Source organism: Toxorhynchites rutilus, chromosome 2 (assembly GCF_029784135.1).
Source record: "Toxorhynchites rutilus septentrionalis strain SRP chromosome 2, ASM2978413v1, whole genome shotgun sequence".
Classification (NCBI taxonomy): Eukaryota; Metazoa; Arthropoda; class Insecta; order Diptera; family Culicidae; genus Toxorhynchites; species Toxorhynchites rutilus.
Window position 1 is genome coordinate 299,035,520 of NC_073745.1, and position 288,358 is coordinate 299,323,877.

General features: G+C 39.5%; 10 protein-coding genes and 2 long non-coding RNA genes across 14 annotated transcripts; 7 read left to right on the forward strand and 5 right to left on the reverse strand.

Annotated features, from left to right (window-relative positions):
* The first annotated feature begins 19,395 nt into the window (after positions 1 to 19,395).
* Positions 19,396 to 22,064, forward strand: LOC129769471 (uncharacterized). Its single transcript, XR_008741888.1, has 3 exons — positions 19,396 to 21,539; positions 21,632 to 21,707; positions 21,792 to 22,064. It is a non-coding gene; the product is annotated as an uncharacterized LOC129769471 (long non-coding RNA).
* Positions 22,065 to 28,998: 6,934 nt separating this feature from the next.
* LOC129766997 (uncharacterized) lies at positions 28,999 to 104,450 on the reverse strand. Its single transcript, XM_055767598.1, has 2 exons — positions 102,766 to 104,450; positions 28,999 to 29,299 (listed from the first exon to the last, which is right to left on the reverse strand). Exons 1-2 carry the CDS (start codon positions 104,448 to 104,450, stop codon positions 28,999 to 29,001), a joined length of 1,986 nt encoding a protein of 661 aa, XP_055623573.1.
* On the forward strand, positions 71,310 to 122,902 carry LOC129769368 (mucin-2). The gene is made up of 5 exons (XM_055771598.1): positions 71,310 to 72,043; positions 117,234 to 120,957; positions 121,015 to 121,182; positions 121,245 to 121,600; positions 121,669 to 122,902. The coding sequence occupies exons 2-5, from the start codon at positions 117,253 to 117,255 to the stop codon at positions 122,783 to 122,785; spliced, it is 5,346 nt and encodes a 1,781-aa protein (XP_055627573.1). The 5' UTR covers positions 71,310 to 72,043; positions 117,234 to 117,252; the 3' UTR covers positions 122,786 to 122,902.
* A 5,885-nt stretch (positions 122,903 to 128,787) lies between these two features.
* Positions 128,788 to 130,478, reverse strand: LOC129769208 (uncharacterized). Its single transcript, XR_008741836.1, has 3 exons — positions 129,715 to 130,478; positions 129,217 to 129,655; positions 128,788 to 129,160 (listed from the first exon to the last, which is right to left on the reverse strand). It is a non-coding gene; the product is annotated as an uncharacterized LOC129769208 (long non-coding RNA).
* Positions 130,479 to 141,149: 10,671 nt separating this feature from the next.
* LOC129769201 (mRNA turnover protein 4 homolog) lies at positions 141,150 to 142,352 on the reverse strand. The gene is made up of 3 exons (XM_055771307.1): positions 142,166 to 142,352; positions 141,694 to 142,098; positions 141,150 to 141,629 (listed from the first exon to the last, which is right to left on the reverse strand). The coding sequence occupies exons 1-3, from the start codon at positions 142,191 to 142,193 to the stop codon at positions 141,205 to 141,207; spliced, it is 858 nt and encodes a 285-aa protein (XP_055627282.1). The 5' UTR covers positions 142,194 to 142,352; the 3' UTR covers positions 141,150 to 141,204.
* Positions 142,353 to 147,098: 4,746 nt separating this feature from the next.
* On the reverse strand, positions 147,099 to 162,790 carry LOC129769200 (E3 ubiquitin-protein ligase SHPRH). 2 transcript variants are annotated; one of them, XM_055771306.1, is made up of 6 exons: positions 162,567 to 162,790; positions 160,954 to 162,503; positions 159,897 to 160,893; positions 155,324 to 155,852; positions 154,670 to 155,263; positions 147,099 to 147,564 (listed from the first exon to the last, which is right to left on the reverse strand). In XM_055771306.1, the coding sequence occupies exons 1-5, from the start codon at positions 162,718 to 162,720 to the stop codon at positions 154,684 to 154,686; spliced, it is 3,810 nt and encodes a 1,269-aa protein (XP_055627281.1). In that variant the 5' UTR covers positions 162,721 to 162,790; the 3' UTR covers positions 147,099 to 147,564; positions 154,670 to 154,683. The 2 variants fall into 2 exon arrangements, with proteins under 2 accessions (XP_055627281.1, XP_055627280.1); XM_055771305.1 differs by lacking the exon at positions 147,099 to 147,564 and having other exon boundaries at positions 154,620 to 155,263.
* LOC129769203 (proteasome inhibitor PI31 subunit) lies at positions 153,544 to 154,675 on the forward strand. Its single transcript, XM_055771308.1, has 3 exons — positions 153,544 to 153,782; positions 153,848 to 154,371; positions 154,433 to 154,675. Exons 1-3 carry the CDS (start codon positions 153,639 to 153,641, stop codon positions 154,566 to 154,568), a joined length of 804 nt encoding a protein of 267 aa, XP_055627283.1. The 5' UTR covers positions 153,544 to 153,638; the 3' UTR covers positions 154,569 to 154,675.
* Positions 162,791 to 167,518: 4,728 nt separating the features above from the next.
* Positions 167,519 to 175,548, forward strand: LOC129771089 (uncharacterized). Its single transcript, XM_055774413.1, has 4 exons — positions 167,519 to 167,631; positions 173,955 to 174,490; positions 174,866 to 175,206; positions 175,272 to 175,548. The coding sequence occupies exons 2-4, from the start codon at positions 174,045 to 174,047 to the stop codon at positions 175,430 to 175,432; spliced, it is 948 nt and encodes a 315-aa protein (XP_055630388.1). The 5' UTR covers positions 167,519 to 167,631; positions 173,955 to 174,044; the 3' UTR covers positions 175,433 to 175,548.
* Positions 175,549 to 193,205: 17,657 nt separating this feature from the next.
* LOC129770180 (succinyl-CoA:3-ketoacid coenzyme A transferase 1, mitochondrial) lies at positions 193,206 to 206,321 on the forward strand. 2 transcript variants are annotated; one of them, XM_055772846.1, is made up of 5 exons: positions 193,206 to 193,359; positions 193,456 to 193,582; positions 194,079 to 194,271; positions 204,795 to 205,765; positions 205,822 to 206,321. In XM_055772846.1, the coding sequence occupies exons 2-5, from the start codon at positions 193,508 to 193,510 to the stop codon at positions 206,134 to 206,136; spliced, it is 1,554 nt and encodes a 517-aa protein (XP_055628821.1). In that variant the 5' UTR covers positions 193,206 to 193,359; positions 193,456 to 193,507; the 3' UTR covers positions 206,137 to 206,321. The 2 variants fall into 2 exon arrangements, with proteins under 2 accessions (XP_055628821.1, XP_055628822.1); XM_055772847.1 differs by lacking the exon at positions 193,206 to 193,359 and having other exon boundaries at positions 193,382 to 193,582.
* Positions 206,322 to 254,523: 48,202 nt separating this feature from the next.
* LOC129770669 (cuticle protein CP14.6-like) lies at positions 254,524 to 255,216 on the forward strand. Its single transcript, XM_055773631.1, has 2 exons — positions 254,524 to 254,605; positions 254,676 to 255,216. The coding sequence occupies exons 1-2, from the start codon at positions 254,591 to 254,593 to the stop codon at positions 255,096 to 255,098; spliced, it is 438 nt and encodes a 145-aa protein (XP_055629606.1). The 5' UTR covers positions 254,524 to 254,590; the 3' UTR covers positions 255,099 to 255,216.
* A 13,782-nt stretch (positions 255,217 to 268,998) lies between these two features.
* LOC129770976 (cuticle protein CP14.6-like) lies at positions 268,999 to 269,552 on the reverse strand. Its single transcript, XM_055774195.1, has 2 exons — positions 269,480 to 269,552; positions 268,999 to 269,409 (listed from the first exon to the last, which is right to left on the reverse strand). The coding sequence occupies exons 1-2, from the start codon at positions 269,492 to 269,494 to the stop codon at positions 268,999 to 269,001; spliced, it is 426 nt and encodes a 141-aa protein (XP_055630170.1). The 5' UTR covers positions 269,495 to 269,552.
* Positions 269,553 to 270,421: 869 nt separating this feature from the next.
* LOC129770977 (cuticle protein CP14.6-like) lies at positions 270,422 to 270,917 on the forward strand. Its single transcript, XM_055774196.1, has 2 exons — positions 270,422 to 270,436; positions 270,510 to 270,917. Exons 1-2 carry the CDS (start codon positions 270,422 to 270,424, stop codon positions 270,915 to 270,917), a joined length of 423 nt encoding a protein of 140 aa, XP_055630171.1.
* The last annotated feature ends 17,441 nt before the right edge of the window (positions 270,918 to 288,358 follow it).

The following is a 288,358-nucleotide window of genomic DNA, read 5'->3' on the forward strand; positions in this document are numbered from 1 at the left end:
TTATAAGCCGATGCAACTATACCTGAAAGGTCGTGTATAGAAATAGTTTTTCCAGGATTGTTGAGTAGCCTATCGTTCTGGGAAACTGAGAGCTTTTGCTTGAAAACGCCCATAACTGAAACATCCAGCGGTTGTAAACGATTTGTGACATAAGGTGGAAAGATACATGAAGTGTGCAATTTTCTCGACAATATTTAATTGTTTCCAAAGTGCAATGACTTTTTGATTGATTTTTGATTTTTTGAAATTGATTCGTTTACGTAGCTTTTTGCTACCTTTTTCAAATGTTCCAGAACATTGAGAAACAGTTTTCCCGTTATGCAACCGTTAGTTGGGAAATTAGCAAAGACAATGAACCTAGTTGGACCACCTGTGAGCTGAAATCATGAAAACGTTCTATTCGAAACTAGTTCGATAGCTCTTTCCATCTCATCTTCTTTGATGTTGGTTCTATCGGTTTTCTTATTGTACTTTCGAACCATCATTAGGTCTGAGAATCAAACTAAATTGATGTTTGTTAGTAAACAACCATCAGACACAAATTTTATGAGGTATCAATCAGTGTCCGAATGTGCCCCGTGAACAATGTCCGAAAGTGCCCCACCACCATCCGAAGACAAATAATAATTTTATCTAATAAATAGATCTTTATTTCCCAGTTGTATGCACGTTTTTTTCATTTCATATTAGTTACTAACTGAGGTGGTGTACTTGAATTTCTAAATCGTTCACAGAGGAATTAGGGAAATACTTACAACTTCAAGCTCAAATGTTTCGAAACGTGTATGAAAAAGGGCACTGTGTTGTTTTCGTAAGTAATAAACGATCAGGAGATGCTAAACCATATGACAGCTGTTGGTGGAAGGGCTGTTAACATACTTATATTTTTAATTTGGTTGAAAATTGTACCACTTAATTTTTACAAGCGTTGTCCGAAACTGCCCCCGTCCGAAAGTGCCCGCCATTCCCCTAAACAGCGAGTTCAGGGGGTGGAACTTGGCCGCCGTCAAGTATATTTAACGCCTTTGAATGCGGAAAAATAGCGATAGCTCTGAGTACTGAAAGGTCAAGAGTCTCGGTCAGTAAATATAGGGCTAAAAGAAACAAACAAAACCCAACCTCGTTGATGTACATATATCGATTTTACCGATTTCTACTGAAGCCATGAGGTTTTTATGGTCAGTTATGAGATTTATTGAAGTTTGGGCTGACCTTCAGCTTCAGCTATGTACACTAGATGATAAACAATCATTATGTTCGTCACTTCTAAAAGTCCGGCCCTTCTCTCCACGACATCGATCAGTACGATGGCAGTACACGTGCCAAGCCGCACAAGTGGATCGATCCAAATTCATCAACCGTAGCAGCGGCCTTATGATGTAAACAAACGGTTTACAAATGCGCGCCATTGCGACGGCACGCATCGAATACATTTTTTTCTCTCCACTCAAATATAACAACACCGTAACGACAGAAAACAGAAAAAAGCGGAGAAAACCCAAACCGGTTAAGCTCCATTCACGCACGCATCACGGTGGATCGACGGATTCCAAATTGTTCAACGAGTACCTTGCGCGTTTCTCCGGCAGCTCCGGCCCAGTAGCGCGTCTCTCGAAAGAAACAATCATTCTCATCTTCTAACGTTGGCTAATCGGTGGCTAATCTGTGCAATGGGGTTGAAATCTGGCGTAATTGACAAGTACATATTTGAAGACAGTGACACAGTAAAGCCACCGCGGGAGGTAGACTATGTAGGCTTGGGGTCTTTGTTGCATTTGAGAGAAGTGCGAAACATGATGTGATTTCAGTTGTTCGGAATGCGTATGCGGTTTATGAAGCCTGAATATTCTGCGTTCTGGTTAGGAAACGATGCGGTTTGTGTCCGCGAGAGTTACCTCATTTTGAGCCAATCGCTGGTGAATTTTATTTAAACCCCAAGTTGATGGAATGTGACATGTGTTACTATTGTACGAAATGACCTCTTGAAATCCTAGACGGTTGTCAAGTACTCTGAAGTACCGATCGTTATCTTCGCAACCAATTATCCATATTAGGCATATGAGGCGTCAAATGACTGAGACTTACCATAAGTATAACTTGGACATGGCATTGCTCGATTACCATGCGGAGCAACTGGATTTCTCTGTGCGTGAATTAGCAACGTTTATTGTGCAAGTAACAAGCCTTAAAATCCCAATCCGGAATGGCGTTGATGCTTCGACGAAGCGGGTTGTACCAAGGGAGGGAGATAGAGAGTGAATAATGCTGCGTAAATCTGAAATATTGATTATGCAAGATAGTATCGATTAACTTTACAATGGCAGATTTTGTTTTATTTTATTTTCGCAAAGTCTTAACGAGAAAGTGAGAATGACATTGCGGAGAATTATGATGAAAGATATACGTATGCTAAAGACGTCGTAGTAAAAGGTCTCAATCAACATTCATTTCATGACTTGACCCATTTCCACCAGCAATATCTTTCATATAATAAAGGGTTTTTCAATAAGAGCGCTACAAAAGTTTTTTTTTTAAATAAAACAAAAACGGTTTTGGATATCAATGAAACTCTTTATTCATGTGATGCCATTATGTATGGAACTCGATTTCTTTTGCATGGCCACCACGGGCACGCTTGCAGAAGTCCAGACGCTGAGCCCAAATTTCTACGGTTTTCAAGCGTAAATCGGCCGATAGTGCTACAATTTCACGTTCGATATTCGTACGAAGTTCTTCAATCGTCGCTGGCTTATTGGCATAGAACAAAGATTTGACGTAGCCCCACAGGAAATAGTCTAACGGCGTCAAGTCGCACGACCGAGGTGGCCAATTGACTGGTCCATTTCGTGAGATAACACGCTCACCAAACTTGGTTTTCAATAAATCGAATGTTAAATTCGATGTGTGGCTTGTGGTGCCGTCCTGTTGAAACCACATATTGTCCATGTCCTTATCATCCAATTCGAACCAAAAATATTCGGTTATCATTGAGCGGTAGCGATTCCCATTCACAGTAACGTGTCTTGATCATCACGGAAGAAGTACGGCCCAATGACGCCGCTGGACCATAAACCGCACCAAACTGTTTTTTTTCGGGATGCAATGATGACTCATGGAGTACGTGTGGATTGATGCCTGACCAATAACGCATATTTTGCTTATCGACAAAGCCATCGAAAAATCACCGAAGGAAATCAGGATTTTAGGATTTTTTTTATGCCAAATGTCTTAAAATTGCATGAATTGTCGAGATCTAGTGTCATCTCGAAAAAAAAAAATTGTCAAAAATCGACACTCTGGAACTTTTTTTTTGGGGTACGAGAAGAAACATATGGTTTTAAGTGCCAATAAAAATAATAATCTCGAGCTGGGGCGATTCATTAATTAGGTTAACATAAGGATCTTGCATGAAACCTGTGTTTTGTCCTAGGAGCAAATATGAAAAATTGCACATATTGTATGCGCATCAAAGTATTAAGTATACTATTGTCGGCCAATAAACATATTTTCCCATGCAGTTGGCGACTTTTAAAGAAGAAGCACCTTATCTTTCCCCACTAAGTTTCTAAAATATAAATCCCATATGAATCAAAAAATCTCCTATCCAATCCAACGATATCAATGAATAGCTATCTATTGATGTTGAGTTCCTTCTAACATTCTATGTTGTTTTTAATACCGCAGAACGAAAGAGCGAATGAACGGTTTAAAAGAACTGATTCACTAAGATAAACGGTTAGTGACTGGACCGTTCATCAGAGTGAACTGTTTTGCCCATCTCTAGTTGTGATACGTTCACAGCGATGGTGTAAATATCGCGAGCAGAGCGCGAAGAATATAAACACATTGCACAACCGAGAGCGCGGCGATTGAGAGCACTATGTGAAACCGAGAGAGCAACGAACTCATTTTCACTAAAAACACGAACTGAAAAAATGGCTCCGCTCGATTCGTTTGATCACTGTTTATTGTTATAGGGGAACTGCGTGTAAAATGAACAGGTGGGATAAAATGAACAGGTAGTCAAATGACCGAAAAAACAGTAGAAATTATTTCCAAATGCTTATCCACCCTGTCCTATAAGTATTTCAAGTCTTTTGGGCCACCCTGTACCGATCAAGAACTGTCAAAAAGTGAAAAAGGTAAACAAAACCAAAATCACCTGCTCAGTACTGGCTGTGATGTAAATTTCTGCTCGTGATTAATAAGCTTTTTTGAGGTGAAAAATTGATATCCGTTCAATTGGTTGATCCAGTTTTGTTCACACATCGTATTGTCGTTGATCTATCGAAAGAAGTCGTAGGTACCTAAGTATTTTCATCAAAAACCGTTTTAAAAAAGCCCTTGAAAAAATAAATTGCTGCGGGGGCAAAATGAACAGTGAACGATGGAGGTAAAATGAAAAGTGTGTCTAATCACAGATTCTACTCCAGATGACTCGGGTCTACAAACGAAAAACCGAAAGGCAGAGTTGGACAAACACACAAATGGCAGCAGCAAAACATGCTGTTGGATGTGGAATGACCGTAAATGCAGCATCCATCAAGTACCACATCCCACGAATAACGCTCGCCAGGTGGATAGTGTCACCGCAGAAGAAAAAAGGCCTGGGATCGAAAAAGTCGGTTTTCTCAGCCGAACAAGAGACAGAGCTGGTTCAACACTTGCTGGATTTGGAGGCCCGATTCTATGGGATCACTATGAAGGACGTACAAAAACTGGCGTATGAGTTAGCTGAGAGGAACGGTATTCCCCATCCATTCAACCACAAGCTGAAGATGGCCGGTAGGAACTGGCTTGATGGTTTCCTTCGACGGAATCAAACCCTTTCCTTCCGGAAGCCGGAAGCCACATCTGCAGATCGTGCACGGGGCTTAAACAAGGTTTCCGTGGGAGCATTTTTCGACCTTCTTCGGAGCACGCTGGACAGCCATCAGTTTCCGCCGGCGCGTATATTTAACGCTGATGAAACCGGAATAAGCACCGTAAGCTAGACAGCTTTTTTATACCTGCTCATAATTTACTTAACATAAATTTAACAATTACAGGTTCCTCCGAAAAAGCTAAAAATTGCTGCTAAAAAGGGAAAGAAGCAAGTAGGTTCCTTAACATCGGCTGAGAGGGGCGTACTGACGACGGTTGTTATGTGTATGTCCGCAACCGGACAGCATGTGCCACCGTACATGATTTTCCCCCGTGTGCGCATGCACGATGCGCTTAAGAGAGGAGCACCGAATGGGACAAAGTTCAATTGTAACCCTTCCGGTTATATGACCAGTGAAGTCTTCCTCGATTGGTTCGACCATTTCCTGGAGAACGTGAATCCCACCAAGGAAAACCCTGCACTCCTAATCATTGATGGACAGAGCTCCCATACGAAAAATCTGGCATTTGCCGAAAGAGCTCGTGCAAATTTTGTCACTGTTCTTGTATTGCCACCACATTGTAGTAACAAAATTCAGCCCTTGGACGTGGCGTTCATGGGGCCTTTCAAAAGTTACTACGCAGCTGCTTCTGAGAATTTCATGCGTCAAAACCCTGCAAGGACTATTGGACTTTACGACGTCTCTGAGCTGATGGGTACCGCGTTTCTCAAAGCAGCTTCTGGTAGTGTGGCAACGAGCGGCTTTCGTAAATGTGGCATTTGGCTATATAACAGACATGTTTTCAGCAACGATGACTTCGCTCCATCTGAAGTTACTGATCAACCAGAAGCCACTGTGATGCCAATTCCAATGGTAGTTGATGACTCCACTGTGCAGCAAGTACCTCTTCAGGTTTCTACCAATGTTTCAGTTACTCACTCAGGAAACCAATATTGTACTGATGAGGTTCAAACGGATGGACCCGATCCTGCTAGCGTTCAAGTTGGCCCAGTTTCTGAAATTTCTCCGAACTCATCGTTCAATATTACACCGTCGGAAATTTTACCTTTGCCGAAGATGTCAGTTCCCAGAGCAACGAAGCGAAAGCGCAAGTCGGAAAAAGCTGTGGAGATTACCGGCGACGTCTACCGTCAAAACCTGGCTTCTGCTGAGGCAACAAAAACTATCAAGTCCATCAAAAAAGGACGAAAGCCGTCAAAGAAGCGAGCCAAGGGTAAAACATCGGATGAACAGTGCGAGGATACTTTGTGTGAGCTGTGTGGAGATTGTTTTTCTGATTCGACCGATGGTTATGGCTGGAGGAAATGCCTATCGAGTCTTAATTGGTTCCATGCTCAATGTAGCAACGATGATGGGTTTCAATGCCGCATATGTAACTGATTTTTAATTGATTGTTTTGAGTTTCTTCATGGCAATAATTGCCTTGCAAATGATCGTCCTGTTATTTGAATTTGTTTTATGATTTTTGTTGAACGAATAAATGATTTTACCCCTGATCTTATGTTTTTTTTCATCACATTTTAGAACACATTTGTCATCTTTATTCAGAACATTTTCCTAACGTCTTAATTAATTCTGAAAATTTCCGCCGAAGGTTTCCTTGTGTATTGTGTGTAATCTTAAGTGTATACATTCTTCTATACATTCCACGTTTGACGATAACAGTATAAAACAAAATGTTTGAATAACCCCTATCACATGTTCATTTAACCCCCAATACCTGTTCATTTTACCCCCACTACCTGTTCATTTTACCCCCAGTACCTGTTCATTTTACCCGCACACAAAAAAACAGTATCGTTTTTGGTGTTGTTAAAAATACAAAAATTATCATTTAAAAAAGTCATTATTCAAACTTTGCGTTATGCATGCAATAAAAATAAGACTAGAACGTTAAATTTATGCGATTTCCGCAATGTTTTGTTAGTTTTTCGAAGAAAAAAGCCTAAAATTGCTTAGGGTGTTCATTTTGCCCCCAGTTCCCCTATTCTAGTTTTAGCGATGGAATTTAGTTAATTTTACTGACTTTCACATCTGTAGAACAGATTGTACATTTTTCACCCGTTTGTCAAACCACAATACTTTCAAACGATAGAAATCTCAACCATGCAAAGATCACACCACGGAGCGAAAAAGCGTCCGTTTTCTCCAGTGCGCTGCTCAATCCGAACTCACTCGAAACTACAGGGTCTTTCAGATTAAACGCTCACGCAACAAATTTTAACAACTTCTACTAAAGTTTTTTCGATAACGCGTTTAAAACGGTGAACAAAATTCTTCATGCACAGCTCTAACATTACGACTTCAATGCTGTTGAAAATCGGAGGTATTTCTTCTCCAAATTCTGTGACTTATTAACATAGAAACGGTTCTTCACGCACCCCCAGAGGAAGTAATCGACGACGAGAAATGTTGAAATTCTTACCATAAGAGGACAAAGTTCCATTATGGCTTCGGTTCTTGTAAATACACCTTCTTGTAAATTGTTCATCTTGACACTAAAAACCATCCGATCAGACTGAACGAGTAACCGAATATTATCGTCCCGAAGTGGGGAATGCAGTATTACCATCGACGGAGCGAAAACAAATTTTATAAGGAGCTATTCGGTTTTTTGCGTGAGCGTTGAATCTGAAAGACCCTGTAATAAAAATTAAATAGCTCAAAAATACATTAACACGTTGCCACGTGCCACGGTTTTATAGCGACTCTATGGAAATTTTTAAACGTATTATGACCATCTTTTCTTATCGTAGTGGAAGGAATTTTTGTTCGAAAGTAAACGGTCATAAGCTTATATGCTTATATTAGTTACCTTTACTATCATATGTTTTACTGTCAGTCACCGGTGACTGACGCAGCCTTAGCGAAAACGCAGAAAGAGTTCTATCAAATAAATACTAATCCTTTGCCAAACAGCAAACAAATTGTTGTAAAATAAAAGAAGTATAAAACGCTATGAACTTATTCCCCAACCCATTATATTTGATTTTTGGCACCTGGAATTGCTCAGAATGAGTACGGGAGAAGCACGTAAATTCGGGAAGGACTTGTAAGCAGGGTTGCCAACTATAATTTTCAAAAATCAGGGAAAATGAAAATAAAAATCAGGATGAATCAGGATTTTGGGATGCCCGGAAATTTCGTGCCGGTTTTTAGGAGAACAAAGGAATGATTTTTATAGGCAAACATACATTTATTCAATTTTATGTGCACAGTTTTGTTCCACAATCTCTCGCAATTTTTCATACAGCTATAAAATTCTATCCTATTCAAGGTATTTTTATGCTGTCCATAGAATCGAAGTTATTGCCATTGAATGAATTTTGTAGAAACCTGAACCTGTGACAATCTGAGGATGTAATAACCGGTTAGTTTGAGAGCTGGTGATATATGATCTCCTATCATGACTCCAAAATAATTGATTGTGTAATTTATCGAGACATGCAGTTTGACGTTGGCCTGATGGAAAGGAGACGTAGACGATTTGCTTCAAAATGGCATTTTCGTTACATTTATAAAGCGAGCCGCAGATTGAAATGCAATCCATTGAAGGCATGTCATTCAAATTGTGTGAAACTCACATATCGTCTCGAAATACGTAACCAAGCTTTAGCAGATGCTCATCAACGGTGGATTTAGATATATGTATTGAATTTGCTAATTGATTTGTCGTATACTGAAGATTACTCTTGATAAACGTCTCGATTTATTTATCATCAATGCACAATGGTCCAGGAGATGCATTTGAGTGGAAATTGGCATGTAGTGCTCGATAGTTATTCTCTAGACAAAAACTGTCTTCGACAAAGTTATTACACATAATAGAGCGCTTATTTTCATGTTGTCGAAAATAGGGTGACTAAAATTTTCGATGAAATAAAAAATCTAACTTTCTTATCTTTATAGGTAAAGGTAAATATAGTTGGACAATGTTGTAGTTCCAGTTATTTGAGACAACTTTGTAGAACAAAGTTTTTTTTCTATCTCTTGAAATAATCGATGTAGCGCTTTTTTGTAGGTTGAGTTAGGGTCACCATGAAAAAAAAATTTATTTTGCTCTAACTTTTATATTTCAAATTCTACTTACAAACTGTCTTCGAAAGACTTTTAGAACATACTAATACAAACATTTTGCGACGCAGTATTTGTCAATATCTCAACTTCACTCAAAGTCATTGATATTTCTTCCCAAAAACACGCTCTCTTCAATTGCTCGCCATTCTTTCTGGGGCAAACATAAAACATGTTTGCCGGCAGAATTCGAAAGAACAAATTTCACTCTATATAATATGTGATTTTCAAAGATATGTTATTTTTTGTATTTGTGTAAATTAAAACTCAAATCATGAATTTTTGGGTGAAAACCCACCAATAACTTCGAGCAGGATTAAGATATTGACAAATTTTGCATCGCAAAATATTGGTATTCATAAGCTATAAAAGTCGTACGATGATATTTTTGATGTAGATTTTTAAATATAACAGTTGAAGTAAAACCGTTTTTTTTTTCATGGTAACCTAATGTAACTTAGTTAGAACACATCTTTGTGGAAGATGTTTAATCTTTAGACAAAAACTGTCTTCGACAAAGTTGTTACATATGATAGAGCGCTCATTTTTATGTTATCAAAAATAGGGTGATCAAAATTCTCGATGAATTAAAAAATCTAACTAGCTTATCTTTATGGATAGAGATAAGCATAGCTCGACAATGTTGTAGCCCCAATTATTTTAAATAACCTTGTAGAACAAAGCTTTTTTTATCATTTTTTTTTTTTTATTAATTCGTTTATTTTTACAGGCTCAGTTACATAAGTTTAAAGGAGCCGAATTCTTAAATATAATTTTAAAACTATATATATAAAGGCATGTCATTCAAATTGTGTGAAACTCACATATCGTCTCGAAATACGTAACCAAGCTTTAGCAGATGCTCATCAACGGTGGATTTAGATATATGTATTGAATTTGCTAATTGATTTGTCGTATACTGAAGATTACTCTTGATAAACGTCTCGATTTATTTATCATCAATGCACAATGGTCCAGGAGATGCATTTGAGTGGAAATTGGCATGTAGTGCTCGATAGTTATTCTCTAGACAAAAACTGTCTTCGACAAAGTTATTACACATAATAGAGCGCTTATTTTCATGTTGTTGAAAATAGGGTGACTAAAATTTTCGATGAAATAAAAAATCTAACTTTCTTATCTTTATAGGTAAAGGTAAATATAGTTGGACAATGTTGTAGTTCCAGTTATTTGAGACAACTTTGTAGAACAAAGTTTTTTTTCTATCTCTTGAAATAATCGATGTAGCGCTTTTTTGTAGGTTGAGTTAGGGTCACCATGAAAAAAAAATTTATTTTGCTCTAACTTTTATATTTCAAATTCTACTTACAAACTGTCTTCGAAAGACTTTTAGAACATACTAATACAAACATTTTGCGACGCAGTATTTGTCAATATCTCAACTTCACTCAAAGTCATTGATATTTCTTCCCAAAAACACGCTCTCTTCAATTGCTCGCCATTCTTTCTGGGGCAAACATAAAACATGTTTGCCGGCAGAATTCGAAAGAACAAATTTCACTCTATATAATATGTGATTTTCAAAGATATGTTATTTTTTGTATTTGTGTAAATTAAAACTCAAATCATGAATTTTTGGGTGAAAACCCACCAATAACTTCGAGCAGGATTAAGATATTGACAAATTTTGCATCGCAAAATATTGGTATTCATAAGCTATAAAAGTCGTACGATGATATTTTTGATGTAGATTTTTAAATATAACAGTTGAAGTAAAACCGTTTTTTTTTTCATGGTAACCTAATGTAACTTAGTTAGAACACATCTTTGTGGAAGATGTTTAATCTTTAGACAAAAACTGTCTTCGACAAAGTTGTTACATATGATAGAGCGCTCATTTTTATGTTATCAAAAATAGGGTGATCAAAATTCTCGATGAATTAAAAAATCTAACTAGCTTATCTTTATGGATAGAGATAAGCATAGCTCGACAATGTTGTAGCCCCAATTATTTTAAATAACCTTGTAGAACAAAGCTTTTTTTATCATTTTTTTTTTATTAATTCGTTTATTTTTACAGGCTCAGTTACATAAGTTTAAAGGAGCCGAATTCTTAAATATAATTTTAAAACTATATATATAAAGGCATGTCATTCAAATTGTGTGAAACTCACATATCGTCTCGAAATACGTAACCAAGCTTTAGCAGATGCTCATCAACGGTGGATTTAGATATATGTATTGAATTTGCTAATTGATTTGTCGTATACTGAAGATTACTCTTGATAAACGTCTCGATTTATTTATCATCAATGCACAATGGTCCAGGAGATGCATTTGAGTGGAAATTGGCATGTAGTGCTCGATAGTTATTCTCTAGACAAAAACTGTCTTCGACAAAGTTATTACACATAATAGAGCGCTTATTTTCATGTTGTCGAAAATAGGGTGACTAAAATTTTCGATGAAATAAAAAATCTAACTTTCTTATCTTTATAGGTAAAGGTAAATATAGTTGGACAATGTTGTAGTTCCAGTTATTTGAGACAACTTTGTAGAACAAAGTTTTTTTTCTATCTCTTGAAATAATCGATGTAGCGCTTTTTTGTAGGTTGAGTTAGGGTCACCATGAAAAAAAAATTTATTTTGCTCTAACTTTTATATTTCAAATTCTACTTACAAACTGTCTTCGAAAGACTTTTAGAACATACTAATACAAACATTTTGCGACGCAGTATTTGTCAATATCTCAACTTCACTCAAAGTCATTGATATTTCTTCCCAAAAACACGCTCTCTTCAATTGCTCGCCATTCTTTCTGGGGCAAACATAAAACATGTTTGCCGGCAGAATTCGAAAGAACAAATTTCACTCTATATAATATGTGATTTTCAAAGATATGTTATTTTTTGTATTTGTGTAAATTAAAACTCAAATCATGAATTTTTGGGTGAAAACCCACCAATAACTTCGAGCAGGATTAAGATATTGACAAATTTTGCATCGCAAAATATTGGTATTCATAAGCTATAAAAGTCGTACGATGATATTTTTGATGTAGATTTTTAAATATAACAGTTGAAGTAAAACCGTTTTTTTTTTCATGGTAACCTAATGTAACTTAGTTAGAACACATCTTTGTGGAAGATGTTTAATCTTTAGACAAAAACTGTCTTCGACAAAGTTGTTACATATGATAGAGCGCTCATTTTTATGTTATCAAAAATAGGGTGATCAAAATTCTCGATGAATTAAAAAATCTAACTAGCTTATCTTTATGGATAGAGATAAGCATAGCTCGACAATGTTGTAGCCCCAATTATTTTAAATAACCTTGTAGAACAAAGCTTTTTTTATCATTTTTTTTTATTGATTCGTTTATTTTTACAGGCTCAGTTACATAAGTTTAAAGGAGCCGAATTCTTAAATATAATTTTAAAACTATATATATAAACAATTTTCTTACATCTATGGTTAGTAAGGTGGAAAACCGATTACTTGCGGTGTACTCGAGTTCAGGAGGGTGACATATTTTTAGGAGAAGGATGGGATGTAAGGAAATTGTAACAATGTTGATGAACACTCATTTCATAAATCTATTCGTATATCTATAGTGTATTTACATTTCAACTTATTCTACTATTTATAGCAAGGGGACGAATTACCCGCAAAGGAAGAAAAGGAGGGTATAAGGATGTAGGGACAATCACACACGAAGATCTATAGCTTTAAGGAAAACATATATATGGGACATGTAATCAAGGTCTAACTGAGCCAACACATCTCTCACCGGCATATTGGGCTGTCTTCCTCGGGCCCGAAGGGAGTTTTCTAAATTCGATCTGGCGACCAGATACACCTCGCACGACCAAACAATGTGCTCGATGTCGTGATAACCTTGGCCACAAACGCAGAGATTGCTGCTGGCAAGATTGAAACGAAAGTGTAGTGCATCTAACGAACAGTGATTGGACATGAGTCGGGAGAAGGTGCGGATAAAGTCCCGACTCAAGTCTAGACTTTTGAAGCACTGTTTGAGGCTAACCTTAGGGATAATCGAGTGAAACCACCGGCCCAATTTATCTTCATTCCACTTGCGTTGCCAGTTAGCGATGGTATTTTTGCGGACTAAAGAATAAAATTCATTGAAGGCGATTTGACGCTGATAAATATCGCCTTCAATTGCACCCACTATTGCCAATGAGTCAACGCTCTCATTACCCGGAATGGAGCAATGTGAAGGGACCCAGACAAAGGTAATGACATAACAGCGTCTGGATAAAGCACTCAAATTTTCTCGTATTCTCTCAAGGAAGTACGGCGAGTGCTTTTCCGGCCTCACTGAACGGATAGCTTCGACAGAGCTAAGACTATCCGTTACAATGTAATAGTGTTCAACAGGTTGTGAGGCGACACTGTCCAGCGCCCAATGAATTGCTGCCAATTCAGCAATATACACTGAGCAAGGATTCTGAAGACTGTGTGAGGTGCTAAAAAATTCGTTGAACACTCCAAATCCTGTGGACTCGTTTATAGTGGACCCATCAGTAAAGTACATATTATCACAATTGATACCCCCATACTTTTCATCGAAGATCGTTGGAGCGATCCTCGATCGTTGGTAATCTGAATATCCATGGATATCTTGCTTCATGGACAGATCAAAATGCACAGAGGAATTGATGTAGTCAGGGAAACAAACACGGTTGGGAATATACGAAGAAGGATCAACCTGCATGGAGATGAATTCATGATATGAACTCATGAATCCGGAGTGAAAATTTAGCTCGATCAGCTGCTCAAAATTTCCGATCACCAATGGGTTCATGACCTTACACCGGATGAAGAACCGAAGAGATAATAAATTGAAGCGATCTTTTAGTGGGAGTAGGCCTGCCAAAACCTCGAGACTCGTGGTATGCGTTGAGGGCATACATCCCAACGCGATACGGAGACAAAGATACTGAATTCGCTCGAGTTTAATGAGGTGTGTTTTGGCAGCTGATTGAAAACAGAAACTGCCATACTCCATCACTGAGAGAATAGTTGTTCGATACAACATTATAAGATCTTCGGGATGGGCTCCCCACCAGGTGCCGGTAATTGTACGGAGAAAGTTTATTCTTTGTTGACATTTTTTACTCAGATACCTAATATGGGCCCCCCAAGTACATTTGGAGTCGAACCAGACCCCAAGATACTTGAATGACATAGCATGAGTGATCGGTTTACCCAAAAGTTGAAGCTTTGGTTTTGCTGGTCTATGCTTCCTAGAAAAAACCACCATCTCTGTTTTCTCCGTGGAGAATTCGATCCCTAGCCCAATGGCCCAGGTTGAAAAATTGTTCAAAGTATCTTGTAAGGATTCTTGCAGGTCGGATTCGTTTGATCCTACGACAGACACCACTCCATCATCTGCAAGTTGTCTTAGGCTGCAATTTTGTGTAAGGCAATTGTCAATGTCGCTTACGTAGAAGTTGTACAAAAGGGGGCTTAAACATGAGCCCTGGGGGAGTCCCATGTAAGAGACCCGACTTACTGCCGAATCTCCGTGAGAAAAGTTCAAATGTTTCTCACAAAGCAAGTTATATAACATATTATTCAATAGAGGCGGCAGACCCCGAGATTGTAATTTGTCTGACAAAACCTCTATTGAAACAGAATCAAAGGCCCCCTTTATGTCCAAGAATACTGAAGCCATTTGTTTTTTTTCGGCGTAAGCCATTTGAATTTCTGAAGAAAGCAACGCAAGACAATCATTCGTCCCCTTGCCCCTGCGGAACCCATATTGTGTATCTGAGAGTAGGCCATTCGTTTCAACCCATCGATCAAGGCGTAACAAGATCATTTTCTCCAACAATTTCCGTATACAAGACAGCATTGCTATTGGGCGGTACGAATTGAAGTCGGACGCGGGTTTTCCGGGTTTTTGAATAGCTATAACTCGTACTTGTCTCCAATCATCTGGAACAATATTATGCTCCAGAAACCGATTGAATAAATTCAACAAGCGATGTTTCGCCACATCAGGGAGATTTTTCAGCAAGTTGAACTTAATTCTATCCGATCCCGGAGCAGAATTGTTACATGAAAGCAGAGCAAGAGAGAATTCTACCATCGAAAACTCGGAATCAAGATCGCACCTATCATGTGGTATATCTCGAACAATTTTTTGCACAGGAGCGGAATCGGGACAAACCTTTCGTGCAAAATTAAAAATCCATCGATGTGAATATTCCTCGCTTTCAGGAAACTTCCTTCGAAAATTTGATTGGCCTTCGAAAATTTGATTGGTGCAGGCCAATCAAATTTTCGAAAATTAAGCAGGGAAAAAACCAAAAAAAACTTTAGTCTACTGACTAGCACGTGTAGCCTTTCACCTACGGTACCTTTTTACCGTCCACTCGCGATGCAAAAAAAACTGGTCCGCCCTGCCTATTCCACGGTCGAAGTCGGAATGGGCAAGCATATCTCAAGATCCTCAGATCAGCGAGACATTCATTGGAACCGGAATTACGTAATAGTTAACGATGTTAACTATTCCGTATTCACACCGAAATTCCCCTGCGCTTTCATTGGTCGCGCATTCAAGCATTCGCGGGCGATACCCTTTAACCTCCCGAGCAGAGTTCAAGTCGAAGCGCTCGCCGGGTTTTGAAATTTGAAGAACAAGAAAACCCCGCCGAAAGACTCTGCTATTTGGGGGAAATATCCAAATGAAAAAATAGCAAAAAAAAAGAAAGCATGAGTCTTTCGGAGTGTTGGTATGTGGGTGTCTTGGCTAAAACAGCCGCCCAGTCACATCCAGCACCCATTATGGCTAGTTGCTCAAATCTAAAATCGGGAGCGGCACTCGCGTTGCCAAACATCCAATACATAGAAAGAAGAGAGAATCCCAGATCCACACAGGAGAGATTGTGTTGGATCTGAAATTCAAAATAACGAAACGAGGGGCTTCCAAAAGTCGAAATCAGTACCGTGCTACATCATTCCCTGCTTAATTTTCGAAAATTTGATTGGCCTGCACCAATCAAATTTTCGAAGGCGAAAATAGAGTCTCCCTTCGCAGAATTGTTTAGTAACATTTTCGGGGTCATATGTGGTCATCGTCAAACTGAATTGACTCATCCTCTATTTCCAGTATCAGATCAATTGATCTGTCTGTAACTGACCATCAACGCTTTGCAGCTCCGGTCTCCAGCGAAATGTCATGTGAAACCCTACAAAGGTTAACTCTAAACGCCCATCAAAAATTACTGGTATTATAGAGAACTAACTAACCGAAAACTACTGAACTGAGAGACAAGAAAAAACTCGAGAAAAAAAAAACATCAATCGATCTGACCTTCCAGAGCTACTATTTAGTTGACAATCCTATTTACACAAAATGAAGAAAAAATATACTCGAAATTACTCAAAACTATAACTAAAATCTTTACATCCTCCACTTCTCATTAATAGAAGTATTTCTGGAGATGTAAAAAGAACGTACTATCGACCTACGTCGAAAAAATAACTCAATGAATATTGTTCATTCCGACCTCAGAACTTTATCCAAGTAAAAAGGAATGAAACAATATCCATCTTAAATTTGCCCGAAATTTCTTCGGATATGGAAGCTACTCTGGAAAAATCCAAAGATCTCCTGCTCCCATCCGAAGAAAGATCTTAAAGTTCGTCATTCTCAATCGTTGGCATGCTACCAACGATGAGATGACCTTTTTCCTAACAAAATCACAAAACGAAACTAAATATTCAACCAATCCAACATTCACGCACCCCTCGCTTACAAGCGATGTACACTCATTCTCCCAATACACTCACACAATTCACTCACGCTATTGCCAACTAAAAGAATGTTCGAGAAGTAAACAAACCGGTGCGATGGTTTGTCAGTGCAGTGGAAGTTCGGGTTTTAATTTTTTTATTACACGGACGATTCCGTGTTTTTTTTTTTTTTTTTTTGAGAAGGAAAAACCTTGTGAGCGATATGGACGACGTTGAAAAAGGAAAGTAAAAATGGTAAGTCGTTCCAACTATTAGGTGTAAAGCTCTTTGTTTTTCTTTTTCTTTCACAGGTTAGGTTCTACAAGGGAAGCAGCATCACCGATTGGACTGGAATGTTGCTGGGGAAACGACCGAACGAAGGACGAGGACGACTAGGATGGGTACCAAAACACTGGAAAGGGCTAGGACAGGACAATTCTCGACAACAACTGGAGGAAACAGAGGACTTAACAAGGATATTCGAGAAATTAATCCAAGAAAAACAAATGGAAAACGGGAAAGGATGGCAGCAGCTATGGACAACAACTGAAAAATACATCACATCAACGGGAGCATCAGGGACAGGACACTTTTTCGGGACTATTCTACAGGATGGGACAAAGGATGCGAGCTGGAGGACAGTGACGGACCGGAACCACAACGATAATAATAACAAGTAACTTATTAAATCTAAATATTTATTAATTTTTACATATTATTTTAGGAACTAAAGTGACGAAAACATAATAAACTAAACCGAGAGAATTTCTTCGAACAAAAACAAAAAATAAACTGGAACGGAAAAATAACGAGAGAACAAAAACAAGCGAAAAAATATGGGACACAAACAAAGAAAAAAACCGTGAGTGACTATATTTTTAAATAAATTAACTAACTAACCTAACTAGATATAAGACTAATACTAGAAAATAAGGGTTAGGGAACTAGGAAGAAAACTAATGAATTAATCTACTACTAATAATTACATTGTATTTACAATTTGAGTCGCGTTGTTCACTCGATTCGGTTCCGAAGGTCGGTCTCTTTTTGATGTTTTCGTTGGGATTCCCGTTTGTCACTTCGGCTACATAGCTTTCAAAAAAACTTGATTCTACGGAATCAACCAATCGAGAGGATTATCAAGTCTCTTCTTCTTCAGACTGCTCTCTAGTGCTGAGGCGCTCTACTCTTCGTTTCTTCACAAAGTCCACTACTGATTGTTTCGAAAGTCATCATCAGTGCTCGCTTTACGCTTCACGGTACCATGACCGCTACTTTGCACAGGTCATAGCTCCGACTCGTTAATTTTCTTCGTGAACTTTGCTACTTTTCCCGGATCATTGTGAGCTCTCAACTCAGACTTCAAGCATTCTTCCAAAGCCTCAACGATTCCTCAATCGATGGGATTCAACGTAGACTTTCCACATAGGTGTGTTTTCTATTGTTAGTCCCTTTATGAAAGGTACATAGCTTGAATCAATGTAATTTGAAGTAGACATAAATGTTGTGCATTTACTGGCTAGCGGTAGCCTAAACACCCGATACAATTTTCAGATAGGTCACGAGCCCAGGGTTGGGGCTCCTCTTCTGTTGTGGACAACTTTTCAACCCCCGCACCTCGTCCTCTGAAACTTCAAGGTGGGTGGGTTTGGCATCATTGCGTAGGTCCAATGATGAGAATTTTGGCATACACGGTGTTCATTGGAAACAACCGTATTGCCTCTGTTGCCTGAATTGTGGAACGCGGACAAACGGTGTCGCGGGTCCTTCTTAGCGCAGAAGAGTCGCGGAAATAACCGGGTTTGTGAGAAAAAGGACAAACCCGCCCTCAGTGGGTGTCTCATTGCCGGGCAAGGATAAAACACGGCGGTCGGTCTCCCTCGCGGGAGTGGCGCTTAAGCCGACCGCTTATCTGCGCAAAATCCCCGGTCGCGACGAACTCGCGCGCTTCCCCGGCGTAATATCCCGTAATAATCCCGTAATAGTTAAATAAAATTGTTCAAGCTATGTACCTTTCATAAAGGGACTAACAATAGAAAACACACCTATGTGGAAAGTCTACGTTGAATCCCATCGATTGAGGAATCGTTGAGGCTTTGGAAGAATGCTTGAAGTCTGAGTTGAGAGCTCACAATGATCCGGGAAAAGTAGCAAAGTTCACGAAGAAAATTAACGAGTCGGAGCTATGACCTGTGCAAAGTAGCGGTCATGGTACCGTGAAGCGTAAAGCGAGCACTGATGATGACTTTCGAAACAATCAGTAGTGGACTTTGTGAAGAAACGAAGAGTAGAGCGCCTCAGCACTAGAGAGCAGTCTGAAGAAGAAGAGACTTGATAATCCTCTCGATTGGTTGATTCCGTAGAATCAAGTTTTTTTGAAAGCTATGTAGCCGAAGTGACAAACGGGAATCCCAACGAAAACATCAAAAAGAGACCGACCTTCGGAACCGAATCGAGTGAACAACGCGACTCAAATTGTAAATACAATGTAATTATTAGTAGTAGATTAATGCATTAGTTTTCTTCCTAGTTCCCTAACCCTTATTTTCTAGTATTAGTCTTATATCTAGTTAGGTTAGTTAGTTAATTTATTTAAAAATATAGTCACTCACGGTTTTTTTCTTTGTTTTTGTCCCATATTTTTTCGCTTGTTTTTGTTCTCTCGTTATTTTTCCGTTCCAGTTTATTTTTTGTTTTTGTTCGAAGAAATTCTCTCGGTTTAGTTTATTATGTTTTCGTCACTTTAGTTCCTAAAATAATATGTAAAAATTAATAAATATTTAGATTTAATAAGTTACTTGTTATTATTATCGTTGTGGTTCCGGTCCGTCACTGTCCTCCAGCTCGCATCCTTTGTCCCATCCTGTAGAATAGTCCCGAAAAAGTGTCCTGTCCCTGATGCTCCCGTTGATGTGATGTATTTTTCAGTTGTTGTCCATAGCTGCTGCCATCCTTTCCCGTTTTCCATTTGTTTTTCTTGGATTAATTTCTCGAATATCCTTGTTAAGTCCTCTGTTTCCTCCAGTTGTTGTCGAGAATTGTCCTGTCCTAGCCCTTTCCAGTGTTTTGGTACCCATCCTAGTCGTCCTCGTCCTTCGTTCGGTCGTTTCCCCAGCAACATTCCAGTCCAATCGGTGATGCTGCTTCCCTTGTAGAACCTAACCTGTGAAAGAAAAAGAAAAACAAAGAGCTTTACACCTAATAGTTGGAACGACTTACCATTTTTACTTTCCTTTTTCAACGTCGTCCATATCGCTCACAAGGTTTTTCCTTCTCAAAAAAAAAAAAAAAAAAACACGGAATCGTCCGTGTAATAAAAAAATTAAAACCCGAACTTCCACTGCACTGACAAACCATCGCACCGGTTTGTTTACTTCTCGAACATTCTTTTAGTTGGCAATAGCGTGAGTGAATTGTGTGAGTGTATTGGGAGAATGAGTGTACATCGCTTGTAAGCGAGGGGTGCGTGAATGTTGGATTGGTTGAATATTTAGTTTCGTTTTGTGATTTTGTTAGGAAAAAGGTCATCTCATCGTTGGTAGCATGCCAACGATTGAGAATGACGAACTTTAAGATCTTTCTTCGGATGGGAGCAGGAGATCTTTGGATTTTTCCAGAGTAGCTTCCATATCCGAAGAAATTTCGGGCAAATTTAAGATGGATATTGTTTCATTCCTTTTTACTTGGATAAAGTTCTGAGGTCGGAATGAACAATATTCATTGAGTTATTTTTTCGACGTAGGTCGATAGTACGTTCTTTTTACATCTCCAGAAATACTTCTATTAATGAGAAGTGGAGGATGTAAAGATTTTAGTTATAGTTTTGAGTAATTTCGAGTATATTTTTTCTTCATTTTGTGTAAATAGGATTGTCAACTAAATAGTAGCTCTGGAAGGTCAGATCGATTGATGTTTTTTTTTCTCGAGTTTTTTCTTGTCTCTCAGTTCAGTAGTTTTCGGTTAGTTAGTTCTCTATAATACCAGTAATTTTTGATGGGCGTTTAGAGTTAACCTTTGTAGGGTTTCACATGACATTTCGCTGGAGACCGGAGCTGCAAAGCGTTGATGGTCAGTTACAGACAGATCAATTGATCTGATACTGGAAATAGAGGATGAGTCAATTCAGTTTGACGATGACCACATATGACCCCGAAAATGTTACTAAACAATTCTGCGAAGGGAGACTCTATTTTCGCCTTCGAAAATTTGATTGGTGCAGGCCAATCAAATTTTCGAAAATTAAGCAGGGAATGATGTAGCACGGTACTGATTTCGACTTTTGGAAGCCCCTCGTTTCGTTATTTTGAATTTCAGATCCAACACAATCTCTCCTGTGTGGATCTGGGATTCTCTCTTCTTTCTATGTATTGGATGTTTGGCAACGCGAGTGCCGCTCCCGATTTTAGATTTGAGCAACTAGCCATAATGGGTGCTGGATGTGACTGGGCGGCTGGTTTAGCCAAGACACCCACATACCAACACTCCGAAAGACTCATGCTTTCTTTCTTTTTGCTATTTTTTCATTTGGATATTTCCCCCAAATAGCAGAGTCTTTCGGCGGGGTTTTCTTGTTCTTCAAATTTCAAAACCCGGCGAGCGCTTCGACTTGAACTCTGCTCGGGAGGTTAAAGGGTATCGCCCGCGAATGCTTGAATGCGCGACCAATGAAAGCGCAGGGGAATTTCGGTGTGAATACGGAATAGTTAACATCGTTAACTATTACGTAATTCCGGTTCCAATGAATGTCTCGCTGATCTGAGGATCTTGAGATATGCTTGCCCATTCCGACTTCGACCGTGGAATAGGCAGGGCGGACCAGTTTTTTTTGCATCGCGAGTGGACGGTAAAAAGGTACCGTAGGTGAAAGGCTACACGTGCTAGTCAGTAGACTAAAGTTTTTTTGGTTTTTTTCTGTTTTTTTTGTCTCTTTGTTTCATGTTTAGTTAGTTTAAAATAAGTTTTTCCGAGAAATCGAAAAGTGTAATTCTTCGCTTGTGTTCCCGTTTAGCGAAATCAAAGGTAAGCTTAGAGCTCCAAGACATGTGGCTGATGCTAAAATTAATTGTGGCATATGTGTGGTGTTTTAATCTTTGTTGTGTGTAGGAAGGAGCCGTATCCTGACCCCATGATCGAAGATTGGATCTTCGCCACCACATCAGTCAAACCAGGTGGCCGCGCGAAGCGCGAATCGTCACTCGAATCAAGGGAAGGCGCAGCACGGCACCACTACATGTCGGATGCGCATTCAACGTCTACGTCCCATCATCTACGCCTACGGACTCGTCATTCATCGCCTACCGTGGAACGGCGGTAAAGTAGATGCACGTAAAGCCTAGGTAGTGTGAGTACAAAACTTCTTTCACCCTAAAAATAACATGCGCATGTAGGGTTAAGATCAAAAATAAAAACCACACACAAATTAACAAAGCCACACAAAAAAATGCCACACAATTTAGAAGCATAGAGCAATACCGTCAGCGTGCACATGCTGCTCGCTAGCAAGAAGGGTTCACACAAGATGGAGAATTAGACTCGATAGTAAGATCGCTGGGCTTGAATTCCAGGGTCCGGTGTTCGAAACCCATATGAGGATTTAGTGAAATAAATTTAGTAACAATTATTTTTCGTTATTTGTTGTGATGATTTCGTATGTAATATAGATGTGAATATAACCTAGATTCGTGGGAAGATGTGGAGAACTTAATAAATGTTTAAGGAATCAATGTAATTTGAAGTAGACATAAATGTTGTGCATTTACTGGCTTGCGGTAGCCTAAACACCCGATACAATTTTCAGATAGGTCACGAGCCCAGGGTTGGGGCTCCTCTTCTGTTGTGGACAACTTTTCAACCCCCGCACCTCGTCCTCTGAAACTTCAAGGTGGGTGGGTTTGGCATCATTGCGTAGGTCCAATGATGAGAATTTTGGCATAAACGGTGTTCATTGGAAACAACCGTATTGCCTCTGTTGCCTGAATTGTGGAACGCGGACAAACGGTGTCGCGGGTCCTTCTTAGCGCAGAAGAGTCGCGGAAATAACCGGGTTTGTGAGAAAGAGGACAAACCCGCCCTCAGTGGGTGTCTCATTGCCGGGCAAGGATAAAACACGGCGGTCGGTCTCCCTCGCGGGAGTGGCGCTTAAGCCGACCGCTTATCTGCGCAAAATCCCCGGTCGCGACGAACTCGCGCGCTTCCCCGGCGTCGCGGGTTACAGGATGAAGAGCGATTTCTCATGTTTCGAGCCACTGTCCATAATTTTTTCATTGACGTTTCTCGTGACAAACCTCCCACGAAATTTCGCCAATAAGCACGTTTTTTCCCTTTGATCAAGTTTTTAAATTGATTTTCAAGGTCCAAATACGTTTGAAAATTCTCAATGGTTCCACGTTTCCGAAAAGCTTTAAATGCATTCGATTTATCTCCATAAAGCTTGGAACACTGGCTATCCCACCATGGATTGGGAGGCCTTCGACGAATAGTGGAACCTGGGATGGGTTTCGTTTGAGCGCGAACCGCGCTGTCATAGATCAAACGAGAAATGAAGTTATACTCCTCCAATGGAGGCAAACCATCTCTGGAAATAAGGGTCCTTGCAGGTCGGATTCGTTTGATCCTACGACAGACACCACTCCATCATCTGCAAGTTGTCTTAGGCTGCAATTTTGTGTAAGGCAATTGTCGATGTCGCTTACATAGAAGTTGTACAAAAGGTGGCTTAAACATGAGCCCTGGGGGAGGCCCATGTAAGAGACCCGACTTACTGCCGAATCTCCGTGAGAAAAGTTCAAATGTTTCTCACAAAGCAAGTTATATAACATATTATTCAATAGAGGCGGCAGATCCCGAGAGTGTAATTTGTCCGACAAAACCTCTATTGAAACAGAATCGAGGCCCCTTTATGTCCAAGAATACTGAAGCCATTTGTTTTTTTTCGGCGTAAGCCATTTGAATTTCTGAAGAAAGCAACGCAAGACCCCTTGCCCCTGCGGAACCCATATTGTGTATCTGAGAGTAGGCCATTCGTTTCAACCCATCGATCAAGGCGAAACAAGATCATTTTCTCCAACAATTTCCGTATACAAGACAGCATTGCTATTGGGCGGTACGAATTGAAGTCGGACGCGGGTTTTCCGGGTTTTTGAATAGCTATAACTCGTACTTGTCTCCAATCATCTGGAACAATATTATTCTCCAGAAACCGATTGAATAAGTTCAACAAGCGATGTTTCGCCACATCAGGGAGATTTTTCAGCAAGTTGAACTTAATTCTATCCGATCCCGGAGCAGAATTGTTACATGAAAGCAGAGCAAGAGAGAATTCTACCATCGAAAACTCGGAATCAAGATCGCACCTACCTTGTGGTATATCTCGAACAATTTTTTGCACAGGAGCGGAATCAGAACAAACCTTCCGTGCAAAATTAAAAATCCATCGATGTGAATATTCTTCGCTTTCATTCGTTGAAGAGCGATTTCTCATGTTTCGAGCCACTTTCCATAATTTTTTCATTGACGTTTCTCGTGACAAACCTCCCACAAAATTTCGCCAATAAGCACGTTTTTTTCCCTTTGATTAAGTTTTTAAATTGATCTTCAAGGGCTAAATACGTTTGAAAATTTTCAGGGGTTCCACGTTTCCAAAAAGCTTTAAATGCATTCGATTTTTCTACATAAAGCTTGGAACATTGGCTATCCCACCATAGATTGGAAGGCCTTCGGGAAATGGTGGAACCTGGGATGGGTTTCGTTTGAGCGCGAACCGCGCTGTCATAGATCAAACGAGAAAGGAAGTTATACTCCTCCAATGGAGGTAAACCATCTTTGGAATTGATGGCTAGAGCAATCGCGTCCGCATATTTTTTCCAGTCAATGTGTCTTGTGAGGTCATATGCCATGTTTATAGATTCAGAAGAATTCGAACCAATGGTGATGGAAATTTTGATTGGCAAGTGGTCACTGCCGTTGGGGTCCTGGATTACATTCCACTTGCAATCTAACGATAGTGAATTCGAGCAAAGCGAGAGGTCAAGAGCACTTGGTTTAGCAGGAGGTTTAGGTACACGTGTTGTTTCCCCAGTGTTCAAAACGGTCATATTGAAGCTGTTACAAAGGTCATATATCAACGATGAACGATTGTCGTCGTACTGTTCCCCCCAGGCAGTTCCGTGAGAGTTGAAGTCTCCCAAGATCAATCGTGGCTCAGGAAGGAGTGAGCACATGTCATCAAGTTGTTTGCGGCTAACCGCAGCTCTCGGAGGCCAATACAAGCTGACAATACAGAGGTCTTTGCCTCTAATGTTTGCATGACAAGCAACAGCTTCGATCCCTCCAATAGGTGGAAGGTCAATTCTAAAAAATGAGTGGCACTTATTGATCCCCAAAAGCACCCCTCCGTATCTATCATCACGGTCCAAGCGTATAATATTAAAATCGTGAAAAGAGATATCATCTCGCGAAGAAAGCCAAGTTTCGGACAGAGCAAAAACATCACAATTGAAGTTATGAATTAAAAATTTGAATGTATCCAATTTAGGGATAAGACTACGACAATTCCACTGTAAAACAGTGATATCTCCGACCTCTCTATTTGAATTAGACATCAAGAGAGATAATCATTGCAAGGAGGGGCCATGTTTGCATCAATTGTTGCAAAATTGTCTTTAATACTGGAAGCATTGAGATGACAATGGTACTGATGGAGTCGGAAACATTAAAACACTTGAAGATTTGATCCAAAAGGTCAGACAACTTTATAAATCCCGATTGGGAAGTTGAACTGGACGGAAAAATAGGGACATAGGGGTTTTTGATGTCCCCTCGAGTGCTGGGTCGTTCGAAGATGAAATATTCCCACGGAAGCCAGGAGGAACCTGGTTTTGCTTGTCCGCTGCACTCGATTTTTTAGGCAAGCTAACAGAGGATATAACCGTGGGGACTGGTTCTTGAACTTTGGGAGTGGTCACATTTTTGCGCCGGGGATTCCCTTTGACAATAAACGGTGTGCCCCCGCTAGCTGTGTCCGCTTCCATTTCATCAACTGGCAACGTGGAAAAGGTATTGTGTGTTGAGATTGGTTGTTCTTGTTGTTGGGTCAGTGGCGAAGCGCCCTTTAAAATTTCCGCAAATGTGCGCTTCGAGCGTTCCTTTAAAGAGCGCTTCTGTTTCTCCCAGCGACTCTTGTAAGTTTCACAAACTGAGAGCTCGTGTGGGGATCCCCCGCAATATGGACATTTATGCTCAGTCGCACTGCAGGATTTCCCCTCATGTTGCTCTCCGCAAGTGGCACAGCGCTCCTTGTTGGCACAATAATCCGAAGTGTGACCAACTGACTTGCATTTGTTGCAAGTCATGGGCTTTGGCACGAAGAGTCGCACAGGTAGTCTCAATTTGTCCACCATAACGTAGTCAGGGAGGGCGGCACCAGTTTGCTGGTGCCTTTGGGTGCCTCGAAACGTACTTTTGGGTGACTCGAAACGAGTCGGACGGCGTAAATTTAGTTTGGTCCCCATCATGGGAAAGTTTCCCGAGTTGGTGACAGTACAAGATTTTCACTTCCATTGAGGGGAGCTTCTTGAACTTGCCTTTTCCTTCTGCTTTTATTTGTTCGCTCGTCAGACCCGTTTCAGTTATCACCCCCTCAATTTCTACGTTATGGGAGGGTATAAATGTTCGATATTCGAGAGTGAAATGTTGATCAGCAACAATCTTGTTTGCGTGTTTCCGGTCATTCACGACAACTCGCAATTTGTTCGGTCTAACCCTGCGAATTTCAGATACAGAAGTGTATCTGGCCAGATCTTTCATGATCTGAATCACGTTAAGGTTTTTTCCTTTCGGTTTTGGCCGGAGGAAAACAACCCACGGGCCAGTTCCAGGTACATCTTCTGGATAAACTCTGACACGTGGAGCGGAGACAACAGAGGGGGAAGACGAGGACGAGGACGAGGACGAGGACGAGGATGAGGATGAGGACGAGGACGAAGATTGGGTTGGATCGGAAGCATCAGAAGGGGGAAGCGAAATCGATGATGGGAGAGGGGGAGTGGAAGTAACAGTGGGTTGAGAAGAGAGGCTTGCAATTTTCTTAGAGGGGGGCTTGGTAGGATGAGCGGATTCGTCCCCAGAAGAATTATCTTCCTTATGAGGGACTCGTTTATGTTTTTCCCAGATCTTGTATGAGATTCATTATCGGAGATCTCCATCTCTGGAGATCCTCCACTATACTCCATTTTACAAATATTTCTGTCTTATTTTTAATTTATTATTGATTTTAACAATAATCTCAAAAAAAAATATGATAATAATTGATAATAATATTAAACAATGAACAAATGAATTGAATAATAATATTAATAATAAATATGTGTACCTTAATATAAAAGTTGTTCCAATAATGCGCTCTACTGCCCTAATCAGGGAGAGACAGAGGCTACGCGCTACGGAGACAACACAATAGCGCAAGAATAGCTTACGGAGCCACGTGGTGATGAATCCCGTTTGCGACAGTCACGCGATGGCGATCCCGTTATGCCGAATCAGTTCAACAGCCGCAATCCGGCTCGCTGCAAGAGCGCTGCTTCCTTTGTTCCTTCGTTCCACTTCACAAAAGGTCAGGTCGAAAGCGGACAGCAATGACCTTCACTCGTACACGATTCACTCGTACCAATAGCACAATAGCAAAAGTGGCAACGCACAATACCGACACTGAACTTCACTCGTCAAGAGTTGGATAGCGAATGATTTCTATCATTTAATAGAATCGATTTAGCACTTTTTTCCTAGGTTGCATTAGAGTGACCATGAAAAAGCTTTTTTTTGCTATAATTTTTAAATTTTAAATTCTACATAAAAACTGTCTTCATACGACTTTTAAAGCTTATTAAGACCAACATTTTGTGATGCAGAACTTGTCTTAATCTATTTCTACTCAAAGTTCTTGATAGTTTTTCACACAAATACTCATGAATTCAATTTTAATTTACTCAAACACGGAAAATAACATAGTTTTGAAAATCACACTACATTTAGAGTGAACTATGCTCCTTCAAATGCCGCCAAGGAACTTTGTTTGTGTCTGCCCCAGAAATAATGACAAACAATGACAAATTTATCGAAGACAGTTTTTGTCGAGAGGATAACTGTCGAGCTCTAAATGCTAATTTCCACTTAAATGCATTTCCTGGACGATTATGTAATGGCGGCACGAATTTGCTGCGAAAACATAAGGGAACCTTTATCTTTTTTTTTCAGTTCTACATAATATTCTCTCCATTATTTCCGTACCCAGTCTATTAATAATCTTTGTTTTATTATTTTTATTACCTTTTTTAAGCATTTCCACAACTGTGCAGTATTGTGGTATTGTGGTTCGTGATACTATGTCTACGACTAAAAATGTCATACATTTTTTACGGGTTTTGAATAATTTATAATTATATACTTTACAAAAAAAACTACTAAATATCTATAACTCTGTAATCCTTGACGTAAGATTCTGGAGAAAGAGAGAGAGAGAGAGAGAGAGAGAGAGAGAAAAAGATTATCCTCAATGTTCATACATTCAATTGGCGTTGACGGTCTCATATTCTGTCATTGTGAAGCGAAAAGCATAATGGATTTTCAAGTGGAATAAACATTGCATTCAAATAAATATGAATACGTTATAATAAATAATAAACGAAAGAACAATCACTATACAAGGGAGAACCGGAGAGCTTTTTATGTAGGCTATTCTGACAGTTCTCATTTCCAACCAGTAAAACTTTACCAGGAATCCCGGTATACATAATACGTTGTTATAAAATAAAAAACTAAAAAATCAGAAAAAACCAGGATCACTTCAGGAAAATCAGGCAAAATCGAGTGTTTGTCAGGATGTCAGGATACGAGCCAAAAAGTCCGGGCAATTCTGAAAAATCAGGAAAGTTGGCATCTCTGCTTGTAAGTGATTCTCGTGATGAATATCACACGTATTATAAAATATATAATTTAATTTAAAACTTTTTTCAGTAATTAAGTATCTAAAGTCCACAAAAAAAAAGAATCTTATTTATCTTTCGTGATCTAATATGTTATGCTTTCAAAGGAAATTATTTCCGACCATGAAAGTAACCTTTTGCTCGCTACTTTGCCCAGCTCGCTCACCTGTTCTTCCTCTCAGGGTCGGCTTCCGATCTCGGGAGGACTCACACTTCAGACGCGCGTTAGTAGAGGGAACTTTTAAAGATCACCAAAGTAGAAGGGACTGGTTTTATATAAGAAAAATAGAATTGACTTTAACGTAAAAATGTTTTTGTAATTTCTTACGAGGTTAGTAAGGCTCCTGGTGCTCGTATGTCGCTGGTCGTTGGGAAGGAGAGAAGGAGTAGCGTACCTTCAATCGTTGGGTTTGGCGAAGCCAGGTGTGTTCTGGATAATGTCCTTCTTCGGGTTTGTCTTCGTCCGGTGGTTTCTCCGTCGGGTAAAGGGGTCTCGTACGGATGAAACTATCCCCAAATGGTGGGATATAAGTTGCCTCACGGGCCTCTGCGATGGTGTAGTAGCACACTGCCTGAACCGTTGGCGGTAGGATCAGTGCAAGTGTGGCCAGAGATGGTTTTCCGGGGAAACACCTGAGAGCGACGGAGTGTGTACCGGAGCGTTCCACAAGTACTTGGCTATCTTCTCACCAAACGTACTATTTTTCCTTTCACACCACCATATATTTATATATATATATATATATATATATATATATATATATATATATATATATATATATATATATATATATATATATATATATATAAACCAGTCACAAAAAAAAATTTTAAACGAGAAAAAAAGCAAACAAAACTCTACTACGGTGACATCTAATTGTTCCGTATTTCGACGGTAACAACATTATTTTATACGACCGCAAAGGGGTAAAGTTTTTGGGGATAATTCATACTTGCACTTTTCACTGTTACTCGCTTTTCACAAGTACAATTTATCTGCTGAATCATATGCTTCGATGCAGATTTCGGCTATTTTTCTTCTTAAGTGATCGTCCACAATGACTTAACTCTGTGCGCTTTAGTATCAATTCGAAGGTAGCTATGACGTCAATTTACGTTAGCTTACGAGAATAGTTTGACTTACTTCGATGTCGCATCGAACCATCGAAGAAGCAGATTTTGGGCACATAAATGATAAACGAAGATCCGCTGGTAGTCTATAGCCAATTGTAACCTGGAGTTCTCTAATAACTCTCGGAATGGTTGAATTCGAATCGTTGCCGTTAACGGACAAAATCATTTTACTCCTGTTCCTTTGGTCCATCTCCATATCGGTATAAACTACTCACAACTAGCAAAATACAAAGATCCACTACATATAAACTATGCAGATTTTGAATAGTTCTCATTACGTTGGAAAATAGCTACATGTATTTCAAAAAGAAGTCACTATTTGATAGTTGTTTTTATTTCTTTTAGTTTTAAATTACAAATTAATTATTTTACGGATTCATGTTCTATAATCGATACCCAGTAAGTAGGAAAATGCTGTGTTTGCTTTCGAGCAAACTATTATGCTGCTTTTAATGAGCTGCCTGAATCGGTTATAGCATTTCAGTGGGAAACGTTGTGGTGTAAACCAAATGTATGTGAGAAATACTCAATATTATCCCATAAAATGTTGCAACAAATGACAAAATGCAACCCAACACAACAGATGAGATGGGAACGGCTGTTATACAAATAACAAAATTGACACTGATTATCATCGGCTTGTTCACAGCAGTGGAATCTATTGGTGGTGAGTGGAGACGAAATAATTAACGACGATTTCACCCTCTCCCCCGATGGTATGTTTATGCCTCTCGAAGGCAGACTTTCTTCGCACCTTATCTAGTGATCTCACTCGGCTAGACTTTCTTGAGTTTTCTTCAGCGTTCCACTCTTTGCATTTCCACCGGCTTTGTGCAAAGATTGCACCCGTGGCCGCCGCTTCCAACCATCGGCCGGTATAACTACCGGTCGGCGGTGTGTCTCATTTCACTTTCATTCTCCTGGGAGGTAAAACAAAAACAAAAACAGGCATATGGATAATGCGTTCAGCACATAAAGACACTCGATCACCAAAGGAAAGTAAAAGTTCATATGGATAAATGTCATTTTTCTGTACTAAAAACGGACAACAGCCTTGGCCTAACCGAGTCACTACCGGACACAATAACCGGAATTTGTCATAAACAGAAAAATCCATTACGATGCAGCTCGTGAACGATTTCCCTCACTTTGTGGCTTCGGAATGTGTACGAAGTGATGCTTGGATGGAGATGCTTCAATCCGTACACTTTTCTCCGGGAACAATTAAACTGATTATCACCACATTTAGCAACCATTGTGCAAATATGAAACTCATTTGCCAACGATGATTCGCGAACACGAGTCTTAGCAAATTCGATCCGGCGCGGCTCATCTTATCGGGGAAAGTGTTGCAACATTTGGTTTAATGGGTTTATCCACGCTTTTTTTTCGAACCTAACGCAAAGTTAGGCTATTCTACTGTCTGTTTCGCGCTCTCGATGCCATAACCTGCGCATGCATTAAATCGAAAGTAGATTACTCGCGGAAAAAATACGCGTACACAACGACGTAATTCGGCACGAACCGAGATTGCATAATCCAGTTCCAGAACCGGTCCCCAGCGTAACGGTTACCACGCTGATCTGCTGCTCCCATTCCGGCATAAATATTGACTTGACGCTCGCTCGAACTCCGGTCCGGTCTAGTTATAAGGAAGTCCAACCAAGACAAGACCCCACCGTGTGGACTTCAACTCTCTATCCGCCGGGCGGATTGTGAATTCCGCATCGCATTGATTGCAGTTGTTTTCGAAAGCAATTCTCCGGATGCATACAGCGAGAGCTCACCAGTATCGACGATGGATGCTGGGGATGAATAACACGCTATACGTCATCAAAACAACACCACTCGCGCACCACCTGCCGGTCCAAAATGATCTCATGCTACCTCCCAGCGCACCAATTTCGCACCTTAATATTTCGCCACCGTATGGGAGAAGAAATTATCCAAAATCTTACGTAATAGGGGTCAGGAACTCGATACCGGTTTCGGAAGACCAGGAAAAAAAACCAACCTGATCTGTCGGATAAACGAAACAACCAAACATTGTTGGAAATATTGTTGTGTTTAGTTTTGCCGGAAAGTGAAAGCGCTGCTTCGCCCCCAAAATAAAACCGGCTTGGAAGCAAATCTGCAAAAAAATCTCTTTACCCCATATAGCAAAGGCGGTAAATTATGACGAAATATGATCGGTTTGCGGCGCCCAGTTTTTGCCGCGGACCCAAATTTTGTTACGTAGAGTTTCGGGGAGAGATAATTTTGCAACGATACGGAACACGCAAGGCTTCTACAATCCGGTTCATAAATATAGAACAACTCTACTTTTTTTTTAAGTTTACACAGAGGTATATAAGAGCTCGATTGTAATGATGTACATAGGATAAGATATAGCAACAATCTTCATTCATACGACTGTTTTTGTCAGGGACGAAATGTTAAAAAATGTTAAATGAGGCTGTTGCACAACTTTAGACACAGATTCATAATCCGTTTTTGCACAAAAATGATCTTGATGATTGGGTATTTCAAAATGATTAGACTATGATTCATAAAAGCAGGGCGACCACAGCCTGATTCATTGAACAAAGGGAAAAAATAGATTAATTATATTTTTACGTAACGTTTTTAATCGCGTTAAAACACATATGGAGGAGTGTCAATACTGGCTCAAATCAGATCCTACGTGGAGGAGCTCAAATGCGGATATAAATTAGGTGTTACAAATTAAATATTCTGAGATAAATAAATAAAATATTATGCTTTTCATGGTTTATTTGAGTATTACGAAGGGTATACTGATTAAATCAACTCGCAGAATATGATAATGAACCACCTCTCCACACAATTCAGAAGACCGTTTCAACATTGTGCCCATTTTTCATTTTTACTGCTCGTTGGTTTATTTCACTGTTGAAAGTCAATATTGCGTGAATGTCACTACAGTTATGCATTGGCACAAATTAACTCATTTCAAACACTACTAATCGATTTTCTTGAAGATAATCTAGTTGAAAGCAGCAAATAACCACGAATAAATTATTCATGTATATCACGCGAGCCAAGCTGTCTTGCTGTCTAGTTAGAAATAGGCGTAACAAATTGTTGATTTAATTGCAATTGCTGTTATACACTCCAGAAGCCAAATTAATTGCCCCAATAAGCGTTTCAATAGACACAGGGCATCGAATTGATTAGTTTTGGAGTTTGATTGTAAGCAAAGTGGAATAATGATGAACTTCAAAGCTCTTCGGACTCCATTTGAATTGCGAGGATCATTCCAGTAGGAGATAGCATTAGTTATACATTTTAGAAGGACAAAAATCATCGGAAATTCTAGTGTTTCAAATTCATTGAAATTTCGTTGAAGCGAATTATCTGTTGCACAGCTTTGGCTCAACTGCTGAAAAGCTTTATATTCCCTCTCCTCGATAGAAAGGAAAATCGGGAGAGAGCAGTTATGCTGAGAGCGTATCTTGCATGTTTGATACGTGCGCAACAAACTGGGTTCATTCTCTGGATTATTGTTGACTCGAGTGGTTGATTTTCTGAAGTAAGATACTAAATATTTTACGACAATGGCGCAGTTAATAGTGCATTTGATTGTGAGTATATTTTCAATGAAATTGAGCGTCAAAGAAAATGTGTGGATCCACACCGTGTATAATTTGTGGACGTATAATTTTTCGGCCATGTAGATTCTTGGGAAAATATCTAATTATGTAGGCCAAAAATAGTGTAATTGTTTAGATGATGCATAAACGTGGGAATAACGCGATTTCGTCGGCCATGAGAGACGTGAGATAAGTTAATACTTATCGGTCATGCAAAAAAATGAGTGTCGGCCAAGATCATTCGTGGGACCATAATAAACGTGGGACGAAGGTGATTTCGTCGGCCATGAGAGACGTGGGATAAGTTAATATTTATCGACCATGCAAAAAAATGAGTGTCGGCCATGATTATTCGTGGGACCAAAATAAACGTGGGACGAAGTCGATTCCGACGTGGGATAAGTGATAACTTATCGGCCATGCAAAAAAAAATGAATGTCGGCTATGATTATTTGTGGGACCAAAATAAACGTGGAACGAATGCGATTTCGTCGGCCATGGGAGACGTGGGATAAGTTAATACAAAGTAAAGAAAAAATTAATATCGACCATGACTATTCGTGGAACGAAAATGAATGTGGGACGAAGGCGATTTCATCGGCCATGAGATACGTGGGATATGCTAACACATATCGGTCAGGCATAGGAAAATAAAATGTCGGTCATTGGACAAACCATAAAAGAAAGAGGGATAAATGTGTTTTTATTGGCGATGGAAGTGGTGAGATATGCTAAGGCTTATCGGTCATGCAGAGAGGAAAAAAAATTCAACTATGTAACGTACGTGAGACGGATGGTAGGATAATGAATAATATTCTTGTCGTTTTATGGAACCAAGTAATTTTCGTTGTATATAATATTTGTCGGATAGTTTTTAACCCGAGTATGTAAGTAGTTGAAACTCTATATAAAAAAAGACGGGTGGGTAATGTCGGGGACATAACCGGAGTGACGTAGGACTATACAAAGGGGACAGCTTTTGTTAAATATATATTTTAAATATATTGTTTTATTTTCTTCTCCTACGTGAATACCTACCTATCTACCTGAAAAATGGATTAGTTTACTGTTTACTCTTTATGAATATGTTGATGGTTCTGAAAAGAACCTTTAGTGTTTTTGTTATCACTCGATATGCCCATCTTGTTCGGTTAAACCTTCCTGTTTAGCTATTGCGTTTGCCACTCGCCACAGCTTTCACAGTTGGAAAATTTCTTCCCATCCAGCTTGTGACATGTTGTTCAGTAAATTACATTTAATGCGACGTGCCGGAGAAACACTTTGCCACTCACTGAAACTAATTGTTGCCTTGATGAGCGCCGAACCGAAGCTGCTCTGTTCTTGATCAGCTTTGCAAGCCAACTCGAGCACTCCGACGGCCGAAACTCTATAATCGCTGTTAGGTATACTGGTGATCCGGCACCAATCCGTTCGGCCTAGTTACTCTTGCGGAGCAATCAGTGAATGCGGCCAACAGGGAACTGGAGACCTGCACGGTTCGAGTGAGACTTTGCCTTTCCCTTAACTTGTCCTCCTTTGTTACGTCCACGATGCCGATGCCGTACAACCACACGGGTTTACGGTTTGAAAGAAAATAAGATATTTTTTTGGGGTCCGCGTGTTTTATACTCTAGCGGTACACACTCACAGGATAGAGACAAATCGGCAGACTCAGCCAGAGGGGCGAGTCCAACGAGACGAACGAATGAGCGTTAAAAGGGAGCGATGGCAAAAAAATACATTCATTACGATTTGTCAGAACAACTGCCAAATTCACATACTCATCAGATCCTGGCAAACAAATTATGAAAAAATCAATTTGTGTTTTATTATTATTTTGGATAATGTTTTAGAAAGCATTGAACTGTATTTCCTAAACTCTTTTTTGGAAGGTTTAATGGCCCTGAAAAGCGCCTTGTTTTATGGAATGGTTCCAATTTCCAAAACTTAGTACTCGTGCTTTTGAAAAAACCATTTCGAACGCCCTCGATGCCGCCTTGTTCTGGATTTGCCACCAAAGCAGTTTGTATAAAGAATAAACTTTTTTCTTCTGCTACCTGATGCCATTTTGCGATTGCGTTTGCCACTCGCCACTCGCTGCAACTGCCTGTTATCTTGATGTCCACCGAACCGAATGTGTTCTGTTCCGAATGCGGGTTTTCTTATCGTCGCGAGCAGCTTTGCCAGCTAACTCGATCACTTCGGCGGCCGAAACTATATAACGCCGGCTAGGTGGACTGGTGCACTGGTACTAACGCGCTCGGCCTAGCTACCCTTGCGGGGAACTCCAGTTCAACACGGTTCGAGCGGGATTTTGCCTTTCCCTTCACTTTTCCTCCTTTACCATGTCCAGACATGGCTGCTTGGGTTGTGTTGTGTTGATGTGTTGTGATGCGAACCGATGTGGTGTACGGTTTGAATGAGAATGATCGTTACGGAAGGAAGGAAGGAAGGTATTGTATTATAGAGACTTTAAACTTTTGCAGTTCATTCGTCTCTAGCCTTGAGAAAGGCCCTTTGAAAACTCTACTCTATTCTACTCCAGCGCTACCACCTCCGCCCTCTTGCCTTGAGAAAGGCACTCGATCCCTCGCTGTCCAGCCCGTCCAGCAACGATGTTGTCCAGTCGGTGTCCACACAAAGAATGATCGTTACGGCACCGGAGCGGGGATTTTTAAGCTGACTGGCTGGCTCGAGAATTACGCATGTGTGAGACTGCGACCAATGTTTCGTTCATTTTTTTCTTTTTCCTTTCCAATCGTGCTTCATTCTATTTCGCTGCTGCTCTGGTTGCCCGTTTTGGTCGGTACGATTTGAGGAGCACAAAATGGACCAATCAAAAATGGGCACATAGTGCATTTTGACAATGCTTGATATTTCACAATTATTCAATTATTTATCTCAAGAAAAATGAAATGTTATTCGTTATGATAGATGCGTAGATATATTTCCTATCAATTGATGCAAAAACCTTTGCGATCTATTGAGAAATGCTCGAGTTATAAGCGTTCGAAATCTTGCTTTTTTTTCCTTCTTGTTCAGTGCCTAGATTTCCATTTCACCTCCTATATCTTCCGGTTAGACGTAGTCCTACGTCAAAACAGTTTTTTTCACTGCACTAGAAATATTATATATTATATATTCACTCCACCAGTGTTAACCGAGTGATGATGACAGAAGGATGGTAAACAGTTCTTGGATGGTGCATATCAGATAAAAAAGACACCGAAGTGGAACAATTTTTCTCATCAGTAAAAACATGTTACTTTAATACAGGACGGACTCGATTATATACAGTTTAGGATTTATTTTCACTGTATATAAACGAATCCTGTATATAATCGAGTCACAAAAAAATATTTTGAGAAATCGTTTTCTATGTACATATTTTTTTTGTTTTTTGAATATAGAAGAAGAATTTAATTTTTGATTCATCCCCTTAAAGTCATAAAATGCCTTTCTCATATAAAAAATCCGAATTCATTCGAGAGGTGATAGAGGATCATATCCTCAAACTGGTGCTACCATAAAAAGTACGCTACAGAAGACGATTATGTTGCTCACATTAGGAAGATGAGAAAATTTAATACAGGGTATAGTTGTGAAACATCTAAATTAGTAGTTTCATATAACACTTTGGAAGTGAAAAACTTCAATGTAAAAGTGTTATGATGAATTTTATCCTAAAAATTTATATTGAATTTGACTGTTTCTATCAATTAAATTGAAGCTTTCTAACCGCTCTACAATTTGTTCTCTGACAACCAACTTCTATTCTATTCTATTCTGAATTTCGCTGCAATATCGATATAACCTATTCCTGGTGAAAATTCAAGCAAAATCTTCAAAAATCACGATATTGACCCCACTGTACATATAAAAGCCAATTAAATTTCATCTTAACGTTGAAAGGTAATATTTTTCGTGAAATAAGTTATATCTGAAACATAAGAATTTTTTTTCTCAAACTGTATATAATCGAGTCTGTATATAATCGAGTCCGACCTGTATAGAGAAAACATATTTGAAATGGAAAAGGTGATTTTCTCTTATAACTTTTGTTTGTTCAAACCAATGCGAATTCCAATTGGACTAAGAGCACCTAATACGATATGTAGAGTATATAGGAAATCACTTTTTCTAATATTTCTTCACTTTCCCAATTTTTCTCGCCGTATAAACTTTTCTTGGGTGAAAATAAACACAACAAAACAGACAGCTTAAACCAAACGACCCGTTCTCGAGCGGGAACACACCTTGGTTACTATTTATGAAAATCGTTTCATATGTCAAGTCATTTTTAACACAACTGCTGTCATATACCATTTCATACTTACACTTGTGCTAAATTGTTCACAATACACGATCGGTCATTGATATGAAATTTCACGAACCAACAAACATTAAATTACCAAATTTAAATTTTATTTGCTAGATTTAATCGTATCACTCACCTTACTAGCAATATAAAAATGCGCCTGACCTGCATATTTTTGCAACGCCGATTCCCCTGGGTAGCTTGGTTTTGATGTCTCTGTTAGGGAATACATTTCGGTAGGAACAAAAGCTCCCTCTACATGTATATGCAATGCCGATTTCCCCCAGGCAGCTTGGTTTTGATGCCTCTGTTAGGGACCCGCCGCATGTGTCGTCAATTTCGACTAATCAGAAGTGGATATTCCCGTTAGGATAGGGGTTGAGATTTTTCAATTGTTCGATAGTTAGTTTCATGATATATGTTATTTTGTTCAATATAAAAAACTGTTATGGAGTGCCGAAATCGATTGACGCAAAAATTTCATCAATCCATCATGAAATGACTGAGCAATAAGCGTTTGAAAATGGACAATTTTCACGATGGGCTCGATTTTCGGTTTCCAATTTGTACCCCAATATGTTCCCGGAAGGACGTAATCCTACGTCAAAATGAAATGCTTCCAGTTTTCATTATTATATACCGTTTAGGGATTAGGAAATTGTAATGTATAACAAATCTTAGAGACCCTTTCTGGAAGATGTATTTCTAAGTCATGAAAAAAGAATAATGTAGCATGTATTTTACCCCTTTGTTTCCCTATTTATTCGAGCATATTGGCTGGTATCTCACCAATAACACGTGTGATACTTTCTTCTTTGAATGACGTATCCCCACAAAAGTAGGCCAACGCCGTCAAATCGTACAATCTAGGCGGCCAATTCACTGGTCCAAAACGAGAGGTGAATTGCTCACCAAACTTATTGCGCAATAGATTCATCATTTCGTGTGTAATATGACATGGAACGTCTTGTTGAAACCATGGGTCATTCTTTTTAGAAGGGTGCACGAGCTGCCTGAATTCGAGATTATTCGATATCAAGGAATAATCAAGCCAGTAATCACTGAACCAGACGAGAATCCTCGTTTTAAGAAGGTCATAAATATGTTCGAGTTCGAGCAGGTTTAATACTTCCCCATGATCATGAGGGATCTCACTTGAATGAAAACTTAAAACAAGGAACCCGGAACTGGAAACGAAACATTTTGAGTATGGGTAATCGTTAGCTGATGTGTGTAATAAACTAGCGATCGATGGATATCCCGTCAACACAGAATGTATTCAGTCCACAAACTCCCAAATAGATGAAGTGCGATTAATACGATATTAAGTCGAGTGGTTTGCTCGTCACGTAAGGACATCCACGACCATCTGCAAGTAGTGAAATGTAACGACAGGAATTGATGCAGGAGTAGTGACAATTGTATAGATCAACATCAATAAACAAAATCAATACAAGCCAATGTTCCCCTCAGTTAAACGCCAGATGGCTTAAAAGTACCAATCCCAATAGATACAATCCCTACTTGCGTATGAACGTTTGATTCCGACCTGGGCGAATGTCTGATTTTTCACGATGATAGTTTCATTACTTGAAAAAAGCTAAAGTATTGACGTAGGACTACGTCTTTGATTTCTATATAGGGGGGTCACTCTACGAAAAATGTAACGTTTATTAAGAGTTTTCAAATGCATATTACGCAGAATTGTTCTTACGATATATGTTATAATATATACCATTAGACGGCAATTTTATCCAGCATTTTTTTCGCCTGAGACATCAATAGTGAAAATAATAAAACAAGTGAACAATTCAACAAATAAAACAGGTATGTTTTGCGAGCGGATACGGAGGTAAATCATGTATTATGCATTCTTTCTTCCAACTTCGTTCCCATGAATGTTGTATGTAACACAGAATTGCGTGCAATAATTCGTTCTATCTAACAAATCAGCAAGATGTTAAAGTAATCAGATGCAAGATTTCATGCATCATTCTAACTTCACGCAAGATTTCATCAAAGCAACGCGAAAAATGTCACCTATTCAGTGATCGTTTATTAATAAGGAGGAGGCAGCGATTATCATGCGAGGACTTATTGAGATTGGAATTACATCGCATCACAAAAATGAACCGAAATGAAATGTTAATAATCTTCATGAATCATATTCATAATTCTCAATGACTCAATTCCTTCTATGATAGATTGAGTAGAACCATTACGACTTGGTTGTGATAATCCGCAAACGAACATTATTTCACAGAAAAAGCTACTGCTCTCGATGCCTAATATTATGAATAAGACAATGGAAAGAAATCACAATACCATAGCTATTCATTGAAAATTCATGAAACTTCATGATTTCATGTGTATTTTACCTCAAAATATCACGAAATCGTGAGTATTCTCAACTTGTTTTTTTTTTCGTTTCTTCCCCATAAATTTCATATTCAATGTAATCAATGATGACACAATTTTTTTGTTTACCTATTCACATAAACTTCATCTACCATTCCACCCTGTTATGTGTCCCACTGATATTCATTAATCATTTTCAGTTAGACAGTTGAACTTCCTGCCAGAAGCTTGTTGTCTTTCTTTCTTCGTTACAAACCGTTTGACGGTTATGAGGTTACACACAACAAACGGCCCTTTTCAGGGCTACTATTTAGGGTTTCAAAAGAGTTAAAATAACAGATACAGATAACAGATAACTTCCGTCCGTGCCCTAGGTTCAGACCCTTCTACTTTTATGAGAATTTTTCAAACGACTTTGACTTTGATTATGTTAGCGTTACGTAACCTCAGAGGGAGGAAGTTTGTCTTCCGTTACTTTCTGTTACACGGAGAGTTCGAGCTCGATTTACAAAAAACGAAATTTTGCTCGGGATGATAGTGATATTGATTGTATCGACTTCACGATTTGATTTATATAATAGGGCCCCATATGTTTGACTCGCGCATTATGGATAGTAAAAAGTTAGAAATCATTGCACGACAGCGATCACCATTGACAGTAACGTTGTTCTAATCTTCATTCTTAAAGAAGTACTTTGACAACTTTGGTATTGCTTGGGGCTGCTTATCGGCCCTAGTATGGCAATTTAGCTTATTAACGTATTCGTTCAATCTGAAATGTGCCAACTTCTCGACAAAAAAAAACATTTTTAACAGAGCATTGACTTTGATAATTAAATTCAGTGATTTGTAAGCGTTGTTCGTTGTGTATATTCGTCCATAATGAAATGACAATGAAAACTACACAACTTTAATTTTGATGCACTGCACGAATCATGCGTGATCTGCAAGGAACAGTGCACTGAAAATCCAAACATAAAAACACATCCATCGTGTGTCATCAGCAGCTGGTCATATAACTTACGAACCTGGATTCTTGCCACTGTTTATTGTTTGTAGTTTCGGTTGTCTACTTACTCAGAAATACTTGTAGCCTCCCCGGAGACGTCTTCGCCGTGCAGTTCAGCGGCCAGCATTTATTTTTTCGGCAAATTACAATCCGAGATGCTGGAATCAGTCTTGACTGACCTTCAATCGCCGTTGACGATCAAGAGTTCCACTCCAACATATGGTTTGCCTTTAGCGGGCAGTTGTGAGACTCACGCCACAGTACTTTTAGGATAATCCAGCATATTTGCCTGCTCTCGAGTTTACGCTGCTGTATATTTAAGCCATATGATGAATATTTCAGAACGGTGAACCTCAGAGCGGCGTCGAAAGATTGATTAAAATAATTTGTTTGATAAGCTGCAAATTGTTGAAATTGGAACTAGGCCATCACAACGGTTACAAAATTTTTACAACTGCTTGTAAGATCAATATAATCAAATTATTGTGCTACAGAAGAACAGCATCAATTGCTCCAAAATTTAATGCCGATCGCTGCAGTTATAACAAATTATCGAAACATTATACAAGTTTTATGATGAATGTTACATATGAAATGACATAAACATTTTGGATAATAACAAACGCACACGCATACACACAAACACTCAGCCGGTGACCCGTATCAATCTGTCAAAGCTTATCATTTGCTGCACACAAGCAAATTTACATATTCCGTAATCGCGGGCCGTAAAGCCGAGACAACGGCGGGAAACAGCAAGACTTTCTCCCCGTTCAGCGTGGCAGCATAAGCCGGAGGGTCTCCCTCTAACCCCTCTGGCGGACAGGTTTTGCACACGATGACGTGAATGGCCAACATAATACAGTGATAATGCGGATCGGATGCAGTTATCGGTCGTTCGCAAGCTGCAATTTAGCAAGTGCATACAGCAACAGCAGCAGAAGAAATGAGCTTTTCACTTCCATTGCCCCGTCAGCGCTGCATTGTGATCGTTATGTGATAATTGTGTCCGATGGCCGTTCGGAACGCGTAATTGAGCTTCTGCTTCCAACTGGCACGGTCTGATTTATGACTAACCAGATTTTCGGTGCTTGACGCAATCACAGTGCTATAAATCATCCCCATTTCATCACACAGCAATCAAATCCATTTACGCCAAATGTTGCATCAATTTAAAAAACCGGACACAACAACAACACGGAGACCATTCCGGCGTTAGAGACGTTTAATCATCGTTTCTTTCCCATTTCCACTTTTACCAAAACTTTATAGTGTAGTTGGCAAGCACGAGCAATAATTACAGTCATGGGAACATTTTCCATAACACATGTACTTTTTGCTCGTCATAGCTTCAACGCCCCTTTCGCTAGTTCAGTGCGCAGAGTTGCTTACTAATCATAACAAAAGTCACCCCCACCATCCAGCTTTTCATCAATCCAACCATCGGATGGATATGGAGTTTGTTGGAAAGTTTTTCCTCCTGAAACCATCCATACCCACCTAGGGGGCGGTTGATTGACTCTTGCCGATAGCGTTTTACGCGGACGAACACGACCACTGGCAATGACCTTCACGGTCTGATTTTCCATTTTTGAACCCACCTAAAGCGCCTATCGCGAGGTGTAAGCGAAAAAAAAACATAACTGCCAAGTGATGGTCGCCCATTTGGTCAGGGCGGGTGTCGGTGTCTCTGCACATAAGCTCAGGTAACAAGCCGGTAGTACAACACTTCACGCGGCAAAGGTGAAACATAGACACGATTCTTTTTACTTATATCATAGTTTGTATATCCGCTTTCTTGTTATGTCGTTTTTTGTGACTGTTTTCGGTGCGAGTTGGACCCACATTCTCGGGGGTCCGAATGACAGAATTGTCTTGGTTTTTATTTTGTCATCAAAAAGTAAACTGCGCGATTTTTAATTGTCACCGCGGTGAGTGGCCGGTCAACCGGAACGGAACCATAATAATCGTTATGACACGCTCGGACAGACGTGAGCTATGGATGCCCGAATGTAACAGTTCGTTCCGAAAGGTTTATTGCGGATTCCGAAAAAGATTTATGAGCAATTTCGGGCCGGTAGTTAATCCGTTGACAAACCCGAGCAACCGAGCGTGAAAAAGATGTTTGAATTTGGATTATTTTAGTTACTGGTTTGTTTACTGCAGGTTTGCATTATGAGCTTTTTTCTGAGTTGTACACATTCCATGAAACTTCAGACATTCTGCCAGTTGAGCCCCAGTCCTTTCTCCTTTTCGCGGTGGCCTTGTGTCACCACTAAAACCAACGGTGCAACGTTCCAGATTGGTTTCACAGTCTACACAGTCTACTAGTCATCGATCGATTACGGAATCAATCGATCGTAAAAAAAAACTAATTGTTCGGATAACAAGGCCACGTTTGGATCATTAATTTGCTGTTCTACACGTACGCGGATATATTGACTGAACTCGTAGTAAACACAGACATGAATCAGTCCTTAATTATGAATCACAAAATGTGCCTTTCATAGAAGAGGTGTAAATGGTATGAAATGAAATGATGTGTAGTTTACATCCTGTCAAAAAACAACCCGTAATTAATAAAACATAAAATATTAATTATACATTTAATATTAGTTTACTCCAAAGGAATACACTTATGTCAATTGATGATCCAATTATCAAAAAAAAATAGACATCAGTACTTGCAACGAAGTCTTCTTTATATGCATTTCATCAACCGGAAACGGGTGTTCCGAAATGAAAATTTGAGTTTTGAAAAGAGTGAAATTTCAACTGAAGATATATGATATATTTTCGATAACAATTAGTAAATTTATGGCCAGAAACTCAATCGCAATGACAACTTTGCGACATGATTCGTTATTATGGTACTGAATCCATGAGTTCCTACATATCTCGTTTTAATCGTTTCTATGAATTCGGCACACCTTCTCCTACCCCTAAGGAGGTTTGAGCAAGACCAGTTATCTATAAAATAATTTTCAACAACCTCGAGCAATGATCGTACGAGGTGTATCTGGTCGCCAGATCGAATTTAGAAAACTCCCTTCGGGCCCGAGGAAGACAGCCCAATGTACCGGTGAGAGATGTGTTGGCTCGGTTAGACCTTGATTACATGTCCCATATATATGTTTTCCTTAAAGCTATCGATCTTCGTGTGTGATTGTCCCTATGTCCTTATACCCTCCTTTCCTTCCTTTGCGGGTAATTCGTCCCCTTGCTATAAATAGTAGTATCACATCATACCACACCACCCACCTACCACCCCCCCCCCCCCCCCTTTAGAGAGTAGAAAGGAGTGTCAAACCACCATAGAAACATTTATTGCTCCCTAAAACCTCCACATGCCAAATTCCGCTTCATTTGCTTGAATAGTTTTCGAGTCATACAAAAATTTGTGTTTCATTTATATGGCAGCCCCCCTTAGAGAGGCAGGAAAAGTGTCGATTCTCCATAGAAACGTTTCGTGCCCCCTAAAATCTCCACATGTCAAATATGGCTTCATTTGCTTGATTAGATTTCGAATTATGCAGAAATTTGTTTTTCGTTTGTATGGCAGCTCCCCCTTAGAGATGGGGTGGAGTGTCTAACCACCTTAAACACATTTATTGCACCCTGAAACCTCCACATGCCAGATTTGGTTTCCTTTGCTTGATTCATTCTCGAGTTATGCAGAAATTTGTGTTTCATTTGTATGGTTGTTCGACACTCCTCTCTACTCTCTAAGGGGAGGCTTTCATACAGATGAAACACAAATTTCTGCATAACACGAAAACTAATCAATCATATGGAGCAAAATTTGACATGTAAAGGTTTTTGAACATGAGAAATGTTTCTATGATGGTATGACACCCCTTTCTTCTCTGAAATGGAGAGGGGGTCCCGTAAACATAATACACATATTCCAACCAAACATGACAATTTAATTTTTGTTCATGTGATAAAACGCACTCCTGTATCTTTTTCTATCTATATAAACAAAAATGGATCACCAAATGTGTTGATAAGAGCAAAACTCGAGAAAGGAATTGTCCGATTTAGGGCTGTCTTTATTCTATCATATTTTCTGTATCAAACATTTATTCCATATTGAAAAATCTTGAACGAGAATTGTGTCTGGAAATAATCTGATATTATAATGACGAGATTTGGTATAAGTACTAGGAATTTTATAGTAAAAGGTAATGTTAAAGGATAGATTCAAAAATCAATCAATGAACAGTTCTGCGATTGGACCTATGAACGTGCGCTTAGTAAAAAAAAACGTGAGTGTGATAACGAAAAATAAATTTTGGGCGGGAAGAAGTTTGCCGGGTCAGCTAGTACTTTATATTTTTTATTACATCACCTTCTCACTTCCTTTTAGTTTCTTAGTCTCCTTTTTGGGTAGTTTAATTCAAGCTTTGTACATACATGGGCAGTCCAATAAGTACTTAGCCTACAAAAAAAAACAAAAATTTTGGAAAAGTGGCGATTCTCAACATGGTCTCCTTTTAGCTTGATACAATTGACTCAGCGATGCTCCAACTTCTTTAATCCATCTGAAAAGTAGCCCCCGTGACGGCGATGACCACCTCATTCGACTCAAATTTCTGCCCGGCGAGTGACTTTTTCAAGTTTGGAAACAAAAAAAGTCGCACGTGGCCAAATCCAGAAAATACGGTGTATGGGGCAGCAGTTCGTAATGCAATTCGACCAATTTGGCCGTAGCGACGGCGGAATTTCCATTTTTTCCATTTTTTTTTTTCTAAAATCCGCGGACAAGCCCGCTTCCACAGACGGTCAAAACAAAACTATGAGTCCGGCTGAAATTTGGACAGTAGCCGTTTAAGAGAATGTACTACACGATAAGTAATCTCTCTTGCGAAACTGACACCATCGAGCGATGAGGCTAAGTACTTATCGGATCGCCCTCGTAAACGTTGATTCGACGAAAATGTTTTGGTGATGATGATGACCTTGTCTTGGATTATGGATTATGATTGGATTATGAAGCTTTAAACTTTCTAAGTTTATTCGTGTTTAGCATTGAAAAAGGAAAGTTTGGAAAACTAATCCTAAACATTCATCTACCGGTCTGTAGCTACAGATTACAGATTGTTTGGGTTTCATACAGAATTTAAAGATTTTTTTGAATAACGTTCCAATGACTTAATGTTGATGAATATTATTTTATTCATACAGTCTTTGCATCAGTTTATACGAGAATCATCTCAATGATGTCCTACATTCTAATGTCCTATCGAATTGAGATGATTATCGTATAAACTGATGCAAAGACTGTATGAATAAAATAATATTCATCAACATCAAGAAAATGAGAATTTTTTCAATACCTTTCTGTAACTCAAATAAAAAGCGTAAAATTTTCTTTCTCCAAGAAAATTGCTCTTTGGGCTCCCTAGAAACAGTAGGCGTGTTTGGTTTTACTAGTTTGAATTTAGTCAAAGAGTCAGAGATGGCGTCGAAACAGCACGTGCTCCGCGAACGCATTGTACGGTTCTACAAAACGCATTTCCAGCAAGGAAAAAAGTTCACGGTGGCACATAATACGATAATGACGAAGCAGAGGAAGACATCGTTAAAGAAGCTGCTTGACAACAAGGACCAGCCTGCGTGACGCCGGTCGGAAATATGGCTGCTCCCACGTATTGATCCATCGGACTCTCAAGATGGAAGGAATCGTCTGCAGAAAGAAGACGAGGTCGCCGGAGTACACGGAGGAGCAGATTGAGACGGTTAAATCACAGTGTCGGTGGATGACCAAAAAATACCGCGGGACGTCTTTCGTTCTGAACGACGAAAACTATTTTCCGCTGTCCAAAACGCATATTCCAGGAAATGATAATTACTACTCCAGCAACAAGTCATACACACCGCCTGAAGTGAAATACAAGTTGAAGGTTATGTTATGTTGTACATCGCCATTTCCGACTGGGGCATTTCAAAGCCTTGGTTTAAGCCGAGCGGTCTGGCAATCAACCAAAAAATCTATCGAGAAGAGTGCCTCGATAAAATCCTGCTGCCGTTCCTGAACGAGCATCACGCGGATGGGAAGTACGTCTTCTGGCCGGACAAGGCGTCTTCCCATCACGCCAAGAAGACGCTGGCGTATCTTGAGGAGAAAAAGATACCGTTCGTGCCGAAAGATCGTAACCCAACAAACTTGCCCCAGTGCCACCCAATAGAGGATTTCTTTGGCTTTGACTCAGTGCCCTAGTGTATAAAAACAATTGGAGGGCCAAGGACACGAAGCAACTGACCACAAGAATGCGGAATTGCATTCGGAAAATGGACGTAAGTGCCGTACAACGTTCTTGTGAGAGCATCACGACAAAGTTGCGTCGAACAGCAGACCACGGCCCTTACTCAAACATTCACTGACATTTTTTTGAAGAAAATACATTATGTTATTAATAGAAAATACTGAAATCGATGAAAATAAAAAAAAAATTTATACGTGATGAAAAAAATTCTCATTTTTTATTTAACACCCGTTAGGTTCATAATAACGTTACGCAATGTAAACAAGCATGCCCTGGTAATGTAACTGAATAAGCTTCAATTACACCGCAACGAATTGTATTTTTACTGCAGTGCTATATGCTTGCTGGCTTTACGGGTATACCATCAACATAGCCTTATCAATAATAAATATGCCAATCAATTATACTAAAGCTAAAATTAAGCTTCAAATTTGGATTAATAAATTTAATGCAGATTTCAATACAGATTTTTTGAGAAAAAACTGAGGTTGAAAGATTTTTTAGACTAAAACACAGATGTTATTATGACAGCATGCTGCCGACCAGTCTTCAGAAAACCAACGCAGCGCTGCACTTGAGTTTAATTTTCATCAACGCGCGTTCACAGAAAACTCGTATTCTTTCGTGGTACGAAGAGCACGAAATTCATAAGCACGACAACGCAAAATGTACCCGGCGCAGAACTCAGATACTAAACATTTCTTCTCACTTGTGTGATGCGCGTCTCATTCTATACACACACATATATACATCAAATTCTAACGCCCGCTTTGTTTTCGTTCGTTCTAAGCATAGCGTAAAAACTACAGCGCGCCCCTTTTTGAACCGTATACGCTTGTGTGAAGAAAAATATCTCAACAGAGAAAGCAATCCAGATTCAAGCGCGCAGTATAGAAATACGGCGCAAGCACGGCGCAAATTTCAGCGTAAAACTGCCATACAAATGAAACACAACTTCCTGCTTTTATCGAGAATTAATAAAGCAACGAAATTTGGCATGTGGATGTATTAGGGAGCAATAAATGATTCTATGGTGGTTTTAGATACTCCACCTCCATTTCTAAGGTGGGGCTGCCATAGAAATGAAACACAAATTTCTACATAACTCGAGAACTAATCGAGCAAATGGAACCAAATTTGGCATATGGAGATTTTAGGGAGCAATAACTGTTTTATGGTGGTTTGACACTCCTTTCCCCTCTCTAAAGGAGGAGGGAGGGTGCTGAACAACTCGAGAGCTAATCAAGCAAATGGAATCAAACTTAGCATATAGAGGTTTTAGGGATCGATAAACGTTTCTATGGTAGTTCGACACTCTTCCCCCCTCTCTGAAGGGGGGCTCCCATACAAATGAAACACAAATTTCTTCATAACTCGAGAGCTAATCAAGCAAATGGAGCCAAAATTGGAATGTGAGGGTTTTTGGGTACGAGAAATGAAAATTTTATAGCAAAAAATAATTTTAATGAGTAGATTAGAAGATCAATCAACGAACAGTTCTGCAATTGGACTCATGAATGTGATAACAAAAAATTAATTTTGGGCAAAACGAAGTTTGCAGGGTCAGCTAGTTTGGTATAAATTGGTAAAATCCGGAAAATCAAAGTTCAAAGGGCCAGTCTTTTGAGTGAAGATAGTTATTATATACTACACTACATACTTCGATTCGATCGACTTCTCACATATTCCTGGAAACTCAAAAATCGATTGATGCAAACATCTCTGCAGTCGGAAACAGCAATAGTCGAGTTATAAGTGTTCCGAAAAATATTACATAAGTAAACACGTAGTTCTTTATATTACTTCTTATTCATATTTCTATACAGTGCGGATGGGATGTAAGCAAACTAAATGATTGCACTGAGCGGCGTAAACGATTCCCAAAGCAGCAAAGCCACAACATTTTCAAATTTACTCTCAGCCTCTGCGTTAACATGTATGGTGAATTGCTCGCTGTCTAGAGCAACACCGAAACACATAACTTATTGAATATCCAAGTAGTTTTTCAGTATCTATCAGAAATATTACATCCCAGTTACTGTCCCAAAAGCATCAACCCCAAAGAAACAATCAACAAATTATACTATGCAGTACCTCACTCAGAACATCAGCAGAAAATTCGAACCGAATCTCATGTGTGGTGACGGCGGAGGCGATGGGAACCATTGCGGAACAATTTTTTACCTTTAGTTTTTAACCGAATAACACAGCTCTCACCGCAATAAAACATCTTTTTTACACTCGACTTGAAATACGCTTTACTTCGGCGCCACTTTCAAAGCGATACACGAATTCACGAAAATGAAATAATCGATCGATATACATGAGAGAACGTTTTTGATTTTTTTTTTCTCGCGACAACAATACACAGTTTTCATCGATGGTGTATTGTGTCAAAATGTTTACTTGAACATCCTGAAGAAAAACATGTAGCAATGTGTGAACAAAATGAGATTGAATCGAGGATTCAAGTTTTAACAAGACTACGACCCTAAGCACAAGTCACATATATTTCGCTCATGGTTACATTTTAATTGCTCAAAAGTTATTGACACTTCTGCCCAATCTCCCAGCATCAATCCCAGTTAAAAAATATGGAAGTTATCTGTGTAGGAAATTTAGAAACCATCAAATTTCTAAAAATAACGATTTTAAAAACCACTTGATCAAAAATTGGATGAATATTCCTTCCGAATACACAAAAAAAAACTCGTAGATAACGGCTAAAGACAGCTAAAGATAGTTGCAATGAAAAAGGAATACCATTATCCATGAATTAACTTATCGGTTCACCATGACTTTTTAGTTTATAGTTTCGTTTTATACTGTAAATACTTAAAATACGTTCCAGGGGAGTGTTTGAAAAACTCACAGAGTATCATCTTCGTCGGATCTGAACACCCATTATTCGGACGGATAGAGGGTGTGTCACATCAAATTGCATCACGGAAAAAACGCTGTAGAAATTCGCCCAGTAGACCGATCCTTTTGAAAATTTTAGACAGTAAAAGCAAAACTATTAAACAACTTTTGGCATTTTCTTTTTATTCATACTTCGAGCCCAAGCCCGTATGCTCGCACCTTCCTCTTTACCCCGTCCATAAGGTTCTGTACAACGTCAGGTTGTAGTTTTTTTTTGAACAGAAATCCATTTTCTCTTGAAGTCCGCCTCCGATTTGACAACTTTTGGGTTCTTCCGGAGGGCCTGCTTCATAATCGCCCAATATTTCTCTATTGGGCGAAGCTCCGGCGCGTTGGGCGGGTTCATTTCCTTTGGCACGAAGGTGACCCCGTTGGCTTCGTACCACTCCAACACGTCCTTTGAATAGTGGCACGAAGCGAGATCCGGCCAGAAGATGGTCGGGCCCTCGTGCTGCTTCAATAGTGGTAGTAAGCGCTTCTGTAGGCATTCCTTAAGGTAAACCTGCCCGTTTACCGTGCCGGTCATCACGAAGGGGGCGCTCCGCTTTCCGCATGAGCAGATCGCTTGCCACACCATGTAGTTTTTGGCAAACTTGGATAGTTCCTGCTTGCGAATCTCCTCCGGAACGCTGAATTTGTCCACTGCGGAGAAGAACAACAGGCCCGGCAGCTGACGAAAGTCCGCTTTGACGTAGGTTTCGTCGTCTATTACCAGGCAATGCGGCTTCGTCAGCATTTCGGTGTACAGCTTACGGGCTCGCGTCTTCCCCACCATGTTTTGCCTTTCGTCGCGGATAGCAGCCTTCTGAACCTTGTATGTACGCAGGCCCTCCCGCTGCTTGGTCCGCTGGACGAATGAATATGACAAATTCAGCTTATTGGCGACATCCCGGACCGAACTTCTCGGATCACGTCTAAACTGCTTAATACGTGCTTGTGATCTTTTTCACTGACGGAGCATCCATTTTTGCCGTTCTTCACCTTCCGGTCGATGGTTAGGTTCTCGATGTATCGTTTTAGTACTCTGCTGACCGTGGATTGGACGATTCCCAGCATCTTACCGATGTCCCGATGTGACAACTCCGGATTCTCGAAATGAGTGCACAGGATTAATTCACGACGCTCTTTTTCGTTCGACGACATTTTTCCAAATTTACGAAAAATTGACAGTGAAGCATGGCCAACGTGATCTATACACTCTTATCTGATTATAAGTGAAAGCTGAAGATATAATTCCTAAAAATTAAATTTCTACAGCGTTTTTTCCGTGATGCAATTTGATGTGACACACCCTTTATAAAATCTGAGCGCTGACTTGCCCACAATGCGCCCCATGCACACGAGAGTTTTCCCTTCCTCCGGAGAACGCTTTGTCGGATTTTTAATGACCCCGTCGTGTGATGGCGCAAATCACCGTGTGCCTAATTGTCACCCTTGAGCGGTTGCAGGGCTTCCATCGGAGCCACCGTTCGAGCAAAATTTGGTCAGAACTGGGGATGCGAACCTTCCGCCGCTTCTTGCAACACCTCCACCCACCTCACGCATTAACGGGCGGTAGATTTTTGTAATGCGATGAATCTGTTTATTGCTGCCGCGGTTGCTGACTGTCGCAACCTCCCCCTCGACGCGGGTGCCGATTGCGATCCGCAATTATTCTGTGGGCTCGTATAAGTACATCTCATTCATCTCCGTCACCATTTGGCAGCTTCTTGTTTCATCAGTGGCGCACAGAAGTGGGTATTCCAACCCCGACCATGGTACCCCGCTAGGGTGTCAGTTTTTTTTTATCAAAAACAATTTTGTAGAAGTAAATGCTGTAATGCTTCGCCGATTTCCATTTCATAAACGTATCATAATTACATTACCGATGGGTGTTAATAAGAAAATGATCATCACTACACACGATACGATGACGATCATCCGCCTGCGGCGAAATAATGGCAATCCGCAACCGCAGCTCCGCTACCGAGAAAAAAAAAAGATTTAAACGGAGGTGATGGAATGAATGCATCTCTCGATGTAGATCAATGTACCATCACAATATGTGTATGTACATACGTCTAGCTGTTAGCTCGGAATAATTTATCGCCTCGCGATACGGTACCGACGATAAAGCGAGCGAAAAAAATGCATAAGAAATTAGGACCCCACCGAAGAAGCGTCCATCCCAAAACGATCGCGATGCGATGCGACTGCTGAAGATGCTGTGATTTTTTCCACGATGGCGCCAGATCAGTAGCGGTGAGGTGAGAATAAATTATGTGGAACGGTTTCGTTGCATGCCGTTAATGGGGAATTAATGTCTGCTCCACCGGTGATGTCGCTGTGGTCCCGGTTTGTTTTGGTGTGTGAGAGAAGAACATCAACCGCAGAATAGTTACAAATTGCCGCCACCATCGGGGCCGGGCCCTCAATCTCTAGGGTTGAGTGATTTGAGGGGAAAACAAACAGAAAGCGTATATTTGGAAACTAAATCGCAACCAATGCATTTTTAATGTGGCATACCGCAATCGCAAGCTGAGAGTGCTTTTGTATAACCCGGGTACTCGGTTTCCAAAATTGAGACCGTCCTGATTAAGTAGAGGCGTAAAAGCGGTCGCTAGCGATACCAGAGCGACACAAATAGCACCATTTGTTCAGTTTGCCAGTTTGTTTTTTTCGTCATCTGATTATGAATCATGTTTGCAAGACGGTGATGCATGTTTTTAAATCAAACCTATTTGCAAGCAACAGTCGTTTGGCTTATATGGCCGAGAGTGGCATGTTTAAATAAGCATTAAGGCGGGTTGAGCACTATTCAAGCGTAATAATAATGGAGCCTTAGCTTGATGCGTTTATTAACTGGAGTTATTTACGATAATTTATACGGAATGGCACATGATCTCAGTCATTCAAAAACCTAAACTCTCATCTCCTTGATCCTTACAACACTCCATTTGAGTCTTTCATTATTCAAAACAGTGGTGTTAATCTACTGCCACCAACTTCATCAAGACGCGTAGCGCCTCATCCTTCACATCTTCAACGGACATCTCCTACAGGTTTACCAATCGCCCGAATACTTTAGCAATAGGTTGAATGAACCAAATTACCAATTTCGCAAATATGCTTTTCGCGTGCTGGAGAGTAAAATGAACAAATGAAAGCACCTTTTTCAAAAGCTTTAAAATGTTTGTATGTATGGGAGCAGACATCTCTTTCTCTCAGACTGAACGTCAGCTTGAGATTGTACCCAGAAAAAAGTCCAAATGATGTCATCGAGGATCGAACCAAGGGCGGCTGGAATGCAAGGCTTTCTTACACGACCACACTATCCAAATAGCCACTGGTGCTGTTACAAAAAATGCGTGACTATATTGTACCTCATGATAAAATGAAGTTGGAAAGTGTTTTTCAATAGTAAAAAGGAGATCATAAGCATGGATCTATTTCGTTCTCTGTCTGGGGCGTGTATGTGGCAAAGTATGCGAAAAGCTTTAATGCGTGCACGTTTGCAATGTGTCTCTTGTTTCGTTCGCTAATAATGATATTATATTGCTATACCATATATATTATACAAATGCTATACCAGTATTTAATAGTAGCACACTTTCTGTTACTTTTGGGCTCATTTACTGCAATGAATCGGTTTGTCAAAACATGTGCTAAAAATCAATTTTGGGTGTAGAAAACTCAAAAGCTGATAGAAAGGGTATTGAAGTATAGCAGAATAGTTTTTGTAGTCCAAGAATCCCGTCCTAAAGAATGAAATTGAATTCATCGAAGAAATAAAAGGATTTTTGTAAATGAAAAAAAAAGATAATGGGTCTGAGACTAGGGACACGGACGGGATCTTGACATAGGACAGGGATTGTGTGTACTAATTGCATTTGAATTAAGTTTCTTCATTGTTCAAATGCTGTAATTTTTTCTCTTTTGATACAAGAAATGGAAGCCCTGAAAAAAAACCGTTTCCTGTATAAACTTGTATCCTTCAAACGTGTTAGATGAGATAACGTGGTAGAATCCGGAACCACATTCTGTTCAAAAATGTACACAAAAATACTATTAAAGCTATTACTACCTTTTTCTTCTGTTTGTCCAATTATGAAGGCAAAGAGTCATCATGTATCATTTTTATAGTTAATATCTACATAAATATAAAGCCAAAGTCAAATAAATCTATGACTACAGAAACATATTATAGACAAAAATAGCAGGTTTTGCTTCGTTGCCACGTTCTCCGGAACATTGTAATAACTTTATAGCCCGGTTATGTATATCAAGTATTCTGTTAGTGTTCTCTTGGAAAGTTCGTGCAGCTGCTGTAGTGAATTGATCTCATTGGATGCTAAGTTCTGCTTATATATATGGGGAGCATAATATTAAGATCGCGACTGCTCAAACTATCATAATCTGATGTGCGTGAGTATACATTATTTGCTTTTTTTATAACCAAATAACATGCGCGATATTATGACATCCTGGACCACAATTACATAAATTGTGAACAGCAAGACCTACACGATGAAAACGTGAATTAAGCACGAATTGATTGGGCCACGAGGTATGGGTGTACAATAACTGATAAACGCCTATTAAAGGTAAATGGAGAGTAATTCATTATACGCATCAACTCGCATTACGTGCTAACGCCCGAATTTAGGCAAAAAGATAATGCGTTGCGTCGGGGAGGAAAGCGAGTGGTTAGTGCAATCGAAAGAAAATATACCGTTCTGAATCATATTTCGGACGCTTAAGGCATATGATGCAGAAAACAGGTCTAAACTTTATGCACAGGCATTATTTGGTTGATATTTTCAATAAATTAGTTCAATATGCTTTTGAGCTTTCTACTTTGGTACCTATTTGATTGAAAAAATAAAAAAATCATCGAATCAAATAAAGCGAATTAAAATCAAACTTCGGACACCAAATCAAATTTCGGACAGATTGAATTCAAATTTCGGACACTTTATTTTGTTTATTTTTTGAACGAAAATTTCATTACACTTGATTATATTTTATAGTCAACTGCGAAACACTCACAAAGCAACCACAGTAAACTGTTAACGATAATGAGAACTGATGAAACACGGGAGAAATTGAAATATTCATGTTCATGTCTTAAGCAAAAAAAATTCTGGATAAATTTCCTTTCTAATGGTATATAACACAACATATGTCGCAATAATGATTTTGAGTAATATGCGTTTGAAAACTCTTAATGAATCGTTACATTTTTCGTAGAGTGACCCTCCCCCACCCCCCTCCATTATAGAAATCAAAGACATAGTCCTATGTCAAAACTCTTCTCTCCCAAATTATTAAACTTTCCGCCTTATCGCCATCATACAGGATTCTGTTGAGAAACTGTGCACTGCTTCGAGGTACACAGCCCTTATCGTGAGGCTGGTAAATAATGCCCTACAGAGTAATTCCAAATGAATTCATCCTATAAATGCAGATTTAAAAAACATGTATTTTCGATTTAAATGAAAGTTTGTGTTCCGTTTGAGTTGGAGGAAATATGAGTTGTAACTTTTGAAAAGGGCGTATCGATTTTAGCAAGAGAAATCTTTGATAATTTATATCTCACAAACTATGAGTTGTAGCGAAATAGAGTCTTGGAAAGAGTTATAGAGTATTGATGTTAAAATGTGAAAAAAAATATACACTGAGAAAAAAATTGTACTTTTTTTATTTACAAAACAAACTTTAATTTGCAATATCTAAAATTTGTATTTTTGTTTTTTTTTCATACAAAATAGAAGTCATGTAGAAAATTTTAAAAATGAGTTCAAGATGGTAAAACTAGTTTTGACGAACTTTGTGGAACATTGAATTTTTATGAACACAAGTCGGACTGAATTATCCAGGGTATTGTTTTCAATTTCCACTCCGGATAATTGAATCCTCCGGATAATCGAATCATAAAAAAAATTTCTCTCGGTAAACGTAATATAATTGTAATTTGCACTTATTTATTAAACGTTTCTATCTGGCTTGGACCCGTTTGTATGTTTGTAACTTTGTAACTTTGTAACTTTGTAACTTTGTAACTTTGTAACTTTGTAACTTTGTAACTTTGTAACTTTGTAACTTTGTAACTTTGTAACTTTGTAACTTTGTAACTTTGTAACTTTGTAACTTTGTAACTTTGTAACTTTGTAACTTTGTAACTTTGTAACTTTGAAACTTTGTAACTTTGTAACTTTGTAACTTTGTAACTTTGTAACTTTGTAACTTTGTAACTTTGTATCTTTGTAACTTTGTAACTTTGTAACTTTGTAACTTTGTAACTTTGTAACTTTGTAACTTTGTAACTTTGAAACTTTGTAACTTTGTAACTTTGTAACTTTGTAACTTTGTAACTTTGTAACTTTGTAACTTTGTAACTTTGTAACTTTGTAACTTTGTAACTTTGTAACTTTGTAACTTTGTAACTTTGTAACTTTGTAACTTTGTAACTTTGTAACTTTGTAACTTTGTAACTTTGTAACTTTGTAACTTTGTAACTTTGTAACTTTGTAACTTTGTATCTTTGTAACTTTGTAACTTTGTAACTTTGTAACTTTGTAACTTTGTAACTTTGTAACTTTGTAACTTTGTAACTTTGTAACTTTGTAACTTTGTAACTTTGTAACTTTGTAACTTTGTAACTTTGTAACTTTGTAACTTTGTAACTTTGTAACTTTGTAGCTTTGTAACATTGTCTGTAGCGCTGTGCCACATTAATAGAAATTTAACCCCCTTCCTGTTGACCGTTTGATCTGAAATTTGGAACACATCTTTATCTCTGGTGTCATAAAACTGCGTATTCCATGATCTTGAAAATCCAAAATGGCGGCCACTACAAAATGGCGGATTGCATATTTTCTCAAAACCGCTTCAATATGGGTCTCAAATGAAAGGGTTTGACTAGTAGCACACAGTTTTTTTATGGAAAATGTAAATACAAAATGGCCGCCACCACAAAATGGCGCAATATATACTTTTTTTTTCTTCAAAACCACATCAATATGGGTATCAAATGAAAGTGCTCGACTAGTAAAACATCAGCAGATCATGAAAAATCCAAATCCAAGATGGCCGCAGTCCCCAAATAACTAATTACTTTTTGAATAGTTTCATTCAGCTTGTCCTGTTTGTATGTTTGTTTGAGTGTTTGTAGGATTGTCCCAAATTTGACCGCGTTTTTTTAGAACATACAGTGGAACCCCGATTTTCCACGCGGTGCGGATTATGCGCGACAGCGAGTTCCATAGTATATCCATAGGCCTTCTCGGAATTTGTCAGTAAGTGATAGTTTCATGCATTTTTGGTTTGGTCATGGTATTCACATTATCTGACCGCAGGTGTACACGACCTTGTAGATGGATAGTTTAATGATTTCTGTATTGATAAAACATAGTTTTCATGCTGAAATATCTTTTTTTTGTGTATCGCACTCATTTTAAGTCCTTTATTGCGTTATCCGCGATTTTCGTTATTCGCGATGACCTAGCCAGACTTTTCCACAGATAACCGGGGTTCTACTATACCTTTAATTCCACTGCCATTATAAAACTGCGTATTCCATGATCTTGAAAAATTCAATTTGGCCTCCGTCAAAAATGGCTGGAGCTATCCAATATTTTCATGATGTACTGTATTCTATTAGTCAAATCATTTCATTTGATACCAATATTGAGAAGATTGCAAAAAATACATAATTGATCATTTTGTGGCAGCGACCTTTCAAATGTTTTTCAACGTAACTCCTAAACATATATTCTTATCATAATGTTGTATTTGGAAAAGTTGTTGAAAATTATAAGCGAATTCATATGTATTTTAGTTAGCACATTTCTCCACAAATTTTTCTTAGGATGGAGTGTCGTAATTTATATGAGAGCTCAAAATAACCAACTTGATAAAGTGAGATTAAGGGGGGACCCCTGTCTGGAAGGTCGAAAAATATTGAATTTTAGTGATTTTTTTTTTAGATGTTTGGAATGAAGTGAAGTGTTTGGGTATGTATTTTCCATTTTTTGAGTAAACGAGTTATGATTATTACGCTGTTGAGAGCTGAATGCGTAGATGCTGTCTGAAAATAGATACCTTGCTGGTGGTATCGGCTCTGAAGAAACGGGATGTCGCAGAATGAATTCGAAAATTTTAAGACAATACCTAAAACGTTACATAGAAGTTTTTAAAAATTCAAAAAATTGCCAAAATGGCGGCCATTTTTGTTAAAAATTAGTTATTTTTCATGAAAAATCGCTGTTCAGAAGTTCATAAAAAATCGAAAAAATTAGATATATAAAAACGGCTATGTAACGCTTTAGATAATCCATTTTTATATGCTGATAAAAATTTTTAGCCGAATCGGTCGGGGAGCTCCTGAGATATCGATAGCCCCAGTCGAAAAAACATGGTTTCGAGAAAAAAACGCGTTTAAAAATTCGTACAGCAATACTATATCCCATGAGGTGACTTCATGCTTTTGGCTGTAACTTTCCAATGAAAATAAATATCGAAACATTCTTTCAGGACAAAATTACTGAAGGCATAAGCTTCCTAAAAATGCAAAAAAAAAACAAAAAATCGATTTTTTCGGGTTTTCAGACCGGGGTCCCCCCTTAACCCTCCTGTACTCGCGTGCAAAATCGTAACACGTATACTCGCGCACGGTGTCACAGAGCGAAAATTGAACTTCTCTGTAATGTTGCCATCGTGCATTTTTCAGGCTTTAATGGCATTTATTTGAAGAAGAGGGTATGATGGAATGAAAAAACTCCAAAACATATGTTTTCTTTGTCTTTATTATGTTTTAATAGTCATCTAATTCAGCCGCATCAAAATAGAGTAATTTTTGATACTCCAACACAAATAACGAAATTCGAATTTTTCACTGTTATTAATTAAAAGAAAGCAACTGAATATAATTGATGGAAGTATAAAGAACTATAAAATAACATAAAAACGTATTAATCGATTGTGGTTTCATTGGAGTAAGAATCAGAACATAGCATAACTGCATGCTCGAAACGAACATATTTTTTACATTTCATGCAGTTGTTGCGTGTTTTTCGGGTCTTTTATCAAAGATAAGAATGTATAACGACCTTCTAGGTAATTAACAGATGATAAAGGTTCTGAAATATAAAGTTTGCATATTTTTAATATTCTTTGTCTCTGTTTTCTTGGTAAACTAAGAATTAATGCCTTTTTTTAAAATTGGGCATAAAAAGATGATATAAAAGGATTTCTAGGAACTTCCTTTTCTTTTTCTTGTTTTCTTGTCGATATTGTACATTATAAAAAAAATATCCCCGAAACTGTAACTGTCAAAAATTACCATAAGCTACCGTCTAGTTTAAAGTTTACTGTTTACAATTCTTCCACAAGTGAATTTCTTTCACAAGTGTGTATATGTATGCCCTTTATATTTAGCGAATAACTATACGAAAGTCAAAGATTTATATTTTGCTTTTGAACGTGAATCTAGCGACGAATATATCGACGAATAGTTCATATATGGATCCGATCAATTCTGTTACAAAAGGGACTGAAATCAAATAAGAATAGTCAGGTAATGATCTTATGCATTATATTTAATAAATATTCCACGCCACTAACATTAGTTTAATGTGCTCCCTTGGCCGAGTGGTTAGCGTCGTAACTAACATACCGGGTGTTCGGGTTCGATTCCCGTTCTGGTCGGGGGAATTTTTCGTCAAAGAAATTTCCTCCGACTTCTGTGATCACGCGTATTCTAGAGCTTGCCACTAAGAATGCATTCAAGGCGTGTTATTTGGCATAGAAATCTCAACTAAGTACTAATAAAAATGACGCAAGTAATACTACGTTGAGACGGCGAAGTTCCTCTAGGAACGTTAGTGCCATTGAAGAAGAAGAAGAACATTAGTTTAAACATTTCATTCAACAATATTCTAGAATATGAAAAAAGGCACTTGTCCAAAAAAGTTACTCCTATACTCGCGTCCCCTTTGTACCAACACATGCGATACGCTAAACGATGACGAACGACGAATAACGAAGCTTGAGAGAAACGCAAAGTCGAAGTGTTGATATTTTCTGAGAAATGAACGAATTATTGATTTCTCGGTCTGACAGACCAATGCGCGAGTATAGGAGTGTTAAGCAATTACTGCCGCCTAAATTCATCAGACATAGGTCTCTTTAATTCTCATTAATATGAGCGACTACAGTTTTTGTTCAACAAATGTTCCCCCTACGAAACATGACCGATATTTTCTGATCCTATCAAATAACCAAAAGCACCCTGGAGCAAACTTCGACATCAATTTCTCAAATGAGGGTAATCAAAATACATAACACAATGGAAACATTTCGCTCAGATTCCTGAGCACTGTTTTTACACACATTTTTCTCTTCGTTGTTTTGTTTGATCGCCCGCCTAAAATTTTCACTAAACATCCATGACATCGAGAAGCACGTAACCAATAGTGCCGATAGCGACAAACCTTCACCACATCACAGGGAGCAGGAGATCATCGAGCGTTGCGTTAGGCAACCGACCACTGAGTCAATATACGACGCTGATCAGTGCGAGGCGAATATCTCAGTGACAAGTCTTCCACTTTGCCTTCGCGCTCGAAGTTCCGCCAACGGTCAAAACAACGCAGATACATCGATCGATCGAGCCGCCGAACGCTGTCGAGTGTTATAATTTTCGCATTCCAGGAAGTGTTACGTAACCGAACATGGTGTTCAACCGCATAGCTGAGAGCCCTTTTTGGGAGCTCTGATCCACTTGTCTCTGCGGCGGGACACATCGCCATCGATTCTTGTCGCTTAATAACAGATGAGATTACAAGCGATTCGACCGGCCCCCCTATCGGTGGTAGTCTCTTTTCGTGCTCGATGTAATCTTGGTTTGACGCGTGCGGAGTCGCGCCACGCACGATGGTATGTATTCCAAGAGATGCTAGACAGCTGTTTTAGGCGGGAAAAATACTTCGAATAACCCAACGCGATCATCCGCGATGATGCAATTACCATGTGAGGGTGGGTGGATGAGAGAAAGGGGATTTTTTTATGACTTCCCGATCAGGTGGCGCAACATACGCATGTCTCTTGTGTCTCTCTCTCTCTCTCTCTCTCTCTCTCTCTCTCTCTCGTCTGATCGAAACTTATGCAACTCCCGTTTCGTCGCCTATAAGCGTTATCGGCGTTGATGTCATTTTCCTGTCCCTTTTTTTTGCTTTTACGTAGCTCTCTAATGAGCAAACTGTATGTTGAATTCGCTCGATTAATCTGCTTATCCCTTCTAAAACAAGGTCGTAAACGAGGAAATTTGGTTCGTTCGTGGTACAGTCGCCTTTCGACACAGGTGGTTGCGTGCGAAAGTTCTAGCTGTGACCCACTTTCGGTAATTTGAAAGGCTTCTCGCCTTCGAATTCCAGCAGCACAGGAAAAAGGAACCTGGCAGTGGTTTTTTCGGTATGATTTCAGTGATTAAGTGAGAACAGCGTGGTTGACTCAGATGACCTTTCACGGAGCCCCGGTATCAAGGCTGTGAATGGAGTGAGTAAGCGAGGGTGACGAGAATATTAATGTGCACAGGCGTTCTATTTTATGGAGATACGTTACTGAGGCGAAGTTTCACTTTTCTTGTTGTGTCTAGGATTCGTTTATTTCGAACGAAATTGATGAAAGTTACGATTTTCAGATTTTCAGAATTTTTTTGCTCAATTGCAAGTACAGAAGAACTATAGAATTGGGATACTCAGAAAAGTAAGGATTGATAAACAAAAATGTCATTTGACACTGAGGCGTTCGGTTTCCATTTGAAGGCATCAACCACGCGTGCCGGTAATGTGGCATATTTTTTTACATGATTTTCTCGAAATTATGCGATTTTTACTTACAGGATTTGCTCAAAATTACGCAATTTTTTCAAAAGCGATTTTTTAATGCGTGCAAGAAAAATTTCAAAAATTCATGACTTTTGAACTACTAGACCTACTAGACAGATGATCGACACCTTTTTTGAAAAAATACTATACCTGCAGAAAATTTGAATTCTGCTCTCGTTATTATTGATTGTATTCGTTTTTTATTGTTTTCATAGTCTCGGAACCAAAGGCGCTATATTCTTTTATATTTTTTCTGGAAAGCTGAGGATTTTTCACATAACATATGTCGAAACCAGAGAGGCGTTTTTCTTCGTTTCTGAGTTATGGTTTTTCAAATTTAACCGATGGTCCAAAAAATCTTTTTTCACGTTTTCTTCAAAAATGACTTTGTTCAAAAAATTATTACTTTTGAACTACTTGACCGATTCAGACGATCGATATATCAAATTAAAGCCAATTAGCAATTAGCTTTGAAAAAATTACACATTTGCCAACTCATTGAATTCTAGTCGCATACATCCAGTATAGTCGCAAAGAAATATTGAACGAAAACTGAAAACATATTAACTTTGAAAAATTATAACTTAAAAACGAAAAATAACACATCTCTGATTTTTGGATATGTATGTAAAAAAACCTCAGCTTTCAAGAAAAAATAAAAAATATAGCATTCTTGATCCCGAAACCATGTGAACTATAAAAAACTAATACAATAAATAATTACGAATCTTTTTTTTTCGCAAGTCTAATATTTTTCAAAAAAGACTATCTAATTTAAGTTAAATAATCATATGTTATGTGATCTTCTTCTTCTTGAATGGCGTTAACGTTCCCTGTGGAACTTTTGCCGTCTCAACGTATTCATTAACTAGCGTCGTTCATTAATACTTGGTTGAGATTTCTATGCCGAATAACACGCCTTGAATGTACTCTAAAGTGGCAAGCTCTAGAATACGCGTGACCACAGTGCAAGCCGGAAGAATTTTCTTTTGACGAAAAATCCCCCAACCAGAACGGGAATCGAACCCGAACACCCGGCATGATAGTGTGGGATGCTAACCACTCGGCCACGGGTGCACTTATGTGATATGTTATGTGAAAAATTCTCAGCTTTCCAAAAAAAAATATAAAAAATATAGCGCCTTTGATCCCGAGCTTTTTAACGAAATAAATGGTGTCTGGTATGGTATATGATGAAAAATTTGATATGTGGTCGATAGTGGTCGCACTTTGAGAATCCCTGCTTTACTCTATACCTAGATACCAGGTACCTAGGTACCTGAAACGGCTTAAGACACTGCAGTTCATAGATAGAGTCAACAAAGTGTTTCAAATTCCCTCCATCATTTATGTGAAAAATTCTCAGCTTTCCAAAAAATAAAATATAAAAAAATATAGCGCCTTTGGTCCCGAGACCATGATAACTATAAAAAACAAATACTATCAATAATAACGAAACAAAATTCAAATTTTGTGTAACTCTGGTATTGTTTAAAAAAAAGCTAATTGTCTTTAATTTGTAATGCCGATCATCTAAATCGGCTCAGTAATTCAAAAGTTATGATTTTTTTTAAAGTCATTTTTGAAAAAAGTAGAAAAAAATTATTTTTCGGACCACCCTAAAATAGAAATGGTCACCCTAACAAAAAATAAAAAATACGGTTTGCGACAAAGAATAAAATTTCCACTTTCCACGAAAATCTGTGAACCACTATATCGGTTTGGCATGGAATGGCTGTGTATATACAGGGTGGGCCATTTAAAGTGGAAGGATTTGTTTTTGCAATAGCAAAGTAAAGAAGTGGATTTTTAAATTTTTTTTTTAAATTCATTTATTTTGGTCCAAGGAGATTTGTTCTAACTACTTTTTGATTATGATATCTCGTAAATGACCGCCTCTGGCCTTGACCGCAAAATGTGCCCTTTTTTCGGCATTTTCCATCACTTTGCCCAATGTTTCGGCCGATATGGTAGCAATTTCTTGTCGGATATTGTCTTTCAGCGCAGCCAGGGTTCTTGGTTTACCAGTGTATACCTTAGATTTTAAATATCCCCATAAAAAAAAGTCAGGAGGCGTCAAATCAGGTGATCTCGGTGGCCAGTCATAATCGCCGTTTTTCGATATTAATCTTCCGATTTTGAATAATTTGGTCGTGGCAGCCGCTGTATGGCATGTAGCGCCGTCCTGTTGGAACCAGTAATTGTCCAATTCATTTTCACGAACAAATGGCAATAAAAAATCGGTTATCATTGTCCGATAACGCTCCCCATTCACGGTTACCGTTGCTCCATTTTCGTTTTCAAAGAAGTACGGGCCGATGACTTTATCGGCATAAATGCCACACCACACAGTAACTTTTTGGTCGTAAAGAGGTAGCGTTTCGATGAATTGAGGGTTTTCAGTAGCATAAAACCGACAATTTTGTTTATTCACTCCTCCATTCAAGTTGAAATGCGGCTCATCAGACATTATGATTTTTTGCCAATTTTTTGCCACGTTCATTTTTGGCCATTTCGATGGTCCATTTCGCAAAATCAAGTCGACGTGGTAAGTCAGATGGGTTAAGTTGTTGAGCCATTTGAATTTTATACGGAAACATTTTCAAATCAACACGAATTATGCGTCGGAGAGTGGTTCGAGCGATGCCTAACTCTTGCGAACGATGGCGACCTGATGTCGATGGAGTTTCTGCAACACTGGCTCGAACGGCATCAATATTCTCGTCGAAACGTCTTGGTCGTTGTCTGGACAGATGACTGGCATTACCAACACTACCAAACGATATAAATTTGGCATATAATTGACGTATAGTGTTGTCTCCAGGCGATGTTTTAACTTTATTTTTATTTTTCCACGCACGTTTAGTTAACACAATTGAGAAGTTATTTTGAATGTACAACTGAACAATTTCAGCGCGTTGTTTAGGTGTGTATTGTTCCATGGTTAAAATTGTACTGCAATGACGCTGTCATACGCTTACGCGGTATGACATTTGTTAATCTGACATCTCTGTCAAAAGTTATGGGGTTGCCAGATGCTTCCACTTTAAATGGCCCACCCTGTACAAGAAAACCTGTTTATGAGCGTTTCTTTTTGTGCGGTTTTTTTTTGTGAGATTTTTTTTCGGCGATATATGAAAAGAAGCATATTTGACGAAATTCTCGTCCATTTAGTTTTTTTCGATGGTTTATATAGCATGTTTGCGTATAAATTATCCACTTCTCAAATCATTCCCATCCTTCCATGAAATGCTCTAAGTTGCGCGTGACTTGTTGCTGTCAGAAACAAGTTTCGACATGCAACTAAAAGTAAAAAAAACAGCCACGCGCAACCGAAAAGGCAAACTGTCCCATCGCAAAGCAGAGAAACAAAAGGAAATTGAACAATGAACGGCGTGGATATGAGTTATTTTCTTGAGGGGAAACTTTTTTTATGCGGTCCCTATCCCCCGCACAAAAAAAGGGTTTGCCTGTATATATAACTAGCTGACCCGGCAAACTTCGTTCCGCCCAAAATGTTCTTTTTGTTATCAATACCTTCAAACATACACGCGAACGTTCATTGGTCCCAACGCAGAACTTTTGATTGATTGATCTCGTAATCGACCTTTTACAATTTCTTTACACTATAAATTTCCTAGTACTTCTACCAAAACTCCATATTGTAATATAAAATTATTTTCAGACACAATTCTCGTTCAAGATTTTTCAATCACTTGCAAATAACATGTTTCTCCCTTACATGGAATATATATTTGATGCAGGAAATAAACTAAAATTATGACATCTCAAATATGACGATTGCTTCTTCAAGTTTTGTGCTTACCCCTCGGGGTATGCAAAAAATTGTGTTTCACTTGTATGACAGCCTCTCCTTAAAGAGAGGGGAGTAGTGTCGAATCACCATAAAAACATTTCTTACCCCTTAAAACCTCCACATGCCAAATTTGGTTCCTTTTTCTTGCTTAGTTCTTAAGTTATAGAAAAATTTATGTTTCATTTGTATGGAGGCCCCCTTTAAAGAGATGGGAGGAGTGTCGAATCACCAACAAATGTTGTTCTTACCTCCTCCAGTTCTTACCTCCTAAAACCTTTACATGTCAAAGTTGGTTCCGTTTGCTTGCCTAGTTCTTGAGTGATGCAGAAATTTGTGTTTCTTTTGTATGGCAGCCCCCTTTAAAAAGAGGGGAGGAGTGTCGAATCACCATAAAAACATTTCTTACCCCCATAAACCTCCACATGCCAAATTTGGTTCCGTTTGCTTGTTTAGTTCTTGAGTTATGCAGAAATTCCTGTTTCTTTTGTATGGCAGCCCCCCTTTAAAAAGACGGGAGGAGTGTCGAATCACAATAAAAATATTTCTTAACTCCTATAACCTCTACATGCCAAATTTTGTTCTGTTTGCTCGATTAGTTTTATGAGTTTTGCAGAAATTTGTATTTATTTTGTATGGCAGCCCCCCCCCTTAAAGCGAGGGCAGGAGTGTCGAATCACCATGAAAACGTTTATTACCCTATAAAACCTCCACATGCCAAATTTGGTTCAGTTTGCTTGTTTAGTTCTTGAGTTATGCAGAAATTCCTGTTTCTTTTGTATGGCAGCCCCCCTTTAAAAAGACGGGAGGAGTGTCGAATCATGTTAAAAATATTTCTTTACTCCTATAACCTCTACATGCCAAATTTTGTTCTGTTTGCTCGATTAGTTTTATGAGTTTTGCAGAAATTTGTATTTATTTTGTATGGCAGCCCCCCCTTAAAGAGAGGGCAGGAGTGTCGAATCACCATGAAAACGTTTATTACCCTATAAAACCTCCACATGCCAAATTTGGTTCCGTTTGCTTGTTTAGTTCTTGAGTTATGCAGAAATTCCTGTTTCTTTTGTATGGCAGCCCCCCTTTAAAAAGACGGGAGGAGTGTCGAATCACAATAAAAATATTTCTTAACTCCTATAACCTCTACATGCCAAATTTAGTTCTGTTTGCTCGATTAGTTTTATGAGTTTTGCAGAAATTTGTATTTATTTTGTTTGGCAGCCCCCCCTTAAAGAGAGGGCAGGAGTGTCGAATCACCATGAAAACGTTTATTACCCTATAAAATCTCCACATGCCAAATTTGGTTCAGTTTGCTTGTTTAGTTCTTGAGTTATGCAGAAATTCATGTTTCTTTTGTATGGCAGCCCCCCTTTAAAAAGACGGGAGGAGTGTCGAATCACGTTAAAAATATTTCTTAACTCCTATAACCTCTACATGCCAAATTTTGTTCTGTTTGCTCGATTAGTTTTATGAGTTTTGCAGAAATTTGTATTTATTTTGTATGGCAGCCCCCCCTTAAAGAGAGGGCAGGAGTGTCGAATCACTATGAAAACGTTTATTACCCTATAAAACCTCCACATGCCAAATTTGGTTCCGTTTGCTTGTTTAGTTCTTGAGTTATGCAGAAATTCCTGTTTCTTTTGTATGGCAGTCCCCCTTTAAAAAGAGGGGAGGAGTGTCGAATCACGATAAAAATATTTCTTAACTCCTATAACCTCTACATGCCAAATTTTGTTCTGTTTGCTCCATTAGTTTTATGAGTTTTACAGAAATTTGTATTTATTTTGTATGGCAGCCCCCCCTTAAAGAGAGGGGAGAAGTGTCGAATCGCCATAAAAACATTTCTTACCCCCTAAAAGCCTACATGCCAAATTTAGTTCCGTTTGCTCGATTAGTTCTTGCGTTTTGCAGAAATTTGTGTTTATATTGTATGACAACCCCCCTTTAAAGAGAGGGGAGGAGTGTCGAATTACCATATAAACATTTGTTACCCCCTAAAACCTCCACATGCCAAATTTGGTTCCCTTTGCTTGCTTAGTTCTTGAGTTTTGCAGAAATTTGTGTTTCTTTTGTTTGGCAGCCTCGCTTTAAAAAAAAGGGAGGAGTGTCGAATCACAATAAAAATATTTCTTAACTCCTATAACCTCTACATGCCAAATTTAGTTCTGTTTGCTCGATTAGTTTTATGAGTTTTGCAGAAATTTGTATTTATTTTGTATGGCAGCCCCCCCCTTAAAGAGAGGGCAGGAGTGTCGAATCACCATGAAAACGTTTATTACCCTATAAAACCTCCACATGCCAAATTTGGTTCCGTTTGCTTGTTTAGTTCTTGAGTTATGCAGAAATTCCTGTTTCTTTTGTATGGCAGCCCCCCTTTAAAAAGACGGGAGGAGTGTCGAATCACAATAAAAATATTTCTTAACTCCTATAACCTCTACATGCCAAATTTAGTTCTGTTTGCTCGATTAGTTTTATGAGTTTTGCAGAAATTTGTATTTATTTTGTATGGCAGCCCCCCCTTAAAGAGAGGGCAGGAGTGTCGAATCACCATGAAAACGTTTATTACCCTATAAAATCTCCACATGCCAAATTTGGTTCAGTTTGCTTGTTTAGTTCTTGAGTTATGCAGAAATTCATGTTTCTTTTGTATGGCAGCCCCCCTTTAAAAAGACGGGAGGAGTGTCGAATCACGTTAAAAATATTTCTTAACTCCTATAACCTCTACATGCCAAATTTTGTTCTGTTTGCTCGATTAGTTTTATGAGTTTTGCAGAAATTTGTATTTATTTTGTATGGCAGCCCCCCCTTAAAGAGAGGGCAGGAGTGTCGAATCACTATGAAAACGTTTATTACCCTATAAAACCTCCACATGCCAAATTTGGTTCCGTTTGCTTGTTTAGTTCTTGAGTTATGCAGAAATTCCTGTTTCTTTTGTATGGCAGTCCCCCTTTAAAAAGAGGGGAGGAGTGTCGAATCACGATAAAAATATTTCTTAACTCCTATAACCTCTACATGCCAAATTTTGTTCTGTTTGCTCCATTAGTTTTATGAGTTTTACAGAAATTTGTATTTATTTTGTATGGCAGCCCCCCCTTAAAGAGAGGGGAGAAGTGTCGAATCGCCATAAAAACATTTCTTACCCCCTAAAAGCCTACATGCCAAATTTAGTTCCGTTTGCTCGATTAGTTCTTGCGTTTTGCAGAAATTTGTGTTTATATTGTATGACAACCCCCCTTTAAAGAGAGGGGAGGAGTGTCGAATTACCATATAAACATTTGTTACCCCCTAAAACCTCCACATGCCAAATTTGGTTCCCTTTGCTTGCTTAGTTCTTGAGTTTTGCAGAAATTTGTGTTTCTTTTGTTTGGCAGCCTCGCTTTAAAAAAAAGGGAGGAGTGTCGAATCACAATAAAAATATTTCTTAACTCCTATAACCTCTACATGCCAAATTTAGTTCTGTTTGCTCGATTAGTTTTATGAGTTTTGCAGAAATTTGTATTTATTTTGTATGGCAGGCCCCCCTTAAAGAGAGGGCAGGAGTGTCGAATCATCATGAAAACGTTTATTACCCTATAAAACCTCCACATGCCAAATTTGGTTCCGTTTGCTTGTTTAGTTCTTGAGTTATGCAGAAATTCCTGTTTCTTTTGTATGGCAGCCCCCCTTTAAAAAGACGGGAGGAGTGTCGAATCACAATAAAAATATTTCTTAACTCCTATAACCTCTACATGCCAAATTTAGTTCTGTTTGCTCGATTAGTTTTATGAGTTTTGCAGAAATTTGTATTTATTTTGTTTGGCAGCCCCCCCTTAAAGAGAGGGCAGGAGTGTCGAATCACCATGAAAACGTTTATTACCCTATAAAATCTCCACATGCCAAATTTGGTTCAGTTTGCTTGTTTAGTTCTTGAGTTATGCAGAAATTCATGTTTCTTTTGTATGGCAGCCCCCCTTTAAAAAGACGGGAGGAGTGTCGAATCACGTTAAAAATATTTCTTAACTCCTATAACCTCTACATGCCAAATTTTGTTCTGTTTGCTCGATTAGTTTTATGAGTTTTGCAGAAATTTGTATTTATTTTGTATGGCAGCCCCCCCTTAAAGAGAGGGCAGGAGTGTCGAATCACTATGAAAACGTTTATTACCCTATAAAACCTCCACATGCCAAATTTGGTTCCGTTTGCTTGTTTAGTTCTTGAGTTATGCAGAAATTCCTGTTTCTTTTGTATGGCAGTCCCCCTTTAAAAAGAGGGGAGGAGTGTCGAATCACGATAAAAATATTTCTTAACTCCTATAACCTCTACATGCCAAATTTTGTTCTGTTTGCTCCATTAGTTTTATGAGTTTTACAGAAATTTGTATTTATTTTGTATGGCAGCCCCCCCTTAAAGAGAGGGGAGAAGTGTCGAATCGCCATAAAAACATTTCTTACCCCCTAAAAGCCTACATGCCAAATTTAGTTCCGTTTGCTCGATTAGTTCTTGCGTTTTGCAGAAATTTGTGTTTATATTGTATGACAACCCCCCTTTAAAGAGAGGGGAGGAGTGTCGAATTACCATATAAACATTTGTTACCCCCTAAAACCTCCACATGCCAAATTTGGTTCCCTTTGCTTGCTTAGTTCTTGAGTTTTGTAGAAATTTGTGTTTCTTTTGTTCGGCAGCCTCGCTTTAAAAAAAAGGGAGGAGTGTCGAATCACAATAAAAATATATCTTAACTCCTAAAATCTCTACGTGCCAAATTTAGTTCAGTTTGCTCGATTAGTTTTATGAGTTTTGCAGAAATTTGTATTTATTTTGTATGACAACCCCTCTTCAAAGAGAGGGGAGGAGTGTCGAATCGCCATAAAAACATTTCTTACCCCCTTAAACCTCCACACAATTTGGTTCCTTTTTCTTGCTTAGTTCTTAAGCTATGTAGAAATTTGTGTTTCATTTGTATGGCAAAAAAAAGTTCAGGCTTTAAGCAATACAGGAATAAATAAATTAAAAAAATATATATTGTCATCGTTTTCAAAATGATTTGAAGTTATATCGAACATGAAAACAAATAGGAATCATTACAAAATGCAATATTGAAGTTCTAACGTATACCAAGATTGAGATATTACACTCATACCTTCGCATACGATGGCAATCACTTCCAAATTCTTAATCTGCATCAAGCTTAAGGCGAATTAAAAAAAAGTAACATATCTAAAGCGGCAAATTATAAACCATATACATCTGACAGTCACCAGGAGAGGTGAAAGAAAAAAAAACAGCAACATTATGGAAGGAACAACAGCAGCGACCAGCGATGTGATTCAGTGGATTTAACGTTTTGTCCACAGTCTACAGTTGAGCTGCAGTCGGGGCGCGCGCGCATACACAACTCGACATACTCAGCGCAATTTATTACCTCGGTAAGCCCGCCGTGTTTCAAAGAGTTAAAAGTTGGCAAGTAGTTGAGCGGACCGCGCGCTCACGCCTCGTTGAAGCCTTTCTTCCGAGCCGCCACACATCCTATTCAGTCTCGGTTCAGACGCGCTACGAGACACATCCATCTTTCTGGCTTCGGTCCACTCCTCCGAAATAAACGGGATACTGGTGTGTGATTTGTGAATTGTCGGAGGATATTGATTAACCTCTGGTCGTCTAGTGATCCGGACAACGGGTTTGAAGAAGTGTCGATATTTCACAAAAAAATTGTTAGAATGTGATATTGTGCTGTTCCAAGGTCGGAACCATAGATTGAACGTGTAAGATAAAAGCCGGAACGAAGTTGCAGCGAAACGGTTTGCTTCGAACGAAAGGAAACGTTGGAAAGAAGTTTAAACATGTCTGACAGTAGTGATAGTGATTAGTGAAGAAATGTGAGAGCGCGAAATATATCCAAAGAAAGTGTTGTACTATATAAAACAAGAGAAAACCATCAAAGAAAAAAAAACTCCTCACGCCAACAAATAAGCTCCCTTTGTTATTACCTGTCAGCGGCATCGTCTAAAGTGCATTGGCCTCCTCCTTTAGGCCCCGAGATCGGCAACCAAGAGCCCTTGCCAGGCAAGAATTTGGATTTTCTTCATTTGCGCCTTAAATCGGGTGAGTATACGTCTCAAAGAAAGTCATACGCACATCGGACAATTGACTCGCGCTATCCCGCCGCTATCCATCATTTGCTAGGTAATGTGGTTCTTCTCAGAAGGCCATGCCGCCGAGAAGGGCGACGAATGCGCTTAGCTGAAAGCCAGTCCAAGCTTGGCTTAGCTTAGCTAAGAGATCTTGGCGCGAAGAATTTTTACCAACAGTCATCGTCTTTTGCGCCATTGCGGTGTGCCTACATGAACGCATCGTGAGCTTGGATTTCATTGATGTGGGCAAATGAATTATGTGTAGCAATTACGAGCGCGCGCGTAGCAATCGTGGCACTCGTTCGAACGAACATTAGAGCATTGTGTGTTGGGTGAAGGCGCAAACACATCCCAGGTGGGTTGCGCAGCGTGATATTCTCACCTTTGAAAGGTGCATACACATTGATTTCTTACAGTCTGTGCTGATTCATGAATTTCATAGCCGCCGCGCGGAACACTTCGTTTTGTGGGAAATCAGCGTAATATATTTCGTTCGGATTGAAAGTACAGTTCAGGTACTGAAAAGAAGCCAATGTAAGAACATGATCAGAGTCGAGTGAAACATGGTTCATACCGTGAAAGTCTGCAATCTTAGATAAAATGCAATGCTGGTAATAAATATCGAAAACAGTGATTTCGAAAAGAATAAACATGACTTAGTGAAGCTAAATGTTCTTGGGACATGTATTTCGATTGCAATTGCCACTAAACATATATTATGAAACACATTTTGAAAATTTGTAACAATTTTTCATCTATTTGCTGCTGTTTTTAAGTGTCAATTGCTTCTGATAAGAATATTTTGTAATAAATTCTATCGAACACGGCGAAAGAAAATTTTTATTTTGGATAAGCATTTAGTTTTGTACGAAACTCACTGTCTCGCAAGAAAAGATAAAGCCAGATTCTCATCCTGTACACCTTAAATTGAATAAACTCAAATAAGTGCAATGTTAATTCAATCGCATACAAAACAATAATATTAAAATTTTAATATTAATATTAAAAATTCTTGCATTTCTTCATGGAAGCTCCTTAGAATTTCCGTGAAAATGGATGCTTCCGATTTCAATAATTACTGGAATGTTGTCTCGGATGCGATTGACCTGCAGAGTGTGGACGACACGCACACCTATGATAATGGAGCAATTGTAAAAAAAATTGATTCTAACAAGTTCTTATATACCTCTAATACTTGGGAGCAAGAGACCCCTTTCCTAGAATTAAATGATGCCTCAGAACCCTATAGCCAAATTTAATTAAAAACTTTATATAATCTTCTTATCAAAATTCAACAAATTGAGTAAGTGTAATTAATAATTGTTTATACCAGGGGTGGTCAAACTTTTGGACATTGCGGGCGACTAATCGTTCAAATATTAGGTTGCGGTTTACCAACGTTGACTGTATCAAAAAGTTATTAGAAAATGTATTTAGTACTAGAAGATAGAACAAAGTTTCAACCCTCCTGTACTCTCGCGCAAGATCATAACTCGTATAACTCATACTTATTTCTGTAATTTTACTATTGTGTATTTTTAGGCGTTATTGGTGTTTTTTTAAAGTAAAAAAGATATAAATAAATGTGAAAAATCTAGAAAATTTTTCCAGTTTCAATAGTCATTTAACTCAGTTTCCTCATAACAAAATTATTTATTCTCGATCTGTGAGACCGTATGCTCGAGTATAAGAGGGTTAATTAAAGGAAAGGAATTCATACTAATGAATATTTAATGATAATTTTTTTATAAAATAAAAATAATTATTGGTTACTAACTAACGGATAACTTATACTTTATTTTCTGTAAAGTCTTATCAATTAATATGTGTTTTTTTTTTCATTTCAAGGGAATTGCATTTATGACATACAATTTGCATTCGCAACATGTATTTATTTTTCATTAAACGACACCCAAGATGATTATTATATTCCTCAATTACCAAGAGGTATAAGAAATAGAGATGAAACGGATATCCTGTAACTATCCGGCTAGATACCGAGTATTAGAAAAAAAAAAGTTAATGATTTTTCATTAACACAAGATAATTTTTTTTTCAAAATTAGAGTGATTCTTACTCATAAGATTAATTCATTAGGATATTACATTTATTATAGTGTTTTGAAACGATCGATTACGCTTTGCTCCGTACGTTCAAAGAACAGTCTTTTACTATAAACACTACTGCAAGGAGCTGAAAGATAAACTGTAACGAACCTTTCGAATTAAGTGTACCGTAAACCGGGGGCAAATTGAACACTATTTTCAGAAAAATGTTATTTTGAAAATCAGTACTGGTGCTAAGGTCACAAAACGATATGGAAATTTATTTTCAAAAAATCCTTAAGCGTTAATTTGAAAAATTTTTAGCGGGTAATTTCAAAATGTAGCATCGGAGTGAATTGATCAATCTATGCGTCTATGCGACATCCGATTCGATATGATTCGGTTCTGGTAATTCGTGGTGCTTTTTTGTAAAATAGCTTTTTCACACTTGTTTGAATAGTAATTACAAGTATTTGATTAACTATTCAATTCAGGAAGTATCGACTAGAAGGAAATCAATATGTTGAGCGTCTATGAATGCTTTGATGTTTTGAAACTGAGCCTCTTTGCCATTGTTAAAAATGAAAATTCAGAAAAATATGTTCATGCAATTTAATAAGTGATTCTTTGAGAGCCAATGACAAAAAGAACCTGATTATTAATATTAATGATTATTGAACATGTCAGATTAAAAAAGTTTGAAATTAAATTGCATAATACCTCGGAATATTTATTTTTGTTTTCAGTAATACGTTTGATAAATTTCACTCCGGTGATCAATTTGCCCCCGGATGACGGTACTGCTTGGATTTGGATTTAGATTTTGATGACCACCAAACGTAAGGAACGTGATTGCGATCGATTTGAATTGTTTTCGCATTACAGTCGATTTCGTATGTGATGGAATTTTTTAAATGGAAACTGACTATCATTTCCATTTACCACTTCGTTGAAATTGTGCCAAAAGATATCTTGAGCTTCGCGTGTGAGATTTAATTCATTTTCGTCTCTTTTGCTTCGTTTAATCATCCCTGAAGACAGTTCCAAATCTAGAATGAAAATAGTTGATTGATTTTCTCTGCTTATTTGAGTTCGTAGTTTGTACTCTTACTCGGCTAGTATTAAGATTATTTCAATATATCCACAAAAAATCATAATTGTAATAGAAAATCCTTGACAGAACAAAAACTGTTCAATATTCCATGCAGAAAACTTGATACTCTGTTAGGGAATATTCATTCTATATGGAAAATTTAATCATAGTTCCTTATTTTTCTGTAAAAATGCATTTATTACTACCTAAAATATAAACCTCTATTTGCTTCATGTACACATGCAGTTTCTTCGTGTTTCGTATTTGCAAATAAAAAGTCGAATATCCGGTCGTCCGGCCTCGAAGCTTGCCAGTCATCCAGTATCCGGTCAAACAACTATCCGTTTCATCACTAATAAGAACTATCTATCGGAAATATTGGTCCTTATTATGTAAATTGAATCGAACGGTCAATTCGATCTCTATAACTATCCCACCAAGCAAATTTTCTTATTTTGTAAATCGATAGAATCTTATCGAATCGAGTTCTTCCTCGAACGTCATGACATGACGAATTGCATATTTCGAAATGTTGAGCTAACGAGTAAAATTCTGTTCAACTAGACTCTATAATAGGGTCGTTCTATTCGTGACTATATTTCTTGAAACAAATTGGCACAATTAATTCACATTGCATTGCTTATTTGTCAAATAAAAATAATAATACTTCATTAAAACTCGCATTCGCCGTCTTCAAAGGCGAAGTTCTCTCCAAAAAAATAGTTTTTCCTGATTCTCGAAACCTTATGCTGGATGTGTCCAGAATTTTCAATCGGTCATTTAGCAAATGATATGCTTGGAGAAAAAATTGTTTCTACTGACAATTTTTTGTTTCATTACAAGTTATGATCGAACTGGATGTGTTAATAAAAAATAACTAACAATTTAGAAAAAAAATATTAAAACCGAAACAATAATGAAGATATATCTATTCTTATAATTAATTTTGGAGGTGACACTATCATAGACCAGCTGGCGGGCACCTAAGAATACCTACACGGGCGACCGGTAGACCGCGGACTACCGTTTGGACATCCCTGGTTTATACAAATCGCTTACAAATACTAAAGAAGGTACTAATGTTTGGAAAAAAAACTTGTGTTGTTTATTCTTTTATAAGGCCGCGGTAAATATATTGCCACTGGAGTGCGTGCGATTTTGCACAGGGGCCGTGCCGTGCCAAACAAAAATGGCACAGAAATGGCGTGCCATGGCACGGGACATGGCACAGTGGACATCCATACTTTAAGGGGTGACTCTCGAAAAAAACATTTATTTTGCATTTTTGGGAAGCTTGTGTCCTCAGAAATGTTGTCCTGAAAGAATTGTTCGATATTTGATTTCGTTGGAAAGTTACAGCCGAAAGTATAAGATCACCTAAAGGGATATATTAAGTATTATTGTGCGAATTTTTTAACGTGTTTTTCTCGAACCATGTTTTTTCAGCTGGTCGTATCGATTTCTCAGGATGTGAAAATGAATTATCTAAATCCTTACATAGCCGCTTTAATATCTCATTTTTTCGATTTTTTATGAGCTTATAAACTGCGATTTATCATGAAAAATAACTCATTTTTAGCAAAAATGGTCGCCATTCTGGCAATTTTCGGAAATTCTAAAAACCCCTATGTAATGCTCTAGGTATTGTCCTGAAATTTCAAAATATTTATCGTTCTGCGGCACCCCGTTGCTTCAGAACCGAAACTACCAGTAAGGTATCCAGCTGTCAACAACGTTATAATCATTACGAAACTTCGATAAAAAGTACCCTCGTTATAACGTGCCTTCGATTTAACATCACTAGATATAACATACATTTTACCTCCATATAACGTACACATTTTCAAAGTGTGAAGGAATAATTTTTTAAATATTTTTTTTCTGAAAGAACAATAAATTATCTGTATTTTAAAACTAGAACATTTCTCGTATCTTTAACCAATCCCGAAATACAACTGGTTTTGTGATTCCGGATTCTAAATGAATGAAGCTTTAATCAACAGTACGAAGGAATACATCATGAGAAAGTCTAGCTTCGTCTTTTAGTTGAAGTTATTAATCAACCTTATCCAAACAGCAACACAATAAAATAATACAAGTTACGTTTCTGAGTTCTTTATTATGCTTCGATATAACGTACAATTCGATACCACGTACAATTTTGAAAGTGAAATGTACATTATATCGCAGGTACCCTGTATATGTTTTCCTTGAAACTATCGATCTTCGTGTGTAATTGTCCCTATATCCTTATACCCTCCTTCTCTTCCATTGCGAGCAATTTGCCCCCTTGCTATAAACAGTAAAATAAGTTGAAATGTAAATATACAATAGATATACGAATAGATTTAAGAATTGAGTATGCTCTCAACATATCCCATCCTTTTCCACAAAAAATATGTCACCCTTCTATACTCGAGTCCACCGCGAGTAATCGGTTTTCCACCTTAACAGTTCGGCTGAAAAGTAATTCAATATTACTCACTGATAAAAAATCTCAGCCAAATCGGCCGAGTAGATCCTGAGATATCGATATCACCAGCTGGAAAAAAATTGTTTCAAGGAACCCGTTTAAAAATTCGTACAACAATACTATATCCCTTAAGGTGATCTCATACTTTTAGCTGCGACTAGTGATCCTGTTTCAATTTATCGATTAATCGCATATTGACAACAAAAACCGTGCAGCAGTAGATGTTCGGGTTTTGTTGTTCTCTAAATCTTATATATATATAAAAATGGAGTGATGTCTGTCTGTCTGTCTGATTCTTATAGACTCGGAAACTACTGAACCGATCGACATGAAAATTGGTATGTAGGGGTTTTTGGGGCCGGGGAAGGTTTTCGTGATATTTTGAGACCCCTCCCCCCTCTCTAAGGGGGGGCTGCCATACAAATGAAACACAAATTTCTGCATTACTCGAGAATTAATCAAGCAAATGAAACCAAATTTGGCATGTGGAGGTTTTAGGATGCAATAAATGTTTCTATGGTGTTAAGATACTCCTTCCCCCTCTCTTAGAAGGGGCTGCCGTACAAATGAAACACAAATTTTTGCATTACCCGAGAATTAATCAAGTAAATGGGCGGGACGAAGTTTGCCGGGTTAGCTAGTTTTAAATAAATTGACCGAGGCAAACTATTGGTTCGCTCCCACTATTGATTGCGCGGTAATTGTTAGATCAATAATCGAATTTTGCAGTCGATATTCGATTAATCGAATAGTCAATATTCGTCAGTATTCGATTAACTAAATACTGACTAATCGCTTCGTGTACTGACTACAAAATAACCAATAACACCAATGACAAATTAAACACAAATTTCTACATTACTCGGGAATTAATCAATCAAATGAATCCAAATTAAGCATATTGAGGTTTTAGGGTGCAATAAATAATTCTATGGTGGTTAGACTCTCCACCTCTTTCTCTAAGGGAGGGCTGCCATACAAATGAAACACAAATTTCTGCATAACTCCAAAACTAATCAAGCAAATGGAGCCGAATTCGGCATGAGAAGGTTCTAGGGGACACGAAACATTCCTATGGTAGATAGACACTCCTCCCCTGCCTCTGAAAGAGAGGGGGCTGCCATAGAAATGAAACATAAATTTCTCGAGAACTCGAGAACTCGAGAACTAATCGAGCAAATGGGACCAAATTTGACATATGGAGGTTTTAGGGATCTATAAACGTTTCTATGGTGGTTCGACACTCCTCTCTCATCTCTAGGAAGCACAAATTTCTGCATAACTCGAAAACTAATCAATCAAATGGAGCCAAATTTGGCATGTGAAGGTTTTTGAATATGAGAAATGTTTCTATGATGGTATGACACCCCTCCCTTCTCTGAAATGGAGAGGGGGTCCCGTAAAAATAATACACATATTTCAACCAAACATGACAATTTAATTTTTTTCTACTGTGATAAAACGCACTCCTATATCTTCTTCTATCTATATAAATAAAAATGGATCACCGCATGTGTTGATAAGAGCAAGACTCGAGAAAGGAATTGTCCGATTCAGGGCTGTCTTTATTCTATAATATTTTACGTATCAAACATTTATTCCATGTAACGGATAAACATGTTATTTGCAAGTTATTGAAAAATCTTGTACGTGAATGTGATAACGAAAAATAAATTTTGGGCGGGACGAAGTTTGCCAGGTTAGCTAGTTTCCAATAAAGCGGAAGCGGATGTAACAAAAAATTACACTTAACCCAAAAACTGCACAACGCCTACCAAACAAGATATCTCTTCAGCCATTCCATGCCAAACCAATATAGTGGTTCTCAGATTTTCGTGAAAATTGGTTGTTTTGTTCCTTATCGCAAAATATTAGACCCATATTTCTCATTTTCGTGTTAGGATAACTATTTCGATTTTAGGGAAGTCCGAAAAAATATTTTTTCCCCATTTTTTCCAAAAATTACTTGTTTCAAAATCTTATAACTTTTGAACTATCAGACCAATTCAGATGATTAAGATATCAAATTAAAGCCAATTAGCTTTAATTTAATAATATATTTAAAAAAATCTATTTTAGAAACATACTACACTTTAAAAAAAAATGAATATTGTTTTTGAAATTAGTGATTGTATTTGTTTTTTAATAGTTTACATGGTCTCGGGAACAAGCTATATTTTTCATATTTTTTTCCTTTAAAGCTGAGATTTTTTTCTCACAACATAACCAAAAATCAGAGATGTATTTTTTTCGTTTTTGAGCTATGACTTTTCAAATTAACATGTTTTTAGTCTTCATTTAACATTTCTATGCAACTAGTCTATTATTTATTATTTATTCATCGTGTTCGAGAGTATCGTACAGACTGGTTATACTTATAATATATTCATAATCCTAGCTTTAAAACAATCTTTAGTCATGTTGAAATAAAAAAATTGGCAGACATTGTTGAAGGCTCGGAGGCAGGAACTTAATGGGTTATTGTAGCCATAACATGTTCTATGTCCGGGAACAGCAATTAATGTGGAGAATCGAAGCTGACGTTGAGGAACGTTTATTGGAATATGCAGAAGAAGATCTGCACAATCGATGTTTTCACTGAGGATATCTAATACAATCAGTCGTTGCATCTTCAGTCGCCTTGCCGTGAGCAATTCCAAGTCGATTAGACGACAACGTTCCGAGTAATGGGGAAGATGGGCGGGGTCATTCCACGGGAGACGCCGCAATGCAAAGCGAATAAAACATTTCTGTACACGCTCAATACGTACAATCTCGGAAACGTGATATGGGGCCCAGACCGGTGCAGCGTACTCTAAGTTGCTCCTCACTAAACTACAGTACAAAGCCTTTAATGCATATACGTCGGTGAACTGTGACGCATTTCGACGTAGAAATCCCAGGATAGAGAATGCTTTGGAGGTGATAGCACAGATGTGATCGTTGAAACGTAGCGTAGAGTCCATGATAACACCCAAGTCACGGATAGAATGTACGCGATCCAAGGAAAAAGTGTCGATGTTGTATTGGTAGTTTATCGGCTCGTAGCAACAACGAAAAGTGATCACCTTGCACTTACTTGTGTTCACACACATGCCGTTGTCTTTGCATCACTGCGCTAGAGAATCGATATCGGCCTGCAAGCTGCAATGTGCCTCAGTTTCCTCACCGTAAGAACGCCGAAGGGTTCCGTTTCATATCAGATTCAAGCCTCTGCTGGTAGGCCCTGTAGATGTTCTTTACAAGATCCTTATAATATGTTTCCACGATGCGAAGAGATTCACGGTTTTCGTTTGATTTATTGATAAAGAATCGTTTGCGGGCTTTACGTAGTTTGTTTAGCAGCCTTCGCAACTCTGCAGTCCACCAAGGCTTCCTGGTGTTCCTATTAATAGAAAGGTGGCGGCGGGGCACATTCGAATATATTAGGCTGTCAAAAAAGTCCTGCGGTATTTCCGCGAGGTGTCGTTGTAAGCGCGTAGTTCTAGTTGTATTCATTGTATCGAGTCATACTATAGATTGTTGGAAAGGTATTTTTGCGCGCTATAATATAGTCCTTGACAGTGTTTTGTTTGGTTAAGTCGTTCGTGAGTTATAGTGTCGCAAATATGGAGCAAAATAAAGAGAAAATCCGACATATTTTACAGTACTACTATGACAAAGGCAAAAATGCATCTCAAGCTGCCAATAAAATTTGTGCAGTTTATGGACCCGATACAGTTTCCATTTCCACCGCACAACGATGGTTTCAACGTTTTCGTTCTGGTGTAGAGGTCGTCGCAGATGCGCCACGCTCCGGAAGGCCTGTCGTCGAAAATTGCGACAAAATCGATGAATTAGCCGAGAAAGACCGGCATAGTAGCAGCCGTAGCATCGGCCAAGAGCTGGGGATAAGTCATCAAACCGTTATTAACCATTTGAAGAAGCTTGGATTCACAAAGAAGCTCGATGTATGGGTGCCACACACGTTGACGCAAAAAAACATCTTTGACCGTATCGACGCATGTGAATCGCTGCTGAATCGCAACAAAATCGACCCGTTTCTGAAGCGGATGGTGACTGGCGATGAAAAGTGGGTCACTTACGACAACGTGAAGCGCAAACGGTCGTGGTCGAAGCGCGCTGAAGCGGCTCAGACGGTGGCCAAGCCCTCATTAACGGCCAGGAAGGTTCTGCTGTGTGTTTGGTGGGATTGCCAAGGAATAATCTATTATGAGCTGCTTCCCTATGGCCAAACGCTCAATTCGGACCTGTACTGCCAACAACTGGACCGCTTGAAGGTAGCACTCATGAAGAAGAGGCCATCTTTGATAAACAGAGGCCGCATTGTCTTCCATCAGGACAACGCCAGGCCACACACTTCTTTGGTGACGCGCCAGAAGCTCCGGGAGCTCGGATGGGAGGTTCTTTTGCATCCGCCGTATAGTCCGGACCTTGCACCAAGTGACTACCACCTGTTTTTGTCCATGGCGAACGAGCTAGGTAGTCAGAAGTTAGCCACAAAAGAGGCCTGTGAAAATTGGCTATCCGAGTTTTTTGCCAATAAGGAAGCGAGCTTCTATAACAGGGGTATTATGAAGTTGGCATCTCGTTGGGAACAAGTCATCGAACAAAACGGCGCATATTTGACTTAAAACATTTTTTTTTTTTATCCAAAATATATATTCTATTAAGGCTCATATGGCGTCAGCCTAACGGGGCCGGGAGTTCAATATTTTGACAATGTTTGCTTAGACTATGTTAGTAATATGTAACCGATTACTCGCGGTTGACTCGAGGTTAGTATTACAAGTGTTCTCATAATTGGTATGTCGCAGTCTTCGATGCTCTGTACGTGTGCCCGACACGGGATACTTCGGCGGCGCAATCATCAGTTCGTGTAGAGTTGTCATGAGCGGTACAACCTTTGGCTCTTGTTGAATAATCAGTGGACTGCACAACCTTCGGCCCGTGCATCTGTAAAGAGTGTGTGTATGTATTGCCGCGACTAAATAAAAGTTTATCGATCGGATAGGAGGGATATGAAACGGGGACACAACGAAGGAAACATCATTAAACGTTGACATCGGCGTTTCTGAGGAACAGGTATAGATGAAGCAGAAGATCAGGATCCCGGCTACCTACGATATCCCGGACGGGGATATCCGATTGTCTGCCTTGTGCTCTCAGTGCTCTAGAGAGCTGAGAGCGAGCAGCATGGAAACGGATACACGACCAGACAACATGCTCGATGTCGTGGTAGCCATCGCCACAATCACAAAGATTGTTTGCTGCTAGCCCAATGCGATAGAGATGCGCGTTTAGGTTGTAGTGATTGCACATAAGCCGAGATATCACGCGAATGAAATCACGACCTACATTCAATCCCTTGAACCATGCACTCGTCGAGACCTTAGGGATAATTGTGTGTAACCAACGACCGAACTCATCACCACTCCACATGCGCTGCCAACTTACGAGCGTATACTGACGAGGAATGTGGAAAAATTCATTATAAGCAATTTGCCTTTCAAAAAGTGTGCCTTCTATAGCGCCCACCTTAGCTAGCGAGTCCGCTTTCTCATTCCCCGGAATCGAGCAATGAGAGGGAACCCATACTAAGGTAATCTTGAATAATTTTTCGACCAAAACACTCAATAGTTGTCTTATTCTAGTTAGGAAATAAGATGAGCGTTTATCAACCTTCATTGAGCGGATTGCCTCTATTGAGCTGAGACTGTCTGAAAAAATAAAATAGTGGTCGATGGGCAATGTTTCAATGATCCCTAATGCGTAATATATCGCACCCAGTTCAGCGACATACACGGAACAAGGATCTTTGAGTTTGAAAGAGGCACTGGAATTTTCATTGAAGATGCCGAAGCCAGTGGACTCGTTTATGAATGAACCGTCAGTAAAGAACATTTTATCAGATCCAACTTTCCCATATTCTGCCGAAAATATCGGCGGAATAGAATCGGAGCGTAGGTGATCTGGGATTCCATGAATTTTTTGTCGCATGGACAGATCAAAAGTGACAGAGGAATTCCAGAAGTATGGGAAGCAAACTTGGTTGGAGATGCCTAGTGAAGGGTACACGTCGTGGGTAAGGTACTCATGGTATAAAGACATAAAACTTGACTGAGGAGTCAGCTGGAGTAGATTTTCGAAGTTATCAATCACCAATGGATTCATGATCTTGCAACGGATGAGAAATCTGTAGGATAATTCTGTGAACCGAAGAGTAAGCGGGGGTACTCCTGCCAAAACTTCGAGACTCATCGTATGTGTCGAATGCAAACACCCCATGGCTATACGCAAGCAACGATATTGTATTCTCTCCAGCTTGAGAATATGAATCCTGGCAGCTGATCGGAAGCAAAAACTGCCATATTCTAACACTGATAATATCGTTGTTTTGTACAACTGAATGAGGTCTCCTGGATGGGCACCCCACCATGTTCCGGTAATTGTTTGGAGAAAATTGATTCTTTGCTGGCATTTCTGTTTCAAATACGCAATGTGTCTCCCCCAGGTACACTTAGAATCAAAATATACACCCAGGTATTTGAAAAACATAGAGTGTTGGATCGTTTTGCCGGATAGGTGAAGCTGGAATTGGGCGGGTTCGTGCTTCCTAGAAAAAACGACCATTTCAGTTTTCTCCGTAGAGAATTCGATACCCAGCTTGAGGGCCCACGTGAACAGATTGTTCAGGGTATCTTGCAACGACTTTTGCAGAACGACGGAATTAGTACCCGTGATGGAAATAACTCCATCGTCTGCAAGTTGTCTCAGCGTGCAGTCTCTAGTTAGACAATCATCTATATCATTGACGTAAAAACTGTACAAGAGGGGGCTTAGGCAGGAGCCTTGTGGTAGGCCCATAAAACTGTAACGAGAAGATTTCGAGCTGCCATGAGAGAAAATCATGTGCTTTTCTGACAGTAAATTGTACAGGTAATTGTTGAGAATTGGTGAAAGTCCACGATTATGAAGCTTCTCTGAAAGAATTTCCATGGAAACTGAATCAAATGCCCCTTTGATATCGAGAAAAACGGGAGCCATTTGTTCTTTGCGAGCAAATGCGATTTCGATTTCAGAAGATAGCAGCGCGAGACAATCATTTGTCCCTTTACCTCGGCGGAAGCCAAACTGCGTATTTGACAGCAAATTGTTCGTTTCGACCCACTTGTCCAAACGAAGTAGAATCATTTTCTCTAACAATTTACGAATACAGGATAACATTGAAATCGGCCTATACGAGTTGTGATCGCTAGCCGGCTTGTTGGGTTTCCGTAGCATAAAATTAGTTACAATCATCTGTGACTTAAAACAGATGATTGTAACTAATTTTATGAACAAATGAAAATTTAAAAAAAATACCGCAGGACTTTTTTGGCAACCTAATATGATCTCAAACAGGGTATCATAAAACATATGGGTGGCGGAATCAACTGTATGATCTTGAAGAAGTTCCTCCCAGTCGACCAATGAAAATACGCTATTTAAAGAGTTGAAGTCACATCGTCTAAAATCCAGGTCAAAGGGATCAGTCATGGCTGAAATATACACACAGCTATGCATGTCCATTTGTAGTTCGAATGGTGGGTGGTGCGGGTCTACGGGTAGAAGTGGTGATATCGGCGGCTGGCCTTCAAAATTATCTGGAGCGTTTGTAAAAACCAAATCAAGTAGTCTGCCATTGATGTTCGGAATAGAATTGATTTGTACGAGGCCATAGGATGAGATGGATTCAGTGAGCACAAGTTCTGGATCGCTAGAAGCATTCACAGGCAAGTATCCGTTGACATCCTCATCAAAACCCCACTGCAGATGAGGAAGATTATAATCGCCGAGCAATAAAACGATATCGTTAGCCGAAGATCGGTCCGTCAAGGACTGAACAGCGAAAGTGTGGTTGGAATACAACGCCGTCTCAGAATTTGGTCGAAAGTAGATGCCGAGGAGGTACAAATATCGGTTGAGTAGTTTCACACAAACAACCATTTGCTCAAGCGTGCTGCAATGAGGTATCGAAACCTAGATCTAGATCTCTTCCACTAGAATTAATTGTTTTCGCAAGTATAATATTTTTTTCAAAAAACACTAGCTGATTGACCTCAATATAGTATGGCGATTATCGGAATCGGTCGAGTTGTTCAAAAGTTATTTTTAAGATCAGTCATTTTTGGAAAAAAGGGGAAAAATGATTTTTCAGACCATCGGTTAACTTTAAAAAAACATAATTCAAAAAAGGGAAAAATACACATTTCTGATTTTCAGATATTTTACGCAAAAAAAATCTCAGCTTTCAAGAAAAAATATTAAAAAAAAATCACAGGAGGATTGTGACGCGAGCGCATAGTTGGCGTAGGATTCCGTTACTTTTAGGGAACACATTTCGGTAGGAACAAAAGTTCTACCTACTTTTAGGTATTTGCAGTGCCGATTTCCTCCAGGCATCTTGGATTTGATGTGCCTGTTAGGGAACACATTTCGGTGGGAACATAAGCTCCACCTCCTTTTATGTATTTGCAATTACGATTTCCCCTAGGCAGTTTGGTTTTGAGGTCTCTGTTAGGGAATACATTTCGATGGGAACATAAGCTCCACCTACTTTTAGATATTTGCAGTGCCGATTTCCTCCAGACATCTTAGATTTTATGTCTCTGTTAGGGAACACATTTCGGTGGGAACATAAGCTCCACCTACTTTTATATATTTGCAATTCCGATTTCCCGTTAGGATAGTGGTTTGAGATTTTTCAGTTGTTCGGTAGTTGTTTTCATGACATATATTATTTTCTTCAATATAAACAATTGTTATGGAGTGCCGAAATCGATTGACGCAAAAATTTCATCAATCCATCATGAAATGACTGCGCAATAAGCGTTTGAAATTGGACATTTTTTACGATGTGCTCGATTTTCGATTTTCAATTTGTACCCCAATATGTTCCCGAAAGACGTAATCCTACGTCAAAATATAGCGCCATTGTTCCCGAGACAAAGTTCCACTGGAACGTTAGTGCCATTCAACAAGAATATAACACTTCGGTCATATTTGATTTGGATTGCACTCCACACTTTGGCATGATCACTTCAATGTAGAACCGTAGAACCATAGGCTCGGAATTATTCAGCAGATTGCTTTTAGCCAGTCACACATAATGAGTCATTTTCGAAGCCAGTCTAGCTAATTAATGCTTTTTGCAATACAATGCAATACAAGAATGACAACAATGGTAACTCTAGCTGGGCCTCAGTCACGCCAAGGCTCTACATCTGCAGCTATTGAGAGCTTACAATTCGCCTCCAAAGGTACGAGAAGTATTTATTTTCTTTCCCCACGAATGCGGCGATGAGAAGACATCTCAATCATGTGCCGTTTTTCAATCACTGCGTGGACGGAATTTGCTCATTCAGGTGTCATTCCTATGCATGCGCGCTGTTCATAATTTCCTTCGATTTCTCTGGGCATGTTTTATGGTTTATTCATCCGCGGGGTGAACAAATGGCCAGCATCAATTATCTGCTAGGACATGTTCAAGGTTTCTCACCGCTTTGCTGCTGTAGAAAATACTGTCGTCAATCCGGTTCGCTTCGAGAGCACACGTGTGTGTCTGTGTGTGTTCCCGTTCAGAGTACCTTAAGTTGACGTCAGGTTTACCCGATACCGTGGAAGTGACTAAGCCTCCCCTGAGCAAGCAAATGCACATCGCGCAACTATTTATGTGGCCGTGAGCATTCGCTGCTGACTGCTGGCGGAATTATTTAACCCAAACCCCGCGCATATGACAAATCGAAGCACATTTCAGCCGAGCTGACAACACCATTCGCATTCGCGGGCGTCTCATACCATTAGATAATCGGAGATCCAGACTTATTCACAATCGTATGTGATGTTTCGTAATATGGACGTTTTCCCGCAAGCGAGCACTTCTTAAAATAATTGCAGTTACTGAATTCGCGCTCGATCTTTGGCAATATTCGCGTGACGCACGATTTCTCAACCGGTGGATTCGGTTGGTAATCCGGTAGGTTTGAACATGTAAGCACGAGCTGTGCTCTCGAAATTATAAATTGAATTCAAATTTCAACCTTGTCATTCCCGCGACTATTACGTCTGCATTGTGCTGGTGCTGGGTTGCCTCAAGAAAAGTTATATTAACTCCTCCGCCTAACAAACAATGGAACTTTTACTTTCCCACGTTTCGTTTTTCTCGAACCCAGACAACGAACGATCTGTCATGAGTTCATGTTCGTGGAAGAATTTTACGTGTGAGTAATTCTGCGTTGGAAACATTGCGTTTGGTTATTATGGCATAATAACTCATATTACTTATCCGGTTAAGTGCATGCTTGACCCTAGGTCATGGATAGGGTCACTGAAGATATACTCTCAGCTTAATCTTCTGTCTGATTATGAGTGCTGTTTGATGGCTCTACTCTATGAATAGAGCTACCCTGACGAAGTGCACATCGGAAGGTCCACTTCACTTCTTCATTCAATTAATTCATTAGGTATAGCCATGAATTACCCTAGCCATGGTACTCACTAATGACAAACGTTAATGACACTCGACGTGCCTCTGAGAAAATAGTGGTTTATAATGATATTAATGCCAATTATATCAAAATTTACAGGTCCGCTCCAGTGGCTTCATCCAATCACAACCGGTTTCGGTTGTATTAGGTGCGTTCATGTTCTTCTTATACAATTTTATTGTGAACAAATGGTTACATTGAAAATATTGCCCTAGCTACATTTTTTCATATCTGTCTGGAAGAGCTGTTACATTCCAAGTCCTCGTCTTTTGAGGCTATCTACGAATCAAGCTATTCTTCTGTTTTTATCTGAGCAGAACTGCAGATCAGCTAAACCATAGTTCATCGAATGAAACAAGTGATAATCTGGAGAATATGGTGGGTTGGGTAGAGCCTCTCATTTGAGTGTTTCTAAGTAGGTATGTTTGGATACGTGAGTCTGAGGGTTGTCATACTATAGAATTCCTTTACTCGTGTCTCAGCTCGAGTTATGGCCGTTTATAATAAAAGCCACAAAACTCCGGAAACAGCTACTCTAAGCGAATCAACGCCACTATAAGTGTCTTTACCAAGTCCTGGTGGTATTCGAGGCGTAAAACAGCAGCAGTATCACGATGGTCCTCCTGCGAGATAAAAGGGTTGGTCGCCACAAAAACACCAAGCAGCGGACGATACACAAGAAAATTTGAACCGAGCCAATCGACATAGTCCCAGGTAGGGCTCGGCAGAGTCATATTCGGCTAAGGATCGTCAGGGAACTTTGAAGAAAATCGCCATCGTATTCAATTAAAAAAGAGTTTTGGCTTCTTCCAGCTTTTTCTCCGTCAACATAACTTAACAGTCATTCGAGGGTTTAGTAACCATCTCACTCTACGACTCGACTACTTCATTTCATTGTTCCCCCTCAAATGGGCATATAAAATAGCGTGCAGTGTTGTGCTCAGAAACACTAACAAATTTGTGAGTTTGACTCGTAGACAAAGTGAACTAAAATTTAGTTTAGATTTTCTCCCAAGATACACGCTATTTTGCACGCTATTTACTAATATTAACACGAAGACCTTCATAGCATACCTGGTAACTATCTATGTGTGTTGGTTTAAGTTCACGGTGGTGCAGAGTTACGATCTAGCCATCACTCCCAAGTAACCCCTTTTATATCATACCAGAAGAGAATATAAGAATAGATCCAGAGAGAGAGAGAGCAGTAACAAACGAGCTAGCACCGTGCAGCGCGCTTCACGGTACGGACGGAAATTTGACGTAGGACTATGATTTTCAATGTTCAGAAATCTTTTAGTTTAACTCTTTAGAAACTCCTAATAGTAGTCCTGAAAAAGTCCGTTTGTTATACGTACTCATAACCGTCCAACGGATTGTAACGAACAAAAAAAAAGAAAATAAGCTTCTGGCAGGAAGTTCAACTGTCTAACTGAAAATGGTTAATGAATATCAGTGTGACACATAACAGGGTGGAATGGTAGATGAAGTATACGTGGATCAGTAAACAAAAAAAAATATATCGTCATTGATTACATTGAATATGAAGTTCATGGAGAAGGAAAAAAAACATGTTGAAAATATTTACGATTTCGTGATATTTTGAGGTAAAATACACATGATATAATGAAGTTGCTTTATTTTCAATGAATAGCTATGGTATTGTGATTTCTGCCCATTGTTTTATTCTTATTATTAATCTTATTCTAAGGCGCCGGGAGCAGTAACTTTTTCGGTGAAATAATGTAGCAGACGCTCACAATGAAGTCGTATTGGTTCTACTGCTCAATCTAGCATAGAAGAAATTGAGCCATTGAGAATTATGAACATGAGTCATCAAGATTATTAATATTTCATTTCGTTTCATTTTTGGGAGTCCTCGCATGAAAATCGCTGCCACCCTCCTAGTATTGATATAATTTTTCGCTGTACAATTGCCCATGTTGCCGCAGCCCGAAAGACACTCGCTTAAGATGTTCGTCACACCATCATATACAGAAGTCTTTGGTTAACTGGACTATCTTCAACTGGACTTATCTATAACAGGGCGTACGTTAACTAGGCTGCAAAGCAGTTATGTATCAATAATAGAGGAACTGGTACAAATTCGGTACCCCATTTTGTTTTTTTGGACTTAGCTCTTGACCAATGCTCGGAATTTCTTCATATTACGTCAGCTTATGAAGGGATCTATTGCGGACATTTCCCCGCAAACCGAATTCAAAAATCTTGAGGCTCGGAGCTTTGAGCATAGAAGTGAAATATATCAAATTCGAGTACCCGAGATGCCTGGGTATAAATTTGGCACCCAATTTTTTTATTTTTTCAAATTAAAGGAATCGTACTGAAATCACTGAAAAATGTATTTTTTGACATTTTCATACAAAATAGAAGTGAAGTACACTATCTCACGTAAATTAACTCAACTTTGACGAAAAAGCATGCAAATTTTACAAAACAAAGAGGAACAAAAAAACCATTTTTCAAGTAAAAGTGAACAAATTTCATCTCGATTTATTTCTAACTAAAAAAGTAAAACGAATCAAAAGCCTTTACAAAAGTCGCAAGCGTAGTAATCAGTCTCGCAATCGGTGCAGGTGGAATGGGCCCATGGAATCATCAACACTATGTTTACATTGGGGTGCCAAATTACCCGCATACCGAATTTTCACTTCGGAATGAAATTTTTTGATTAAAATCTCGATACACTTACTCGAATTCGTTGAAGAACATACATTTCTTGATCCAAATCAGCTTTAATATTTAAAATCAGCTCACTATTCGGTTTTTAATGATTTTTCAAAAGACGCACATGAAAAATTTTCGAGATTTCAAAAACAACAAAATTTGAATTTAAAAAAAATGATATTTTGGGGTTTTGACATCTCACATTTGTTACTACATTACTAGAACACTTTTTTTTATTCACCACCAGAGTGCGCTCATTACTGCCGGAGATCCGGTGGGTACCAAATTACCCACGGGGTACCGAATTTGTACTAGTTCCTCTAGATGTCATCTTCAATTTGAAGTATTGCTTTTGTCCAGTTAGCGAGTTAAATTCGATAATTGTATTGATTTTCCGACCCAATTAACGAACGATCACTGTATGGGTTACACATTCCTCGTTGCTTTGATGAAATCTTGCATGAAATTTGAGTGATGCAAAAAATCTTGCATCGGATTACTTCAATATGTTTACATTCGAAAAAGGTCTTGATAGAACAAATTATTGCACACAATTTTATGTTCCATACAACATTCATGAGAACGAAGTTGAAAGTAAGAATGCATAATACATGATTTACCTTCGCATCCGCTCGCAAAACATACAGCTTTTATTTGTTAAATTTCCACTTGTTTTATTATTTCCACTGTTGATGTCTCAGGCGAAAATGTGCTGGATAAATTTGCCGTCTAATGGTATATATTATAATATATATCGCAAGAACTATTCTACGTAATATGCATTTGAAAACACTTAATAAACGTTACATTTTTCGTAGAGTGACCCCTCTATATTGGAATCAAAGACGAAGTCCTACGTCAAAACATCGAAAGAATGAAATAAACATCGCCCACGAATGTCGGTTATTTGGCACGAAATCGAATATTTTCCAGCAACCCATGTACTGTGCCTCACCGTTACGTTTGATGTCAGTTATTGATGGCTTGGTTTAGGAAGCACTGAAAATAATGTATGAAAAAATGGAAATGCTTGTACCGTCATCCGGGGGCAAATTGATCACCGGGGTGAAATTGATCAAACATATTACTGAAAACAAACATAAATTTTCAGAGGTATTATGCAAATTAATTTTAAACTTTTTTAATCGGACATATTCAATAACCATCTGAAAGTTTTTTTTTTGTCAATGGTTCTCAACGAATCACTTATTAAATTGCATGGAAATCAATTTTTTTTCTGAATAGCATTTTCGTTTCCATTTTCCATTATGGTAAAGAAACATATTTTCAACAAATCAAAGCAATATTTATAGACGCTAAACATATTAATTCACTTCTAGCCGATACTTGATGAGTTGAATAAGTAAACGAATACTTGTAATTACTATTCAAACAAGTGAGAAAAAACTATTTTACAAAAAAGCACCACGAACGACCAGAACCGAATCCCATCATGCGACATATCGAACGTCTTAGTTTGTCAAAACTAGCTCATTAGTGAACATTTCAGGGGTGAATGGTCTCCGGATGAACTGCAGATCAATGTTTAAATCGAGTTATGGAAAGACATGACCACACCTTTAGGTGGGTTCAATCAGGTTGTTGTATCCTCAAACCTTTGAATTGTCATTTAAATGACCGTAGGTGGAGAAATAATTGATATTCTATACATTTTTGTGCATATGACACTAGAAAATCCTGAAAAACATAGATTGATCAATTTGACCCCGAAGCTACATTTTGAAATTTTCCGTTAAAAATTTTCCAAATTAACGCTTAAGGGTTTTTTTGAACAAAACTTTCCATAACGTTTTGTGGCATTAGCACCAGTACTGATTTCAAAAATAATTGGGTATAAATCTAACTAAAGCAATCGGAAATATTCACATTTTTTCTGAAAACAGTGATCAATTTTCCCCCGGTTTACGGTACTTTTCGCCAATTTGAGCTATTAAGGTGAGAAAAATTTTATATCAAGAAATTTCAATTTGATTGGTTTTCAATTCATCAAAATACTACATAAAAAGTTTCTAATGAAACCGTGCAATGTTTTCCGAACAGTCCTACGTCAAAACTCACTGTTATCATTTGTCATGTTGTTTCGTCTACGTCTTTATTCTTTTGTTTGAAACGGTTATCCACAACAAATTTATCATTACCCGTGAAATATTCTTGTCCCGGCAATTGGTTGAAATCCTGAACCATGTAGGTTTTCAATCCGGATCGTTTCTTAGCCGTTAGGACGAAACTTTGCGAAAATTTGAAACATCAAGTTTTTTGGTCAAGTCCAAATGTCGAAATATTCGGATTCCGCTTGAAATGAGCAATCACCGCTCTCTCGCTTTTTTTTTTCTTTGTGCGTTTTTCCCGGTTTTCGTCCAACTCCTGGATTGTGGTCAACTTTCATCCGTTTCTGGAAACTTCCTAGTCCTCGAGACAGTCGCATGATGGCGCGATGCGACAACCCAGGCTGTTGCATGTGGGTGAACGAAATCTTTTCGCGAACAGTTTGCTGATTTTCTTCCATCTCGACTGAGCGGATGTAAACAAACACTCTAAAGAGAAATTGTGCAAAAACTAATTTATTTCGGTCAAGTATGAAAAAAGATACGCGAGTTTGAAAGCGTCACAATAATTATCGGCTCACCCTTTATCAATTTCAATTAATATTAATGGAAAGAACAGATAGCTATATGAAATACGTATTTTAATGTGAATAGTTGTTTAAATGCGGACAAATCTATATATATATATATAAATGGATTTCTGTCTGTCTGTCTGTCTGATTCTTATGGACTCGGAAACTACTGAACCGACCAATATGAAAATTTGTATGTAGAGGTTTTTGGGGCCGGGGAAGGGTTTCGTGATAGTTTGGGAACCCTCCCCCTCTCTAAGAAGGAGCTGCCATACAAATTAAACACAAAATTACTCGAGAATTAATCAAGCAAATGAAACGAAATTTGGCATATGAAGGTTTTAGGGTGCAATAAATGATTCTATGGTGGTAAGACTCTCCACCCCTCTCTCTAAGGGGGGGCTGCCATACAAACGAAACTCAAATCTCTGCATTACTCGAGAATGAATCAAGCAAATGAAACGAAATTGGGCATATTGAGGTATTAGGGTGCAATAAATGTTTCTATGGTGGTTAGACTCTCCACCCCCCTCTCTAAGGGGGGGGGGGGGGGGGTGGTGGTTTTTTGCCATACAAATGAAACACAAATTTCTGCATAGCTGGAGACCTAATCAAGCACAATTTGGGATGTGAGAGTTTTTGGGTATGAGAAATGTTTCTATGATGGTATGACACCCCTCCAAACATGACAATTGACAAATTTCGGAAAACTCTGAAGGAAAAAGGAAAAATTCGGAAAATTCAATTCCCATATGTTCTACAATTAAAGGGTGTGTCACATCAAATTGCATCACGGAAAAAACGCTGTAGAAATTTAATTTTTAGGAATTATATCTTCAGCTTTCGCTTATAATCAGATAAGAGTGTATAGATCACGCTGGCCACTGTCAATTTTTCGTAAATTTGGAAAAATGTCGTCGAACGAAAAAGAGCGTCGTGAATTAATCCTGCGCACTCATTTCGAGAATCCGGAGTTGTCACATCGGGACATCGGTAAGATGCTGGGAATCGTCCAATCCACGGTCAGCAGAGTACTAAAACGATACTTCGAGAACCTAACCATCGACCGGAAGGTGAAGAACGGCAAAAATGGATGCTCCGTCAGTGAAAAAGATCACAAGCGCGTAGTTAAGCAGTTTAGACGTGATCCGAGAAGTTCGGTCCGGGATGTCGCCAATAAGCTGAATTTGTCAAGTTCATTCGTCCAGCGGACCAAGCAGCGGGAGAGCCTGCGTACATACAAGGTTCAGAAGGCTCCTAACCGCGACGAAAGGCAAAACATGGTGGGGAAGACGCGAGCCCGGAAGCTGTACACCGAAATGCTGACGAAGCCGCATTGCCTGATAATGGACGACGAAACCTACGTCAAAGCGGACTTTCGTCAGCTGCCGGGCCTGTTGTTCTTCTCCGCAGAGGACAAATTCAGCGTTCCGGAGGAGATTCGCAAGCAGAAACTATCCAAGTTTGCCAAAAAGTACATGGTGTGGCAAGCGATCTGCTCTTGCGGAAAGCGGAGCGCCCCCTTCGTGATGACCGGCACGGTAAACGGGCAGGTTTACCTTAAGGAGTGCCTACAGAAGCGCTTACTACCACTATTGAAGCAGCACGAGGGCCCGACCATCTTCTGGCCGGATCTCGCTTCGTGCCACTATTCAAAGGACGTGTTGGAGTGGTACGAAGCCAACGGGGTCACCTTCGTGCCAAAGGAAATGAACCCGCCCAACGCGCCGGAGCTTCGCCCAATAGAGAAATATTGGGCGATTATGAAGCAGGCCCTCCGGAAGAACCCAAAAGTTGTCAAATCGGAGACTTCAAGAGAAAATGGATTTCTGTTAAAAAAAAATACAACCTGACGTTGTACAGAACCTTATGGACGGGGTAAAGAGGAAGGTGCGAGCATACGGGCTTGGGCTCGAAGTATGAATAAAAAGAAAATGCCAAAAGTTGCTTAATAGTTTTTATTTTACTGTCTAAAATTTTCAAAAGGATCGGTCTACTGGGCGAATTTCTACAGCGTTTTTTCCGTGATGCAATTTGATGTGACACACCCTTTACTTAGTGACAAGTGCTGTTAGTCCATTTGATGTTTGCGCTAGCGAAATTGATCTTTGTTCGAAACTGGAAATGGATTTTAATGTGATGAAACGCACTCCTCTATCTCCTTCTATCTATACCAAAAAAGGATCGCAATTTAGGGCTGTCATATTATCTGTATAAGACATTTATTCCATGTAACGGATGAACTATTATTTGCAAGTGGTTGAACAATCTTGAACTGGAATTGTGTCTGAAAATAATCTGATATTATAATGAAGAGTTTTTTTAGAAAAGAAATACTAGGATATTTATAGTAAAAGGTAAATTCAATGGGGTCAATTAAAAGATCAATCAATGAACAGTTCTGCGATTGGACCCATGAACTTGCTCATAGTAAGACAATGTGAATGTTTGAAGGTTGATAACAAAAAACAAATTTTGGGCGGGACGAAGTTTGCCGAGTCAGCTAGTTTATTATAAAAAAGGGGGTCTAAGTGGAATAAAGGAACCAAGTGCTTTTGATTTTCTGAAACCATAATTCAGAAAAGCGCAACACCTTTCCTCTTTCTGAAATGGCCCCTTAACCCCTTTCCGTATTATTTGATATGTCACAAATCAAGTGATTTCACTAGCCTGCTGAGCGTTCTAGCGTCCTATGTTACTCAAGTACCCACGAGTGAGACTCGATGTTGTACGGGAAAGGGTTAACGATTCTAGGTAAACTTCGTCCTCTCCACATTCCATTATTTTTATTCAGTGCATAGTAGAGATTTTTAATAATCAGGGCGTTGTCTCTGTCTTTTATTCTTATTCCGTGGCTTTTCAACTGCATTACGCTTTTTTGACGTAGGACTACGTCATTCATTTTTGTACCGGGGTGTAAGTTCAAAGTTTCGAAAACGAGAGAGTGACGCTGGACTGCAAGGTTTCGAACGTTAATACCTCTTTACCGGCTGAATGGAGTGGTATAATAATCACTTCATGCGAAAGATAAAATATCAACGAGTTATGTGATTGTCACTTATTAGTCCAAAAAATCGTTTCAATAGCTTCAAAATTGTGGAGGCGATCTGGCGTAGTGGTAACATCCATGCCTCTCACGCTAAAGGTCACGAGTTCAATTCTCACTCCCGACATTCTTCCAAAAATGGAAGTAAAAGTGACGAACCAGCCAAATTGAGTTGAAAATCACTATAATTCAGATAAAAAAAAAGCTTCAAAGTGCTTTGAAAGCAAACTATTGAAATCATAACTAGCTCTTTGGTGATTATTGGTGATCGCAATGTGTTCCCGAATACGGACGCAAAATCTAGGCACCTGGAGAAACGGTCATAGCGAATACAAGCAATCTGTGATTTATTTTGCTCGCTTGCAATAGTGTTTGGGAAATCATAGTGAACACATGCAAGGCGTGAGTAATTTTACTTACAGTTTCTGTTCTGCTTTCGCATGGAACAATCATGAAAAATTTCCACATCACGATAAAAAAGAAATGAATTTTATGCAACCTCAATTTCTATTCTGCTTATTTCCACGAAAACAAAAATCTTGTATCAAACATATTCAGTTGCTTTTTCAAGGCCACTCAAATTCCATCGGTTCGTTTCGGGACCACCAACAAGTTCGAAAGAGTTGAATTTCATGTTAATAACAATTCCCTACTTATACTCATCCACCCACACAGTAACAAGAGAAACTTTCAACAATCTTTCAAAATATTCTTTCATTCATTCATTAAGAATTGATTCAGATGCAATTTCAAATAAATGATTACCGAGCCAACGGTAGTCCTATGTCTACCTTGCGGTTATATTACAGATATAACCCACTTCTTGTTTTTTCTCTGCGGTTATTTCCATTGCTCTTATTTCCTGTGGGATTTTTTCAGAGAATCGATACTCGCTTAATATAAAACTTTTGAATGTTGTTTTTCACAAAATGAATAAATGTCAAATGGACTTTTTTCGTGTTCAACCTTTACAATAACACCAAATATAAAGCAGAAGCATTTAAATAAGGGTTGGTTCAAATTGGCTATCCAGTATCAACGGCAATAAAAAGACCACTGCATTATTTTTCTAACGTTTTCGAAATATTGTGTCTACAGTGGTAAAAGTTAAAACGCATAACGTCTGTTGATATCAACAAATAACAGGAGGTTAACGCAGTGCGTTTCTTCCGTGTGCCGCTTGTTAGATTACGATATTGTTTATGCTGTTCGTGGTTCCCTGCCTGAGGTTAAAGCTCAACTCCATTTGAGCGCTATCAAGCTTACACGGACGCAGTGAGCTTACCATCCGGTTACTGTTTCCGGGTGCATTATGAACTATTTTGACGAAATGTGTGCTAGACATATAACTTGTTGCTATAAAAACAATTTCCTTCTCCGATAAAGCCCCGTCAAGTTTCGACAGCTGTGCGGCGATGCATTTCTCATACCGTCCGACGGTTTATTTCAGACGCGTGTGACTTGAAAGTTGTGCGTGTATTTCGATCATTTCCGCCAGGCATCAAAAACTGCCCAATAGAACGTGAACTTGAACACCCGAATGAACACATATTTCGTAAGAGTTACGGTTCTACAGCTAAACTTCCGCTTCCGCGTACATCTACCAGCGGTTTAACTCTTTGCCCTACGATTTAATTTTCAACTGCGTGGCCACCGGACTCGAATTATATACCTCATTGTCGTGACTACCCACTCTACATTGTTGTGCCAAATCGGTCCCAACAGGTGGTGTCGACAACGGTGCCGATATCGTGCCATTTTGCAATAATTTTGTCGATCTACCCTTCATATTCGACAACCAATTACGAGCCAAACCTGTGCCAATCTGGCACCGCGTCGACCGATTGAAAAACTGCTCGAACCTTATTATGGCGGTATTTGTTTTGAAGAAAGTTTAAAGTTTCCAAGGAATAAAAAAAAAAATTGCGTTGTTTACAAACATTTATTTTTCATACAATGCTTTCAAACTTAATACAATGCCACTAAAATTGAAAGCAAACATTTGCAGCGTTCATGTTGTCAGCAGCAAATCCCCGACAGGTGCAAATTTTCTTCGGAACTTTATCCACTCTCAGCTCAATTGTTTTCGTCGCATCTTGTGCTCTACAGCGACAGCAGGAGAATTCATCATCGACTATTGGGATTTCAGTGGATGGCTGGTTGCAGCAACTGCATAATGTTTCCTTATTGACACAGATCGAGTTTTTGTCTCCTTCGAAACCACCTTCTCCGTCCTCACTTCACTTCTACCCGATGATGTCTGCCGTTTGAAGAATTTGATGAAAACTGCACTTAAAGTTTCCTTCGATCGTCCGTAACGATTGCAACGGAATATTGCTGAGCCATTGAGAGTTTAAGGGTTTCTGAAAAATATGAGATAGAGGTAAAATGTTCTGTAGATCGAAAGCAATGATACAAAATACTTCTGTTACCTGTCCATACTTCGATTGGAAGTTTTCTCTGTGTTGTTTTACTGCACCGAGCAGTATTTCAATTGAGAATAGAATCCCTAAAACCAGCTGATATTGGCGACTGTTTCTTTAACACTTTCATGTTTCGTGTTTTGACAGTTCAACGAGAAGGAGAAAAGCTATCGCTGCAGTGATGCCTTTTCGCTCTGTATAAATAATCGCATACAATTATAATTGAAAGTGTAGACAGTGCTGCCTGTGGGGAGGCAAGGCGAGGTATGGTTCCAGCACTTTTGTAGCACTTTCCGTCGCTCGGTCCACTTTGTACCTATAACCGCTCGAAAATATAGGAAACTGGGTAGGGTCTAGACACTGAGCGATCATTTCGGAAATATTTTCCTTCAATCCGAGACATACCTTACTCTCCAAAAATCGTTTACAGAATGACTTTTCAACATGATGCAATCTATCACCCAGCATAGAGACTTCAAATCTCTCCCGCTCAATTCTATTCCAAGTCTCTCGTTTTATAATGTGTTGCCAGATTATGACAAGTAGTAAATCTCCAGAATTGACCGAGTATTGCTAAAAACCGCAATTGAAGGCATATCATCAATTTTATTGTGTTTTCCGTTTCTGTTATGTAAAGAATCGTAGTATAAATTTGATGAATTGATAACTAATGTTATGTATGCGTTTTATAACATGCATCCCACTTCACGAACATGCCTGTTGTATGAAAACCCTCAAGCAAATCGATCTCGTCCAAAACCTATAATTGGAATAAGTATAGTACTTTCAAGCAGTGCAAAATCAACATGGATGGCTTCATTATGAAACGTTTGACTGAGAAATTCCAGATATGTGTTTTACATGATTGAATAACGCATTTCATCAACTTTATAAAATGTTGCCCCTGTATATAAATCAATGTCGATTATGCATCAGTGAGCACACTGTTCCGAAATATTAACGCCCATGTATCGATAACAACGATAAAATCATGCAAGCTACGAATAGGATTTGCACAACTAAATTGGGTAGTAAACCATTTATGTTGCAAATTTAAAATTTGTAATTTCAGAGGGATCATTTATTATATATATCAGAGATTAGTTTTGACAGGCCGCTTATTTCATTAACAATTAATGTGATTCCGAACGAGTTTTCTGGCTGCACAACAATGATCTTCTCAAGCCTAATTTTACGCTTCTTCGATTCCTCACTGTTCGCACCGATAAGCACGAGTCGTTTGCGTTTCACAATCAAAACGCACGGAGACATAATTCAACGGAGGTCGTCTACTTTTCAGTAGCTTTTAACAGTGCTTTTTTTCTCCTCTTCACAAGTGAAAAATTTTCAACGCTTCAATAACTCCTAACGCAGCCCCGCGCAGTTTGTGTTTACCAAACGCTGACTCTGCGAATGCCACTCCAACGCAATATCACTTCGGCTCGGTTTGAAGTGGTATATCACATCAACCGGTCAGTAATCCCTCTACCGAGAAATTCTCCGGAATCAACGGTTCCAATTTCACATTCCCCACCTGGTCCCAATTATACGGACGCATCGTGCTTCGGCCACCCGATATAAATGCTCCTCTCCGGGCATCTCGTAAATCGAGATAATCACTCATTTTCCGGGCACCGGACAATCGCTGGATGACATCAGTGTCAGTGTTTAACGGCGTCCAACACGGCCTTTTTCACGGTGTTGGATTTAATTAATGCGTCGCACTCGAGACGCTGCAGCCGCCGCCGCCGCCCCCGTTGTTCGTCGCTACCTTTAAGATCGACTTGTTTCACTTTCATTTTCGTTGTCGTTGTTGTTGTTTCGTTCGGCGTCTATTCCGGCTTTGCTACGGGTGCATGCGCAGCTCTAGGTGGGATCACGTTTCCCACCGGTGCCATTTGCAAATGACAGCCGGGAACCTGATCGAGAACACCCAACGGCGCGTTGAATCACAATGGACGTCCTTGAAACCGTTGGGCAGCATCACTATCGTGACTAAGGGCCCCAAGGCAATCGATCGACCGATCGTTCAAAAGTATTTGCTACCAGTAAAATGAATTTGTTCATTTTATTTTCACTCTCCTTTGCCGTGGTAGTGTGCTTGAGATATTATTACGGTTTGAATGAATGATTTTACTCGGTAACGTCATATTAAAACGTTGCAATCATCATCCGGTATCCGGTGTAATTTTGAAATATGGCAGGAAATTTATTTTTTCACACAGAAAACGTTGATCACTTTTGTATGGTTTGTTTTCTTTCATTTCTTTCTTTCAAAAAAACGGAAAACTCAATACCGCGATTTATATTGCGGCATCTAATGAGATGAAGATTCAAAAAGTTTGTGTTTTTCAATTTGTTAGTGGTATTTAAAATGCTTTCACGCTGGGGAAAGCTCTTTCTCTTTTCAAAATAATCCAATGTCGTTCGAGAGGACATAGCTCGGAACAGTTCGCTTTCGGTAGAACCTGAGCTCCATTCGCTTTGTACACCATATCAAAACATCCTCGGCTTAACTAGTGACAGGTACACTGTCACAAGATTCCTAGTGAGTCCAGAACAATCTCTCCGCAAGCATTCTTTATAGATTTCCTTATTTAAAATACCCATTGTTATGATGCTTTACCAGCCTAACTACAGGTGCCTATGGCCTGCTAAACTGAACATTTTTTTATGAACTTGCGTTTTTCGTTCGTCCTAATGTCCTGCAAAATTATTCTATTTTTCCGTTATTTCGGTATGTTAACATTCTGTAATGTCTTCAGTAAGGAAATGTGATGAGAACTTATCAAGAAGGCATTCTTTCACCAAAAAGTCTCTGTTGAAGTAGGGCTTCCTGAAAAGATGGGTAAGTAATCGATGGGCCACGTATCAAATACTTCTAAAGTATAATATAATGAACCTAATTTAACGACAGATTCGGTACAAGTAATCATGACTCTAAAAAAGGCAATAAAATTATAAATGAAGACGCGGTTGGATTACCTCGGTGCGTATATTATCGAGAATTCTACACCCAAAGTCAATTTTTAGCACATGTTATGGCATCCCGATTTCTTACATTAAAAGAGCCGAAAAATAACAGGAAATGTTCTACTCCCCAATACGTGTATATCATTTGTATAATATGTATGCTAGAGCCAATAAGAGCGAGCGAAACAAGAGACACATTTAAATGAAAGCATATGAAATCTTTTCGTATAGTTTGCCAAGTACACGGCCCAGACAGAGAAAGATATATTCTCGTTCATGTTCTTCTTTATCCTCTCAGAAAAAACCTTCCAACTTCATTTTATGATGAGGTGTAATATTATCACGTTATTATATAACAGCACTGGCGGCTGTACGGATAGCGTGGTCGTGTGAAATAGCTTTGCATTCCAGCCGGCATTGGTTCAATCTCCATTGACGCCGTATATACTTTTTTTTTGGCACAATCCCATGTGTGGTTGTTGTTGTTGTTGTTTTGAATTATAGAGACTTTGAGCTGTATGACAGTCATTCGTCTCTTTAGTCCCCTTTACACACCGGAGCAACCACTCAAAGTTACACAATACTTGTAGGTAATCATTTCAGGTGGGCGCAGGCGCCTCTTTTAGATTACCCTGGTACATGATACCAGGGTGTAAGCGTTCAAGATTTGATTGCAGTATCAAATGTACTGAATCAGGTTAGCCTCTTTAAGGAAATCCAGAGTATCTCTTTCTTTCCGTGTGTCGTTCTGCAAAACGACATCTAGGCCACCAGTTAAGCCGTACCTCCTACGAAGGTCCGCAGTTCGCATGCATTCCGTTAGAATATGCCCCACCGTCAGGCGGGTGCCGCAACAGGTAAGGGGCTCTTCTTTCTTTGCTAGGAAGTTATGAGTCAACCACGTATACCCGATGCGAAGACGCGAGAGAATTCGCTGTTCATACGTGTTGGCCCGGTCCCTCCATTTGCCGGTTGATGCTTTAATTCTACGAAACTGCAGGTCCCTTCCACGATTCCATTCAGCCTCCCAAGTGAGGAGAATGGAATTGTTCGCCCTTCTAATGAGGTCCTTACCAGGTATACCCATACTGGTAATGGAGCCTCTCCACCCTTCGTTAGCAAGCCGATCGGCTTCCTCGTTCCCCGGGATCCCGGTGTGACCCGGAATCCAACATAGGATCGCACTACTTCCTCTCAGCTGCTCTTCAATTTCTTGAATGATGGGGTGTTTGATAGTACCACCCTCTACAGCTTTGAAGACGCTCGCCGAATCCGAACAAACAACGACGCTATCAGCATTGGTGACGCTCTCTAATGCCAACTTAATGGCGAGAGCTTCACACGAGAAGATGCTAAACTCATTGGGGACTCTCATGCTAGTCTTAGCATTACAGTCGAGTATCCCAATGGCTGATGCGTCATCAGTGACGGACCCGTCAGTATAGACAATGCGTTTGTTAGCAAAGTCAGTACGTAGGGCCTCGTTCACCACCGCTTGCACCTTCTGGGGGTTATCCCCAGCCCTAACGAACCGTTTTACCCTCCAGCTGATGGAGGGAGAAACGGCATCCCAGGCTCTAGGAGAGCATCGACTTAACCGCAGGGGGCGAGGCAGTATCTCCCCCGTTAGGGTTTGATATTTTTGCCTGGCCCTAACCCCGTATGGGGTATCAAGTGATAGGTTGGCTGGGCACTCCTCCCACCTGACTAGTGCATGGATCATCCTCTGCACACACACCATCTCGAAAGGTGGTTCCCCTATCTCAGCAAGTAGACTCTTAATAGGACTACTATAAAACGCACCCGTGATTATGCGAATTCCGCTGTTATAGGCTGATTCCAACATTTTAAAATATTTATCCGCTTTACTAGCGAGGATGATACCGTACACTAGTCGTGGGATTATCCAGCTTTTGAAAATATTCAAAAGGGAGTCCCGTGGGCTGCCTTTCAGCCTTCCTTTAATCGCTTTTAGAACGTTCAGGTGATCCGCGATCTTTTTCTTGACCAGTTTTGCATTTAGCTTGAAATTCAAGTTTCTATCAATCGTGACTCCGAGGAGTGTAGAGTTGAATCCCTCTGGGATAGCTTTCCCATTCATAAAGATAGGAGCCCTTTGTGCACCCCTGGCCCGTCGTCTTATTGACAAAATACTTGATTTCTCACTAGAAATCGTGAACCCAACTTCGTCTGCCCACATCGATACACTCTTGACTGCGCTCTGCAATCGATTCCTGGATCTTTGCACTAAGCCTGATGATATTAGAAGTATGTCATCCGCATAGAGGATAACCTTCACTCCATCAGGGATGAAATCGAAAATCGAATTCATTGCTAACAGGAAAAGAGTGACCGATAGGATTGCACCTTGAGGAACTCCGTTTTCGGCAATTTTCTCACTGGAGAAGCGATCCCCAACTGCTACTTTGAAGGTTCTGTCGGTTAGAAAGCTAGCAAGGTATGCCATCATTCTTCCCGCACCCATGTGTGGTAGACATTCGTTTAGCCGCACCCTATTTTTCCTCAATATTTTTAAAAATAAGTAAATTCTTTGTGCAGTTTTGTTCATGAAAGACTATTGTTGTTTATTTTCATCGAATTCATTCTGAAAAAAAAGTATAAATTCACTTTTTGTTTTCTAAGTAATTCAAATATGTGGAATCAGGGTCAATCAAAACGTCCTCCAGTAATTGAAGATACATTTCGGAGTTCATTCGGGTGAAAATGAAACAAATGGGAAGCTTCCTGTAATAGAAAATGGCTCCCCACACTGTCAAACTTCCGCCCCCAAAGTTTCGCTTCGATCTCACGACATGCCGTTGACTTAAATTGTTCCAATAGCAACTGTAACAGTCCGGACCATCCAAATTGAACTTTTTTCGCCGGAAAATACAACATTTCTCCATTTTAGTTTCCATTCCATGTATTGCAGGGCGAAAATGAAATGGTTCTGCTTATGGGTGGCGGTCAGTTTCGGCTTCCCTTGAGGTTTCTTCCACATGATGTTTGATGACTCATTCAAGATGCGCGCAATATGCCTCTTCGTTACTGGAACAACCGATTCTGCCTTAATGTATGAGCAGGACATCGTTTCCTGGTTGATTCGTGTCTTATTCGACCTTTAAAACGCAAAGTAACTTTGGTGTTCCCATTTGTTGGTGGTTATATCCCATATTTCTGGCACTATTTAAAGAAATTCCGTACCACTTTCTCAGATCGACCAATTTTTGTTACGATCGAGCGATTAGAAAGCTTTTGTTCACTGAATATCTTTATTATTTTCCGCCTCTTCCGTCAATAGAATACCTTTCGCCATTCCTTCAAATTTTACCTAAATCATTAATCTGACCAACTTCTTACGTTGCACATCTAATATTTATCTTGCAAATTGAACATTCCCAAGTAATTTTTTCAAAAAACACAGATAAAGGCTTGGTGATTATGCGAAAACTCGATTTTTATGCCCTGCGGCTAAACGTATGTCTCTGGAAAAAACGACGTTTGAATGTTTATATCCACCGATGCCGCCTTGTGTGTGGGTGATTGTGACGCGCGTCCTTTCAATAAAATTGATTTAAATACACTACCACTACAGCAAATAAGTATCCCGATAAAAATAACATTCCTTGTTGTTTTGTAAGTGTTTCAATTTTTTTTCAAGTGCGGCTAAACGAATGTCTTTCACTGTATGTTATAGAAAAAATTATTATGTATCCATCCACCAAAGGCAAAATGTTGCCATTTATGTAAAATTCTATATTGTGTAGTATAAGTCCGATAAATGTTATTGTAATTTGCGAAATAAATATTGTAATGTATTGTAGTGTTGTGAAAATATAGTGTTGTTCAACCAAAAGAGTGTTTTCAATCAAACACCGGAATTCTTGGTTGTGGAGAAGAATTATTGAGGATACAGTCCAGCACTCCGAGAACCGGTCCCCTAACAGTAGTATTTATGTGAATCTGGATTTCCTACAATGCTGCTGATTAAAACAAAACACCGTAACAGAGTGGATATCGAAGATGACATGAGGTGTGCTTTTCGACAACGTTTTCAAGAATTACTATTTTGGCGGAAATCGTTCAGGCGCAGGTGCCATACTGACTATATACCTTCTCTGTAATCAGATACAAGTACAAAATCATATTTTTGGTGAATAAAACTTGAAAGCTGTTATTATTATTTTGCTGATATGCTACAGACTTTCGTAGATTTTCGTAAAGGGGGGAATGGAGCAAAAAAGGTTGAAACCCACTGCACAATGGTCCAGGAGATGTATTCAAGTGGAAATTAGCATTTAGAGCTTGACAGTTATTCTCTAGACAAAAACTGTCTTCGACAAAGTAGTTACATACGATAGAGCGCTCATTTTTATGTTATCAAAAATAGGATGAACAAAATTGTCGATGAAATAAAAAATATAACTTTCTTATCTTTATAGATAGAGGTAAACATAGCTCGACAATGTTGTAGTCCTAGTTATTTGAGACATCTTTGTAGAACAAAGTTTTTTTTCTATCTCTTGAAATAACCGATATAGCGCCTTTTTATAAGTTACGTTAGGGTCACCATGAAAAAAAAACTGTTTTTTGCTCTTACTTTTATATGTCAAATTCTACATACAAACTGTCTTCAGAAGACTTTTAGAACTTACTAATACAAACATTTTGAGATGCGGAACTTGTCAATACCTCAACTTCCCTAAAAGCTATTGAAATTTTTTTTCCCAAAAAACACGCTCTTTTCATTTGTTATTCTTTCTGGGGCAAACATAAAAAATGTTTGTTGACGGGATTTGAAAGAAAAAATTTCACTTTATACAATGCGTGAGTTTTAAAACTATGTTATTTTTTGTGTTTGAGTGAACTAAAATTGAAAACATGAGTTTTTGGGTAAAAAAACATCAATAACTTTAAGAAGGATTAAGATATTGACAAGTTCTGCATCGCAAAATGTTGGAATTGATAAGCTCTAAAAGTCGTACGAAGACAGTTGTGATGTAGAACTTGAAATATAAAAGTTAAAGCAAAAAAAACGTTTTTTCATGGTCACCCTAATGCAACTTAGAAAAAATCGATTATATTAAAAGATAGAAAAAAGCTTTGTTCTACAAAGTTGCCACAGTTATTGATGTTTTTTACCCAAAAACTCATGATTTCAATTTAAATTTACTCAAACACAAAAAATAACATAGTGTTGAAAATCACACATCATGTAGAGTGAAATATGTTCTTTCAAATGCCGTCAATAAACTTTGTTTATGTTTGGCCCAGAAAGAATGACAAACAATTGAAGAGAGTGTATTTTATGGGAAGAAATATCAAAAACTTTGAGTAAAGTTGAGATTTTAACAAGTTCAAACAACAAGTTCAAGTTCAAAGTTTCTTTACAAGTTCAAAATATTTGTATTAGTAAGCTCTAAAAGTCTTCCGAAGACAGTTTATAAAAGTTAGAGCAAACAGTTTTTTTTCATGGTGACCCTCGGTTATTTCAAGAGATCGAAAAAAATTGTTCTACAGAGATGTCTCAAATAACTAGGACTACAACATTGTCGAACTATATTCACCTCTATCTATAAGGATAAGAAAGTTAGATTTTCTATTTCATCGACAATTTTGGTCACGCTATTTTCGATAACATAGAAATGAGCGCTCTATCGTATGTAACAACTTTGTCGAAGACAGTTTTTGTCTAGAGAATAACTGCCGGGCTCTAAATGCTAATTTCCACTTCCATCTCCTGGACCATTGTGCACTGGTCTAACGAACACATTTAAAAAAGATAATTCAATGATTTTTTTCCTCAAATTCAAATTATTTAATTAGGCAAAGCGAAAGCATGAATGAATATTTTTTCTCTATATAATATTGATTGTGTTATATTTGGACTAGGCTGCCCAAATATGCATAGTTGATGCAAACAAGTAAGCGTAAACTGTGTTTTACATTCGAATTAATATATCAAAAATCACAAAAGCCCTTCAGTCCACTTTCGACTGTTAATATTTATTGAAGAGAGGCAGATTATTCTATATAAATTGTTCACAGTCATGATTATCCAGCTAGAAACAAGAAAAGAGCGTTTTCCATCACTGAGTGGTGTTGGTGGTTACGCCAATCATGCATATTTGGGCAGTATGTCTTTCAGTCATGGAGCAAAATAAGAAAACAGGTCACGTTTCTATTAAATAGTTTTAACATTAATAACTATTTTTGCTGCAAATGGATAACTACGAGTCCGAGATATCAGTTATCGTTTGGTTTTGGTTTTGGTTTGTCCAGTCGAAAATACGATCATGGTTTGTCCACTTTTTTAATGCTCTCATTCAGCACACCTTTGTCAAATCAGGTATTCGAATGTTTCAAAACATATAAGTAATATTGTCTTTTTCATGATTTACAGGATTTTTATGGTATATTTTTACAGAATCACATGTTTTAAAGGATTATAAAATACACCATCTATTGGTGTCAATGCGCCCCTCATTCGAGCTAGCTGTTAATCGATCACCAGATGATTATTTCGCACGTATTCAGACCTTTTCTGGATTATAACACTTACAAATATTGTAAACATAATTCTTGCACACCATTTGTATCAGATTTACATACCTAAACCATTCAATTAACGCATTTCGAAGACCTCAATTCTGATCATGAGTTGTGCAATTCACTACTGTTGTTTTGTTTACATGATTTCTATGGCAACCGCTTGGCGCGCTGCAGTTTGTTTATTGTGTCCTTCGCGTATAGCAGAAATAAAGCTTCTCTATGTTGAGTGTGTTGAGATGAACACTTTTAAAATGCCCAAGAAAAGGCAATATTCTGAAGAAAGCCTAAATTATGAATGGATCAATATGATGACAGTAAACTCAAACTATGATAAATGCAACATCTACTTTAAAATTCGTTTTTCTTCATTCAGAAATGAAAAATTTTTTTGGACAAACCATGATCAGAGTTGGTCAAACCATGATCATAATTCCTCTTTGAGGAAAATCGTTAAAAAACTTAAAAATTTGAAAAGTTCCAACACCCCATGGTAGTATTAGCAACTAGAGACTTGGGGCTTTTCAACAAACCCAAACTCGTATCGATCATATGTAATTTTCATTAAGAAAACTCGATTTGCATTTATTAGTTGCGTTAAAACACCCTAAATCGGACAAACTAAGATCATTTACCCTATATGTTTAATGAAACTAACCATCGAACAATAAAAAAATGTCAAATAATATCTACACGAATATCCCGCGTTCTGATTGGTCAATTGTCACTCCTAGTTGATCATTGAATACGCATACGGGACTGCGCAATGAATTATGCGTTTGGTTTGATTTTGTGCTACGGTAAATCCCCCGTTGTGATTGACCAATTTGCTCCTTCCCAGTTCTCATCTCATTCACCACCAAACTAAACGCTTTTTCAGGGCCATCAAATTAATATCAAAGAGTTTATTAATGGAATTTTTCAAAAATGTCAAGAAATAATCCTACGTCATATGCGGTCGTTTCTCTGACGCAACGCTCTGTATTTTTGTGGGTGTCATCAATTTTGCTAGCATGTAGAGAGTGGCAGTTGCATTTTGACGTGGGACTACGTCTAACCGGAGTATATGGGGGGTAAAATGAAAACATGAACACAGAACATGCAGGAAAAAATGAAAGATTCCAAATGCTTATAACTCGAACATTTCTTACTGGATCGGAAAGATGTTTGCATCAATTGATACGGAATATTTCTACGCTTCTATCACAATTAATAAAATGTTGAAAGTCGGGAGCATTTTTATTCCGACTGAAATGTGTTTTCCTAACACAGACTTTGAATCCATGAAGCGTGGGGAAATTAATATTGCAAATACATGCAAGTCGGGGGCATTTTTGTTCCGGCTGAAATGTGTTTCCCCAACACAAACTTCAAAACCAAGATGTCTGGGGAAATTGGCATTGCCAATTCATGCGATTCGTCGGGTGTATTGTTCTTCTGACTGAAATTTGTTTCTCTAAGACAGACTCCAAATCCAAGGAGCGTGGGGAAATTGGCATTACAAATACATGCAATTCGGGGATATTTTTATTCCGGCTGCAATGTGTTTACCTATTACAGACTTCTAAACGAAGGTGTCTGGGGAACTCGGAATTGCAAATACATGCAAATCGGGGGCATTTTTGTTCCGACTGAAATGTGTTTGTCTAACACAGACTTCGAAACCAAGATGTCATCATACCAAACGTAAATGGACTGTCTTTAAATTTACTTGTAACGAAGAACATAATTTATCCACATGCATGAATTGGCCCCACGTGGCATCATAAAATCTTTTTACTCACAAAGCAAATATATTGAATTCAATTGAATTCGAAAATTGCTTCATTCAATCAAAAATTAAATCAAAACAAACAAATGATTGCTAAACTAAGATAGTCCCACCTCATACCTTGCGGTTATATCATAGATATAACCCACCCATTTTTCATTAGATTTTCCTGTTTTAATTTAGAATTTACGTTTCACCGTTTCAAGTTGATTTTTAAACCTCTAATAGAAAATTTTACCAATGAATTGCTCTTGAAGTACCTTTGTCTCACAGAGAGGCGTAATGATTATAAGGCAAAGCGCTGCACACAGATATGCCAACCTTCCTGATTTTTCAGGATTTCCCAGACTTTTCAGAACGCTCCCTGATATCCTGACGAAATCTCAATTTATACTGATTTTTCTTAAATGATCCTGATTTTTCCTGATTTTTGTACCCTTTACATTATTCGTAATAAATATACTGGTTTCCATGTTAAAGTTTTCTGTCATGATAATTCTCCGGTTCGCACTTGTATGTATCTTACATTAAGTTAAATTCTCTAGACGCAAAGCTGTACTTAACTTTTTTTTACATCTACCCTCAATTCTTTTGTGGTTTTGAAAAACAAATGAAACCAGATTGTCTGACGAATCTATGAAATGACAACGAGATTAAGTTTGAGGAATACGTTTCATAGTGTAAAATTATTCAAGAGAAAATGTTTGAATCCACAGTCAATATAAAAATATTTTATATGTAATTTGTTCGTCTGGTTCAAAGTAGAATCAACTTTAATGATGGGACTATGGTAAATATATCTATAACCGTACTAAATATCATAAAAAATAGAAAAATTATAGGAGGTTGTGTCCAAGATACGACCGTATTGTTGACGTAGAACTACGCTGTTATTTTATATAAGTCGCTTGTTTATACCTTCGGATATTATTCTATAATGCTGTGAAATTTTAGAAACAACTGCTTAGTAGAATAATCTCTGAATTGATTTTTTTATTGTAGAATCAGTTGACGATAATTGATTGATGATTCATTCTTGCCCTCGCAAAACAATCGTATGTCGCAATTTATTTCATGTCAATGCATTGAAAATTTACCTCGAAGGTTATTCCGGTGGCCTTTTTCGAAATTGACATAGACTCGGCTACAGTCGATTATATACATGTTGCAGCAGCACCATTATTCCATATCTCATAACTACATCAATATATCTTTGGCACCGCATGTAAACAACAACAATGACAACACTTGCAATTATCAAATATCATGCTACATGTTATTTAGTATTGCCTCAAAGGAATCGCACCTCTAGATATCGTTCGTACAAACTAAGCGTAAACCAAGCGCCAAACAAGCGTTCACCATAGCATGCATACAGATGATGACTAAACAAGAGAAATAAACTCTTTTTGTTAATAACAACCTCGAAAACAGTAGCAATGCTTCATTATGATCAATATTAGCGCAAATGCAATCCTAGTTGAAGGTAGTTTTGCGACTGGCACGCGAACCCAAATAACTTATAACATTCCAGTAAGACATTCAAGATGCTTGGTATTCCTAAATAATTTTTTGATGCACAACCTTAACTCCTGCTTCGCCTGCAGGAGTTAAGGTTGCCTTCGCCTGCTTCGAGCGCTTTTCACTGCACCATCACCGCGTGCATCATTAGATGACGCTTACCTCGTAATTTTATTGCCCCTGGCAATGCGTTCGTTTTTTGCAGGGCTCGAGCCTGCCTTCCTCTTCTTCTCGCTCATCGCGCACTACGCGAAGCGTCCAATTTATGACGCGGAAAGAAGAACACACGATACGAATAACGTGAAAAACGAACAGAAAAATCAAACGACGATTTCCAAGTTGGATTACCACTGGTGGGGTCCACTCTTAGATCGAAGCGCAGCGAAAGCAAAATGAACTGGATTACTCAACAGTCCGATGCCGAATGAAAGTTTGCCTCAGCGAGATCCACTGTTTATACTCTAGGCAAGCAGAGTTGCCAATAATATTTTTCAAAAAACTGGAAGATGGCTCCTAAAAAAACTGGAAGAAAACTGGATCCTGAAAAATCATTTTATTTTGAGAAGTTCTGCTTTGAGTTATTCAAAACATATTTTTTATCTATTCCAGAAATAGATATGAGAAATAGACCTTACTTCGAAGCTTCGTGTAATATTTACATGTAGCTCATGAATAGCGAAATGAACCATTAATTAACCATTCGAGCAGATCAAAATAACGTTTCCCACCACTCGAACATTACTGTGGAGCAATATTCGAGGAATTTCTATTGGTTTCAGAGGATTTCTCTCGGTAATCTTCTCAGGTTACCTGAAGATAACTCTCCTCCGTCGCGATTTAATTTCTATAAAGCTAGAACATAGCTCCGGGATGATTGTTTCTAGAGGAGTCCTCTCGGCTTCTCAGAAAGATAACTATGTCCCTTTGAGATGGAAATTCAATATAGTTGAATAACGGAATATAACGCCGGTCCGATTGATTTTAGAATTCTTCCGGTTATCTTTTCATGTTTCCCAAAGATAACTCTCCGCCGTCGCGAATGGACTACTATAAAGCCATGAATAACGTATTGCCGGGACGATTGATTTTAGAGAAGTTCTCTCGGATACCTTCTCAGGTTTTAATTGTGAGAAGCTCTTTTGGATTGGATGGAATGGATTTCGATTGAGGAAGATACAGCCGGTCTAATTAATTTTACAGGTTTTCCTTTTTAGGTTACCTAAAAATAATCTTTGCCGCATGTTGTGACACATGAGATTTTTGGATTTTCATTTCGTTGAAGGGTCGATTGATGTAAACGGATGTAAACGGAAGCGAGATTACTTGGGTTTAATATTCATATCAATTGAAGTCAATGGAGCACATTGATCCTATGATCTTCTAAACTTCAGAATGAATTGGAGGACCTATAACATATAATGCTTATATGAACTCAAAGTCAGCAGAGCACACAGGCTCTATGAATCATTTAGGGTTAGATTTCTTGCTATGAACATTGCACCAGTCGTTGTTGAAATGGTAGATCAATTGGTCTGAACTTCAGCATGTTTTGGAGGACCTAGAACATATAATATGTATATAAACCTAGAACGTTGCTGCTTGGGTAGACACCACAAGCTCTGTGCACTAATCGTATTGAATTCGGAAGTGTAAGCAGGAGGAAAATAACACTGAGAGTGTGTAAGAAAAGAAATATCGATCCAAGGCAAATACCCCTTTGATCGATCGAACGAATAATTTCAAAAAAACAAATTGGTTAAGGAATAGAAAGGATGAGGGAGGGATAATATTTATACATTGTGAATTTATTTCACATAAAATTGGTGAAACTGAAGCACAATATAAAAAAACTGGATAAAACTGGACAATATTTGAAAAAAAAAACTGGAAGATTTAAAGGTTTAACTGTTTGACTGGATCAAAGAAAAAAAAAACTGGAAAAATTCAGTTTAAACTGGAACATTGGCAACGCTGAAGGCAAGTATTCCCCTTCATTCTTCTTCTTTTGCTTTGTTCACGGAGACTTTAAATCCTACGATTTCCCCTCCGTTGGTCGTCGATAAGTTGCTCGTTATTGATAGCTCTGTTCGGGAAAGCACTCAAATGGACAGAACAAATGTATGGGAAAATAGAAACACTTAAAGTTTTCATGAATTTTAACCATTTACTAACCAGGGGATTCTAATGTATGGCATATTAAACAAATCTTACGGAATTTCCGATTCGTTTAGTATGTAAATCGCCAAAATCCGTTCGCGGCAAAAATAGTTATTAACGTTAACTTTATTTCATAAAAACGTGACCTGTTTTCTGATTAAACCCCCTAATGAAAGACGTAGTTCTACGTCGAAAAATCAACAAGTCTTCCACTGCTGATATGCTTTTCTCATTTGTCGAGTAAAAATTCATTCCAAAGCATAGACGATGGATTCAGTGAAAAGTTGAATATTGATTTCTCTGCAATTGCCTGTAGTTTTTTGGAAAAAATATAAACGATGAAATGGTCAGGCGAAACACTAGAATTTCCGCTTATGCGAGGATTTATACCATGCTTATTAATTCTTTTACATATCCGGTTTTCGCCCAAAGAAAGATATACTCTGTTTCTGGTGGGATTTTGGCAGGATTAAGTATTAAGGTAAATGCTCTTGGTTTGTCCGATTTAGGGTGTAGACTAGTAAACTAGTAAATGCAAATAGTTTTTTCTTCATGAAAATCACAGATAATCGATACGAGTTTGGGTTTGTTGGAAAGCCCCAAGTCTCTAGTTGCTAATAATACCATAAGGCGTTGAAATTATTATCATGATTTGTCCAAAAAAATGATCATGATTTGATCGGTTTTAGGAATCACCATTTTTGAATGAAAAAAATCGAATTTTCAAGTAGATGTTACATTTATCATTGTTTGAGTTTACTGTCATCATATTGATCCATTCATAATTAAGGCTTTCTTCAGAATATTGCCTTTTTTGGGCATTTTAAAAGTGTTCATCTCAACACGTTCAACACAGAGAAACTTTATTTCTGCTATGCACGAAGGACACAATAAACAAACTGCAGCGCGCCAAGCGTTTGTCATAAAAATCATGTTAATTTAATGGTTTAGCTATGTAAATCAAACATGTTCTGGGAGAATGGAATATTTAAGCTGTGTGAAAGATGGCGAAAGTTTGTGAAACAGAACTAGGGATATAAAATTGAATTATAATGCTTTGATTGAAAATGATGTTTTTTCCATCGCAAAAATTGATATTAACTATCCGGACAACCTAATATGAGCTATCCTGATTTATCCTGATTTTAATTTCCATTCTTCCTGATTTTTTCAAATTATAGTTGGCAATCCTGGCTGCACATGTGATTTATAAGTGTTGGTGGCATTGCATAGTGGTATGTGCATTTTGTCTTTTTATTGAAACAGAAGTTTTGGACCCACAAAAATTACAATCAACCACATTAAAGACTGGAACGCCAGGCAAACTTAAACTGCTGCTCGTTTTCCATGGATTTATTAGTTTTTTTTTTTTTTTTTTGAGATTCCGTTCAAGCAAGACCCAATATTGTTCGATAGGACGGAGTTCTGGGCTGTTAGGAGGGGACCACAACCACTTTGTTCGCATCATACCACTCGATTGCCTTTTTCCCTTAGTGGCAGCTCGCCAAGTCCGGTCAGAACTATTATGTTGTTTTAGGAATAGTAGCAGGCGCTTTTCCAGGCACTCCTGGACGTAGATCTATCGATTGGTGATTCCCGTAGTGATGAAAATGCCGCTTTTTAGACCACAAGTGCCTATGGCCTGTCAGACGAAGTATTTTTTCAGGAACTCCGATAGTTTGATGGTTTTGGAAATTTCGGCCACCTTCCCTTTCCCTGATGCGGGCTAAAACTCCTGTCCCGGAAGCTGCTTGAAATCCGCCTTCACATAAGTTTCGTCGTCCATGACGACACAGTCGACCTTTGCGAGCAGATTCATATAAAGCTTTCAGGACCGCTGCTTTGCCGACGTGTTTTGTTCGTAAGCTCGATTCGCCAGCTTCATCTTCTTAAACGTCAACAACCCAGCACGCTTCTTAGCTCACTGCACAGTAGTATGGGAGACATTGAGCTTGCCAGTGATGTCCCGGGAGGAGAGGTTAGGATTCCGCTTATGTTTCGCCGCCATCTTCTTCGTCGTCGCTGCCACGTCCGTATAACGATTGCCACCGCTTGCATGCTTCCTGTCGGTCTATATTTAGCAAAAATTCATTGCCAATCCGACCAGCTCTTATTATTCAGTAAAATCTACATACACCATAATAGAAGTGAGCGTAAATAATATGTTCGTCATTGCAATCCAAAACCATCGAGGAAAAAATCACTTTTTGACGATTACATAGAATTTAAGTGCAATGACTTCAAAGTTTGAATGCGACCTTTTTCCAACAAACCGCAATTGCAGTCCCATCACATTCTCAACATTACTGAACACTTTATTCTATCTAACAAATTAAATCAGCACGAATTATACTCAACCAACCTACCAATTTTCCACATCGAAAAGCCATTCACTCAGCAGAAATTAATTTAAAGTAAATCATTGATTTTACGCTCACTGCTAGTGAAGCTAAGAACAAAATACTTATTGGCTGATCACTATCTTCAAGCCTCAATCAAATTATCCGAACAACCCACACCTGCCCCAACATCAACTGCTCCACTGTTATGATTTGCCACAGAAAAGCACTTTCACTCCCGCATTCTTCTCCAACCTCTCGCTCCTCACGAGACTTGATGGCGGCATGACCAATAATCGAAACCGGATCTTGGCCATATCTCAAATGGTGGTAGGTGGAGGTGTTTTTTCTCATTTTCCCCGTTCAGTTTGCAGTAAGACAATCAATTGTTACTGGTAGCGTGATAAATTCAGTGCCTGCTCGAGCCTACCCGCCGCTCTTGGCGAGTTTGCGAATGAAAGTCCCTTTCGAACGGTCAAATATTTCCACCAAATACCTTCCTTCCGATCCGACGTGTTCCTTCATTCGGGAGTGGACGGGGGGTTAGATAGATAGCTTGGCAAAAATGATTTGCGATACACGTAACGATCGGTCGAGAAAAAAAGCTGAGCGAACCATTGAACGTATTTAATTATGTGCATTTTCATTTTTCATGATCTACTCATGGCAGTTTTAAGTAAGGAAATCTCGGTGAAAACCGATGTATGCACATGCTTGCGCCTCCGTTAGGTTGAAAGTAAAGGTTTTGCAGAGAAAAACAAAACGAGCAAAACTCAACTATAGAAAAAGAAAAAAATGACACGCTCTATTGAACATGAATTATGTTGAAGCTGAACGTAAAACGTGCATAGTTAGCAAAAATAGATAAAGTAAAACTTCGTAATGATTAACGCTTTTCTCTCTCTCTTGATTACAGGGAACAATCGCGGAAGAGAATGGCGATAGATGTCGCCAAAAGATACTGGTATCCAGTGTTCGCCTTGGTGCTTAATTTATCCTTCCTTCAGGCTGGCGAACGATGGTCTCGTCAGTTGACCGAGTATGCGAATGTTCCGGGCAACGATTGGGTTCCTCTGGGCCAAGCTTGCCCAACCTGTCGACATGGAGATCGACAAGCCGGTGCAAAGGTTCTGAATTACTTCAACAATGGACCGTCCTACCTGGATGGTGCCGATAGCAATGCCCAACCTCAGCACCACCAATTTAGCTTTGTGAACCAACAGTTTCCACCACAGTCCAGTCGATTGGTGTTCTCGCCACAACCAGCGGCTCAACCTCTCCAGCAGGATTTCGATCCGGGCTTCAATCAGCCCTTCGGAAACCATCAGTCATTCCTGCAGTCGCCCTTTGGAGCCGTACAATCCATCCAGAGACACCCGGTTCCACAGTTCAATTCTCCCCTTACGAAAGATGAGCTCATCCAGGAGAAGCCACAGTCGGTCTTAGAGCCACAACAACCACAGCAACAGTCCTTCTCTTTCCCACCTCTGTCACAACATCAGGCCGATAAATTCCCTCAATCTGCGGTGCCTTCGAGTCAGAGTCAATTGCCATTGCAAGCACAACCCAATGCTGGGGTCTCTCAGGAAGAAGTGCAGCTACTGTACGTCCCCGTGGAAACTCTATACAACCAGAAATCTACCCAGACCAGCAATCGTTTCAATGCTCTGCCTCAACCCGTCAGTGCGTCGCTCATCAATGACTTCTACACCGCGGCGACCACTACGCAAAAACCAAAAACGACCAGCACCCCATATACTACCAGAGCTACCACGAAAGCGTCCATATCTGCAAAGCTCAAACCCAACCAACCCCCGCTGGCCATGTTCATGTACCAGGACGATAGACAGTCCAAGCTCACCACCAACGACGCTCTGATTAATCTGAAAAATCTCAACCAAATCAGTGTGTTGGATAGTCTCAGCAAGAATCTACCCAAAATATTCATCGGCCCTTCGGGTCTGGCACCACCCAAAGGCTACTCCAAATTCGACTTGCCATACCTTTCCAACGTTGAACACAAGGGAGCCGATGGAAAGTCTGATGATCTGCCATTCTTCGTAGCCCCACTGAGCTACAAAACTCCAAATGGATTCAACAAAATCCCTCTGCCGTCTCCCCACGTTGGCTCCGTGATAGTGCAGCAAGCGACAGCACCTAGTCACTCGACCAATTATTACCGCCAACCGGAGAACATCGAATACTACCAACCAGCTACTTTGAAATTCACCGAAGGTACCACAAAGGCACCGGTCACTCTTCCTGCCAGTAAGCCTCAATACGAAACGGACCACTACTCATCGCCAACGTTCAAAACTACCACCGAACGAATCAACTACAGCCGGGGAAGTACACAGCCTCCCCAGGAGAGCTACCGTCAGCCGCAAACTGAGCGCGCGCTCTTCAGCCAAGCCGCGTTCAACAGCATCAATAACCTACCCAGTCGTCACATAGTGAATGAAGAGTACTTCAATGTTGCGAAAACTAGAAAACCGACAACCCCAAGTCCGACACCGAACTACAGCCTCAAAACGTACAAACCGTTTGAGTTCAAGCCAATCCCGGAGCAGAAGATCCCTGTGTTCTCCGAAGAGACAGACCAAACGGCCGTCTACACTACCCCAAGGTCTACCACAACAACAACCGAGAAGACACATAGCTCTCGTCTGGAAGATACCCGCATAAAGTCATACTACAAGGAGGAAAACTTCCGCAGCCGCCGCCCGTACACTCCATCCACAGTCATACCACAGTATGCTGAAGAAGAGGAAGACGATCCCACTGAAATAGCCACCCCTGTTCGGCAGAGCCCCGACGAGGACCGCTTTGTTCACAACTTCAAATTGGTGGACTCTGTCAGACCCCAAACCACACAACCTCCAAAATCTGTGATCGAAAATGCTTTCCTGGACTTCTTCCAGCACGACAACCACGAACAATCGCCAAAAACAACCGTTCTGACCAACAGTTCCCCTAGAGGACAACAGGTTTTCCGTAATAATTACTTCACCACCAACGATGAACAGCCCAAGCAGAAATATGTAAGCACTTACTACGTTCCGACCGTCGACACAACGACGACTAGAACCACACCTCCAACGACGGTAACAACTACAACAACCACCACCACAACTGCTGCTCCTGAAACCACCGAGGATCCATTCTTCAGATCTTTCGTGGAAAAAAGTAAATTGTACGAAAAAGATCCTCCAAGATTTGTCCATAACTCCCGCACGGCACAGCCATCGTACAGTGTTGATCTGCGCAACCAGGAACCATTCCTCAACCAATACACCGAGCCTTCCTACACCAACAAATACAAGTACGAAACGAACACCGACGGGGAGACCCACTACCCGGTGGAGGTGGTGACAACACAAGAGCCAGCCCGTTACGAAACCACCAGCGAAGCGAATCCCCCACCATCCGACCAGTCCTACAGCATCCCCTCGGAGTTACCACCGATCAGCGCCAATCTCCCCGGGCTGATAAACTCCCTAATGGAGGACGAATGGCCCAACAAAAAGGACGAACAGATAACTACCACAACAAAGAGCTACTTCAGAAAGCAAACGCTCCGAACATCTTCTACCCAAGAAACACCCACAGCCGAAGCTGAACTGACGGAAACAACCACCAGACGCACCCGTGGTCGACGTCCAACGGGTACTACCTCGTCATCGACCGATTCAGCTACCCCAACCAGAGCTCCCACGATCAATCGAAACCGCTCACGATACGTTCCCGCGAATGACGAAAGATCTACGAGCAGAGGAAGAACCAGAAGTCGGGTGCAGACAACCCCCCGGAACCCCAAGCAGGAAGAGAATCTTGACTACCAGCGAGATGTTCTCAAGCAAAACTATCCGGCTGTTCGTCCAATGCCATTGACAACTACCAACCAACCGCCAACGACGATCGTCTCCACAACCATTGCTACCACAATTCCGGTTACGTACCAGCAAATTTACGAAGAACAGACCGAGCGTCTGTATCCATTCCTATCGTCTGAAGCTGATCCGCTTCCAGAAGAACCAAGAACTGAGGAGGTGCCAATTCCCAAGAGAGAACCAGCGTTCATTGAACACCAAGTCCAACAAGTCCATCAAGTGTACCAACCGGCGGAGGTGACAAGTATCGTCCCTCCCAGCACCCATCAAGAGGAACAACAATATTTCCCGGCACAACAGGAAGATGACTCCGTACGTGTTTTACCCGTGAGCCATGCTGTTGAACCACAGCGAGAAGTATCATTCATCAAACCTGTAGAAGTGCAGCGTGAACGTGAACAACCTGTCTATGTTCAAAGACGCAGACCCATAAAACAGGAGGAACCCCTCACAACTCCAGCGTACCGCCAGGAGGAGGAACAAGAACTCCGGAAGGTAGCAATCACACCAAAACCGAGAAGACCACTAAACAGACAACCGGTATACTCACCAAGAACAACAACCACAACCGAGCGAGTGGTGACTGAGCGCGTCACTGCAGAACCAACCAGAGGACCCCAGCGGCGGCCAGCGTTTGCGAGACGTCCTGCCCGACCTCTGTACACCACAACCCCACAACCCACGACGACTTACGCCAGCCGAGTTGCGATGACCAGCGATGACGAGCAGCCCACGCAAGGAACATTTACCGTAAGTTTCAGGCTGATATCACAAAAATTATAACTATGAAAACTGAGTCATTTTCAGGTGCGTCCGAAAAATCGCCAGGATATACTCCGTGGAAGAACCCGACGTCCGGTGACGACCACGACATCCACAGCCCCGACCGATGCCCCAGAGCCTACCGTTGCCAGAGGGATCACTCGGAACAAGGAACTCCGAAGAGTGTCACCAACATTCAGATCTAGACAAGAAGTACCCATCGGCCCAAAAATCCTCTAACAATCATCTAACCCTATCTGTCATTCTTCCCGCAGCAACAGCAAACCCAACAGCAAGCGGTCGAGTCTACTCTGTCGCCAAGATTCCGCATTCGGGAACGAAGCCGTTTCAGTCTTCAGCCCCAGGAGACGCAATGGTCCACGAAGCTGTCCCAAAACTCTTTTCAGCCTGTTGCCGAGTCGCGTAGCAGGAGTTTCGACGAGAAGCTATCGTCAATCGAACCGGAACCGGAGATCGTTACAGCTAGTGCACTGGTCCAGCAAGAAGACGACGTGCAGTTGATTAAGGTGTCCGCCAATTTGGCGGGCTCTTCTGCCCCTGCTGGAGTTCTTACGAAGGAAGTAGCCTTGCGTCAGGAACCACCACAAGCGGACGAGAGCTCGGAGAAGGGGTTGTAGATGAGTTTTCCCTCCTATTCCAAGTCATCTAATTCTTTTTTTTTTTGGTTCATTCAAGCAGTACTCCCACTTTCGCCGAGCTACTAAACGATGTGGTGAATGACTTCATCGACGACAGCATCCAGAAGAATGAAACCGAGAGCAAAGAACCCGGAAATAATGAGTTACCTGCCGAGGAGAAACCCGTAACAGAGCCACAACGAACCTCAACGCCACAGTCCCTAAAAGGCACTATCAACAGAAACAATTTCCGCAAGCGTGGTCGATCCCGGTATGTTGTCGATTCGTTGGAAACGGCTGAATCACAACACATCAAAACTCACTACTTCAACTCGGCTACCTTCGAACCCCTGAAAAGCATCGACAAAATTAGTGCACCGGGTAAGAACGTTGATGACGTGCAGAAGGGAAGCAGTGTGATTGAAGAAGATCCTGCCCAGCACCTAGTGACAACAGCGATTCCAACGCCAAGTGAGGATGAAAATGTAACAATTCAGCCTGAGACAACAACGGCAGCGATAGTGGAAACTACGCCAGTTCTCGAGACTACATCGGTTCTGCCAACTGAACGAGAGAACACTACACCGCTTCCCACCTTAGAGGTTCAGCAAGACAGCGACGAACCGATGTCAACAGAGCAGGTCTTCTACGACACTCCTGATTACCCAGCCGCGGATGCCTCGGAACTTGATACCCGCCATGGTATCTTTGCTGACGTAAAGAAACAAATATCCGATTTGTTTGCCATGGCCGATAACGATCCCCAGACGGAAGAGATCGAGGACGAAGATCACTATCGGCCGATGATGATGGGTTATCATGCATTCGAACGCACTAGCACCTTGGAACCGGAAGTTGAAGGAAGTGTCACTAGCACCACGACAGCCAGCACGACAACGGTACCCACGCCCACGACCACGACTGCTTTGGCACCGACCACTACAACTGCTGTTGTCACCACAACCACAGACGTCGCCATCACGACCATCAGCGGGCCTGCGGAAGAAACGCAACCAGATCCGGTGGTGACGGTTGCGGCACCACAAGCCGTGGATGCGATGGCCATTCCCACGTCTACCTCGAACGGAATTATGCACGAAACGGAGATTTGCTACCGGGGGCGATGCGTCAAGACGGACAAGAAAAAGCAGAAAAAGAACAGATTTAAGCCGAATTAGTGATAGCTGCGTAGCCTTACTCCATAGTACGTGGTGTTCTTTTTTGTAAAGAGAAACGCTGCGACTTATTTATTTGTAATATATAAGGGTAGTAATAAAGTAAAAGAAATACTTTAAGCGATTACTCTTTCGATGTGATGACGTTCCAGTATTTTTTATTCGGACCTGTATTTTGAACATGTAACGCAGACTACAAGGATTGTGATGCGCAAAGATTTGGTTGCAGATAACTCCCACAAAGTAGTGGTATCATGTACACGTCGTACAACACACATTTGTGACAAGATGATAAACATATCAATTGCAATAGGAAGATAATTGTATAATGGTTTTATCATTGCATGAATGAAGTCACAGCTTCAAAATCTCTATGCAAGAAGTGAGCAGATCTGCAACAAAATCCGAACTACCAGCTTGAGCTTGGGTAGACTGTACACTTCGTAGTTGCTTTCCGTGATTTACCTGAACCAGCGAAATTGCACAAAGAACACACTGAATGACGCTTGGGAGTAGCAAATCATTTTCACTGTGCATGTTTCGGTCATTCGAGCTTTGAATAGTTGACAACGACGCTGGCCACGTCCTTACAGTCACCAGGGATAAGGAAAGATTGTTAGTATGATATTCGTGGCCAGAATGATCGCCTATATAGAGTGAATCTCTTGCGCTTATCGCTGGGAAAACTTCTTTTAAAATGCTCGAACGATATATTTTTATTCATCATTCGTATTACATTTCATTTTTTTCCAATTTTCTCGGCCGATATTATTTTTGGCAACCTGAGAAAGTAACCGAGAAACTCCTTTAATATTCCTCGAATGGTCGATATATTTTTCAACCTAAGAAGGTTACAGAGGGAATTCCTGATATAGGGGATTATCCATTTCTTTCTTAGCATAATAACCATGAACTGGACCCTCTGCCCTGGCTCTCCAACGGTTCTTTTTCGGACGTGCTACTATAGAGATCCGGCATTCTAACTTTCTAACTTTAACTCTTCCACACTACGAACTTCACTAAAGATCTCAGTGTCGATATCAACACATACATACATCGACACGGTAGTCGATCCCAATTGAATAGCCCAACATGCCGGGGGTTCAGGTTTGGTTCCCGTTTTGGTCGGGGGAATTTTTCATCGAAGAAATTTCCTCCGTCTTGCACGCGTATTCTATAGAGCTTGCCACTCAGAATGCTTTCAAGGCGTGTCATTTGGTATAGAAATCTCAAGTACCAAAGAAAATGACACAAGTAATACTACGTTGAGACGGCGAAGTTCCCCTAGGAACGTTAATGTCATTTAAGAAGAAATGCCCAACCGTTTCCCTTGTGTTACGGGGCATTCTCATCAGTAAAAATCACTTTGTGTTGCCTTGTGTTTGTGTTGTTTTTAGTAATGTTCACTCTTAACAGTTTCACCGGTTGTCAAAAGATCGTGCCAGATCGCACATCGCTGATCCCCGAAAACACACAACACAACACAACAACTGGCCTTGATGTCGATGTGGCCGGTTAGTCGCGGTCAACATCTGATCATTTGCACTTTGTGTTCTTCAAGTATATCCAATTTTCATCCCCGGTCACGAACCGATGTAGAAAAATCTTTGTTTTATACAGTCTATCACAAAATTGAGTGTTCAAATGCTACATGACAATACTTTCCATTTATTTGGTATGAAATATTTTGAATACATTGATTCTTTTGATGCATATTTATTACTCACACGTTTAACTAGCTGTACGTGCAATAAAATTCTGAGAAAAGTTCTCTGCTAATTGTTTATTCCTAAAAATTTAAAACAATCTCTATTCTAGGCATCGCAACATTGAGTGTACCCCTTAAATTTATCCGAACAAATTAGTCTTGTAAATAAATTTCTTTGCGAATTAGCGTCCTTTTTTCATCAGTGATTGGTATCAACATTTAACCATTGCTTGGGCAGTGTTGGTTTTTATTTTTTATTAATGTTTGCATTTTTTTTTCAAATTAGCAGGTTAGAGGAAAGAAATAGATATTGTTACACGTACAATGATAATAAGTATGAATTGTCGTGGAAAGACATTGCAGGAAATAGCAGATATAGTCGGAAGAACTCACTTTACAGCAAATAAAATCATAAACAAGTGGAAATACGAAGGAACCATGGAAAATCTCCCGAGTAGAAGACACAAACGTATCCTGTCTTCCGATGATGAACGAGTAATTATGCGAAAGAACCCTATAAAAAACATTCCTAAACTGACTACCGAAGTGGCCGGCATCATTGGAAGACCTCTCAGCGTAGATACTATCCGGAGAGCAGCATACAGGAACAATCTGAGAGGTCGTATTGGCCGTGAAAATTATTTCATCTGAAAGGTGAATGTTGTTTTTTTGATGATGATGATGATGATGATGATGATGGTCCAAATGATGGTCCAATGTTGGGCAAAATCGGACATTGAACACGAATAAAAATGAAATTTATAGAAACGTTTTTATTTCTCTCTCCGTAGTCTAAGTTGAGACTCGAGGTACGAGGGAGGCACGGATGCTGCCGGCATGTGGTGAACTTTCCAACACTACTCACCATTTGCCGCCGCTATCCTTCGTTGGTGACAGTCCAAGCGGCTTCGTTAGCAGATCAGCCGCCATTTGGTCGGTGGGACAATGCTCGAGCCGAACAGCCCTCTGATCACACAACTCTCGAACATATCTCTCCTTCGTTTCAATATGTTTTGAGCGACGACTGATTCGATCTGATTGAATGAACTGGATGCATCCTTGGTTGTCTTCCATAATGCATGTTGGTCCGTCCAGCGTTTCACCCATGTCACTGAGCAGCCTTCTCAACCAAACAACTTCTTGACTGGCCACTCCGAGCGCCAGGTACTCAGATTCCATTGAACTGAGCTTGACGCAGTGCTGGAGTCTGCTGCCCCACGATATTGCTCCACCTGCATAGAGAAATACATATCCCGTGGTCGACCGACGAGTGCTGCTGTCGCCAGCCCAATCGGCATTGGAGAATCCTAGCAGTCCTTCAGTATTGTTCTTGTACAGCAGCTTAGCCCCTTTCGTTGACTTGAGATAACGGATACGGATAACGTACTCTTTTTGCCGCCAACCAATCGTTTTCTGTAGGAGCACACACCTTACGGCCAAGGATCGATGCACTCACGGTGACGTCTGGGCGAGCACACACAGCGACGTAAAGCAGGGAGCCCACAAGACTCTGGTAGGTCGTGTTGTCTGGAAATGGTGAGCTGGTATCTATCGATGAAGTGAACCCGATATCCATCGGGCATTTGACAGTCTTGGCATCTTGCAACCCGAATCTAGCAACGATTTTGTCAATATAACTCGGTTATGTCGAACTTCTCACTCAATGCTTTGGTCACTCGATCGATCTCCGAAGAATCCTGGCAAGCGACAAGTATGTCATCGACATATACGAGCAGATAGACTCTCAGTCCACCGACGATCTTGGTGTAGAGACATTGATCCGTTTCACTTTGCGTAAATCCCAAGCTTCGCAACACGCCGTGTAAACGCTGGTTCTAGCACCTGGCTGATTGTTTTAACCCGTAGATGCTACGGCGTAGTCTACACACAAGCCGCTCGTTACCCTCCTGGATGAAGCCAGGAGTTTGTTTCATATATAACTCCTCAGCTAAGGTATGCGGTTTTAACATCTAGGTGCCGAAGAGTCAGATTACGTTGAGATACCACTGCCAATAAAGTCCGAAGGGTGGTTTGCTTGATCACAGGAGCGAACGTTTCCTCGAAGTCCTTCCCGTACTTCTGGGTGTAGCCCTGAGCTACTAAGCGAGCTTTATATTTAATTTATATTTATATTTTATTTTTATATCTCGTTTCCGGAAACTCTTTTGATTTTATAGATCCACCGACAGCCTACCGCTTTGCGACCGGCTGGAAATTCGGTGAGCTCCCACGTGCTGTTCCGATCATGGGACTCCAGCTCCTCTTTCATTGCAGCTCGCCACTCCGCCTCATCAGAACCGGACAAAACTCTTGAAAACTCTGTGGTTCATCATCCGCCGCCTGGAAGTAGCAGATCTCCTCAAGCAGCCGACGTGGCGGAATCGCTTTGCAGGCACGCGACTATCGACGGAGAAATTCTTCTTCTTCAAACCCCTTAAAGTTAGGCTCGTTCTCGGTTGAACTGTGGAACGAATTGCTGTCGTCGGTTCCGTTCTCTTGCTCCGCAATTTCTTCCGGATCCTAGAATACCGCGTCATCAACGAACTCTTCACCGAAGGCATGTAACTGCGCCGTGGCATTTGCTCCTCCAGTCAAGTTCGTACCAGTTTGAAACTCCTCGTGAGTAGTACTAGTCAGCTCAAAGAACAAAGCATCTCTGCTGAAAGTGATTCGGTTCGTAGCCGGATCCAGGAACCAATACGCCTTCCTTCCTTCGGCATACCCGACAAATACCATCTTTCGCGCCTTCGGATCAAACTTCCGTCTTTTCTTATGCGGCACGTGGACGTACGCCTCCGTACCAAACACTCGCAGGAAGGAATAGTTTGGCTTTTTACCCCACCAGAGTTCGAACGGCGTAGCTTCGGTCGCAGCAGTCGGCAGTAAGTTCTGCAGGAAATTGGCTGTTGAAACTGCTTTTCCCCAGTATTGTTTATCCATCTCAGCATCCATCAAAAGACATCGCATCATCTCTTGCAACGTGCGATTCTTCCGTTCAGAACGGGACCTGTTGCGGGCTGTACGGTGCCAAACTGGTTCTGCATCATCCTCGAATATTCAATTATCTTTTCAACCGCTTCCTACTTGTTCTTCAGCAGGTACAGAACGCAATACCGACTGTAATCGTCCACCATCGTCATCAGGAAACGATTCCCTCTCGGTGTCGCAACCTCCAGAGGCCCACACAAGTCGGTATGGACGACGTCTGGAAGACAGCGCTGGAAGTAGACGCGGACTGGCTTGGAAACGGCGCACGACACATTTTTCCCTCATAGCATACTCCGCAATCAGCTTTCACATCACACTCCTGCAAATTCAGGCCGGTTCCGAGACCCTTCCGGACGATATTCTCTACTGCTTGTTTCAGCCGATACAAATTTCCACTTCTCTTAGCACTCAGCAAAAACTTCCCGTTCTTCTGGATCTCGCAGCCGGTTTTGTTGAACAAGACAGAACAGCCTTCGTCGGTCAGTCTGCTGACCGATAGTAGATTCCCGGCCAAAGCAGGAGTAAACTTGCTTGACAGTCACAGGTACTTCCTTGCCGTTTCCGTCCAGCGAACGGAATCTGCTCGAACCAACTCCTACCGCAACGATCTTGTTCCCATCAGCAAGACTAATAGTCGTATTAACTTTTATAACGTTCTCAAGAAGCGATGCATCACTGGCCATATGTGATGTCGCTCCCGAATCCAGGTACCACACGACATCACCGGATTCACCAGCCTGCAGACCAGCAGCCAGACACACCTCAGCAGCTTCTTCATGTTCAACCACTATATTTGCCTTCTGATTTTTAGCAGTTTCTTTTTCACTGTTCTTCCACACTTTTTCTTTCTTCTTCTTTTCCGGTTTCTTTTGATTCACTTGTGTCTTCAAAACTTTTCCTGCCGCTTCCACCGGATTTCTCCAATCGCTTCCTCCACTCATCGAGCAGCTTCCCTTTTACGAACCCCAACTAGTGATCCCCGATTTTTGAAATTAATCGTTCATCAGCTAATCGAATACTTTTCAGCAATTTCCCACAATCCGTTTTGCCTGCCAAGATTGGGTCGATGAAATGTCAACAATCGACCTTAAATGCTGCCACCTTGCAATCGATTTATCGACCTTTCATATGCATTCATCGAACAACTTGACGCCACTTTTTTGCCAACATGTGCAAGGCGTCGACCTGCATGTAACGCTGCTTCCAACACTGATCGTCTCTTGTTTGTATTGGTTTGTTATGAAACATGAAAAGGAAATACATTGATCGATTTTAATCATTTTATTGAAAAAAATAATAAAAATCCATGTATAATAAAAATAATAATGTATATAATGGAATCGGTGCATCCGGGTTGTCTGGATTGACGATTCAAATCCGACTGAGTACATTGATGAATACCTCCTTGCCCTTGATGACACAGATATGTGGCTGAGGAGGATTCTTCAATGTGCGTGAAGCACGGGATCTCCGATGGGGAAAATTGCCCGAAATACTATGGCCAGGTCCTGCTGCTGTTGCTGTTGATGCTGTTCCCCGGAATAGCACCCTGGACTTAAAGGATACTGCTGCGGGAAAGCTGATGCTGTTGGCTGGTGTGACAGAAGTGGAAATAAGCAATGTGGTGATGAGGGAAATCATCTTTCTCATTCGCCGATTGATTGAGTCGAATGTATTCATAGCTGAAACAAAATAAAATGATTAGTAAGTGAAAAGCAGAAATGAATTCCCTACTCACCAGTTGTATGATCCGGATAAAAATGCGAACATTAAAATATCATGCGATTACGTTCGCTTACCTCGTCTATTTTCATTCTACTATACAACGGAATCAGTGCATTCGGGTTACTCCGGGTGGTAATTCAGCTGAGCAAGTTGATAAATACCTCCTTGTCGTTGAGTTTTCGTGTCTGAACAGGATTTTTGAATGTGCGCGAAGCACGGAACCTCTAATGGGGAAATTCTTCGCAATACCATACCATGGTCAAATTCTGCTGCTGCTGCTGCTGTTAATGCTGTTCCCCGGCATTGCCAACAGGGGTTGGAGGTTACTGCAGCAGGAAAACGGATGTTGTTGGCTGCTGTGATAGAAGTGGAAATCCGCACTGTGGTGATGGGAGAAATCATCTTTCTCACTTACCGATTGATGGAAGCAAACGAGTCGAATGTATTCATAGCTGATAAGACAAGATAAAATAATTAATAATTAAAAAGCCGAAATATATTTCATACTCACCAGTTGTATGATCCATTTGTTTTTGTTTGAGATGACAGTTTAGCGGAGTGGAAAAAAGAACCACCAGTGACGCCATTTAGTTTGTTTAATTATTCAGTATTTTCGACTAACGAACTATTCGCGTTGACGATATTGGGGAAGAGGCATGACAGTATGGATTTGCAGAAGGAATGAATATACTTTTAAAATGAAAATTATGAATGAACATGATTTTTCCTTAATCAAATTAGTACTCTATGTAAGTGAAAATCACCATTGCCTACAAGTGGTGAAAAAACGTCATAAAAAAATATGTTTTGAGATAATTTTATATTATAATGACAAGTTTTTTTGAGAATATCTGAACGTCTATAGAAAATAATTCAAATTAGGTGTCGTATCCGGACATCATATTTGCTGTCTGGTTACGATTTTCCTTCCGCCGATTGAAAAGTACTCCGCTGCTGCTGCTGCTCGATGTGTGCTCCGCTGATGCTGTCCCAAAAGTACGCTCCGCTACTATACGACTGAACTCTGCTGCTGCTGCCCGATGCGCACTCCGCTGCTGTCCAAAAGGTTGGATCCTCTGCTGCTGTTGTCCGATGTGTGCTCCGCTACTGTCCAAATGGTCGGTTCCTCTGTTGCTGCTGCTGTGCCCGTGGATAATGTCCGAAAAGTTGGTTTTGCTGCTTTCCACTGTGTGTTCTTCTGCATCCAAGTTAAGAATGAGCTCGCTCGAAGGAAGGTAGGAAGGTATTGAATTAGAGAGACTTTAAACTCTGAGAGTTCATTCGTCTCTAGCTCGCTCGAAATTGCGCGGCCGTTTATATAGCGGCGTTCATTATGTTTCCCTCCCGACGATATTCTTTCGTTTCACCCGCCCATCGAAATACAAGGGGAGATATTAGGGGTATATTTTTCTTCTTTTTCTTTACGCTTATGAATTAAGTACTCAATCCGGTGAATGTTTATTTATTTTTATTTGTACCACATCTCTTTCCTACATTAGGGTCATGACAACGTACTTTAAGTAGGAAAAATTATGCCAAGAAAAAAATTTCATACAAATTTTAGCAATTATAAACTGATTCGGGCCGACTAATATGATAGAGAATAGTTTGCCTCATACAAACTAATGCCGTATCCAGATGTCGATACCTAATCGTCGTCATCGTGAATAGGTAACAGCGCTACGGTCGTTGTTAGGTCGATGTTTTTTTCGTCGATTGAATTGTGGGCGATTAATCGCCCCAAATAATCGATTAATCGATTAATTGTCACACTGAGAGAAATAATTAGGCTAATATTTCTCATTTACCAGAAAGCCATCTGGAATCAAAAAGTGTTCGTTCCGCCTGAAAATCAATTATTATCTCTTACGCTCTCCTAAACTCGTACACAAAGCTCAATTCGCGTTGAATTCATTGAGCTTCTTTCACGAGTTTAGGGGAGCGTCAAGGATAATGATTGAATTTCAGGATAAAACTACAGCAACCGTACCTTTTTTATTCTCTGGGTAAGGATCGATTAATCGACGTAAATTATTCGTTCGCTTCGATTATTGGTTGCGCAGTATTCGTTCGATTAATAATCGATTTCTGTAGGAAGTATTCGATTAATCGATTAATCGAACGATTATCGGGGATCACTAACTCCAACGTCAGCTCAGCCTCGGGACGGCTCTCGAGCGCTGTGATCAAGCTGTCATAGGATTCGTTCAGGCTTGACAGGATGATGGCAACCAACCAGTAATCCTTCAGTGGATCTCCCATGTTCGACATTCGGTTGGCCAGTTGCGTGATTTGTGCCAAATGATCGGCCATATTTCCATCCTCCGGCAGGTACAGCCGAAAGAGCTTCCGCAAAACATGAATCTTTGTGGCAAGCGAAGACCGTGCGTGATAGTTTTTCAGCGAGAGCCACACTTCGCGAGCTGTGGTGGCATGCAGGACGTGGTCGGTTTGACTATAATTTGCTAATGTATGTGTGAACAGACCTAAGGAGTTCTGGAACAAGGTCTTCTATACGGATAAGCCGAAAACCAATCTCTTTGAATACGATGGAAGAAAGATAATGTGGAGAAAACCAGTATCGGTGCTCCAGGTTCAGCATTTGGTTCCCACAGTATAAAGGCTGGTTTAGAGTTCCGGTGAACGTGAAAATGAACAGCTGGTGTAATAGTACGATCATTTCACGGTGAACTACATTGCGAATAAACAACTCAAAAAATCGTGGTGAAAACAATGTTTTTGTTCACATTCACGTTCATATTAAAAGTTCGCAACGAAGTTTTTCAACCCGTGTAGAGATCCAATTGAATGAAATTGCATCCATATTGAAATTTTCATTGAAAACCTCGAGGATTGCCAAACATATCTTTTTAAAGTTCACGGTGAAATAATTTTCAGAATGCCTTGGGACTAGTGATCCCCGATAATCGTTCGATTAATCGATTAATCGAATACTTCCTACAGAAATCGATTATTAATCGAACGAATACTGCACAACCAATAATCGAAGCGAAAGAATAATTTACGTCGATTAATCGATCCAAACGCAGAGAGAAAAAAACGTACGGTCGCTGCAGTTTTATCCTGAAAATCAATCATTATTGTTGACGCTCCCATAAGTTCATAAATGAAGCTCAATGCCGTCAACGCGAATTGAGCTTCGTTTACGACTTTAGGGGAAAGTAAAGGATAATAATTGATTTTCAGGCATTGAACATTTTTTTGATTCCATATGACTTTCTAGCAAACGAGAAATATTAGTCTAACTAATTATTTCTCTCAGTGTTGCGATAAATCGATTAATCGATTATTTGGATCGATTAATCGTATCGAATAACAAACTGCTGAAAACTATTCGATTAGCTGATGAACGATTAATTTCAAAAATCGGGGATCACTACTTGGGACATTCGAACGTGAACATGAGCGGGGGAATATTTTGACGTCTATATTCACCACTGTTTTCAAGTTCACGTTCACCGATGTCGGTGAACTATGGTGAGTTCACCAACATCTTGATACCACAGTGGAAATTCAGAATCGTCGTGAAATATTGAATTAATCCACTTCTATCAACATGAATTGTGTTTAAATGTGTTTTCCAACTAGAAAATGTTTCTTCCTATCGTTTCAAGATGTTTTCCTCGCGTTTTATATATGGACTGATGAATTATCAACAAAAAAGTGTTTGTTCGCGTTCACGTTCATGGGAACTCTAAGCCTGCCTTAAAGTCTGGTTTAGAGTTCCCGTGAACGTGAACTTGAACAGGTGGTGGAATAGTACGATCATTTCACGGTGAACTACATTGCGAACAAACAACTAAAAAAAATCGTGGTGAATAGAATGATTATGTTCACGTTCACGTTCATATTAAAAGTTCGGCAGTAAAGGAGAAGTAAATAAACATCGATCTTCAATAAAGTAATTCGGATAAAATATACAGTTGTTCACGAATCAACCCGAAGCAACGAAGTTTTTCAACCCGCGGAAAGATCCGATTGAATGAAATTGCATCCATATCAAAATTTTCATTGAAAACTTGAGAATTGCTAAACATATCCTTTTACAGTTCGCGGTGAAATAATTTTCAGAATGCCTTGGGACATTCGAACGTGAACATGAACGTGGAAATAATTTGACGTCTATATTCACCACTGTTTTCACGTTTACGTTCACCGAAGTCGGTGAACTATGGTGAGTTCACCAACATCTCGATTTCACGGTGGAAATTCAGAATCGTTGTGAAATATTGAATTAATTTATTTTTATCAATATGAATTGCGTTTGAACATGTTTTTCAACTAGAAAATGTTTCTTCCAATCGTTTCAAGATGTTTTACTCGCGTTTTATATATGGACTGATGAATTATTAACAAAAAAGTGTTTGTCCGCCTTCACGTTCACGGGAACTCTAAACCTATCTTTAGATGTAGATTTTTTGTTTGTATATGAAATATGAAGTACAAATATGACAATTTTAATTTATTCTCACCACTACATGAGAGTAAAATGGATCAATTTAACGATAAATATGAGTCGCATTGAATTATTTGAAAAAAATTACAAAGCCGCATGAGGTGTATACTTAATTTTGCGATAGACTGTATACTTTTTTTTTATAAATCGTTTATTTTTATAGGCTCAGTTACATTAGTTTAAAGGAGCCGAATTCTTAAATATATTTTTTTTAAAACTATACATATACAATTTTCCTAACACTATGGTTAGTAAGGTGGAAAACCGATTACTCGCGGTTTACTCGAGTTAAGAGGGTGACATATTCTTTCAGGAAAGGGATGGGATATAAGGGAATTGTTACAATGTTGATGATCACACTCAATTCTTAAATCTATTCGTATATCTATTGTTCACCTATTGGCTCTCTGAGGTGAACTTTCGGTGTCGTCGTTCTAGATACGATGCAATGAACATTTCTTGTTCATTGTAACATTTCATTGTCATTCGTTCGATAACTCGCAAGTAGATCGGATAGGCTTTCGAAACGATCCAACAAAGGTGTTTTTTTTCCACATCGAATCAGACTGTGTTTTTTTTCATCGGTTGCGCTTGCGAGTAGAACGAAGCTCAAAGTGGTGCGCGACCGAGACGCAGAGGATACAATTCATACAGATTTATCACACACGCCACACAGCAGCGGCAAGTATAAGTTTATTTTTCTTTTGTCCTCCTATCATTCCTTCTACCATCTGTGCTCGATTTACACCATTGTTCATCTGTGTGTTTACCAAATCGGCAAACGTTGGCATTAGGGGTGTCTATTTTTTCTTGGTTACATTACCGTTGAAATTTTATTGGAACTTTTTTTCATTTTAGAATTTTATATAAATAAAATTAATTAATATAAATATTATCCGCAGCATAACCTTATATTTTTTTTTTACTTATTCATTTTGATAATTATTATATTCTGTTCATATCGAACAGTTGGCCGATTTTTCTAATATGGCTGAGGGCGGAAAGGACCCCCCGTTGACGCAATTGAATATTTCTGATACCGAACCTCCTCCTGAAGAGCAGGAGGATGAAGCAGAAATTGAGGTAGAAAATTCTGTTTACGAAGTTGATAGTTCCGAAGATGAGGAAATCGACGAGAAACAGGATTTTCGTCCTAAAGAATACCCTGAAGGCTCCAAAGGCCCATTCATTGTGTACTTTAGACGAAAATCCAAACCTCTCAATGTCATTCGTATCTCGAAGGAACTAACTCAACATTTTTCTGACGTTACCGAAATTACACGGATGGGGCCAGACAAACTACGAGTTGTCGTCTCAAGCAGGACCCAAGCGAACAAAATAACGCGCTGCGACCTCTTTGCGATTGAGTATCGTGTATACGTACCCTGTTGCAACGTCGAAATAGACGGCGTAATAACCGAAAAGGATTTGACCCGAAAAGAGATAATCGATGGTGTCGGTCGCTTCAAGAACTCCACACTAAAAACTGTGAAGATTCTTGCATGCGATCGACTGAAATCTGTGTCACATAAAAATGACAAAAGAATTCTCAATCGGACAAACTCTTTTCGTGTGACTTTTGAGGGTTCCTTCCAAATTAAGTTGCAATAGGGGCACTTCGTTTACCTGTTCGATTGTTTGTACCCCGGGTAATGAAATGCAACAAATGTATGCAACTCGGTCACACGGCCGCCTATTGTTGCAATAAAAAACGTTGCGCAGATTGTGGAGAGAGCCATGATGAGAATTCTTGCGCGAAAGAGCACAAGTGTCTTCATTGCGGCGGGACTCCTCATGATCTTATTCAATGCCCGGTGTACAAACAACGAGGGGAAAAACTCAAGCGTTCCTTAAAGGAACGTTCCAAGCGGACTTTTGCAGAAATGCTTAAGAGTTCCGTGCCAACGACACAGGACAATCCCTACTCCATTCTGCAGAACGACGAGCCTGTTGCTGACGCTCCCAATGCCGGATGTTCCGGTACATCGCAGGGTGCCATCAGGAAAAGAAAAATTACTTCTTTTCCATCACTCCCCAGAAAGAATACCGAAACTTCCCAAGTTGGAATGAAGCCTCGAACTGAACGTGCTGATAATAGGCCGAAGCAAGTACCTCCCGGTTTACGTGGTCATGCTACCAACCAGGGGTCCTCAGAACTTCCCGGAACAACAACGAACACGTCTGTTCCATTTTCGCGGTCGAAGCAACAGCCACTACCTGGCCTGCTTGCGCTTTCAGACCTTGTGGATAACATTTTAAATGCTTTAAATATAAATGATCCTCTTAAAAGCATAGTATTATGTTTGCTTCCGGTTGTGAGAACATTTTTGAAAGAAAAATGTGGCTTTTTAGCAGCGTTCATTTCCCTCGATGCCTAATTCAGCGCAAGAGGTCAAGGATTTGACCACTGTCATACAGTGGAATTGCAGAAGTATCATCCCTAAACTAGACCAATTTAAATTTTTAATCACAGTTCTAACTGTGATGTATTTTCTCTCTGTGAAACATGGGTTTGTTCAGCCGACGAGCTGAATTTTCACGATTTCAACATTATTCGCCTAGATCGTAACGACTCGTTTGGTGGCGTACTATTGGGGATCAAAAAACGTCACTCCTTCTATAGAGTCACTATCCCATCGATTACAGGCATTGAAGTTGTCGCTTGCCAGATACAAATCAATGGCAAAGAACTCTGAATTGCTTCGATATATATTCCTCCCAGGACTACGGTAGGCCGCCATCAGTTCTTTGATATTATCGAGGCATTGCCGGAGCCGCGGTTAATCTTAGGTGACTTCAACTCCCATGGAACAGCATGGGGGTCACTCTACGATGACAACCGTGCCACGTTGATTTATGATCTGTGCGACAACTTCAACATGACAGTTTTAAATATTGGGGAAGCAACTAGGATAGCCAACCCTCCTGCACGGGCAAGCATGCTAGACATATCTCTCTGCTCTTCTTCATTATCCCTGGATTGCACATGGAAGGTAATCCAAGATCCCCACGGTAGTGATCACCTACCAATAATTTTATCGATCGCCAATGAATCAAAATCTAGTGAGTCAGTCGATATTGCGTATGACCTCACGAAGAATATTGACTGGAGAAAATTTGCAGAATTAATATCTGAAGCAATCATTTCGATGCATGAACTTCCTCCCCTTGAAGAGTATAATTTTATATCAAGTTTGATTTACGATAGCGCACTTCAAGCTCAAAAGAAACGTGTACCGGCTACCACTTTCCGACGTCGTCCTCCATCACTTTGGTGGGACAAGGAATGTTCAAAGGTCTACCTTGAAAAATCATCCGCTTTCAAAAAATTCAGGAAAACTGGATTAGTGGAATGGTTTCGAAAGTACCAAGCTCTAGAAGCCAAACTAAAAGGTCTGATTAAAGCAAAAAAGCGTGGATATTGGCGGAAGTTCGTCAATGGTTTGTCAAGGGAGACCGCTATGAGTACTCTTTGGAATACGGCTAGGAGAATGCGTGGCTGGAACCATACCAATGAAAGTGAGGAATACTCTGACCGTTGGATTTTTAACTTTGCAAGGAAGGTTTGTCCCGATTCTGTTCCTGCACAAAGCGTCGTACGCGATATTCCGCTCCAATGCGATTATGAGAATTTTTCGATGGTAGAATTCTCAATTGCCCTCCTCTCATGTAACAATTCAGCTCCGGGGTCGGACAAGATTAAATTCAACTTGTTGAAGAATCTTCCCGACTTGGCAAAACAGCGTTTGCTGAACTTGTTCAACAAGTTTCTGGAGCTGAATATTGTCCCGCATGACTGGAGACAAGTGAGAGTGATAGCCATACGAAAACCCAACAAGCCGGCTTGCGATCACAACTCGTATAGACCGATTGCAATGTTATCCTGTATTCGCAAATTGTTAGAGAAAATGATTCTACTTCGTTTAGACAAGTGGGTCGAAACGAACAATTTGCTGTCAAATACGCAGTTTGGCTTCCGCCGAGGTAAAGGGACGAATGATTGTCTCGCGCTGCTATCTTCGGAAATCCAAATCGCATTTGCTCGCAAAGAACAAATGGCTTCCGTTTTTCTCGATATCAAAGGGGCATTTGATTCAGTTTCCATGGAAATTCTCTCAGACAAGCTTCATAATCGTGGACTTTCACCAATTCTGAATAATTTCCTGTACAATTTACTGTCAGAAAAGCACATGAATTTCTCTCATGGCAACTCAAAATCTTCTCGTTACAGTTTTATGGGCCTACCGCAAGGCTCCTGCCTAAGCCCCCTCTTGTACAGTTTTTACGTCAATGATATGGATGATTGTCTAACTAGAGACTGCACGCTGAGACAACTTGCAGACGATGGAGTTATTTCCATAACGGGTACTAATCCCGTCGCACTGCAAAAGTCGTTGCAAGATACCCTGAACAATCTGTTCACGTGGGCCCTCAAGCTGGGTATCGAATTCTCTACGGGGAAAACTGAAATGGTCGTTTTTTCTAGGAAGCACGAACCCGCCCAATTCCAGCTTTACCTATCCGGCAAAACGATCCAACACTCTATGTTTTTCAAATACCTGGGTGTATATTTTGATTCTAAATGTACCTGGGGGAGACACATTGCGTATTTGAAACAGAAATGCCAGCAAAGAATCAATTTTCTCCAAACAATAACCGGAACATGATGGGGTGCCCATCCAGAAGACCTCATTCAGTTGTACAAAACAACGATATTGTCAGTGTTAGAATATGGCAGTTTTTGCTTCCGATCAGCTGCCAGGATTCATATTCTCAAGCTGGAGAGGATACAATATCGTTGCTTGCGTATAGCCATGGGGTGTTTGCATTCGACACATACGATGAGTCTCGAAGTTTTGGCAGGAGTACCCCCGCTTACTCTTCGGTTCACAGAATTATCCTACAGATTTCTCATCCGTTGCAAGATCATGAATCCATTGGTGATTGATAACTTCGAAAATCTACTCCAGCTGACTCCTCAGTCAAGTTTTATGTCTTTATACCATGAGTACCTTACCCACGACGTGTACCCTTCACCAGGCATCTCCAACCAAGTTTGCTTCCCATACCTCTGCAATTCCTCTGTCATTTTTTATCTGTCCATGCGACAAAAAATCCATGGAATCCCAGATCACCTACGCTCCAATGTTATTCCGTCGATATTTTCGGAAAAATATGGGAAAGTTGGATCTGATAAAATGTTCTTTACTGACGGTTCATACATAAACGGGTCCACTGGCTTCGGCATCTTCAATGAAAATTCCAGTGCCTCTTTCAAACTCAAAGATCCTTGTTCCGTGTATGTCGCTGAACTGGGTGCGATATATTACGCATTAGGGATCATTGAAACATTGCCCATCGACCATTATTTTATTTTTTCAGACAGTCTCAGCTCAATAGAGGCAATCCGCTCAATGAAAGTTGATAAACGCTCATCTTATTTCCTAACAAGAATAAGACATCTATTGAGTGTTTTGGTCGAAAAATTATTCAAGATTACCTTAGCATGGGTTCCCTCTCATTGCTCGATTCCGGGGAATGAGAAAGCGGACTCGCTAGCTAAGGTGGGCGCTTCAGAAGGCACACTTTTTGAAAGGCAAATTGCTTATAACGAATTTTTTCACATTCCTCGTCAGGACACACTAGTTAGTTGGCAGCGCATGTGGAGTGAAGATGAGTTCGGTCGTTGGTTACACACGATTATCCCTAAGGTTTCGACGAAAGCTTGGTTTAAGGGATTGAATGTCGGTCGTGATTTCATTCGCGTGATATCTCGGCTTATGTTCAATCACTACAACCTAAACGCGCATCTCTATCGCATTGGGCTCGCAGCAAACAATCTTTGTGATTGTGGCGATGGCTACCACGACATCGAGCATGTTGTCTGGTCGTGTATCCGGTTCCATGAGCACAAGGCAGACAATCGGATATCCCCGTCCGGGATATCTTAGGTAGCCGGGATCCTGATCTTCTGCTTCATCTATACCTGTTCCTCAGAAACGCCGATGTCAACGTTTAATGATGTTTCCTTCGTTGTGTCCCCGTTTCATATCCCTCCTATCCGTTCGATAAACTTTTACTTAGTCGCGGCAATACATACACACACTCTTTACAGATGCACGGGCCAAAGGTTGTGCAGTCCACTGATCATTCAACAAGAGCCAAAGGTTGTACCGCTCATGACAACTCTACACGAGCTGATGATTGCGCCGGCTAGTGACCATTCTATCTTGGATTCCTCGAGTCGAGAAAGACGCACCACGCTAGATATGGGGTACAGACTAGGGGGGCGTTGCTGATTAATGGTCAGCTGCATCCCAATAGGAAGTAGCCCGTGTCGGGCACACGTATAGAGCATCGAAGACTGCAACATACCAATTATGAGAACACTTGTAATACTAACCTCGAGCCAACCGCGAGTAATCGGTTACATATTACTAACATAGTTGTAAGACAAAAATTGTCAAAATATTGGACTCCCGGCGCCGTCAGGCTAACGCCACATGTGCCTAAATAAAAAATATATTTTGGAAAAAAAAATCTATAGTATATTTACATTTCAACTTATTTTACTGTTTATACCAAGGGGGCCAATCGCTCGCAATGGATGAAAAGGAGGGTATAAGGACATAGGTACAATCACACACGAAGATCGATAGCTTTAACGAAAACATATATTTGGGTCATGTAATCAAGGTCTAACCGAGCCAACACATCTCTCACCGGCACATTGGGCTGCCTTCCTCTAGCCCTAAATTCGATCTGGCGACAAGTTACACCTCGCACGACCAAACAACATGCTCGATGTCGTGATAACCTTGACCACAGACGCAGAGATTGTTGCTGGCAAGATTGAAACGAAAGAGTAGCGCATCTAACGAACAGTGATTGGACATGAGTCGGGAGAAGGTGCGAATAAAGTCCCGACTCAAGTCCAGACTTTTGAACCATGGTTTGAGGCTAACCTTAGGGATAATCGAGTGAAGCCACCGACCCAATTCATCTTCATTCCACTTGCGTTGCCAGTTAGCGATGGTATTTTTGCGGACTAAAGAATAAAATTCATTGAAGGCGATTTGACGCTGATAAATATCGCCTTCAATTGCACCCACTATTGCCAATGAGTCAACCCTCTCATTACCCGGAATTGAGCAATGTGAAGGGACCCAGACAAAGGTAATGACATAACAGCGTCTGGATAAAGCACTCAAAATTTCTCGTATTCTCTCAAGGAAGTACGGCGAGTGCTTTTCCGGCCTCACTGAACGGATAGCTTCGACAGAGCTAAGACTATCCGTTACAATGTAATAGTGTTCAACAGGTCGTGAGGCGACGCTGTCCAGCTCCCAGTATATCGCTGCCAATTAAGCAATATATACTGAACTGTATACTCGTCGTCAGTAGAATTCCCTTCCCTCTGAAAGGCAAATATGAATATTGTCAATTTTAATATATTCTAAACACAACCATTATTTTGTTTAAGATAACTTTATCTTAGAATCAACTTAACGCTAGACTTAAAAATTATGCTTCATCTTCATCGCTTCCCTCTTCATCAAGTTCCATCTCCTCATCATCCTCATCTCCATCATCACTTGCATCCTCGTCCTCCTCTTCCTCATCTTCACTCATAGCATCCTCATCAACCTTCTTCTTGGGCTTCTTTTTGTCTAGTACTTTCTTCACCTTTTTCGTTACTGTGATATCGCGCTTCTTTATCTCCTCGAAACCATTTTCCTTCGTATAGCAACAGTTAACTATAACCTTAAACTTGGCCATTGGCTTCCCCAGCAACTTTAGAATCCGAGCCTGCTCTGGTGTTAACAATTTATTCTTCTCGCAAACTGTAAAATCTTTGTACAGCGTTACGATACCACGCTCCAGCTTCGTTGGCATTCCTAGCGATCGAAGATGTGGTTCAATTGCGTGGGAGAATTCTTCCAGCGGACCTAAAAACAGGAAGTAAACATGATTAGCAAAATCCTCCATATGACACAACAAAACTAAACCCACCGGCCGCCAACTTGACGGTCTTAGTTGCCTTAAAACCACTTCGCGCGAATTCGTCCGCCGAGTACGAATCGAACCAATCCAGAACTGTTTCCTTACTATCCGAGGTGAACAGCAGTCCGCACTGACCCACCATCTGTTCCCGCAGCTTCTCCAGATCCTTTCCCAACTTTGCATCGTCCTCGTCATCTTCACCAACGAAATTTAACCCCAGCTGCATGACTCGGTTCTTGCCGAAGAAAAAGCGCGAATTCTTCCAGGCCGTTCGAACGTCCTTTAATTTGCTGTTTCTCATGTTCTGCACCGAGAAGAGATATATGCTGTCATACTTCCGTCGACTTTCCTGTATGTCCTCGATGATTTGCTGCTTGTCCGACAGGCTCCTCCGTTCCGTTTTGGTCAGTGACACTGGTGCGATGAACATATTGTTTGGTTAGTACTTCCATTAAATAAAAATGAATAGATCAAAATGTACCTTTTTTATCTCTTTTGGATCTGGGCATTTTGATGTGCAAGATGTGTGATTGAAAACAGTAGATTTACATGTGCTGATAATATACAGAACTACCGGAGCTTTTCTTAAATTTGTTCTAACGAGGCAAACGTGAAATGTTGTAAACACATGTGCTACACGATATGACACTTTGTTATGACAGTCGAGGAGAATTTTGAATCCACATGAATGATTTGCATGGATCCGCCAGTCTCGGTATGTTTACCTGAAATTGAGGTGACAGCAGAGCCAGCATGCGGTGCATAGCTGAATTAATGAAATTGAGAGAATTAAATATACAGTGACTCAAACTAGAATTCGTACTCACCATGCAGATATTTTTTCACTACTTTCGGAACATTCTATTTAGATAATGATATATACATCATTCTAAAGCATTTGAAATATTTACAAACATATTGTTATTTTGGTGTGTGTAGATGCTTCGAACAAAAACATCGGAAAGAAAAAAAAATCAATATCTTTCAGTTTTGACGTAGAACTACGTCTTTCATTAAGGGTGAAAAATCAGAAAACAGGTCACGTTTTTATGAAATAAAGTTAACGTTAACAACTAACTATCTTTGCCGTAAACGGATTTTGGCGATTTACATACCAATCGAATCGGAAATTCCCTAAGATTTGTTTGATGTGCTATACATTACAATCCCATAGTATATAGTTTAAATTGATGAAAATTGGAAGCATTCCCATTTCCTCATACATTTGTTCTGTCCGTTTGTGTGCTTTCCCGAACAGAGCTGTCAATAACGAGCAACTTATCGACGAGCAACGAAGGGGAAATCGTAAGAGTAAAGTCTCCGTGAACAAAGGAAAAGAAAAAGAACGATATTCCCCTAGGGTATAAACAGTGGATCTCGCTGAGGCAAACTTTCATGCTTCGTGAGAAAATCGACTGAACAACATCGTTGCTGGTCGAGCTGGACGGCGCGGGATCGAACGCCTTTCTCAAGGCAATGGGGGCGCAGTAATATGATGGATAAAGTAAAGTTTTCCAAGGGCCTTTTTGAAGGTTAAAGGCGAATGAGCTGAAGAAGTTTAGAGTCTCAAGCAAGGAAGGAAGGCAAACTTTCAGTATCGTTCTGTATTCAACGCAATGAATATCCCTTGTTCTTCCTTGTTTTGCGTCATCACATGTCTTCGTTTCGGATTGAGCTGTAGACGCGACTAAATTACTCACTCATTGATGTCTCTGGCATTGTAATCATTGCATCAAACTGACGCCATTGCATTAAGGTTCTGAGCTACACAATTGTGTGGAGAATTATCAAAAACAGTGCATCTTCGCTATGCTGAAACCCCATTTGTATCTGCCCCGTGTGCATTGGCCCTGTAACGATGCAACAATCGCCTAATTTTTTTATGCTATGATTGACGATTGTTTTGTGTTGCAAATTATACAGTCGCAATGATAAATATAAACAAGGAGGGGAGATAGAGGGAGGGGAATATTTACGGTGGGGTATTAGTAATGAATCTCTGCTGAGGCAAATATTCAGACATTTTCGAACCAGTTTGTTTGTTTTCTGTCGGCATTCAGTGAACTTACGCTATGGTGAAGTTAAGGTTGTCCACCAAGAAATTATTTGGGGAATACCAATAATAATTCAATAAGTTATATTAAGTTATTATTTATTTAGGCCCCACGTGCCAGTCGCAAAACTGCTTTCAACTAGGATTGCATTTGCGCTAATCTTGATCATAATGAAGCAGTGCTACTCTTTTCGAGGTTGTTGAGATCAGCAGATAGAGTTTGGAATTTTGTATGTGATTTGGTTTCGCTTGCCAGTAGCAAAACTTTCTCCACTAAGGATGACAGCTGCGCTTATCTCGAGCATGTATTGTTCGGCGAGCACAATAATGAATCATCAAACAATTATCGTCAAATGAGTCTACAATAAAAAAAAATCCAGGGCGACCAAACTGGTAGAATGGTTATTTTAAAATTTTCGCAGCATTATAAAATAATATCCGCAGTTATAAACAAGCGACTTGAATTAAACCACAACGTAATTCTACGTAAACAATGCGGTCGTATCTTAAAAACAATCTCCTATATTTTTTTTCAAAAAAAACTGTGGACTAACAACATGCAGCACTCTGAGAGAGCCGCCAATGGCTAACCCAACAGGTCCACCTAGAATTCCTTCGACAAATCTAATACCGCTGCAAACTGCAGCACCTTTTGCTTTTAAAGTGATTCCATTTAGCCGGAAAATAATTATTAACGCTAAAAGGGGAATCGATTCCTCCTCAGAAATACCCAATAACCCCCGATAACGACGATCGATTGCAGCATTCGTAAACAAATATTGATATGTAATATAATATCTACTTCGATAATATCCACTACACCATATCTTATCGTGTTCTTCACTATCAAATCAATAGACAATGGCACCCATCGGTATTGAATTACCATCGATACCTCGGATTTCTCTAAATGCTCCGTTAGGTCCAACTGCAGAGGAGAAATAGAATTGAAAAACGACAAACGCGAGAAAGAGATGTTGGAGGTTGAAAAGAGATTAGCTTTCGAATAATATGATTATCATACCACTTCGTTTTGCCAGAAAGAGATTATTATTAATGCTCAACGAAGGAATCGAATCCTCCGAGGAAATACCCTGCGCAAATTAGAATCGATTATCGATTGCGGCATTCGTACACGAATAATTTTATAACGCACCATTCATCAAAGTGAGATCTTCGATATGGTGAAATATCCACTGTCATATATTTCGTATTCGTCATTATAAAATCCATAGTCAATGGCGCCCATCGGTATCGAATCATCATCGACACCACCATTTTCGATAAATGCTTCTTTCAGTTCGGCCTGCAAAAACTTTTCTGAACTCTAATCCATAAATTTGGTTTCCCTGAAAAGGGCCGTTGATTATATGCTAAAGTACTAAAATAATAATGACGAAAGCGGAAGCGCGGCTGTTTAAGCACCTTGGGCATGATGTGACGCGTTTTGCGGGGCTTTGCACACAAATTGGTATCTTCGAAGCTGGAGCTCTTTTCCGAGCTGCTTTCGTGGTGCTTCACCACCGGTACATTTACGAGCTGTCTGCTTGGTCCCAATGAAACGAGTTCTCACGGTGCGAGAGTAAAGGTAAAAATTCAAAACCTTGCAGTCAAGCGTCACTCTTTTGTTTTCGAAACTTTGAACTTACACCCCGGTACAGAAATGAAAGACGAAGCCCTACGTCAAAAATAACAAGCATATAAAACGTAGACATTTTATCTTTCGAATAAAGTGTTTATCATACCATTTCGTTCAGTTGTTTAGGAGCTATTAACGCTCAAAATCTCGTTCTCCGACGTAACGCTTTCATTTTCGAAACTTTGAACTTACACTCCAGTATTGAAACGAAAGACGTAGTCCTACGTCAAAAAAAATAATGCAAATAGGCTTTATGATTAGTAGCGGTTGGATTTTATTCTTTGATTCTTTCATTAACACTGCCCGAAAGGTCATTTGTGTCGCTCTTCAGTTTGTTCCAAATTCTTTTTATGTAGGATTGGTTACACCTTTTCCTACCAATATATCTGAGAGTTTGAAAATATGTAAAATCGTTGAATGCAGGAAGCATGACAACTGTATGAAATGGTGGATTAAAGTTACTTAACAAAAATTTGTTCTTGTTCATCCCATTTGTTCTAATGCGCATGGAAATCTATTTATTCAATTATGTAATAATCCCATTATGATAACTGATATTAAGCCCAAAATACTAATCGTTCAAAATCACCTTTCGATAACATTCGAGAGAATCAACGACAAATACATATCTGCTTTTCTAATGGTTTCAACGTGGAGATTGTTTCCAAAGCAAAAAAATAAAAACACTATTGATTCCATCCGACATTAGAGTTGCACCTTAAATAATCCTACTGAAATCAGAATATTCTTTTCGGTGACTTCAAAGGACCGTACAACAATAAAACTGCACAATCAAGCGAAAATTTGTCTCTTAATCGTAGAATCACAGCTGAATCAATAACCTTTAATCAAATGACGCATGAAATAATATCTAAAGAAACTTATTTGGCAATAAAATCATTCGCCTGCAAATCTTCAAGAAACAAGTGTCTATCGAAAAGAGTTTCTCTGAACACTTCTGCAATTATTTAGCGCAATTGAATGTTGCTTTATTTGAAGCTAATCGAGGTACTATTCAAAAACCAATTGATCAATGGATTTAGGCCTACTTGAATTTACTGCAAATACTAGTTCAAATAATGAAGCTCAAAATTAGAACAAAGTAAAAAAAAAAATTGAATGCCTAAAATGCTTCAATTTGAAGAAAAATATTTTCGATGTGATTAGTTCCATAAAACATTTAATTCCTCGCGGAGGCGATCTGACGTAGTGGTAACATCCATACTTCTCATGCTAAAGATCATGAGTTCAATTCTCAATCCCGACATTCTACCATCCCGGGGCAAGAACCAGTGGCGGAACTCGTCCTTGTTAAACGCCGGCGTTAGATTGAATTGACTTCACGGTGACGGAACGTTGTATGTGTAGGGCACTTTACCCTTCTGTTAATCCTTCGAATGAATATTGGAGCTAAACGTTCCGAGCGAAATTTCTTAGGAACTTCTGTTTTTTTTTTCTTGTGTAGATTTAGAGTGCCAGGAATAGTCGAAATGAATCCCACCAGAGTACCGGACTTAACCACTCTTATTTCACAGTGTCATTTGCTATTTATTGTACTGTCAGCTGATGCTCGGACCATCTTGGCACTGCTTGACTTAGCTGCCATCCCTGGGAACATCGTCAAAACGGTCCCCTTTCATAGCGTTCTTTAGCTTGGGAAACAAGAAAAGTCTGTCGGGACGAGATCCGAGAATAGGGGGGATGGGTGATGACAGTCATCTTTCGTTTGGCTAGAAACTGCGCTACCAAAATCGCGGTGTGCGCGAGCGTATTGTCATGAAGCAAAAACCATTCTCCAGATCGGTACTGGTCTAGCCGCACGCGCCGTATCCGTGCAAATAATCGTTCCAGGACACTTTTGCAGTAGACCGCATTCACTGTTTGCCCTGGAGGCACAAAATTTGATGGCGGCTCTCTACTCCATAATTAAAATTGTGACGCGACAAAAAATCACTGCGTTACTCTTATCAGCCAAAACTAGCTACTGAATCGAGATAGCGGTTCACGGTAGAAACGGTAGCTGGCCAGAAGATGGCGCAAAGTAGCTTGTGCGTTGGAGCAGAGATAGCGCCACTTCTCGATTTTAGCGCGCGGTAGTCCCGGAACTTTTTGAATGCACTGATTATTGTTGATATCCGCACGGTGGAATTTGAAATGATGACAGTCACAGAGGATCAATTGGAGAGACCTGGAATGCAACACGAAAAATTGAACATTTGATTCTCACATAGAACTTTTTGTGAACATGCTTTGTGCAAGTTTCTACAACACGATAAATTTGTAAGAATGCTTCCAACAATTTTCTAACCATGTTACTACATTATGTACTTCGCACACTTTTCTTATGATTATTTGTTAGATTTTCAATGATTTTCCTGTTTTAACTTGTTTTTCACATTGTGTTGTGTTCGTTGAAATATCCAATTATAGATCACAATCGCTCCCAATGCGACACTGCGTGGTCCCTCGGTATGTCCAATTATACGACCATAAATGATTAGAAAGGATATTTTCATTTTTTTAATAGTTTCAGTGATATGTTCCCATACTACAAGAACGTCGCATGAAGCTATTCGAATGCTTCTGCTTTACACTGAACAGAACTCCAAATTAGGCGAAATAATTGAAAAAAACAGTGTTTGCCAAATGGGATTCACTGAAAAAATCGCTTTTGTTCGTTCAAATATGATCATACAGAAATCATTTCCCCCAGCGGCATTCTTTTGTTTTTATGTGCTACAAATCACGACACAAAATAGAACGAGACAACTCTGCATCGGTTCGCGCTTCATGATACAGCAGCACGCAAGCAAAACCATCATATACGCTCTTAACGCTCAGCAAAGAATCAATTTTCTCCAAACAATAACCGGAACATGGTGGGGTGCCCATCCAGGAGACCTCATTCAGTTCTACAAAACAACGATATTATCAGTGTTAGAATATGGCAGTTTTTGCTTCCGATCAGCTGCCAGGATTCATATTCTCAAGCTGGAGAGAATACAATATCGTTGCTTGCGTATAGCCATGGGGTGTTTGCATTCGACACATACGATGAGTCTCGAAGTTTTGGCAGGAGTACCCCCGCTTACTCTTCGGTTCACAGAATTATCCTACAGATTTCTCATCCGTTGCAAGATCATGAATCCATTGGTGATTGATAACTTCGAAAATCTACTCCAACTGACTCCTTAGTCAAGTTTTATGTCTTTATACCATGAGTACCTTACCCACGACGTGTACCCTTCACCAGGCATCTCCAACCAAGTTTGCTTCCCATACTTCTGGAATTCCTCTGTCACTTTTGATCTGTCCATGCGACAAAAAATTCATGGAATCCCAGATCACCTACGCTCCGATTCTATTCCGCCGATATTTTCGGCAGAATATGGGAATGTTGGATCTGATAAAATGTTCTTTACTGACGGTTCATTCATAAACGAGTCCACTGGCTTCGGCATCTTCAATGAAAATTCCAGTGCCTCTTTTAAACTCAAAGATCCTTGTTCCGTGTATGTCGCAGAAATGGGTGCGATATACTATGCTCTAGGGATCATTGAAACACTGCCCATCGACCATTATTTTATTTTTTCAGACAGTCTCAGCTCAATAGAGGCAATCCGCTCAATGAAAGTTGATAAACGCTCATCTTATTTCCTAACAAGAATAAGACATCTATTGAGTGTTTTGGTCGAAAAATTATTCAAGATTACCTTAGCATGGGTTCCCTCTCATTGCTCGATTCCGGGGAATGAGAAAGCGGACTCGCTAGCTAAGGTGGGCGCTTCAGAAGGCACACTTTTTGAAAGGCAAGTTGCCTATAATGAATTTTTTCACATTCCTCGTCAGGACACACTCGTTAGTTGGCAGCGCATGTGGAGTGAAGATGAGTTCGGTCGTTGGTTACACACGATTATCCCTAAGGTCTCGACGAGTGCATGGTTCAAGGGATTGAATGTAGGTCGTGATTTCATTCGCGTGATATCTCGGCTTATGTCCAATCACTACAACCTAAACGCGCATCTCTATCGCATTGGGCTCGCAGCAAACAATCTTTGTGATTGTGGCGATGGCTACCACGACATCGAGCATGTTGTCTGGTCGTGTATCCGGTTCCATGAGCACAAGGCAGACAGTCGGATATCCCCGTCCGGGATATCTTAGGTAGCCGGGATCCTGATCTTCTGCTTCATCTATACCTGTTCCTCAGAAACGCCGATGTCAACGTTTAATGATGTTTCCTTCGTTGTGTCCCCGTTTCATATCCCTCCTATCCGTTCGATAAACTTTTACTTAGTCGCGGCAATACATACACACACTCTTTACAGATGCACGGGCCAAAGGTTGTGCAGTCCACTGATCATTCAACAAGAGCCAAAGGTTGTACCGCTCATGACAACTCTACACGAACTGATGATTGCGCCGGCTAGTGACCATTCTATCTTGGTTTCCTCGAGTCGAGAAAGACGCACCACGCTAGATATGGGGTACAGACTAGGGGGGCGTTGCTGATTAATGGTCAGCTGCATCCCAATAGGAAGTATCCCGTGTCGGGCACACGTACAGAGCATCGAAGACTGCAACATACCAATTATGAGAACACTTGTAATACTAACCTCGAGCCAACCGCGAGTAATCGGTTACATATTACTAACATAGTTGTAAGACAAAAATTGTCAAAATATTGAACTCCCGGCCCCGTCAGGCTAACGCATGGCTAACACATGTGCCTTAACCCTTTCACGACCACGGGGACGCCGATGTCCCAAGCAAAAATCATGGATTAATTAAATATTCACGTAACCATTGTAAATTATTTTTTTATTTTAATATTTCGGAATGTACCTTTTTATTATTTTTACTGGCAATACATAATAGCGACCATAGGGACATATTTGTGCCATAAATTTAACAAAAAAAAAGGTAAAAGTTTTTTGAATTTTTAGTATAAATTATGTTTTTAGGGTGCCTATTGATTCATAACATATAGCTAAATTGATTTAATAAGGTACCGTAACCTTATGGTCCTGAAAGGGTTAATAAAAAATATATTTTGAGAAAAAAAAATATACGCTATCGATGCAAAAAGTTTATTTTCTTCTTTGCCTCTAATACCATGGACAGACATACAACTGTACTTTACAGAGGCGAATGCCATATTAGGCAAAGTCTCTTTAAAAATAAATAAAAAAAAAAAAAAAAAAACTGTACTAGCGTTGTACGTGTACAGCGTTGTACAGGTACCACGATAGCATGACACACATACTTTGGTTGTACATTGTACCGCATGTCAAACTGACAATCAGAAATTTTAATTTATTGCATTGTATTTTCACCAATATTTCAATGAAAAAGGTTTTTATTTAGCGTCTAAACTATCAAACACAACAAATACGTTTCCAAACTGAGTTATTAACTCAAGAGAAAGTCAATGAAAAGAATGTATACCAAGTGTTTTGATTCTGTTTGTTCATGCTACCCACCACTAACCGTCTATGGCGCTGCGCACAGTACAACTGTAACCATGTACAGCGGTGAAATAGGTCGGTACAGGTACAGCGATTGTACTGAGTTGCTTGCATGGTTCTAGCGCTGTACATGGTGACAGACATACAATTTTCGAAGTACAACGCTAGTACAGTTGTATGTCTGTCATAAGTATAACACATACATATCGAACCTCTCCATGCATCATGAAACAGCAGGATCGTACGGACTTCGCAAAGCGAATGGTTCATATTCAGCTAATGTAGCAGATCCTGATTTTTAAGTCTCAGAGAGTGCAAACTATATGATTATTTAGCTAGATAGAGTCTAAGGGAAGGGTAGTCAGATTATATTTTCCATTTTTAACGCTACTATCCCTTGAAATATATATTTTCATATAGACCGCACAGTCTTACTAGCAACACCGCTCCAGTGAGAAACAAAAACTCTTTCGTTTTATCTCTTTTACCCGAGAGATTGCTAAAATGGCCGCTTTTTAGTAGCCAGCATAGAAAATCAGGAGCATAGAAATCATAACCTAAAATTAAAAATGAAGTGCTCCGCGCGATTCTTCAGCTGTGCATATTAATTGCAAATGGTCAAGAAAGCTTCCGGATGGGTATCCAAACATCGCTTGCCAAACTATCCAACGTAATCAAATATTAACATATATGACTCCAAACATTAAACAATACGTGAGCCCCCTAAGCGCAAGCCCTGTTTTATGCTGCCTACGCTCAATTTGCATTGGATGGGATGGGGTTGCCAGAGCCCCGCTTTTCCCATTCGTTGCTCTCCGCAAATGGTGACCGAAGGTTCAAACTTGTATGCAGGTTTCGAAAATGGTGTGCGATGTTTGGTACAGCTCGAATATGCAAACAACAGTCTTCGCTCCTTTCTTGGTTTAATCATTTAGTGTACCACAAGTGATTATTGTCATTCATACAAGTACCTGAATGATCCACTCATATTTGGTTATATGTTCGTGAGAGGTTACTTGTATGACACATTGTGTATCATTCGATTTTGATCGAAATCCAAACTGCAGTATCCCACACATAATCCAAAGGATGGGTTTGTTCCTGTTTCTCGTTTATTATCACTTTCAATTATATTCCTCTCCAGTGCCCATCGCTATCGGCCGATCCTCGTCACTCCCTCCCTCTCACCCTGTCCCATCTGTCAATGTATCAATGTTTTCATAAGCAGGTATGCTATTCTTTAATTGCGGTTAGAGGGAAGACCCTACACAAACACTGGAATAAATGAGTTTTTTATTGGTTTTCGAGTTGTTGAGACCAAAGAGACAGTTTGTATCATGACTGAGACTTTTCCTTAAAAGAAAATACCAAAACTTCGCGAAAGTATTTCTATTATTTTAGAATTATGTTTTATTTCATGGTACACCCACAGAATCCCTTGCAATTGCGATGCAGCGTTGTGAATTGCAGGAAACATTGAGGGAAACAGAATAAATAAAAGGTCAATCTGAAGACAATTGTGAATTGGTGGCGGTGGAAATCGGTTAGGATTCTTTTAAAGTACGTCGAATTCGTTATCCCGTTTAAGGCGAAGATAAATATTTATATTTTAAATATATGAATTACTGCTGCTTGAAATTGAAGCTACCGGTGAAAGACGTTGAAACAACTTATAATATATCGTCAAAGAAGGGAATTGCTGAAGCAGAAATGGTTCGCTCTAGGGTATGTTCAGCAGCAAGATTAGCTATGTTGGAACGTCAGTTTGGAATCGTAGGCGAACAACAACACTCAAAAGAGCAAGAACGAAGGGAAAGAGTCGAAGAAAAGAGAAATAGAGGCTTTTGGAGAGAAAAAAAATTGAAGGCAAAAAAGAAGAAAAAAAATCGAGTGCAAAATCGAAACTATTCCAATGACTATGTGAGAAGCTAATAAAGACTGGACCGCTAGTCATATCAAATAAATCGGATCAGAAGAATCTGAGATATCGTGTACTTGGAAAAAGTAATATCGAAAAAAACGCATTTGAAGTTTTTAATCAATGCCGTACTTGATTAAATACAAGGCGCTTGTATAAATGTATAACAGGTGAAGCAACATCATCACTTCAATGAGAAGGGGATTACGGTTTGTGGAGCGGGGGTTGTTTGTTTTGTTATTGCTAGGATACGCCATTTTTGTTTTTCACATGCGAGAGTAGTGGATGAACTGGATGAGAATGAAATTCTACAAAATCATTCCGTCTTTTTCACATAAATTTGCTTTTTCACAACAAAGTAGGCATCGTTCGAATAAGCGTCGCAGCAGTTTGTAGAGAGCCGCCGGCAGCGTTCTGATGCTGTTTGTAAACAATACCGACAGCAATTCCAATATGGCTGAAAGTGCATTTCATATGATTGTTTGACCTGGTATATATAGAGGCGCCTTGATTAAATACTGGATTACTAAAAGGGCTATAATTCGGTAAATGAAATCAATTTCGAAAAATCCCTCCTAGAGCACATTTTTGAATGTCTAAATGACAGAAATATATAGAAAAAAAATTAATTTAAATTTCTAATCTAGAATACCTCCTTAAGAATAAGATACCCGTAGACTAGTGACACCTATCCGTTGCAAGATGAATTTCTCTCGATAGAATATTTCAAATGTAAAGCTGCAACCACTTCAACCCAGTATGCGTAGAATCACCTTAAGTGACAATAATAGATGATAAACATTTTTCGGCGAAATTTGTTTATGTCCGAAGCAATCATCAGTGATATTTCAAAAATCGTGATCCATCTAATTTAAAATGTCGGAATCAGATTACTTTGGTTTTGAGCTAATTTTCAAGACAGTTGAAGGATCCATCAACGCAAAATCAGATGTGCTGATGACCGTCATCCATTGGTACTTGATTAAGAACTCATTCCGCAATGTCGGTATTGGAGATGATGTATGTTTTGGTTCAAGTTAAAACGATTGAATGTTAACTAGCACTATTTTTTTCACTCATGCCAGAAAACCTTATCGGAGTCGGAAGAGAAAAGTGAACTACTCCCGGATGGATGGAATGCAAATCCGCTCTCGTATGCCCTTCGTTATGTGAACAACGATCAGCTGTACATTCTGCACGGCACTGACAGCCGAGGAACAATGATCGTAAATTTGTTGAAAGTGAAAACTTTGGATGTATCGAATATTACTCTCAACATTGAAGACACTGTAAAGCAACTCAAGGGATCCATTACAAGTTTGATTCCTGAAGCATCTACGGTGCTGAGTCGTATTCGTGACTGTCTGTTGAAACCCGTAATAGATGGCAACCAGAAAGATGGGGAAGCCCAAACTGAAACCGAAACGCAAAGACCGGTACGCTCGGATGACCCTGTGAATCCACTGCAAATTGGAAGACCACGACTGCCGGATCCACTGGGTGTGGGAAATGTAGGCCGTGGCGATCTGGATCCATTGGGTCGCGGTGGTGGAATGATCTTTGAACCACCGGGTGGGTTCAATCCTCTGGCAGACCTCAGGAGACCGGGGTATTTATATGAACTCACCACAATTAGAAGTATTGAGAAGGTAATGTTTCTCTATTTTCAGACCCCGAGGCCCTATCCCGGGAGCACGCTTCGACCCATTCAGTCCCCCCGTTGGCTCAAATCCAAGATTTTACCGTGTCCCAGATCCTGACCCAGACCATATGCCACCACCTGGATACGACGACATGTTCATGTAATAATCACGGAGGGAACACTTTCGGAGTAAATGGAAGAATTTACGAAGCTGCTTGACTGAATTGTCTCTGTTATTCTGATAATAAAAAAACATATTACTTACCTTGAATTATGGGATCAATCAATGATGATAGTGTCTTCCTCCTCCAGCTGAAATAATTGTTCCAAGTTTTCTACCGTCACCTCCTTGGAACTCCATTTGCCACTGCGGTCACTTTGGATAGTTTGATGGATGGTCTCTTCGATCGTATTCTGTACGATGAACCGATGCACGAAGGTTTGCTTCGTTTGTCCGATACGGTGCACTCGTCCGACTGCCTGCAGCTCCTCACCAGGGTTGAGAATTGGTTCCACCAGAAACACATGAGTCGCTTCGATCAGGTTGAGCCCCTTCGAGCCATACTTCAACGGCAGCAACATACAAGTAATCCCCTTCCGGTAGTCTTTGAATTCTTCTATGCTTTTGGAAAATTTGGCCGATTTCATGCGATGGGTGATTGCATTTTCATCGAGAGCACGTGCCAAAATTAGCAGAATTGGATCCCAATGGGAGAATATAAGAATTTTAACTTCCGCTTCCTTCGCTTTCAGCAGCATAATGGTTTCGACAATTTTAAGTATTTTGTTAGAATAGTTTCCCTTCACGTGAATCGCTTGATCGGAGGCACCCGATTTGGAGCACGTTACATAGTATATGCTGAAAGTATAATTGGAAGAGGTTAAAGAAACGTTAATAATTCAGCAGAAGCGAAATTACTCTTGGACTCGTTGCCGGTGACGGCAAACGACACAGCTAACGTTATTTCCTTGGGCTCGGGCAATTTTCACAAGCTGCGGCGCACAAACGGTACAGAAGTGATGTCCACACTGCAGAACGGCGTACTTTCCTTCCGGAAGGTTTCGACAAATTGGGCACACATCGATCTCCTCCACGCTTCCCAAATGCTGCAGATACTTGAGGGTTCCCTTCAGTCGCACGAATTCTCGTTCCGAAGCCAACTTCTGCACCTGCAAATCCTGAAGTACTTCATCCACCTCACAGTCCAGTATTTGCTGGATAGTTTTCTTGCCGTTGTTCTGTTCCAGCTCCTCTAGGGTGATCGTCTGGAGACGTGATCTGCACATGTTTAGCTCATCGTAGGCCGCAACGGTGTAGTTGATTTCCACCCAATATTTGGAGTACTCTTTGAATTCGGCCTTGATTCGCTCCATAAACGCCACATATTGGTCGCCCTCCTCGGTGATGGTTGCATCCAAATGTTCTTTTTTGGAGAAGGAGTGTATTTCTGCGGAGAGAAATTTCCATTCCTTAATTGATACTTTTATACTCGTAATTCAATGGCGATTTAAAAAAATATATAATCCATTACAGTCTAACTGTTCAGAAAGTTAAACAAATCCTTTGGATGTCATACACTCGGGCGGTAACGTTTTGATAATGTATAATGTTATATTAAGGAATGGTTCAATTTGAGCCGTCTTTACACGAGTGAGACTCGATGATGTACGCGGAAGGGTTAACGAGCAGTGGCAACTATATTGTCTCCAATTTTCTCAACTATTGCAATAGTTTATTTTTTACAACAGCCATTCCATGCCAAACCGATATAGTGGTTTTCAGATTTTCGTGAAAAGTGGTAGTTTTGTTCTTTTTCGCAAAATATTAGACCCGATTTTTTTTTTCAATAGGGTACCCATCAGGGTTGCCACATATACAGAATATTCTGTATTTTACAGTGTTTTTGCTAAATTTAAGATACAAAATCTGTATATACAGAATTACAGATTTTCAGCAAATATACAGAATTAGCTGACCCGGCAATCTCCATCCCGCCCAAAATTTGTTTTTTTGTTATCAATACCTTCAAACATTCACTTTGTCTTACTATGAGCAAGTTCATGGGTCCAATCGCAGAACTGTTCATTGATTTATCTTCTAATCGACCCCATTGAATTTACCTTTTACTGTAAAATTCCTAGTATTTCTAACAAAACTCATCATTATAATATCAGATTATTTTCAGACACAATTCTCGTTCAAGATTTTTCAACCACTTGCAAATAACATGTTTCTCCGTTACATGGAATAAATGTTTTATACAGAAAATATGATAGAATAAAGACAACCCTAAATCGGACAATTCCTTCCTCGAGTTCTGCTATTATCAACACATCCGGCGATCCTTTTTTTTGGTATAGATAGAAGAAGATATACGTTTCATCACAATAAAAACCATTTCCAGTTTCGAACAAAGATCAATTTTTCTAGCGCAAACATCAAATGGACTAACAGCACTTGTCACTATGTAATTGTAGAACATATGGGAATTTAGTTTTCCGAATTTTTCCTTTTTCCTTCAGAGTTTTCCGAAAATTTTCAATTGTCATGTTTGGTTGGAATATTTTTGGTTGAAATATGTGTAATATTTTAATGGGACCCCCTCCCCATTCCAGAGGAGGGAGGGATGTCATACCATTATAGAAACATTTCTCATTTCTCACATCCCAAATTAAGCTTGATTACTTCTCGAGCTATGCAGAAGTTTGTGCTTCGTTTGTATGGCAGCCCCCCTGGAGAGGGGGGAGGAGTGTATTCACCATATAAACGTTTCGTGCCCCGTAAAACCTTCACATGCCAAATTGGGCTCTGTTTGGTTGATTAGTTTTCGAGTTCTGCAGAAATTTGTGTTTCATTTGTATGACAGCCCACCCTTAGAGAGCGGGAGGAGTGTTGAACCACCATAGAAATGTTTATTGCATCCTAAAACCTAGTTTGTATGATTAGTTCTTGAATTATGCAGAAATGTATGCTTCATTTGTATGGCAGTGCACCCCTTCCTCAGAGAGAGGGGAGAAGTGTCTATTCACCATGGAAACGTTTCATGTCTCCTAAAACATTCACTTGACAAATTTGGCTCCATTTGCTTGATTAGTTTTCGAATTATGCAGAAATTTGTTTTTCCTTTGTATGGCAGCTCCCCCTTAGAAGGAGGGGGGATGTCTTACCGCCGTAAAAACATTTATTGCACACTAAAACCTCCACATGCCAAATTTGGTTTCATTTGCTTGATTACTCCTGGAGTTATTTGTGTTTCATTTTTATTGCAACAAACACACCCCCCCCCCTCCCTAAGAGAGGGGGAGGAGTATCTAACCACCATAGAAACATTTATTGCACCCTAAAACCTTCACATGCAAATTTTGGTTCCATTTGCCTGATTAATTCTCGAGTAATGCAGAAATTCGAGTTTCATTTGTATGACAGCCCCCCCCCTTAGAGAAGGGGATGGAGAGTCTAACTACCATAGACAAATTTATTGCACCCTAAAACCTCAATATGCCTAATTTGGTTTCATTTGCTTGAATAATTCTCGAGTAATGCAGAAAATTGTGTTTCATTTGTATGGCAGCCCCCCTTTAGAGAGGGGTGGAGAGTCTAACCATCATAGAAACATTTATTGCACCCTAGAACCTCAATATGCCTAATTTGGTTTCATTTGCTTGATTAATTCTCGTGTAATGCAGAAATTCGAGTTTCATTTGTATGGCAGAGGGAGGTGGAGAGTCTAACCACCATAGAAACATTTGTTGCACCCTAAAACATTCACATGCCAAATTTGCTTTCATCTGCTTGAATAATTCTCGAGTAATGCAGAAAATTGTGTTTCATTTGTATGGCAGCCCCCCCTTAGAGAAGGGGGTGGAGAGTCTAACCATCATAGAAACATTTATTGCACCCTAAACCCTCCACATGCCAGATTTGGTTTCATTTTCTTGATTAATTCTCGAGAAATGCGGAAATTTGTGTTTCATTTGTATGACAGCCCCCCCTTAGAGAAGGGGGTGGAGAGTCTAACTACCATAGACAAATTTATTGCACCCTAAAACCTCAATATGCCTAATTTGGTTTCATTTGCTTGAATAATTCTCGAGTAATGCAGAAAATTGTGTTTCATTTGTATGGCAGCCCCCCTTTAGAGAGGGGGTGGAGAGTCTAACCATCATAGAAACATTTATTGCACCCTAGAACCTCAATATGCCTAATTTGGTTTCATTTGCTTGATTAATTCTCGTGTAATGCAGAAATTCGAGTTTCATTTGTATGGCAGAGGGAGGTGGAGAGTCTAACCACCATAGAAACATTTGTTGCACCCTAAAACATTCACATGCCAAATTTGCTTTCATCTGCTTGAATAATTCTCGAGTAATGCAGAAAATTGTGTTTCATTTGTATGGCAGCCCCCCTTAGAGAAGGGGGTGGAGAGTCTAACCATCATAGAAACATTTATTGCACCCTAAACCCTCCACATGCCAGATTTGGTTTCATTTTCTTGATTAATTCTCGAGTAATGCAGAAATTTGTGTTTCATTTGTATGGCAGCTCCCCCCTTAGAGAGGTGGGTGGAGAGTATAACCACCATAGAAACGTTTATTGCACCCTAAAACCTCAATATGCCTAATTTGGTTTCATTTGCTTGATTAATTCTCGAGTAATGTAGAAATATGTATTTAATTTGTATGGCAAACCCCCTTAGAGAGGGGGGAGGGGTCGCAAACTATCACGAAAACCTTCCCCGGCCCCAAAAACCCTTTCATACCAATTTTCATGGTGTTCGGTTCAATAGTTTCCGAGTCCATAAGAATCAGACAGACAGACAGACAGAAATCCATTTTTATATATATAGAAGATAGAAGAAGAAGATTCCAACTTTGCTTTAATCGAACTACATAAACGTAATTTGTGATCAATTTGGGTCTAGATTTCTATGAAGTTCGCAATCTCTTTCGTATGAAGCACATAGCATATATATAACTTGTTAGCTAAGATAATTGATATAAGAATTAATTGTAAATTTACACCGAAATGTGAGTATGGAATAACCTAGATTTGTTAAACCTTAAACTATAGAGAATAAATGAAATATGCAGCTTTGCAACAGGAGCCTCCCAATATATTCCTACGGTTGGCATTGAATCATTCCCTCATATACCATATTTGGTTAAATCAGGATCAAGTGCTATCAACCAGATACTATAAACAGCTCCATTGACATAAGTTAGGTCTAGAAAAATCATCAGCCAATGACAAAATAAACGTGCAGAATCAACATTTGCATGAAAAAAAACGGGCTTTTTATCGATAAAGAACCAACCCAAAACAATACTGTTTCACGAAACTTGGTAGGGACATCATGCATGGCTCCATTAGAATACGCAGAAAAATGCATGCCTTCAACTTGTTTCAACTTGACATCCGCGAATTGAGATAAGATAAAATCTCGAACAAAGATATTGCAAAATATTTCTAATGACAGTAGAAACCAACTTACGCCTTATGATCAGTTCCTGCACGGTCATCTGCCACGAGCCCTCGGTCGTATTGGTACTCTCCATGAATTGCTTCTGGAAGATCACACATTCGTACAGGTTGAGTGTCGTCTTGATTTCGCACAGCACACACGTCGGACGTCTCCGCTTCTCTTTCGCCGGTAAATCGGGCAACTCTGGATCAAGATGACAAAGGAAGGCAGTTCTCACAAGCTGCTCAATCCGATCTCGCACATCCGCCGGCCACAGGTGCTTTGGGTTGAGATTCGCGCTAAAGTATTCGATCGTTTCGAATGCGCTCTCCAGCTCCAGTCGATGTTTCTTGACTTTATCCAGCCAAACGGTAAGCGTGTAGTCCAATCCGTGAACAGTATGGATACTCTCGGCCATGACGCTGTGATTTCGCACTTCGATGTTTAGTTTGGTCAAAAAACCTGCCAACCGGGTGGAATCTCTATCCAGCGAAAAAATCACACGACGCCACCAGTGGCCATCGATTGTTGGTATGATCTCCTGAACCTTTTGTGCCATAGGAAGAAGCTCCTTCTCTACGTTCTTAACTATGTTTGAATAGTTCTCAATGTATTTCCATTCGAGTTTTGCGCAACGTTCCTCAAGATTGGCAATTTCATCCGACGAAATTTCTTCACTCTCCTGCCGCTTCATCGCATAAACTTCCAACAGATTGTGGAGAGCGTGAATTTGAAGCAACGAATCAACACTTATCGTTCCCTGATAATCATCCGCCCACCGAAGTGTTGATTTGTACATCTTTATCGCCCGATCGTAATCTCGTTTGATCAGATAGATAGCGGCCATTCCGTTGATGCTGGATGCGATCGACCGAAGCTGGGATTTGCAGTCTATCTCGTTGGTGGTGATCAAATGCTGCCGCAGCTCGTTGGGAGTGAGTAACTTCTTCATGGTGAGCTGGTCCGACCGGTGAATCACCGAGGGGATTGTACAATCCTGACGCAATTTCCGGAGAGGTTCCATAATCTGTCAATGGGAAAACGAAATCAAAACTCACTTCGGAATTATTATCGTGTATACTCATACCAAATTCAACGTTTGAATATTCATCCGGGACATTCTGATGTCCCTACCAAGTTTCTCTGCCTTCTCTCGGAACGCTGTGGCACATTTTGCGTGTTCCATACGGTAGAAAAAGTTCTGTAAATCGGACATCGTTATGTGATGGATTACTTCCGTCTGCGGTGGAATGCCTAGCTGATCAAGAACAGAAAGTTTACATGTTCTCCACATGATTCGCGCCATAGCACACAGCAGTGGGCGCGAGTTGCCTACCTCGTAGCGACCGGCCAATTCCTTCCAAATATGGTAGTCGTTGTAGGGAGCATAATCCAAAAAATGTACCAATCCGTACAAATTATCTACACTCTTCTCGATGGGTGTTCCCGTTACGGTCCAGCGATGGACAGCCGGAAGTGTTTTCACCATTCGCGTCGTCTGGTTGTGAACACCTTCCACCATTTGGGCTTCGTCCAGACATACCCGCCACCATCTGATTAATGGAAGTGGCGAAACTCGATTGAGGAACCGTTTCTCGTGTCTTGAAGTGCGAGCATTTGTGGCAGTATAGTATATCTCAGTTTTCAGCACGTTGTAATCCGTCAACACAACGTCGTACTGGGCCAGATCAGTCGGACAGATCCAACCGCTTTTGTCAACGCCCTCATAGACAAGTACTTTGAAGTTGGTATCCTTGATGTGTTTGTTGATTTCGGACGCCCATTGCATTTTGATTGACACCGGTGAAACGATTATAGTGCTACCAGCTTCCACCAATGGTTCCGACCGCCAACACTCCGGACAAATATATCTAGTCGGGTGTTGCAGAGCGTTTTTCAATACACATTTGCTGTGCTGCTGTTGGCCACATTTTCTACACGTAATAATACTGTTGTCTGATGGTTTGCTACAAATACATCTAAATTCGCATTCGTCAGAAATTTTTGCGTCTTCCTCAAGTTCCACAAATTTACGTTTCTTCTTTCGATTGTATAATAAAAGTCCCAACATCTCCACCGTTTTACCCAACCCCATTTCATCGGCTAAAATCCCCCCCGGAGGAATCGGAGTCGCTCTCGGCATTTCATCAACTATCTCATAGCTGTCCAAATACATATAAAAATCCATTCCTGGAAAATTCTGGCATCTCAGCTTGACATATTGCGCCGGTAAGGTTCGAGGAACCTTCTCGCGGTCCAGCATCCATCGGATCGCCTGTGTCTGGTAGGTTCTCAACGTAGGTCTTAAATGCTTGTGACTTACATCTTCCGGGATAGTGACATCCAAACTGTCCGCCGTGTGACACTGTCTCAGCCGATCGTAAAACTGACTGACCGTCAGAGTGCTCCCGTCCGTCGTCGTTTCCTCGTAAAGTTCCATCTCTTGCTGTTGCACGAAATCGTGCCGTTCGATTTGTTCGAAGAATAGTTCCACCATTCGCTTCCTCTGCAGAAAGCAACCGACGTTGTGATATTCCTCCGGTCGAAGACGCCGCAAGAATAAAGACAGGAATGTCGTTCCACTGTCCGAAGCGTCCGAGCGATGCTTGAGTTCATATTCTGGAATGCGGTTAACATCTTAAAAATAACAGTAATCGGTTAGATTGTAATCACATTCAAATGTTCAATAGTAAAACAAACCACGTAGAAGTGCTTTGATATCTAAGGATTCGTCTAATTGTTGGTAGGATTCTCGGTTGTATTTAAACAGCTGTTTTCCGAGGGATTCGTCCAGCACGCCATCTTTCACGGATTTACTCCGAAGAATTCCAATGTCAGCTAAACAATATTCCATTCTGGTATTAGTTTTTAAATACTGTGTCAACCCCAGACAATGTGAGTTTTCAATAAACTTTGTTGTTATTGCAACAAAAAATTAGTAGAGGCCCAAAGTACGTGGAATAAAAAGGTAGTCTACTCCCTGCTTTGTCAAGTGTGGTAGGCAAAGGAAAAAAGCAAGAAATAGTAATAAACCATCGATCGAATCCATATAAATTTAAACATTTTTTAATTTTTCAAATTATAATACAAGAACTGTCTCCAAAAATGTTTCGAAATAATGAAATAGAAGTTTACTTAATTATTTTAAAATTTAAAACTGTAAAATTATCGCACCTGTACTATAAAAATAATGCAATCCGATAAACAAATGTGTTGAGAGGTTATATCGAAGCAGTGTCGTTCCCGTTCCCGAGCCATGAAGCGAATGCATGGGATAACTGAAAACGTCTCCGATTAGTTTATCTCATTCGAAATTATTCTGTTCCGGCATCGCGGGACGTGGTACTTCAACATTTCGCTGAAGTAAACAAAACCTGTTCAGTATGAAATCGATAAAAAAACCACATAAAAACTTACTTGCACTGAAAAAGCGGTATATTATCGTGTTTACCGTCGGCACGACTAACGATTTTGTTTCTTTTCAGGATTTTTGGTAAAAGTTCGAGAAAAAAAATCGAGAAATATTGAAAAAACTTCAGTACTTCGAACTAATTGACGATTTGTTATTACTAACTTCGTTGTGTGTGTAACACATGCGCTCTCCGTGTGTATACACAGGAGGCATCCCTTACCTTCTATTCTACGTACTTTGGTAGAGGCCAAGGCTTGTATCCAAGGCAACGACTTTGTTAGTAAACAAGTTACAGATTGCTTTTGGTGCTGGTCAATACAGGGTGACCAATGTGAAATGTGATGCAAGGCGCGTAGAAGTATATCCTAAGGTGGGCCAACTTACTAGAACCACTCTTCAGCCATCTTGGAAGTCTACTGTGTTTTGTTTGTAAACAAAACACAATACGCTTGTGCACAAGCTCGCTCGTGATCAGTCTGTCTCTTTCACGCTTCAAGGAAATAAATCCCTTTTTGCTTTCTTCCGTACTGTTTTCATATACCGCTCCCCTAACCAACTTAGTGACGAAACGGCCTCACCTAGTACCATAGACCCGTCTTGATGTGATGCAAGGCGAGTCTATGGACGAGGTGGGTCACTATGTTGGTTAGAGGATGATGGGCCCTATCCGCGTTGACGGCATTGAGCTTGTATTACGGAATGGGGGAGTAGGCATGACCAAGACGGGTCTATGGTACTAGGTGAGGCCGTTTCGTCACTAAGTTGGTTAGGGGAGCGGTATATGAAAACAGTACGGAAGAAAGCAGAAGGGGAATTATTTGCTCGTAGCGTGAAAGAGACAGACTGATCACGAGCGAGCTTGTGCACAAGCGTATTGTGTTTTGTTTACAAACAAAACACAGTAGACTTCCAAGATGGCTGAAGAGTGGTTTTAGTAAGTTGGCCCACATTAGGATAAACTTCTAGGCGCTTTGGGCATAACAATATGGGTTTGCAGAAGAAACAAACACACTTTTAAAATACAAATTATGAATGAAAAATATTTTCCCAGATCAAATTAGTACTCTATCTAAATGAAAATCACTTTTGCTTGCAAGTAGTTAAAAAATATCATACGAAAATTGTTTCTATAGATAATTTTATATAATAATGGTAAGTTTTGGTGAGAATATCTGAAAATTCATGGAAAATAGTTTAAATTAGGGTCAGCACAACGCACTTCTAGTAGGTAAATAATGCCAAGAAAAAACAGGAAGTGGGTTATATCTATGGTATAACCGCAAGGGTGACGTAGGACTATCGTTGATTTAGAGATCATTTGTTTGAAATTGAATCTGAATTCATTCTGAATGAATGAATATTTGGGGGACTTCGAAAACGAGAGCGTTACGATGGAGGCACACGGTTTTATGCATCCAATAATGGATACGGAAATATCCTACTGATGGGGAAGAATAATCTTCAGAAGCTATCCTGTTAATTGCGATTGATTGAAAAATCACAAAACCAAATGTATTTGGTCACAGTGTTCACATGAATGTAATTTTAAATTCCCAGAGAAACTGGCAGATTATTTTCATTAACGATTAGATATTTCCACATTTTCCTCGATACTGGAGGCCCACCAGTGGTTTATGGTAACTCGATAACCATCTGTTAATAGCACTTGATTGAAACATATTTGGTCACAGTGTTACATGGATAGAAAACATTCAAATAAACTCTTTCACATGAATGTATTTTTAAATTCCCAGAGGAACTGGCAGATTATTTTCCGGATCTTTCTCGATGCTGAATGGCATCCAAACGGAAAGAATTCCGTGCGTGTATGTGTGTGTGTGTGTGTGTGTGTGTGTGTAGTGGCTGCTTCGAGATCTTCCCGGGGAACCATTTGTGGCATCTCTCTCCTCCTGATGGATTCCCTTCTGGCCTAAGGTGCCCAAACAGGCTCTTGGTGACACCGTTCATCAGCGCTTTCATGATAAACGAAGAGCTTCACCACAACAGCGACAACATGCTCCAATCGCTGTTCAATTTGAACTGAGTGGATTTCCGAGCGGCGCTCGCTTATATACCGATTGGTGATTTCAATAGCCTGTTTCGAGAACAATTTTAAGACTATTGAAACAAGTTTTTGGATCAGAAAGTAACAAGTATAGAACGCGTAGACATTTTATCTTTCGAATGAAGTGTTTATCATACCATTTCGTTCAGTTGTTTAGGAGCTATTAACGCTCAAAATCTCGGTCTCCGGTGTAACGCTTTCGGTTTCGAAACTTTGATTTTACACCCCGGTATAGAAATGAAAGACGTAGTCCTACGTTAAAATTTTCATACAAATTTTAGCAATTTAAAACTGCCTTACGGCCGACTAATCTGATAGAGAATATTTGGCCTCATACAAACTTATGTCGTATCCAGATGTCGACACCATTCCACCGTCAACGCGAATTCCAGAAAACGAGACGAATAAAGGGCGGTTCACATACAACATCCACGTCACGTTCGCGTTCCGTCACATCACGTTGCATCAATTATTCTCCCATTCAATTCCTATTGATGCATTCACATACACCAGCAACGGCAAGTCGAAGTTGCCGTTGACGGTGTATGTGAATGTTTGCATAAAACCGCTTGGAAGAATAATAGACGCAACGGGACGGAACAAGCCCCGGGCAAGGGGATATGATCCGCGAGTCAAGATGTGCTACAAATTTAGCTGTCATTGCCAAACCTATCAAATTACTCGGCGAACTCAAGGCAAATCTATGGAACAAGGTGCGCCCATTCGCTAACTAAAAAAAGAATTGTTTTTTGAAAAAAAAATTTATGTGAAATGTAATGATCATGATGATCACAAGGGTCTGAATGATAATATAAAACGTAGAACCCTAGGTTGATCACTTGAAATGTAGTATTATATTATAATGTAAACCAACTTAAGAAATTGAAAGAATTTAAGTGAAATAAAAGGGTTTGAATGAATTCTGCATTATTTCAATAATTTCAGTTGTATTTAAAACACGTAGTCCTGACGCTTACTTAGCCATTTGGTTGTATATTTCCAAATATTTTACAACACAATAATCACAAAAACTCACCATTATAATATAAAATCAGCATCAAACACAATTTCAGTTTCATATTATTTCACAATTTTCGAGGAAACGTATTACTCTATTACATAGAATACATATTGAATACAGAAAAGTAAATTTTCATTCATTATTTTTTGTTCTAGAAGTGTGTTAATTTCGTCCTTAATTTCGTTTTCCAAATGGCGCAAATCATTATGGTGCCTTCAACGCAAAGACAATAAATGAAACGCTTGCAGCGTAAAACGTAATGAATATAATGAATATAGCAATGAGTATTTCATAAAGTATCAGTATATTCCACAAATTGTGCTCAATCGTCTTAATTTACTTTTGTGTATTTTTTAAATGGCTGCAGAAAACCACTTCACGTTTTGACCCACCTGGTAGTATGTTAAGTGCCTTGTTTTACACCAGCTTGAGAGTTTGGCAGTTCTCGCGAGTGACAGTGGTCGCAAATTGCATTTGCGACCCGGACATGTTTGACGCTGTCAAATCCTATGTGCTAGTATACGGATGCCCTCAGGCTGGGACGGAACGTGAATCGCACTTAATTCGTCTCGTCTCGTCTCGGCTTCAGTCACTGTCGAGACAAGGAAAATATCCCATTCCAGTACACGAGTTTCATTGAAATGTTTTATTTGGTACACTGGAAAGACTTCTGTCACTTTTTCTTGGTATGATCAGTGATGTCAGATGTGAAGACATGTTTTTATTTTGAGAAAAACAACAAACATTTTTAAAATTGATCAATCGATACTCTTTTCTCAGTGCCAAAATACTAAAATTATAACAAAAAGGAATTAGATTCATATATCTTTTGATTTCATTGATATTTTTCCTCGAGCATATGATTTTATCACTCAGCCGTTTTTTTATTATGGATTTATTGGGAGCAATGTTTGTTCACCTAATCAACGATTTATCAAGAAAAGTTTTAAATCTATATATACGTATTTCCAATAAAGTAGTTGTTTTGAATTACTCATTTTCGTTCAATATGTGAAGACCCTTTTCGTGCCGTGTTAATACATTCAAACAGTCATCTAGCATCCCTGGATATGTGTTCGATGTTTACATTTGGTTGTGTTGTTTGGAAGAGGCCCATTTGAAAATCTGTAAAATCTTGCAATTACTGAACTCAATTTGATGGTTGTAGTTGAAAACATACATTGCTTATGCAATACTAGTTTAGCCGTGAAACAGTTTTTGAAGATAAAGGCGGAGCAGAAGAATACCGATGCTTTCAATCAACAAGGTGAACAAACACATCAAACAAACTAGACGATTCGACTGCGCGGCCAAACGGTAGTCGAGCCAGACGAGCTACTCGTCTGTTTTTAGTCGAGCTCGGCTTCTGGAATAACTAACGAGACGAGCGCTCGTCTGCTCGTCTCGTTTTCTGGAATAGGGCCCGATGATGATGTTGGATTAAAGAGGCTTTAAACTTTTCAGTTCATTCGCCTCTATACAAGTTAGAGGAGCGGTATTGTGCGCTACAGATACATTGATGGGCACAAAAAAATCCACCCCCATTTGAAATTAAAGTGTTGCAATATCAAAAGTTTTTTCAAACTTTTCGGTATTCCAGTCAATACAACGTAAGAGTAGGTGATAAATAGACCATTTCGCCGTTTCAGTATCGTTAATTTATTTTCTAGAAAAACAAAAAAAAACGTTGCTCCTAAAGAGTGTCTTTTTAATAAATTCATTTATTTTTGCAGGCTCAGTTACATAAGTTTACGCACAATCAAATTTCGGATCTGTGTTGAGATTTGCTTCCCACCCATTTTCCGGAAAATTCGTCAACGTTATGCTAAGAAAATTATGTTTGTGACAGATTTAAAGAACCGAGAGTGTATCGATGAACAAAAAAATGGTGAAACAAATACATGAAAGAGGACTTTTATATGTCACACCCTGAAAGGACTCTTTTTATGTCATACCCTATTTAGGAGTAAGTCATTTTTTGTTTTTCTAAAAAATAAATCAACGACACTGTCAACGAACGCAAGTAATACCTACGTTGAGACGGCGAATGCTCCACTGGTAACGTTCGCATTCAAGAAAAAAAAGGAGTTACTCCTAAGCGCTTTAAAATAATGCATGTTCTCAAGACGTCTTAGGCCGAGGACATAGTGAATTCGATGCGGGCGCGGGCGCGGGATCGTTTGCGGGAAAGCTCTTTTGTTTACGACTGTGGAAATCAAATGCGGCGAAACCGTGTGTGGAGTGTTTTTCAGCGAGTGAACGCAAGTGGTGGTTGCCAGACTATTTTATAAATATCTTCACATTCGAACTCATCGAACGAAAATAAAGATTGAGTTGTTAAATTATTATTTTCGTTTTGTTCGATGAATTATATAACTTTATTCTAATTTACATAATAAATCGTACCAAACCGTGATTTTTTTCGGGATGCAATGGTGACTAATGGAGTACGTGTGGATTGCTGACCAATAACGAATATTTTGCTTATTGACGAAGCCTTTCAGCCAGAAATGAGCTTCATCGCTGAAGATGATTTTTCGATGAAAATCTGGATCATTTTCAAGTTGTTGCTCAGCCCAATTCACGAACATACGACGCTTCTGGTGGTCAAGCGGCTTCAGTTCTTGCGTCAATTTGATCTTGTAAGGATGTAGGCTGAGATCTTTTCGCAAAATTCACCAAAACGACGTCACAGAGATGTCCAACGCTTGAACACGACGTGTGAGAGACTGATTTGGTTCTTCCTCAATTGATGCGCTAGCGGCAGCAATATTCTCGACACTAAGGGCCTTTTTTGTCTCACTGGCACGGGATCATTTGGTCGGTGTTAAGTCAGAGGGGACCAAGTCGTAAAATTGAAAATTTCGAATTATTGATTACATTTGGTTAAGCATTATGTAAGCTACATACCAGATTTATCAGATTTGGAAAATCACGCATACAGCAGGAGTAATGAATCGAAATTTTTATGATTGATCAACGAAAATCCCTCATAGTATGCAGTCAGAGCGGACCATGTACCATTTACCATGGCGAAATGGCTCTATATCATGTGAAGACAGGGTGGACCATGTGACAATCGTTTGTATATTGAATTTAAACAATATCCAAGCGCCGAATTCAAACCAACAAAACATTTTCTAGAAGCTAATAGGTACCTTGTCGAAATGTGCTTGAACCCGTTAGTGTAAAATGTGCACATTTTGAGTATATTAAAAAATAAACTTGGTCCACTCTGACTGAACGGATCAGTGAAAAATGCAGTTCTTCAGTGTGAATGATCGCAAAATGTACTATTTCAGAGTACGATTTTGGCTGTAGCGATAACAATGAATTCAAATTTGACGATTCTATTGACGAATACTGTCTATGATGATTGAAAATGGGAAGTTTATGCTTTAACATGTTTGCCGTGCAATCATATTCATGCCAGCAGTAGATGGCAGAGAATATTATGCTGTACGCAAACAAATGCTTATGCAGTTCCAAACTCACAATCCTTCTCGCTCTAATTTTCATAGCAGAATGGCACACTTACAGGCTCAGTTACATAAGTTTAAAGGAGCCGAATTCAACAAATGTTAATTGATTAAGAAATATTTCGAAATTGTTCAGTCTTTGTGAACCAACTCTCAAAAAATGCTTCATTTGGATCAGTCAGAATAGATCATGTACGTATAGGCGGCCAAATAACTGCCTTTTTTGGGATGATCTTGATGTTTTTTTTACAACTATCATACTTCAGACTATCTTCAACTGGACTTATCCATAACTGGGCGTACGTTAGCCCAGTTAACAAAGCAGTTATGTATCAATAATAGATGTCATCTTCAATTTGAAGTATAGCTTTTGCTGTTTTGCAGTCCAGTTAGAGAGTGAAATTCGATAATTGTATTGATTTTCCGACCCAATTAACCCCTTCACGTATAACGTCGAACCACACTCGTTGCGATTAGACTAAGCCAGAGCGTACAAAATCGAACCTCACTCGTGGTCTATCGATGTGAAATGGATACATGCTTCAGGCGTGTGATGATGCGAGACTTCTACGATCGTAAGTAATATGCACACACTCAACAGAGTATCGGGACGATTCAATGTGCTCGTGTTTGGGCCCTGTTGTTGGAAATTAAATCATACGGCAAGGGGCTAACTAACGATCACTGTATGGGCGACACTTTCCTCGTTGTATCGATGAAATCTTGCATGAAATTTTAGTGAAGTATGAAATCTTGCATCTGATTTCTTACTAGATTCAAAAAAGATCTTGTTATCTTGTTTGATAGAACGAACTATTGCACACAATTTTATGTTGCATACAACATTCATGGGAACGAAAGAAAAGTTGAAAGAAAGAATGCATAATACATTATTCACCTTCGCATTCGCTCGCACAACATATCTCTCTTATTTGATAAATTGCTCACTTGTTTGATTATTTCCACTGTTGATGCCTAAGGCGAAAAAAATGTTGGATAAATTTGCCGTCCAATGGTATATGTTATAACATATATCATAAGAACGATTCTGCGTAATATGCATTTGAAAACTCTTAATAAAACGTTACAATTTTCGTAGAGTGACCCCCCTATATAGAAATCAAAGACGTAGTCCTACGTCAAAAATCATGCAAAAAAGGGGTAAAAAATAAAAGTGTGTTTATTCCATCCAAAATTTCATTACAATTTTCCTTTCACTGAAATCCAATACGAGACTAAAGTTGCCAATACCGAATTGTGCAGAAAGGCCACATTTGCAGAACCCGATTGGATTTGACTCAATCGGATTAAAGAATCCAACCTTGTGCTAATTTCATAACCGATCGGATTCCCCAATAAGAGTTAATACAGATCTGTTTACGAGGAACAAAACACTATCAAAAAGTCCCAAAATTGATATTCTAAGATGAAATACGTCTTCTGAACGTGGTATTACAGGAACGCATGAAGCAGGCCTTATAATTTTGGTTCGATGAAGAAAAAAATACACCAACTCGGCCACAAGTAGGCCACTCCTTCCAAAAAATAAATATTTGACGCAGTGGCGTAGCGTGATCGGAAGACCCCGGAGCGGGTGGTTAGGGTGTCACCCCTACAACCAAATCTTGTTATCATGTTTTTGTTTTCTTTCAAATCAAATTTACCCATCCAAGAAACTCAAATTTAAGGATATAAGGTAAATGATTTTGGTTTGTCCACTTTTTTGAATGCTCTAATTCAGGGCACCTGTGTTAAATCAGGTATTCAAATGTTTCAAAACATTTAAATAAAATAGTCTTTTTCATTATTTACTGTAGTTTTATAGCATATTTTTACGGATTCATATGTTTTAAAGGATTATTAAATCACTTTTTATTTTGATTTGTTGTGCAACGTAAAAACTTCACGACATTCACTAAGACGCAACGCGAGACAAGACAAACACTTATTGTTTTTACTATTAAACGGTTTAAAAATTACCTTAAGTGTCGACCGGTTTCGGGCGCGAAGCTGCCCATCTACGGGACAATGTCCGACTGATTACTCTGATTATTACTGATTACGACTGATTATTAAATCCTCCTTTTATTGCTGTCAATGTGCACCTCATCTAAGCTAACTTTTAATCAATCACCAGATGATTATTTGGAACGTATTCAGACCTTTTCTGGATGATACCACTTACGAGTATTGTAAACATCATGCTAGCACACCATTTTATCCGATTTACATAGCTAAACCATTAAATTAACGCATTCCGATGACATCAATTCTGATCATGAGTTGTCCAATTCAATTATGTTGTTTTGTCCACATGATTTCTAAGGCAACAGCTTGGCGTGCTGCAGTTTGTTTATTGTGTCCTTCGCGCATAGCAGAAATAAAGTTTATCTGTGTTGAGTGTGTTGAGGTGAACACTTTTAAAATGTCCAAGAAAAAGGCAATATTCTGAAGAAAGCCTAAATTATGAATGGATCAATATGACGACAGTAAACTCTAACAATCATAATTGCAACATCTACTTGAAAATTGGAATTATTTCATTTAAAAATGGTGATTTCTAAAACCGGACAAACCACGATCATTTTTTTTTGACAAACCATGATCAGAGGTAGCCAAACCATGATCATAATTTCTCTTTGATCGAAAATCGTTAAAGAACATAAAAAATGAATAATTTCAACGCCTTATGGTAGTATTAGCAACTAGAGACTTGGAGCTTTTGACAAACCCAAACTCGTATCGATTATATGTGATTTTCATGAAGAAAAAACTATTGGCATTTACTAGTTGCTTGAAAACACCCTAAATCAGCGTTTCTTTAAAGTCCAATTTCACGATGAACTGTAACACTTCCAATGCAGTCGATAATTGGCATGGTCCAGGATAATTCCCGCGGCCTTCGTATGTCCATGTCCGAAATTTCGTCGCAGAAATTTGTCAGTTTGAGAATCAACGTTTTCAGTCAGTTGTCAGATGCTGCCAACATGTGTCTTGCTTTAATTGATTTAAAAATTTCGGCTACTCCTTTTGACGATTTTCATCGCTCTTGTAACTCCCAATGAAAATTTTTCTATGCCTTTCTGCAACTGGAAAAATTTCCAGTGTATTGAGTCTGATCACAACGTTACTCAAAAAAGATTCTTTGATTTGTAAATAGTTCTCTCTCCCTTAGCCTCTGCTTAATACCCTCCGGGTCCGTACTCAGGTTTCCGCCATCATACTTGGCCATAGAAATAGTTCCATCTAGTGGCAGGTGTCCGGGTCTCCGGGTAGCGCATGGGGAGTGTAACGTCGTCTCGGCATTGTGAGCGTGGCATGAAGCGGTGAAATATCACGCTCATGTACGCTCAGGTTTTTCCCATATTTACATAGATTAAATACTAAACAAGACGCGCTAGTTTTCTGCATAATGCACTAATGCACTTATACCAACAGTTGCACCACTTTGAGAATCTGTTCGAGTATTTTGTTTCAGATAACCAGAAGAGCTGGAAAAGTGTATGCCAGGCACAACTTTTTTTTAACCCCCTCTCTTCATCAGCATGTAACTATTCTAATTGAGGGGCTTAGAATGCAAGGGGTGTAAGTGACTTGATCGATTTCTCTTCATCAACTATTTCTTTAGTTAATAACTCAATTGCAAAAACGTTCCAATTTAAGTTTGCTATAGAATCTGATAGGTGAGGTTCTGACCTATCTTCCACATTGTCAAATACAGCTGGGAATGTATTTGAGGCTAAGCTATGGCCAAAAGAGAGAGTCGATGTAGAGAAATCGGTCAAATCACTTACACCCCTTTCATTCAAAGCCCCTCAATTATGTATTTTTTATTCCCTAAAATTTTTGTTTTATTGGTGAAAGATAGATAAACAAATAATAATATGATGGATAGTAGAATTATTCTTTGTTTTTATGCTCAAAAAATCGTCCAAAACTCATGCCTCTACACTAGAATACCTCCTTAATTCACAAAAAAATATGTTTGTAAGAGAATTTTGCATTATATTCGCAATTTCAAGTGATTTAAAATTAATCCTAGATTTCTGTTTAGCATTATTTGTCGCATAACATGTACTAAACGAATAGTTTTTTTTTTTGAGATTCTTAGTAGGCATTTCCAACAATCCCACGCAGTCGAAAAAATTCACGCAGAAAAAAAAAACCTCACAAAGAGCAGCTAGCAGAAGCTCGGCACAATATGGCCCAATGTTTTTCCGATCGAAAAAACGTGAAGATACCAAATTTCAGTACTTACAAGAAGTCCTTCTTATATACACCATGTAATTGTCCACTGGTGGATTGCAGTTTTACTGCTACCGAGCAGCCTTCGCCCTTACGCAGGTATAAAACCACACGCCGAATTCGAAGCCTCTCGAAACCGAAGTGCTCCCGTGTGAAGTTTTATCAACGCCCAGTATCACAATATGGTAGAACAATTCAAACCATACAAACCTATCGGGAACCGTATGCCTCGACGAGAATTCAGCAGCTGGCGAATCCGAAAGTGCGCAAATTGATCGCCGCCAGGGAAGACTACAAACGCTTCTTAAACCGCTGCTGGTACGATCGATTCAGTAAACGCATTAAGCGAAGTATGTACACCGTCTACAGTCGGTTGGCAAATGTTCAGTTGTCGCCGCCAAGGTGAGTATTAAATATGATTAATTCCCCATCGTATAATCCGCTTGACATTGCATGTCCGTATCCGTTGTATTTCATGTCCATTTTTTGAAACCGTGAAATTTCTTAGTTTTTACAATGCTGAGATTTTGCTCAGAATCCTTGCTCCATGATATTTTGAATCATACTGTTTATGCTAACAAGAATTCAAAACAGAACTTGTTAGATTCTCTCACCGAAGTCGCAATTAGATAGAAAAGTCATGTCAATGCCAATGTATTCATAAATGTTTGTCACGATTTTCGTGAGCAAGTTGAAAGTAACTTTTCAGCCTATTTCCGAACAATTACGAAAGAATCAAAACTCTAAGGTTTTGTTCTCCATTGTAACTCTACTCAGACCGAAGACACCCTCGTTTACACCGGAGCAGTGGAAAAATCATCAGCAGTGGCTTGCCGTTAACGCCCAGCCGAAAACAGCGAAGCCAGTGCCGATGAAACCCCGCAGAAGGGTACCATACGCTCAGCTGATCGCTCGTATTCTCAGTTTATCTACGCCACGCTGGGAGAACAAGAAGTACACTGGACCTGCTAAATTACAACCTGTTAAACCGGCTGCACTAAAAGCTACGGCTAGTCAAAGGCTGCAAAACCTTTGTATTCCATATGAGAGAAACTGTCGTGAGAAGGGACCAATCAAGGAAGAAAAAGGTCTTCCGGAAAATGTACTCAAGGCTGTTGGTAAGAAAGTGTTTTCTATTTGTCTGTGCAAAAATAGGAAATGTTCATTTCCTGTTTCGTTGAAGCATCTGAACGAGTTGTGGAGCTATCGAAGCCAAAGGTTTACCGGAACGTGAGAAATGAATATCGTGAAAATCCATTCAGTGTAGTACCCAATGCACTCAAAGCGAAAGCCAGTGATCGCATACTGGAATTGGCCATACCGAAAAAAGTGAAGAAGCATTAGGACATGTTTCATTTATTTAGATATAAATTCACGATTGTTGATCAAATATTTCCTTGAACTCCAGTGTTGTTATTTCGTTTATTTATGGCTCCGATTATGTTTCTTCCATATTTTCGAATAATTACAGAGGGCTTAGGTTGAGATCTACGGCTAAATTACCGTTAAAATCGCAATAATTTATTGTGTATTGCAGTTTTAGTCCGGTTTATATTATTAGACAAAATAAATAAAACATGGATGAATAAAAAATTGAGCGTTTTATTATAGAGTATTCCACGCCAAATCGACACAAAAAAGCAATTTTTGACCTGACACTCTCCGATTTTGTTGAAACTTGGTAATTATGATGAAAGCTATACAAAATCATAATTTTAATAATCATATGACCAATTTAAATTACGGCTGACTTTTTAAAATGGACGAATTTCATGTCATCTCGACTGGCCGTTGGCAGCACCATCTCAGATATCAGTGAAACGTTGTGGGTGTAAAGACATGGGTCATTTAAGCAACTTTGCATACTTGAAATACTCGAAAAACAATTAGACTACTTTTTGGAAAAAGGCAATTTTTTTTTCTTAATTTTTACAACAATTTACAACTTAGTATTTTTTTTAAATTTTCACAAAAAATTACCAAAAACAATTTGGAAAAAGAAATTTTCTGACAAAAAAGTTATTTTTTAAATAAAAATTCATTTTTCTCAAAAATGTATTTTTTTAAATTCCCAAAAATATATATATGAACAGCCCTTACAATTTCCAACAAGTGATCCATACATCGGAAGATGGGCACTTTTACAGGGAAAAAGTTCTTCGAACAACAACTTTTTCTTGTTTCTTTGAAAAAAAATACAACTTATCCTAATTTCGTTTAAAGTCAAGATAGCGATATAATGTATTCGACAAAGTTTTATACCTTGTTAAAATATAAACTTTTGTCGAAAACCTAAACTTTCCATCTTTTATAGTTTTTGGAATATATACCATTTTTGTATGAAGACTCCTGAAAAAAATAATGCTTTTGCCGTAACATTTCTGTGTGTAAATTGTCACGTTTGACATGTTCTTGACATTTTTCTAAATAGAGAATAGTTAACAGAGCATTTAAAATGCGATAATTTATACAAAAAAATATTACGAATTGAACATTAATAGCATTTTTTCAAAGAAAAACATGAAAAAGTTATTCTTCGAAAAACTTTTTCCATGTGAATGTGCCCATCGTCCGATGTATGGAAAGCTTTTTGGAAATTTTAAGGGATATTTATATCTATTTCTTTCAGAATTTTGAAAGCATGTTTTCGAAAAAAATTAATTTTAATTTTCAAAATATTTTTTTTTCAATGAAATTTTTTTCAAAAAAATGTTTTGATAATTTTTAATGAAAACCAAAATAATTTCCTACATTCCATTCTTTGACTAAAATTTTGCAGGTCTGATATTTTTTTGTAAGTTTTTTTTAAATTTTGAGTTTTTTAAATTTTTTTTCGAAAAATCTTAATTTAAAAACTATAACATCTACAAAAAGATGGTCAGAGAATGAAATGTAGGAAATCATTTAGGTTTTCATTAAAAATTGTAGTAACATTTTTATTTAAAAATTATCGCAATTTACATGCTCTGCTAACTTTTCTCTATTTGGAAACATGTCAAGAACATGTCAAACGTGAGAATTTACACACAAAAATGTTACGAGCAAAACATTATTTTTTTCAGGAGTCTTCATACAAAAATGACCTATATTTCGACAAAAGTTAAGATCTAAAACTTTGTCGAATACACTATGTCGCTATGTCTTATAAAATATAAAAAGTTGTTGTTCGAAAAACTTTATCCCTGTAAAAGTGCCCATCTTCCAATGTATGGACGACTTGTTGGAAATTTTAAGGAGGGTATTCATATATATATTTCTGGGAATTTAAAAAAAATACGTTTTTGAGAAAAATGAATTTTAATTTTTGAAATAACTTTTTTGTCAGCGAATTTTTTTTCCAAAAAATTTTTGGTATTTTTTCGTAAAAATTTGAACAACTTCCAAAAACCATAAAACCCAACTTCATCCTTTGACATGAATTTTGTATGTATCATAGTTTTTAGCTTATAATTTTTTATAAAAATTTAAGAAAAAAAAATTGGCTTTCTCCACAATGTTGTCTAATTATTTTTCGAATATTTCAAGCATGCAAAGTTGCTTAAATGACTCACGTTTTTACACCCACATCGTTTCACTGCTATCTGAGATGGTGCTGCCAACGGCCAGTCAAGTTGGCATGAAATCAAGCGTCAAAGGGCAAAAGCATTTTTCTTGGATTCTTACTAAAAATTTATAATTTCTCAACGTAGTATTACTTGCGTCATTTTTACTAGTACTTAGTTGAGATTTCTATGCCAAATGATACGCCTTGAATGAATTCTGAGTGGCAAGCTCTAGAGAATACGCGTGACCACAGTGCAAGTCGGAGGAAATTTCATTGACGAAAAATTTCCCCGACCAGAACGGGAATCGAACCCGAACCCCCGGCATGTTAGGTGTGACGCTAACCACGGGAGCACAAAGTGCAAACTCATTTTTCTCAAAAAAAAGTATTTTTTTAAAATCCCCAAAAAAAATTATATGAATAACTCTTACAATTTTTAACAAGTCATCCATACATGGTGGTCACTCTTACAGAGAGTAGGAATCAAGCAGTGATATCATTTCTTTTGAGAAATTGATAAAGAGGGAGCATTAGGTTGAGGTCGCGACTAGCTAAGATAACTCTAATCGGTATGTCAGATTGCCTAGTGGCACCACAAAAACACCTACATTCACGTTAAGCCAAAATAAATAAATAGTCACTTCTTTTTGCCGCTCTCATTAACTATTTCACGTTACCTCAAAATTTAGCCTCATTTTGACGTAGGACTACGTCTAACCGGAAGATATAGGGGGTGAAATGGAAATTTAGGCACTGAACAAGTAGGAAAAAATGCAAGATTTGGAACGCTTATAACTCGAGCATTTCTCAATAGAGCGCAAAGGATTTTGCATCAATTGATAGGAAATATATCTACGCATCTATCATAACGAATAACATTTCATTTTTCTTGAGATAAATAATTGAATAATTGTGAAATATCAAGCATTGTCAAAATGCACTATGTGCCCATTTTCGATTGGTCCATTTTGTGCTCCTCAAATCGTACCGACCAAAACGGGCAACCAGAGCAGCAGCGAAATAGAATGAAGCACGATTGGAAAGGAAAAAGAAAAAAATGAACGAAACATTGGTCGCAGTCTCACACATGCGTAATTCTCGAGCCAGCCAGTCAGCTTAAAAATCCCCGCTCCGCTGCCGTAACGATCATTCTTTGTGTGGACACCGACTGGACAACATCGTTGCTGGACGGGCTGGACGGCGAGGGATCGAGTGCCTTTCTCAAGGCAAGAGGGCGGAGGTGGTAGCGCTGAAGTAGAGTAGAGTAGAGTTTTCAAAGGGCCTTTCTCAAGGCTAGAGACGAATGAACTGCAAAAGTTTAAAGTCTCTATAATACAATACCTTCTTTCCTTCCGTAACGATCATTCTCATTCAAACCGTACACCACATCGGTTCGCATCACAACACATCAACAAACCAACCCAAGCAGTCATGTCTGGACATGGTAAAGGAGGAAAAGTGAAGGGAAAGGCAAAATCCCGCTCGAACCGTGTTGATCTGGAGTTCCCCGCAAGGGTAGCTAGGCCGAGCGCGTTAGTACCAGTGCACCAGTCCACCTAGCCGCCGTTATATAGTTTCGGCCGCCGAAGTGATCGAGTTAGCTGGCAAAGCTGCTCGCGACGATAAGAAAACCCGCATTCGGAACAGAACACATTCGGTTCGGTGGACATCAAGACAACAGGCAGTTGCAGCGAGTGGCGAGTGGCAAACGCAATCGCAAAACGGCATCAGGTAGCAGAAGAAAAAAGTTTGTTCTTTATGCAAACTGCTTTGGAGGCAAATCCTGAACAAGGCGACATCGAGGGCGTTCGAAATGGTTTTTTTCAAAACCACGAGTACTAAGTTTTCTAAATTGGAACCATTCCATAAAACAAGGCGCTCTTCAGGGCCATTAAACCTTCCAAAAAAGAGTTTAGGAAATACATAAAACATTATCCAAAGTAATAATAAAACACAAATTGATTTTTTCATAATTTGTTTGCCAGGATCTGATGAGTATGTGAATTTGGCAGTTGTTCTGAGCTTATTGATAGTTGGGGACTTTCCTGATTATTCAATTTTCACCAATTCTTAAATTGTTTCCAGATTGAAAGTACAGTAATTTACACTTATCTCGACATTTAGCTAATTGGACGGACCTGTAATGCGACATATTTATTTGGACATTTTTGTAAACATAGAGTTTGGGGTTCAAATTATGACCCCACATTAAAAGTCGACACTGTACCATTGTCATCGCAAATGTTCAATTACAGGTTAAAATTACCTCCAATCCGATACTGAGTGGTGGTAATGCGACGTGCCATTGAATGTAATTTACTGTAAAATCTAGGTAGTGCGGACTGAATCAAAACGGCTGTCAAAAAAGATCCAATTGAAATGTCAAAAAAGATCCAACGATCAGGAGTGTTATTTTTCTTATGATAATCAACACTATAAAAAAGGTATTGTTATTAAAGCCAAAAAAAATAAACTTATAAGATTAAAGAACTACATTTTCCGTCAATTGTTCAATTGACCATTGCTTTCTGGAAGAGCATCTCACATTGCATGGTATCAGAACTTGACAGAACCTTCCTACACCTACATAAACAACCTACGAATAACGCTTAGTTCACTCCAAGAATTTCGGTACGTACATACATATCAAAAGTGAAATTTTTGGGGACGTTTTATTTTCTAACGTCGGTGAAAACAGCTTTGATAATGAAGCTAGCCAAATGAAATCCACGTAATTATGATCCGCTAGTGCTGGTGATAAATGTAACGGTAAAGCAATCTGCGCTTCTTGTGGACTACCGGCTTAATTGTGGAGAAGGCATTACGGTTTCTCACGAGGTTTCCTATCCGGTTGAAATGTAACGATGTATTTCTATCAAAATAATCCTGAAAATGTGTATGAAAGGTTTGCTACACTTTTGGTTTTCAATAATTCAAACATCGTACTTACTCCACAGATACGGGAACCCTTATTCGGAACTAGTTTGTCGTTTCCGCAAAAATCGACCCAGCGTTTCAGAGGGTATACGATAAAAGCTTAGGCGAACATTTTCTCTCGTATTAAGGCAGCCTTTCACTGAGTAACGCTTTTTAATGTCCACTTTCCCTGATATAATATTTCTCCGAACGAAATAAAAACAAACGAAGTCACAGTCATGTAAATGTTTACTCCTGCGATTTGAAAACATTCGATGAAAAGTGGAACGAAGAGTTGCCAGATGATTTTTAAAAAATATCTGTAAAAATATGTGAAAGTCTGTTAAAAATTTGGAAATATCTGTAAAAGTTACGGATCTATAGAAATGTCTTTTAACGTTGATTTTCACAGATTCATTAATACTTTGTACATCGCGATGCACGTAAGATTGTTTTTTGTATATTATTGTATATTTTGTTTATGTGTATTTTGCATATATACAGCCATTCCTTGCCAAACCGATATAGTGGTTCTCAGATTTCGATGAAAAGTGGTAGTTTTGTTCTTTATCGCAAAACATTAGACCCGTAGTTGTTAATTTTTTCGTTAGGGTGACCATTTCCATTATAGTGTGGTCCGAAAAATCTTTTTTTTTCCACTTTTTCCCAAAACTGACTTTTTTCAAAAACTTTAGAACCACTGAACCCATTTAGGTTATCGACATATTTAATTGAAGCCAATTATCTAGCTCTTTATTAAAAAATATTGAACTTGCAAAAAAAAAATGGATCTTATTTTAGAATTATCGATTGTAGTTGTTTTTTTTTTATTGTTTTCATGGCTTTGGACTAGATGGTGCTATATTTTTATATTTTTCTAGAAAGCTGAGGTTGTTTTACATGACATATCTCGATTTCAGAGATACTATTTTTTTCATTTTTGATTTTTCAAAGTTAACCGGTGGTCCGAAAAATCATTTTTTTCCATTGAGAACCACTTTATCGGTTTGGCATGGAATGGTTGTATATATACTAGTTGACCCGGCGAACTTCATCCCAAGTACTAGCATTGGCAAAACAAAATACATGCTAATTTCTTCAGCAAACTCCAGTATTGATGTAAATTTCGAAATAGATGGTGAGACATTAGAACGCGTGAATGAAATCAAATACCTAGGAGTTATCATTGATGACAATTTAACATTCAAGTCTCACATTAATAATGTCATCAAGAAGATTGCCAAGAAGTACGGCGTTTTGTGTCGTTTGAAAAAAGAACTGACGGTGAACAGTAAAATTAAATTGTATAAATCATTGATCTCACCGCACATAGACTTTTGCAGCGTTTACAAAATAAAATTATGCGTTTGATTTTAAGATGTAGTAGATACACTTCCTCTAATTTGATGTTGGACGCGCTACAGTGGCTATCTGTGAAGCAAAGAATTTACTATTTGACAATGGTGTTCATCTTTAAAATTTTAAACGGTATGCTGCCTCGATATTTGTGTGATCGAATTGAAAGAGGAAGTGATGTTCATAGATACAATACTAGAAACGCGGATGATGCAAGAACACCTAACTTTATATTCAGTAGGTCGCAGAACTCGTTGCTATACAAAGGAATACATTTTTTCAATTCGATGCCCAGGGAAATAAAACGAGCGGCAACAATGGCAGAGTTTAAGCGAATGTGTATTTCCCACGTTAAATCTGTTTTGTAAACAGGGTTTCGAAAATTTTTTGTAAATTAATTTATTTATGTTTACTAATTATTGAAATTTAAAAAAAAAATACAGGTATCTCAAACTGCCATGTTCGTACTGATGATGATGATGTTTTTTTATTGTATTGTAGATTATTAAAAAAAAAGAAAAGAAAAACGAGCGTTGTCTACGAAAGTTTGAGCCTCGCGCGCGTTTGGTGGGCCTGGACTAATGTTAATAATGAACACTGGCAGAAAACTGACACACAATGAAATTTTATGTAGGGTCTGAAGTGGAAACTGGAATTGGGATAGCTCATTCAGCATTGTTGTAAACTATCTTTCATCAGATGGTGGTATCGATTATTTCTGATTGTAGCAGATCTCTTTTATGTTCTAAGTTAAAACTTTGGTCCTGCTCAAACCTTTGTAGCGGTATGAGGTGGGCCATCATCATCATCATCATCCCGCCCAAAATTATTGTTTTGATTTGAATTTTTTAGAACGAATTCCTAAACTTTTTCTCATCATAACATTGTTCTATGGGAAGAATACAACAAAATGAAGACGGCTCAAAAGGAACCTTTCCTTAATCGGATTTTACGATTAGCAACACATTTGACCTTCCATTTTTGACGTAGGACTACGTCTTTCATTTCTATACTGGGATGTAAAATCAAAGTTTCGAAAACGAAAGCGTTACGCCGAAGACCGAGATTTTGAGTGTTAATAGCTCCTAAACAACTGAACGAAATGGTATGATAAACACTTCATTCGAAAGATAAAATGTCTACGCGTTCTATACTTGTTACTTTCTGATCCAAAAACTTGTTTCAATAGTCTTAAATTTGCTTTCAAAATAGGCTATTGAAATCACCAATCGGTATATAAGCGAGCGTCGCTCGGAAATCCACTCAGTTCTAATTGAACAGCGATTGGAGCATGTTGTCGCTGTTGTGGTGAAGCTCTTCATTTATCATGAAAGCGCGGATGAACGGTGTCACCAAGAGCCTGTTTGTGCACCTTAGGCCAGAAGGGAATCCATCAGGAGGAGAGTGATGCTACAAACGGTTCCCCGGGAAGATCTCGAAGCAGCCGCTACACACACACACATACACGCACGGAATTCTTTCCGTTTGGATCGAGAAAGATCCGGAAAATAATCTGCCAGTTCCTCTAGAAATTTAGAAATACATTCATGTGAAAGAGTTTATTTGAATGTTTTCTATCCATGTAACACTGTGACCAAATACATTAGGTTTTGGGATTTTTCAATCAATCGCAATCAACAGGATAGCTTCTGAAGATTATTCTTCCCCATCAGTAGGATATTTCCGTATCCAATATTGGATGCATAAAACCTTGTGCCTCCAACGTAACGCTCTCGTTTTCGAAGTTCTCCAAATATTCATTCATTCAGAATGAATTCAGATTCAACTTCATACAAATGATCTCTAAATCAACGATAGTCCTACGTCACCCTTGCGGTTATACCATAGATATAACCCACTTCCTGTTTTATTTATATAGATAGATAGATAGAAGATATAGGAATGCGTTGTTTTGCCTGAAACAACCATTTCCACTTTCGGACCAAGATCAACTTCGCAAGCGCAAATATCGAATGGGCTAACAACGTTTATCACGATGTAATTTTCGGTCATATGAGAACTCAATTTTCGAATCTTCCGACATTCTTTTAGAGTTTTCCGGACATTTTCCGATTGTGCTCTCTACTATATTGATCTCCGGGAGAGATAAATACAAAAAAATAAAGAAGGCTAAAATCGGACCATCCCTTCTTCGGGTTTTCCGCTTACGAACATATTTGGCCTCCATTTCTATTTATATAGATAGATATAGGCTAACAGTACGAGGTTGAAGGGATGCTTAAGGACTAAAATGAAACGGTCTCCGTTATCGCTTGGATGTAGTCAATCTTAATATTACTCAAAGATGTTCAGTTAGGGCTTTGAGAATCAACTCATTGCCGTTTGCTCAAAAGATACCCCTCTAGGAGTCTGTTTTGAGTAAATTAGCGACGCACATGTTGCCATCCGCACGTTTGCTAAAAACTGATTCGCTTGGCGCCGGCAGCGCTCATTCGGTTTACTTGGTTTGTCGCCGGCCGTTCTTGACATTATCGGAAAATTACAATCTCTTCGATAGTTCTCATAGGCTCTCGACTCTGTTCCCTCACTGTGATGAAATTTCGAATTATAATATAGTAAATGTATAGTATTGTAGTAAATGAATGCAATTTTTCATTTATCGTGAAGAATCGTATCGTCTCTTTTATGTGCAATGATGTTAGGACAAAAGTAATTATGTAATGTAATGTCTAATGGTATATAACACAACATATGTCACAATAACGATTTTGAGTAATATGCGTTTGAAAACTCTTAATGAATCGTTATATTTTTCGTAGAGTGATCCCCCTATATAGAAATCAAAGACATAGTCCTATGTCAAAAGTATTTTACAGATATGTCTGTAAATTTACAAACATATATGTGAATCTGGCATCTCTGGTGGTCTGAGAATTTATTGCAAGAAATCGCTTGAAAAAATACATGAATTTGCTTGAAAATGAAGTGGATTGAGTCCGCACCACTTAGTGTAAAATATGTCACAAGCTGGATGGGAGGAAATTTTCCAACTGTGAAAGCTGTGGCGAGTGGCAAATGCAATCGCTAAACAGGAAGGTTTAGCCGAACAAGATAGGGATATCGAGTGACAACAAAACAATAAACTCTTTAGATTGAAGATAATTTTGTGATCCTGAAAAGGACCCTTTTTAGCCTGCATGTGAATCCAACGAGCGAACAAATCGTAATGAATGTATTTTTTTGCCATCGCTCCCTTTCAACGCTCATTCGTTCGTCTCGTTGGACTCGCCCCTCTGGCTGAGTCTGCCGATATGTCTCTATCCTGTGAGTGTGCACCGCTAGAGTATAAAACACGCGGACCCTAAAAAAATATCTTATTTGCTTTCAAACCGTAAACCCGTGTGGTTGTACGGCATCGGCATCGTGGACGTAACAAAGGAGGACAAGTTAAGGGAAAGGCAAAGTCTCACTCGAACCGTGCAGGTCTCCAGTTCCCTGTTGGTCGCATTCACTGATTGCTCCGCAAGGGTAACTAGGCCGAACGGATTGGTGTCAGAGCACCAGTATACCTAACAGCGATTATAGAGTTTCTGCCGTCGGAGTGCTCGAGTTGGCTTGCAAAGCTGCTCACGACAATTAGAAAACCCGCATCAAGAACAGAGCAGCTTCGGTTCGGCGCTCATCAAGGTTACAATTAGTTTCAGTGAGTGGCAAAGTGTTTCTCCGGCACGTAGCATTAAATGTAATTTACTGAACAACATGTCACAAGCTGGATGGGAAGAAATTTTCCAACTGTGAAAGCTGTGGCGAGAAGCAAACGCAATAGCTAAACAGGAAGGTTTAAGCGAACAAGATGGGAATATCGATAACAAAAACACAACACCAAAGGTTCTTTTCAGAACCATCAACATATTCATAAAGAGTGAACAGTAAACTAATCCATTTTTCCGGTAGATAGGTAGGTATTCACGTAGGAGAAGAAAATAAAACAATATATTTAAAATATATATTTAACAAAAGCTGTCCCCTTTGTATAGTCCTACGTCACTCCGGTTATGTCCCCGACATTACCCACCCGTCTTTTTTTCTGGTGAACTTGGAACAAGTGAGATGCTCTTTAGTAGCGACTTCTCAGTATTCTGGTGAGTGTCTCAAATCGCTCTTTTGATTGTCCTTAAGGCTTTCAATTATCGGCTTCAGCAATACTGGAAAACGTGGTTTCTGGAAAGTTGTCGCTAAGGAAACGTTTTTAACCTTATACGTGCGATGAATTTGCCTCCAATTCCACCTCATAGGTTCGAAAAAAGCCACGTCTAGGGGCGGTATAGTAAGTGTTGAATTTGGAGAATTGCTTCTAATTGTGAGTGTATTGGTGTACTTTGCATATACAGAGTTTTCCAACTTTAAATTCCGAAAGTAAATTGAAATAAAACACACTTAGAATTCGAATTTCGATGAAACTTTTATTTCAAATTAAAGTTTGGTTTATGCCATTATGTGTGAAATACAACATTATTCAAATGTCCACCTAGGGCTTCCTCGCACACCTTGATCCGGAACAGGTAATTTTCGATGACTTTTCGGCACATATGGGGCGGTATCTCGGTCATAACTTCACGAATGTTGTCTTTCAAATGTTCAAGAGTTTGCGGAGAGTTGGCATAGACACGGTCTTTCGCATAACCCCACAGAAAAAAGTCTAGCGGGTTCAAATCGCATGATCTGGACGGCCAATTGGCATCACCAAAACGCGAAATTATGCGTCCCTCAAATCTCGTTCGCAATATGGCTATGTTCGGTCGTGTTGTGTGACACGTGGCGCCGTCCTGCTGAAACCACATGTTATCCGTATCCATATCTTCAATTTGTGGCAAAAAAAAAATCGGTTAACATGCGGCCATAGCGCTCACCATTTACAGTTACCGTCTCGCCGTCCTCATTTTCAAAAAAATACGGACCGATGACTCCACCAGACCATAATGCGCACTAAACAGTGACTTTTGGGGATGCAATGGCCTCTCAACAATCACGTGTGGATTTTCTGAGCCCCATATATGGAAATTTTGGGTGTTCATATAGCCACCGAGCCCGAAATGTGCCTCAACGCTGAAGAAAAATTGATGCGAAAATTCAGCATTTTGCTGCTGTTGTTCGTTCACCCAATTGACGTATGCCCGACGCATTCCATGGTCACCACGCTCTAATTTTTGTACCAGTTGGACATTATATGGATGTAGGTGCAAGTCCAAATGCAAAATTCGCCACAATGATGTGTTTGACAAGCCCAATTGCTGAGCACGCCGTGGAATCGAAACATTCGGGACATCCTCCACACTGGCAGCAACGGCAGCAATATTTTCGGCCGAACGCACATTACGACGATGCACAGGTTTCACAATATCCGCTACGGATCCAGTTTGTTCGAATTTACGCACTACATTAGCGATTGTGTGCTCTGTATACCGTCCATGACGACCAAAATCCGTCCGTAATGCTCGAAAAACATTTGCCGGTTTTTCATCATTTTATAGTATAATTTAACAAAATTAACACGTTGTGCGATGCTAAAACGATCCATATTGTAAAATGGCAGACATTCAACTAACGATATGACGCTTTGGTTGGCAGCTATGTCAAACGGTTGTCAGCGCAGGGCTGTATACTTTCGGAAGCCCGAAATGGAAAACCCTGTACATTGCAACTTATAGCTAATTCGTTTTTAAAACTGAGTTAGTGCCACACTGACTCTGTAATAAAAAAAAGTTTTCAGTTTCACGAATGCGGCGGTTTGTTGGTGTGCGTTATATAGTCTGATTTGTTTATATTTGCAATGACAAATGTGCAGTGTCGACGTCTGGTGTCGATATTAGTGCTTGGGATGTAATTTTTGTAGTGTTAAAATAAAAAAAAATTTGAATGAAAATTTCTACTTTATATTGTTTGATTACCTAACACATGTAGTCCTGACACTCACCTAACCATTTGTCGACATTTCCTGTTTGTTCCACAAATAATTACTAATATGTATAATATAAAATCATCATCAGACACAGTTTTCGTTCAATATGTTTTAGCAATTTCAGAAAAAACCCCCTTATTTCATCACATAAAATAAGTATTCGATACGTTAAAGTAAATTTTCATTCATAATTTCGATTTTGAAAGCAGGTTTATTTCACCTGAAAATCCATAATTATTTTCGCCTCCCAATGAAAGCACAACAAGGTTAATGCCGTCTACGCGAATATACTCTTCAAAATCAGAATCCGAATTGAATTACGATTCCAACAATACAAAATCAAAAGCAGCATTCCATTTTCATAGTCTTTATTTTTAGATTTTCCAAAACAATACTCGGAACTTGACAGTTCAGTATAGTTGCATTGGTGAACCCGAGTGGCAACCCGTGAAATATCTCAGTGCGAAACTAACAGCTTTCGGGGCGAATCTAGTGCGAAACTTGGTTGAAACAGAGTGAATAAAAAAACATTTTGACAGCAGTTAGTGTGGCACGGGGGTTGGAACTGAACGAAAAAAAAATGGCTATTAATTGTATATGTACAATTTTATGCTTGACACATTCTCACCCCTACTTAGCGAAATAAGAGAGTATTTCGAAAATGTTAAATTACAATGGAAAAACTTTTTTGATATTCCAAATCATCAATGACTCATCTGGCAAGACTTAAAAGAATCATTCTATTCAATGTTGCATTAGATTTTTCTTGGGAGTTATTTGATGGCTATCTACACATCAAAATTTGGTGAATTATTAAATAATAACTATTTGTACTACAGTTAGGTTTTATGCATTGGAAAAAGTGAAAATATATCTCCTATTAAACGGCTCACAGCCTTCAAAAATATTCGCAATATTGGTCAAGATATTACTAATAGTAACTTTCTCCGATTTTGACCCAATCTCACCCACATGACTGATATATATTTACCACCTTGCTATTCCATATTCACCTTGATCTATGTATGTAATGACATGACCAGTCTAGTATAGTGCAACATTGTTGATTACCTTCTTCTGTCCATCAATAAAAGATCATTTGGGATTGAGTAACCAATGAGAGAACGTGTCTTTCATCCTCTTATTCGAAAGTTTGCCCTGTACAGTTATAACAGTTTAGCGACGAGCTTAGAAAGAACTCGCGATATAATAGATAGTGACGACAGTGCTACGTAAATCGCGTGGATTTTTTGAAACGAAACACGCCATTCGTTTTAGAACCGTTCGACCGGAATAATTCCAAAAAGATTCGTTGGGCCAAGCGGCGTTTTTCTAATATACGGTGTGCCGGAGGGAAGAAAGAAAAACATGCTGCTGTTTTACATGGGAGCACAGACGTATAACGTTCTTTGTGATGTTCTGTCTCCTGTTGACCCTGAGACCAAGACATATGCGGAATTTGTAACTACGTTGGGGGACTATTTCGACCCTGAGCCAATGGAAATGGTTGAATTGTGGAAGTTTCGCTCCAGGCAGCAGAAGGAAGGAGAGTCGATAACGGATTTCATAACGGCGCTACAGAGAGAATCGAAGCACTGTAAGTTTGGAATGGCGTGCTAGTGAAGGTTAACCACAGTGAATGGGGAACCCCCATTGTTCCGGTTATGAAGCCTTCCAACAGAGTGAGATTGTGCGGAGATTATAAGCTCACGGTAAATAAAGGTCTTCTAGTAGATGAGCATCCATTGCCGACAATCGATGAAGTGTTTGATAATATGGCAGGAGGAGAAAAGTTCTCCAAAATTGATTCAACGCAAGCTTACTTACAGATGTCGGTACGATCTGAAGACCAATCTATCCTTACCCTGAACACTCACCTCGGTTTATTCTAACCAAAAGGTTAATGTACAGAGTGGCTTCTGTGCCAACAATTTTTCAGCGAGAAATTTCTCAAATATTGCACGGAATTCCAGGGGTTTCCGTGTTTTTAGACGATGTAAAAATTAAAGGACCTGACGATTTTTCTCTCATGAATCGACTTTTCGAAGTTCTTCAAAGGTTTCAAGAGTACAACATGCGCATCAACGTATCGAAATGTGAATTTTTATTGACCGACATGGTGTTCACAAAATGAGGCAAAAAATTTAAGCGATTCAAGCCATGCCAAGGCCACAGAACCGTGATCAGGTGCACACTTTCATCGACCTTGTGAATTATTATGGGCGTTTTCTGAATGATTTAAGTACATGAGTTTATCCAATAAATAATCTGCTCAAAGAGAGCACACCATTTGTATGGGACTCGAACTGTGAAGAGGCGTTCAATTGGGTGAAAATGGAAATGCAATCGGAAAAGGTCCTTGTACACTATGCCATTAAATTACTTTTAGTGCTGGCTACAGATGCCTCGCCCTATGGTATCGGTGCCGTCTGAAGCCACATTTTTCCGGATGGAAATGAGCGTCCTATCCAATAAGCTTCACAAACGGTTACCATGACTCAGCAAAGATATAGTCAAATTGACAAAGAAGCATACGCTATTGTATTTGGTGTGAAGAATTTCCACCAGTACTTTTTTGGTCGAAAGTTCGTATTAATAACCGATAATAAACCGGTAGCGCAGATATTCTCACCACGCAAAGACTTACCCGCTCTGTCTGCAATGCGAATGCAGCATTATGCCGTGTTTCTGGAAATGTTTGATTTTAATATCCGTTATCGCTGTTCAAAGGAACATGGAAACGCAGATGGTATTTCTCGTCTCCCGATTGCCAACTCCAGTTCTAGTGTAGAACATCTAAATGAAGTCGATGTTTTTGAAATCGATCAGATTCAAATGCTTCCTGTTTCGGTGCGAGAGCTAGAAGAATGCACGTCGAATGATTCAAATGTCAAATTCCTAATTGAAGGACTAAAATCAGGAAGAGATATGAATGGTCGAGATCGTTTTGGCGTTTTGGCGGTTTTTGAAAAAATCTGTAATCCGCCTTTTCGTAGCGGCCGCCATCCTGGATGTTCAAGATCATGAAATACCCAGTTTTATAATGACTGCAGAGACAAAGGTATGTTCCAAATTTCAGATCAATCGGTCAATAGGAAGGCGGTCAAATTTCTATTATTGTGGTACAGCGCTATAGACAAACAGGTTACATACAAACATGTTACAGCTAAATAAAACCGTTTAAAAACTCCAGCATTCTATCAAATCGAGGGCGATTAGCCTCTCCTTCACCCGGCGCGATGCTTCCACCGCTTTTAATACGCCTCGATAAGCGATTAGGCTCTCCTGTTCCACATCCCATAGAAACTCCTGTCTCTTCCTCTTGCGGTATCGCACCGCAACCAAAACAAAGCAAAAACGTTTTCGCGTTCACAATCGCTCCTCGGTATCTTTCCTGCTTGGCGTCCGATGATAGAATGTGGACAAGCAACACCATCGCTCTCTTTATATAGCCATATAGTTAACGTTGTAGCGGCCGCCTATATTTATTTATAATCTCTTTCTCGTCCTCCACCTTCCTCTTGTTCATACGTTTCGCCTGTACCCGTGGTTGCTTGAATAGCTGTTCTCTGCGGGAGCGCAGACAAAATGTATGGGAAAGTAGGGATTTCTTTCTTCCAATTTATCATCAATTTGAACTTTATATGAGCTGAAAACCCGTAATGTATAGCATATAAACAATTGCTGAGGATATTTCCTATTAATGTGTGTATTTAGAATCAAAATCCATTCATTTATTGAAGAAGTATTAACGTTCAAAAACTGAACACTTTTTCACATCGAATTACTGAAATGGGCCCCTATATTGAACGGTTAGACGTAGTCCTACGTCAAAAAAACTATCAATTTGTGGTGAGATAGCTATACATTTTTAATACTTTCGTATTAGCGTCATCGGAGCTGAAATACAATGGGCCTGATTACGAACGTCACTTCACGGTGAAAATGGAATAACATGCATACAAATTGCATACAGTTCATTTCGTTTTCACCGTGAAGTGAATGAGGCCCAATAGATAGCATTTTTATTGTTCGCACTGGCATTCAAATATTATTTGTATTGTTGTTGCCTTGTTGTATGCAGTGTTTTGTCATTTTTAGTGCTACGAAAATGCGTACAGTGGAACCTCGATTATCCGCGAGAGCATGATCCGCGATGCGGTTCATCCGCGAAAGCGAGTTCCATAGTAATGCTATGGACTTTCCCGGAAATTATCAGTGAGGTGTAGAATTTTACTGCATTTTTGTTTTGGTCATGACTTTCACATTATTTGACTTCTGGTGTATACAACCTTATAGATGGATAGTTTGATGATTCGTTTATTGATAAAACATAGTTATCATGCTGAAATATTGTGTTTGCATCTCTTTTTAGTCATTAATTGCATTATCCGCGTTTTAGTGATCCGCGGTAACCTAGCCAGACTATTCCGCGGATAATCGGGTTTCTACTGTATTTGGGATTTGGGGTATTCAAGTATAAACGCCACCGAAGCGCAATTTTCATTATGAATTGGTTTTTCTTAATCAAATTTATTCTGAGGTAAACGTAAGGAGGACATGGTTTCCGTCAATCGAGGATAAGGAACAGAGGCGGTCCTAAGCCGCCGCGGAGACGCAATCCGAGTTGGCCGCCGACCCGCCGTCGGAAGCGGCGGCCTTTCGCAAACAAACCTGTGTTCCATCGATTGCCCGGTTAGTTTAAAACATAGGAGACGATCCTTGAGTTAGGTCCGACCGAGCGTTAGCGGGCGTCGGACGGCATAGGTTTGCCCGGTTAAGTTTTGATTTGAAATATACCATTTATATTTCAGTGCAATAAAATTGCTATCTATTGTACTTCGGCTCCGGTGACGCTAATACGAAAATACCACATTTTTTGTGAAATTCACAAAAAAATAAATTTTTACTTAAGATGTCGGTCTTTACCACCCTTCCCTTAAGGTGGCTGTACACTGTTTGCCCGGAGGTCAAATATTTTATATTTTTTGACAAATAAGGTTTGATTTGATATTTGTACAAACACTATTTTGTTTGCCACTCTTCAATTTTAAACAGTAGTAAACAATATCAAACACCAAACATGGAAAAAAAATCAACTGAAATATCCAAGGTAACCTAACCATGTACCGACAGGTTCGAAGAACATACTGAAAAAATATTTTAGGCATCCAATAATTGAATATTTGCTTGTCGTGTTTTGTGTAGAATATATTTGATCAGTACACGTTGACCAAATTTTATCTGTCAAAAAGAGTCAAATATTTGGCTTCGGTCAAACAGTGTATGAGCACCCTTACCAGACAGAAATGTTGAACCCTTTATATTCTGTAGAATATAACTCGAATTGCTGGCAGCGCTGCCGTGGGAATTAGCAAGACGTCAAACACAAGAACGAGTTTGTTTATCGGTGCTCCAAGCTGGTGATGGTGTGTGCGCGAGTGTTGCGTGTTTTCGATGCACTTCGCGGCACAGGGATTCTAATCTTAAGCCACTTCCAACACAGCGGATATTTGCGTGTTTAGCGACGATAGTGTAAGTAAACTTCGCGATTCGCGAATCACGCAAACGCAATCGTCACCATTCCATTCAGTGTCAAATACTTGCGCTAAACGGGCTCGATTGTTTTAGGTTTCCATTTTATTGGTTAAATTGCTGAAGTACAACTTGATTGGTAGTTAGGATGTCTCTCTCACTTTGTGCCGGCCGGGTGTTCACGGCTTTCCGAATTAACCAGAGGACCTTCGAGGTGACGAGGGTAAGTGTTGGTGTGTTTTTGGTTGAAGGTTCTGCGTTAACAAACATGTTTTCAAATTGAATAAGTACTTTAAAATTATAAAATAAGCGGAAAAGGTCAAGTTGTAATGCGTTATTCAAGTAGAATTCACTTTTACGTTCAGATTATATATGCTATTTGCATAAAAACGCACTTTCTTTTCCTACTTGGGTCACAAGGTCATGTCGCAACGATTTATCTTGGTTTCAATGTAAATGTGTAATTTGAATTGCAAATCATTAATTGTTTTCTACTTATAGTTTTGTTTTTCACATCGAGAGAAAAATATTTATTTGCGTTCTGTAGACCATGAAAACAAGGCATCTGTATCGTAAACACAGGCGAGGGCTTAACGTAGGGCCGGTGCATGTCTCAACAACAATAACATATGACGTCAATAATGATTCTGTCGAGCCTCCGCACAGGCTAGCGGTTTAAACAAGAATTACAGCTGTCTCTAATCGCTTGCTCTCAACAGATACTCTCAAACTACTACTCAACCAAGCAACGCTCGAAAGTGTATGAATCCGCTGACGAGGCGATCGCCGATATTCCTGATGGTGCAAAATTGCTTGTCGGAGGTTTCGGTCTCTGTGGTATCCCGGAAAATTTGATTGCGGCTTGCGTAACCAAGGGGGTCAAAGATTTGACCGTTGTCTCCAACAATGCTGGTGAGTAGCATAACTGAAATATTTATAACTATTTTTGAGATAGGACTACGTCTTACCTTTCAATAAAAGGGTATATTTCAATTTTTCTTATGGGAAAAATGAATGGATTATATCTATGATATAACCACAAGTTGACGTGGGACTACCACTGGCTTAGTAATCATTTGTTTGAATTGATTAAATTATTGATTGAACGAAACAATTTTCGAATTCAATTGCATTCAACATATTTGCTTTGTAACTAGAGTTTGAACAATTGCCATGTAGGATCACTTCATGCATTACTATGCATGAATGATTATGTTCTTCGTTACAAGTTAACATGATGGCCGTCCGTTTACCATGATATGCCTAGGACTACAAAAATATGTGAACGGAAAAAATGTCAAACGATCATTGTATTTTACATTTTCTGAAATTATTGCATCTCTCATGTGTACGATGTTCTCGAATCGCGAATTTGCTTGAATTGATGTACTTCAGGCACTCAGTTTCGATTTTGGCATGCACATTAAACGCATATTGTTGAATCAATCGACGTTATCGCTGCAAATGTTTAAAAGCATTTTGTCTAATCATCGTCGTCCAAAGCTTAAGTTGCATTTTTTTTTGGGAACCGCTTTCGATTAAACACTACCAATTTGGTTTTTTGCGGGGAGAATTCAATCCCTAATTGAAATCATGGGTTTTTGAGTGAAAATTTTCAAAAACATTGAGTAGGATTGAGATATTTAACGGGTGAATGAAATACGGATCTATTATAAGGTACAGTCAACTCTTCCTAACTCGATATCCAAAGGGACCATCGAGTTAGGGAGGTATCGAGATACAGAACATTTTTTCCTAATTTTTTTTTATGTCTCAAATTGTCATATATTAGGGTAAGTGTCCCAATTATGGTATGAATTTGAATTTTTGATTCATTCCCTTAAAGTGAAAAAACACCTTTCTCATATATAAAAAAATATTTTTTCCAGAATCTTTCAGGAGGTGATAGACGGTTATATTTCACGAAAAAAATCCTTCTACGCATATGTTAGAATTTCAACGATGACAGACTTATAGAACTTTTTCTTTGTTTCGGATTCTGTTGGCTCAAACTGACTCTACATTGAAAAGTATGCTACGTAATCCGATTTTGTTGCTTTCATTTGAAAGATGAGAAAATTTAGTACAGGATATAGTAGAGGAACATCTAAATTAGTGGATTAAACATTTTTGAAGTGGAAAATTTAAAAGTTTTTTTTTATTTGTAATTATAAATTTTATCCTAAAAATTCATACTAAACTTGATTGTTTCTATCAATTAAATTAAAGCTCTCTAACCTCTCTACAATTTGTTCTTTGACGCCCAACTTCTATCTCTCTTAATTTCGCTGCAATATCGATATAAACAATTTCTGATGAAGATTTAATCGAAATCTTCAAAAATCGCGATTTTTAACCCACTGTACTTATAAAAGCCACTTAAATTTCACCTTAATGCTGAAAGGTTAATTTTTTTTCTTGAAATTATTCATATTTGAATTATAAAAAAAAACTTTTTTTTTTCAAACTGTATACAATCGAGTCCTAAATTTTACATAATCGAATCATATATAATCGAGTTTGTATATAATCGAGTCCGACTTGCATGAGGCACTAGGTTAACAAAGAAAATATTGATTAAGTATGTTAATCAAACTGAATTGTAACGATCACGCAGGAACTGTTCAATCACAAAGAAATGTTCGAATAGTTTCACAGGAACATTTTCAGTTGATTTCAATATTCCGGACATATTCTTCAGGTTTGATTTAACGTTCGAATTAACATCTCAATAGAACTACTATCTTCAGCGTTTTTCTCAGGTTTTTCAACACTTTCCAGTATATCGGTATCTGGCATCAGATCACAGCAAATCACGTTTTGGTCCTTTTTGCACTAATTATTAAAAGACATTGAGCAATCGAACGGTATTGTACCGTCGACATCGCTCACGACTCATTAATTATGCCAGCGGAATATCACTCCCGTCCATGTTGGTTATGCTTTAAAGTTAGGAATTCCCAGTTTCTGGACAAATTCTCAAGCCATATCCCGAAGAATAGAAGAGGGGTAAATTATTCTGTCTAGCTTGACAAGACAAAAATTCATTGACCAACCTTATATGCTTTTGGTCTAGATACAATTTTCCATTCCGATTCCATTTTTACTTTAGTTTGAGTAGTGTTGATACCGCACTTTGTGCAATACTGAAATTATTTGCAGCTTCAGACCCCTTCCGTCCATATTTTTCGACCTGCTCGATGATGCTCAAACCTTGCGCAATGGTTAGCGTTTTGATTGTTCGCTTGAAAGGATTCTCGTGGTTTCCCATACTTGAAAAGAAATTGTTTGATGACACGAACACTCCGTCTTCACTTTCAAGGGCAATTGAAATCTGAGGTAATAACGCACAAAAACATGTACGCGAAAATTAATCGAGTTAGGGAGGTGAAAATCCATGGAAAAATGAATCAAAACATATCGAGTAAGAGAGGCATCGAGTTAGGGAGGTATCGTGTTATGGAGAGAAGAATGCTTGTAAAATCGAAGGTGCCATGAAACCCATCGAGTTAGGGAAAATATCGATATACAGAACATCGAGTTAGGGTTAGTTGACTGTATAAGGTATTCCTTTACTGTTACAAAATCCTTGGAACGCACCAGCTCTATATTCTTCGCCGTTGTCACAGCGAAAACGCAATATTTTGTAACCAAAGTTCGCCGATAAAAGGGCCTCGAACTTCTTGAATTTACTAGTGACTTGATCTTTATAAATCAACAAATACACTACAACACTCGCGTCGTCCAACACCAAAGCCAAATTAGGCATATTGAAATTTTAGGGAGCAATAAATATTTCTATGATGGTTAGATTCTCCACCCCCCTCTCTAAGGGGAGGCTGTCATACAAATGAAACACAAATTTCTGCATAACTCGAAAGCAATTTGGGATGTGAGGTTTTTGGGTATGATAATATTTTTATAATGGTATGACACTCCTCCCTCCTCTGGAATGGAGAGGGGGTCCCATAAAAATATTACACCAAAAATATTCCAACCAAACATGACAATTGAAAATTTTCGGAAAAATCTGAAGGAAAAAGGGAAAATTCGGAAAATTAAATTCCCATATGTTCTACAATTACATAGTGACAAGTGCTGTTAGTCCATTCGATGTTTGCGCTAGCGAAATTGATCTTTGTTTGAAACTGGAAATGGATTTTAATGTGATGAAACGCACTCCTATATCTTCTTCTATCTATACCAAAAAAAAAAAGGATCGCCGGATGTGTTGATAAGAGCAGAACTCGAGGAAGGAATTGTCCGATTGAGGGCTGTCTTCATTCTATCATATTTTCTGTATCAAACATGTATTCCAAGTAACGGAGAAACATGTTATTTGCAAGTGGTTGTAAAATCTTGAACGAGAATTGTGTCTGAAAATAATTTGATATTATAATGATGAGTTTGGTTAGAAATACTAGGAATTTTATACTAAACGGTAAATTCAACGGGGTCGAATAGAAGATCAATCAATGTACAGGTCTGCGATTGGATCCATGAACTTGCTCATAGTAAGAAAACGTGAATGTTTGAAGGTATTGATAACAAAAAAAAACAAATTTTGGGCGGGACGAAGTTTGCCGGGTCACTTAGTCTGTTATAAAGTTGCTTAAAATAATTGAAGCCGAACATTGCCGAATTATGTTTACCTCTATCGTTAAGGATAAGAAAGTTAGATTTTTCATTTCTTCGAAGACTTTGGTCACCATATTGTTGACAACATAAAAATGAGTGCGCTATCATATGTAACAACTTTGTCCAAGACAGTCCAAGTTAACTGTCGAGATCTAGATGCAATTTTCCACGTAAATGCGCTTCCCGGACCTTGGTGCAATGCGATAAAAAAATTTCGTTGTGGCAAATTTGGTGCAAAACACAGTGAGGATTCTTGCACACAAACAGTGGAAAAATGTATCCACTGTGGCCTCACCCTCTACAGGAGTGCCCAAGGTACAAACAGTCCGATAAAGTGAAGCGTTCTTGCACAGGACGCTTCAAGCGAACTTACGCTGAAATGCTGAAAGCCGCATCAGGCGCTCATGATGAAAACCAATTTTCGGTTTTCCTAACTCAAGGCTGCACCAGAATCTTCGATAATGGATGAATCACTGAAAAGAAAACTCTCTTCACCAAAGGTGCACTGTAGGAAAGCTAATATGAACCTTAGAAGATAGTTTAATTCCTAGGGTAGTAGTAAATTAAACGAATCAGAAGACTCCTCCTCAGCCTGTTCATGTTTGCAGTGAGGATTTTACGCCATTATCCAGAGAAGAGAGGAATTAAAAGGCAGCTCCTCGATTTTCACGTTAAAAAATTAGCTTCTAATCAAGGATTGATAGCTTTTTCGGACATTGTGAACTTCATATTAAACACGTTCAATATTCAAGACCCACTTTTGACGTAGGACAACGTCTTTCATTTCTATACTGGGTGTAAGTTCAAAGTTTCGAAAACGAAATCGTTACGCTGGAGAACGAGATTTTGAGCGTTAATAGCTCCAAAACAACTGACGGAAATGGTATGAAAGGCACTTCATTCGAAAGATAAAATGTCTACGCGTTGTATCCTTGTTACTTTTTGATCCAAAAACTTGTTTCAATAGCCCTAAAATTGCTTTCAAAACAGGCTATTGAAACCGCACCAATCGGTATATAAGCGAGTGCCGCTCGGAAATCCACTCAGTTATGATTGCGCAACGATTGAGGTATGATCGCTGGAATGGATGGATGATTCCATAACACAGACTTCAAAACCAGGGAGCCTGGGGAAATCGACATTGCAAAATAGATGCAAGCTGCGGGTACTTTTGTACTCGCTTGCGTTTCTGGAAATCGGAATGTTTCCCTAGCGCAGACTTCAAAATCATGAAGCCTGGGGAAATCGGCATTGCAGAATAGATGTGAGCTGCGGGTACTTTTTGTACTCGCTTGCGTTTCTGCAAATCGGAATGTTTCCCTAACAGAGATTTCAAAACCATGGAGCCTGAGGAAATTGACATTGCAAAATAGATGCAAGCTGCGAGTACTGTTGTACCCGCTTGCCTTTCTGCAAATCTGAATGTTTCCCTAACACAGACTTCAAAATCATGAAGCCTGGGGAAATCGGCATTGTAAAATAGATGCAAACTACAGGTATTTTTGTGCTTGCTTGCATCTATGCAAACTGGAATGTGTTCTCCCAATACAGATTCCGACACCAAGAAGTTGGGAAAAGCGGCATTGCAGATACATTCAAGTCGGCAACACTTTTATACCCCCATACATTTTTACACTCCGGAATTCGTTTTGCTAACACGGTCTACAAAAGCGGGTACAAATTCAACGCTTTGGCTCGGTTATTCTAGACTGCATTGTAAGATATCTCTTCATGTCGCCAGCTCACTGAACTTCTACACATACCGCAAAAGGCAGAATGTTGATAACTATTTGCTGTGATAACTACTACCATAATGCATGAATTGACTTAAATTGGGATTTTTTGCAATTGAATTCGTAAATAGTTTCAATCATCCACTAGTTCAATCAATAATTTAATCAATGCACACAAAAGATAGCTCTGCGCATCGGCGATGTCGTACCCAATGAAGAACATCCGAGGTGGGATTATTGCTAATTGAAGAAATACAATTGATTACTGAGCCAACGGCAGTCCTACGTCAACCTTGCGGTTATACCATAGGTATAACCCATCCATAGTTTTTCTGCCATGCTTCCATTGTTGAAGTTGTATCTTAAGCAATTGACTGCTTCATGGCCCCTCCTTGTATCAATCATATCTTCCGATGGATAACTCATCCAAGTTATCAGATAATATGATCTCTAAAATGGAACTGCCGTAGTTTAGTGCCTAAACTAGATTCGTTCAAATTTTTACTTCAAATTTATGGCTATTCACCCTTTCTGAAACATGGCTCTCTTCTGACACTGAACTCAACATCCACGGTTTTAACATTATTTGCCTGGATAGAGATGATTCCTATTCCTATTCCTTTAGGGTTCAAAAAGTGCCACTCTTTCTATGAAATTCCTCTCCCAGCTCTATCAGACGTTGAAATTGTCGTGTGTCAAATAACTGCAAAGAATAAAGAACTTTGCATAGCTTCAGTATACGTTCCTCCAAATACTTACTCTAGCTGTAATCCCCGGTTATAATTTTGGGTGACATGGACTCCCATGGTGGGTCGATCTTTATGATGATGCTAGGGCGACTATCGCGAAAGTTCATTCACCTCTAGTATCTGAAATGACGATTTTCCCAGGCTTCTCAGTTTAAAAGTACGTTTTAGGGAAACATATTCCGGTCTGCACAACGACAAGCGAGTACAAAAGTACTCAACACCAAGAAATACCCCCGACTTGCATATATTTGCAAAGCCGATTCCCCCAGGCACATTAATTTTGAAGTCCGTGTTAGGTTAACTTTATTTCATAAAAACGTGATCTGTTTTCTGATTTGGTACCCTTCCTGAAAGACGTAGTTCTACGTCAAAACAGTCTTTTCTGGTTGGGACGATGAATGCACAAAGTTGTATTTGAATAAAATCTGATGCTCACCAAGGTTTTTCATAGACGAGGAACCTCCACAAACTTCGAGGAATATTCAAAGCTTGAAATACAACTGAAACAATTGGTTAACACGTTGACTGCCACGTCAGTCAGTGTAACTGACAGTATAACATATGATAATAAAGGCAACTAATATAAGCATATAAGCATTCCCTTTCGAACAAAAATACCTTCTACTACGGTAAGAAACGATGGCCCTAATACGTTTAAAAAATTTCATCGTGTTAAAGCAAAAAACGCGTAATTGAGGGTCTTTCACGTGATGACTGAACAAGAACCTGAAACTATTGAGAACCAGATCAGGGGGTCAAACGCCCCTAAGGAAGATGGTTGTAATAGCTGTTATCCATGGTCATTATGCAAAGAAGGAAATGGATAAACTCCTGATCACATCACTCGCCACAGTGAATCCTGATTCTTACCTTCCCCCATTAACCATTATCATTATCCCTTCCTTGGTAATTGCTAGGGAACCATGCTATAGAGGCGACATATTCTTCTTCTTCTTCAATGGCACTAACGTTCCTAGAGGAACTTCGCCGTCTCAACGTAGTATTACTTGCGTCATTTTTATTAGTACTTAGTTGAGATTTCTATGCCAAATAACACGCCTTGAATGCATTCTGAGTGGCAAGCTCTAGAATACGCGTGATCACAGTGCAAGTCGGAGGAAATTTCTTTGACGAAAAATTCCCCCGACCAGAACGGGAATCGAACCCGAACACCCGGCATGTTAGTTATGACGCTAACCACTCGGCCACGGGAGCACAGGCGACATATTACTACTAGTGATTATTTTAGGCTCAATTCACCGAAACTTGCACTATGAGAATAATTTGCCGCTCCCAAGCGTTATTCGGTGTGTTTTTTGTGCAATTTCGCTGGTTCAGGTCAATCACGGAGAGCAACCACGAAATGTACAGTCTATCCAAGCTCAAGCTCGAACAACTCTCCACCCGGAAGTGATATGATTAAATTTATTCTTCTAAAATTCTTCCCGATATCGCAAAAAGACGCTTGCTAAACTTAATCCATTCCCTACTAGAACACATTGTTCTCCCGAATGGAGACAGGTCAAAGTAATAGCAATTCAAAAGCCTGGCAAACCTGCGTCTGATCATCAGGGTTACCTTATCTACAGAAAAATCTGTATTTATATATGAGGTGTACCGATAAGTTTCATCGGGTTTACAACAGATGGCGTAACTTGATTATTATTCTAGTGAATCAATTTTCCAGATATTCGTTGGAAAACTATGGGTACCCCGGCCATGCATCAACATCGACGGCCGCGCGGAATATTCACGGCCAGAAGGTTATGCTGTCTATTTGTTGGGACCAGCTGGGTGTGGTGTACTACGAACTGCTAAAACCGAATGAAACCATTACAGGGAACCTCTACCCACGACAATTGATGTTTTTAAGCCGTGCACTGAAGGAAAAACGACCACAATACAAGCAAAGACACGATATAGTTATTTTGCAGCACGACAATGCTCGGTCGCATGTCGTGAAACCGGTTAGAAAATACGAGGAAACACTGAAATGACCCGCCGTATTCTACAGACATTGCTCCGTCCAGATAGATTGCTCCGTCCATTGCCAGATAGATGAGAGAAAGTTGTGACTAGCGATGGGCAATACTTTAAATATTAAATTTGTAACCATTTTTGCAGAATAAAGTATTAATTTTTGGAAAAAAACAGGAAGTGGGTTATATCTATGGTATAACCGCAAGGGTGACGTAGGACTATCGTTGATTTAGAGATCATTTGTATGAAGTTCAATCTGAATTCATTCTGAATGAATGAATATTTGGAGAACTTCGAAAACGAGAGCGTTACGTTGGAGGCACAAGGTTTTATGCATCCAATATTGGATACGGAAATATCCTACTGATGGGGAAGAATAATCTTCAGAAGCTATCCTGTTGATTGCGATTGATTGAAAAATCACAAAACCTAATGTATTTGGTCACAGTGTTACATGGATAGAAAACATTAAAATAAACTCTTTCATATGAATGTAATTTTAAATTCCCAGAGGAACTGGCAGATTATTTTCAGTAACGATTAGATATTTCCACATTATCCTCGATACAGGAAGCCCACCAGTGGTTAATGCTAACTCGATAACCATCTGTTAATAGCACTTGATTGAAACATATTTGGTCACAGTGTTACATGGATAGAAAACATTCAAATAAACTCTTTCACATGAATGTATTTCTAAATTCCTAGAGGAACTGGCAGATTATTTTCCGGATATTTCTCGATCCAAACGGAAAGAATTCCGTGCGTGTATGTGTGTGTGTGTAGCGGCTGCTTCGAGATCTTCCCGGGGAACCGTTTGTAGCATCACTCTCCTCCTGATGGATTCCCTTCTGGCCTAAGGTGCACAAACAGGCTCTTGGTGACACCGTTCATCCGCGCTTTCATGATAAATGAAGAGCTTCACCACAACAGCGACAACATGCTCCAATCGCTGTTCAATTAGAACTGAGTGGATTTCCGAGCGGCGCTCCCTTATATACCGATTGGTGATTTCAATAGCCTATTTTGAAAGCAAATTTAAGACTATTGAAACAAGTTTTTGGATCAGAAAGTAACAAGTATAGAACGCGTAGACATTTTATCTTTCGAATGAAGTGTTTATCATACCATTTCGTTCAGTTGTTTAGGTTTAGGCTATTAACACTCAAAATCTCGGTCTTCGGCGTAACGCTTTCGTTTTCGAAACTTTGATTTTACACCCCGGTATAGAAATGAAAGACGTAGTCCTACGTCAAAACGAAGAAATTTACCGGTACTCCTATTACAAAACCAAATGTATTTGATCGCAGTATTATATTATGAATAGGAAACAAAATAAACTCTTTCGCTTCAAAGTAATTCGAAGTTCTAAGAAGAACTAGATTTGATTTGCTGAAAACAAAACCTCTCGTGGTATGCTCAAAAACGCTCTGCTCCTTTCTGTGGCATCGGTGACATCGGCTTCTGTGCAACGGTTATCGATGGTTTTGTTGTTTTTTTTTTCGTTGCTACAACTGTACCGAAAGTACCAGGAGGTTACTTCTTGATGATCACATTCTTCACAGTAGTAACTTTGAGTTTTTCGGCAACGGTATCTGCTTTATTCTCCCCGGCAGCAGCGCCAGACGCCCACCGGCATTCAAAGCTGACTCGATGACCACCAAACGAAAAGAGCAGCGCGCGTGTTTTGTGTGTGTGTGTGTGTGTGGCGACTGTCTTGAATGCCTGAAGCTTTTTTGGTGCTTTCTTGGTCACCTTAGTGGTATCATTCTTCTCTCTCTCTCTCTCTCTCTCTCTCTCTCTCTCTTTCTTTAACGATCCCGACGCACCAATTCCGTTTGTGTGCACAAACAGGCTCTTGGTGGTTTCATGATGAACGAAGTTAGCTTCGCCACAACAGCGATAACATGCTCCGAACGCTGTATAATTACAACTGAGTGGATTTCCGAGCGGGTACTCGCTTATATACAGATTTGTGTAATACCAATAGCCTGTTTTGGAAGCTATTTTAAAGCTATTGAAGCAATTTTATGGATCAATAAGTAACAATAATATAACGCGTTGACATTTTATCTTTTGAATCCCGTATTTATCATACCATTTCGTCCAGTTGCTTAGGAGGTATTAACGCTCAAAATCTTGTTACTCCGGCTCTCGTTTTCGAATCTTTGAACTTACACCCCAGTATAGAAATGAAATGCGCAATCCTACGTCAAAACACCTGTATCGGATCGATTCTAAAGTTTGTCCGATCTGCTTGCGAGTTGTCGAAGCAATGATAACTGAAGTATTTGCATTTATTTTGAATTAATAATGAATTATTCTTCTCTTTCAGGCGTTGACGCATTTGGCCTGGGACTATTCCTGAAAAAACACATGATCAAACGCATGATCGCATCGTATGTCGGCGAGAACGCCGAATTCGAGCGACAGTACCTCTCCGGGGAGTTGGAACTCGAGCTAACGCCACAGGGCACTCTGGCGGAACGGATTCGTGCTGGTGGCGCCGGTATACCTGCCTTCTTCACCCCCACAGCGTACGGTACGTTGGTTCACGAGGGTGGCTCACCGATCAAGTATGGCAAGGGTGGCAATGTGGAAATTGCTAGTCAGCCTCGAGCGATGCAGATGTTCAACGGGTTACCGTACATCATGGAGGAGGCCATCACGGGCGATTTTGCGCTCATTAAGGCAAAGGTTGCGGATGAGTCCGGTAATCTGATTTTCAACAAGGCTGCCCGGAACTTTAATCCACCCATGTGTAAGGCAGCGAAAACCACGATTGTAGAGGTGGAGGAAATCGTTCCGACCGGGTCCCTCGATCCGGATCAGATTCACATACCGAGTGTGTTCGTGCAACGCATCATCAAGGGAGCCAAGTACGAAAAACCAATTGAAAGGTTAAAAATACGAGACTCGAAGAAGTCGGCATCGGTGGTCGCCTCTACACCAGCTGCGAAGCAGCGTGAACGCATTGTCAAACGTGTAGCAATGGAATACCAGGACGGAATGCATATTAATCTGGGCATCGGAATTCCGGTTCTTTCCTCCAACTATATCAAGGGAATCAATGTGCTGCTGCAGTCTGAAAACGGTATTCTAGGGTTGGGACCGTTCCCTGAGAAGCATGAGGTCGATCCGGATCTGATCAATGCGGGAAAGGAAAGCGTTACTGTTGTGCCGGGTGCTTCATATTTTTCGTCGGATGACAGCTTCGCCATGATCCGTGGCGGACACATCGATATCACCGTGCTCGGAGCGATGCAGGTCTCGCAATTCGGAGATCTAGCGAACTGGATGATTCCCGTGAGTCTCATTGTATTTCTAAAAATCTGGTCTTTACTAATATTGTTGTTTCTCAGGGTCGGCTGGTGAAAGGAATGGGCGGAGCGATGGATTTGGTATCTGCACCGGGCACCAAATGTGTTGTGACCATGGAGCATAATGCAAAGGATGGTTCGCACAAAATACTCTCCGATTGCACCCTGCCTGTGACTGGTAAGAACTGTGTAGATATGATCATAACCGAGAAAGCCGTGTTTAGCGTAGACAAAGAACGGGGACTGACGCTGCTGGAGATCGCGGAAGGTGTCTCGGTGGAAGAGGTAATTACTAGCACTGGTTGCAACTTTGAAGTGTCACCCGATTTGAAACCGATGGGACAGATTGAAGAGTAGACCAGCTCGCACTGGCACCTTGAAACCGGTGCCCTGAAGATATTGTGTCGAATTTAAGGACTCAGGAGAAAAGCATTTTTCTTTGTCTGTAAAGATTATTCTTGTTAAGCTTGAGCAAACAATTTTACGTACGATCGAATCGAATTTTGTTTCTAATAAATGTTACTCAAATGTAAAAAATTTCAGTCATCGGTGGCGTTTGTGTCGATCTACAGTTTTGAAGATGGGTTATTTCACACACAGTTCCCAGATGCGAGAATGCAACGAAACCGTGATTTCAATAACGCGACGCAGGTGGAGTCAGCTTTGGAGGAGCGCATCCATCACATTCACCACCTGAAGAATGTAAATAAAAAGCCGAACCATCGCATTGAGTGTAATCGGTCGCGTGATGATGGAGAATGGAGAAAATATACAGAAGGTTCTTCGTGTTGATTCTATCCGAAAATGGCATTTTTCAATTAGGTTCACCGAGCAGCAGCAGAGGGTGTTGTGTTTCAGGTTTGAACTCGAAAGGTCACACGATAAAAGCACTTACCAAAGTGGTTACCGAATCAATTCGAGAGGATGACCTCAGAAACCGTTTTTGAAGATGCAATTCTATCTTCAGCACAGAATGAATAATCGTGGACGAGTTTTATGTATCGTAAAACTTAATGCGAATGGCCTGTGATATCCTATTATAAGAGGCGTATAGCAACGGTTCAGTGTTTAAATTTCTGAATGTTCTTTAGGTCGTCGTCTTTGTAATTTATGATCGTATGAGATACATTACACATGTGCTTGGATTCAAATATAATATTTCAAAAGGAAGAATGCTTTTGTCGGCGAATAGTTAACCAATTTTTCATTTGTTGACCTTCATAGCGTTATTAACACGTTGAGCCCCGACAGAAATAGGGGACCGACAATGAACTTTTCGTCTGGCCCGTGTCGGTCCCAGCTAATCGATAGTGGACTTTTCTAAATATCATTTTGTAACTTTGATGGTGCCGTTGCCAATACCGACACTCTCCGAATGAAAAGTCTACTATCGGTCCGGTGAAATCGGCGCAAAAAAGACGGAAAATTCAGTGTCAGTCCTCAGGGACCGACGCGGGGCTCAACGTGTTAAGTGAATGTCGCTTAAAATAATTCCTTTTCTTTCTTTCTTTATTATAGTGACTTTCAACACATTTCGGCTGGTTCGTCACTTTGACTTCCATTTTTGGAAGAATGTCGGGAGTGAGAATTGAACTCGTGATCTCTGCGTGTGAGGTATGGATGTTACCACTACGCCAGGTCGCCTCCACACGCTTAAAATAAAATAAATACTGGAAATCTAAAAATCCATTATACATTCAAGGCGTGTCTCCTATTTTCGAAAAAAATTATATAACTTCGACGATTTGTGTACTATTCTCACAATTGACTATCTTGAAAAACCTTGAAAATCAGGGAATATCCGGGAATTTTGTCAACAATCTGGAAAAAATGAATTTTAATTAGTAACTGGAAAGCTAATGAATCCATCAATAATGTATTTGACTAGTTTGATTCTCCCTAGATTTTACAGTATATGTTATTTTCTTTTGTCTGTAGATGAACTTAGGCGTCGTGCACAAATTACGTAACGCATGTAGGGGGGTCGAGGTTTTGTTACTTTTGTAAGCGTGCTCGTTACGTAACATAGTTCAATTTTGATTCCTAAATAAATTCAGCGCCCCTATATGCTTGCGCAGATTGCTTCGATTCTGGGGCCGAGTGTGGTGTGTTTCCTGAGTCAAGATGATAAAGCACGTGTTGTAATGGGCTAAACCGCGGTCAATAGGCAGGCACCAATTGATGCATCTCGAATATCACGTTAATCTTCCAGATCATTATTTTTCTTGGCTAAGGTTATTCCATCGGTTATCACAGGTGCAGAAAGAAGCTAGGGCACTTTGGTCATTCCGAATCAGTTGGATACAGTGATCCAACGTACGTTGCAGTTTGTTCAGGAAGGCACTGTTCTTCAAATTCATGGGTTCGATTTTAAAAAAAGGTGGCGAGCTTCCTGAATTCGAAAGTATTCGATATCGAAGATTTATTAACCCAGTAATCATAATTAATGTGGATGGAGGACCAGACGAGAACCCTTGTTTTAAAAAGGTCATAGATATATATTTTCATCATTTTTATCAATTGAATCTTGATGCAATATTCTTTTTTACAAATGGTCCAGCACGCATGGCTTTCAACCGAGTTGAACGTCGGAAGGTTATTATTTCTAGAAGTTAGAAGGATTAATACTTTCGCATGATAATTATGGATCTCACTTGGATAAAAAAAACTCAAAACAATCCGAAACTGGAAGCGAAAAAAATTGAGTATGCAGCGAAATCGTTAGATGATCTGTGGAACAACCAAGCAATCGATGGATATCCCGTTAAAGCCTAATATATTAAGCCCGAAAACTCTCAAATTGAGAAAGTGGAATTTGTAGGATAGTTAGCCGAATGATTTTCCTCGTCACGTGAGAACATCCCAGTACTCTTTGCAAGTAGTCAAACGACAGGAACCGCTGCGTTGAAACAAGGAGTAGTCACTGTTGGAATTTATACAAAGTTGTTTAGTCCCGATGGAAACCCAATATGGCTCAATCTGACCATTCCCGATCATATCTGTTATTCTGTCCCGCACACACACCCGCATACAAGATTAGGCATCTCAATGTGAATACAGCGCAGATGAGTTGATCTGAAACAGGACCCATCAGTAGAACGACAGACAGCATCCAAAATCATACGTGCGTGAATTTCAAATTTAGTCAAATATTTAGGGGAAGATGGCCCTGATCAGACCACTTAAATTGCAAATGCGTTCCGTTGATGTTAAACACATGAGGGAACGTGTTAAATAACTACGAAGCAAACACAGAGGGCTGGTTTAGGACCACCACAACTTTTTACAATTAACGGTATGCCGTTTACTTCAAGCATCAGGTAAATTCAATCTATATATTCAAATTAAAATTGTCTGAAAGAACATTCAACTCATTCTTAGTACATGTTAAAAATCTATTTATCCATTTTTTAAGCATTGAAACACGGTGGTGCCATTTCCGAGATCCAAGAAGAGGTCGGTTTCAAGACCATCGGTCGGATTAGGATTTTTCCCCCTATTCTATAAAATTTGAGAACATTTTTTATAAATTCCTGAGAAAGCGACCCTTTTGTTGAGCAGTGACAAATCTCGATGCTCGATTCAGTCTCGAACTTCTGAGAACAAACAGTTATTTTTGTATAAATCAACATCAATTTATACCAGCTCCTGTTACTCTCAGCCAAACACTAGATGGTTTGAAAGTACCAATCCCAACAGATGTAAGCATTGATTTTCTTTCTCTGTTTGTTACTAATTCTATGAACTTGTCAAATGTAATTCGAATAAACTTTGATTCCGGTATGGACAGATTTTCTACGTTGATATTTTCATTATTTAATAAAATCTGAAATGTTATGAAAATTTTTCATGCGACTTTGATTTTGCGTTACGTAACATGAGGGGGAGGGGGTTTGTCTTGCGTTACTTATTGTTATTCAAGGGGGTAGGGGGTCCAAAAACCGCATTTTTAGAGTTACGTAATTTGTGCACGACGCCTTACTCCTTCTAAAGGGTAAACAGTGCAAATGCAGACGGTTTTTACATTCATGCTTGTTTCTCTGGCATTTGTCAGATATGTTCGCAAAAAAAGAAAGACAGATGCGTGTCAGATCAAACCAACTTTACGATATAGGGGCCGTCCACATACCACGTGGACAACTTCAGGGGGGTAGGGGTAAGAAAATGTCCACGCTTGTCCACGGAGAGGGGGGAGGTGGTATGAACAGAGTCCACGTGGACAGGGAGAATTTTTTTTAATACATTCACCTATACATTCAAAATAAAATGAAATAATACATGTTCAATAATTTCAAAACTCTCCGTATTTATCAATAAACCTTGCCCAGTCAATCAGTTATCAATCGAGAGTGCTGCACAGTAAAACGTTCATATATTTTTTTTCATACCGTTGAATTTCTTCAGCAAAATCTGAACTATAAAAGTATTAAATAAAAATAAAAATTGTGAATGGACAGTTTTTCCCTCGTGGAGGCTTCGAATAGTGAACACGAAATTTTCAATGTTATCAGATGTTCTAAATTTCAATTTTTATGTGCTTCGTGAAGACATTTTTATGATACGTACTCTGTATCAAATGTCATATTTCGCTGTTACGTATACGATCTTTCGGTGCATTGTATACAGGAATTCCAGAGGGTTCGTTTATTTGTGTATGTGGATTTCGAGAAATACTCAAATCGCTGTGTACGAAAGGCATCAAAATGGTTTAATCGTTTGTTTGTTGCTATCGTTTTTGTTCGCGATGTATTTCAAATACAGGTCGGGCTCGATTATATATAGGCTCAATTATTTATGATTCGATTATATTCAATTCTGAACTCAATTATATACAGTTCGATTTTTTTTTTAATTTTTAATTGGCTATTATGAGTACAGTGGAGTAAAAAACGTGATTTTTGAAGATTTTGATTTAATTTTCACCAGGAATTATTTATAACGATATTGCAGCGAAATTTAGAAAAGATAGAAGTTGGGTGTTAAAGATCAAATTGCGCATTTTTAATTTGGAGCCAGTTTGAGGTAAATAAAATCCGAAATAAACAAAAAGTTCTATAACTCTGTCATAGTTGAAATTTGACCATATGAGTAGAAGGATTTTTCTCATAAAATATGGTCGCCTAGCACCTCCTGAAAGAATCTGGATAAATTTATTTATTTCATGTCTGAAGGGTGTTTTCCGGTTTCGAGGAATGAATCATGATGATTCAAAAATTAAATACTTCTTTTATATACTAGAAACGAAAATATATGTGTGTGAAAAACAAATAATAATTGTTTTTTGACTCGATTATATACAAAGAAAATAAATCAGAGACTGTATATTATCGAATCCGACCTGTACTCTGAATATAGTAACAGTATCTATATGTGTGTTTGCAATTATAATCGCTCTGATGGTAAGATAAGCATTTTTTTTGAGCATTCATTTCATGCATGAAAATATTTCAATAAATAGATAAATACTTTTTGATTGAATATATGATACACGCATATAGTTTTGATTGGTTAGTATTGTGTTCTGTTTTCGTTTGTTTTTATAATTATATATTTATATGAATACATTTGTGGTTTTGTTATTAAGTTTTTTTTAGTTCTGTATGTTTTAAGTGCACCAAAAAGCAAATTTCATGTATAATATTTCCGACTTTTAGACTTTTAAATAGGGTGTTATTGAGTGTGTTGTGAATGAGAGATATCATACAGCGCGGAACGATTTTGGATGCGATTTCAAACTAGTGGCAGAGGTTCGATGAAATGATCGTTCGCGTCGGTTTTCATACCGTTTGGTGGAGTGTGTTTGTGTATTTTTGCATCACCCGTAAGTATTGTTGTTGTTTGTAGACATTGCCAAGCGTAGATTGGATTGATTACTGTAGAGTGGTGTTGAAATATTCCAAAAGTTCAGAAAGTCGGGTGTTAGAATATTCCAAAAGCTACAAAGCATGCGATGTGATAGTCCACGAAATATATAATAGATTCGTTTTATTATAGATAGGTTTCCAAGTGATCTTAGGGGAGAGAGGATCGGACCGTCGTCGGGTGTAGACATAATTTTTCTTCGCTCCGCGTCAGCTGGTGTGCAATTCGAAAATCGGCGAAAAAGTGATCTTTCCAAAATGGAAAAAGCATTGAAAACATTGTGTGCCTTTGCAAGTGACGTACATATTTCTGAAGGAAAAGTTGTGCGCGTTCATTCACGATTAATTATAATGCGGACGGGATTTTGTTATCGTGTGTTCTTTTTCCTCCATTTTAATACGAAGTGTGTGTGTGTTTGTGTGCCGCAGTGAATGTATCACCGAGGGAGAATCTGCAGGCGTTATGCGATGGCCAAATCGCGCGCTAAGTTTTTTTTCTTTGTATTCTCTTAAGCAGTATTTCAGATGAAAGTTTGGAAGCGATATGAGGTGCAAGTCTCTTTGATTCTCGCGTACCACGGACTCTCTGCTCTTAAAGGTCACACGCTGTTATGTGCGGTGACGTTCCTAATTGTGTGTATGTGTTGAGAGGGTGTTTGTTTTGTTGAGCTAAGTGGAGCTGTTTTTCTCAAAGTCTCTCTTCTCTTCTCCAGCAAGGTTCTCTTCTCTATCACACATACATCATACTGGTTTCATTTGATTTGCATTGGCAGCCGTACCGCTGCAATTCTGTGTATTCGTCTACTTTTCGCAATTGCATACGATTCGGTCGCATTTTCGTTCATAGGTGCATCGAATCTTTGAGCGCCATTTCGCGGTGGGGACGAGATGATTTGTATGCAAGGTTAAATACACTTCGTCTTGTTTTCGCCGTTGGGTGGCGTTCATGGTCAGGTCCAGGGTTTAATTATGTTAGAGATTTTAAATTTCAGAATTTCATAATTTGAGTCAGAAGGCTCTAATTTCAGTTTTCATTTGGAGTGAGTTAGTTAGTTGAAAGCATTTATATATTTATATTAGTTTTTTGGTTCCTTGTTTTTCAATTCCAGGCACTAGAATGAGTTTATAAACTCAGATTAGAGGTTCTTCATCCGTTGTTGAGTAGTAAAATGAAAATATGTACGGTTTGGTTTCGGATGTTTTACAAAATGTGACTACTTTCTAGTCGAATTGCTGAGTATTTTTTATTTATTCAATAAATATCTTTGGGAGCTGGGACCGACACTGATGTTGTGCGGACGCTCTTGATGCGCACCGAATGGAGGGCGCGGCGGGAGAAAGTCGGGGCATAACGTGTTGCAATCTAAATATTAAAAATTCAAAAACCCAAAAATAAAAATTGTTAAAATTCTAAAAGTCTAAGAATCAAAAAATTAAAATCTGAAAATCTGAGAATTTCAAAAAAAAATTTCAAAATTCTAAAATTTGAAAATTTTAAAACTTTAAAATTGAAAAATTTTAAAAATTGAAAATTAAAAGTTAAAAAATTTAAATATTAAAAAAATAAAATTTAAGATTTTGGAATCACATCACTTACCGCAGTGAATCCTGATTTTTATTTAAACATTCCCACTAACAACTATCCCTTCCATGATAAACGCTAGGGAACCACGCTATAGAGGCGACCCTTCTGGCCTTCGGGCGGCGAATATCATACTAACATTCCTTCCCTTCCCCTGGTGACTGTAAGGACGTGGCCGGCGTCGTTATTGACCATTTAAAGCTTGAATCGCCGAAAATTGCACAACGAGAATGATTTGCTAGTTCCAAGCGTCATTCTGTGTGTTCTTTGTGCAATTTGGTTGGTTCAGGTCAATCACGGAGAGCAACTATGAATTGTACAGTCTACCCAAGCTCAAGCTCAAGATAGGTTTCCAAGTGATCTTAGGTTTCTCATGCATAACCTCCGTCGTTGGATGTCAATATATGTGGAAAATAGAAAGTTCTCGAACTAATAAGGCACGATATGTATTGTAGATATTTCTTATTGAAGAGGGGTTTCTTGGTGACCTTCTCAGGTTTCTCATAGATAACCTCTGTTGTCGGGTGTCGAAATCATATATAATCATATATAATCGCATCATATTCTTTGTTATAATATTCTAGAAAATATAGAATCGTACGTCCGGCATTGTATTACCTTAAATACCTTTGATTTTTGAGATTTCGTGTCGTCGAGCAGTTTAGAGTTAGCGTTTACAGAATCACATCACTTACCACAGTGAATCCTGAGTTTTAACCTATCCCACTAACAAATATTCCTTCCATGATAAACGCTAGGGAACCACGCTATAGAGGCGACCCTTCTGGCTTTCGGGCGGCGAATATCATACTAACATTCCTTCCCTTTCCCCGGTGACTGTAAGGACGTGGCCGGCGTCGTTATTGACCATTTAAAGCTCGAATCACCGAAAATTGCACAACGAGAATGATTTGCTAGTCCCAAGCGTCATTCTGTGTGTTCTTTGTGCAATTTGGTTGGTTCAGGTCAATCACGGAGAGCAACTACGAATTGTACAGTCTACCCAAGCTCAAGCTTAAATAAAAATAAAAATTGTGAATGACCAATCTATTTCCTATGATTGAACTTTTATAGTTACGGAGTATGCATAGACCGTCATAGCCCAAAACTTTAAAAATAAACGATTCCATAATGGTTGAGATTTCATGATATGCGAAAATGGTTTTTCAACAAATATAATTTTCTATACATTTTGTTATATCTCGAGAACAGTTAGTCTTAGGATGTAATATCTGTTCTAGGAATCAATATTTACGCGTGAGATTGTCCATGCACCATTAGTCGTCAAATTTTAAAAGAATTGAGTCAGTATTCTGATAAAAATATACATGGAATTAGGTAGCTGATTCGGAATATTTCAGGAGGTGATAAATGATAATATTTGATGAAAAAGATCCTTCTTCGTATATGCTCATTTCTCAACTAGGAGAGAGTTGTTGAACTTTTCTCTAGCCTAATTTTATGGCTTGAACTGACTCTAATTCAGAAAGTGTGCTACTTAGAATGATGCTGCCCATTTGATAGATAAAAATTTCTTGCGGGAAATGCAGTTATAAAACCTTCAAATTAATGGAAATAAGAAACTTTTAGAAGTAAAGAAGAAACTTAAAATTTTGTGTTTTTGTGGGCAATAATGCATGATAAGATGGATTTTTTCTATCAAACAAATTGAAGCTCTCCACTTCACTCTACAATTCCTCCCTTGATGTCACACTGTTATCCTTCTTGTTATCTCCCACTAATTTTAATGAGTCACAACAGAAGATTTTTTGATCAAATATCTATCACCTGAAATACTCCGGATCAAATACATAACAACCTGTATATAATAATATTTTATTCAACTCATGAGAAAGTTTCTTTGAATTTTAATAGAAAGTTGATTGATTTCTCAAAAACTTGTTTCAATGAGGCAGCAGGTTTCAGAGCTATTATTTTTTAAAAAAATTATTTAATAAAAATGGGAAGGATCGGGGCGTGGCTGATTAATCTGGCTTTGAATTGCTCTATAGTAACCTGCAGGATTGCCAACCATAATTTAAAAAAAATCAGGAAGAATGAAAATAAAAATAAGGATAAATCAGGATAGCTCATATTGGGTTGTCCGAAAAGTTAATGCCGATTTTTGGGAAAACAAAAACATCATTTTCAATTAAAGCATTATAAATTAATTTTATATTCATAGTTCTGTTTCACTATTTCGCCATCTTTCACACAGCCTCAATATTCTATCCTCCCAGAACATGTTTGCTTCCTCGTCGAAAATTGCTGCGAGCCATACATGTGAGAAACAGGTTGCTTGGTAGTAGTTGGTAGTACAGAATCCTTTCCAAATCCTACCAGAAACAGAGTATATCTTCCTTCATGCGAAGACCGGATATGTAAAAGAATTAATAAGTAAAGTATAAATCCTCCCATAAGCGGAAATGCTAATGTTTCGCCTGACCTTTTGATCGTTCATATTTTTTCCGAAAAACTTACAGCATCACCACAGTCAATTGCCGAGAAATCAATATTCAAATTTTCACTGAATTCATCACCATGCTTTGGAATGAATCTGTACTCAACAAATGAGGAAAGCATATCATTAAAGTTGATTATACTTTGAATCAGACGAGCAAATTACATATAAAATCTTTTTATATTGATTGTGGATTCCAAAATTTTCTCTTGAGTAATTTTACACTTTGAAACGTATTCCTACATTAATAACTATGGGGATACATCTACATACACATTATCCTTAATAAAGCAATGTTGTTCCTCAAACTTAATCTCGTTGTATTTTCATAAATTCATCAGACAATCTGGTTTCATAAAATTTTCTAGCACTGTTTAGGAAAGCCACGAAACAATTGACGGTAGAAATAAAAAAAAGTTAAGTACAGCTTAGCGTCTAGAGAATTTAACTTAATGTAGGATATATACAAGTGCGATCCGGAGAACTATCATGACAGAAAACTTTGGCATGGAAACCAGTATATTTATTACGAATAATGTAAAGAGTACAAAAATCAGGAAAAATCAGGATCATTTCAGAAAAATCAGGATAAATCGAGTGTCAGGATATCAGGGAGCATGCTAAAAAGTCTGAGAAATCCTGAAAAATCAGGAAGGTTGGCATCTCTGGTAACCTGTGCGAATCTCATAAGTGATGTTTTGATAAGGACTCAAGCGGAAGAAAATCAAAACAGCATAAATGGGAGAAACTAAAGAGTAGCAATAATGTCAAAGCAACAACTGGACCTTGTATAGAATATTTTCAAGTTTGCAGTGGGTAGCTTTGGCCACCGATATGCTGTGCGTTCATTATTTCATGAATTATTCTTAATTCAAAATTAAAGCATAATTTTTAATTCGATAGAGAATACCTCTGTGGTAAATAGTTTTACTGAAACTCTATGAATCAAATGGAAGCGAAATAATCAGGTTGATTAGATTGTTATTGGGAATATATTCTTAAAATCTATAGAAGCTTTGAAAGCAAACCAAAATCGCTTTATTTTTGTTGCAATGTCATTTGTCTACAACGCATATACACATCAAACAACTCAAGTGAAGATCTGTAGATATCAGCACATGCTTCTTACTTCTTTTCTCTTCTTGAAATTCTTTAAAATTGATAAAAACAAATCTATGCGTATAAAATTGTTCGGTTAGTTTTTATGCGCTCAAAAAACTCTAAAAGCTCGGCACTGATGGAGCTCCTATTATGATAATTCCCATCAAGGATTGTTGTTGCTACTGCCAACACCTCAGGTAGCCTTAATATTTCCAGATGAAATAAGTACACTTCTGAAATGAAGCTGTGAACGTAAATTAACTTACTAGTATTATATATACAGGGTTTTCCATTTCGGGCTTCCGAAAGTATACAGCCCTGCGCTGACAACCGTTTGACATATCTGTCAACCAAAGCGTCATATCGTTAGTTGAATGTCTGCCATTTTACAATATGGATCGGTTTAGCATCGCACAACGTGCTAATTTTGTTAAATTATACTATAAAAATGATGAAAACCCGGCAAATGTTTTTCGAGCATTACGGACGAATTTTGGTCGTCATGGACGGCCTACAGAGCACACAATCTAATGTAGTGCGTAAATTCGAACAAACTGGATCCGTAGCGGATATTGTGAAACCTGTGCATCATCGTAATGTGCGTTCGGCCGAAAATATTGCTGCCGTTGCTGCCAGTGTGGAGGATGACCCGAATGTTTCGATTCCACGGCGTGCTCAGCAATTGGGCTTGTCAAACACATCATTGTGGCGAATTTTGCATTTGGACTTGCACCTACATCCATATAAAGTCCAACTGGTACAAAAATTAGAGCGTGGTGACCATGGAATGCGTCGGGCATACGTCGATTGGGTGAACGAACAACAGCAGCAAAATGCTGAATTTTCGCATCAAATTTTCTTCAGCGATGAGGCACATTTCGAGCTCGGTGGCTATGTGAACACCCAAAATTTCCGTATATGGGGCTCAGAAAATCCACACGTGATTGTTGAGAGGCCATTGCATCCGCCAAAAGTCACTGTTTGGTGCGCATTATGGTCTGGTGGAATCATCGGGCCGTATTTCTTTGAAAATGAGGACGGCGAGACAGTAACTGTGAATAGTGAGCGCTATGGCCGCATGTTAACCGATTTTTTTTACCATAAATTGAAGATATGAATATGAAGATATACGGATGCCATGTGGTTTCAGCAGGACGGCGCCACGTGCCACACAACACGACCGAACATGGCCCATATTGCGAACGAAATTTGAGGGACGCATAATTTCGCGTTTTGGTGATGCCAATTGGCCGTCCAGATCATGCGATTTGAACCCGCTAGACTTTTTTCTGTGGGGTTATGCGAAAGACCGTGTCTATGCCAACTCTCCGCAAACTCTTGAACATTTGAAAGACAATATTCGTGAAGTTATGACCGAGATACCGCCCCATATGTGCCGAAAAGTCATCGAAAACTACCTGTTCCGGATCAAGATGTGCGAGGAAGCCCTAGGTGGACATTTGAATAATGTTGTATTTCACACATAATGGCATAAACCAAACTTTAATTTGAAATAAAAGTTTCACCGAAATTCGAATTCTAAGTGTGTTTTATTTCAATTTACTTTCGGAATTTAAAGCTGGAAAACCCTGTACTAGAAATCTATCTTTGTGTGTATCTTTGAAATTGTGTGGCTTATATTCGATTGCAGATTGTTAAACCGCATATTGCGCGTTTCCGTGTTGACAAGCCAGCTAGCCTTTATATCTTCGCAGATAATAGAAAAACAAAGTATTACAAGTATTTCAAAATTAAACTCATATGAAACATATGCTCTGTTTTGCTATTCATTTCTCTGCTATAAAACCTCAATGTGTCCCAGTAAAGTTTGGCAGGGTATGGATATTAAATTTTGAAACAAAATAGACTTAAATGAAATTGAAATTTAATTTATGCGCAATTCAGTTATTTCCTCAATTATTCTAACAAAATAAGGAAAAATGTCCACGTGGACAACAGGGAGAGGGGTATGAAAATGTCCACGGAGGGGGAGGGGGAGTCTAAAATCGTGCTTTTTCTGTCCACGTGGTATGTGGACAGTCATAAAGTTGTTTGACATTCTTCCTCGACTGTCAACTGAAGTAAAAGTATGGAGTTTTGGCAATTTTTATCTTTTTTTTTAATAAAAAAATATTTTTTCGTTACAGAAAATATTACCATTATCTGTAACATAGAAAGCATAACAGTACTAAGTACGAAATGGCAGGCAAACCTTCCGTCCAAGACATTTGGCTGAAAAATCCGGGGATTTCGTCATGATTGATCATAACTAGCTAGGATGCGAATACTGTTCCGCATTCACATCAAGAATCCAAACCAGGTACCTCCAGGTTGTGTAGTAATTGATCACTTACTTATGCAATCAGTACCTGCAGTTCAACTTCAACCAATTCCCTTTTTTTCATTCTTCGAAAACTATCGATCAATTAATGCTCAAAAACATTACTACAGAAACGGAGTTCCTGTGGTGTTTGGAAACAGTTATGTGTCACAAATCGCCCCGCATTGCTGAAAAAGAAACGGTTGTTTTAAAAAAAATCGTTCATGATAGCCAGAAAGCTGCGAAAGTCTAACTAGGGCGTGAAAATGAGCTTCATGATGATGTTTGACTTTGTCCAGAATTCTAAATCTGAGCTCGACGAAACTTTGTAAGCCATATTTTTTCGTTGGTCTCGATGCAAGCAAGATTACAAAGAGGCTACAGGTGGATCTGAATGTCCGATTTTGGGATGAAGAAGAGTAAATCGGTAAATGACGTCAATGTTCTTGGGACGTTCTCAAGCATTAGAGATCAACTTGCATAAAATGAAGACCTGGGAAATATAGCTTTGAACCAAACTTCTTCTGGTTTCGGTGAATGACACCAACGTAAATCATTCATTTTACGCGAACTGCAACTGGACTTTCAATATGGAAGAGAAAAACTCTTGAATTTGGGTAGCTTCGGATTGCATACTTTACACGATGCATTCTAGGATAGATGGGTTAAGAAAAACTCCCCAAAAATTTTATGACACACAAATCCTACAATTTTGTCTGAGATGCGAAAAAATGTTGAAAGCACTGCCTTTAAATCTTATAATGCGTTGTCTTTAGAGCTCGTCTTGAGCCATCCGTCGTTGATTCCGGAAAATTGAGTGGAAAACGATTCGAGAAGCTTTCGAATCGCTTCTGAATTACACAGGTTTTGGACTCCGCTCTGAAACAACATCACAAGTTTGCTCACAATAGTCCGGAAAATGAACGATTGGACTATTTTTGGAAAGGATAAGTTTATGGAACCATAGTAAAAATGGTTTTCTGTCTCTGGTGTGGAAAACGCAACGTTGAGAGGGTTCTTCCACTAACACCGAATGTTTTTATGAAAACAAAGCATGTATGAAGAAACGGTTGAGCTATGCATCAAGTTAATGATGCTATGTTTCACTTTGGAGGGATAGCATCAATAAAAATGTCGAGCTAGTTAATTCAACGGGATCGAAAATCTCATTTTCTAGAAGAAAAGGAAAACCGGACGAAAGAAGTTTTTGAGTTAAAGTAATCAAAGTCAATTAAACGACTACGAGAGGCACAAGCGAAATCTTTCGAGGTGAAACTAAATAAAATTTTGAGAAATGTACAGAAGATTGCAAGGAAAAATCATCGTTTAACTCAATTAAAAATCACAAACGATTCATTTATTGGAAAATATCGACAGACGTTCATAAATTTAATTGTTGAAAAATTTTGATTACTAGTCTACATCTGGAATTTTTTTTTAAATTACTGGAAAATCAGGGAATATCAGGGAGCTTTTTTTCGGGTTTCGAGTCGACACCCTGTCAATACTTTCGACACTGTCTTTCAGAGTACTCTCAAAATTTTTCGAATTTATACAACTTCTTCGATATTTTTATAGAAATACATTTTTCGGCACCATCTCGTTTGTCCTCAACTGGCTCTAGTTTAAAAAAGTATGCTACTTTGAACGATCTTGTTGCTTCTGTTCGAAGATAAGAGTAAATTTGGTACTGAACACAATTGTAAAACATTTAAATTAGCACGATAGAGTAACATTTAAGAAGTATAAAACATGAAGCTTATTGTTTTCTTACATTCCATTGGTTTTCTCCCTGAAAAGCACAATGAACTTGATTATTTATATCAGCCAAATTAAAACTTTCTAATTGCTCTAGGCGTAGAAAGTACAATTTGTGGAATACATCTTCATACGTCAGTCATTCCATGCCAAACCGATATAGTGACTCGTGTTTTTCTATAGAATAAGGTGAAGTGGAAGCCTTCTCTTGACAAGGCCTCAGTAAACTTCGTAATTTATTTTATAACAGAACATAGCCCAGACCAATAACTTTTCATGTTACTGACGCTCACACATTCTTGATTGCAGAATATAAATCTCATTGTTATTAGGTATTCGCTAACAAAGTGTACACGTGTTCTGTTAAACTTTTTTTTATTTGTTTGAGAATAAGTTCGTTCTCCCAAACCAGAAATGAGTGCATTAGCTTTGCTGAAAGCGTGATATATTAATTCTTAAATTATTGAACCGATTCATTTATCATGGTTAGGCTGACCAAATAGTTCAGGAATGAAAACGGGACGCGAAAACCTAAAAAATAAACAAAAAGACATAAATTTTGAACAATTTAATTTACTAAATAAAAACAGTTAATCAGACATTTTTTATGTACTTACTTTGCTCTCTACAACGAAGGAATATTTATATGCAGAAGAGACTTTGCGGAGGATATAATCATTTTTGAAAATTTTATCATGAAATTTGTCTTATTCCATAAAGTTATGTTTTACAATTATTATAGCGTTAATTACATGACTTTTCTGTTGTCCAAATATTGATCATCGTAGTTAATTGCTTTTTTTGAAATTTTTTTTAACCAATGCTACACTATCAGGCAAACACAAAATGTAATCGGTAAACTTCACTAAATCCTTACATTTTAGATATTTGTTTCCCTTTTCTGATAATATTTGCACATAACGATTGGCAACTGGTACAGATTATTTGTTCCACCTTTTTATTTCATTCATTATAATTCCTATATTTTGTTTAACTTATGCCATTTCGAATCTCTGGCAATTTAGGAATGAACGTTCATATAATATTGTTAGGTTTTTCCTAACAATAATTTTTCCTAGACCAATCTTCCGTTTTTCAATGTACTCGGACGCATATGAAAATTTTCAATAGTTTTAAGAAATTTAACCCCCAGTATTTCACCTGAATGAACTAGTCTTACGTCAAAACTTCGTCGTAAGGGCGTTCCTATGAAATAGTTTTAATGTTATACTATTTTTGCTACCAACGGATATTGTTGGTTGGTATACCAAACGAGTTGAAAATTCTCTGAGAATCCCCACATATGGTTGAAATTGACGAAAATTGGAAGTACATCCATTTCCCCATACAATTGTTCTTTGCATTTCCGTACTTTCTATACCGATGAACGAGTGGAGTCGCGAGGTATTATTTTTATATACGAGAGCAGTCCGATATGTACTTAGCCTAAAAAGAACAAAAAATTAGGAAAAGTGGCGATTTATTTCTCAACATAGTCTTCTTTTAGCTTGATACACTTGACCCAGATGCTCCAACTTCTTTAATCCATCAGAAAAATACGTTTTCTCGAGGTCTGCAAAGTAGGCGGCGATACATCTTCATTCGACTGAAATTTCTGCCCGGCGAGTTACTTTTTCATGTTTGGAAACAAGCAAAAGTCGCACGGGGCCAAATCTGAAGAATATGGTGGATGGGGCAGCAGTTCGTAGTGCAATTCGACCAATTTTGCCGTGGCGATGGCGGAATTTCCATTTTTTTTCATTTTTCTGAAACTCGCGGACACGTCCGCTTCCTTCTTCTTCTTTTTCTTCTTAAATAGCCCTAACGTTCCTAGAGGAACTTCGCCGTCTCAACGTAGTATTACTTGCGTCATTTTTATAAGTATTTAGTTGAGATTTCACACACAACGGTTTTGCTCGATACGAAGTTCAATAGTAAAATCACTTTGGAGTATCGAAAACGAAAATTGGAAACAATCGGTGATGCCTTACGTCGAATTTTAACATTCCACGCGCTGAATCGGATCAAATGCTGAAGCGGTTCAAAATCTGCATACTGTAACCTTTGGAGAGTGTAAATATAGTACATTGGGTTCCCTTGCTTGTAACCCCACTCAGCTGGAAGCTGCCCTCATCATGATTCATGGAAAGCACGTATAGACGGATTGTCTGAAGCACTGATCATGTCCATTCGATTCCTTAGTTAATATGATTCTGTAGAGATGGTAGTTTAAATCAAAGCGAAACTACTTCCTGTGGATGTCACACGGGTTAATCACGTTCGAATTGTTTTAAGCATGGAGAACCGATTCTGGGCGGGGAGTGTCAAAATATCGACTGAAGCCTGATTGCTTTCATAAAAGGTGTTGATGATGAAGCCTCAATCCGACCACCCAACCAAAGCCGGAGTGGTGAGCAAACGAATTGAATTAAATATCCATGATCTTGCGTCAACAATGCGATCTTGTCTCTGACACAAGCCTCTATATTTTTTTAGAACAGCTTGCACCTCACTAGTCAAAAATACTTCTTAATCTTTATGTTGAAGAATGTTAATAAATTCATTAAAATTAACAGTAACTTCAGTGGCATATGCAGGCAAACTTTTTTTTTGTGCGGAGGATAGGGAACGCACAAGAATAATCGCATGAAAAAAAATCTTGCGAAACTTCACCAGTAGCTTTAAAGAATCGGGGAAAATTTGAAAAAAAAATTATAGGAGGTTGTGTCCAAGACACGACCACATTGTTGACGTAGAACTACGCTGTAGTTTAATAACCATTCTACCAGTGGTCGCCCTGAAATATTTTTTTCTTGTAGAATAATTTGACGATTATTGTTTGATGATTCATTCTTGTCCTCGCAGAACAATACATGCTCGAGATAAGCGCAGTTATCATCCTTAGTGGAGAAAGTTTTGCTACTGGTAAGCGAAACCAAATCACATACAGAATTCCAGAACGACATTTACCTTCATGTTAATCTCAACAACCTCGAAAAGAGTAGCACTGCTTCATCATGATCAAGGTTAGCGCAAATGCAATCCTAGTTGGAGGGAGCTTTGCAACTGGCACGTGAAACCAAATAAATTTATAACTTATTATAACTTATTGAATAAGTTGGTATTCAATATTTAAATAATATAAATAATAATAATATAAATAATAAAATATAAATAATTTTTTGGTGCACAATCTTAACACCTGCTTTACCATAGCGTCAGTTTAATGCATTGATACAATGTCAAAGGCATCAACGAAGCTTTTATGATGACGGAAAACAAACAATGTTAACTGCTTGGAAATACAGCGCGGTTCGCGCTCAAACGAAACCCATCCCAGGCTCCACTATTCGTCGAAGGCCTCCCAATCTATGGTGGGATAGCATATGTTCCAAGCTTTATGTAGAAAAATCGAATGCATTTAAAGCTTTTCGGAAACGTGGAACCCCTGAAAATTTTCAGACGTATTTGGACCTTGAAAATCAATTTAAAAACTTGATCAAAGGGAAAAAACGTGCTTATTGGCGAAATTTCGAGGGAGGTTTGTCACGAGAAACGTCAATGAAAAAATTATGGAAAGTGGCTCGAAACATGAGAAATCGCTCTTCAACGAATGAAAGCGAAGAATATTCACATCGATGGATTTTGAATTTTGCACGGAAGGTTTGTCCTGATTCCGCTCCTGTGCAAAAAATTGTTCGAGATATACCACAAGGTAGGTGCGATCTTGATTCCGAGTTTTCGATGGTAGAATTCTCTCTTGCTCTGCTTTTATGTAACAATTCTGCTCCGGGATCGGATAGAATTAAGTTCAACTTGTTAAAAAACCTCCCTGATGTGGCGAAACATCGCTTGTTGAATTTATTCAATCGGTTTCTGGAGCATAATATTGTTCCAGATGATTGGAGACAAGTACGAGTTATAGTTGTTCAAAAACCCGGAAAACCCGCGTCCGACTTCAATTCGTACCGCCCAATAGCAATGCTGTCTTGTATACGGAAATTGTTGGAGAAAATGATCTTGTTTCGCCTTGATCGATGGGTTGAAACGAATGGCCTACTCTCAGATACACAATATGGGTTCCGCAGGGGCAAGGGGACGAATGATTGTCTTGCGTTGCTTTCTTCAGAAATTCAAATGGCTTACGCCGAAAAAAAACAAATGGCTTCAGTATTCTTGGACATAAAAGGGGCCTTTGATTCTGTTTCAATAGAGGTTTTGTCAGACAAATTACACTCTCGGGGTCTGCCGCCTCTATTGAATAATATGTTATATAATTTGCTTTGTGAGAAACATTTGAACTTTTCTCACGGAGATTCGGCAGTAAGTCGGGTCTCTTACATGGGCCTCCCCCAGGGCTCATGTTTAAGCCCCCTTTTGTACAACTTCTATGTAAGCGACATCGACAATTGCCTTACACAAAATTGCAGCCTAAGACAACTTGCAGATGATGGAGTGGTGTCTGTCGTAGGATCAAACGAATCCGACCTGCAAGAACCCTTACAAGATACTTTGAACAATTTTTCAACCTGGGCCATTGGGCTAGGGATCGAATTCTCCACGGAGAAAACAGAGATGGTGGTTTTTTTCCAGGAAGCATAGACCAGCAAAACCAAAGCTTCAACTTTTGGGTAAACCGATCACTCATGCTATGTCATTCAAGTATCTTGGGGTCTGGTTCGACTCCAAATGTACTTGGGGGGCCCATATTAGGTATCTGAGTAAAAAATGTCAACAAAGAATAAACTTTCTCCGTACAATTACCGGCACCTGGTGGGGAGCCCATCCCGAAGATCTTATTATGTTGTATCGAACAACTATTCTCTCAGTGATGGAGTATGGCAGTTTCTGTTTTCAATCAGCTGCCAAAACACACCTCATTAAACTCGAGCGAATTCAGTATCTTTGTCTCCGTATTGCGTTGGGATGTATGCCCTCAACGCATACCATGAGTCTCGAGGTTTTGGCAGGCGTACTCCCACTAAAAGATCGCTTCAATTTATTATCTCTTCGGTTCCTCATCCGGTGTAAGGTTATGAATCCATTGGTGATCGGAAATTTTGAGCAATTGATCGAGCTAAATTTTCATTCTAGATTCATGAGTTCATATCATGAATTCACCTCTATGCAGGTTGTTCCTTCTTCGTATATTCCCAACCGTGTTTGTTTTCCTGACTACATCAATTCCTCTGTACATTTCGATCTGTTCATGAAGGAGAAAATCCATGAAAATCCAGATTATCTTAGATTGGGGTTCGTTCCTACAATCTTCAATGCAAAGTATGGGCGTATCAATTGTGATAATATGTACTTTACTGATGGGTCCTCTATGAATGAGTCCACAGGATTTGGAGTGTTCAACGTATTTTTTAGCACCTCACACAGTCTTCAGAATCCTTGCTCGGTATATATTGCTGAATTGGCAGCGATATACTGGGCGCTGGACAGCGTCGCCTCACGACCTGTTGAACACTATTACATTGTAACGGATAGTCTTAGCTCTGTCGAAGCTATCCGTTCAGTGAGGCCGGAAAAGCACTCGCCGTACTTCCTTGAGAGAATACGAGAAATTTTGAGTGCTTTATCCAGACGCTGTTATGTCATTACCTTTGTCTGGGTCCCTTCACATTGCTCAATTCCGGGTAATGAGAGGGCTGACTCATTGGCAAAGGTAGGTGCAATTGAAGGCGATATATATCAGCGTCAAATCGCCTTCAATGAATTTTATTCTTTAGTTCGCAAAAATACCATCGCTAACTGGCAACGCAAGTGGAATGAAGATGAATTGGGCCGGTGGTTTCACTCGATTATCCCAAAGGTTAGCCTCAAACCGTGGTTCAAAAGTCTGGATTTGAGTCGGGACTTTATTCGCACCTTCTCCCGACTCATGTCCAATCACTGTTCGTTAGATGCACTACTCTTCCGTTTCAATCTTGCCAGCAGCAATCTCTGCGTTTGTGGCCAAGGTTATCACGACATCGAGCACGTTGTTTGGTCGTGCGAGGTGTATCTGGTCGCCAGATCGAATTTAGAAAACTCCCTTCGGGCCCGAGGAAGACAGCCCAATATGCCGGTGAGAGATGTGTTGGCTCAGTTAGACCTTGATTACATGTCCCATATATATGTTTTCCTTAAAGCTATAGATCTTCGTGTGTGATTGTCCCTACATCCTTATACCCTCCTTTCCTTCCTTTGCGGGTAATTCGTCTCTTGCTATAAATAGTAGAATAAGTTGAAATGTAAATAAACTATAGATATACGAATAGATTTAAGAATTGAGTGCTCATCAACATTGTTACAATTTCCTTATATCCCATCCTTCTCCTAAAAATATGTCACCCTTCTAAACTCGAGCACACCGCGAGTAATCGGTTTTCCACCTTACTAACCATAGATGTAAGAAAATTGTTTATATATATATATATATATAGTTTTAAAAATATATTTAAGAATTCGGCTCCTTTAAACTTAAGTAACTGAGCCTGTAAAAATAAACGAATTAATAAAAAAAAAACTGCTTGGAAAAAAGCTGAATATTTGCCACAGCAGATATTCATTACTAATACCCTAGCGCCAATATTTCCCTCCCGCTATCTCCCCTCCTTGTCGTCACGTTCGGATCGACATGTTCACCCGCAACAGCGCAATACGCCAAAACGCATGCACGTACACACAAAAAAATATCCATATATCGATGGTTTGAAGCAATTAAATATGCACACACTTATCTCCGTTTTAAGGCCCATTTATACGTTGCTAGTAGCTGACTTGACAATGAGCAGCTACTGACCCGGTGGACTCGCTTGACAATTGGTTGACTCGCCTTGTCCGTTCACACAGTGTGAGCTGCTGGCGAGAAACTAGATACTACGGCACGGGTTTACCAGGGATGCCAGGCGACTTTTCAAATGTCCATCAAATAGTCAGAAACAGCAATCAGGTCCGAATTTGTCAAATGATTGGTCCAAAATCGACTTCTTTATTGGCAGTTTTCATCTTAGGTTTTCAGTTGAATGTATCATCACACAATTTTATAGCAAAACAAACGCTGATCGTGTTTAAAAATACATACTTTGTGCTGAATTTCTTTGAACTGAAGGTACTATCCGAAAAAGCAGAAAGAGAAAAGGATTCGGGCCAGGAATTAGATGCAAAGAAAAGGAGCAACAAATACAATATTGAAGGAACTCTACGATGAGGATCCCCGAGATTACAGAGCAGTGTTGATAATAACACCTGAACAAGTGAAAAAACTGTTGGATTTAATTGCTCCACGAATACAACGCCAAGATACAGTCATGAGGGATGCTGTACCTGCAAGAGTTAAATTAGAAATGACATTGATGTGCCTTTGTTTTGGAATATCGTTGGGATTGTTGTCGATATTTTTTAGAATCTCGAAAACATCCATAGCTCAGATAATTCCGAAAGGATGTGATGTTATAAATGGTAGTCTAAAAGATTTTTTTTTTTAATTTTATTTATTTTGTGAAATGAAAATGATAGTCGATTTGCAGGTGCAATAAATACGCTTCAAAAATTTTAATAATGAATGAAAATGTACTTTTTTAAATCGAATATGTATTCTGTTTCTTAGAACAATACTTTTTTTTGTAAGTTGTGATCTGATAATGATTCTATATTAGAGATTCTCAAGAAAACTATCTCAAAAAGAAAGCGTGCCCCGCCAGCGTGCAAAACGAAATAACAATTATTTCGTTTAGAAACTATGAGGGTTTTATTTGTTTTTCCAATAATTTTCAAGTCTATAAATATCTTCACATATTTTCAAATATCTTAAAAATAGAGACATTTCATTACATTTGGCATCACTGATTCGAACGCTAAATTCTGTTTTTGACGTTGTGAAGCATGCAAGTGCGAGTAAATTCAAAAAACTTTGAAGTAGCTCGCACGCCGGATCACACATGACAATAACTGGCATGATGTGTTCACACGGTGTGAGTAGCTGCACTGCAGTAACTGACTAGACCGACTCGTATGCTTACTCGCACCGTCTGAACCCGGCTTTACGCACTTCTCAAACGGAAGCCCTTTTTGTTAATATTGCCGGTCTAGATCAGCTTAGCTGGCATCCTTTGTGGAGAGAGTTTTGCTACCGTCATGCGAAACCAAATCACAGACAAAATTCCAGAACACAAATTAGCTCAGAACCTTAATGCAACGGCGTCAGTTTGATGCAATTATTGCAGTGCTAGTGACATCGGCGAGTCAGTAATTTGTTCGCGTCCACAGTTCAATCCGAAACTAAGACACGTGAGACTTTAAACTTCTTTAGTTCATTCGTCTCTAACCTACAAAAAAGTCCTTGGAAAACTTTACTTTTCCCTCGTTACTACTCCTCCACTCCTCACCGTCCAGCTCGCCAGGCAACGATGTTGTTCAGTCGGTGTCCTCACGAAGAATGAAAGTTTGCCTCAGCGAGATCCTCTGTTTATACCCTAGGCAAACATTCCCCTTCGTTCTTTTTCTTTCCTTTGTTCACAGAGACTTTAAGTCTTACGATTTCCCCTTCGTTGCTCGTTATTGACAACTCTGTTCGGGAAAGCACACAAATCGACAGAACAAATGTATGGGAAAATGGAAACGCTTATAGTTTTCATGAATTTTAACCATTTATACACCATGGGATTGTAATGTATAGCACATCGAACAAATCTTAGAGGATTTCCGATTCATTTGGTATGTAAATCGCCAAAATCCGTTCGCGGCAAAAATAGTTATTAACGTTAACTTTATTTCATAAAAACGTGACCTGTTTTCTGATTTGGCACCCTTAATGAAAGACGTAGTTCTACGTCAAAAAACTTGTTTTGTGGGGTAGATAGGGACCGCATAAAAAAGTTTCCCCCAAATAAAGGACTCAAATCGACGCCGTTCACCGTTCGATTTCCTTTTGTTTCCCTGCTTTGCGATGGGACAATTTGCTTTTTCGGTTGTGCGTGGCTGTGTTGTGCTTTTAGTTGCATGTCGAAACTTGTTTTTGATAGTAATCATGTCAAATTAGAGCATTTGATGGATGGATGTGAATGATTTGAGAAGTGGATAATTTAGACGCAAATATGGTTTTTTCGCATATAAACCATCGAAGATCACTAAAAGGACGATTATTTCTTCAAGTATGCTTCTTTTCGTGTACCGTACAAAAAATCGTTCAAAAAAACCGCACAACACCAGAAAACCACACAAAAACAGGGTTTCCTGTTCATTATATCTTTCAACAAGGGCAATCAATGCTTTAAACATCGTTGTACAACAGGACATTATTATATTATAATTTCTTTCATTTTCAAAATACGGTACAAATTGATAAAAAGACGGGACAATAACAAATGGTCGAGGAAACGGTACTGTCCCGTTAAAAACGGTACATTTGGTCAGTCTAATCATAGTCCTACAAAAAATACATGGAGGGATAGTTATGCCAAGAATATCAACATGGGACAGTTGAGCATGATGTTGAAAAGCTGTGTCAATCCGATATAATTTGAGACAAGAACAGAGAATTTCGGTTCAACAGAACCGGTTGCTTATGTAATTTCGGGGGTTTGTCAATCACTGATTAAAATTCAAGTTCGGATGTATCACACACCTTGCATACAACTCTCTATTCTAATCAAGAAACATCAATACGCTTCTCGCTATAAATACCCCTCCAAAAATGTCTTATCTCTGAGAGATGTCAACCATTCATGGTCCTTCCGAACTTATTTGAATACGTTCGTACGGGGCGCTCGAGACCGGTTACGTTGCCGTAGAACCATAGATCGCGCAGCGAAAGTTCATTTAGTATCTACCATTTCTAAAAACATGTTGGTCAAGAGCTTCGCTCTTGAACCATGAAATTAATGACATATGAATTAAATTTGTGACAACCAGCTGATCGTGGTGGGGGCACGATTTTGCAAGTCACATTCATATTCATGTGTCGCGCGTTTCTTTTGATTGTTTTTTATCGTAATCCGATCACTCAGAGTGTTATCGTCGTTTTATTTGCGAATGTTATCGTCGTTTTATTTGCGATCATCACAAACGACTGTTCTCGCACTTGTTTATAGCGCGCTGAGCGGGATGAGGCGGAACAGAAGATTGGGAGATGATGATTGCACGATTGAAGCAATCATAACGAACGCACGCCGAATATTACGAGATTGTGAACAAATTAATGGCAGCGTTGAACTTTACACTTGAATCAATTCGTTAATTGTGACCTTTTCAACTGGAATGTTGTGGTGTTCTCGAAAAGGGCATGAGGAGGAGCGCTGTGCGCTATTATTAGAAAAGCGGTGGTGTCGTAGGAACCGTAACTGATGTGGTTATTCAGCTATTATTCAATTTATCCGTAATTCAGGATATCCTTTGTTAATTTGTTTGCATCTGTTTTTTGTTGAGAGACGCTTAAGGAGATAGTAGCGCAACAGACGGCGCTAATACTTTTCCTATTTCCTATTTGAGCTTGAGCTTGAGCTTGGGTAGACTGTACAATTCGTAGTTTCTATTCGTGATTGACCTGATCCAACCAAATTGCACAAAGAACACACAGAATGACGCTTGGGACTAGAAAATCAATCTCGTTGTGTAATTTTCGGTGATTCAAGCTTTAAATGGTCAATAACGACGGCCACGTCCTTACAGTCACCAGAGGAAGGGAAGGAATGTTAGTATGATATTCGCCGCCCGAAGGCCAGAAGGGTCGCCTCTATAGCGTGGTTCCCTAGCGTTTATCATGGAAGGGATAGTTGTTAGTGGGAAGGATAAAGAATCAGGATTCACTGCGGTAAGTGATGTGATTATGTAAATACGAACTATCGACTACTCGACGAAACGTAACTCTGAAAATCTTATATTTTATTAATCTATTTATCGCACGTATTCTTAACACACCAATCACAACGAAGAAGAGTTATATTTCGGAAATCTAACCGAGAAAACTCATCCAAACCCGGGCGCTATATTTCGTTATTTATCATGCCTACTCGTTATCGAGTCTTTTCCTAATTCCTATTTGAGGTATGAAACTAGTTGCAGATACTGAATCAGTATAGATGCTGCTATCGCATGAACCTCGGACAAGTCAAAAACATCTTCTTTGACAAAATAGCGGCCGTTTGAAAAACAAAATGCGGTTTAAAAAGTTTTTTTCTTACGTTCCTCATTTTTTTTAAAATAGTAAAATTTTAAAAATATTATTTTTTGCGATAGAGAGATGTCTGCAGATTATATTTATATAAACTCGACATGAATCGGTTCAGTAGAACATCGAAACATCGTGTACGCCAGTTTGGACAAACTAGCTTCGAGAAAAACGCATTTGAAATTGATTGTCATGACTGTAACAGGCTAGATACCGCATCACGAAAATGGCTCTAACTCGGTAAATAATGGGATTTTCGATAAGTCCTTTCTAGAGTATATTCTTGAATGCCTAAACTACAGAAATATGAAGGAAAAAAAATTTGATTTTTTTAAAATTTCTAGACAAGAATACTGCCGCGATGAGTCGCGATTTAATCAAGAATGGATGAAATAAAAAAAATGTACAATGTTTTATGTAAATAACTTCATTCTGGGTATTTCACAGCCTAAAAATTCGTCACGTTCTTTGATGGCCCTAACGTTGCTGAAGAAAGTTTGCCGTCCCGAAATGGTATTATAGCGTAATTTTTAAAATTACTTGGTTGGGATTACTATGCCAAATATTTTTATTATTATTATGAGCCTTACATGCGTGGTGTTAACAGTTGAAAACATAAAAAATTGAAATAAAACCCAAAACAGTTTTAAAATTTTCTGGACTATACAAGAGTGATTGGTTGTTCTCTAAAACACAGATAAAGTTGTTTCTATTTATGACGGAACTTTATTTTCCTATGTACTAACATTTTTTGATGGCTTTTTCGTATAAAGGGGGTATTCTAGTGTAGAGACACGAATTTCGGACGTTTTTTCGAGCTAAGTGAAAAAAACAAAGAATTTTTACAAATCCATTATTCCATTATTTGTTTATCTATCTTTTAGCAATAAAACAAAAATTGAACAAGAAAAGAATATTCATAATTGGAATAGTTACAAGCCGATAGGTAAGGGGCTTCAAAAAAAAGTTATGCCATGGAGTACATGATTCTTCTGGTTATCTGAAACAAAAAAAATCGAACAGATTCAGAATCTGTATCTATTGAATGAAACCTCGGACAAGTCAAAACCATGTTTTTTGACAAAATGGCGGCCGTTTGAAGAAAAGGATGCGGTTTAAAACGTGTTTTATTACGTTTCCCGATTTTTATAAATAGTAAAATTTATAAAAATTTAATTTTTTATTCGTTCATACATGCAGATTGTATTCATATAAATTCGACATGAATCGGTTCATTAGAACTTGAGATATCGTGTGCGACAGTTTGAAAAAACTAATAGCAGTGCCGGTAAGAATATTGGTTTTTTTTCAATAATTAATGCCTTATTCTGCAAAAGTGGTTACAAATTTAATATTCAAAGTATTGCTCATCGCTAATCACATTTTTTCCCATCTTTCTGGCAATTCACGGATCTCTTTGCGGAAATAATCGGCCAGTTTGTCGGCTTACCACGAATCGATCCAATTTTTGACTGCATCAAAATTAGAGAAGTGCTGGTCAACCAGGCCATGTTGCATCGATCGAAAAAGGTAGTAATCGGACGGAACAATGTCTGGAGAATACGGCGGGTGGAATGAGACCTCTAATTTCAGCGTTTCTAAGTATGTTTTGACCGGTTTCGCGACATGCGGCCGAGCATTGTCGTGCTGCAAAATAACTTTATCATGTGTTTGCTCGTATTGTGGCTGTTATTCCTTCAGTGCACGGCTCAAACGCATCAATTGTCGTGGGTAGAGGTCCATTGTAATGGTTTCATTCGGTTTTAGCAGCTCATAGTACACCACACTCAGCTGGTCCCACCAAATAGATAGCATAACCTTCTGGCCGTGAATATTCCGCTCGGCCGTCGATGTTTTTTTTTTCCAAAATATATATTTTTATCAAGGCTCATATGGCGTTAGCCTCACGGGGCCGGGAGTTCAATACTTTGACAATTTTTCTTATTATCTATGTTAGTAATATGTAACCGATTACTCGCGGTTGGCTCGAGGTTAGTATTACAAGTGTTTTCGTAATTCGGATGTTGCTGTCTCCAATGCTCTGTACGTGTGCCCGACACGGGATACTTCCTATTGGGATGCAGCTGACCATTAATCAGTAACGCCCCCCTAGTCTGTACCTCATATCTAGCGTGGTGCGTCTTTCTCGACTCGAGGAATCCAGGATAGAATGGTCACTAACCGGCGCAATCATCAGTTCATGTAGAGTTGTCATGAGCGGTACAACCTTTGGCTCTTGTTGAATCATCAGTGGACTGCACAACCTTCGGCCCGTGTATCTGTAAAGAGTGTGTGTATGTATTGCCGCGACTAAGTAAAAGTTTATCGATCGGATAGGAGGGATATAAAACGGGGACACAACGAAGGAAACATCATTAAACGTTGACATCTGCGTTCCTGAGGAACAGGTATAGATGAAGCAGAAGATCAGGATCACGGCTACCTAAGATATCCCGGACGGGGATCTCCGATTATCTGCCTTGCGCTCTCAGTGCTCTAGAGAGCTGAAAGCGAGCAGTATGGAACCGGATACACGACCAGACAACATGCTCGATGTCGTGGTAGCCATCGCCACAATCACAAAGATTGTTTGCTGCGAGCCCAATGCGATAGAGATGCGCGTTTAGGTTGTAGTGATTGGACATAAGCCGAGATATCACGCGAATGAAATCACGACCTACATTCAATCCCTTGAACCATGCACTCGTCGAGACCTTAGGGATAATCGTGTGTAACCAACGACCGAACTCATCACCACTCCACATGCGCTGCCAACATACGAGCGTATACTGACGAGGAATGTGGAAAATTCATTATAAGCAATTTGCCTTTCAAAAAGTGTGCCTTCTAAAGCGCCCACCTTAGCTAGCGAGTCCGCTTTCTCATTCCCCGGAATCGAACAATGAGAGGGAACCCATGTCGAGGTAATCTTGAATAATTTTTCGACCAAAACATTCAATAGTTGTCTTATTCTAGTTAGGAAATAAGATGAGCGTTTATCAACCTTCATTGAGCGGATTGCCTCTATTGAGCTGAGACTGTCTGAAAAAATAAAATAGTGGTCGATGGGCAATGTTTCAATGATCCCCAGTGCGTAGTATATCGCACCCAGTTCAGCGACATACACGGAACAAGGATCTTTGAGTTTGAAAGAGGCACTGGAATTTTCATTGAAGATGCCGAAGCCAGTGGACCCGTTTATGTATGAACCGTCAGTAAAGAACATTTTATCAGATCTAGCTTTCCCATATTCTGCCGAAAATATCGGCGGAATATAATCGGAGCGTAGATGATCTGGGATTCCATGGATTTTTTGTCGCATGGACAGATCAAAAATGACGAAGGAATTGCAGAAATATGGGAAGCAAACTTGGTTGGAGATGCCTGGTGAAGGGTACACGTCGTGGGTAAGGTACTCATGGTATAAAGACATAAAACTTGACTGAGGAGTCAGCTGGAGTAGATTTTCGAAGTTATCAATCACCAATGGATTCATGATCTTGCAACGGATGAGAAATCTGTAGGATAATTCTGTGAACTGAAGAGTAAGCGGGGGTACTCCTGCCAAAACTTCGAGACTCATCGTATGTGTCGAATGCAAACACCCCATGGCTATACGCAAGCAACGATATTGTATTCTCTCCAGCTTGAGAATATGAATCCTGGCAGCTGATCGGAAGCAAAAACTGCCATATTCTAACACTGATAATATCGTTGTTTTGTATAACTGAATGAGGTCTCCTGGATGGGCACCCCACCATGTTCCGGTTATTGTTTGGAGAAAATTGATTCTTTGCTGGCATTTCTGTTTCAAATACGCAATGTGTATTCCCCAGGTACATTTAGAGTCAAAATATACTCCAAGGTATTTGAAAAACATCGAGTGCTTGATCGTTTTGCCGGATAGGTGAAGCTGGAATTGGGCGGGTTCGTGCTTCCTAGAAAAAACGACCATTTCAGTTTTCTCCGTAGAGAATTCGATACCCAGCTTGAGGGCCCACGTGAACAGATTGTTCAGGGTATCTTGCAACGACTTTTGCAGAACGACGGGATTAGTACCCGTGATGGAAATAACTCCATCGTCTGCAAGTTGTCTCAGCGTGCAGTCTCTAGTTAGACAATCATCTATATCATTGACGTAAAAACTGTACAAGAGGGGGCTTAGGCAGGAGCCTTGTGGTAGGCCCATAAAACTGTATCGAGAAGATTTCGAGCTGCCATGATTGAAAAACATGTGCTTTTCTGAGAGTAAATTGTACAGGAAATTATTCAGAATTGGCGAAAGTCCACGATTATGAAGTTTCTCTGAGAGAATTTTCATGGAAACTGAATCAAATGCCCCTTTGACATCGAGAAAAACGGAAGCCATTTGTTCTTTACGAGCAAATGCGATTTGGATTTCAGAAGATAGCAGCGCGAGACAATCGTTCGTCCCTTTACCTCGGCGGAAGCCAAACTGCGTATTTGACAGCAAATTGTTCGCTTCAACCCACTTGTCCAAACGAAGTAGAATCATTTTCTCTAACAATTTGCGAATACAGGATAACATTGCAATCGGCCTATACGAGTTGTGATCGCAAGCCGGCTTGTTGGGTTTTCGTATGGCTATCACTCTCACTTGCTTCCAGTCATGTGGGACAATATTCAGCTCCAGAAACTTGTTGAACAAGTTCAGTAAACGGACGAAAAACTCCGTCGATGTTGATGCCGGAGTATCCATACGTTTCCCGACGTTTGAGATTGTCGTAATGGACCCACTTTTCTTCGCCAGTGACGATTCGATGCAAAAAAAAACCTTCTTTCATGCCGTTGGAGCAGTTGTTCGCACGTGAAAAAACGGCGTTCGACGTCTCGTGGCTTCAATTCATACGTCCTATCTTTCGGATCTCCAAGTGTATCTGCAAGTTCGTGTTGCGTTTGTGACGGATTTTGATCGAGTAAAGCCTCTAATTCTTCATCTTCAAAATTTTATTGTCGGTCCGGAAGATTCTTCGTCTTCCAAGTCAAAATTACCACTTTTAAACAGTGAAAATTACGTCTGACATGTTCGCTCAGTTGGAGCATGGTCACCACAAACTTCCACCAAAATGCGATAACATTTCGCAGCTTTTTTCTTCATATTGAAGTAATGAAGTAACACTCCCCGCAAAAACACTCTAGTTGGTACGAAATTCGACATATTCGAAGTGGCAAAAAACTATATTGTTTACGCTTCAACTTTTTGAGATATCTCCTGAAAAAAACGCGCAATGGCAGTAGCTTTCCAACGATTGTCTGGAAATTTGATTCACTGGAATAATAATCAAGTCACGCCATCTGTTGTAAACCCGAAGAAACTTACCGGTACACATTGTAAAATTTAATAAATTAAAAAAATCATCACCATTCTGATGAGTCCATCGGCACCACCATACGTCAAGCTTTGTAAAGCTAGAAGTGTTTTCCAATAAAAATATACAAAAAAAATATCGAAAGGGAGGGTGGGTGTTCTGAGCTATAAAAATTTGAATATAAAATTTAATTCTTGAGTAAGATTTTTTAACAGTGTATTTAAAATGTTATTTATTAAAAATATTGATTTTCCAACAACTTCGTCAAACATCATATTTCAATCAAACTTCTGGATTTTGAGTTACTATTTGTTGAAAGAAAAATCAATTGTTTTGACCTTTTCAAAAATCAGTCGTAATGTAAGCAGGTCATATGACACTGAAAATTGCGAGGAGTTCTATCACCTCTTATTTGGTCACTAGCGGTTGATGACCTTCCGAGAAGCTTAGAGGCAAATGGTGGGCTCTGCTGACGATCTAGTCATAAGGGTTCGTCGAAAGTTCGATGACGTAGACTATGGCTTCAAAAAGCTCAACAAACTCAAACGACTGACATGCGTTGACTGGAGCAATGCGAAGCACACCCTCGAAGACATTGGAGGCTTTTTGCACCTGTTACCTATGAAGCAACGTGTTCGGCTAGAGTCAAAGAAAAAGCGCTCTAAAGCTTCAAAGACGGAAGAAAATAATAGACGGGGACAAAACTGATCACTTGAACATCCTTATTCTCTTACCCGTCGGACCATCCGCAGAAATGAACAGAGAGTGGATGGAACCTAGCACAAACTATGCCATTTCATATAGTGAAATCGAAATTTTGTAGTGTAGTGTGGTCTTATAGTGAAATCTCGTTTTGTATGGGATGAAGGTGGTCTCAGTGTTCTCCTCCTTACATATTCCTCGAATAGACGATATATTTTCTACCTGAAATGTCACATTGGGAATTGCTGGCTTATAGGTTTATCCATTTCTTTCGTTGCAGAATTCGCGTTGACGGCGGAATGGTGTCGACATCTGGATACGACATTAGTTTGTATGACGCCAACTATTCTTTATCAGATTATTCGGCCCTAGGGCAGTTTTAAAGTGCTAAAATTTGTATGAAATTTTTTTCTTGGCGTTATTTACATACTAGAAGTACGTTGTTCTGATCCATATTCAAACTATTTTCTATGAACTTTCAGATATTCTCACCTAAATTTACCATTATAATATAAAATTACCTCTAGACACAATTTTTGTATGATATTTTTTCACCGCTTGCGAGCAAAAGTGATTTTCATGTACATAGAGTACTAGTTTGATTTGAGAAAAATAATTTTCATTCACAATTTTTATTTTAAACTGTGCTAATTTCTTCTGGAAACCCATATTGTCATACCTACTCCCCCATTTCGTAATACGAAGCTCAATGCCGTCAACGCGGATAACCATGGATAACAGCTGTTATAACCTGAGAGAGAGGAGCCAGCTGAATGACAGATAGTTTGTTTTCTTCTTATTATTTTTACGCATTCTCATCAAGAAAATTCCAATCTGACAATTTCAATCAAGCAAGTTGTTGTCATTCATTTATGGGAAAAGTGTTCAAACTTGACGTGAACCTTTGTTTGTGAGTACATTTGTGCGTTTTCATTCCCGATTTGATTTTTGACTTAGGCGGATTCCGCGTGTAAAACCGCAGCGGATGATCTACAGTGTATTGTGAATCAGCCATGTCACACAGAGCGGGGCGGTTTTGAAAGCGAATTTATATCGAGAAAAAAACCGTCGCGATATCCGCGGCGGCGAATCCGCCTAATGTGACATCAGCCTTAGGACTGCGTCTAACAGGAATATATGGGGGGGGGGGGTAAAAACTTTGAACACTGATCATGTAGAAAATAATAAAAGATGTACGAGGTCAGCCCACATCATGGCTTCCAGCAGCATCGGCCCATTCAAACAAGTTTTTTTTACTTTTGAAAATTTCGATATGGTTGCCCTGAAGAATTATTACGATGATTTCTAAAACAATATCCGAAATAAGAAGCAAACTGATTTTTATGATTTGTTTGTCGGTGGAGATCTTGTGTGAATTTATGGGTGTTTTTGGCTCATTTGTGACTTTTTCCGATCGTTCATTCCGTTTTCGCGAATTCTTTCATTCATTTTTTCACTGGTTCCATGTTGACCTACTGCTGCAAGCTCAATGAATTGATTTTTAACAATGTGGGCGATGATGCAATTTGAATATGCAGCATATGTGGAATATATAAAATAAGTGCTAATCATCCAATGAAAAAAGAGCTAACATTGATTTCTCTCAGGTGCATTTTGAAGGAATTTTGTTTGTGTCCGATGGAAATAATAATCGGTTGACTAAAAAGGATGCTGTGTCTGGATTTTTAACAGGCAGTGATCACGATTCGGATGAAGATGAGAATTATCCTACCAGTCTCTCGTCATCTTTGCCATGATATTCCTGCCCATCACTGATGGACATATACAAATTTTTAATTTGACATGCATGTCGCTTATCAAGGCAATAGTATCACTGAAGATCCAATCGAATTGACCGATAGTGAAGGTGAACCAATTAGTCTTGTCCACAAAACTAATCGGGTCAAGATTCTTTCTCCCCTTTATGTGTGATATAATTTGTATACCATTTTCCAACATATCTGTTGCTTCCAATCAGTCTACATGAATGTTGTGCTCACTCTGCCCTCCTTCACAACACCCACTTCCCGTTTGTGACATTGATGAGTGTCGAGCAGGAATGAATTGTCATTCTCGATATTCATTGTAATCTTACGTTGATCGCACTTGATCGAAGAAATTACAAGAAGAATGTAGTTGACCGCAGTATTTCATAAACTCATTCTGAAAAGAACTGGATTTGATTTGCTGAAAACACTATCTTGTTTTCTCTCGTGTTGTGCGTTATGTGTAACGATGGTAGTTTTTTTCGAAGTTGCTGTTGATTTCCATGGCTTCGGCGTTTTCGGCTTGCATGCAGCGATTTTTAGGGATTTATTTGACTTTTGCTTTCGGGCAGCTACACCAGCAGTAGCAGCAGCTTTCTTCTTACTGGTTCTTCACAGCAGCAAGTTTGTTTTTGTTTTGCAGCAGTAACTGTTCCAAAATGATCTAATGATCGAGCTGGCACCTGCTTATATACAGATTTTTGTGATTTCAATAGCTTGCTTTCAAAACAATTTTTGAGCTATTGAAACAAGTTTTTGGATCAATAAGTAACACATATAACGCGTAGACATTTTATCTTTCGAATAAGGCGGTTATCATACCATTTCTTTCAACCGGCGAAGCGGTTTTTTTCTGCTCAAAATCCTGCTTCTCCAATGTAACACTCTCGTTCTCGAAGTTTTGAACTTACATCCCAGTATAGAAATGGAAGATATAGTCCGCCGTCAAAATTATTTTCACATAAAATGTCTTGCGAAAAAATGTCAAGTTGAAATTTTCTACATATTTCAATACTTCCCCTTGGTTCACCGTGACTGGTTCGCGCTGACATAAGGGTGATCACAACCAAGGCGCCTCTATATATACCAGGTGAAACAATCATATGAAATTCACTTTCAGCCATATTGGAATTGCTGTCGGTGTTGTTTACAAACAGCTGCCGGCGGCTCTCTACAAACTGCCACGACGCTCATTCGAACGATGCCTACTATGTTCGACTTTCGCAAATTTATGTGAAAAAGCTGGGATGATTTTGTAGCATTTCATTCTCATCCAGTTCATCCACTTCTCTCGCATGAGAAAATGCAATAATGGCGTATCCTAGCAATAACAAAACAAACAACCCCCGCTCCACAAACCGTAATCCCCTTCTTATTGAAGTGATGATGTTGCTTCACCTGTTATACATTTATACAAGCGCCTTGATCACAACGTATGCGAGCTGGCTCCTCTCTCTCAGGTTATAACCATCCTCCTTAGCGACTTTGGACCCTCCGTTCTGGTTCTCAATAGTTTCAGGTTCTTTTTCGGGCATGCTACTACAGTGATAGACATTCGTTTAGCCGCACTTGAGAAAAAAACTTGAAACACTTACAGAACAACTAGGAATGTTCTTTTTATCGGGATACTTATTTGTTGTAGTGGTAGTATATTTAAGTCAATTCTATTGAAAGGACGTGCGTCACAATCACACACACACACACACACACACATAAGGCGGCATCGGTGGATATAAACATTCAAACGTCGTTTTTCCCCGAGACATACGTTTAGCCGCAGGGCATAAAAATCGAGTTTTCGCATAATAACCAAGCCTGTATCTGTGTTTTTTGAAAAAAATACTTGGGAATGTTCAATTTACAAGATAAATATTAGATGTGCAACGTAAGAAGTTGGTCAGATTAGTGATTTACGTAGAATTTAAAGGAATGGCGAAAGGTATTCTATTGACGGAAGAGGGGCGGAAAATAATAAAGATATTCAGTGAACAAAAATTTCCTGATCGCTCGATCGTTACAAAAATTGGTAGATCTGAGAAAGTGGGACGGAATTTCTTTAAATAGTGCCAGAAATATGGGATATAACGACCAACAAATGGGAACAGCAAAGTTATTTTGCGTCGTAACCCTTTCGTTACGAGCGTCGTCTATAGACGACATCCGCGCGACGAGCTGTGTGTACGAGCGTCGTCTTTAGACGACATGAAATTCATACTGCTCTTCGATCACACCAGCACGATGTGCATACTTTTCGGCACAGTGCTCCGTACAGGGGTAGCACTTCGGCGGAGCACACTGCCGTAATGAAAGGGTTAAAGGTCGAATAAGACACGAAGCAACCAGGAAACGATGTCCTACTCATACATTAAGGCAGAATCGGTTGTTCCAGTAACGAAGAGGCATATTGCACGCATCTTGAATGAGTCACCAAACATCATGAGCTTGAGCTTGGGTAGACTGTACAATTCGTAGTTGCTCTCCGTGATTGACCTGAACCAACCAAATTGCACAAAGAACACACAGAATGACGCTTGGAACTAGCAAATCATTCTCGTTGTGTAATTTTCGGTGATTCGAGTTTTAAATGGTCAATAACGACGCCGGCCACGTCCTTACAGTCACCAGAGGAAGGGAAGGAATGTTAGTATGATATTCGCCGCCCGAAGGCCAGATGGGTCGCCTCTATAACGTGGTTCCCTAGCGTTTATCATGGAAGGGATAGTTGTTAGTGGGAATGGTTAAGAAAAATCAAGATTCACTGCGGTAAAGGTGTGGTTCTAAAAACGTGAACTCTCAAGCTATCCGGCGAATTGAGATTTGAAGAAAATATACATTCTTATCCGACCGGTCATGCATTTCGTTATTCATCGTGCGTAGTGCATAGATATTTTTCCTGACCTAAAGGTGGCCGTACACTGTTTGCCCGGAGGTCAAATATTTGATATTTTTTGACAGATAAGGTTTGATTTGATATTTGTACAAACACTATTTTGTTTTCCACTCTTCAATTTTAAACAGTAGTAAACAATATCAAACACCGAACATGGAAAAAAATCAACTGAAATATCCAAGGTAACCTAACCATGTACCGACAGGTTCGAAGAACAGACTGAAAAAATGTTTTAGGCATCCAATAATTGAATATTTGCTTGTCGTGTTTTGTGTAGAATATATTTGATCAGTACACGTTGACCAAATTTTATCTGTCAAAAAGAGTCAAATATTTGGCTTCGGTCAAACAGTGTATGAGCACCCTAAGAAGGTCATAAAAAATTGCTTTAAAAACTCTCGATTTATATATTTTTATTCAAGAACCTAAGCAACCTAAGGAGGTTACAGATGAAATTCCTTCAGAATCTGGCGAACCGATAATATATTTTGCTAATTTATGCTTATTTCATTTTACATTTTAATGAAATCATATTTAGATTATCTTTTAGGTAGACTGAAGAGTAAAACCTGGAAATTGAATGGACCGACTATATATGACACGTTTATCGAAATTCAATACGTATTCTTCATTGAGCCCCAATCGGGACTTCGGAAAGTTATTTTTGGGAAACCTTATAAGGAACTCCTATAAAACTAATCGAACCAGCGATACTGTTAGTAATTCATCGCGCGCGTTCTTTTTTAAAATTCAACATTTACAACACAAACGTTATATGACGGCTTCAAAGGGAAAGGGGTGCAAGTGACTTGATCGAGCCCCTCCCCCACCAACCCTCTTCCCCTTTAACAACTCAGCTTCAAAAACGTTCGAACCTGATTTTGCTATAGAAACGTATGAATGAGGGTATGATCTATCTTACACATCGTCAAACACAACTGGGAACGTGTATTGAATGAGTCACCAAACATCATGTGGAAGAAACTTCAAAGGAAGCCGAAACTGACCGCCACCCATAAGCAGAACTATTTCATTTTCGCCAGGCAATACAAGGAATGGAGAAATGTTGTATTTTCCGGCGAAAAAAGTTCAATTTGGATGGTCCGGACTGTTCCAGTTGCTATTAGAACAATTTAAGTCAACGGCACTTTGGGGGCGGAAGTTTGACAGTGTGGGGAGCCATTTCCTATCACAGCAAGCTTCCCATTTGCTTCATTTTCACGCGAATGAACTCCGAAATGTATCTTCAATTACTGGAGGACGTTTTGATTGGCCATATTGAGAATAACGCTAACGAGGATGTCGTTTTTTCAGCAGGATTATGCATCCACGTTTCCAAGCAATCGAAGGCATGGTTTGCCGAGAAGGACATTCCGCTTCTTGAATGACCTGCTTACAGTCGATTGCAATCCCATAGAGAACCTATGGAGAATCTTAGCCGAGATGGTCTATGCAAACGGATGACAATTTGACAACATTTCCAGTCTCAATGCAGTAATTAAGGAGTGTTGGGCTATAATCAATATGGCAACATTTTTAAAGCTGTCTGACTCGATCGACAAATCGAGTTTTCAAAGTGATCCGAAATGGAGGTGCACATACTAAATATTAGCTACCAATTGGACTCGAAACATGCTGCACAAATTTTCTTTTATTGAAATTTTAGGATGCGGCTAAACGAATGTCCACCCTGATTCCACATATTTGAATTACTTAGAAAACAAAAAGTGAATTTATACTTTTTTTTAGAATGAATTCGATGAAAATAAATAATAATAGTGTTTTTTTTTTTGTACAAAACTGTACAAAGAATTGACTTATTTTTTAAAATATTGAGGAAAAATAGGGTGCGGCTAAACGAATGTCTACCACTGTATAGAGATTCGTCATTCCCAGGCGGAGTTCTCAGACAGTCAAGCAGCACTTAAAGCCCTTATTGCGCTGAAGTGCTCTTCAAAAATTGTCAGGGAATGCATTTACCTTTTACGGAAACTAAGTCAGATAAGTTCGGTACAACTGTACTGGATTCCTTGCCATTGAGGTATAGAGGGAAATGAACTTGCAAGATGCGACTCAAGCTCACCCTTGCCTGGTCTAGAACCATTCGGTGGAATTTCTGATTGTGTGTTAAAGAAAGAACTGAAGAAATGGGGGCCAATTAGATGGCTGTACAACATTGCAACCTCATTGTAACTATTACTACGAGTATAAAAATTACTCAACAATTGCTGAGTCTCTGATCTCGGACAGGACACTGTGCGAGCGAACGCCATCTTCGGAACATAGATTTCGTACAAAACGATATTTGTTGCTTTTGTAATGCCGAAAGCTTAGCCTCGGGAAGTTTGTTTTGCAATTGCGGAGCTCTAACACGACGCAGACTCCAACAGTATTATAAATTTCATTGGACAGGTTATTTCTGATTAACAACTATCTCTCTGTAGTCTTCTTCTTCATCAAGAAGCAGTAGACAAAATGTATCCCACATGAAATTGTATCACGGAAAAAACGCTGTAATACATCACCCATTCGGTATTTTCTCTTGAAAATTTGGGTACAAGTAATTTTGAGTGTATTGTTGACAGTGTATTTCTACTGCCGTCAATTTTTCGAAAATTGGAAAAATGGCGTTTCAACCCCAATGCAGCTCTAACTGCTGTCAAAACGTTTTTTTATTCACTCAGTTTCAACCTAGTGTCGCACTAAAGGGTGTGTCACATCGAATTGCATCACGGAAAAAACGCTGTAGAAATTTAATTTTTAGGAATTATATCTTCAGCTTTCGCTTATAATCAGATAAGAGTGTATAGATCCCGTTGGCCATGCTTCACTGTCAATTTTTCGTAAATTTGGAAAAATGTCGTCGAACGAAAAAGAGCGTCGTGAATTAATCTTACGCACTCATTTCGAGAATCCGGAGTTGTCACATCGGGACATCGGTAAGATGCTGGGAATCGTCCAATCCACGGTCAGCAGAGTACTAAAACGATACTTCGAGAACCTAACCATCGACCGGAAGGTGAAGAACGGCAAAAATGGATGCTCCGTCAGTGAAAAAGATCACAAGTGCGTAGTTAAGCAGTTTAGACGTGATCCGAGAAGTTCGGTCCGGGATGTCGCCAATAAGCTGAATTTGTCAAGTTCATTCGTCCAGCGGACCAAGCAGCGGGAGGGCCTGCGTGCATACAAGGTTCAGAAGGCTCCTAACCGCGACGAAAGGCAAAACATGGTGGGGAAGACGCAAGCCCGGAAGCTGTACACCGAAATGCTGACGAAGCCGCCTGGTAATGGACGACGAAACCTACGTCAAAGCGGACTTTCGTCAGCTGCCGGGCCTGTTGTTCTTCTCCGCAGGAACAAATTCAGCGTTCCGGAGGAGATTCGCAAGCAGAAACTATCCAAGTTTGCCAAAAAGTACATGGTGTGGCAAGCGATCTGCTCTTGCGGAAAGCGGAGCGCCCCCTTCGTGATGACCGGCACGGTAAACGGGCAGGTTTACCTTAAGGAGTGCCTACAGAAGCGCTTACTACCACTATTGAAGCAGCACGAGGGCCCGACCATCTTCTGGCCGGATCTCGCTTCGTGCCACTATTCAAAGGACGTGTTGGAGTGGTACGAAGCCAACGGGGTCACCTTCGTGCCAAAGGAAATGAACCCGCCCAACGCGCCGGAGCTTCGCCCAATAGAGAAATATTGGGCGATTATGAAGCAGGCCCTCCGGAAGAACCCTAAAGTTGTCAAATCGGAGGCGGACTTCAAGAGAAAATGGATTTCTGTTCAAAAAAAACTACAACCTGACGTTGTACAGAACCTTATGGACGGGGTAAAGAGGAAGGTGCGAGCATACGGACTTGGGCTCGAAGTATGAATAAAAAGAAATTTTTCTACATTTCTACAGCGTTTTTTCCGTGATGCAATTTGATGTGACACACCCTTTAGGTTCGGCCCGAAAGCTGTTAGTTTCGCACTGAGATGTTTCACGAGTTGGCACTCGGGTTCACCAATACAACTATACTGAACTGTCAAGATCCGAGTATTGTTTTGGAAAATCTAAAAATAAATACTTTGAAAATGGAAAACCTGCTGCTTTTGCTTTTGTATTATTGGAATCGTAATCCAGCTCGGATTCTGATTTTGAAAAGTATATTCGCGTAGACGGCATTAAGCTGCGTGTGCTTTCATTGGGAGGCGAAAATAATGATGAATATTCAGGTGGAATAAACCTGCTTTCAAAATCAAAATTATGAATGAAAATTTATTTTAACGTATCGAATATTATGTGATGAAATAAGAGGTTTTTTCCGATATCGCAGAAACATATTGAACGACAAATATGTCTAATGATGATTTTATATTATAATAGTAATTATTTGTGGAACAAACAGGAAATGCATCGACAAATGGTTAAGTGAATGTCAGAACTACATGTGTTAGGTAATAAAACAATATGAAGTAAAAATTTCATTCAAACTGTTATATTTTTACACTGCACATGGCCCTTCTGATCTGATAGAGAATAATTTACCTCCCAAGCACTAATATCGCCACCAGACGTCGACACTGTACATTTGTCGTCGCAAATATAAACAAATCAGACTATATAACGCACACCAACAAACCACCGCATTCGTGAAACTGAAAACGTTTTTTTTAAATTTAAGAGTCAGTTTGGCAGTTTGTTTTGGCTAACTCAGGCACTAACTCTGAGCATCGAGCGGAAGGATAAATGCGGTCAAAATTGATATTCTATTAGTAATCAGGATCACGTGTCGTGACAGCGTTTAAGCGGAATACCAATTATGAGTGGAGTTAAGCGTAAGGTGCGAGCATACGGTTATGGTATTGAAGTTGAATGAAATAAATATGCCGAAGGCTTCGATCAGGGGTGTGACCAAAAAGTTGAATCCGGGAGGGACCGCATACGTACAAAGTGCAAAAGGATCCTTGTCGTGACGAACGACAAAATATGGTGGGAAAGTCACGGACCCGAAATCTGTACACCCAGATGTTGACAAAACCTCATTATATTATCATGGAGACTTACCACAAGGCGGACTTCCGTCAGTTTCCGGGGCTATTGTTCTTCACCGACCAGCATAAGTTTTATGCTCTGGAGGCAGTAAGGAAGCAGAAACTTTCAAAACTTGCCAAGAAATACATGATTTGGCAAGCGATCTTCTCATGTGGCAAACGGAGTGCGACGTTCGTGAATACCGGGACTGTAAAAGGGCAGATCTACCTCAAGGAGTGTCTACAGAAGCGTCTGCATCCTCTGTTGAAGCAACACAAGGACCGTATACGATCTTCTGGCCGCATTCAGCTTCGTGCCACTATTCAAAGAATGTTCTGGAGTGGTACGAAGCCAACGGGATCACTTCCGTATCCAAGGACATGAATCCCCCAACGCATCGAAATTAAGGACCATCGAAAAATATTGAGTTATTACGAAGCAGGCACTACGGAAGCATACCAAGGAAGTCAAATTTGACAAATCAAAACATGAAGAATCCAATCCATGAAGTGTCCAAGATACGACCGAATTTTTGACATAGAACTACGTTGTTATTTTATATAAGTCGCTTGTTAATAACTTCGGATATTATTTTATAATGCTGTGAAATTTTAGAAATAAATGTTTAGTAGAATGGTTTCATCGCCCCTAAAAGTTTTTTTTTATTAAAGAATCAGTTGACGATAATTGATTGATGTGTGATGCCCTCACAGAACAATACACTAGCTGATCGTATGTCGCAAGCGTTCATCATAGCATGCATGTAGAGCCATACATCGGTGACTTTGAAGCTACTAGGAATATAAACACTTCTCATCATTTTGCGCTATTCTCAATAAAAACGTTTCTGTTAATATTACTGTTAATATTAGCTTTACTTTTCCATGCTCATGATAAGCGCCATCCTTAGTGAAGAAAGTTTTACTACTGGCAAGCGAAACCAAATCACATAAAATTTCCAGAACGACATTTACTCTCTTGGTGACTGAATAAATGAAATAAACTTTAGCTGTTAATCTCAACAACCTCGAAAAGAGTAGCATTGTTTTATTATGATCAAGATTAGCGCAAATGCAATCATATTTGAAAGTAGTTTTGCGACTGGCACGCGAACTCAAATAACTTATAACTTTCCATCACGACATTCAAGATGCTTAGTATTTCCCTTAACCTTTTTTTTTGGCGCACAACATTAACGCCTGCTTCGCCATACCGTCAGTTCAATTCATTGAATGCAATGTTAAAGGCGCCAACGAAGCCTTTTTGATGACCGAAAACAAGCAATGTTAACTGCTTGGAAAAATACTGAATATTTGCCTCAGCAGAGATTAATAACTAATACCCTAGCGCAAATATTTTCCTCCCGCACTATTTTTACGGACGGGTCATGAAACACGTACGTACGAACATGAATATCCATATATCGATAGCTTGAAGCAACTAAATATATACACACTTATCTCTGTTTTGCGCTCTTTTTAACAGAAGCCCTCTGTTAATATTGTTAATATTGCCGGTCTAGATTAGCTTACCTGCCATCCTTGGTGGAGAGAATTTTGCTACCACTATGCGAAACTAAATCACAGACCAAATTCCAGAACATTTATTTTCTTGGTGAGTCGACGATAGACTAGCTTGATGATTTTCCACACAATTGTGTAGCTCAGAACCTTAATGTAATGGCGTCAGTTTGATGCAGTGATTGCAATCCGCGTTGACGGCATTGAGCTTCGTATTACGGAATGGGGGAGCACGCATGACAATATGGGTTTGCAGAAGAAATGAACACACTTTCAAAATAAAAATTATGAATGAAAATTATTTTTCCCAAATCAAATTAGTACACTATGTAAATGAAAATCTCTTTTGCTTGCAAGTAGTGAAAAAATATCATACGAAAATGGTGTCTAAAGATAATTTTATATTATAATGGTAAGTTTTGGTGAGAATATCTGAAAATTCATAGAAATTAGTTTAAATTAGGGTCAGAACAACGTACGTAGTAGGTGAACACCAAGAAAAAATTTTTCATACACCTTTTAGCAATTTAAAACTGCCTTAGGGCCGACTAATCTGATTGAAAATAGTTTGCCTCATACAAACTAATATCGTATCCAGATGTCGACACCATTCCGCCGTCAACGCGAATACCAGAGACATCAGCGAATGAATAACTTGGTCGCGTCCACAGCTCAACCCGAAACGAAGACATGTGATGACGCAAAACAAGGAAGATCAAGCGATGTTCATTGCTTTGAAAACAGAACGAGACTGAAAGTTTGCCTCAGCGAGATCCACTGTTTATACTCTAGGCAAATATTCCCCTTCGTTCTTCTTCCTTTCCTTTGTTCACGGAGACTTAAAATTTTACGATTTCCCCTTCGTTGCTCGTTATTGACAGCTCTGTTCGAGAAAGCACACGAATCAGCAGAACAAATGTATGGGAAAATAGAAACGCTTATAGTTTTCATGAATTTTAACCATGTACACACCAGGGGATTGTGATGTATAGAATATCAAGTAAATCTTAGGGAATTTCCAATTCGTTTGGTATGTAAATCGACAAAATCCGTTCCCGGCAAAAATAGTTATTAACGTTAACTTTATTTCATAAAAACGTGACCTGTTTTCTGATTTGGCACCCTTAATGAAAGACGTAGTTCTACGCCAAAAAAGTGGGTTTCCATGCAGAAGAATATGCAGCCAGATGTTGTACAGAACTTTGTGAGTGGAGTTAAGCGTAAGGTGCGAGCATACGGTTATGGTATTGAAGTTGAATGAAATAAATATGCCAAAAGCTTTCTAATCTTTATATGTAAAAGAAGGATTTTCCCACGTACGTGTAAAATATCATCACGGGAGAACGGCTGATCAGATCTGCGTCATTCATATATTTTGTGAGTTTGTCTTCACCCAAATGAGAACAATAGACTATTTTGAAAAATATTTAAGGTGATTAGAAAAAAATGACTATGCATTTCTTTATACATAAAAGAAGGATATTTAAAATAAAAAGGGAAAATTCGGAAATAAGAGGTAGGGTAGTGCGGGGCTAGTTGGTCATTTTTGAATAAATTTGGCTATAACTCTGTAGTACGAAGCTTTGCGTTAGAATGTTATGTACCACAATGAAGCTTACCTTTTACTCTTTCAATAAAAAAATAACCAGAGAATCAATTATTCGACATTTTTCTTTTATTTAACGTCTTTATATTTCAGAATAAATTGACCAACTAACCCCATACACAGGGTAAGTTGATCAATAATACGCAAGTTTTTTTGAACATATAATAAACGTTTTGCCATTAGAAGTTTCCTTCATTACAAATTAATTAATTGAATCAAAACAAAAACAGTTAACTAATATCATGTGGCAAGTAAAAAACAAATTAATGAAAATTTCAAATTATCATCGTTCTGAAAATTAGTCAGACAATCTTTTCTAGCGATTTCGTCTCTCTTCCACTTTGTGGTGAACCAGAGATGCCAGATTTGAAGACATGTCTTCATTTTGAAGATATTTGATTTTGTGAAGACATTTTGAAGACATTATGAAATATGTGTAGGCATTTCAGTATGATAGCGTACGTGGATTTTTAAAAGACATTATTTCCATGAAATTCTAACTATTGGCCGAAAATATCGTCGAAAAAGTAGGGCTTTAGTCTCAGCGAACGAAGCGGTCTGAATACATATTGTCTCTAGAAGACATTAGTTCATTTGCGCTCGAAAATTGGAATGATTGTGACATTGAATTTCTATTATGTTGGCCCTACTATACAATAGATTAACCTAGATCTTTCAAACGACCACTTCACAAATCGAAGGTTCTCCGGTTACACACCTTTTCTACAATTAGTTTCATGGATATGGTTTGAGTTACAACCAAAATTTCAAAGCTGAAATAAACAAAAAGAGTTATCACAGTTCCGTTTTTGTGTGGAAAACTTTCCTCCGATATTATGGTGAAGATATTCTCTTGTACCATGTCAAGACTTTTAACAAAAATCACCTGGCATCCCTGCTACGCACAATCGCTTCCATTCTTGCCTACATTTGTTTTGTACAGGGTTTTCCAACTTTAAATTCCGAAAGTAAATTGAAATAAAACACACTTAGAATTCGAATTTCGATGGAACTTTTATTTCAAATTAAAGTTTGGTTTATGGCATTATGTGTGAAATACAACATCATTCAAATGTCCACCTAGGACTTCCTCGCACACCTTGATCCGGAACAGGTAATTTTCGACGACTTTTCGGCACATATGGGGCGGTATCTCGGTCATAACTTCACGAATGTTGTCTTTCAAATGTTCAAGAGTTTGCGGAGAGTTGGCATAGACACGGTATTTCGCATAACCCCACAAAAAAAGTCTAGCGGGTTGAAAAAAATAGCAATCGCATGATCTGGACGGCCAATTGGCATCACCAAAACGCGAAATTATGCGTCCCTCAAATTTCGTTCGCAATATGGCTATGTTCGGTCGTGTTGTGTGGCACGTGGCGCCGTTCTGCCGAAACCACATGTCATCCGTATCCATATCTTCAATTTGTGGCAAAAAAAATCGGTTGACATGCGGCCATAGCGCTCACCATTCACAGTTACCGTCTCGCCGTCCTCATTTTCAAAGAAATACGGCCCGATGACTCCACCAGACCATAATGCGCACCAAACAGTGACTTTTGGCGGATGCAATGGCCTCTCAACAATCACGTGTGGATTTTCTGAGTCCCATATACGGAAATTTTGGGTGTTCACATAGCCACCGAGCTCGAAATGTGCCTCATCGGTGAAGAAAATTTGATGCGAAAATTCAGCACTTTGCTGCTGTTGTTCGTTCACCCAATCGACGTATGCCCGACGCATTCTATGGTCACCACGCTCTAATTTTTGTATCAATTAGACTTTATATGGATGTAGGTGCAAGTCCAAATGCAAAATTCGCCACAATGATGTATTTGACAAGCCCAATTGCTGAGCACGCCGTGGAATCGAAACATTCGGGTCATCCTCCACACTGGCAGCAACAGCAGCAATATTTTCGGCCGAACGCACATTACGATGATGCACAGGTTTCACAATATCCGCTACGGATCCAGTTTGTTAGAATTTACGCACTACATTAGCGATTGTGTGCTCTGTAGGCCGTCCATGACGACCAAAATCCGTCCGTAATGCTCGAAAAACATTTGCCGGGTTTTCATCATTTTTATAGTATAATTCAACAAAATTAACACGTTGTGCGATGCTAAAACGATCTATATTGTAAAATGACAGACATTCAACTAACGATATGACGCTTTGGTTGACAGCTATGTCAAACGGTTGTCAGCGCAGGGCTGTATACTTTCGGAAGCCCGAAATGGAAAACCCTGTATATAGAAATAGCTCCAGGTATGCTACATTACTCAATGCATTATTGTGAGTTCTGATATTCAATGGTAGCGTTTATGAAAATTTTACAGCAAAAAATAAAAATATATGACAATTATATTGCAAGTGGTTTGGGTGGTGGTTGTCTCGCTACAAATACACTGGGGTTAGCAGTAAAACATATGCTTTCTATATTTATTTATAGCTTGCGTAATGAAACACGGCATACCTGAAAATTTTCTATGCGTTGCTCTCAAACGAACAATTTGTCTGACCAACTAGGCCCCCTATATATGAAAAAGAATGTTCATGAAAATTCAATAAAAATAATTTTAAAAGCGATTCCGATTAACACTTAAATCTGATACGTACAATAAACCTTTATTTTACGTTTGAGCCGATTTTTTTTCATGGTTATTAACCAGTTTTAGAACACATTTTATAATACGCAAACCGTGAATGATTTTTGGCAAAATCGGAACCATGTCCGTATTTTCTAACCTACTTAATAAAAAGTTTTTCCAATTTGCTCATTTTTTTGTATCAACAATTCACTATTTTTCATCCATAGATCGCTCATTTTTTGGACGCTCAGATTCCAAGATATCTTCATTGACCAACTTACCCCTATGACCAACTAGCCCCGCCCTACCGTACGCATATGTATGTTTCGCAGTGAAAATCATCATTTGGATCAATTTTACAGATCTGAACGATTACATACAAACTTGAAATCTATTCGTTATTTTTTGCTAACCGAAAATATTCTTCGGAAATGAATTATATGGCAGAAAAGTTTAAAGAAGATCGGTCAACTAGGTAATTTTCTACAGCTGTTTTTCCGTGATGCAATTTGATGTGAGACACCCTTTATTTGTTATCACTATCATCCATCATCATCTCTAAGACACAACCATATATATCCACACGGATGTAGTTTAAACATAAGAAATAATTGAATCTAATTTAATAAATTTCGACTAGAGATGGACAGCGAATCGTGAAGTATTCCATCAACACCAGCTGCGTGTTTATACAATCCGTCGATGCTAATGCAGATACTAATGTATCGGCTGATGCGAATGTTAATATGTCAAAGTGCCGCTGATAGATAACATGTCATCCCGTCCTCCCCGGTTGATCGATCATTATCTGATAATCATTTTCGAATATTAATATGATCGATAAGGTCATTGGAACAAAGCCAGTCTGTTTCTTCTGCAAGCGGGTCAAACAAGCCGAATGTGACATGTTAGTCAAATTTTTTTTGCCACCCTCACGCTACCAGAGGTGGCGCAATCGGATTCTGGCGCGCAGAACCGAAAAGCTTTAGCGCGGGTCCAAGTTCGTGCTCTTTTGGGGGTGCGAAGATGCGTTCGGCGTGTAAAGAGTATAAAAACATATGCATGCTTTCGAGAAGATATTCAGTACCCATCTTCGATTCATTCTATTATCATCTCTTCTTCGCTGAGCGCTCGAACAATCTAAGGCTTTGGACATGTACAAAAAATTGGTGAGTTTGTTCTCCTTCGATTCACTTTGCGGGCTGAGAATTAATCAGAACTTTGATTCTTCCGCCACAGTATATCGCCTCCCTGCTGGTAGCTGTGGCATTCGCAGCCCCACCGCGTCATTCCACTGGTGGTCGCACCACTGGTGACGCTGACGCAACTATCCTGGCCCAGGATTCGGTTATCAACGAGGATGGCAGCTATGCGTATAACTACGAAACCAGCAACGGTATCCGTGCCAACCAGCGAAGCCAGGATGGTATCAGAGCTAGCGGACAGTTTGGTTTCGTGGCCCCCGAAGGTGTGGACATTCAGCTGAGTTACACCGCCGATGAGAACGGATTCGTGCCACAGGGTGCCCATCTGCCGATTGAGCCACCAGCACCAGACCACGTTATCAAGCTACTGCAGGATCTGCGTGCCACCAACAATCGTGACTTCGATTTGGCTCTGCTTGACTCCACCATCGCCCGGTTGAAGGCTACCCAGGGCTAAGCGAATGCATTGTTCCAAACGGTGGAATATTGTTGTACAGGTTCCGAACGAAAAGATTGTTAGCGTTATTTGATTAGGTGTTAAGTAAAAATGAATATATTGTTTTAGGTGAACATTAGACAGTGTTTTCTTCGGGGTGAATAATTAGTTCCAGACCAGTTCCGCCTGTCACGAACGTACAATTTCAGTAACTATAGTAGCCTTCCGACGAAAAGTAGCAAACTGGCAAACCCCTACAGAACAGTGACTCACAGATCGGAACTGATTTGCACAGAATTTCCGGCTTTTTGCAACAGAAGCATTTTTTAAAACCAATCATCAGAACCGAAGTGAATACTTGAAACACGTTAAATTTGAGTCAGTTTATTCTGTAGGTTCTCAAAAAAAAAAGTGTAGAAAACCTATCTTGCCAACACTTTGCCAAGACGCATTTGTTCCAACTTCACCGATAGCTATTTCGCGATATTATCGAATTACCGAACTGGACACGTAATGAATACATCGTAACTGTGACTGTGTGGCGTGTTGCACCAACTTATTGGAAGCGAATGTCAACACCATCGATTTCATCATATTTCAAAAAAAAATTCAGTAAACATTCCACGATAACGCTCGATGTCTACGATAACCGTGCGACTCTCAGCATTTTTGAAAAAAGTACGTTTCGATGATAGCACCGTAATAACATGCACACCAAACCGTGTGTTTTGGTGTGTGTAATTCCTGAATCACTTATGTTTTTGACCACGCTGACCAAACGTACCATTTTGAACGGGACAGTATCGTTTTTCGACCATTTTTTATTGTTCGTCTTTTCATCAATTTGTATCGTATTTTAAGTATGAAGAAAAAAATGTTTGTAATAATGTTCTACATGATTTATTTGAAACTCCATGCCTTAAACTATGATTGTTTTTTACAAAGAAAAATCACCTAGTGCATTTTTTCAATATTTATTGGCCTTTTTGGAGCTAAGGTTGCTGTTGATTTTTTTTATGTGTTCCGTACCGGTCCGTACTTGAGCGAACAGCTATATATATATATATATCATGTGAGGTTATGAAAGATTAATAAGATCTTTATATTTCTTGTGAACTTTAGATATCTAATGTAAACTGACCAGACTGACCAGAATGTCCCGCGTAGGATTACGTTCCGCGAAACGTCCCGCGTTTGGCAAAAGGAACGAAAATGTCCCGCGATATCAATATATTTCAGTATTACAATTTGATCATCTTGATTTTCTTGAATGGATGAACCTCAAAATAAAACTTTTATTTGTCAGACTGTTCAAGAGCGCTTCCAATGCATTCAACGATTAATACGTTGAGCTGGTTTCATCGCACCGACAGTGGACTTTTTGTTTAGCGAGTGTCAACAGGAAACGACAGATTTATTTTTAAGATTTTTATAAAGATTTATAATGATTTTTATAAAAGTCCCCTATTGATCCGCAGGGACCAACGTGAGTTAAACGAAAAGTTCATCTTTGGTCCTCTAGCTCGGTCAGGGCTTAACGTGTTAAATAAGCCGGAAGAACTAGTGTATGCTGGACAGGAAGATGCAGGGTTGTTTGATGAAGTATCGCAAATGAAGCAAATGTTGGCCGAAACCTCAATCATGGCTGATGAAAAGATGTATGTCGACATGTTCTTTTACCTTCCCGTGACTTTGGTAGTCAGCTATCTCTCCATTTCGGCCATTCGCTTAAAAGTTTTCTATAGGCCGCAGCTGGGGTATGTTGGGAAGGTTGGCGGTCTACGCGACAATGTTTATCTCCAGCCGGTCCATTATCCATTCTCCAGTGATCTTTTGGCATAATGGGCTGATCCCCGTTTCGGCATAAAGACTACATCACCTTCGCATGTTTCGGCAAGCACTTCGTACTCGTTCCCCGTTCACCATATGACTCGAAAGAAGAGCGGCTTGGACATTCCCTTCTCGTCTGTCAGAAAAGGACCTTCTTCGAGAACTTGATGTGGATGATATATTCGACGTCATCGCTTACCTGGGGAACGTAAAGTACCCGGTCCCCGGCCATTCGTTGAATTCTAGCATCAAGCACGTCTCGTCTTCCATCATGAGCACGAAAAGAAGCTTTTCACTTCTTTCGCCGGAAAGAAGTTTTTCACCAGCATCTCAAGCTATTCCTTCTGGGTGATTGCCTGCTGCTCAGATACGGCCGGTCTCGCCTGACGCTTCCGCATAAAAATGTCCATTTTGGCCACATTCTCCTTCACCGTTTGGCCGGTTGTTTTGATCTCCCGGCTTAAGGAGCGACAAGGAGAGGATGTTGTAAATACCAGATCGACTATGTCTGGCGGACACAAAGTGTCTTATGACGGGTTTACATTAGGGAGATCTATAGCTATAGATGGATTTATTCACGTGAAAATAGGTGTAAACGGGTGAGAATAAATATGATACACTTATTCGAGGTATATATAACTTGAATAAATTCAGCATATGTAAACGCTTGTGAATTTCTCACTGGTGAGAAATCACTGAAGTTGGATGCAGTTCTACTTCAGGTGAATAAATTCACCGAAAATATGAATATATTCATTATAGAAGTTCACGCTAGTGTAAACGGTTGATACGATTTCTATAAATCTCATCATATTTCTTCACATGAATATATCACTAGTCTAAACCCACCCTTAGGATGTCACACTCCTTTGCTGTTAGGTGATGCAGATAGTATAAAAAAATCATGAAGTTGATTGACAGTGCTGCTGCTTAACAACAGCCTTGAATAATTTTTGTTGTAGGCTTAATAAACGTAATATTTAAGGAAAATTTGTTCCATACGATTATTTTTTGTGGTTTTTTTTCATCGCCATCCGAAAATAGTCCATTTTTTTTAATGCATACGTTAACACTAAATTGGATGAAAAATGGATTGAAATTTTCGAGCATTCAATTCGGTAATTTAAGTGAGCGAGTGATTTTCAGGCGTAAAGAAAATCTAAACCACCGAAAAATCACAACTGAATGACGATTCTTAGAGAGAAATAATACAGATCATGTTTAATTGCAAGGACACATGTTAGGACACGAATAAATGAGACTCGCTAAACTATGGTTTATTCTCACATTACGTACCGTTCTGAATCATATTTCGGACGTTTAAGGCATCTGATGCAGAAAACAGATCTAAACTTTATGCACAGGTATTATTTGGTTGATATTTTCAATATATTAGTTCAATATGCTTTTAAGCTTTCTACTTTAGCACCTGTTTGATTGAAAACATGAAAAGATCATCGAATAAAATGCTTTTCAAGTGAAGCGAATAAGAATCAAACTTCGAACACTAAATCAAATTTCGGACAGATTGAATTCAAATTTCGGATACTTTATTTTGTATTTTTTTGGACAAAAATTACATTACACTTGATTATATTTTATAATCAACTGCGAAACACTTACCATGCAATAAACACAGTAAACTGTTAACGATGATGAAAACTGATGAAGCACGGGAGAAATTTAAATATTTATGAACTGGTAAATTCTACGTTCTCACGTTAAGTAAACATCAAACACTAACGATAATGAGTAGTGTTGTTAGATTTTTGCCGATTACGTTATATTTCAAATGTAGTTCTCATACGAAATGATAGTGAAACCAAGGTATTAAAGGGTGTGTCACATCAAATTGCATCACGGAAAAAACGCTGTAGAAATTCGCCCAGTAGACCGATCCTTTTGAAAATTTTAGACAGTAAAATAAAAACTATTAAACAACTTTTGGCATTTTCTTTTTATTCTTACTTCGAGCCCAAGCTCGTATGCTCGCACCTTCCTCTTTACCCCGTCCATAAGGTTCTGTACAACATCAGGTTGTAGTTTTTTTTTGAACAGAAATACATTTTCTCTTGAAGTCCGCCTCCGATTTGACAACTTTTGGGTTCTTCCGGAGGGCCTGCTTCATAATCGCCCAATATTTCTCTATTGGGCGAAGCTCCGGCGCGTTGGGCGGGTTCATTTCCTTTGGCACGAAGGTGACCCCGTTGGCTTCGTACCACTCCAACACGTCCTTTGAATAGTGGCACGAAGCGAGATCCGGCCAGAAGATGGTCGGGCCCTCGTGCTGCTTCAATAGTGGTAGTAAGCGCTTCTGTAGGCAATCCTTAAGGTAAACCTGCCCGTTTACCGTGCCGGTCATCACGAAGGGGGCGCTCCGCTTTCCGCAAGAGCCACACCATGTACTTTTTGGCAAACTTGGATAGTTTCTGCTTGCGAATCTCCTCCGGAACGCTGAATTTGTCCTCTGCGGAGAAGAACAACAGGCCCGGCAGCTGACGAAAGTCCGCTTTGACGTAGGTATCGTCGTCCATTACCAGGCAATGCAGCTTCGTCAGCATTTCGGTGTACAGCTTCCGGGCTCGCGTCTTCCCCACCATGTTTTGCCTTTCGTCGTGGTTAGGAGCCTTCTGAACCTTGTATGCACGCAGGCCCTCCCGCTGCTTGGTCCGCTGGACGAATGAACTTGACAAATTCAGCTTATTGGCGACATCCCGGACCGAACTTCTCGGATCACGTCTAAACTGCTTAACTACGCGCGTGATCTTTTTCACTGACGGAGCATCCATTTTTGCCGTTCTTCACCTTCCGGTCGATGGTTAGGTTCTCGAAGTATCGTTTTAGTACTCTGCTGACCGTGGATTGGACGATTCCCAGCATCTTATCGATGTCCCGATATGACAACTCCGGATTCTCGAAATGAGTGCGCAGGATTAATTCACGACGCTCTTTTTCGTTCGACGACATTTTTCCAAATTTACGAAAAATTGACAGTGAAGCATGGCCAACGTGATCTATACACTCTTATCTGATTATAAGCGAAAGCTGAAGATATAATTCCTAAAAATTAAATTTCTACAGCGTTTTTTCCGTGATGCAATTTGATGTGACACACCCTTTACTCTAAAGAAGCAATTGTGATATTAATGTTATAGTTATATCATCAGTGCATTGTTCGCCATGGACAAAAACAGGTGGTAGTCTCTTGGTGCAAGATCCGGACTATACGACGGATGCAAAAGAACCTCCCATCCGAGCTCCCGGAGCTTCTGGCGCGTCACCAAAGAAGTGTTTGGCCTGGCGTTGTCCTGATGGAAGACAATGCGGCCTCTGTTTATCAAAGATGGCCTCTTCTTCATGAGTGCTACCTTCAAGCGGTCCAGTTGTTGGCAGTACAGGTCCGAATTGAGCGTTTGGCCATAGAGAAGCAGCTCATAATAGATTATTCCTTGACAATCCCACCAAACACACAGCAGAACCTTCCTGACCGTTAATTAGGGCTTGGCCACTGTCTGAGCCGCTTCAGCGGGCTTCGACCACGACCGTTTGCGCTTCACGTTGTCGTAAGTGACCCACTTTTCATCGCCAGTCACCATCCGCTTCAGAAACGGGTCGATTTTGTTGCGATTCAGCAGCGATTCACAAGCGTCGATACGGTCAAAGATGTTTTTTGCGTCAACGTGTGTGGCACCCATACATCGAGCTTCTTTGTGAATCCAAGCTTCTTCAAATGGTTAATAACGGTTTGATGACTTATCCCCAGATCTTGGCCGATGCTACGGCTGCTACTATGCCGGTCTTTCTCGGCTAATTCAGCGATTTTGTCGCAATTTTCGACGACAGGCCTTCCGGAGCGAGGCGCATCTTCGACGACCTCTACACCAGAACGAAAACGTTGAAACCATCGTTGTGCGGTGGAAATGGAAACTGTATCGGGTTCATAAACTGCACAAATTCTATTGGCAGCTTGAGATGCATTTTTGCCTTTGTCATAGTAGTACTGTAAAATATGTCGGATTTTCTCTTTATTTTGCTCCATATTTGCGACACTATAACTCACGAACGACTTAATCAAACAAAACACTGTCAAGGACTATATTATAGCGCGCAAAAATACCTTTCCAACAAGCTATAGTATGACTCGATACAATGAATACAACTAGAACTACGCGCTTACAACGACACCTCGCGGAAATACCGCAGGACTTTTTTGACAGCCTAATATGATGTTGTCCGAAACATGATTCAGAACGGTATATACATAACGTTTTGTTTTTTGTGTCCCGCGTTAGACCATTGACCATCCTGTAACTTTATACTAATGTGTTTTATATAAAAATAATATTTTATGATTCTTCTTCGCGTATATCACACGATAATCACCTACAAATCGTTCCACCAGTTTTAGTACAAATTTTCGTAGGGGAAGACGTGGTAAGACCGCCCGGCGGGGTAAGACGGACCACTTCTAGTTTTATTAGAAATCCTCTGTTTTTTGGCAAATATGCTACGCAAGAAGTATTAATAGCATATTTTTGTCGTTTCGAAACACCTTGCAACACTTGAGCGCACGAAACATAAAAATTGTAAACAAAACGTTTTCGTCCACTGTGGTTGCAAACGATCTAATTTTCAAGGTAACCAAAATAAGGATTTCTCCAGCAAAAACTGTATATTCCATTAGTTGCCAGTATTCCCTTCCTTCATTCGATTGTTCCGGTTCTGCCTGCGTGAAAAGGTATGTAAAATATAATAAAAAATGCGTGTAAAGTGCAAAATAATGCAAAAGGTGTTCTGGAGGGAAGACACGGACCATTTTTGACGGGGTAAAAGCGCCACACGTTGTGATATTAAGGAGAAGGTGGAAGCTAGCCACAAATGGCTGCCACAATGGCGCTCATTTCTTTCATCTCCGTCCCTCACCCCTCGCCCGAAAATCAATAATTGCGCGAAACTATGTGAAGAAAATTATCGTTTTCGCACACTTCCCATGAAGTAATATCAACCAAAATCTAATCGATTACTCACAAGATATTAAATTTTCATCTGCTGTCGCACTGCATAGTGAAAAACGTCGGAAAACTCGAGCAAGTGCTCTGAAAGTTAAATTTTCATTTTTCAATCTTCGGCAATGGTTTTGTTTGTATTGGTGAAAGCATCGTTATTTTTTCGACACTGATGCCAGACAACATCATCGAAACAGCTATCAGAACCACTCAATAAAATGTTATTCCTGAGTCATAGCCTTTCATGTCATGAAAATCAATAGAATAAAATAGTGTTGATATCAATACAATCATTATTTTTACGTTTAATGGGTCTATAATGTAAGTTTTAGCAACTTTAATATTGGGTAAGAAAATTGTATTGCAGAGCTCGGCTGCCTATGCTTTCAAAAACAATAAACGGAAAAGTATTACATTCAATCAAAATGTCTCAGCCAACGAAGAGAAAGGTTAAGGATCTCCAACGTGAATATGTGAAAACAATACGACCAACGAAGGAAAATATTGAGGAATTGAGGCGTTAGCCTGACGGGGCCGGGAGTCCAATATTTTGACAATTTTTGTCTTACAACTATGTTAGTAATATGTAACCGATTACTTGCGGTTGGCTCGAGGTTAGTATTACAGGTGTTCTCATAATTGGTATGTTGCAGTCTTCGATGCTCTGTACGTGTGCCCGACACGGGATACTTCCTATTGGGATGCAGCTGACCATTAATCAGCAACGCCCCCCTAGTCTGTACCCCATATCTAGCGTGGTGCGTCTTTCTCGACTCGAGGAATCCAGGATAGAATGGTCACTAGCCGGCGCAATCATCAGCTCGTGTAGAGTTGTCATAAGCGGTACAACCTTTGGCTCTTGTTGAATGATCAGTGGACTGCACAACCTTTGGCCCGTGTATCTGTAAAGAGTGTGTGTGTGTATTGCCGCGACTAAGTAAAAGTTTATCGATCGGATAGGAGGGATATGAAACGGGGACACAACGAAGGAAACATCATTAAACGTTGACATCGGCGTTTCTGAGGAACAGGTATAGATGAAGCAGAAGATCAGGATCCCGGCTACCTAAGATATCCCGGACGGGGATATCCGATTGTCTGCCTTGTGCTCTCAGTGCTCTAGAGAGCTGAGAGCGAGCAGCATGGAACCGGATACACGACCAGACAACATGCTCGATGTCGTGGTAGCCATCGTCACAATCACAAAGATTGTTTGCTGCGAGCCCAATGCGATAGAGATGCGCGTTTAGGTTGTAGTGATTGGACATAAGCCGAGATATCACGCGAATGAAATCACGACCTACATTCAATCCCTTGAACCATGCACTCGTCGAGACCTTAGGGATAATCGTGTGTAACCAACGACCGAACTCATCTTCACTCCACATGCGCTGCCAACTAACGAGTGTGTCCTGACGAGAAATGTGAAAAAATTCGTTATAAGCAATTTGCCTTTCAAAAAGTGTGCCCTCTGAAGCGCCCACCTTAGCTAGCGAGTCTGCTTTCTCATTCCCCGGAATCGAGCAATGAGAGGGAACCCATGCTAAGGTAATCTTGAATAATTTTTCGACCAAAACACTCAATAGATGTCTTATTCTTGTTAGGAAATAAGATGAGCGTTTATCAACTTTCATTGAGCGGATTGCCTCTATTGAGCTGAGACTGTCTGAAAAAATAAAATAATGGTCGATGGGCAGTGTTTCAATGATTCCTAGAGCATAGTATATCGCACCCATTTCTGCGACATACACAGAACAAGGATCTTTGAGTTTGAAAGAGGCACTGGAATTTTCATTGAGGATGCCGAAGCCAGTGGACCCGTTTATGTATGAACCGTCAGTAAAGAAAATTTTATCAGATCTAACTTTCCCATATTCTGCCGAAAATATCGGCGGAATAGAATCGGAGCGTAGGTGATCGGGGATTCCATGGATTTTTTGTCGCATGGACAGATCAAAAATGACAGAGGAATTGCAGAAGTATGGGAAGCAAACTTGGTTGGAGATGCCTGGTGAAGGGTGCACGTCGTGGGTAAGGTACTCATGGTATAAAGACATAAAACTTGACTGAGGAGTCAGCTGGAGTAGATTTTCGAAGTTATCAATCACCAATGGATTCATGATCTTGCAACGGATGAGAAATCTGTAGGATCATTCTGTGAGCCGAAGAGTAAGCGGGGGTACTCCTGCCAAAACTTCGAGACTCATCGTATGTGTCGAATGCAAACACCCCATGGCTATACGCAGGCAACGATATCGTATTCTCTCCAGCTTGAGAATATGAATCCTGGCAGCTGATCGGAAGCAAAAACTGCCATATTCTAACACTGATAATATCGTTGTTTTGTATAACTGAATGAGGTCTCCTGGATGGGCACCCCACCATGTTCCGGTTATTGTTTGGAGAAAATTGATTCTTTGCTGGCATTTCTGTTTCAAATACACAATGTGTCTCCCCCAGGTACATTTAGAATCAAAATATACACCCAGGTATTTGAAAAACATAGAGTGTTGGATCGTTTTGCCGGATAGGTAAAGCTGGAATTGGGCGGGTTCGTGCTTCCTAGAAAAAACGACCATTTCAGTTTTCTCCGTAGAGAATTCGATACCCAGCTTGAGGGCCCACGTGAACAGATTGTTCACGGTATCTTGCAACGACTTTTGCAGAGCGACGGGATTAGTACCCGTGATGGAAATAACTCCATCGTCTGCAAGTTGTCTCAGCGTGCAGTCTCTAGTTAGACAATCATCCATATCATTGACGTAAAAACTGTACAAGAGGGGGCTTAGGCAGGAGCCTTGCGGTAGGCCCATAAAACTGTAACGAGAAGATTTTGAGTTGCCATGAGAGAAATTCATGTGCTTTTCTGACAGTAAATTGTACAGGAAATTGTTGAGAATTGGTGAAAGTCCACGATTATGAAGCTTCTCTGAGAGAATTTCCATGGAAACTGAATCAAATGCCCCTTTGATATCGAGGAAAACGGAAGCCATTTGTTCTTTGCGAGCAAATGCGATTTGGATTTCAGAAGATAGCAGCGCGAGACAATCATTCGTCCCTTTACCTCGGCGGAAGCCAAACTGCGTATTTGACTGCAAATTGTTCGTTTCGACCCACTTGTCTAAACGAAGTAGAATCATTTTCTCTAACAATTTGCGAATACAGGATAACATTGCAATCGGCCTATACGAGTTGTGATCGCAAGCCGGCTTGTTGGGTTTTCGTATGGCTATCACTCTCACTTGTCTCCAGTCATGCGGGACAATATTCAGCTCCAGAAACTTGTTGAACAAGTTCAGCAAACGCTGTTTTGCCAAGTCGGGAAGATTCTTCAACAAGTTGAATTTAATCTTGTCCGAACCCGGAACTGAACTGTTACATGCTACATATTGAGGAATTATCAGCATCGAGTTACCATGCGGTAGAACTTGTTAATATCAAAAGAGCCCCAATTCGCATGTTTTATAAATTTGTTCATGTTACGCTCGCGTATAATCAGAATTTTACTTCATATGCAAAAATACCCCTTCTATATATTTATGTTTGCAATTGGCTTGGTTCATCGGAACATATCGTTCATACATTTAACTTCAGTATTGAATTGTTATTTTTTCAAATGTATTCAAAGACTCGTGTCAATGAAGCGCCACACAGTCTGATAAGTGAATTGATCTATTTACATGTGCTTTGCTCTTCTCTCACAAACACTATTACCCCATTTTTACACGTGGTTTTACCTATACTACTACAATGGCTAGCTTCCACCTTCACCTTAAATGATTTTCATCTATATATATATATATATATATATATATATATATATATATATATATATATATATATATATATATATATATATATATATAAATGTATTTCTGTCTGTCTGATTCTTATGGACTCGGAAACTACTGAACCGATCAACATGAAAATTGGTATGTAGGGGTTTTTGAGGCTGGGAAAGGTTTTCGTGATAGTTTGAGACCCCTCCCCTCTCTCTAAGAAGGGCTGCCATACAAACGAAACACAAATTTCTGCATTACTCGAGAATTAATATGGCAAATGAAACCAAAGGTTTTAGGGTGGCAAATTCAGCTCCTCTAGAATGGAGAGTGGGTTCCATAAAAATATTACACATATTTCAACCAAAAATATTCCAGCCAAACATGACAGTTGAAAAATTTCGGAAAACTCTGAAGGAAAAAGGGAAAATTCGGAAAATAAATTCCCATATGTTCTACAATTACATAGTGACAGTGCTGTTAGTCCATTTGATGTTTGCGCTAGCGAAATTGATCTTTGTTCGAAACTGGAAATGGATTTTAATGTGATGAAACCCACTCCTATATCTTCTTCTATCAATACCAATGAAAAAGTATCGCCGGATGTGTTGATAAGAGCAGAACTCCGATTTAGGACTGTCTTTATTCTATCATATTTTCTGTATAAAACATTTATTCCATGTAACGGAGAAAAATGTTATTTGCAAGTGGTTGAAAAATCTTGAACGAGAATTGTGTCTGAAAATGATCTGACATTATAATGATGAGTATTGTTAGAAATACAAGGAATTTTATAGTAAAAGGTAAATTCAGGTCGATTAGAAGGTGAATCAATGAACAGTTCTGCGATTGGACTCATGAACATGCTCATAGTAAGAAAACGTGAATGTTCGAAGGTATTGATAACAAAAAACAAATTTTGGGCGGCACGAAGTTCGCCGGGTCAGCTAGTTTATGATAAATGATCTTCAAATGTAGAGAATGAATCTTTTGTAAAATTATGAAAATTACTGAAAGAAATTGAATTTTTCTATTTAATTTCGGAAAATGTACCTCTAAATAAATAACATTGTTCTGCGACTAAAAATCAGTCAAATTATTTAAATTTTAAACCCGAATCTTTCCAAAGATGTTGCTGAGTACTTCAGATCGAGACTCGAATACAAAAATTAATTGTTGCCAAGGGTGTCTGATGTATGTCTCAGGCTTCGTTCCCTACTCTGTCTTGGAAAGCAAGTTGGCAATCGATGTTCCAAAGGCTGATGGGTCAATTCGCAATGGTGTTTTTTTTTCATATTATCAAAAAGAAGGGTAGATTTGAGGGGAACAACGAAGAGGAAATTTTAATGCAATAACAAAGATCAGCGGATGGGTGCTGAAAACTTTTCTAGAGGCTGATGAGTTTGAACGTACATTTTCTTCAATCGTACCTTGACAATTTTCTTTAAAATACGATAGCTATGATTGAAGAGCATGGTAAATTATTTCTCCAGTTTATTAAAAAGATACAAAAAAGCTGCCAGGGAAGATGGAACATTACAATGATGGCAAACGCTTAATGGCAGGTTGGACGCTTCAGGGAACCCTTATAGATTCAAAAATTTAATCTACCACATCTTCGAATCCACTATCGAAGTGTTGTGATTGATAACTCGTGAATAACGAATGTTAAATAAAAAATGAGAATTTTTTTAATCACATGTAAAAAAAAAATTTTTTTTTTCATCGATTTCAGTATTTTTTTATTAATAACATAATGTATTTTCTTCAAAAAAATGTCAGTGAATGTTTGAGTGAGGGCCGTGGTCTGCTGTTCGACGCAACTTTGTCGCGATGCTCTCACAACAACGTTGTACGGCACTTACGTCCATTTTCCGGATACAATTCCGGATTCTTGTAGTCAGTTGCTTCGTGTCCTTGGCCCTCCAATTGTTTTTATACACTAGGGCACTGAGTGAGCCAAAGAAATCCTCTATTGGGCGGCACTGGGGCAAGTTTGTTGGGTTACGATCTTTCGGCACGAACGGTATCTTTTTCTCCTCAAGATACGCCAGCGTCGTTTTGGCGTGATGGGAAGACGCCTTGTCCGGCCAGAAGACGTACTTCCCATCCGCGTGATGCTCGTTCAGGAACGGCAGCAGGATTTTATCGAGGCACTCTTCTCGATAGATTTGTTGGTTGATTGCCAGACCGCTCGGCTTAAACCAAGGTTTTGAAATGCCCCGGTCGGAAATTGCGATGTACAACATAACCTTTTTTTCAAACTTGTGCTTAAACTTGTATTTCACTTCAGGCGGTGTGGATGACTTGTCGCTGGAGTAGTAATTATCATTTCCTGGAATATGCGTTTTGGACAGCGGAAAATAGTTTTCGTCGTCCAGAACGAAAACGTTTCGCGGTATTTTTTGGTCATCCACCGACACTGTGATTTAACCGTCTCAATCTGCTCCTCCGTGTACTCCGGCGACCTCGTCTTCTTCCTGCAGACGATTCCTTCCATCTTGAGGGTCCGATGGATCAATACGTGGGAGCAGCCATATTTCCGACCGGCGTCACGCAGGCTGGTTACGTCCTTGTTGTCAAACAGCTTCTTTAACGATGTCTTCCTCTGCTTCGTCATTATCGTCACCGGACGACCACTTCCGACCTTCCGCTCTACGTTCAGGGAACCCAGGATACGATATATCGTACTGACAGGTACATTTTCTTCCTTAAAATGTTCCTTAATGGAAATGCGTCTCGTAGAACAGTACAATGCGTTCGCGGAGCACGTGCTGTTTCGACGCCATCTTTGCTTTGACTAAATTCAAACTAGCAAAACCAAACACGCCTACTGTTTCTAGGGAGCCCAAAGAGCAATTTTCTTGGAGAAAGAAAATTTTACGCTCTTTATTTGAGTTACAGAAAGGTATTGAAAAAATTCTCATTTTTTATTTAACACCCGTTATTTACCAATAGCATGCATCTTGTTTCAATATTTAAAAGTATTTGGAGTCACTGGATTCTGAAATTCTGCAATTTTTTCGTGCTGTACATCCTGCAATAAACAGCTATGCCCTTTTATTGGAACCTGGCAGATTCGAAATAATGATGATATTGGTTGGAGAATGGGTAGCTATGGAATTGAGAATTTATCCAATGAATTAGATATAATCCACGCATTGAAATATTTGTAATTTTTGAGATTTATTTCCGTTTTTTTTGACTTAACCTAATGACTATCGAATATCTCCTCCCAAAGAGATGAGTACACAATTTACAATTTCCGTTAGGAACAACGTATCACCGAAAATCATGACTCCCACCCTAACCCTGGGTAGCCCGCAGCCGAGCGATCATGGAGTCAAGCAGTTCCAAATCGAAGTCACGGTTGTTGGTGGCACGCAGATCCTGCAGCAGCTGGATAACGTGGTCTGGTGCTGGTGGTTCAATTGGCAGATGAGCACCCTGCGCCCGGAATCCATTCTCATCGGCGGCATAACTCAGCTGGATTTGTACTCCTTCCGGGGCTACATAAGCGAACTCACCGGCCGCCGTGAGTCCGTCCTGACTACGCTGGATCGCTCGAATTCCGTTACTGGTTTCGTAGTTATACGCATAGCTGCCATCCTCGTTGATGATCTGATCCTGGGCCACGATAGTCGCATCAGCATCCCCCGTAGCGTATCTCTGCTGTGGTGCGGCAAGAGCCACGGCCACCACTAGCGAGGCGAAATACTTTAAAGGAGTGAAGAAGGTTTTTGTGAGAATATGTTCTATTTATTGTTTGTTCACTTCTCAAACTCACCAATTTCTTGTACATTTTCAAAGATTATAAAAGCACCTGGCTGGTGAGATGGTTAAGGGAAGCAACGAAAGCTGTTACTGAATATCATCTCGGAAGCACGCATCGGTTTATATACATATATCTCGCGCCCCAATCGCATCTCTCAAACTGGAAGAAGACGAACATGACCGAGTTTCCCTACGCCACGAGAATAGGCGCGCGCGCGCCACTCTTTTTGGCGCACTATTTTCGACCTTCGAGACACGAGGAGATCGCTCAAATGCCGCTAAGAAATCGTCAAATTGGTTGCTTTCATTCATGCAGAAGAAGATGGTTTGAACTTTTGTGTAGCAGTTTTATTTTTACTCTGAAGGATTTTTCGTTTCGAAAAATCGAGTTTTGATAACAACTCTCGTGCGCAGAGTCAGGAAACAGATGCCTATCTGCAGAATAACTGGAGAATGCGTTTTGAGTCGGATTCGTTTGAGGAGGTGGTATGCGCGTGAGTTCGCGTTGATTCACACACCTTCCGATCAGATATAAAATTTGCATTATCAAACAACCATGGCAGGGAAAAAAGTCAAAACAAAATAGACCCCCGCAAATCGATTTTAGTGACATTTCCAATATTTGAATACACTTTGAAAAAGCGAACAGGTGGGCACAACCTAATGTAGTTTTATAACTCAATATTTCTTAAGTTGAGAAACAAATGAATGACAATAAGCCCTTATTTTGTTGGCATCAGGAAGGGGCTTTACATCTACATTGTCCTGATACAGATTTTATGCATATGAAACTTTCGCTCTCAAAATCTTGCAACATTTTGATCTTCTTCTAGTTCAAGATATGCGATGGGGTGTGAGAAGTATATAAACTGATGCGCGCTTCCGAGATGATATTCAGTAACAACATTCGTAGCCTCCCTTAACTATCTCACCAGACAGGCTTATACTTGTTAAAATGTATAAGAAATTGGTGAGTTAAAGAAGTAATCGAACAATAGATAACATAAATTCTTACAAGAACCTTCTTTATATCTCTCCCAAAGTATATCGCCTCGCTAGTGGTAGCCGTAGCTCTTGCCGCTCCACAACGGTATGCCACGGGTGATGCCGACGCGACTATCCTGGCCCAGGATCAAATAATCAACGAGGATGGCAGCTATGCGTATAACTACGAAACCAGTAACGGAATCCGAGCGATCCAGCGTAGCCAGGATGGTCTCACGGCGGCCGGTGAGTTTGCTTATGTCTCCCCGGAAGGAGTACAAATCCAGCTGAGCTATGCTGCCGATGGAAATGGATTCCGAGCGCAGGGTGCTCATCTGCCAATTGAACCACCAGCACCAGACCACGTTATCCAGCTGCTGCAGGATCTGCGTGCCACCAACAACCCCGAGTTTGATTTGGCCCTGCTGGACTCCATGATCGCTCGGCTGAGGGCCACCCAGGGTTAGGGTTGAAGGCTGCATACTTCGGTGATATATTAGTCCTAACGGAAGAAATGGTGTGCGCTTAGTCATTAGTTTAGATGAAAATATATTCTTGTATTCGAAAATAAATTTCACGCATTTTGAATCAGTTGTTTATGGAGTAATAATTGAATAGTATGTCCTTCATTCCGCTGAGATCCGACCCTAAAATCAGTGTTCATAATTTGTCAACTTGCTAACTTGGATGATACACATCCGCCACCCCATCTGTATTCTCAATGAGGATAACAGTTATCACACGATGTTCTTCGAGATGGATGAAAATATAACCTCTTTTTGTTTTGAGTCAATGTTTTGATACTATCAGGTTTCTCGAGGTTGATGTTACTGAAATTAAGCAGAAAAAGTTAAGTACCAGAAATATTTCTTGAGTTTGAACTTTGAAAACAATCATAATCACAATGAAGGCTTAATGATACGAAGGCTAGCCCTCGTATCAAATATATGTAAGCTGCATCTCCGACCATTTTACAGAATATATTCAGATTTTTTTGGTTATTGTTCTCAATGAAAGGTGATATTACGTGGATCATTTATAGCATATGTTTCGGAAGAACACAGCATTTAACCTTTTCACCCAGGCTCAAAGGTTTTTCAAACCCGTCGCAGGCGACACGCACGTGTTCCATCGACACTTCGTCCCGAATTCGGAGAACCACGGCCTTGAACTACCTTAAACTTGAAGCAATTTATTGAATTGCGCTTAAATTTCATTCTATGTTTGTTTCTATTTTTTATTGTATGTTTTGACGTGGGACTACGTCTAACCGGAATATATGAGAATTAAAATCAAAACCTAAACACTGAACATGCAGGAAAAAATGAAAGATTTCGAATGCTTATAACTCGAACATTTATTACTGGATCGGAAAGATGTTTGCATCAATTGATAGGGAATATTTCTACGCATCTATCGCAATTAATAAAATGTTATTTTTCATTAGATAAACAATTGAATAACTGTAAAAAGTTAAGCGTTATTTAAACGCCCTACCTACCTCGTTTTGATTGGCCCGATTTACGGTTTCCCCAACACAGCCATCATAACCAAGCAGCCTTGGGGAAATCGAAATTGCAAATACATGAAAGTATGGGGACTTTTGTTTTCACCGTAATGTGTTCCCTAACACAGACTTCAAAACCAAGCAGCGTTGGAGAAATCGGCATTGCAAACACACGAAAGTAAGGGGAGCTTTTATTCCCACCGAAATGTATTTCCCTAACACAGACTTCAAATCCATAGACCGTCGGGAAATTGGCATTGCAAATTCATGCACGTCAGGAGTATTTTTGTTCCGACTGAAATGTGTTTCCCTAACACAGACTTCAGAACCAAGGAGCCTGGGGAAATCAGCTTTGGAAATAAATGCAAACTGCGAGTACTTTTGTACTCGCTTGCCTTTGTGCAGACTAGAATATGTTTCCCTAACACTGTCTTTCAGGAACCTGGGAAAATCGAGCAGACACTAGAGGCGAATTAACTATCAAGTTTCCAGCAAATTCGCGGTTCGAGAAGTACGTACACTTGAGAGATGCAAACTTTAGAGGGAAATGTAAAATTAAATAATCGTTTGATAATTCTTCCGTTCACATATTTTGTCCTAGGCATCATATCAAACGTAAAAGGTCTGTCATTAAATTTACTTGTAACAAGAACATAATCTATCACAATGAATGAATTGACCTTACATGGCATAGGTTCAATCTTTTTACTCACAAAGCAAAAATATTGAATTCAATTGAATTCGGAAATTGTTTCATCCAATCAAAATGTAATCAATACAAACAAATGATTGCTAAGCTAAGGTACCACGTCCCACGTCAAACTTGCAGTTACATCATAGATATAACCCAGCCATTTTTTTATTGATGAAAATGTTAGCTTTATTCTTAATTTTTAGATTTATTCTTAATTTTTTCAATTTTTCTCCAACATTATCCTGGAAGTTCTTTGGTTTCTCTAAATCCCATTCACATTGTCTTGATACTTTCCAATTAACTAACAAAACTTGTAAATCAGTTATTGGAATTTATCAAAGAAAAACGAATTTCCAAACAAGACAGTCGTGGTATAAATAAAAATCGATACGGATATCATCATGCTCAACACCCGAATTGCCGTTCTAACTCACAGAAGTTAGTCAGATCCCAATTTCTGATGCCGTACACTAAGCTATCCGCAGATTCATCGTCTCATTAAGATTTTTTGCTATTGCAGAACAATTTCTCTCTAAAAGCACAAGAATTCCCGTACCTATTCTAAGGAAAAAATAGGCATGCGTTTATTCGAAACGGTACATATCGTTTTGTTCACGATATTTCGTTATACTTCACGCAACTTGAAAATTCCATCATCCCAGGTTTCTTATTCATGCTATCCAGTGCGAATGTATCGTTCAAAGACGGGTTGGTAATGTCGGGGACATAACCGGAGAATCGTAGGACTACACTAAGGGCTGTCAATTCCAATAAATTGTTGAATATCCAAGTAGTTTGATTGATGATTGAATGATTGAATTGAATGATTTGAATGATTGTCAACATACAAAAAGTCGATGTTTCGATAATTCATAAAAATTCTATGTTCCACAAAGTTTGTCAAAAATAGTTTTACCATCTTGGAGTAATTTTTCAAATTCTCTAAATTACTTCTATTTTTTATGAATTTTTTTCAAAAAATTAAAAAATACATATATAAATTTAAAAAACATTAGAACTAAAAAAAACAATAAATTAGAAATATTTTTTCAAATATTTCGAGAATGGCTGCATTTAGAATAAGATTGATAAAGAGCTTTTCTATTTTAAATTACATCAGGATTCATAATTTTTGGCTCTTGGGCACCCTTAATGAAAGACGTAGTTCTACGTCAAAAATTTAAAAAAATAACAATTCTCAAAATTTTGAGTTTTCACGTGTATTGTTACACCTTGCTCCGCATAGCGGCCATCAATGAGCCATATGGGATCATTCAAATATTACGTAGCGTACTCAGGAAAAAAGGAGGGAACCCTTCGTCGAATCTAGTTTAAAAATAAATACTTTTTTTATGTAATAAACAGGTTTATGCAAATGACCATTCGTTACGTGTTATGTAAAGAATATTTGAATGAACCCTAGTTGAAAAACTTATAAATTTGACTTGTATGACATACTGAAGAACGAAATACAAATTCGAAATAAACTGAATTTATCATCATTCAGTCATACAAAAATCACCGATAAATAACGTCTAAAGGGTGTGTCACATCAAATTGCATCACGGAAAAAACGCTGTAGAAATTTAATTTTTAGGAATTATATCTTCAGCTTTCGCTTATAATAAGAGTAAGAGTGTATAGATCACGTTGGCCATGCTTCACTGTCAATTTTTCGTAAATTTGGAAAAATGTCGTCGAACGAAAAAGAGCGTCGTGAATTAATCCTGCGCACTCATTTCGAGAATCCGGAGTTGTCACATCGGGACATCGGTAAGATGCTGGGAATCGTCCAATCCACGGTCAGCAGAGTACTAAAACGATACAAAGGAAGGTGAAGAACGGCAAAAATGGATGCTCCGTCAGTGAAAAAGATCACAAGCGCGTAGTTAAGCAGTTTAGACGTGATCCGAGAAGTTCGGTCCGGGATGTCGCCAATAAGCTGAATTTGTCAAGTTCATTCGTCCAGCGGACCAAGCAGCGGGAGGGCCTACGTACATACAAGGTTCAGAAGGCTCCTAACCGCGACGAAAGGCAAAACATGGTGGGGAAGACGCGAGCCCGGAAGCTGTACACCGAAATGCTGACGAAGCCGCATTGCCTGGTAATGGACGACGAAACCTACGTCAAAGCGGACTTTCGTCAGCTGCCGGGCCTGTTGTTTTTCTCCGCAGAGGACAAATTCAGCGTTCCGGAGGAGATTCGCAAGCAGAAACTATCCAAGTTTGCCAAAAAGTACATGGTGTGGCTCTTGCGGAAAGCGGAGCGCCCCCTTCGTGATGACCGGCACGGTAAACGGGCAGGTTTACCTTAAGGAGTGCCTACAGAAGCGCTTACTACCACTATTGAAGCAGCACGAGGGCCCGACCATCTTCTGGCCGGATCTCGCTTCGTGCCACTATTCAAAGGACGTGTTGGAGTGGTACGAAGCCAACGGGGTCACCTTCGTGCCAAAGGAAATGAACCCGCCCAACGCGCCGGAGCTTCGCCCAATAGAGAAATATTGGGCGATTATGAAGCAGGCCCTCCGGAAGAACCCAAAAGTTGTCAAATCGGAGGCGGACTTCAAGAGAAAATGGATTTCTGTTCAAAAAAACTACCTGATGTTGTACAGAACCTTATGGACGGGGTAAAGAGGAAGGTGCGAGCATACGGGCTTGGGCTCGAAGTATGAATAAAAAGAAAATGCCAAAAGTTGTTTAATAGTTTTTATTTTACTGTCTAAAATTTTCAAAAGGATCAGTCTACTGGGCGAATTTCTACAGCGTTTTTTCCGTGATGCAATTTGATGTGACACACCCTTTATTGGTACAATTTAAGTCTACGGCATGCCGTGAGATCGAAGCGAAACTTTGGGGGCGGAAGTTTGACAGTGTGGGGAGCCGTTTCCTATCACAGCAAGCTTCTCATTTGTTTCATTTTCACGCGAATGAACTCCGAAATGTATCTTCAATTACTGGAGGACGTTTTGATTGGCCATATTGAGAATAACGCTACCGAGGATGTCGTTTTTTCAGCAGGATTATGCATAGATCCACGTTTCCAAGCAATCGAAGGCATGGTTTGCTGAGAAGGACAATCCGCTTCTTGAATGACCTGCTTGCAGGCGATTGCAATCCCATAGAGAATCTATGGAGAATCTTGGCCGAGATGGTCTATGCAAAAGGATGACAATTTGACAACATTTCCAGTCTCAAGGCAGTAATTCAGGAATGTTGGGTTATAATCAATATGGCAACACTTTAAAAGTTGTCTGACTCGATGCCAAATCGAGTTTTCAAAGTGATCCGAAATGTAGGCGGACATACTAAATATTAGCTACCGATTGGACTCGAAATTTGTCGCACAAATTTTCTTTTATTAAAATTTTAGGATGCGGCTAAACGAATGTCCACCCTGATTCCACATATTTGAATTACTTAGAAAACAAAAAGTGAATTTATACTTTTTTTTAGAATAAATTCAATGAAAATAAAAAATAATCGTCTTTTATGAGCAAAACTGTACAAATAATTGACTTATTTTTAAAAATATTGAGGAAAAATAGGGTGCGGCTAAACGAATGTCTACCACTGTACTGGCGGCGGACATGGGTGTGACTTTTTTCTATTTTTTCTAAAATTACCGCTTGGTGGGAGCTCGTTTTGACAGCGTGACTTGGAGTCAATTCCTAAATACAGCTATAAAAAGTGTTTCAATGACATGATTGTTTGTAGGAAACAGTGTATTGTTTCAGAAAGAACCGATAATAATATAAATTTAGATGATAAATAAAGCATTTTCTTCATAACCACAAATTCCCGGTATATATTTGACAGAACGTAATAAGAATATGAAGCATAAACATTTTATTATACTAACTTTTTATTTGTTAAACATGCGCGATTATTAGCCTGCTCAGTATACATATCCTCTGTTCATCAATTCAATTCATTGCTCGAAGCAGTTCTTTATTATAATAAATCACAAATCCCGTTATCACGCGATACGTCAAACACCTGGCGCCTGAGGGCGTGAGGGTTGATTTTATAATTTGGCTGATGAGAAGAAAGGTCAATAATAATGTTTCTCAGGCAAGTGTGCGACCTTCGCCCAAGGTTGGGCTCGATCTTCGCATCTGGTTTGGTGGTGATCTACCTTACTGACCGTCGGAACTGGTTTAACAAAACATCTTGAACTGGATATCTAAGCGATTGTCGCTCACTCAAATTTCACGGCCGTTTCACAGTTGCATGATAATCTCCACTCAGGATGACATTTTACGATGTGCAGCGCATCCGAAAATGGTTTGGAACCGGTACCATAGTATTCTAGTGATGATGTAAAACCCTTGTCAGATTGTATATCTTCCCGTTTGACGATATGTTATTCTATATTATTGTTTTTTGCCTGTCTGATATATTTAAAAACATGCCGTTATCATCCTTTAGGCACTACAGCGTGTGAATTCAGTGCACCAAACCAGTTTTAATGCAAGCCCATTGTTTGGCAATCATATGAGATAGAAACATTGAAAACGAATCCAATCAAATACCGCTACACGAAAATGTTATCAGTATTAACATAAACACCGTTATGAATGTGATTTATGCTGTTGCTCTCTTGGTCAATATTCAAAACTTGCGATATTTAGAAAGAACCTACACCCTAGACAAGGAAAGATGGGCGGCTATCTCGATATCATATTGGGTTGGGGAAAAAGAAATGTCGTATATTGTCAATATATGGCAACACTTAAACATATCTTGTGTTGCGACAGCATTAAAAAGGCAACTCACCGTTTTTGTTAGCGATACTTTAATATATGCTTCAAAAATTCAGTGATTTCTTCTACTCTAGCCTTTTCAATTGGCCTGTCCAACTTCCGTTTCGGTTATGCCCTTCACAAATCAGTAAGTTGATTTACAAAGTAAAAGATTCAGATTTATAACAAAAATAACTTAAAAACTGTTTCACACAAAAAGCCTTCTGCACGCTAGAGATGATTTTTCCAGAATGTCCAGAATTTTTCCACACGAGCTTGCTGCGATCGTACGCAAACGATTGATCAATGGTAACTAGCTCGATGGTACCGTAACATCCTCCCCCTGGTGCTTCCCATAGTCCTTAGGGACAGCACTTCGATCATTTACGTCGAGCACTGCTAGCCTTGAAGTAGGACGCCTAAAGATTCCCTGTCTTGTTTGCACGGAAGCCTGTCGAACCTTGCCATCTGCTCCTTGGAAGATTTGTATCACTTTGCCTCGTATCCACTCCTTAGGTTTTTCGACATCTGCAACCAATACCAAGTCACCAACTTGCAAAGGTTTGGTTTCGTCGAACCATTTCGGCTGTCTTCTGATGACTGGCAGATACTCTACCAGGAAGCGTTGCCAGAATTTGTGCACCTGCTGCTGAATACTATTCCAATTCTCTCGAAGGTTTCTTTGAGAATTCCCCATATCAACACTGCTGCACTTGGATCCACTGGATGACATGATCAAGAAATGATTCGGTGTCAAGGCTTCAGTCTCCTCAGAATCCAATGGTAAATATGTCAGAGGTCTCGAGTTGACAATACTTTCTGCCTTCACAATCAGTGTAAGCAGCTCCTCATCCGTCAACTTGCCTTCGGTATATGCATCTTCCATAGCCAACTTTACTGACCGCACCAACCTTTCCCAAGCTCCTCCCATATGTGGAGCCCCGGGAGGAATGAAACTCCACTTCATTGTGGTGCTGGTGAACGTTTCCGATAGTTCCTTGTCTATCTGCTCTCGGATTACTCGCTCCGCACCTTGAAAATTTGTACCGTTGTCACTAAAAATTTCAGCCGGTGATCCTCGACGGCCGAGGAATCTTCGTATGCAAGAAATGCAGGAAGCTGTCGATAAACTGTAGGCAATTTCGAGGTGGACAGCTCGAACTGTAAGACACGTGAATAGGGCAATCCACCTCTTCACGTTTGATCTCCCCACTTTCGTTAAGAACGGACCAAAATAATCCAGCCCTACGTACGTAAACGGACGACAATGCAACGCCAGTCGAGCTGGTGGAAGAGCGGCCATGGGTGGGTTGTATGGACGTGCCTTGCGGATTTTACAGAGCTGGCATTTATATGCAATCGTTTTTACGATCCAACGTAAATTCGGAATAACGTAATGCTGACGGAGCTCATTAACGATGGTTTCGTTATTCGCGTGTCGGTAGCGTCGATGATAGTTCTCTACCAAAAGACTCACTGCTCGGTGCTTGGAGGGCAATATTATGGGAAATCGGGAATCGTGTAAGAAACATCTTTTGCAGCAATTATGCGGCTTCGCTGCCGCAACATGCCTACGTCATCGATTACAGGCATCAAGATGTAGATCTTGCTTTTTCGATTGACAAACACCTGATTGCTCATCGCCTTAGACTTTTCGAGGGTCGCCATTTCATCCGCATAGCTTTCTCTCTGCGCAAGCTTGAAGATGGTTCGCTCTGCATTGAGTAGCTCGGGTTGTGAAAGTGATCCTCGCAGCCTCCGGTTTGGATTCCGGATGTTGAATAGGTACCGAAGAACATAAGCTGTGGTACGTAGCATCCTCTTCCACGATGAAAATCGTTGGAAGTGTAGTACTGGTTCAGCTGCAAAATGATATAACACCGAAGGTCTGGCATCTTCGGCTGTAGCTACTAACGGCTCCATTCTTTCTGGCCATTCTTCTGCTGGACTTCGCAGGAAATCTGGCCCGGTGAACCATCGGCTCTCCTGGTTAAAATAAGGACCTCGACCCCACTTAGTTGCTTCGTCCGCTGGGTTTAGTTTGGACGGAACCCACCTCCACTCATTGACATTCGTACTCTCCAGAATTTCTCCTACCCGATGAGCTAGGGTTTGTAGCGTCTTGGATCCGACCGAATCCATGACAGTGCTGTCATTGAGTCTGTCCAAAGAAACCTTCTAGTAAATTCAATAGGGTGATTTTCTTGAATAAACTTCAGTAAACGCGTTCCTAGTACACATCCTTGCAGTTCCAGCCTAGGAATGGACATCGGTTTCAACGGAGCTACCTTGTTTTTTCCAGCAATCAAGACACAATCGAGAACATCGCCATCTATAGCCGTTCGTATGTACACAGCACAGGAATAAGCAATTTCACTAGCATCGACGAACACGTGAATCTGGGCTCCTTTGTACGTCGATTCAGTGGCTCGTTGAAAATAACACCTGGGAATTCTGACGGTTGAAATAAATTCTATCATCTTGATCCATCGCTTCCAATGTTCGAACACCTCATCGCATATGGCTTCGTCCCACTCCGTTCCAGCTCGCCACAACTCTTGAATTAGCACTTTACCATGAATTATGAACGGTGCAAGAAGCCCTAGAGGATCGAATAAGGACATAACACACCGCAAAACTTGACGTTTGGTTGGTCGAGCGTCACTTCCCAGAAGGTTCTTCACTTCCTTGCTCATGCGGGTGGAGAAACTTAGTTCATCCGATCTTGACGACCATAGCATTCCTAGTACTCTATCAACTTGTTCGCCACTTTCTAAGTTCAGGTTCTTGCTGTCTACTTCTGCTGGTTCTCCGAGTACAGTCAGGACCTTTTCACTATTTGATCTCCAATTCCGTAGATGAAACCCGCCGTTGTAGTGAACTAGTCGTACTTCCGATGAAATTTTCTCTGCTTCAGCTTCAGTGCTAAAACTGTCGAGATAATCGTCGACGTAATGGCTCTTCAATATCGCTTCGACGGCCCTTGGATACTGCTGATTATGTTCCTTGGCGTTCAGATTTTTCACATATTGCGCGGAGGCAGGCGAGCATGTCGCTCCGAACGTCGCAACATCCATTAGGTAAATCTCAGCTGGACTACCTCGTGTGTCACTCCACAGGAATCTTATCGCATGATATGATTCTCAACTGATGGAACATCTGTTCTATATCTGCACTAACTGCTATGAAGTACATACGAAATCGGAACAAGACAGCAGGCAATAGTGTCAGTTGATCTGGTCCTTTCAGTAATACACTATTCAAAGATACACCAGAGACCTTGGCCGCCGCGTCCCAAACAAGGCGTACCTTTCCAAGCTTGTTTGGATTCGTTACTGCTCCTAATGGTAAAAACCAAATTTTCCTGGGATCAGTATTCTCCAACTCGGCAGGAGTCGCTTGATGTGCGTAACCTTTTTTCACATAATCTTCCATTTGACAACTGATATTCTCGCGAAGATCCGGGTTGCGGTCCATTTCTTCGTTGAAGACACTGATACCGATGCAACGCCATGCTGTAACTATCGGGTAACTCAATGTCGTCCTTTGCCCAGAGAAGTCCTGTTTCGAAGTGCCTTCCGATACGCTTCGTTGTTTTGTCTAATAGTTCTTGAGCTCGCTGTTCCTCCGCGCTAGGACAGATCCCGATTTGCCTTACTCCGTTGTCCTCTACTGCGAAAAACTGTTTGACTGTTTCGTGTAATTCGTCGTTTCCCGTACATCCGCAAATATGGAAGCTGAATCCTTCATTGGCTCGTGAATCTCGTCTTCCATAGATGCACCAACCTAATCGTGTTTTTACAGCAATTGGCCCAGATCCATCGCCTTCTCTTGTCTTCAACGGCACAGCAAGTTTCAAATTGTCTAATCCAATCAAAAGCTCTGGTTTAGCGTTACGATAGCTTTGAACCGGCAGTTGTCCGAGGTAAGCGAATCTCTTTGCTGCCTCCTCAAAGTCGAAAGATTGCGTTGGGAGGTCCAAACTATTAACCGTACGAGCATTTACCAACTGGTAACGGCGTTGCTGATGCACACCGGATATTGCGATCGTCACAGTCTGCGACTCCTTCTCTATGCGTGACGTGTTTCCCGTCCACCGCAGGCAAAGAGGATGTGGATTTCCTGTCAACCCTAGTTGCGCCACCAGTGCACCCTCAATAAGAGTCAATGACGAGCCTTCATCCAGAAAAGCGAAGGTGTTGATATTTCCCGTCTTTCAATATAGCGTCACAGGTACTATACGGAACAGAACAACGGAATCCAAAAGTCGATGAATGTGATTATTCGCCACTTGAGTTGTAGGAGTCGTCGATTTTCCGTGAAGCAAAGGATGATGCTTAAACTGACAACCATTCACGTTGCACTTGCTGTTACTACGACATGCTCTTCTACCATGATCAAACAGACATATTTGACACAGCTTCAGTGTTCGAATTCGTCGCCAACGATCATCAATGGAGAGCGCTTTGAACACATGGCACTCACGAAGCTTGTAACCCTCCTTTCCAAGCCTAGAAGCAGGTGTCTCTTCAACATTAGCCAAGTGTGAATTAACGTACGTTTTCATTCTCTCTCTGCCACTGCTTTTCCGGGAATCCGAATCATACAGGACTACACTTGACGCATCCTGCATTACTCCCGTCATGTACTCGCTGAACGTTTTCAGGTCTACCACTGGTCGTCCACGTTTAAAGCCGGCCCACATCAGCTTCTGATCCGCGGGTAACTTCCCGACAAGCTCTTGCAGAAGAGTTGGGTTTGATAAGTGCGCTGTTTCATTCGCTGCCTCAATATGATCACACAATTCTTGAACAACCATCGCGAACTCGATAAGGGCTTCCAGCTTATCTCCACGAGGAGCGGGAGTTGCTCGGACCTTCTGCAACAAAGCGTTGATTAGCAGCTCTGGACGTCCGTATTTCATACGTAATGCCTCAATCACTTGTGGAACCGCTGTCGGGAAAACAAGACGACTTCGAACACACTCCAGCGAACGACCACGCAGGCATCGTTGGAGGCGAACCATGTTTTCTCCTTCTGTATACCCACATGTCTTCGTCGTGTATTCAAAATTGGATATAAATATCGGCCATTCAGCTGGATCTCCAGAAAACGTTGGAAGATCACGAGCTAAAGATTGACGTGAGGTGAGCTGACGCTGTGTGGGCATCAGTTCTTGCTCGTTTTGATTCGAACCTAGCTGTACAAATTCAGAAGTTGTGGAGTCATGCGCTGGACGCTGCTGACTTGAATAATCCTGCTGTAGAGGTTCCTGCATCGAACAATGCTGCCTCGGAGGATGATAAATCGGACGATTCATTGTCGGTGAATGCTGCATAAGAGAATGACGCACTGGAAGTTGCTGTACCACAGGATTATACAGCGGAAAATGTTGCTTCTCAGGAATATGCCCAACTGGAGATTGCTGGCTCGAAAACTGTTGCATCATGTGCGGCTGCTGCGCTGAGGGCTGCTGACGCTCGGAATACTGCTGCACTGGAGGAGAGACTTTTGCATACTTTTTCGGAACGGCTCCAAGTGCCACCACACCAGATGATACGAATACATCCTGATTTTCTGGGTGCCCCTGCACATTCTGCAATCCTACCTCAATCGCTGACGATGGCCCCGTTGCTAAGCGACGTACGGTGCAATGCATCCCTTCAAAATTATGCCTGTCCAATTGCTGTTGATAAGCCTCTGATTCCTCAAGACACTCCTCCATCTTTGCTCGCAAATCTCGAACTAGATCGATGGCTGTTCGTTCAACACCAGCTCTTCTCAGTGAGGGCAGTGGAAGCGAACTCACATTTCCAGTGGTGTTGAGTGTTGGTGTGTTTCGACGACGAAGCGGAGAAATGTGCGTTTCAGTACCAGAACCCATCTGGATAGGATGAGAATTATGCTGCTGGATCGTTAAAGCTGCTAGCGTTCGATGTGCTGTGCTCGTTTGCGAATCCGCGTTACTCTCGACCCACTCCTGGATTCTTCTCATGCTGACTGCGTGGCTCCCACGGCTCCTTTTCTCCTCTTCTGCAGCAATGGCGACATCCAACATGTTTTGCTGTTCCTTCAGGAACTTCTTCTCTAACTCGATTTCCATGCGTTGCTTCTCTAGTTCTTGACGTTCACGCAGTCGTGCCATGGTGTCCGCCAAGTACGAGGACGATCCGCTAACGACGCTGGCTCTCGCAGAAGCATCGCTTTGGACCATATTGTCCGCTTCATCTGGTCTGGCGCATCCAGTAAATCTATTCTTCTTTCCGGGAGTCGAACGATGACTCATTGTGAATTTTTGAAGTTTGTTGCGACAGCAATCAAAAGGCAACTCACCGTTTTTGTTAGCGATACTTTAATATATGCTTCAAAAATTCAGTGATTTCTTCTATTCTAGCCTTTTCAATTGGCCTGTCCAACTTCCGTTTCGGTTATGATTTATAACAAGAATAACTTAAAAACTGTTTCACACAAAAAGCCTTCTGCACGCTAGAGATGATTTTTCCAGAATGTCCAGAATTTTTCCACACGAGCTTGCTGCGATCGTACGCAAACGATTGATCAATGGTAACTAGCTCGATGGTACCGTAACATCTTGTGTTGTACTTATCGCATCGGGTCATACTATACGGCTATTTAAAGCAGGGGTTAGACATCAATTGAATATAGGCTACCCAAAATCAAAATCAATATGGCGTCATTTGTTTATCAACATATCATTTACGAGGATTGAAATCGAAAAATGCGCTGCTTTATTCTAACTGCATGAGCGATTTTCATATTCCGGTTTCACATGGAGGTGTTCACATTTAACATGGAGTTTAAAGTTAGCCACTATTCGACTATATAACCGCACCGAGTTGTACACAACAGTAATTGATTGAACCAAAATGTCAGTAAACCGCAGCAATATTGGGTACACTGGCAATATGAGGGATTTGACGTTTTAGTCGTACCCCTGATTTAAAGAGGACAATCTGTGCTACAAGTGTCGTTTTGACAGTGTTGTGATTGTCCTATTCAGTCCCAAGTTATAGCGCGTCTAAGATGGAGTCCACCAAGCAAGAAATTCGCCATATTTCACGTTTTTACTACTTGCGAGGTAAAACTGCAACAAAGGCGGTCGAAAAAAAATCGTGTAGTTTATGGACCCGATACTGTAACGATTCGCACAGCACAGAGTTGGTTTGATCGATTTCGTTCTGGTGTAGTGGCTGTCGAAGATATACTCCGTACTGTTAGGCTAACACGTCGTTGACGCAAAAAAATCTTTTAGACCGAATCAACGCCTGCGATGCACTGCTGAAACGGAACGAAATCGACCCATTTTTGAAGAAGATGGTGACTGGTGATGAAAAGTGGATCACGTACGACAACCTAAAGTGAAAAAAGTCGTGGTCGAAGCGCAGTGAGCCGGCCCAAACCATCGCCAAGTCCGGATTGGCGGCCAGGAAGGTTTTGCTGTGTGTTTGGTGGGATTGGAAGGGAATCATCCACTATGAGCTGCTCAACTATGGCCAGTCCCTCAACTCGGTTCTCTACTGTGAACAGCTTGACCGTTTGAAGCAGGCGATTGACCAGAAGCGGCCAGAAATGATCAATAGGAATGGTGTTGTTTTCCACCAGGACCTAACACACCTTTGATGACCCGCCAGCAGCTACGGGAGCTCGGATGGGATGTCCTATTGCACCCACCGTATAGTCCGGACCTGACTCCAAGTGATTATCATCTCTTCCGGTCCATGCAAAACGCTCTTGGTGATACTAAGTTGGCCTCAAAAGAGGCTTGCGAAAACTGGCTGTCTGATTTTTTTTGCAAATAAGGAGGGGGGGTTTTATAAGAGGGAGGTACTGAAGTTGCCTTCTAAATGGCAACAAATTTGCGAACAAAACGGCGCATATTTGACTTAAATTGGATAATTTTAAGTATGTTAAATAAAGCGTCAAATTTCGATCAGAAATATTCAATTTCTTTTTACCCAAACCTATATTTACATCACATGTACTCTATGACGCCTCAAGATGATTTAGTTGAAGCACATTACACGATTCTATTGTTACGCAATGCCCGATATCGTTTTCAGATATCAGATCATTGCTTCCAAAAATGATTCGCTTATATGCTAAGAAGTTTGCACCTTAGTGGTGCTTTACGTCTTAAATGTAAAAAAAGGTTCAGCATTTCGACCATTGATAAAGTATATAAGAGGCCTGTTTTGTGGCGTTATGCTGGTACTAATGTCTCTCACTTATGTAACTTCCTGTCCGTTACTCGTGAGTGTCTAGCTCAAACCGCACGACGTTCTCACCACAGGGTCGTTCCCCCAGCACTCACCGGCAGCATCCAGCTGTTAATCGGGAGTTCGGGTTTAATTTCATAAAAGTGTTATACACACGCAACAAGGGACCGAGCCCTCAGCCGTTTTCCAACTTCCTCAAAGGCTGACGATGGCACACGCTTCCTACCAAACTAGAGCGGGCGAGGCCTGACAACTCCTTTTGAGTTCGGGAAAACGACAAACCAATTACAAAGAGAAATATGTGTACAAAAGAACATTCATGTAGGTTAAACGTTTTACTATTTACTATACGTGTATTACACTTGTAGTGATGTTCAATTATAATTCGAATTGTAGGTAGTTTTTATAAATCTAACTAATTACTATACATGTACTTTTCTGTGTATTTGAATTGACTATTGTATTTGTGTCGACTATTGTATTTGTGTCGACTATTGTATTTGTGTCGACTATTGTATTTGTGACGACTATTGTATTTGTGACGTCACAATTCAAACTTTGTATACTTGCGCATTTATAAATTTTGAGCAATGTGGTTCGGCCCGTGATCTGATGTTTTCCGTTCTTATTCCGTATCCTTCGTGTGAATTTGTCTCACGATGTGGTCGTCTGTGACACGTCTGTCACCACAGTCAACCTTGATCGTAGATTGGGGTTAGGACGTTCGTTCCAGCTTGGAACAGCTCACCCGAGTACGTTGGTGGCTCGCTGCACTTTCTACCTAGAAAGTGTCTGTCGATGTCCAGCCTATTTGAGATAATGCATAAAAAAAGGCCCACTGTGCGGACCTGCACAGTTGAGGTTAGAATAAACTCAAATCACGACCATCACCACGCTTTCACCACTTGCTCATTACAACATATTTTTACCTTTTTTGTAGTTTTTTTCTGTTTCAGGTTCTTTATCGTCGTTACAGGTAAGTTTTCTTAATTTTGTCTTCTTTTTCAGGTTCGACTTCCTATCATAAATTGTTCAACTATTATATGCATTTTTTTCAGGAACTATTTTCACAAACCTTTTCTCTAATTTCACAGTTTACTCACATCTATCGGAACACAAAAAAATACTATCCTTTTCTATATCTACAATGAAAAATTCTTTAACACACTTATTTCACAAAAAAGCAAAATTAAATACAATTTACTACACACGACGCGCACTTCTAAACCCGCGCGTAGTTCTAGGCAGAAAGAATGGCCATCGCCTTTAGCCGAGTCCCTATGCCTATTGTTGGAGTGGAGTGGAAAAAACCCAACTCCGGCAATGGGTTTGTACCTCCACTGTCCGACTGGGAACCCTGCCCATTGAGCGGTGTGTAAAACACCTCAAAGGTCAGATTGCTCAAACCGACGCAGCCGTTTGCCATCGATGAGCAGGGGAGTGACACGTTGTAGTATTTACGGTCTGCACTGTTTGAAGTGTAGTGTGTTGTGTTGTGATGTGGGGGTGTAATAATGTGTCGAAGACACAGATGGGACGGAACCTACCGGTTACACTTATGCTGACAAGTTCGGCCATTTTGAAAGTTCAAATAATTTTTGACAGCTGCTTTGCTTGAGCGTGTTTTGGCTTGTCTTCTATTTCTGCCAATTCCAATTCAACAGCTTACATTTGGATGATTGAGCTTTGGTTTCCATGTCATAACTAGGATTGGGCGATCTTTATAAAAAGGTCGATCTTATTGAATCGATTTTTCAAACGGCGTAGGGATCGATCCACTGATTAAATCGGTACCAAAGAATCGATTTTTGCTGAATCGATCTTTGCCGAATCCATTTCGAAAAATTAAAAGCTTATTTCGATGTATATGCTTATCCTATATGAATACTGTCGTTTCTTTGAACAGGGAATACAAATTTCATACTTCTATTCAAATATCAAAAGCATTTTCTCTTGTTTCACAGTATGAAGGCCACAGCCACAGGGCATTCATCTTGTGCCGTCAGGTAGTCGTTTTATCTGATGAATTAATCGAAAAAGTATTATTAGAAACTGAACAACAGCCTAGAACTCAGCTAACAATGATCCCATAAAAGCCAATCGCGCCATACATCTGTCATTTAGTCGAAGCCGATTCTCGGTTTTGGCACCAGATCTAGAAAACAACCTTTCGCCAGTAATTGATGTCAACATCAGGTTCATTGATCCTATGCGCAGCCTGTTACAGTTCATCCCCTCAGTAGCTGCCGTTAGTTCTGTCTCTGTCAGTATATGTACTGAAGTAAATCGTAGAAGAAGCAATCCAAATGCTGACATTATGAAATGTTAGCCGGCTTTTGGTGAAATAAAAAATCGATGTACACAGAAAAACAAATCTACAAAAAGATCGAAAAGATCGATGGCATCGATTTTCTCGAGTACAAATGATCAATCCAAAAAATCGGAAATCGTAATGAAAAAGATCGATCTTCTGAGAATCGAACCGAGATCGCCCAATCCTAGTCATAACCATAAATCCACGATTCGTCGAAGAACTGGACAAAGAATTTAAGAGAGAAGACCTTAGACTGTATGAGACTTTGCAGTATACTTTGCCAACCACCATCACCAAATCTTGGAAACAATCCCTGATAAAATATATGGTTGAATGTTGCATAAACCTGTTGTTTTTTACTAGATACAATAGAACAGTTTTTAGTGTAACATGTGGAACTGTGGCCTTTCAC

Coding starts and splice junctions, on each gene's coding strand:
- LOC129769203 (XM_055771308.1), top strand. CDS start 153,639: ATGTCGGAATCAGATTACTTTGGTTTTGAGCTAATTTTCAAGACAGTT. Junction 153,783..153,847: donor ATGTCGGTATTGGAGATGAT/GTATGTTTTGGT, acceptor CACTCATGCCAG/AAAACCTTATCGGAGTCGGA. Junction 154,372..154,432: donor GCAGACCTCAGGAGACCGGG/GTATTTATATGA, acceptor CTCTATTTTCAG/ACCCCGAGGCCCTATCCCGG.
- LOC129769201 (XM_055771307.1), bottom strand. CDS start 142,193: ATGCCCAGATCCAAAAGAGATAAAAAAG. Junction 142,099..142,165: donor ATCCAAAAGAGATAAAAAAG/GTACATTTTGAT, acceptor TCATCGCACCAG/TGTCACTGACCAAAACGGAA. Junction 141,630..141,693: donor GACCGTCAAGTTGGCGGCCG/GTGGGTTTAGTT, acceptor TCCTGTTTTTAG/GTCCGCTGGAAGAATTCTCC.
- LOC129769200 (XM_055771306.1), bottom strand. CDS start 162,720: ATGGAATATTGTTTAGCTGACATTGGAATTCTTCGGAGTAAATCCGTG. Junction 155,853..159,896: donor GCAGGAACTGATCATAAGGC/GTAAGTTGGTTT, acceptor TTCTCTCCGCAG/AAATACACTCCTTCTCCAAA. Junction 155,264..155,323: donor CACCGGCAACGAGTCCAAGA/GTAATTTCGCTT, acceptor TTATACTTTCAG/CATATACTATGTAACGTGCT.
- LOC129770180 (XM_055772846.1), top strand. CDS start 193,508: ATGTCTCTCTCACTTTGTGCCGGCCGGGTGTTCACGGCTTTCCGAATT. Junction 194,272..204,794: donor CGTTGTCTCCAACAATGCTG/GTGAGTAGCATA, acceptor CTTCTCTTTCAG/GCGTTGACGCATTTGGCCTG. Junction 205,766..205,821: donor TAGCGAACTGGATGATTCCC/GTGAGTCTCATT, acceptor GTTGTTTCTCAG/GGTCGGCTGGTGAAAGGAAT.
- LOC129769368 (XM_055771598.1), top strand. CDS start 117,253: ATGGCGATAGATGTCGCCAAAAGATACTGGTATCCAGTGTTCGCCTTG. Junction 121,183..121,244: donor CATTCAGATCTAGACAAGAA/GTACCCATCGGC, acceptor TTCTTCCCGCAG/CAACAGCAAACCCAACAGCA. Junction 121,601..121,668: donor GACGAGAGCTCGGAGAAGGG/GTTGTAGATGAG, acceptor TCATTCAAGCAG/TACTCCCACTTTCGCCGAGC.
- LOC129766997 (XM_055767598.1), bottom strand. CDS start 104,450: ATGATGGCATACCTTGCTAGCTTTCTAACCGACAGAACCTTCAAAGTA. Junction 29,300..102,765: donor ACTGCGGACCTTCGTAGGAG/GTACGGCTTAAC, acceptor CGTCGCTCTCAG/GTGTTTCCCCGGAAAACCAT.
- LOC129771089 (XM_055774413.1), top strand. CDS start 174,045: ATGGCCCAATGTTTTTCCGATCGAAAAAACGTGAAGATACCAAATTTC. Junction 174,491..174,865: donor GTTCAGTTGTCGCCGCCAAG/GTGAGTATTAAA, acceptor AACTCTACTCAG/ACCGAAGACACCCTCGTTTA. Junction 175,207..175,271: donor AAATGTACTCAAGGCTGTTG/GTAAGAAAGTGT, acceptor GTTTCGTTGAAG/CATCTGAACGAGTTGTGGAG.